Source organism: Vidua chalybeata, chromosome 27 (assembly GCF_026979565.1).
Source record: "Vidua chalybeata isolate OUT-0048 chromosome 27, bVidCha1 merged haplotype, whole genome shotgun sequence".
Taxonomy (NCBI): domain Eukaryota; kingdom Metazoa; phylum Chordata; class Aves; order Passeriformes; family Viduidae; genus Vidua; species Vidua chalybeata.
In genome coordinates, this window is record NC_071556.1 from 1,440,730 (window position 1) to 1,674,451 (window position 233,722).

The window sequence follows — 233,722 nt, forward strand, 5'->3', positions numbered from 1 at the left end:
GGTGACACAGGTGTCACTCAGCTTGCCCTGTGGCAGGTTTAGGGCTGGCAACAGGGACCCCAATGCCTGGGGAGCCTCCCAGACCCCCTGCACTGCACTTTGGGGCACTGGGCCACCCCTGGTGGGAGCACGGGCATCCCCTGCTGCCACCCAGGAGAACCCAGGGCACTGAGCAGTGGCCGAGGTGCCCGGGCTCAGCACCACGGCCAAGGACAGTGCTGGGTCCAGGCAAGAAAAGTCTGGAGTGAGGAGGAGAGCGGAGGCAGCAGGGGCTGCTCTGAGGTCCTTGTCCCCACCGGCTGTGGCAGAGGGGGGGTCACTCACTGATGGCAGCAGTGAGGAGCTTTCCTGCCTGCACACGCAGCCGTGGGACCCTGACACGGGAGGGACTCACCCCTGCCTCGGCCCCAGCGCTCCCCGTCCTGGAGGGGCCGGACAAAATGTGCTGAAAAGCTCTTTAACGAGAGGATCAATGAGCGTGGTCACCTCTGACCTGCAGCAGGTGGCTCAGGGGCAGGGAGCGACACACAGACACCCGTGCATGTCCCTTGCTGGGGGGAGATGCTGCAGGACAAGTTTGGGAAGGACACTGAGATGCTCGAGCGCGTCCAGAGGAGGCAACGAGGCTGGAGAGGGGCTGGGAACACAAACCCTGTGAGGAACTGAGGGAGCTGGGGGTGCTCAGCCTGGAGAAAAGGAGACTCAGGGGTGACATTATCACTCTACATCTCCCTGAAAGGTGGCTGTGCTCAGGTGGGGTTGGGCTCTTTCTCCAGGAACTGACAGAACCAGTGGACACAGTCTCAAGCTGCCCCAAGGGAAATATAAGTTGGATATTAGGAAGAAGTTTTTTCCAGAAAGGGTGATAAAATTCTGGAATGGCCTCCCCAGGGGGGTGGTGGAGTCCCCATCCCTGGATGTGTTTAACAAAGCCTGGATGTGGCACTGGGTGCCAGGGTTCAGTTGAGGTGCTGGGGCTGGGTTGGACTCGATGATCTTGGAGGTCTCTTCCAACCCAGTGATTCTGTGATTCTGTGAATTCTGTGAACTGGGGCGTGGGCTGGGGGCTGTGAACACCTGAGGGACTGAACCGGGGCCTGCAGAGGTTGTGGGGCACCTGGGATGCAGAACTTCCAACCGTGATTCTGTGAATTCTGTGATTCTGTGACAGGGCAGATCCTGTTGCCAATCCTGGAACATCTGCAGATGGGGCTGGGTGTGCTGAGCTGCCTGGTCTCAGCTGAAGGAGGGACATGCAATGACCCTGAGCATCCCACGAGCCCAGGGCTGCCCAAAACCTCCCTCCCCCTGTGAGGGGCAGCTTTGGGGCCGAGGCTGCTTTGGTTCAAGGAACAAGGTTCAGGTTTGGGATGTCCCTGCATCCTTGGGAAGGAAAGGGTGGGGTCAGGGGGCAGGGAAAGCCCGGCAGGGCCCTCCTCCAGGGCTGGGACACTCTGACTGGGCTGTCAGGGACCCTGTGGGGGACCCTGGAGCTCTCAGGACCAGACCAGCAGCACCAATTCACTGGCAGAGCTCAGACTGGGGCCAGAAGTGACTTCCATGGATATGGACACAGCATGGAATCTGGGGCTGCCCCCTGTGAGGGGGGCAAAGTGGGAGGATTCGTGACCCACCAGCACCTTGAGCTCACCCCTCTCCTCTTGCTGGGGTGAAAATGGAGCCTTTTCCTCAGCAAGCTGCTCCCTTTCATCTCCCGGGTTTCAGCTCATCTCAGAGGGCTTTGGGAAGGGGAAGGAATGGGGTTCTGGGGTTCTTTTTGCTCCTTTGCTTCTCCCAATTCAGCTGCAGCATCTGAACACCACGGTGGGGATGGGCTGTGCCAAACCCTGGAGCCACGCTCAGAGCCAGAGGCAAAGCCACCCAAAAGGGGTGAAGGCTTCAGAGAGCAAGAAAACCCCTTGTGTTGGTGATGCCCCAACTATGGCAGTGCCCTGGGAGGCAAGAGGGAGAAACAGGGAGGGACAGACCTCTGAGACAAATCCTGAACATGCTTTGGTGTCATCGAATCCCAGAGTGGTTTGGGTTGGGAGGGACCTCAGAGCCCATCCAGGGCCACCCCTGCCACAGCAGGGACACCTTCCACTGTCCCAGGGTGCTCCAAGCCCCATCCAACCTGGCTTTGTGTCCTCCTGTCCCTCCACATGCCTGGGGCCGGGTGAGTGCTGCTCCCTTGGGACCACGGCTCTTATAACCCTGAAATTCCCACCTGCCTCCATCCTCACCCTGGAGACTTGAGGGGTTCCTGTCACCCTCCAGGCTCCAAAAGAGGAAAAAAAAAGGCAAAAAAAGCAAAATGGTTTTGTCACTGCAGGGGTTCCCTAATGTCACCTCGGGCCATCAGGTGACCTGCAAGGGGGGAGCAAAGGAACCCTCGTGGATGGGGTGGGACTGGAGGTCACTGCCGGAGCAGCCAGTGCCACAAAAGCCCGCGGAGGCGGCTGAGAACGCGCCAGGCGTGACTTTCACAGCCTCGGGAGCAGCCGCTGCCACCGCGAGCCATCAGCCGCGCGTTAAATAAAACACATTGCCAGTGAGGTCATCTAATGGCCCATTATTTTTTTATTTGAACTTTTTACCTTCACCTCTTCCTCCGTGCTGAATCAGCTCCTTGGTTTGGCACTTGAATTCCTGCCCCATTTGGGAGATTGATACGGGCCCGGGGGGAGCCTGGCAGGGCTGGGGATGCCGAGGCTCCATCCCGGCCCCGGGATGAGGCAGGAGGAGCCGGGATGTGCCCGGCGGCTGCCCGGGCACCCCTCGGGGTGGGGGGGTTTGCACAGAGTGAGGGTCCGGCCACGGCCCCCCCTCCTCCTTCAGTCCAGGGCGTTGGGATGGGGTGGTCTCCAGGAGTGGCACGGATTTCATTCCTGTTCCTCAGATCCCGGCGGGCAGGATGTCCTGGAGGGGCAGGGAGCTGGGGGAGCTCGGGGAGGCTGGGCTGGGCTGCACACAGGAGTGAACTGACAGAACCAGAGGACACAGTCTCAAGCTGCATCAAGGGAAATATAGGTTTGATATTAGGAAAAAGATTTTTTCCAGAAAGGGTGGTAAATTTCTGGAATGGCTGCCCGGGGAGGTGGTGGAGTCCCCATCCCTGGATGTGTTTAACAAAGCCTGGATGTGGCACTGGGTGCCAGGGTTCAGTTGAGGTGTTGGGGCTGGGTTGGACTCGATGATCTTGGAGGTCTCTTCCAACCCAGTGATTCTGTGAATTCTGTGAACAGCAGCCAGGAATTGAAGGGGTCGAGGAGTCACAGAATGGTTTGGATTGGGCAGCAGCCGGGTTCCAAAAGTGCAGAGGGGGGACAGTCTGGGACCCCACTGACCCCTCAGCCCGTGCCCAGAGAGTGCCTGTGTCACCCTGTGCCAGAGTGGTGGTGGTGGTGGGGGGACACACCAGAAGGGCCACGTGGGGACCCCACAGGGTCCCCCCCAGCCCCAAGCAGCAGAACGGGGTCTTGTCCCCACCGCTGTCACAGAATCGTGGAATGGTTTGGGTTGGAAGGGACCGCAAATCCCATCCAGTGGGCAGGGACACCTTCCACTGTCTCGGGCTGCTCCAAGTCCCATCCAACCTGACCTTCCCTGGACACTGCCAGGGATCCAGGGGCAGCCACAGCTGCTCTGGGCACCCTGGGCCAGGGCCTGCCCACCCTGCCAAGGAACAATTCCTGCCCAATATCCCATCCAGCCCTGCCCTCTGGCAGTGGGAGCCATTCCCTGGCTCCTGTCCCTCCAGGCCTTGTCCCCAGTCCCTCTCCAGCTCTCCTGGAGCCCCTTCAGGCCCTGCCAGGGGCTCTGAGCTCTCCCTGGAGCCTTCTCCTCTCCAGGGGAGCACCCCCAGCTCTCCCAGCCTGGCTCCAGAGCAGAGGGGCTCCAGCCCTGGCAGCATCTCCGTGGCTCCTCTGGCCTGGCTCCAGCAGCTCCACGTCCTCCTGCTGTTGTTCCCCAGGGCTGGGGCAGCTCTGCAGGTGGGGTCTCACCTGAGCGGGGCAGAGGGGCAGAATCCCCCCTCCCCTGCTGCCCACGCTGGGGGCTCAGCCCAGCCCAGGGGGGTTCCTGGGGTCAGTGCCCATGGCCGGGGCAGGCTGAGCCTCTCACCCACCAACACCCCAATCCTTCCCCCAGGGCTGCTCTCCCTGAGTTCACCTCCCAGTCTGTGCTCAGGGCTGGGGTTGCCCAGACCCAGGTGGACGTGTTGAACCCACTTCTCAGCTTGGGGAAGGATTCCCTGGGCAGCCTGTCCAGCCCCTCCCAGCTCCAGGATGGCTCCAGCACCTCCCCTCCACAACCCATCCACAGGCAGAGCAGTCCCAGACTCGGGAATGTGCATCTAGTCAACACTCTTTTATTAAAAACAATTACAAAAAGTTACAGGTTACAATCGTTCTGTACAACCCAACCAAACCTCTGGTGCCTGGGGAGGTGATAGCAGCCCTGGGCCAGGCCTGGCTCTGACCACACCCATGGCGTGCCTGGGTATGATTCCACTCTCCCAGGGACATCCCTTGACACAGGCAACCCCCCCACTCCCCACCCCAAAAGCCTCAGTTTAGGCTGGACCATGGGGAAAGGAAGGGGAACTGATGGAGGTGCCATGGCCTGGCAGGATTCCTGCCTGGAGGAATGCCCTGCCTGCCCCTGCCCCAGCAGGTGGGATGGAGCCAAGCAGCTCCAGAGCAGGACACGTCGTGTCCTGGCTTTCCCAGGGAAGGAGCTGCTGTGGGAAGGCTGGGAAGCAGGGGCTGCCTGTTGAGGAACAGGCAAGAGGCAAGAGCCAGATCTGAGGCCTGGCGTGGCTGCTCCAGGGACATTCCATCGCTGCAGCCAGGGGTGAAGATAAATGGGGGATAAACATGGCAAAGAGGCAGAAGCAGGAACAAACCTTCCCTCCCCAGCTGGGAAGTGCTGAACTCTCTCTCCCACAGCCTGGCAGGACCAGCACTGTTCCCTGCAGGCAGTGGGACACAGGGACAGCCCAAGGTGTCCCAAGACTGCTTGGGATGGAAGCCCCAAGGCAGGGAAGGAGCAGAGCTGGATGTGGAGCACTGAGGGAGCAGCAGGGAGCTGCATCCCCAAAACTGGGGTAAGGAACTGGCTGCCAGAGGAAACACAGATGGGCTGAGCAGCACCAGGAGTCTTTACAGCCCCACTTCTCCTGGTGGCTCCCGCAGAGCCTGGCAGAGAAGCCACGTCCCTGCCTCCGAGGGCAGCAGTGGGATGGGGAGAGTTCACCAGGGCCAGTGTTGGGGCTGGAGCAGGACACCCTGTCCTGGACCACAGCCCAGCCCACACTCCTGCCCACAGGCTGGGAAGGCTCAGCAGGACATGCAGGGGACACACAGCTGTCCCCAGACCCTGAGCCCAGCAGGGGTACAAGGAGTGAGCAGGGCCTGGCTCTGACAGAACCAAACCCCAGCAGCACCTCTGCCCCGCTGCCCCCAGACTGACACAGCCAGCCCATGCCAGGGACACAGCAGCCACCAAGGGACACAATGCCAGTGCTGCCAGGGAGGGTGAGGGGTCACTGCTCTGGGGTGAAGGTGCTCCCTGACCCCAGCTGAGAGACCATGGGGTCCATGGGGATTGCTCCCCTCAGCTCTGCTGTCCCCAGACAGCAGCAGGGATGGGGCAGAGGGACCCCCCAGTGCCATCCAGTTCCCCCAGTGACAGTCACACTCAGCAGCTGCTTTAGTCCAGGTGCCAGACACACAGCTGAGTCCTTTGCTTTGTGCAGAACTCCCAACATGTAAGCGAGGTGAAATGAAGGATTTTCCCCTATTGCTTTTGCCTGGACCAAGTCCCTGCAGCAGGGACAGGCTGGTGGGGAGTCCTGCACGCTGCTGAGGCCACCCTTAGGTGCAACCTTACCTGCACACCCAAAATCCTTGTTCCCTGAACACAAGCTCACTGGGGCCCTGCTGGAAGCTGAGGGTCAGGGAAGGACCCTTGTCCTACCCTGCAGTGATGGGATGCAGGCTCTCCCTGGCTCTGGGAGCTGTTTGTCCCTGTCCTGCCTCGTGGCTCCCTGAGGTCTGGGCAAGGTAGGACACTCATGGTTTCCCCCTTTGCACTGACTGCAGAACCAGGTGCCAGCCAGCACTCAGCAGGGAGATCACCTGGGGCACAGCAATTCCCAGATCCCACCTCATTCCTCTCCCTCCAGCTGCTCAGGGCCAGCCTCCCTCTTCTGCAGCTCCACAGTGAGATTGCACCAGGATCTCTTCCCAAGTGCTTGACCCTCAGCTCTTGCTTCCCACACCAGCTACACAATCCACTCACAGCTTCTCACAGCTTCCTGCTCAACCTTCTTCCATCTCCCCCCTCTCCAAACACTGCTTTGGAGTACAGAGGCAATTTAAGTTATATTTGGGAAAAAAAAAAAAAAAAAGTAAACAATCTACCTTTAACTGAACCAGAAAGATCCTTCTGCACATCTCCAACCTACCTCTAACAAGCTTCTTCTAGGAACCAAGACGTTCTGGTTGTGCTACTCAAAACCACCTTGCCAGGCCCAAAAGGCAGTGCTTGGACCACAGAGAATCCCTCAGGTGGAGTCTGAGGATCCGAGAGCCACCACCTGGACAGGGGGACTGCAGGTGTGAGTCCAGGAGTCCTGCTGGGATGGCTGGGGAGCAGGAACATGCTGCTGGCACGGGGGGACAGAGTGGCTGTGGGCATTTATTGCACTGCTTCTTCACAGAGGTGCAGGAGAACAGCAGAGAGACAACGCAGGTCATCGCTTCACCTTGGCATCCTCTCTGATCTTCCACACCATCAGCTCCATGCAGGCTCTGGCATCCTCACTGGAGTCGTGTCCTTCCACTGGGGACACAAACACAGGCGTGGCAGTGACCCCTCTGCCTGCTCAGCTCAGCTCAGCACAGGGAGTTCCCCAGGCAGAGCCAGCTGCTCCCTGGCCCCTGCAGCCACAGCCACACCTGGGAGCACCCCGAGCCACAGCCAGGGATTAAAAGAATTCCACAGAATCACAGAATGGTTTGTGGTTTATGGTTTGTTCAAGCTCCTCCAGTGCCACCCCTGCCATGGCAGGGACACCTTCCACTGTCCCAGGCTGCTCCAAGCCGTGTCCAGCCTGGCCTTGGGCACTGCCAGGGATCCAGGGGCAGCCACAGCTGCTCTGGGCACCCTGGGCCAGGGCCTGCCCACCCTCAAAGGGAACAATTCCTGCCCAATATCCCATCCAGCCCTGCCCTCTGGCAGTGGGAGACATTCCCTGGGTCTTGTCCCTCCAGACCTTGTCCCCAGTCCCTCTCCAGCTCTCCTGGAGCCCCTTCAGGCTCTGCAAGGAGCTTTAAAGAGTCCCCAAAGCCTTTTCTTCTCGAGGCTGAACACTCCCAATGTTAAACATGTCTTTTTTTCCACTAAACCCACACTTTTGGCTGGGCTTGAGCCTGACACCATCAGCTATGGAACAGCTGGGAGCTTCCCCAGCAGTGTTTACAATGTGCTCAGGGAAGACAGGAGGGAACAGGCCCCACTTCCAACAGGCTGGCCCTTCTCAGCTGGCCAGAGAGAGAAGGGGAGGGCAGGACCTGGCCTTGGGAGAGCCACCCTCAGCCTTCCCACACCACTTCTTTGTCCCACTCAGCACAGGGAGGGCAGCAGGGAGAGCTCTGCCCTCGGAAAAGGGCTCACACTGAAACAAGCTGTGGCTGAGGCTTCTTACGCCAGCACATTCCCATCTACCACACACAGACAGGGCAGAAAACACCAGGAGCAAGAGGACTGGGGAGAGCAGGGGAAGGCAGGGCTGAGGAGAGCACGGCCAGGAGGAAGTGGGGTCCCTCAGGGGTCTCACCGTTGTCCTGGATGATGCGTTTGAGGTAGTCGGCCATCAGTGTGCGCAGGGCCCGCTTGTAGGGCAGCCCCAGGCGGTGGGGGAACACGATGGCTGTGTCCACCACGGTGCCGTGGATCAGCTGGGGAGGAGCAGAGGAACAGGGTTATTTCCCCAGTCCCACAGGGACAGGCACTCCTTGGGATTAGCCACGCTGCAGCAACCTTCTGGTCACCTCTGGGCTCCGTGCAGGGCCCTCGGCAGCTTCCGACCCAACCAGTCTGGCAGGAGGCTCTGGCTGGATCCAGGATGATTCCCCTTGCAGGGTGTGTGCACACAGCATTCCCACTGCTGTGCCCGCCACAGGCCTGTCCCCACAGCCCTGCAACCCCACATTCAGGAGGTTTCCTGAATCTCAGCAGAGATTTGGGGCTGATGCTGCTCGTGTAACTCCAGCAGGACAGGCCAATCCTTAATCCCACAGCCTGGAGAAGCTGGAATAGCTCTGGAGTTTTTCCCAATTACAAGCTAAACTGAAGAACCAGCTGACAGCACAACAGCCCCTTGTGAGTTGTAGCAACCTTTCAACTGCTTCCCAGGCTAGTGAGTGGCATCCCTGCCCGTGGCAGAGGATTGGAACTGGGTGATCTTCATGGTGCCTTCCAACCAAACCATCGTGGGATTCTAAGATGGGGACAGAAGTGGGCAGGATGTACATCACACTGCTGCTACAGAGCAGGCCTGGCCTTCAGGGTGCAGACCAACCCCAAATCCTCCCATCTGCCAGCAGTGACTCAACAGGAAGTTTTTAACCAGCACCAACTCAGCAACGGTGGAATGGGACAAGGAAATTCTATCACTGAATCATATCAGAGAGTGTTTCAAGTTGGGACTTTTTAAAGGGATTCTACTCCATCCCCTGCCACAGGCAGGGACACCTTCCACTGTCCCAGGCTGCTCCAAGTCCCATCCAACCTGACCTTCCCTGGACACTGCCAGGGATCCAGGGGCAGCCCCAGCTGCTCTGGGCACCCTGGGCCAGGGCCTGCCCACCCTGCCAGGGAACAATTCCTGCCCAATATCCCATCCAGCCCTGCCCTCTGGCAGTGGGAGCCATTCCCTGGCTCCTGTCCCTCCAGGCCTTGTCCCCAGTCCCTCTCCAGCTCTCCTGGAGCCCCTTCAGGCCCTGCCAGGGGCTCTGAGCTCTCCCTGGAGCCTTTTCCTCTCCAGGGGAGCACCCCCAGCTCTCCCAGCCTGGCTCCAGAGCAGAGGGGCTCCAGCCCTCTAATCCAACAGCTCAGCTCTGAATTGTCACCATGCTGGAGGAACTGAGGATGCTGAACAGGCCCTGCACCAGAGGCTGGGGACAGCCAAAAGGCCCTTCCTGATAAAGCCCATAACCATAGGGCAGGCTGGCTCTTTTTAGCACTCATTTCCTCCTCTCAGGCTAAGACAAGATGAATCCTTTGCTGTCATGAACTGCATTCAGTGGGAGCTGAAGGAATGTGGATGGAGGCAATCCCACATCCTGAGCACAGGAGTGAAGGGCAGGGCCTCAGAGATAAACCTGTGTCCTGTCCCAACACGGATGACTCCAACAGAACCCTGATAATCCCCTCTCCTCTCTGCCTCCAGGCACCAGCTCATGTTGCAGGACAACCCATAACTCCATCAGTAACAGCTCCACAACTGCCCCAGCACAGCTGCACTTTAACAGGAACAACCTGCTCCACTCGGAATATAAAACTGCCAATGTTATGGATAATCTCCCCTGGACTGCACTCAGCCCTGGCACCCTCCCAGACACAGTGGTAATTACTTATGTAGATCAGGAAGAGTGAGGAAACAAGATAATAAAGCTTTAAATAAAACTTGAAATGCCATCAGCACTTGGAAGTTGCCACAGCCATTAGTGAGATATGGCTTTAGTGGCACAGCCCTCGGCCATTCCGCTGTGACACCCTGGATTGCTCTGGGCTCCTCCTCTTGGCAGCAGCTGTGGTGCTAAGAGAAAATCAAGCCTCTAAGAGGCCAAGGCAGTCATCTCGAGCTGATCTAACTGGAAATAATGTCTTTCTGATTATGATGAAGCCTCTCCAAGGCTGGGATAAAGGGTGCCACGGAGAGGTAAAGTGTTTTACAGGCATTAAAAGCTCCTGCTTCCAACCCAGCCCTGGGAGTTGGCAGCTACACAGGCTTCAGCAGGAGAGCTGTGGGGCAAAGAATGGCTGAGGGAAGCTCTGGCATGTGAGCACAAAGACTTGGCTCCTGCCTGCCACACACTCTCCTGGTGACCCAGGACAAACCCCTGGGGCCTCGGTGCAGGACACACTCCCTGGCAGGACAGCAGAGGTGGCTGAGGGATGGGCACACCGGGCCAGGCAGGAAACAGGACAGGTAAAAGGTCAACATAACTTCATCAAAGCAACACTACAGTTCCTAGAAAAGCTGGCACAGAACAGAGAACAGATCAGGCAGGGGTGAGAGGCAAATGATTTGGGATCAGTCATAGAATCATGGAATGGTTTGGGTTGGAAGAGACCTTAGAGACCATCTTGTTCCACCTTCCTGCTCAGAGCCCTGCCCAGGGCAGCAGCAGCCACTAAGAGTTCAGGTGACACCACAAGTGACACACATGACCCCACTCCCCTGCACTTTCACCACAACCAGCTTCACACAGGCTCAGAGACTGGACAAACCATGGAATCCTGGAATGCCCTCAGTGGGAAGAGACCCACAGGGATCATCAGCCCAGCCCTGTCCCTGCACAGACACCCCAACAACCCCACCCTGAGAGCGCTGGCCAAATGCTCCTGGAGCTCTGGCAGCCTCGGGGCCGGGACCATTCCCTGGGGAGCCTGGGCAGTGCCAGCAGCCTCGGGGGAAAAACCTTTCCCTGAGCTCCATGCCAAGCCCTGGCACAGCTCCAGCCCTTCCTGGCCTCCTGTCCCTTGTCATTAGAGTGAAAAGATCAGCCCCTGCCCTTCCTCTTCCCCCATGAGGATGCTGCAGCCCCGAGGAGCCTCCCCTCAATCTCCTCTAGGCTGAACAAACCCTCAGCTGCTCCTCATGAGGCCCCTCCAGACCCTTCCCCATCCTCACAGCTCCTCTGGACACTCTCTAATGGGTGCATGGCTTTTTTATATTGTGGTGCCCAAAACTGCACACAGGACCTGAGGTGAGGCCACCCCACTACTGTGAACTGCTGGTCCTTGGAAATAAACAGTTCCTAAACTTGAAGGAGACATCCAACACCCCCCAGGGGGGGAAAGCACCACAGGGAGATGTGAAGGCAAAAGCCCAAGTTACCTTTAGTGCAAATAAGTCGCTTTCCAAGCTGTGCCCTATCAGTATGGTGTCTGCACTGAACATGTTCAGTAGGACGGCTTGGACATCCCGCAGGGTGATGCTCGTGTTTTCCAGGTCCTCTTCTGTCACACCTGAGAATCTGCAGAGCAACAGGACACAGGTGGGGGTCCTTCACTTGAAGAAACACCTCAAGGCCCAAAGCCCCTCAGCCCTTAGGGAGTGGTGGTCAGTGGAGTTTCAACAAGTGCTGCCAGCCACACCAAGTTCCTGAGCGAGCACAAAGCTCTGTCCCGAGGAAGACCATCCTCACCTGGTGTTACAGCCCTCACCTGGTGTTGTAATCCACCACCTTGGAGTCTGGCTTGACAAAGGTGTCGTACACCACTTTCAGCTCCGAGTTGATCACAGTTACTCTTGTCAGCTCCAGTCCTTGCTTAGTGTAGCACTGCAAGGAACAGGGTAGATGTGATGAGAGGCACAGGCCAAACAAGTGTGGGATCTGTGGAGCCCCTCACCCAAGTGCTGCAGCTCCCAAAATGCAGCACATCTGGTGCAGCAAGGCCAGGCAGCAGCATGGGCCAGTCAGAGCCTGCCAGGGCTGCACAACCCTCAAGCCAAACACACCAATCAATAAGAGCTCATTTACACCTCCAGCACCAATATTCAGAACAGAGAGAATGAGGTCAGGAAACAGCTTCCCTTCAGCCACTTGTGTCACACCTCAGCCAGTCCCAAAAAGCTTTGTTTTGGCTTGGGACCCACCATTTCACAGTCTAAGGCGTAGATCCCAGGGTAGCCATCAGTCGTGGGCAGCTTCTCAAAAGTCTTCACAAAGCCATCCAGGCTCTCCTTGCGTCCGTCGTGCACGTGTTGCTGAAAGGAAAAAACAGGGACAGCTGGTGATCATAACAACAAGAAGCCAAAGAGCCCACTCCAAGAAACCTCCACTTCAACAAAAGTGGGGTTTTAATAAATTCTAAATGAGGAATAAGTTTTGCCTACAGTGAGGCTGAGAAGTTCACAACCACAGCAAACACAGCCATAGGCAGCCCTATTCCAGTGGCACATCAGGGCTGGTGGCATCGGACTGACACACATGGAGGAGCAGGACACGTGTCTGGGGAAAAGGAGTTTTCAATATGGAGCAGAATTAGTCAGGAAGTCACACTGAGGCCTGACTCTGATGTAACTCCAGCTCCTGGTTCCTGTGGCCAAGACAAGGCCAGGTGCAGGATCCTAACCCCAGACATCTCTGTGTGAGCATGAGCAGACAGCTCCAGAGCAACGTGTGCATCCACACACTGCATTCCACACCCAGCCAGCCCACACCCGCAGGAGCTCCAGCCCACCAGCACTTGAGGCAACAAAGGGCATTTCCAAGCACTCTGCATTGTTCTCAGCTAAAGCTCCAGGGTCAACAAGATCCAGCAGGAAAACTCAGGGAGTGATTTCACAAGTGGTTTTAGCCAGTGCATGACTGAGCTGCTGTTGCAACACAGGTATTCCCACACTCCTCCACAGCACAGATGCCACTGGTTATGCTGAAACCTTCCTGGCAAGCAGGGGTTCTACGCTGGAGGAAGTTCAAAGGGGAAGCAGGAACAGGTAACAGAGGGCAAGGCAGAGCTGGGACTCTCCTTTCGCCTGCTGACATGGCTTTAGGTAAAACCAACCTGCACCACACCCAGAGGTGATGCTCTCCCTCCCTTACTCCCCAGTGAGGTTTTTTGTTGTGTTTAAGTTTTGTCTGTCCCTAAAGCTCCATGTATTTGTGTACAACCACAGAAACCTGGGCAGAGCCTCCTTCACCATGCTCAAAACCATGGAACCACTGAATCCTTAAGGCTGGAAAGGACTCCCAAGATCATCAAGTCAACCCAGCAACCCTACCATGGTGACCACTAAACCAGGTCCCCAAGTGCCACACCTACATGTTTTCTGAACACTTCAGGGATGGTGACTCCACCACTGCACTGGGCAGCCCCTTCCAATGCTTTACAAACCTTTTTGTGAAGAAATTTTCCCAATATCCAACCTCAACCTCCCCTGGCTCAGCTCAAGGCTGTTCCCTCTCCTCCTCTCCCTGTTCCCTGGAGCAGAGCCTGACCCCCCCCCCCAGCTGTCTCCTCCTGTCAGGAGTTGTGCAGAGCCTCAGGGTTCCCCCTAAGCCTCCTTTTCTCCAGACTGAGCCCCTCCAGCTCCCTCAGCCTCTCCTGGTGCTCCAGACCCTTCTCCAGCTCTGTTCCCTTCTCTGGACACACTCCAGCCCTTCAATGTCCTCCTTGTCACGAGGGGCCCAAATTGACCCCAGGATTTGAGGTGGAGCCTCAGCAGTGCCCAGCACAGTACAGAGCTTCCCATAGGTCTCACCCTACAAAGAATGAAACTGTTCTGGTTTGTCTCAGGATTAAAGGCTGGAGAGACAAGGAACTGAGGCCCTTGCAAAGCTGACATGTGTGGGCAGAGAGGAAACCAAAGCAGGATTTGCATATTTTCCTGCACAGGTCACTACTGCAGGTGCAGCCAGAGCACAGGAACTACATCATTTGAAGTTAATGAGGCAGCTGGGCCAACACTGAGGCCAAGCTCTCCCTGATTCCACAGCCAGCACTGCTCAAAGGCCTCAGGGATCACTGCTGCCAGGTGCAAGGGGCTGCCCTTGTCCACTCTGCACCCTGCTCTGCTGAGGGAATGGGGAGAGCAGCTCAGCAGCCAGGAGACACCAAACACTTCTCCCTTGCAGCTTCAGCCTTTCCCTCCCTGTGTAATACAACAGAACTGAGCAGTGAAGTGAAAAAAAAAAAAAAACAAAACCAAACCCTATTAGGTATTTTTGTTGTCCTGAAAATGCCCAATTCTTCCTGGCTGGGAGGAGGGCAGGGAAGTTGCTCCTGGTTTTGAGAGCCGAGGAAGCACAAAGAGCAGGCACTGCAGGCTCCCTGCAGCAGCACAGCTCCCTCCTGCCACCTCCTGCCTCCCTGCCTAACTGCAGCAAACCCAGCTCACTCCGGACAGCTGAGTGTCAAATACTGGATTTTCTTTCCATTGCACAGCAAAACAATTTCAGTTGTACCTGTTTTATCCCCTTAAGGGAAGCCACTGCTCTTCTAAAGGCTCAAGCAAGGATTTCCCACCCCTGTGCTTGGACACACACATGAGCTTTTCTAACCAGCTTACTGCTCCAGTTACTGAGAATGGTATCTCATTACAAATATTTTCTGCTTTCAAAGCCCTTCTTCAACACTGAAGGATAATGTGCTCCCCAATATCCCAAAATTTTACTGCATGTTCTGATGCTGAGCAGGCTGTGGATTCAGCCTTAAATCTACCAAAGGGTGATGTGAAAACTGGGGGCTTATAAAAAGGAAGGAGAGGGACTTTTTATACTGGTATGGAGTGACAGGACACAGGGAATGGCTCCCCACTGCCAGAGGGCAGGGCTGGATGGTATATTGGGCAGGAATTGTTCCCTGGGAGGGTGGGGAGGCCCTGGCACAGGGTACCCAGAGAAGCTGATTTTAAAAATACCCTAAATTCATGTGGAAAAAAAAAGTAAAATAATAATCTGATCCCATCCAATCCAACTGTGCAGGGCAGGCTCTTAAGGTGCCCCGACAACTCTTCCTATTGTAACAAACCTTGAATTTTGCTCAGAATCACCTTCTACCTCCAGCTTTTGGTTCTCCCCAGTGTGGCAGCTGCCAAATACAAAAATGCCACTAAAACAAGTGACAAGGAGCGTGCCCAGAGACCTGAGAGAGAGGCACAAGATAGACTGGGAATGCTGGGCTGGCACACCAACTCTCCTGCTGCCTAAGTGCAAGAAAAAAGCACCTGTGCAAAGGTACCCCAGGCAGTGCTCTGCTCTATCAAACTCCTCATCTGAGAAAGTTCTTCATTCTTTTTTCTAGTGCTGGGCTCCCTCAAAAAAGTTTTGTGATATTTTGGAGTTACAAAAGGCTCCTTGGAAAGGTTCCTCCCCTCATTACAACCAAGGACAGGCAACAAACAGAAAACTTGTCAGAAAAGATTTGTCCACCAGGATAAAGTTACCTTAGCATGGGAATCTGGAAAGCAAAAGATGGGAAAAAGGGTTTGGCACACTGTTGCCAAGGCCCTGAGACTGCTCCTTAAAAGGAAATCCCTTATTTCTCATTCCTTTGGTGATTCACTAAAGAACATGAGCTTTTCTATGTCCCTCAAGCAGATGAGCTGGGCAGCTCAGGATAAATGAACCCAGCTCACTCCAGACAGCTGAGTGTCAAACACTGGATTTTCCTTCCATTGCGGAGCAAAACAATTTAAGTTGCACTTGTTTTATCCCCTTAAGGGAACCCACTGTTCTTCTAAAGGCTTAAGCAAGGATTTCCCAGCCACTGCCACTGTGAGCAGACCACAAATGTCACTGAGAATAAAAAGGTGTTGTTCCATCACTTACTTTAGCAACCTGGCAGCCTGGTGACCCCACAGCTCCAGAGCAGCAGCTGTAGTGGGTTTCCCACCCACCTGGCACTGAAAGAGTAAGAGGTGAAGGGTCAAGGAGAAAACTCTTGTTAACAAGAGACCTGAACTTCGGCTTTCACGTGCAGATCCCCTGGATAAGCATGACAATAATGTGTCAACCACAGGGGAAAAATAACTGTGGATTCACAGGCAGCAATCTAAAGAGTTTAAGTCTCTGGTACTCAGCCAGACAAACTCCAGAAGCCACTCAGATGCTCTGATGGAAAACCAGAGCAGAGCTCAAACTAGGTTAGTGCCTTGCTGCAAATGAATTCAGCCAAGATCAGTGAACTCTCCTGGGAGTGACAGACCTCTAGTGCTCCCAGTCAGCCTTTTAAAAGGCTGATTCTTTTCAAAAAGCACAGGAAGGTTTTTTCCTTCACTTTGCTGAACAAAGATGAAGCACCTCTGCTGCAGCCCCAGTGCCACATTCTGAGGACCGCCAAGCCCAGCAGCTCTTTGCGAGGTCACTGCAGTGACAGGCACAGGAACTGCCACCACCTGGGAGTGTGACACGCCCCAAAATCGAGTTCAAAGCTGAGGAAGACTCAGTGTTTGGAGCTGGAGCCCAGGCAGCACGGGCCCATCCCCCTGGCAGGGCTGTACCTCTCTGCTTGCGCAGCCGCCCCCAGTGATGGACGCACTCCTCCTTGCGGATGCAGCTCCCCGAGGCTGAGACCATGTACTCGGTGCCACAGCGACAGCAGATCCTGCACGAGGCTTGGGGACAGGAGAGAAACAACAGCCAGGTCACTGCAAGCAGCCCTTCCTACCCCTCACCTGCTTAACCTGGCCAAAACAAAGTAAATCACAATCACTCAAACCCCAAATGCTGTTAAATTATGTTTTCTGTTAAAAAGGAGTCCAAATGTTGTTGAAAACTCCTATAAAGGCACAGCAATCCCTCTGAAATCTGTCCCCCCAAATACTTCCCAGAGACAAAGACTCTCCAGTGGCTTTGGTCCACATAAGCTGCCCCCAGTTCCATCAAGGTTTGCTGCATTGTTTCTCTGTGCACAGCAAATTACGTTGGAGTCTAACACAGTTATTGTAAGAAACAGGATAAATAAGTCATTCTTTGGACACCAGAGCTAATGAAGCCTGGTTTCCAGGGGATCTGTGCCTTGTCACTTCCAAATGACATTTTAGCTCTTCTAGGGCACAGCTTTTCTGTCAGGATTTTCCAGCAGCTAAACACAGGAGCACTTAGGGCAGGGCCTGGCAGTCTGCAATTGCTCCCTCCTACCACCTCTGCTTTTACTGCCCAAAATTTGGGGAAGGGAGATGCAGAAAGCCACTGGGAAGGAGCTATCATTCTTCTGATCTCCATGCAATTCCATGAGTTTTGGTGTCAGCATTAAAGCTGTTAGCACATTCCCAGCTCTGCCCAACTGGTCACAGTGGCAGCAACAGCTTCAGTTAAACAAGGAGAAATTCAAAGATCCTGCAACATCTGCAGGAAACTACAGGAACAAAACCAAGAACATGAGCTCAGGTTCATACAAAGGAGCTGGCTGGTTCCTGGAGGAAAAAAAAGGGCTCTCACAAATACAGCACTTGACAGTGTTAATGCAAGAGAGCTTTTGCCCAGGTTGCTTCAGCAACCACAGGACAAATGTAGGCACAAGGTGTTAACATGGATGAGCACTTAACACACTTTAGTGAGGACTCTCCACACAGATGCTCAGGGGAGCGTGGCAAAGCACCTCAACAGAAAGCACCAGTCTGGATTTTATCCCTGCTGCAGCACAGCCTGCTTTAGTCAGGGGCTGAGGAGCAGAAATCTTGCCACGAGTTCACAAAATTCAGAGGAAGACCCCATCCTGTCCTGAGGAAACCTGTGGGTTCAAGGCCATGTTGGACATGGCTTGGAGTAACCCAGTTTGGTGGAAGGTGTTCCAGGGGGTGGAATGAGATGGGCTTTAAAGTCCCTTCTAATCCAAACTATTTTGTGATTTTATAATTTTGTTCAGCTGCAAAAAGGGCTCTGGGGAACTATTTGGCCCAGCAGTGCCACGAGATCAAATAGAAAACTCTTCAATCCAGAGCAGCACAGCAGGACTCACTGCAAAGCCAGCCTGGCCCAGTGTCAGTCCTTATCCCACCATAACAGCAGCTCACACAGACAGAGACAGAAAAAACCCCTTCCCCTGGGAGCTGGGAGGGTCACCAAGTGCAGAACAGGAGCCTCTTTCCAACCTGTTCAATTGCTGCTCTTTGGCAGCACAGAATCCTGGAATTGCTGAGGTTGGAAAAAACCTTTAAGATCAAATCCAACCACCAGCACCACCACCATGGGCTCCACTAAACCACGTCCCCAAGTACCACATCCACACATTTTTTCAACATTTATGAGGTGATGACTCCACCACTGCCCTGGGCAGCCTGTTCAGTGCTTCACAACCTTTTCCAAGAATAAATTTTCCCTTATATCCAATCTAAGCCTCCCCTGGTGCGACTTGAGGCTGTTTCCTTTCATCCTGTCACTTGTTACCTGGGAATTAGAAATTAGAAACCTCCTTCAGCCCTACAGACTATAAACTCTGGGTCAAAATTAGCATTCTCAGGAGGTGAAAGCTGAAGAAACTCTCTATGCAGCAGAGTTCTGCAGCCACTCTCCCCATCACAACAGGACCAAGGGGCAGCTCCTGCTGTATCCAGCAAATCCTGCAGAAGGAAAGAGCCAGCAGAGCTTACAGTCAATCACTTTCTTCTCCTCTGCAGTGAAGAGCACAGCACGTCCAGCCTTCTCAGGGTGAGGCATTGGGTACCCGTTCTCCTTGAGCTGCTCCTCAGTCATCAGGTACTCCTTGAGGCGCCGGTACAGGGCAGCTCCTGCACACAAACACAGAGCTCAGCTCTCACCACCAAAGCACTGTGTCCTAGGGTGACAGTATGGTGTTTGGATCCCAAATCGTGTGTTCTGTTTATGCCTGATATTATGTTCTGTGCCTTCAGGACTGACTCTGAAAGTGAAGGATTGTTTTGTGTTGTTATCAGCCGGCTCACCTCCCCCCATGGTCTGTGTCTAGGAGAGGCTTGGCTGGCTTGCTTGCTTGCTTTTGCTTATTAGTTAGTTTAGCTAGGCAGTCCAATTTTTACCCTGGACTGTTTCTTTTTCCCTTCCCTTTCCTGAATATCATCTGAACCTGCTCCAGACTGGGACCTGGGAAACACCAAGAAACACCAAGAGTCTGCATTTTGTGACCTGCAGCAGCCATTCCCCAGCACTGGAGACTGATAGCTGGGCAACCACTCCCAGGAGAGACTTTCTGAATTTGTCATCTATTCAGAACGGTGAAAGGGTTTTGTCATCTGGTGTTGATTTTTTATTTTTTGTACTGGGGAGTGTTTTTGCTTGTTAAATAAACAGTTTTTTTTCCATTTCTCTCTGAGGAAATCCTTCCCGAACTAGGTGGGGGAGGGGCCGTGGGGGGGTTGTTTTCTGGGGGCTCCTTCCAGAGGTCCTCTCCCAAATTTTGCCCTAAACTAGGACACACTGCCTGCTTCTCTGCCTTTACCAAGTCTCCTGCCTTGATAAATTGAATTTCCCTCCCTATTCTGTACTTGCTTCTACTGCCTCAGCTCAGGATGGACAGGGGAATAGGTGTTGGGTGGTCATTTTCAAAACCTGGCCATTATTGTACAAGTTGATTTTTAAACTCCTTGAACGAGGAGCGTTAAGTCTGGAAAGCACAGCTGGAACAGAATTCCTCCAAAAGGTCCATCTTCAGCCTTGCTGTTACTGATAGAACCAACCCAAATTGGGTTGAAAGGGACCTTGGAGATCATCCCATTCCACCTCCTGCCATGGCAGGGACACCTTCCACCATCCCAGGCTGCTCCAAGCCCTGTCCAGCCTGGCTTTAGACACTTCCAGGGATCCAGGGGCAGCCACAGCTGCTCTGGGCACCCTGGGCCAGGGCCTCCCCACCCTCACAGCCACGAATTCCTTACCAATATTCCATCTAGCCCTGCCCTCTGGCAGTGGGAGGCCATTCCCCCTTGTCCTGTCACTAAATGTGAGACTTCTCCCATTTTAATGTTTAAATTCAACAGCTGATAACTGGTAACACAGCCCTCAAATACCCCTCAAAGGCCATGCACAGCTCCCTAAAAACTTCATTATCAAAAGTTTCTTCCTGCTACTGATTTCATGCTGCTTGTTTCATTTCACAGAATAATTATAACTTCTTGCACTCTGCTCAATATCTCCTTTGGCTGCTGCATTAAACCCTTCCAATATTCCTGGGTGCCCTTTGATGTTGCTTAGCTGAGCTATACTGGCCCTTTTAAGCTTTCTCAATGTCAATTCCTTCTGCTCCATGGCCTCCCTGGCTCTTCTCTGATCTCCTCCACAATTTGCCTGTGTCTCTTGGCAACTAAAATACCCATAACTGATTTGAGCCCACATGAAAAATGCTCGTGGCACAACCCTTTGGCTACGATACGACCTTACTGTGACATTGGTGAAAGTGAAACTGAGCCTTGCAGAGATGGAGATTCTTAAGTTTGCCTTTTAATCTGACAGGCACATTGCAAAGAACTGCTTCAGGGCAAGAAAGTTGAAGTAAAATAATGCCCAAAGCACAAGAGGCAGCTCTGAATGGTTATTGATGCTCCATCAAAGCCAGCCAGGCTGCAGCAGTGACCTCAGAGCCCCAGCGAGGACAGAAGGAGGGCACTGGTCAGTGGTGTCAGCATCCCCCAAGGGACTCTGCAGCTCTGTGATGCAGCCAGAGAACAGAGAAATCCCAGCTCTTCAGGTCATAAAAGCCTGAGCTAGAAGGGACCCACGAGGACCATCCAGTCCGGCCCCTGTCCCTGCACAGCCACCCCACCAAGCCCACCCTGAGCATCCCTGAGAGCGCTGGCCAAACGCTCCTGGAGCTCTGGCAGCCTCGGCGCCGGGACCATTCCCTGGGGAGCCTGGGCAGTGCCAGCAGCCTCGGGGGGAAGAACCTTTCCCTGAGCTCCATGCCAAGCCCTGGCACAGCTCCAGCCCTTCCTGGCCTCCTGTCCCTGGCCCAGAGCAGAGCTCAGCCCCTGCCCCTCTGCCTCCCCTCGGGAGGAGCTGCAGCCCCCGAGGAGCCTCCCCTCAGTCTCCTGTGCTGCAGCTGAACGAGCCAAGTGCCCTCAGCCACTCCTCAGCCCCTTCCCCTGCTCCGTGTCCCTCCTTGGGACACTCTCCAACAGCTTTGGGTCCTTCTGACAGTGTGGTGGCTAAAGTGCCCCCACAACTCGAGGTGAATGCACCAGCCTGATCCTGCACCCCCAGTCAGTGTCACAGCTCAGCTCCCCCCTCACCCCTCACAAGTGACAGCCCAGCAGGAGCAGGCTCTGACCTGTCAGATCCTCGGCTCTCAGGCTCCCTGAGCGGTTCAGAGTAAAGCTGGTCTTGGCAGCAAGCTTCCCTCCCAGCACAGCCTCGTGGGACACCACCTTCTTGTTACTTGTCTCTGCAAGGAGAAGGGAACAGCACAGGGGGACAGAGATCAGGTACCCAGTGGGTGACTTCAGTCCTAGTTTGGGACACTACAAGAGGAAGGGCAAGAGGAAGGAGGACTGTGTCTATTCTCTTTAACTCTTGTTTTGCTTCAGGAATGGATTCTTTGTGCCACATGCTGGCCCAGCATTTCCACTCCAGCACCACAGAGAGTATACCACTCACACTGTCAGCCGACAGCAATTTTAAGAGCAGCAAAGACACTTTTCCAGTTCTGCTAGAAACTTGTAGCTCTCCCTGCTCACTCTGCACAGCAAGCCCTCCAACTGACCAAAAGAGAGGAGCTAGCACAGAAACAACCTGACCCCTTCATGTGCTGTGTGAGGGCATCACCCACCCCCAGGAAGCAGCTTTGATTCTGGGGCCCTGCAGACCAACCTCCCACGCAGGATCCTTCAGCTTCTTTCAGAAAGGAGCTTCAGAGCTCTAGAATATGCTCAACACATCAGACAATGGCAGAGAGGGGCTTTTTACTAATCATTAACTGGCAGCCCTCTCCTAAAGGCCAGCCTCCAAGTTCAGCTGCTCTGCCTAATGGCCAGGAACGTAATGAAGACAGAGGGGAGAAAAGGGAAGAGACCAGAGGAAAAAAAATTCACAAGAACAGCACAAATTGATTGTTTAATGTACCCTCTCGAGAGCCAATAATGAAATGTCTTAACCCTCTTCCTTTCTCTCTTGAAGCTTAATGTGTGTAGCAGATTTCTGTGGTGATGGACGAGTCTATCACTTTGAAGGCATCATGTGAAAGTTACTCCATTAGCAGGGCTTTTCATTTGAAAGAACTTGTGCTAAAAAAAAACCCACCCGTGTGGCATTATCTCCATTTAGGCTGAGAAAGCCAACAAAGCATTGCAGGACCTGCCTCTTGAAGGCCCATTAAGGCTTGCCAGGCTATAAAAAGCTAAACTGGAGCTGTTTGCCTTTCAGCATAATGCTGCTGAGAAATGGGTTCTGCCTTTTCAAACAAGTTTCTCTCTGTGGTTTGTAATCCCAGCAGGGCTCCAGCTGTTCAACTGCAAGGTACCTACTGTTGGTGCTGGCTGGGGAGTTGGGCACGAGGCTGCGGAGCTTCTTCAGGGTGTTCACGGCCACGTTCAGGTAGATGTTGCGACTGGTGCTGCGCTCATAGGCCACCTTCTCCTCTGCCAGGGCCTGGGAACAGCACAAGTCATCACCACACACTCTCTTCCACTGGTCACAGAACCCCAGAATGGTTTGGCTTGGGAGGAACCTCAAAGATCACTTTTTTCCACCTTCCACTATCCCAGGTTGTTCCAAGCCCCATCTGACCTAGCCTTGAACATTTCCAGGGATGGGGCAGCCACAGCTTCCATTGCTTTTGGAGGAAAAAAATGTTTGGCTCTTTAATACAGACTCCAAGTAGTGATGCCTCAGGATTTAGCTTTTCTATTTTTCACATTCTGTGCTGCTTTAGTGTGTGGCTCTGGGCTTCACATCAGGGGATGGGGAGCTCTCTGCACAGAGCAGGGAGACAAAACAATTCCTGCTCCAGCTGGGGACCAAGGACAAATGATCAAAATCTCAGGCCCAAGAGCACAAACAACGTGGAATGAAGAGAGAAAAACAAGGATGGGACTGCATGGGCTGGAGCTGGAATTGGACAATGAACTCCAATGTGCAAATGGAGCAGAACTTATAAAAGTGAGACCCCTCAGGACCAGTTGTGCATTTTGTGACCATTTTGGTTCACCTGGGGTGCAGCCCTGGCTGGGCTCTTGTGCTGCCCAAGGTGGATCCACTGAGGCCTTTTAATAAATCCCTGCTTTATTCTTTAGCTCTTTAGCTCTGACCAGTTCTAAGTCAGCCTTCACAAGGCCTCAAGCAGGAAAAAAAAAAAAAAAATTGTCTGACAAGGAACTGAGTAATAAAGCAGAACATGGCACCAATATGTACTTGCTCAGGTAAGTAAGAGGAAAAAAAGTAATTTTATTTTAAACAAAGTGCTGGAAAAAGCACTTTTTTTGGTTTCATGTGAAACTGTTCCAAAGAGATTAATAAAAATTCCCTAATTAGCAAAAAAAAAATAAATTTAAACTTTAATATATTTTAAATTGGTATCATCCCTTCTCTTTCCCCCAATGTAAAGTCTGCTGCCACCTTGGCTTAAGTAGAAGATCTAACCTTGCCATGTTTTCATCAAGTAATTCTTGATTCTTGTCCTTGGAACTGCCTGGGAAAGGCTGCTTTCCCCACTTTGGTGCAGTGCAAGATCTTAACTGGTAAGAAGAGGTTTGGCAAATGGTGACTCTTTGGGAAGGTGGAATCCCACAAAAGAAATCCTTGTGGTGTCTGCTTTGTTTTGGAACACACCACACAATGTCCCACATTTACCCAACTAACAGCCAAGCTTTTCTAATAAAATTTATTACTCTCTCCACTCTGCTTTTGGGAATCCTACTATACTGTCCCTACTGCTAGAAGGCTCCTTAAAAGTCTCCTTAATAGCCTTCAGAAGCAGCAAGGAACCAATTCCCAACCAAATACATCTATCCCAAACACTTCCCTGTGCTCAGCACTGATTCCAGGAGGCTTTTCTGGCTGCAGCAAGGCAAAAGCTCTTTGACCACAATGCACATTCCTCTGCTCTCCTCTCCTGGGGTTATTAAAGGCCTCAGGGAAGCTTTCCAAATGAAGGGAAAGATGGGATTTCCTACTGGAAGCCCCCACTGGAATGACACTTGCTGTTGCCCAGTCTGGTAATATTTAATGCCAGTTTCCTCAGCTGTGGATAGGGGAGTCTTCAGGCAATCAGGGTTTGGCTTGGAAGGGACCTTAAGATCATCTAGTTCCCACCCCCAAGTTTCTGCAAGCATAAATCTAATTCAGTTTTCTGGATTTGCTACCATTTTAGAGGGTGTTGGCCAAGGCAGAGGATGTCATTCCCTGCTGCAAACGTTATTCCTGAGAAGCAGGATCTGTACAGACCTTGTCGAAGGCTTCCTGGGAGGAGGAGCAGAATTTCAGGCACTCATCAATGAAGAGATTGAGATACCTCTGGCGAATGTTGGTTGGGACTTTAGCACCAAATTCTGTGGGAATAACAGGCCTCTGTAAAGTGGTGCTCTGGAGGTGAGACAGAGAGAGAAAGAGGCAGGTCAGGCTCCAGGAGGTTGCTCTGAGGCTCTCCCACTTCCTGTTATTAATAATGGGGTGACTTCCTTTTTGAAAATCTGCCCAAAGCCAAACTTAACACGCAGCACTTTTGGTACTAAAAATACCACTTGAGGCTTCATCACCTTCAGTGCTCTAAGTCCTTTAGAAAACAGCTGTATTTCACTCTGAAGTCAGCCAGGAGCCAAGGACTCCAGTGGCATTAGTCACACACAGCATTCCAGAGCAGGAAATGCTGACATTTCCACTGGGAGAGCCAAGGTTAGGATGGCAGCAAGCACCACAGGCTGAGCTGGAGCCATGAACACACAACACCAGCTATGGGCACCACACACAGGTTTGGTTCTCTGGCTGTGAAGAGAGAACAGGAGGCCCCTCCTGCCAGACTGGCAGTCACTTATCCCACCCCCCACTTCCTGGGGCATTCCTGCAAATAGACTGCATTGGGGGTTTTCTTCCTTTTTTAATGCCAGTCATGATGTTTAAATCCTAAAAGGATTTACCCCTTCAGTTTAATGGCATGTTCTTCAAAAGCTGCATGTTGGACTGAGCTATGTCCAACCACTGCAGCTTTCCATTTCACATCAGTTTATCCTCCACACCACAGCACACTTTCTTCTTTTTCAGAGAGGAAAATGTTCATTCATCTCTAAAATACCCAATTGTTTTGTCAGTTGTTATCCATCCCACCCAAGAGATACCCATAAACCAAACCATCTGCTGCAACCTGGAATAAAAATAGCTCTGTGGAAGATGTGAGCTTGTTCCAAGGGGAGCAACTGGTCCTATCTCAATGGGAAAAGTGCTCATTTTCCCCAGGAGACTCTCACCTTGATGCCCTGTTCAAGGGGATTTGGTCCTTTTCATTAAATATATAAATTCTCAGTCTCTAACATTATACCCTTAAGCACCTCTGGAACTGCTAAAATACTTCATCCTTTCAGTTATTTCTCTTCTTTTCAATCAGCTTCAAGTTCTATGTTACTATGGCGTCAGTTTGGGTGGGAAAGGAAAAAAATTACTTTTCACTCTTCTAGAAATAATCAGAGCAAGTTCTGACAGATCTTGACACAAACCATCATCAATAAAGGGATCTTTAATCAAGTCCTGGCACTAACCAGTTCTGCCATCCACTCCAGCAAACAGCTCCTTATGCCATCCCCAGGCTGCTCCAGGAGGAATTCTGCTCTCAGTTGTCTTAGCAAGTAACAGCTTCCCAGGGCTCGTGGAAAGGAGGGACTTAACAGAATCATGGAATGGTTTGGGTGGGAAAGGGCTTTAAAAATCATCCCATTCCACCCCCTGCCATGGGCAGGGACACCTTCCACTGTCTCAGGTTGCTCCAAGCCCCCTCCAATCTGGTCTGGGACACTGCCAGGGATCTAGGGGCAGGGCCTCCCCACCCTCACAGCCAAGAATTCCTTCCCAATATCCCATCTATCCCTGCTCTCTGGCAGTGGAAACCATTCCCTGTGTCCTGTCACTTGCTAAGGAACTCATAGCAAAGGCACCCAAAGGCTGGGCAGAGATCCCAGGGGGTAAAGAGAAACAAAACAAAAGCAACTAACAAAGACAAAATAGTATTTTCTTTAAACACCAGCAGCAGCATGAAGTTCAGTGCTCACATTTTACTATCTAGGTCACAGAGGGACATTATTCATAACCACCAGTGTGGCCCACAGAGCCTGGGTAGGCCATGAATCCATCCCTGGCTTTTGAGCACAGGAGGTTCCAAGCCCCTGACCCAAACACACCCAGGCCAGTCAGCACAAGAGAAGGCTCAAATTGGAGACAAGTGATCAATATTTACAGAGATCAGAGCAGCATTTAAGTATTTCTACCTTTTTAAGCTCCGACCCCTTGAGTGTTTAATTTTTTATACACTGCTATCTAGGAAAACCACAGGAAGAAACAAACCCCCTCAATCAACATAATCAAAACACCACTCTCAGGGAGTGCTAAGTTTGGAACAGCAGGATCAAACATTCCACCCTCCCTGGGGAATGACGGGAAAGAATTCAGATTCCCCTTACCTGTAAGGAGGGAACATGTGCTACCCTTTTGGGCACGATGGTGCTGGTGGTCTTGGAAGCCATCCCAGCCAAAGTGCAAGGCTTCAGAGGAAGGGTGGGGGCTTCAGAGTCATTGGAAGGTGTGACACTCCTGCCACCAACAGTCGCCTTACTGCTCCCGAGGCCTGCAGGGAACACAAAACACTCAGGTGCAAATCCTGCCACTGGGCTTCAGGCTGCCAGAATGAACTCACTATCAAAGGCCAGTACTGCAAGCTGTGATTTTCTGAAATTCAGGTCTCCAAAGGGATACAAATTGGGCAATTTTACCACCTTGCAGGCAAGGATGAAGAAATCTTCTGCCAGGAAACGTGTCTCATTTGGGTTTGTTTTGGGGTGACTGAGTCAGCAGAGTTTAAAGAGGTAACTCTGTCAGCTGGAGGCACTGACACCCCACACGTCAGCTCTGAGTCCTTCCACCATAAAGGCACAGCAATGAGCCTTCATTAACACTTCCCTCCTGCTCCTGCCACCTCCAGGCTTAAATGGAAGAGGGAATGAAGAGCAAACACAATCCAAGAAAGAAACAGAAAAAGGAGAGGCTGAAGTGAGGGAGGCTGGGTGAGACAGATGAGGCTGTACACATCTGACCCGCTGCTTTTCACAACAGGGTGGAATTTCTCAGGGAAAGACCTTCCACTGGACACTATCAGCAAAGATTCAAGTCATGGCCAGTCCTACACATCCCCTGACAGTTTCACACGTGCTCAGGAGGAATGTAAACACACAGTAGAGCCTTTGACCAGGGGGAGGACAGGACACAGATCCCAAATCCCACCGCTGGCTTACTTTGCTTGGCTGCTGCGGTGAGGGCTGCATTTGGCACGTGAGCAATCCTCCTCTTTTCTCCTGGCAAACAGAGAGAGGTCTTTTGAACAGTCCCAACCAGCTGTGCTGCCTGCTGCTGAGCCAGCTGGATCCTCTGGTAACACACCTCCTGGGCCGTGGGGGGACGGTACGGCCGCACCACCGGCTTGCTCGGGGCCTCTGCCTGCACAGACAAACAGCATTTAGGGCCAGCAGCTCCCCTGCTCCATCCACACCCCCTGCCTTCCACTCACCCCAGAAAGGGCTCTTCTCCTCAACCCCTCCCTTAGCAAGTACAGGTGTTTGAGAGGACAAGATCCCAAGTGTCTCCCAGAACAAAATAATTAGGAGTCATCCTTCAACAAACATGGCATTAATGATTCATGCTCTGGGAAGGCCTCCCAGCTCACTGGCACGTTCCTCAATGGGCAAGTGGGATTCATGAACTGCTTTTAGTGGTGTGATGTTCCCCATGGCTGTGCCCAGCCCAGTCCTGGGCTCTACCAACACCCTCAGCCTTGCCCTAGCATGCAGACCTAGCCCTGTGCTGCCTGCTTTGCCTTCTACTGCAATCAAAAAGTGACAATAATTCTCCACTCCTCTTTGCCACACAACACTGAGCTCCACTGCTCTCTCCCTGAGGAGCCCCTGCATCCATTTCTGCACCACAGCAGCTCCCACCTCTCTGCAGCCCTGGAACTGCTTAAAAGCCTCACAGAGAAGTATTTATGGGATCAGAGCATTACATAAACTGAGCTCTGAATTTCAAAGAGGCTCTGTCCCTGCCCACTTCTGGAGGCACCTCACTGCCTCGGCCGTTACAGCAAAACAGGTTCCCCACGCGTTTCCTTTGATGGCCAAATTTAGGTTTGCAGGAAAAGTGCCAGAAGTTATGTCAGCAAAGAGAGAAGTTTCCTAGCACCAGAAGTGCAAGAGAAGCAGCAGTAGTGCAAACTTCTCCCTCTACTTAACAGCCTTTGAAAATGCGAGGAACAGGCCTTCCCTCCTGAAATCTCCTTGGAGGAGGGTGGCCCAGTGTAACACCTGGGGGCAAGCTGGCACCTCCTGCATTCCCAGCCTCTGATGCTGACAGCGGCTTCTGGATACCAAACTGGGTGCAGTCAGACATTAAATTATAATTACAGACTTCCAAGCAGGACAGGACACTCATTTTCTGCCTCACCTGCAATTCCTTTGGCCCCCATTTCCCCTGGCAACCAACCCCGAACTCAGCTCCCTCCCCTTCTCCTGCTCAGTCCTTGAGCCATAAATCACGAGCAAGACTGAGCAAATATTCCACTTGGAGGGACACAGCAAAGCACATTCTGAGGTGAAAAGTGGCAGTCGAGGTGTTACAGCACCTCCAGGGCAGAGCTGGGAGCTGCTCTGAGCTGAGATACTGCAGGGGATGCAGGTCCTGGAGCTGCCCTGGCAGCTGAGCACACCAGATCAGCTCTGTTTGCCCAAGCAAAGGCTGTGCTGGGGCTCCCGTCTTTGGAAAGCATTTTGGGATCAGCTGTCACATTAAGAAAATAGATTTAAAGATTTGTACATGTCTAAAAGGTGCCTCTTTGCAATAAATATTTGAGTTAATGAATTTCCAAGCCATTTGCTTCAGTCTCTTATCTCTTCACTTTGGAAGAAACAGCCCTTATCAAACCACATGAACTGGCTGGAGAAATGTAGTTAAATAAAAACCATTGTACTGACCCCAGGACTTCAAATTATTAAAGGTAAAAAAACCTTCCCTAGGCAGAGAGGAAAGGCAGAACAATTAATCTGGACTACCCAGCTCAAATTAGTGCACAAGCCTCCACTCTTATCCTGCTGCAACATAAAACTAATCTGTGATCAGCACCTGGAGGGAAACACATTAAACCCTCAGAGAAAACATTAATTAAAAGCTCTGGGAGAAAGGAATAAAAAATCAGAATGTCTTCTTTGCTTTTTTTTTTATTTGTTTTGTTTTGTTTTGTTTTAATTCTTCTTCTCTGTATTTGCACAACTGGAAAAGAAGAGTACCCAAACAAATACTGCTGAGATCTTGGCTGATTCAGAGCAGATGTAAGGTAATGGTTTTAAACATCTGACCAAATTCCTGCGGTATCTTTTAGACCCACAAGGCACAGAAAAATACCAGCAGACACAGAGTGACTTTGTGTCCAGTTAATTTTTACTGAAATCTCTAAATTAAGCTATACTGAAGAAAAATGAACACCTCAACCTATCCCAAAAGGTTTACCAAGAGCACAATCCACTCTTCCCAGCCTACCCTAGGTTTTAGGAAGGTTTATTGAGAGTTCTGCTGCCACTTTTAACAGATCCTAAACATGGGAGTTTTTTGAGAAATTGGAAAGAGAGGAAATAAAACTGCCATAGACTGATTCCAGCACAAACAGCTCTCACACTGCTGCCTGGCCCTGGGAGTGCAGCCTTTTCCAGGGTCAGGACAGAAAAATCCTCACTTGGAACAACAACCTAAACTAATCTGCTTCTAACCTGCCTCTAAATCTGCACTTACATTTCCTTGTTTGACAAGATGAGAGATCCTTCTTTTTTGGCCAGGAAACAAGGTAGTTAAATTATCTTCTGTCTTTTCTTCATTTGCTTCCTCTTTGGATGGCTGGAAAACAAAAGAACAAGAGAACAGACTTGAAGAGGGAGATGTGGAAAGTCTCCTTTTGGGTTAACCTTGCAGAGGACAGGTGAGAACACGTGGCCAGCTGCTGGGCTACTGACAAGAACCTTGTTGTGAGCCCAGAAGCCACCAAGGAAGCCAAGGAACAGCAGCAGGACCAGCAGCAGCACCATGAGCTGGCATGGGGCAGGATGAGCCTTACCTGCCACAGGAGCCTTGAACAGCCCTCCCCTGCCAGCCACTCACACACCTCACCTCCCATGGCATTTTCAGACTCCAGGGGGTTTGGGGTGGGTTGGTTCTTTTAAGAAGTTGGGAACTGACTCATTTCTGCCCTGGGCAAGTGCTGACACCTGCTCAGCACCAAACCACGTTGCCCTCACCCCACATTTAGGGAAATATTTTCTGCAGGTTCAGCCACAGCTGTCACTGCAGGAAGACTCTGGTGACACAGTCCAGGTCACATCCAGAAACTCAGCAGGAGGCAGAAGCACCTCTCCAGCCAAAGCTGCTCCATGCTGACACCTCAAACCTGCTCCTGGACAAGGAGAACCACTTGGAAATCAGCTTGAAATTTGACTCAGTTGTTAATTGACACAAAACACTTCACAAGTTTCTTTCTCAAAATTCCAGCTGCTCTCCAGACAATCTTGTTTTCAGTTTCTCAAAACAACTCCCGGCAAAACTCTGACATGAGCCTGACAATCTCTGAAATTCAGCAACAGAGCCAAGGCTGGATTTAGGGATGAGCTCAGGCACCACTTGGGGTAAGCCTGTGTTCATCACCACAAGGGCACTCTGGAGGAGCACCTCCCCCTGAATCACTTGGCTCCCCAGGAACCCCAGAGTCTGTTAATTCACTTACACCCCTAATAAACTCTCTCACAATGCAATTCTCCCAGGCAGAAAAGCACTGCACTGTCCATATGCAGCTTCCTGCAATCACAGAATCCTGGAATATCCTGATCTGGAAGGGACCCTCAGGGATCATCAGCCCAGCCCTGTCCCTGCACAGGCATCCCAACAACCCCACCCTGAGCATCCCTGAGAGCGCTGGCCAAACACTCCTGGAGCTCTGGCAGCCTCGGGGCCGGGACCATTCCCTGGGCAGTGCCAGCAGCCTCGGGGGGAAGAACCTTTCCCTGAGCTCCATGCCAAGCCCTGGCACATTACTGAGACCAAACAACACAGGGTTGTGCTGGTTTTGCACAGCCTGGAGTTTGAGAGTGGGGGGATGCACAGAGGTGGCTTCTGTGAGAAGCTGCTGGAAGCTTCCACCATGTCCAGCAGAGCCAATCCCTGATGGCTCTGAAGATGGACTTGCTGCTGGTCAAGGCTGGGCCAATTAGAGGAGATGGTAACACCTCTGTGATAACAGATTTAAGAAGAAAATCAAAATAAAGTGTGGCATACAGTTTTAATTCCAGCTAGAGGAGGTGAGAACATGAGGGAAACAATGGAGACATGTGGAGACACCTAGGTCAGTGGAGATGGAGAGGCAGGAGGTGCTCTCAGAGTTGAGATTCCTCTGCAGGCCGTGGTGATGACCATGGTGAAGCAGCTGTGCCCCTGCAGCCCGTGGGGATCCATGGAGGATGCAGAGATCCATGCACAGCCTCGGGGATCCCCAGGGGATGCACAGATCAACCCACAGCCCCTGGGGATCCACGGGGGATGCAGAGATCCACCTGCAGCCCCTGGGGATCCATGGGGGATGCAGAGATCCACGGGGGATGCAGAGATCCACCTGCAGCCCCTGGGGATCCATGGGGGATGCAGAGATCCACCTGCAGCCCCTGGGGATCCATGGGGGATGCAGAGATCCATGGGGGATGCAGAGATCCACCTGCAGCCCCTGGGGATCCATGGGGGATGCAGAGATCCATGCACAGCCCCTGGCAGAGGTGCCCACACCAGAGCAGTGGGTACCTGGAGGAGGCTGTGATCCAGTGGGAGACCCAGTGGGGAGAGGGCCCTGCTTGCAGGCTGGAGCAGCCTGTCCTTGGAGGACTGCACCCTGAGGGAGAGTGACCCACACTGCAGCAGTTTTGGGAGGGCTGTGTGCCCGTGGGAGGGACTCACATTGCAGCAGGTGTGGTAGGGCTGCTGCTCGTGAGACTGGACCCATACTGGAGAAGTTCACAGAGAACTGTCTCCCCTGGGAGGGACCCCACAGTCTCACAGGGGAAGGACTCCTCTCCCAGAGCAGTGGAAGAAAATCTTGGTGATGAACTGACCAAAATCCCCATGTCCTGTCTCCCTGTGCTGTCGGTGGGAAGGAGGGAGGGGTTGAGGTGGAAAAAGGTGTTTTAAGGGCTTATTTTACTTCTCATTATATTCCTCTGATTTTGTTAGCAATAAACTCACTTTGTACCTCTAAGATGAGCCTGTTTTGTCCTCGGAGTGTTCTCTCCTGGTCCTTATCTCAACTCATGAACCCTTGGCTTGAATTTTTTCTCTCCTCTGTGCAGCTGTAGCAGGGCAGGGCAAGGGAGTCACTTTTGTGGGTGCCTGGTGTTTGGCCAGTGTCAAACCACAATGGGTCCATCTAGGAAATCATTTCATAAACAAAAAAATGCCCCATGACCAATCCCACCCACAGACACCCATCTCCCAGAGAAGGATCCCTGTGCTGCAGTGAGCCTCCTTGCCCAAGGAGCAGGAAACCAAACCTCAGCACAGGGATGCAAAGGAGCCACAGGTGGCTGCTGACAGCTGAGCTCTGCCACTCCAGGCCACAAATAACTGTTGGCTGTGAGTGGCAGTCCCTGGTTCAGCACTTTCTGAATTCACTGATCAGTAATTCCTGATACAGATTATGTGCCTTTCAACTATTTTCTTTTTATGTAAATACTGTCTTTTTAACCTCCTTAGTCTGAAGCCCCTGTACCATTGAAGAAATTTTACCCTCCATTTCTTGCTTGCACCACCCACAAGGTGTCCAGAGATCCTGAGGAACTACCTGTCGTATGCATTTAGAATAGGAAAGATGAATTTGGGGAAGTCTCCAAAGTGTCTGACAAATACTGGACTTGCACCAACACCCTGTCCAGGTTCTACCTGCCCCCATGTTCCTTAAACTCTGCTGCAACAAGAAGGCAGTGCCCAGACTGGCAACCTTAGATTGGCTTTGAAACCCCCAAACTCACTCCCTGCAGCCTTTTCTCCAGCCATCCACACCCACAAGGTTCTCAGGCCAGATGGAGACAGAAGTAATTGATAACCCTGAAAGCTGAAAGCCTTCCACACGAAAGGGGACTGGGACTGAACCCTCACATTTCACAGCAGCTTTCAATCCAGCAGGTAAATTCAGGTGCAAATTCACTTCCAAGCACTCAGGCACAACAAGGAAGAGATTCTTCCAACACATGGAGTCTCCCCCTTCAGCTGCTTGACATAAGCAGCACCACTAAACCAAACCAGAATCCTTCCACCTTTGGAGGGGAGAGAACCAACAGCCCCAGCCCAGCATTACCTGTTTGCCCAGCCTTCCCTTGTCTTCAGTTTTCACATCTTTAGATTCATTAAAGATCCTCAGACACTCCTCCATGGGATCTGACTCGAAGTCCACATCTTTCTCAAGGATGGAATAATCAATGTCATCAGATGTTGAGGAAGATGATGAGGACTTGGACAGCTTTGAGCGCTTCACTTTCTTCCTCCTGTCCTTGTCACTGTCAGAGGCTGAGCCAGAGTCAGCCCCGTCCAAGTCCGAGCTCACATCAAGTAAGGAGGAGGACAAAGGCCGGCCTTTGTCATCCTCATCTCCACTCTCATCTCCAAACAGGTCCACGTGGCTCAAACTCTGCTGCTTCCGACCCTTCTTGGGGTCTCCTTGTCCTGCACAACTGACCTTGTCTTTCTTTCGCTCCAGGGAGGTCTTGGTCCCTTTCTCCTTGTTTTTACGACCAGATCTTTCCTTGCCAGTTTTCACATCAGCTGTTCTGCTCTGCGAATCCTTCTTGCTGCTCCCCACCTTCTCTGTGCCCTTGGTGACACCCTCGCTCTTGCTCTTTCCTGAACTGCTGGTGGAGGACTTGGATTTTTCTTTCTTACACCCATCCACTTTTTCTGACTTCTGTTTTTCAGGTTTCTTCAAGTTCCCATCTGTTTTCACTTTGACGCTTTTGTCTTTGCAGTTTTTCTCTTCATTCTTGGTTTTTAATTTTTCTTCTTTCTTGAGCACTTTGTCTTTGTCTGCATTTTTATTTTTCTCCTTCTTCCCAGCCTCACTGAGGCCTGGTGCTTTACTAACATCAGTTTTCTTCTTTTTTGTTTTGTCTTTGGAGTCTCTGTTTTTATTTTCAATTTCCTTGTTGTTCTTACCAGAACACAACTTCGCTGCCTTTGAGCTCTTGTCTGATGAGTTCTTGGCAAGGTTTTTCTGTGAATTTGGAAGGTCCTCCCTGTGCTGTGCTGCTTCTTTGCTCTCCTGGGAAGCAGAGCCATCCACTTTTGTGCTCTGCTCTTTGCTGGAGAACTCGTTTGACTCACTCTCAGAACCAGCTTTTGAGGGTGAACTACCAGAAGCTGTTTTATATTCTACCTCAGCCTCATCTTCAGAGGAGGAGAACCTGGCCAACACCTCATCATCATCGGGATCTTCGCAGAGCTTCTTCCGTGATGGAGAGTAGGAGTCCTCATAATCAGAGGCCCTTTCCCTTTTGGACCCCTTGGTCGTGGCTTTGCCCAACAGCCTGGCAGAGTAATTGGAAAGGGGGTCATATTCCAAGTCTGTGGAAGGCTTGGAGTCATCAATCACGTATTTGTTGTTAGTGACAGTGCTGCTGTACTTTTTATTCTGTACTACAGCCTTGGGGACATACTCCAGTGAGCTCCCTTTGGAGCGGGAGGAATCCAAAGTGTATTTACTGGACCGGCCAGCAGCAGCCAGAGGAGTGGGGTTGTAGTCCGAGTTATTGAAGTTGTAGCTCCCTGGATTATACTCCAAGGAGGCAAAGGAATCATTCTGAGGCCCAGCAGCTGACACGGGTGTGTTTGAAATGAGTGAGGAGCCCTCTGAAGCACCAAACTCCTTTGTGGTTTCCAGCAGCTCCTCGTACTTCTTCTGCTCCCTCTCCACTTCGTTCTTCACTGCCTCAATGGCCTTGTTGACCAGCTCCAGCTCCAGAATTCCGGGTGTGACATCTGTAATGTCAGCCAGAAAGCCATCCTCCAGCGAGGGCCTGGGCAGCTCGGGGTTGTAGGGATCATAGCCTCGCTCTGGAAAGAGAAAAAAAATCATTTACTGCCAGCAATTCAAGTAAAATTTAAAAGAGGTCTTTTTAAGGTCTGCTCTGATCAAACCCCAACACTGAATGACACAACCAAAGGCCACACTCTTGCACCACAGAATAAATAAATGCTGGATACCAAAAGCCACCAGTGATGTTCTCTGGCCTAGACTAAACCAGATTGTACAACCTACTCCCAGGACTAAAGACCTGTTAACAAAGTGCTTTTAAGACTCATGGAAAAGCTCTATAAATTAAATATTCTTCAGGACACCAAAGAATAATCACTCTATTGGCCCAAGGGGAGCTGACTGTGCACAGAACTATCTGCTTAATTCAATGAAGCCACCAAGGAGGAAAGAGGATTCCAGTAAGAAACTGTGGATTAGGTTCTCACTTCCCAATGCCAACACCTAAAGCCCACCAAAAGCCTCCAGTATTCCTCAAGGCTCAGTGTTTCTCATGGCAGCTGCAGGAAAACCACTCTGATCAGAACTGACAAACTGAGAGCTGCTGGTAGGAAGGAAAAACTACAACGAGCAACACAACTCAACCACTCAGAGCAACCACCAAGACAAGAACACCGAGCACCCAAAACATCTCCCTTTTCCACGCTCCCCTCTCCAGAAATGTCCCTTCGATGGCCTTTCTTCCCCATCCAGCCTGGAGAAGAGAAGGCTCTAGGGAGAGCTCAGAGCCCCTGGCAGGGCCTGAAGGGGCTCCAGGAGAGCTGGAGAGGGACTGGGGACAAGGCCTGGAGGGACAGGACCCAGGGAATGGTTCCCACTGCCAGAGGGCAGGGCTGGATGGGATATTGGGCAGGAATTGTTCCCTGGCAGGGTGGGCAGGCCCTGGCCCAGGGTGCCCAGAGCAGCTGTGGCTGCCCCTGGATCCTGAAACACGGATGAAAAATCAAAACCCCACAACTCCTATAAAGATTTGTAGGGAAGGTATGTTTATTTCAGCGCTGGACGAATGTGGGGAATCATTCCCTTTCAAAGGACATGCGTGCCCCTGAGGACTCCCGATCTTTTTTTATTACTCTTAACTAATTTAAATATGCATAGAATTTTACAATAGGTTCATGCATATTCATTTTGTTGATTTCACTTTACACTAACAGCTAGTTACACTTGTACTCAGTTTTTGTCAGAAAGTACAGAGAGAGCTCCTGGGTCACACTGCTCTCTTTTAAGGTCTGAGGAGTCTTTCTTATCTCTTACTCCTTCAGCTGGGGCAGTTTATTAGTGTTGCAAAGTTATCAGACTAAACAGCATATTTTACCTATGCTAGTAAGCTCAAAGCGGCACATTTCACCTAAATCCAAATGGATTTCTACCCACTTAAAATTTTCACTCTCTCTCAATCCCTGGAAGTGTCCAAGGCCAGGCTGGACAGCGCTTGGAGCACCCTGGGATTGAGGAACGTGTCCCTCCCTGGTCATGGTGGGGGGTGGCTGGATGATTAAATTTTAAAGTCTCTCCCAACCCACACCATTCCAGGACTCTAACTATGACAGAAGCTTCAGGAACATTAACAGCTGCTTTTTGACTCTGAACTGTTTTCAATCCTTGTTTTATCAAAGCATCTCTGGATGCTGACATTCCAGAGGAGCTTTTTGTTCTCTGCTACAAGGACGGTACAAAACTGGCTCTCCAACATGGATATGCATAAGAACCAAACAAAAAGCGAAAGAGACAGAAAACAGAAAATCAGAAACCTCTCAGGTCTAAGAGGGATGAGAGAATTTCTTGTAACAGCCAGAAACAGTTTTGAAAGAGCCTTTCTACCATTCTCATACAACTGAGGGGTTTGGGTTTTTTTGGGGGGAGGCAGGGGTAGGTTTGGGTTTTTTAGAGAGGATACATAAATGCAGAGCTTCCTTTGGCAACAGGAAAAGGATCTGTCTAGCAGTTGGCAGAACTGGCCCCCAAGGAAGCAGAATGAAAGAGGCTGGGTTAAAATAAAGGCAGCAGTTTCAGAAAATACTTTTTATCCCTTTGGGTTTGCAAGGTTTCTTTCCAAACCAATTAGATCCTGATTGAACAGGGACTCTGGGCAATGGCAGCGCGATGTCACCACCTTCCACAGGTCTGTCTGAGCCCTGCTCAGAGCCAGAAACATGGAGAAAGAGGAACAAGGTGCTATTTCTACAACTAGTTCCCCTCCAGCTATTGCAGAGAGCTGTAATGATGACATAAAGAGTGCTTCCAAACCCAGGACGTGCTCCTCCCTTGGACAGCCAGCACAGCCGGGGACACAGGGAGGGAGCAGGTGACAAACCAGGGCAGCAGGCACTGGACAGAGCAATTCCTGGTTAGAAACCTTGAAGAAAAGCAGGTAACAAGGAAAAAACATGAACAAACCCATATGCAAACAGCAGCAGCATCAAGGCAAGGCTATGTACAGATTATCAGAATTGTTAGGGATAGTATCAGCCTAAGAAGTGATAAGGAGCAGACAGCTCATCTCTGACCATGGTGTGAAACATCAGCTCCACAATGGCAGAAAGCACCAGTGCACTGAAGCCTGCAGGAGTCAGCTACTACTCTCTAATCTGGATTGAGACTTAAAATTCAGCACAAATATTTGAAGGGAACAGCTGAAAGCCTGATAATTCATGCAGGGCTAAATATCAGATGGCCTGCAAACAGAGAACACAGAGTCTGGACCTAGAGACTTGCCAAAAAAAAAGGCAACAAACCCTAACCAAACAAAAGCCATCTTGTACATGCAGAAAACCAAACTATTTAAATATACCAGTATCAGGGAAAGCAGAGGGCAACCCCAGCACAGACGTGGTGGCTGCTGTTCACCTCTAGCACAAAACTGCTGGCACATTTTCTGTGGCTGGAATGATGAAAACACACATTATAACCTCAGGACATGCCACAGGCTGTGAGACAGGGCAGGGAAAGAGCTCTCCTGGAAGTGTGGGGGAGGCCTGATGGATTCTCCAGCACTGCTGATCAAAGGCTGCCTGGCCATGAAAGACTTGTGTAAGTCCAGGATGCCCATCAGCACCATCCCCTCTGGCCAGGAGGCATCTGCAGATAATGCAGCAGAAACACGGCAGGAGGTGTTCTATTTATACAAAAACATATATACAAAATTATATCTTTTTTTTATATATAACATTTTAAGATATATATAATATATATTTTTTCTATAGTATAACATTTATAGAAAAATATATATTTATATTTGTATATTTGTATTTGTATCTATTTTATTTATATTTATGTGCACACATATATGATGAGGCATAAGCACACAAGTCTCCAAACCAGAGATGTTCAACCTGCCATTTGAAATCAGTTTTTCAGCTGCCAAACTACGCTCCCAGGAACCAGGAAAGGGAAGGATCTTCCTGCCACTGGCATCTGACACTCAGAGGAGTCTGCTTCATGTTTTCCTTTATTCCTCTTCCCTTCACTAACCTGGGCACTCAGGGTGTACAGGATGAGCTGCACTGGGGTTGCTGTTCTGATGTAGCAGATGGCTGCAGCTCCTGAGGGAGCAAAAGGATGAGAGGCACTCACAGTGAAATAACTCTTTTTGGAGGGATGGAAGCTCTGACCCTCGGGAATCACGAGATAATGAGACTTGAGATGCCAAATCCTTGCAGGATTGTGAACTAAACACTTTTCAAAGTACAAACTATTTTAATAAATTAGTGTATCTCAGACATGGGAAATAACCTTCCTGAGAAACAAAAGGTGAGGTCACCATCAATATTACATTATTTCTTATACAAAGTAAGTTATTAACATTAATATTATATCCATTATATTAATAGAGACATAGAGGTCTCTATGCAGAACCTCAGTGAACATTACATTTAACCCAGAACTGCTTTAGAACACAACCAACAGTGTGCTTAAAACAGCCACTGCAGCAGAAAATACAGAAACACAGAACAAGATTCTACCTAAAAAAAACAGGCTAATGGGGTTTTTTTTCCTGGTTACTGTCATGTTGACTGAGGGACACAAGGCCTCAGTTCCAAGGTGGAGCTGGATTATTACAAAGCTTCCCTGAGCCAGACTCCTCACTGGTCCTTCTAGTTTGGGCAACAGGCAAGGGCAGTAAACAAAGCTGACATTAAAGAAGAGTGGGAGGACAAGGTCACCTGTGTGAAGGTAAAACTGATTTTCCAGTGAATCATTCCAAAGAAAAGTCTTTCTCTTTTTTTTTTTTTTTTTTGTCCAGGCCTCCCACAGCACATAGCTGAGATGCTTTACATACAGAAAAGCCCAAATGTGTGGCAGGTGAGCTGTAATGCTTATGCAAACCTGCAAGTTTTGCAAAAGGAGTCTAGCACTTGAATGCATGTGGGAGACAGAATCCCAGATGGGTTTGGGTTGGAAGGGACCTTAAAGTTCATCCAGTGTCACCCCTGCCATGGGCAGGGACACCTTCCACTGTCCCAGGCTGCTCCAAGCCTTGTCCAACCTTGGACACCTCCAGGGATGCAGCAGCCAAGCTGCTCTGGACAACTGGATGACAACTGCTTCTTCCAGATCCAACAGAGCTACTCAGCTGCTGCTGCCAGACAAAAAGGCTGCAAAAATTAGAAACTTTTGAAATTACAGCAATTAGGAATTCAAAACAAAAGGCTTTGCTGACCAAGCTGGAGAGGGACCAGCACGGGTGAAAAGACATTGAACATTTCTTGTAGTGAACCCACAAGAAGGACTCTGAGGGGCTGGAGTGTGTCCACAGAAGGGAGCAGAGCTGGGGAAGGGTCTGGAGCACCAGGAGAGGCTGAGGGAGCTGGAAAGGGGCTCAGCCTGGAGAAAAGGAGGCTCAGGGGGGACCTTGTAGCTCTGCACAACTCCTGACAGGAGGGGACAGCCGGGGGGTCGGGCTCTGCTCCAGGAAACAGGGACAGGAGGAGAGGGAACGGCCTCAGGCTGGGCCAGGGGAGGTTTAGTTTGGATAATGGATAAATTTCTTCACTGAATGTGTCAGACATTGGCACAGGCTGCCAGGGAACTGATGGAGTCCCTGTCCCTGCAAGTGTTCAAAAACCATGTGCATGTGGCACCTGGGGACATGGTTTAGTGGTGACCATGGTGGCTGGGCCGACTGCTGGACACAATGATCTTACAGCTCTTTTTGATTTTCAAGTGCTGCTGCTGCTGAAGTCACCCATTGCCCTGGGTCACCTGCAGCTGGCAACAAAAGGTACATTCATGGGGAGGTGGGGAAGGTGAAAGCTGTTTGGATACTCTTTGGAAAAGGAAAAAATAAAGGCATTTTTATTTCACGTCATCGGAACAGCTTTGTTGGCTTAAGAGCTCACTGTGTTTACAGTGCCAGCACTTAGCAAAGGGACAACCTCTGTGATAGCAGAAAAATTATCACCACTGGAAAATCATTCTGAGCTTTATATTTAACACTTGACAGAAGGGACAGCAGTGCCTCAAGAACAAAATGTTTCAGAGAGGTTTTACCAGCAGCCTGAGTTCTGCTACTCTTCAGAATTAAAGAGCACACAAGAAATGGCAGGTTTTGGCACAGAGCTCTTTTGCCAGGACCCAAAGCAAATTTCCAACAATTAATTTAACAATAATATGCAACCACTTGGAAATAATTAACACTGAGATTTAAAATAGTACAGTTCAAATAATCATCCAGAGGAAATGGGTTAGGAGAGCAGGGAAGGGGAGCTAAGAGAAATGTTTATTCAACTTTAAATTCAACCATAGTCCAAGAATTTGTTTTGCTCCTTTTTTGTGTTGTTGAAAAGTAAATCTAATTATAAAATTAAGTATTAAAAGCAGAGATAACCTTGTGCTGGTCAAGGAACACCAGGAAGCAAGGTTTGAGAGGCATTAGAGGCAGAAGAATCCCTGTGCACTCCTTGGATTTGTTCCTCCAGGGGAGGTATTTAGTGTCACAGACTCAAAGTACATGATGAACCTCTACAATCATTTCTTTAATGGAAAAAAGGATGCAAATATGAGAAAAGAAAGTCTGATATTAGCAAGGCTGAAAAAAGTCTGAACAGTCATCTCTCACTCCAAGGTATATTTAGCCCTGCTGGAACCCAGCCAGGGCAGCGCTGGTTTCTCCAGGTGTTGCGGCCAATGGGGCCACCTGTCCCCATGGGCTGAACCCCAGGGGTGACACAGCACAGGGAGAGGGTCACACCGAGGGACAAGAGCAGCCAGGCACCACCTCTGCACTGTACTCTGAGCTGTCTCCTCAGCTCAGCCATCCCAGACTGAGGGCAGGCAGTGCCCAGCAAGAAATGATGGAATGGTTTGGGTTGGAAGGGACCTCACAGCCCATCCAGTGCCATGGGCAGGGACACCTTCCTCTGTCCCAGACTGCTCCAAGCCCTGTCCAGCCTGGCCTTGGGCACTGCCAGGGATCCAGGGGCAGCCACAGCTGCTCTGGGCACCCTGGGCCAGGGCCTGCCCACCCTCACAGGGAACAATTCCTGCCCAATATCCCATCCAGCCCTGCCCTCTGGCAGTGGGAGCCATTCCCTGGGTCTTGTCCCTCCAGGCCTTGTCCAAAGTCCTGATCTCCTGACACAGGGACCTGCACAAGGGGGTTCATTCCAGCCAGAGCAGCTCCAGAGTGTCCTTCCAAAACTGTAAGTGTTATCAGGGAACGACTCAGCAGGGAACTCATCAGGGCACATCCCACAAAGCAGCTCAGACAGAAACAACCTGGGATGCAGCACCCACCTCCTCCATTTAATCAAGGCAACACAACTTTGGGCATGTGATAAATGAGTAAAGCAAAATTTGACTCTCACAATTAAAAGGCAAATATCCTGTAGATATGTTAAGAGACGTTTTATAGTTTTATAGTTGTGTTTTACCCCCCTTGTGTTGTTATCAGGGGGTGACCTGGGTTTGGGACATTTGGGAGGGTCGGTTGTTACTATGGCAGCACCTGACCTCCAATCGAGATTTAAGGCAGTGATCTCCACCCCTGGACAGAGAAGGAGGAGCCGATGGGCAGAACTTCGGGAGGGGCCAAAGGGTTAAAAGACAAAACCTCCATTGTGTGGGTGAACCCATGGTGGGAAAAATCCTCTGCTCCTGGTGCCGTAATATTTTCTCTATTCAGTCTTCTGCTGTATTTTTGATATGGTTTTAATAAACCTTTTACATTTTTGAAAGTGAGTATCATTTCTCACAGGCAGTTTTGTCTCTGGTGCAGCAAAACAAGAATCTGAAAGGTCTTCAAGCCGCTGAGCATGGCAGCTTCACCCTCCTGGTGGCCTCACAGGGAGTCCCCAAGGACACCTGGGGCTGTCACTGCCTCACACAGCAACACCACTTAAATCCAAGGATGCCAAAGCCAGGACACGATGACCTGGCCCACACCAGCCCATCACTGCCATCCCTCTAAGCCCAGAATCACTGACAGTCCCACCCACTCTGGTGGAAAACAGCAAAGAGCACAAGGTCTGTGAGACATTTTCCCAAGAGGAAATCACACCACTGGCACATTTCTCCCATAACTTAGGAAAGAACGTAGAATCCCAACTGGTTGGATTGGCCAGTACAGGCAGAGGACAAAGACTGGCACCCAAAATACACCCTGACCCCACAGCCTGTCATGCACAGGCTGGAAGGGGTCTCACCATTTGAAAATCTGGATATTCAATGTTTCAGTTCTTTGGAGAAATTCTGTCTGGGGGAAAAAATCCAACAAAACAAACTTAACAGAGACTTGTTTTTTTCCTCTGAGAAAAAGCCCAGAAACCATTTCCACATCTCCTATGTAAAGTGCTGGATAAAACAAAAGATCTACTCAAGAATGCAATTAGCAGAGCAAGTCTTCTTTTCAAAGGAAAAAAAAAATTAAATATTTCAAGTATTCCGGTGACTTCTCTCCATTCAACTTCACCTTAAACACTTACTGCAACCAGCACAGTCACAAGCAGCAACACTAACTTTAATTTTCCAGCCTTCCTCTGGCATGCTCCAGATAAGTTATCTTCTCAACACCTGTCTGATTCTTTAACTAGTGTGGGTGGAAAAGTCCCGCTTAAAAAAAAAAAAAGAAAAAAAACCCCACCAAAACCCAACTATTTCAACTTAGTCACAACTGCACACTTGGAAAACAAAGTTAAAAGCTAAAGAAAAACACCTTTCAAGCTGTATTACATTAAAACACTTCAGCTGTAACGTATGGAAAGCTAAAAGCAAAACTTAAACTGTTTTTAAAACCTGTCTGGCTTTAAACAATTCAAAAGCTGGAATTAAAACTCTGCAGCTCTTTTAGGTCTCGGACACCTGCAGCTCCACAGCCACTTTTAACCACAGAACCTAACATCCCAGCACAATCCTCTCTTCAATAAACATCCAAAATCCACAGGGAAATGAAAACCCTCGTAAACCAAACCTTCCAAAGCCAATCTGGGCTTTTTGCACAGTGCACATATTCCAGAGGCAGGTGACCCCGGACTCGGGTCTCCTGCTGAATGAATTGTGACCACGTGAAAGCCTCCCTGGAGAAGTCGCTTCTCTCCAGCTGCTCCTTCGCAGCCGCACCGCCCAAACCTCGACCTCACCCCGCAGGACGCCAAAAACTTCCAGAAGAGTTACCTGAGCTGCCCGGGGTCGATAAACACTGCAGGTATTTGTTCATGCTGGAGCCGCCCGCTGCTGCCGAGACACCCCGGCACGGGCTGGAGGCAGCACGCGGTGCCCGGCTGCTGACACAGCACCGTGTGGGAATCGGGGCAGGACCTGCCCCGGTCCCGCCTTCACCCTCCTGTGCTCCCAGCTCGGCGGGGCTCAGAGCGTCTGCAAGGGCTTCCCGACCCCGTTCCTCTTCCCTAGAGCTGCTGCCCTCACCTTGGGGGAGTTTCTGACCTCCTCCTCCTCTCCCCTCTCCCCACCTGCGGGTGCTGTTGGCTTGGTCTGAGCTCCACACATCGGTGTGCGCAGCAGCTCCCCAAACATCCATCCCCCGGCCGTGCGGTGCCCTCAGCCCGACCCGAACCCCCGCAGCCCCGCTGGGCCGGCAGGGCAGGAGGCGGCAGGGCTGGGACACAGCTTGGGCCGGCAGGGCAGGAGGCGGCAGGGCTGGGACACAGCTTGGGCCGGCAGGGCAGGAGGCGGCAGGGCTGGGACACAGCCTGGGCCGGCAGGGCAGGAGGCGGCAGGGCTGGGACACAGCTTGGGCCGGCAGGGCAGGAGGTGGCAGGGCTGGGACACAGCCTGGCCCTGCCTGTCGCTGCCTGCCCCAGCCCACGTGAGCCACCCGGCGCCTCTGGCTGGCCCAGCGCACGGAACGCGCTCCGGGAAGCCCTGGATTAGTGAATTGTGCTTCCCACTGGTGCGGCGGGGCTTGGCTGGAGATTAAAAACATAAATCAGAGGAAGTGTTCAAGCGTCAGGAAAGAGAAGGAGGTCCCGGGAGAGCAAAGGGCTCCTGGGCGGGCAGAGAGGAGCCAGGGACTCACCAGCCCTGGCACAACTCCAGCAGTGCCAAACCCAAAATCCTGCTAGCTGGATGGAGATCTGCTCCCACCTCCTGCTTTTCACACACCTAGAAGTGCCGCACGTGGGGAGACTCGGATGCGGGACGGAATCTCCCCACAGCCACAGAAAAACCAAATATGGGAAGTGTCCTGTGAGGCCACACTGAAATCCTGGCACAAAGGGCACCTGCAGCTGCGCACCCGCAGGAACGCCCCAACCGACAGTGCAGGGAAATCACCACAAATCCCAAACTGCTGAAAAGATACATCCCGACCTTACCACCAATTGGTTTTTCACTCTTCATTTCAAAACTTGGCTAAAAATAAAATTCACTAGTGGCATTTTGGTAATTATTCTCGTAAACACAGATGTGGGAGGGAAAAGCAGAATTGATGCCCCCTCCCAGTTCACAGACTGGAGCACCCAATACTGAACACCTGCTTTGCTCTGTCAGTGAAATTATACTGAAAACACTTCGGTTTCCACTTGTGCAGTAGCAAATACAGTAATAAAAGCTCTTTGCTGAGATGATCTTGCACAACATCAGTTCCAGGAAGGAAAACGCACTGGGAAAGACATTTTTCCATCCCTTCTACAACACAGTGCGAACATGGTCTGCAATGTGAGTCACACCAAGGCTCTAAATCCCAGCCTGTGCCAAGGCTGCTCCCACCAAACAGGCACAGCCCCTCAGCAGAGTGCTGTGTGAGGAACCTGACAATGGCCCTCACCCCATGTTGAGTGAGGGGTGATTAAAGCTGGGTTTTAATTTCTAAAGAGTCTCTTTAGGTTTTACCAAGTATCACAGAACCACAGAATGTCCTCAGCTGGAAAGGACTCACAGGGATCATCAGTGCAGCCCTGTCCCTGCACAGCCACCCCAACAACCCCACCCTGAGCAGCCCTGAGAGCGCTGGCCAAACGCTCCTGGAGCTCTGGCAGCCTCGGGACCGGGACCATTCCCTGGGGAGCCTGGGCAGTGCCAGCAGCCTCGGGGGGGATCATCCTGGTCACAGCCATCCTCTGTGGCTGCTTTTGGGCAGAAGAAAGGAGAGGTGAAGTGCCTCCCTGCACCAATGACAGGATCAAGGGTCAAAGCTGGGGAGATAAGCCCAAGGATTTCTCCACACTTGACCTGAGCCCAACAGTGTTGCAGCAGCTCACTGTGTGTCAGTCACACAGAGCAGCAGAACTCTGTCCCTGACACATTCCACAGACTTGATCCCGGTCTAACCAGCAAAGCTTTGTAACCCAGATAGAAAATCCACACAGCCAGAAAACTGCTCCACAAGCTTTGGACCACATCAGAAAACCGCTGAGCAGCTCAGTACACTCCACTGCAGAACCAAGTACTTCAGGCAGGGTGCTGAAAGCCTGGCTGGCTCTTCCCATCCCACAAGAACACAAGGATCAGGACCTGAGGGAGTGGCTGGAGCTGTGCCAGGGCTTGGCATGGAGCTCAGGGAAAGGTTCTTCCCCCCGAGGCTGCTGGCACTGCCCAGGCTCCCCAGGGAATGGTCCCGGCCCCGAGGCTGCCAGAGCTCCAGGAGCGTTTGGCCAGCGCTCTCAGGGATGCTCAGGGTGGGCTTGGTGGGGTGCCTGTGCAGGGCCAGGGGTTGGATTTGATGATCCCTGTGGGTCCATTCCAGCTCTGCACATTCCAGGATTCTGTGATCAGTGCAGACAAAAGAGCTCAGAGCTCCAGACCTGGGAGCAGCTTTCTGCTCTGGGTTCAAAAACATCCACCTCCAAAACAGCCCCTGAGAGCATCAAACCAGCAAACCAGGGCTGCCTACCTTAAGATATTTATGAAGAGCTGTATTATGCCTCTTTTATGTCTTTCAGCATACTCAGGACCTCGACTTTAAAGAGAAACCTATTTTTCCCCTCTACAGCTCTTGAAAAGACGCTTTTAGGACTGAAGGCAGCTCTTCCCTCCTCCTTACAGCGCACGCTTTCAAAGCACTTCACACACATTCAATAATCTTTTCATCCTGCTCTGAAGCAGGTGGGTTTTAGACATCTCAGAGATGGAAAAAGCACTTCAGCCAAGTCAGGATGAGAATTTGCAATCTCCAGATTCCCAGTCCCGGACAGAAATCTCCATCAGCCTCAGTGCTCAGCCAGCACAGATTTTTCACAAACCTCCAAGGCACCAACATTCTGTTACCACACAGGCAGATCCCTGCAATAAAACAAGGGAATAATTTCCCACACCAAGCATTCCATGTTTCAGACCCAGCTCAAACGTGCCTCTCATTCAACATGTTTGTATTTACGGGCCTGCTTCCAGACAGGAAGGAAAGGGAACTCCTGCCACATCCAGCAGCAGTCAGGGAAAACTCAGTCCTGCTCCTGCAGATCTCCAAGGGGCTCTGCACCACTGTCCCCCAGTGCCTGGGAGCACACCAGCACTGTGGATCATGTCAGGGATCATGTCATGAACACCTGAACCTTGGGAAGTCTGGAGTGGTGAGGGTGGGCAAAAAAAGGCAGGGGGAACAGTGCTACATCCCACTAATTCCTCTTTCCACATCCTCTCTGCTCCATATGGCACATATCCATGGTCCCCCCTCCCACAACCTGCCAGGGCCAGTTCCACTTGCAGTTATCAAAAGCCCCTTTCAAAGCTATGAAATTGCACCAAGAGTTTTGGGGTTCCTGCCAATCCTCTGGTGATCCTCAAACATCAAAGCCAGCCCCAGCCTCAAATCAATATGCTTAGCAGGCTGCTCCTTTAGATGTTATCCTTTTTTTCTAGGCACCATCCCAGAAAAGACCAATCTGTGCTGTAGCTCTTGGTGTAGAAACCCACCACCTTGGCAAAAAAATGACATTTTTAAAGCTTCTCTAGCGAGTGATGTGATTAAATAGGTCAGACCTGCCCACGTGCATGGTTAGAAGGCTACTTCAAAACAAGACAGGCAGTTCCCCTGGCAGGGAGCAAGCCCTGGCGGATGGAGAACCTGCTCCCAGAAGATGGTTGCTTGGTTCTGGCTGAGCTACTACACCCTCTAGTGTAAATCTTACAGATCCTTCCAGGCCAGGAGCCTCGGGCAGGCAGGGAATGAGAGGAGCACTTCAACCAGAATCCTTCCCAGGAAGCTGAGCCAAGCACTGCAAAATAACTGCAAAAGTGTCTCCTGCTCCTACAGGAATCAGGAACATTTTGTGACCTGCTGGAGTCTGTTCTAAAAGCCTGAGATTGCAGCAGGTCCATTGCTCATCTCCCATTTCTCAATTGGAATCCCAGAATCCCAGAATGGTTTGGGCAGGGAGGGACCTCAAAGCCCATCCAGTGCCACCCCTGCCATGGCAGGGACACCTTCCACTGTCCCAGGCTGCTCCAAACCCCATTCAGCCTGGCCTTGGGCACTGCCAGGGATCCAGGGGCAGCCACAGCTGCTCTGGGCACCCTGGGCCAGGGCCTGCCCACCCTCACAGGGAACAATTCCTGCCCAATATCCCATCCACCCCTGCCCTCTGGCAGTGGCAGCCATTCCCTGGGTCCTGTCCCTCCAGGCCTTGTCCCCAGTCCCTCTCCAGCTCTCCTGGAGCCCCTTCAGGCCCTGCCAGGGGCTCTGAGCTCTCCCTGGAGCCTTCTCCTCTCCAGGGGAGCACCCCCAGCTCTCCCAGCCTGCCTCCAGAGCAGAGGGGCTCCAGCCCTGGCAGCATCTCCGTGGCTCCTCTGGCCTGGCTCCAGCAGCTCCACGTCCTCCTGCTGTTGTTCCCCAGGGCTGGGGCAGCTCTGCAGGTGGGAGCCAACACAGAACCAACATTAAAAAATGGCTGGAGGCAAACCCTGAGCTGAGACAGAACTCACAGATCCCTGTTATGCCAGCCGTGCCACGTGCTGGATGCCAAGGGTTTGGAAAGGGGCAGGAACGGGCTCTGAGCTGGCTGCAGGGAGCAGCAGGCACTGCCTGGAGCTCAGCCTCCTCATCCTGCTTCTTTCACAAGTGACAGAAACTTCCCCTGGGGAAACCAGGCCCACACTGGGGGCTTTACTTGTCAAAAAAATTCTTCTCTAAGTGCTGTAGTTTAGGTTGGATATTAAGAAAATATAGAAATTATATAGAATAGATTCTATATAAGAATTTCTCTTAAGAAATAAGAATAAGAATATAAAATAATATTCTATTAAGAAGAATAAGAATTTCTATCGAGAAATTATTTTGACAAATTCTTTTGACAAATTCTGTAAGAAATTCTGTAAGAAATTCAATTAAAAATTCTATTTTAAAAATTCTATTTTAAAATCTATTAAAAATTCTATTAAAATTCTGTAAGAATTCCTTAATTCTCCTAGAATTAAGAAAATATATTTCTTTCATAGAAGAAGTTGTCCATCACTGGAAAGGGCTGCCCAGGGCAGTGGTGGAGTCCCCATTCCTGGAAGTGTCCAAACGTGTGGATGTGGCTCTAGAGGACATGGGCTAGGGGTGGTTGAAGGCTGGATTTGATGAACTTGGAAGGCTTTTCCAACCTTAACAATTCCATGATTGTAAGGAAATTCTTACTCCCCAAAACTCAGGCTGCTTCTCCGGTGTCTGACACGCCCAGGCCAAGCCTAGCAAGGCATTGGGGTATTTTTCTTGCCCTTCACACTCAGCTTACAGCAACACTTCCAGGCAGCTCAGGGAGCCTCACACACTTCCCAGGGGCACACAGAGGTTTTCCCTTCCCCACTCCAAACTCCAAACCCAGCCCCAGCTGTTATCAAGCACAGCAGCGCCTGGTGCAGGCCAAAATGAGCAATTCCAGTTCCAAAACTGACACTCCACTCAGATATTTAAAGACATGCAGGAACAGCATACTGAAAGATAATTATAACATCATCTAAAGAACCATCCTAAAGCATTCTAGGGAACTTTTAAAATTCAAAAGAACACCAAAACTGGCAAAAAACTTTGTCTTTCTAACAATTATGTGCCTGTGACAGCCCTGAGAATGCTTCTTTTATTTTAAACTAAACAAGTAGTGGTGGTAAGCTGGCCTGGTAACCAGGAGACATCAGTAATTAATCCTCTTCCAAACTTGAGAGCAACCCAAAGTTAAGTAAGCACACAAAAAAACACAAGCTAGGCTTTGTTTTGGCAATCTCTGCTTCAGATTATTAGACACTGTCCACACCAGCATTATTATGCCATTACACCTAACAGAAATAACAAAGCTTTGACAAAAAGAAAGCCAGCAGGGTTCTTCTGGGGAGAAGAAAGAAGGCTTTTTCCTCCCAATAAATCAGCAGAACAGCAAATAATGGTATAAATAAAATGACAAGAGCTGCTGGAAGGGCGGACAACAATAGCTCACTATCGATCCTTGCGGGTCCGTTCCAGCTCAGGATATTCCATGACTGCCTGATTCACTGGGGGGTTTGTGCCAGGCTGCCTTTGAGAAGCCTGGCAGTGCCCTGTGCCCCACAAGCCCCTCACAGCGGGGTCTGGCTGACCACAGCCCCCCGGGGAAGCCAGAGAACCCAGCAGGGGCCGTGCCTCGCCGCTCCAGGCAGCTCCCGACGGGATCTAACGGGAGCTGTCAGCAGCTCTGGAAGTCGGCGCTGACACCTCAGCGCCACGTGAGCCCAGTGCCCGGAGCGACGGAGAACGGGACGGGGCAGCGCTGCCCCGCTGCACCTGGGGCTGTCCCGGGCCCTCGGGAAGCTGCTCCCCGACAGCCGGCGTGCAGCGGGATCCCACCGAGCCCTCACCCGCTGGGGCCGCAAAGCTCCTTCAGACCCTCCCGGAGCCAAGGGCGAGCTGAGAGCCGCGGCCCGGGCTGGGCACGGCACGGGCGGGCTCCGCCGGGTGGCACCGACAGACCCCGGGATCACCGCACTGCGGAGGGGCTGGCGGGGCGATCCCGCGGCGCTGGGGGCTGAGCCGGGCCCTGAACCGTGGGGCAGGCGGGAGAGGAGGAGGCCAGGCACGGGCCTGCCCTCTCACCGGGGGGAAAACACACGGGCGGGGGGAGAAAGCACGACCGGGCTGGGGGCGGCAGGGACGGGAACAGCCGCAGCCCGGGGACGGGGTCGCGGGAAGGTGAGGGGGCACCGAGGCTGGGCCGGGCCGGGCCGTACCTGCGCCGTGTCCGAGCGGGAGCCCCACGCTGGGGTCGCTTGAGGCTCCGGAGGCTCCGCACGGCGCCGGGGCCACCGGGGGGTGCCGGAAGTGGCAGTAGGGCCTGCGGCACCCCCGACCCGGTCCCGACCCCCCGGCGTTGAGGAACGGGCAGTCGATGCCGCGGAAGTAGCCGGTGGATCTGAGCATCCCGCCGGCTGCGGGGCGGGAGCGGGGCCGGGCGGGCGGAGGAGCCGCGGGCGGCCGGGACGCGCTCCCGCCTCACACGGCCGGTACCGGCCCCGCCGCCATCTTGGGAGCGCCGGGCGCGGCAGCGAGGACCCCGCGACGCCGCTGCCCGCACAGGGCTGCCCGCGGCGCGCCTGAGAGCGGGGCGGGGCGGGCGGCGCTGAGGGCGGGCCGGGAGCTGCCCCGGGAGCCTGGAATGGCCTGAGGCGGATCCAGCCCTGTCCCTGCACAATCCCCACCAAGCCCACCCTGAGCAGCCCTGAGAGCGCTGGCCAAACGCTCCTGGAGCTCTGGCAGCCTCGGCGCCGGGACCATTCCCTGGGGAGCCTGGGCAGTGCCAGCAGCCTCGGGGGGAAGAACCTTTCCCTGAGCTCCATGCCAAGCCCTGGCACAGCTCCAGCCCTTCCTGGCCTCCTGTCCCTGGCCCAGAGCAGAGCTCAGCCCCTGCCCCTCTGCCTCCCCTCAGGAGGAGCTGCAGCCCCCGAGGAGCCTCCCCTCAGTCTCCTGAGCTGCAGCCGATCTGCAGCGCTCCCGTTCCCTCGGGCATGGCCGGGCTGCAGAGCGGCCATCCAGAACCAGCATTCTCAGGGATGCTCAGGGTGGGATTGCTGGGCTGTCTGCAGGGCCGGGAGTTGGACTCGATGATCCTTACAGTTCCATCGCAGCTCAGGACGTTCCAGGATTCTGTAATCCAAGCTCGGCCGGGTTTGGCTGGGGGTACGACCCCAGGGCTGGAGCCACCTCATCCTGCTGCCGAGCACCCCCGGCTGTGGGCACAGTGACGGTCAGGGGTTCCTTGCTCTGTGGCCCATCAGCCCAGCATCCTCAGCACAGACCACGGTGGAGCACCATGGACCACACCAGCAGAGCCTGCAGACCTCAGCATGGACCACAGCCCCAGCACATTCCAGTATTCCCAGCATGGACCATGGACCACAGCCCCAGCACATTCCAGTATTCCCAGCATGGACCACAGCCCCAGCACATTCCAGTATTCCCAGCATGGACCATGGACCACAGCCCCAGCACATTCCAGTATTCCCAGCATGGACCACCATGGACCACTGCCCCAGCCCCCAGCCTGATGTCTCCAGCATGGACCACCAGCCGCAGCATGGATCAATCCCCATGGACCACCATGGACCACCTTCCCAGCACAGACCACTGCCCCAGTCTCAGTACACCCCACTGCTTCAGCATGTCCCAACTTGGGCTACCATGGACCACCAGCCCCAGCACAGCCCATCCACCCCAGCATGGGCCACCTCAAAGCAGCTCCCTGAGCCCCAGCAGAGCTTGGGCCTCCTGGAGAGCAGCAGGACACTGGACAGGTTTGGGCAGTGACCCAAGGCCGAGGCCAGGCCAAGAACTGGTTCCACATCCTATGAGGGCCCAGTCCCCTCCTTGCCCCAGGTAGTCACCACACCTGCATTTACCAGTGGGGAAACTGAGGCACGCAGTGACAGCACTTTGGGTGAGCTCAGAGCAGGGACTTGGAGCCAGCCCTGAGGGGATCAGTCAGGTGAGGGGCATCCACAGCTCCTGGGAATCACCTGGCACTGCCCCTGCCGTGGGTGCTCAGAGCAGGGAGACTCCACCTCCAGCAGGTGAGGCTCTTCTCGGGCCAGCAAGGACCAAACCCTCCGAGGGGAAACCCATGGAGTGGAACTGGACACCCCAGCCTGGAGAGACAGGATGATCCAGGAGAGCCTCTCCACTTGTGCAAGGAGAGATGGGAAGCTTAAGGGCAATGCCAGGAACAATGGGTGATGCAGAGAAATGGTGCACAAGGAGGAGTTGGCCTTGGCCAAAGGGAGGGACAAGGGAAAGATTGCAAAAGCTGTATTTTGTAATAGTTTTAAGTGCAAAAACCCCTCTTTGTTTTCCAAATTGGGCACATGCTGCTGCCTCCTCCCTGCCCATCGCTCCCACGGCATCCCAGCAGAGTCCAGGAGGAAAGGAGCCCAACACTGAGCAGAACCAGCAGCTGCTGATGCTGGGAAACCTGAAGAATCCATGAAAAGCTTCTAAAAAGCAGGAAACCCCAGGAGACAAGTTGCCTTCCCTCGGGCAGAAACCTGGCCCTGGCAGAGGTGCTTTGCAGGGACTGGGGAGGGCTGTGCTGAGACCCCCAGGCAGCTCCCCTCTCCCACCAGGCCTGGCAGAGCAAGCTCATCTTCCCCCACAGAAACAGAGTGGTTTTATTTGTATGGTATGCTTAAATCTATTTTATAGAACTTCAGCTGTAACAGAGAAGCTTCAAGAAAGACACACACATAAAAGTGCAGACACACGGGGTATTTCCCTGCATTATAATTCTCATCCTGTGCGTCCTCAACTCACAAATCAGCAAAATATAATAAAATAAAAGAATAAAATGAAATAAGAAATAACATAAGATAAAATACATTAAATAAAATAAATAAAATGAAATATGAAATATGATAAAGTAAGAAATAAAATAAGATAAAATAAGATAAAATAAGATAAAATATAAAATAAGATAAAATAAAAATAAAATAATATAAAATGAAATAAGAAATAAAATAAAATAAAATAAAATAAAATAAAATAAAATAAATAATACTTGTTTTTGCCCAGACCTGGAGGACCCCACATGGAAAACCTTCCCAAAATCGATGTTGGTCTTGCTTTTGCCTCCTCACCTGAGCTCAGTTAACTGGGATGCCCACTCAGCTCCCAGTCAAGAGCACTGGGAAAGGTCCCGAGGGTCCCTCTGCACACCGAGGAGCTCCTCTGGAAGCAGCACCCCCCAGATTCCCCCATCCTGCTCAGCACTCCACAGGAATCCCTCCAGCCCTGCTCAGGACCTAAACCCCCCCCAGCCTCCTGGACTGACCAAGGGACCCCCAAAACTGACTCAACACCTCCGAGCTGCTGAGCCTCTGCAGAGAAGTGAGGGGGACCCCCAGACAGAGCCTCTGATTTCAGGTGAGGAGGGGACGAGCTGGGGCAGGGTGGGCACAGGGTGGGGCTGTCACCAACCTCTGCAGGGACAAGGGGGACAGGGGGACAGGGGGACAGGGGTATGGCCCTCGCCTCCCCAGGAGAGCCAGGCAGGGGGATGTCACCACATCGGGGCCAGAGTCACCCCTGGCACAGCCCTTCCTGCTGCTGGGGGCCACAGGGACCTGTCACCAGTGACAGGGACACACCACACAGTGCTGGGGGACACAGGGACCTGTCCCCTGTGACAGGGACACACCACACAGTGCTGGGGGACCTGTCCCCAGTGACAGGGACACACCACACAGTGCTGGGGGACACAGGGACCTGTCCCCAGTGACAGGGACACACCACACAGTGCTGGGGGACACAGGGACCTGTCCCCAGTGACAGGGACACACCACACAGTGCTGGGGGACACAGGGACCTGTCCCCAGTGACAGGGACACACCACACAGTGCTGGGGGACACAGGGACCTGTCCCCAGTGACAGGGACACACCACACAGTGCTGGGGGACACAGGGACCTGTCCCCTGTGACAGGGACACACCACACAGTGCTGGGGGACACAGGGACCTGTCCCCTGTGACAGGGACACACCACACAGTGCTGGGGGACACAGGGACCTGTCCCCTGTGACAGGGACACACCACACAGTGCTGGGGGACACAGGGACCTGTCCCCAGTGACAGGGACACACCACACAGTGCTGGGGGACACAGGGACCTGTCCCCAGTGACAGGGACACACCACCCTGTGCTGGGGGACACAGGGACCTGTCCCCAGTGACAGGGACACACCACACAGTGCTGGGGGACACAGGGACCTGTCCCCTGTGACAGGGACACACCACACAGTGCTGGGGGACCTGTCCCCAGTGACAGGGACACACCACACAGTGCTGGGGGACACAGGGACCTGTCCCCTGTGACAGGGACACACCACCCTGTGCTGGGGGACACAGGGTGACACACTGTGCTGGGTGACAGTGACACAGGGACCTGTCCCCTGTGACAGGAGACATCACGTTGTGCTGGGGGACACAGGGACCTGCCCTGGTGCCAGGGTGACCTCACGCCTTGCTGGGTGTCCCCCACACATCCAGGACCACGAGGGTGTGACCCAGGAGCAGCTCCAGGCTGCCACGGGGGTGCTCCTGGTTCACTTCCCGGAGCAGAGATCGGATCCAGATCCAGCCCTGGGGCTCGGGGGTCTCCCTGGAATCTCATCCCCACCCTCCAGCCCTGCCCCCCAGCTGATCCCTACCATCAACCCCAGCTGAGTGAATGGGGTCGAGTTTTGGGAAAAGAGCCCAAAAAATGGAAACCAGATGCTGGTGTGACCAGAGCCTCCCCCCAGAGGCCCCCACTCCATGCTTCTTGCTCTGCACCACCCCATCTGAGCACCCAGGACGAATTTCTGCTCCTCATGGGGGAAATTTTCTCTGCATCCACAGGGGAACTTTTCCAGCCTCAGCACAAGGTGCCAGGTGGGGTTTGTGAAGCTGGAGAAGGGAACAGAGCTGGGAGAACAGGGCCTTCCTCACACGGGGCCACATCTTCTCAGGGATGGGCTGACCAGGATGGTGACATTGCTCCCAGTACTCCCAGTACCTCATCCTGGTACCACCCTACAATAACACCCCACTGTCCATGTCCCCCATGGGAGTTCCTTCCCAGACAGGGGTTCTCTGTGACACCCCATAATCCCATCCACATCCTGGGGCAATGGCCTGGCTGCTGCCTCCCACCCTGCCCAGCCCCAGCCCCAGCCCCAGCCCACGGGGTACCAGCCACCCCACTGGGGGATGCTGCAGCTCCCTTTGGGGTGTTTCCAGCTCCCCACGGTTCTTCTGGCACCCCAAGGGGATGCTTTGCCTTCCCCAGGGGATGCTCCAAGTCCCCACAGGTGCTCCTGGTACATGAAGGGGATGCATCCCAGCCCCTCCTCCAGGATGTTCTGGTCCCTTTATGGGATTTTCATCCCCCGGGATATTCCTGGTGTCCTGAGGGGATGCTCTGGCCTCTACAAGACAATGCTTTGCCACAAAGGGGCTGCTCCCAGCCCCCCACGGGGATGCTCTGGCCCTCCAAGGGGACATTTCAGTCCCGCAGGGTGTCCCAGCCCGGGTGCGTGGTCCCACGTGTGCTGTCCAGGCGCTGTCACCGCGGGGCTGTGGCAGCCCGTGGGCCTCCCTTGGCCGTCCCAGCCTCCAGGCATCGCTCAGGCATAGGATGACAAAGGGAAGCTCACAGGGGGCAGCGGGCCCGGCCCCGCACTCCTCCGAGAGCTCCTGCGGACAGAGGAGAGACGTGAGGGGACAGCAAGGAGCCTGGGGAGCTGGAGGGTCCGAGGGAGCTGGGGGATTCTGGGGAGCTGGGAAATCCCGAGCAGCTGAGGACCCGGGGATCTGGGATAATCCCAGGAAGGTGAGGGATCCTATGGCAGCTGGGGCATCCCGGGGGATCCCATGGAGCCCGGGGAGCTGGGGGGTCAGAGGGAGCTGGAGATTCTCAGCCTGCCCCACATCTCCGGAAGGTGAAAAGCAGCCCGTGGGTCTCCCTGGTGCAAGGCACAGCCCTGGCAGTGCTGCGCTCCCTGGGGGCGGTTTGGGATGGGCGGGTGTGAGGTGCAGGGACTGCTCTGGAACCCGAGCGTGAGGAGAGGGGCCAGAGGGAGTGTGGGGCTGCTCAGGGATGAGTGCACATCTCTGTGTGTGTGTGTGTGTGTGTGTGTGTGTGTGTGTGTGTGTGTGTGTGTGTGTGCACGTGTGTGTGTGTGTGTGTGCACATCTGTGTGTGTGTGTGCACATTTGTGTGTGTGTGAGTGCACATCTCTGTGTGTGTGCACGTGTGTGTGTGTGTGCACATTTGTGTGTGTGTGAGTGCACATCTGTGTGTGTGTGCACGTGTGTGTGAGTGCACATCTCTGTGTTGTGTACATCTGTGTGTGTGTGAGTGCACATCTGTGTGTGTGTGAGTGCACATCTGTGTGTGTGAGCGCACATTGTGTGTGTGTGCACATCTCTGTGTTGTGTACATCTCTGTGTGTGTGAATGCACATCTGTGTGTGTGTGCACATCTCTGTGTTGTGTACATCTCTGTGTGTGTGAATGCACATCTGTGTGTGTGCAGGTCCGTGTGTGTCTGTGGACACCTGTGTGTGTGTGCAGGTCTCAGCAGGGCACGCACACTCCTGTGTGTGTGCACACGTGTGCAGAGGTCCCTGTGCGCACACCTGTGCATGCACACGTGTGTGCTGTGTGTGCACAGACGTGCACAGCCAGAGTCCAGGGGCCATCCCATGGATTCCCACCCAGGCGCAGGGTCCCAACCCAGCTCAGGGGCTCTCAGGAACCACCACCTGCCACCCCTGTCCCCAGCCCCAGCCAGCAGGGCAGGGCTGGGCACCCCCCGGCTTCTGGGTGCCCCCCCAAGGTTGTGGGTGCTCTCTCAGGGTGTCCCCAGGGTTGTGGGTGTCCTCAGGGTTCTGGGTGTCCCCAGGGCTGTGGGTGCCTTCTCAGGGTGTCCCCAGGGCTGTGGGTGTCCCCAGGGCTGTGGGTGTCCCCAGGGTTGTGGTGTCCCCAGGGTTGTGGGTGTCCCCAGGGATGTGGTGTCCCCAGGGCTGTGGGTGCCTTCTCAGGGTGTCCCCAGGGCTGTGGGTGTCCCCAGGGTTGTGGTGTCCCCAGGGATGTGGTGTCCCCAGGGCTGTGGGTGCCTTCTCAGGGTGTCCCCAGGGCTGTGGGTGTCCCCAGGGTTGTGGTTGTCCCCAGGGCTGTGGGTGTCCCCACCCCCTGTGCCCCCTGCCCGTGTCTCACCAGGGAGGTGCCGCCGGTGTCGCGGTGCAGCCGCGGGTGCGTTGAGCTCTCACAGCTCTGCGCTGCTCGGGGAGGGGGGACACGGACTCTGCTCCCCCAGATCTGCCCCCATACCTGTCCCCACTGTCCCTGCTGTCTCCAAGGCCTCCGCATCACTCAGGGGACAGGGCAGAGCCCCGTCTCCTTGTCCTTTTCTGTCTCCTTCCCTCCACCTCAGCCAGCGCCGTGCTGTGCCCCTCACCCTGGCATCCTTTCCCAACGCCGTCCCTTCTCCCAGCCCGACCACCGATGGGATCCTTCCCCTCTGCCCTTTTATACCGTCTTTGTTCATATGACAAGCACGTGGAAAACCAGAGCAGAGCTTGGAAAAAAGCTCCTTAAGATGCTTTAATTCAGTTTCCTGGATCCCATGACTGAGCTCGGCCTCTAAACGAGGTCTCATGACTGTGGCACGCAGGCCCCGGCCATCAAAAGCCTCATTTATGCCCCAAATGAGACTTAAACCCCTCTTGGCTGGTCACCCGACATCCCCCATGCCCAGCCTGGGCCCCTGTGCCCCCCTGGCTGCGGGCTTCAAACCAGCTGGAGGGACACCTGCGCTGACCCTGCTCTGCTCTGGCTGCAGGAGGGACTTTGGGGACAATCAAGGCCTTGGCTCTGCCTGTCCCCTCCAGGGAAAGGACACTGCAGAGTCCCCTTCCAGGTACCAAAACTGTCCAGCCCTGTCCTGCACCCTGTGCCCTTCCTTCACCCCAAACCACAGCACCAGTGGAGGGGACAAAAGTGCCATCCCAAAGGGGACAGAAGTGTGATCCCAGAGGGGACAGAAGTGCTGTCCCAGTGGCTCATGGCCCAGTTTGGCCCCAGCCGGGGGTTCCTGTGCCCAGGGCCCCCAGCCCACACCCTCTGAGGCCCCTGCAGCTCTTGAAGGGGTGGTGCTCCACTGTCCCTCCCTGCTCCAGCTGCTGAGTGAGGATGGAGCCTCCATCCTGGGACAGATCCAGACCCAAAGCCCTGATCCCTGATCCCAGTCAGGGCTCCCCACCATGGAGGTGGCACCCAGCAATGTCCATCTCCTTGGTCCATGTTCCCGACCTGGCTCTAAACTTTGGGGATGAGGCTGAACTTTACTGACCTTTTGTCTTTGTTTTAAACTGAGACACGGGAAAAACAACCTTGAGCCACCTCAACATCCCCCCAAACCCAACGAGCTCTGAGCCATCCTGCTGGCAACACAGAGCTGGCCTGAAGCATCCACAGCTCAACAGGAAACAGGCAGCAGTAAGAGGATAAAAATACCCTGGGTGCACACAGAACGTCTCTGTGCCAGGATTAGGGAGCCCTGGGACAGCAGGGCCAGAGGGAGCCGGGCTGGGCAGCTTTGGCTTCCCACACACTTGTGAGCCCAAGGCTCCCAAACCACCTGGCCACTGCTGGCAGAGGGATGGGGAAGGAAGGACTGGGGGGATGTGCAGGGAGAAGCCAGACATCCCAGCTCCTGGACCCCAAAATCCCCCTGGAAATGAATGAGGCCCCCTCCAGAGCCATCATCCACTCCTCTTCCAGCTCCTGCACAGCCCCAGCACCAAGGGTCATCCCTCCTCCTCTGGAACACTCTGCTCTGCTCCTGGGGGACAAGAGGGATGTGTGGGAAGCAGGGGGTCCCATGCCCCCCACCTCGGCCCCCCTGGCTCCCAGCCCCAAACAATAGTTGCATTGGAGTGCTCAGAGCGTGGGGGTGCAGCGAGGCCCCCCCCGCCTGGCTCCTGAGCCCCTAAGGAGATTAAATCCCTCCTCACGTGAGCCTGGCAGGCCCCAGGGCCTGGTGTCGGGGACGGGACACAGAGAGGACAGGGACAAGGAGGGGAAGGGCAGAGCAGTGTTCTGCTGTTTGGGCTGGGGCCAGGGATGTCCCAGGGGCAGGAAAACACACAGACAAACAGCTCTTCCTGGGGTGTAAGAGCAGGCACCATCCCAAAAATCACCAACCTCAGCCTCTGCCTTTCCCTGGGGCAAATTTCCCGTGTGCTGGTGGGAGGACTCTGTGGGACACCCCCACACCTGCCCCCATGGCCAGTGCACCCCCAGAATCACTGAGGTTCCCACACACCTCTGGTCAGAACTGGGCATGGAGCAGGTCAAAAATAAGGTTTGCTCTCCCCAGGACCATCCCATGGACCCCAGGACCACCCTGCATCCACCCTTGCTGTGCTGGCCTGGTACAGAGCAGGCCATGGGGATGTCCCCCTTCCCTGTGGCACACCCAGCCCCCCCACAGGTCCTGGAAGGCTGAGGCCATCCTCCACCTCTGCACCTGTGATCCCACGGGACCCCCTAATGACACAGGACAGGGGAATGGGTTCCTGTTGTCCCCAAGTCCCACTGGACACACAGACCTTTGCAGCCTTGTCCCATGGGCCAAGGGCATCTTCCCTGCTCCCGCTGGCACCTTGGAGCTGCCCAGTCCCCAGAGGAGGGTGACAAGCACTGGGGATCTGGCCAAGGACAATCTAGGGAAGGTGCTGAACAGGGGGAAGAGGGGGCCAGACATCCTGGGGCTGGGTCAGGAGCCCCCAGGTGCCCCATGGAAAGGGCACACACAGGTGAAACGTTAAACCTCTGCTCTTTATTTGCTGCCTCCTTCCCTCACCCCGTTCCCCGGACGAGTGGGCCGGAAGTTTTCCAGGGGTGACCTGAGCACCAGGATGCTCTGGGAAGGCGGAGCAGCACCAGACTGGAGGAGGTGTGGGGCAGGGGGGCACCTCCTCCATGCATCCCCATAGTCCCCATGGGGACACGGCTCTGCCCCAGCTGCGGGGTGAACACCGGGCACCACCAGCGCTGGTCCCGGGAAAGCTCCATGGAGAGCAGGAACTGCCACCTCCTGTGTCCCACCCACAGGGACACCGGGGAGGGGCCGGGGCCCCAGCCCCTCTCCAACACGCCTTATTGCTATGGTCAGAGCAGCAGAGCGGCCGGGAGGGACTCGGGGCTTCGCCGGTTTGGGAAAGGAGACGAGGACATGTCTGAAGCCAAGGATCCACCATCAGAGGGTGGGCTCGTGTCTCTGGGAAGGGGCAAGGAGGGAGCTGCCGTCTCTGGCCAGCCGGGCCGGTGGTGCCAGCAAGCGCCAGGGCTGGCACCAGCAGGGAGGAGAGCTGTGCTCATGTCCGAGAGCAAACACTGTCCATTCCAGGGCCTCCTGCTCTCTCCTGAGCCTGGAGCCGAGGCTGAACAAACTTGTTACAGCTCCAGCAGCAGGACTAGGGAGAGCCACTGGGAGAACTGGAGAAACAAGCAGAACCCCCCTGCCTGCCCCCTGGCTAGTTGCGTTGGCTGGCCAGCTCCTGGGAGATGAATTTCCGAAGGCGCTCGAGGTACTGGCTGTAGAGTTCAATGTCATTGTGCCCGGCCCCGTCCACCCACAGCGGCTCCACGGCCTTGGGGCAGCGCTCGAAGAGCGCCAGGCCGTGGGAGAAGTCGATGACTTCATCCTCTGTACCGTGGATAATGAGGACAGGAGAGGTGATTTTGGAGATCTTCTCGATGCTGCCAAGAGGGTGGATGGGAAAGAGAGGAGAGAAGGGGTAAGCACAAGGAATGAGACATTTCCACTCCTCCTGCCCCCAAAACATCCCATGGGAGAGGGACCAGGAAATGCACTTTGATCATGGCAGAGCACAGGGAGAGGGAGAGACACAGAGCTTCTGCCAAGGAAAAGATCTGCCCCAGTGTGACAGACAAGGAGCAGACAGCAGTGACAACATCCCCGTGGGACCTCAGCTGGGTTGATGGGAACTGCTGCAGCACAGGCCTTCCCTGTCAGGCTCTGAGGAAGGGAAGCACGGCTGGTCCCAGCCCAATCCCAAAGGCCACGTGAGGCCATCAGGATGCAGAGCGTGGGCTGGTGGCTCCCAGCCACAGCTTCCAGCTCAGGGACTGTCCCCTGGGCCCCACGGGCCTGGCTGCAAGGGAGAGGCAAAGGAAGAGCTTGTCCTCACAGCACCGCTCCTGCCATCTGAAGAGCACGAAAATCCCCAAGGAATAACTCTTGGGGCACTAGAGGGGTCCCAGGGACACCCAGGGCTTGTGACACCTGACAAGGAGCCAGCAGCACAGCCCCAAAGCTGGTGGGCAAAGTCACTGGGACAAGGTGGCCAGGAGGTGATGCCACAGGGGACTGGGGTACACACATGGCACAGCCCTCAGGAGGGGGCACAGTGACCCCGGAGAGAGCTACAACTCCCAGAGGGCACCAAATACAGGGCAAGAAGATGCTGAAGGGGATGTTTAAACCTATCACAAAAAATGGCCCACATCTCACATGCCCCCTGGCTGTGACCAGAGCTGGTCTGGGCACTGCCCCTCCAAACCCCCCATGCCCTCTGCCCGGGGCACTCACTTGGGGAAGGCATCGAACCAATAGGTCTTCTTGGTGTCGGGGAAGGCGACGCGCATGCCGGAGGTGAGCGGGGAGTGCAGCACGATGGCCGCGCACTCGTAGCGGGAGGCCAGGTCAACCGTGGGCACTGTGCCAATGCTCTGTCCATACAAAATGATGTTCTCCGGGCTGATCCCGTACCTGGCAGAGGACGGAGCAGCTCAGTGGCCAGGCACATCACCAGGAGATACAGCTATGGGGTTACTCTGCTCAGGTCACTGCACCCACAAGGCTCCTGGCAGGGTCTGGGGTCTGTCTCCCTGATCTTCCCCCAGCTCCTCACGGCTGGGCCCAGAGCAGTTCCTTGTCCTCCCGAAGGACCACGGAGCCGCCAGGGCTGAGCTGCCAGCTGAGCTCTGGGGGATGTCAACGCTTTCCCGCACCAGGTCAGGGTTATAGGGTGTTCAGACCCTGGACTGCAGCCGTGTGGGGCAGTTCCAGCTCTGGGTCACACAGTGAGCCAGGCCCAAGGAAGAGGAGGCAGAGCCTGGCACGGGGCTGCACCCCAAGCCTGGCAGGGGAACCAGAGCTGAGCCTGGCACAGTGAGACAAGAAGCACAGCTTCTGCCAAGGTCATGCCCTGCAGCATCCCTGCCCCTTGGATGCCCCAGCTGCTCCCTCTACAGTTTTCCAACCACCCCTTCCTGCCTCAAGCGGCCCAGGGTTCCCCTTCTGGGAGATTTCCTGTTTTCCAGCCTGCTGGAGCACAGGGTTTTCCTGAGGCCAGCAGGGCCGTGCTCCCCGCCCCGCTCACCGTGTGCGCAGCGCCTGCCACGCGGCGTCGATGTCGGAGTAGAGGTTGCGCTCCGAGGGCCTGCCCGTGCTCACGCCGTAGCCCGAGTAGTCGTAGGAGAAGATGTTGCAGTTGATGCGGGTGCCCAGCCCGATGTAGAAGCTGCTCATCTGGCCCAGGTCCACGGCGTTGCCGTGGGAGAAGAGCACCGTGTACCTGGGACACGGGTACAGAACATTAATCCTGGGCTCTGCTGGAGCCGGAGCTCCAGCACGGATATCCCCGGAGGCCAGCAACCAAACCCCGGGATGCAAAGGGCCAACGCCCCTCTAGCCACCAAGGGAGGTCCTTGTGACACCCCCAGGGACACCCAGACCCTTCTGCTGCTGGAGCCAGGGGCTTGCTCCCAGCAGGAACAGGCAGCATGAAGGCAGGATGATGATTCTGTTCAAATTTTTGAGTCTATTTTCAGTAAAAAGCTCAGGATTTGGGGCCGTTTGCCCAATGGGGATTTCAAGTAAGAATTCTGACAGCGGGTTTTTTCTCTCCTGAGCCTGGCAAGACACCAGATGCTGAGAGAGAAGTGAATTGTGGGAGTGACAAGGCACAAGAAATTACCACCATAAGGGGAAAAACAACGTTAATCATAAAAATTAACACTAATAGCAGATTGATGAGAGCTTGGCTCCCTTCACTCCCTGCTGAGCCCCTGCAGCTGATCTGAGGGGTCTGTGGCCAGGCTGAGCCTCCAATCCTGGCATGGATGCCCAGGGAGCCCCAGCTGGAAGTCGGTGACAGGATGAGCTGCAGGAAGTCAGACATCCAGCAGCACCTGATACCCCACGCTTTGGTAGGCCTGGTTCCCCCCAGCCCTGCAGCCTGGGATGCTGGTTTTGAGGACCTGTTGTTCCTGGGAGGACACAGGAAAGGGGTCAGCTGGGGTGACCTGGCCTCCCTCTGCATCTGAACCCCCAGACTGTGCCACTGCTCAGGGAGCAGCTGCCAAGTCCCCTCCTGTCTCCTCTGCCCAGGCAGTGCCAGCAGGAGGGCGTCTCCATCTCACACTCCAGGGTGCCAGTTCACTGACCCACGAGAGTGACCAAACCCCTCCTGGCTTTCACTCCCATCACTCTTTTCCTTGAGGAATCAGAAGTCCCTGTGAATTTGACTAAACCAGGCTCTCCTGACTGGCATAGGCAGCTGCCCATCCCCATGGTCACCGCAGGGCTGGGGATGGGGAGAAGCAGCTGGTGCAGCCACCCTGGTGCCCCCTGAGCAGCAAGCTCTATGCAAACAACTGGAGCATTGCAGGGGACTGTGAGACAGCCTGGGGAATCCCCACACCCCTGCAGCCTCTGGCTTTGCCTCTGCTCCTGCTTTAACCCCACTCCCAGTGTGGCCACAAGCCAGACCGGTCCTGGGAGCCCAGCTCGCCTGTCCCACCGGACGCCTCCAAAGCCCCGCGGCAGGGCCAGCTCCTCCAGCGAGGCTCAGCTGAGGGGGAAGAGGGGACGGGAGCCCCCAGGGCGGCCCCAGGGCAGCCCCAGCTCACACCCAGTGACTCACCTGGCGCCGGGCACGCAGCGGACGTACATGCAGCCGACGCGGTTCCCCCGGCTGCTCTTGGTGACGAACACCTCGATGTTGTCCAGCTCCCGCTGGGAGTACTGGAAATCCGCCCGCTCCTTCAGGTGCAGCTTCCAGCGGCCCGCGGCGCCTCGCAGGGAGCCCGTGCTGCCCACGGGCTCAGGCTCGGGCACCATGGCGTAGGTGGGCTCCGGGGGCAGGAAGGCGAGCTTGGCCGCGATGCGGCTGGGGCAGGGCGGGCAGCAGAAGAGGCAGCAGAGTTGGCTGATCGACAGCCCGTTCATGACGGCGGCGAGGCGGGAGGGGAGGCGGCCGCGCCCGGAGCGAGGGAGGATCCGAATCGGACAGAGGCCGGCAACGACGCCGGGCCCGGAGACGCCCCGTCCTCAGCTGGCCCTGGGCACGGCTGGCGCCGGCCGTGCAGCGCGGGCCGGGGCGTGCGGCGGGGCTGCCGTGTCCATCTGTCCGTCCGGCGGCTGCGGGGGCCTGCGGGCAGGGCGGGGGCTCTGAGGGTTCTGTCCCCTCTGTGACCCACGGCCGCGGACAAACGCGCTCCCCGCAGTGTCCCCCCCCCACCCCCACCTCGAGCACCTCTGCAGCCCCCACCGAGCACACGCAGCTCCCCCGAAATCCAAGCTCCTGCCACATTCGCCAGCCCACGCGGGCAGCCCACGCGGAGGGGGCGAGGACAAGCGCAGGATCCCACACACACCACCCCCACAGCAGCCACACTGCTGATGGGACAAAGGACACGGCTCCCCCGGGGCCACCTAGGTGTTCGGGAGTGCCGAGCTCCCTAGGAAAAAGGGGAAAAAAAGGGGAAAGGGGAGGAAGGGGGAAAGAGAAAAAAAAAAAAAAAAAAAAAAGCAACTATTTTCTGCAAGTTTGGGCACAGGCTTGAGCTGAGGAATGTCAAACCAGCCCACACCCCGAGGAATTCGCTCCATCTGCTTCCGAAGGCCTGGGAAAGGGGAGGAAAGGGTGGAAGAGGGATATGGCACTGAAGCTGGGATATGGCACTGAAATATGCCAAAATACCGGGAGTGAAGGGATGCCCGTGCCCCGGTAGGAGCCAGGCCCCCTCGGGCCGGTGACCATCCACAGCAGGGCCAGGGCCGGTGTCACACCTGGCACGTGGCAGCCGTGTCCCTCCCAAGTTTGGCACGCCGTGTGCCGGTGGGACCGGCACTCCCGGGGCAGAGCGGGTGGCCGCACACCTGCACGGGGTTCACGCGGGGAGGTGGCACTACGGGCCACTTACACCGTGTGTCACACTCGTGTCGTATGTCTTGCACGCGCTGGGACAAAGCCAGGCACCAGCTGGGGACACCCCGTCGTGGGTGACCAGCCCCGCCCGGCCCCTGCCCTCGCCCCACGCCTGCTGTGGGGGCGCGACCCACCGCACACACACCGACCCCACACCCATCGGGAGGGGGATCCATGCTGCACCCAGCCACTGACCTCTGTGGGGCCCCCCACCACGGACTGGTGGGTGCCCCCCCTCCTCTGACAGGTACGGGACCCCCGCCCCACACACCCTGACCGGGCTGGGGCTGTGGGACCCCCGCCCCGCACACCCTGACCGGGCTGGGGCTGTGGGACCCCCGCCCCGCACACCCTGACCGGGCTGGGGCTGTGGGACCCCCGCCCCGCACACCCTGGCTGCACACACATTTCCCTCCATCGCCGGCTGCTGGCCTCCCCCCAGCACTGACCCCTCCCGCCAAGTCACCCCCACCCCAGAGCAGTGAGTTCTCTCTCCCCCTCGCAGCCCTCCCACCTTGCAGACAAGCATGGAGACCCCCATCCCCACTCACACCGACCCGTGTGGGCCCCAATCCCCTCACTGATCGCTGGGGGAGCCCCCAAACACACACTGAGCAGTGGGACCCCTCCCCGATCACTGTGTGCGTGTCCCCCACAGCCCCACCGGACCCGTGTAAGCCCCCCGACCCCCGCACTGACCTTCGAGAGACCCCCCCCCCCCGACTACTGAGGGGTCCCCATGAGCCCACACTGGCCCGCGTGGCTCTCGCCCGGCCCCCACCGCCTGCTGCGGGACACGCCGCCCACCGCGAGCCTCCCCCGCCTGCTGGGGGGGTCTCACACACCCTGCCCGGCCTGCACCTCCCATCGGGGGGGGGTCCCACAGCCCCACTGACCCGCGCGGGCCCCCCAAACCCACACTGACCACTGTGCCCCCCCCAAACCCACACTGACCACTGTGCCCCCCCCAAACCCACACTGACCACTGTGCCCCCCTCATTGACCAGCGCGGCCTCCCCCGCGTGCCGGGGCCTCCCCTCCCTCTGACCGCGCTGCGGGACCCCCACCAACACACCCTGAGCGGACCCCGCTCCCTGCAGGCTGCCCCCCCGGCCGTGTGCCCGTGCCCGTGCCCGTGCCCGTGCCCGTGCCCGTGCCCGCCGGTACCTGCACATTCTCCCGGCCCCGCTCGCCGCTGCCCGAGGCCCCGCGGCCGTTGCGGCCTCCCAGGCGGGGGCGGCGCTGGCCCCGCCCCGGCCGGAAGTGACGCCATCGTCCCGCGCCCGTTGCCATGGGAACAGCGCGGCCGCCTCATGGCGGGGACGCGGCGCGGCCTCTCCTCGGTCCCTGCATCCCAAAGTCCCAAATGGGGCTGGAAGGGACCTCTGGAGATCATCCAGCCCGACCTTGGTCACCTGGAGCAGGTGGGCTTGGAATGTCTCCGGAGAGAGAGACTCCACCGCCTCCCTGGGCAGCTGTTCAGTGCTCTGCCACCCTCGGTGCAAAGAAGCTCTTCCTCACGTTGAGGGGGGACTTCTTGTGGTTTGGTTTCGTTTATGGCCATTGCACCACTGAAAGGAGTCTGGTACTCACGTTGGAGATATTTATGTGATTGGTGAGATCGCCTCTTGTTGGAAAATATACCACGTTTAAAATTTTTATTTCCTAACTTTAGTCACGTTTGTTCGCCTTTGCCCCGGGGGAAGGGAACGGAAGTTTCCCTCCAAAGCATTGTTCCTCCAGGAACAATGGTGAGTTCGGCATCTCCGCGGGCTGAGGGCAGCACGAGAGATACCCGAGAGATAAAGGCCATCAGGGGCCATTGGCGAAACATCAGCGACCATCCACTCCAGACCTGCCCCCTGGCACGGCTGGAGACACCTGGAAAAGGCTGATAAGGAAAGGCAAATTAGGAATGAAGACCTAATTAACATCAGAGGCGAGGAAATCCATATGCAATAGGAAACCAAGTACTAAGAACTGCACGAGTCGGGACCAATGAGCATTAAACCGATGGATTTCTATGGGTTTGGGACTGTATAAAATTTGACAAAAATCTAGAAGTTTGAGAAAAATCGTGGAGCGCGGTCCCCTGCGGCTGAAGGGCAGCGCGGGCTCCCTGGGGGCCGGCAAGCAGGAGAAGAAGGCGAAAGACAAAGCCCAGATCGCGGAGCAGATCACGGGCAGCAAGGAGCAGGAGGAGGAGGAGGAGGAGCGCGGGCCGGACAAGCGGACCCGGGCGCAGGTGGCCCTCGAGAAGGTGCAGAAGCAGCAAATGAAGCGGATCCTGAAGAAAGCGTGGAAAACCCGCAAGCAGCGAGTGGAGGAGTCCCAGAGGCACTTGGGTGCTCTGACTGAGCACTGCCACATTCCCAAATCAGCTGCACTAAATGAACAGAGCAGCTGGTCACGGCTCTGGAGCTGGAGCTGGCTTTGGTTTGTATCAATGGAAATCTGGCTGTTCTCCGTATTGTTATATTCTGGAATGTAACTTCTGAGCTTTTATGACTTTATACTCTTATTTTATAGTCTTTTTTAAAAAGAAACAAACATCCAACACTCTCAGCCTATTCTGGATTAAGCAAGCCCAGCTCCCACTGTCTCTCCTCACCAGAAGGAGCTCCAGACCCCAAATCATCTTTGGGGTCTCTGCTGGACCCTCTCCAGTAGCTCCTTGTCCTTCTTGTCCAGAAGTGGACACAGCAGCCCAGATGTGCAGGATCCCTCCCTGCCCTGCTGGCCATGCTCCTCCCGATGCCCCCAGGGTCCCAGTGTCCCCCCTGGCCCCAGGACACTCTGCTGGCTCGGGGACTGTTTGTCATCCACCAGGAGCCCCAGGTCCTTCCCTGCAGAGCTGCTCTCCAGTGGGTCACCCCCAGCCTGTGCAGGCCCCTGGGCTTTGTCCTCCCCGGGTGCAGGACCCTACACTTGCCCTTAGGTTTGCCCCCTCCCAGCCCCTCAAGGTCCCTCTGAATGGCAGCCCGGCCTCCAGGTGAATCAGTCACTCCCCCGGAATCGCCCTGAAACCTGAGCAGGATCCATTCTGTCCCCCGCAGGCCGTTGCTACCCGAACTGAGCAAGGCTGGAGGAGGTTCCGATCCCTGGGGACAGTGCTGAGCACAGGTGAGCTCTGCTGTGCTTCCAGGCCCCTCTGAGCTCTGCACTCAGCCAGGCTCTCCCCCCCAGTCCATTCTCCCACATTTCCCGTGTCTACCCACAGAGATGTCACGGGAGGCAGCGTCCAAAGCCTTGCTGAAGTCAGTCCTGGTGCCAAACACTGCCCAAGTGCCCCCACATGGCTATGGGGAGCAGGGAGGCTTTGGGGGCCTATCCCAAACTCCCTTTCCTGCCCCACAGAGGTAACAGCAGACAAGAGGGAACCCAGGAGAACCTCAGAGCCCCTCAAACCCAGCAAGGGCTTCCTACTGAGCCAGAAGGCCAAATCCCAGACTTGTCAGGGTTGAAGTGACCTCTGGAGACCATCCAGCCCAGCCCCTGGTGCAGTTGAGATCGGGGGGTGCAGGTCTGGGGTGCTCTGATCCCTGGCCAGCACCAGGTACTGTGAATGATCATCCACAGGGAAACTGAGGCACAGAGCCCCACAGCCACCCCAAAAGAGCCAAGCCAAGCCCCACAGATATCCTGCCTGAAACAGAGCACCCACAGCATCCAAGCAAACTAGACTGTGTTGTATTTACACTCATGGACAGGGAGGAACGAACAGGGAAAAGGGCGGTGCTGGAGAAGCAGGTGGCTGTGAGCTTTCCCAAGGGATCCATGGGAGCTGCTGCACTTCCTCGGGGCTGGTGGCTGCAATTCCTGCATCCCCTGAGGGTGAGGGATCATCCTCAGCCAAAAGCTCAGTGGCAAACCCAGCCTGGCCACCACCAGCTCCGTGCTCATGGCCCAGGTGTGTCCAGGGGTAACACGTGCAGCTACTTGCATGCTCCAGACATGATGTCAGTGTTATCCAGAAGGAAAAACCTGAGGAAAAGGCTGGCGAGAGGCAGCCTCGCTCCTCTCTGTGCTGGAGGGGGGTTTGCAGCAGTTTGGGAGGTTCAGATGCTGCCAGTAGCAGCACAGGATGGCAGCTGGCACAGAGCACACACTGCTTTGGCTGGAGCAGACTGCAAAAACCAAACACTCCAGCACCTGGGCAGAATTGCCACAAGCAGGGCAGGAAAACAGCCTTTGGAAGGAAGGAGCTGCTGTGGTTTCCCCCAGCTGGGCCCTGCAGCTGTGCTGACACCAAGGGAAATGCTTCCAAAGCGTGGGATGGCCAGCAGAGTGGGACAGAGGCTGCTGCTTGTCCCCCGGGGCCCATCCGGGTTTCTCTGCTTGAGAAAGCCAGAGCCCCGTGGCCACAGCCCCACTCCTGGTGTTCCCAGGAATCCCCCGGGCATGGAAGAGGCTGTGGCTGTGCCCCAGGAGCCTCTGCCTGCTTTGTGCTGCATCCCTGAGCCCCAGGTCCTCCCAACAGAGCCCTCCAGGTGCTCTTTCTGGAGTGGTACTGAGTGGCATTTGGTTTTTCCTACACCTCCCTTCCTGTGTGAGTGAGTGAGAGCAGCCCCAGAGCCTTCTACGTGCCTCTTAGGGTGCTTGAGGCCTCTGAGCATGTTCACTGTACCCCAAAGGTCTTCTTCTGCCTTCCCTTGCACCCCAGAGCCTTCCCTGGGCCTTCCAGCACCTCAGGGAATTCTGAGTCTCTCCAAGCACCTCTCCCTGCTCCCTGGGTCTCTCCATGGGCGTTTCTGAGCCCCCACCTGGACTTCTGGGCACACCGGGACCCTCCTCGTGACTTCCCCTGTGCCCCAGTTCCCTCTGTCTGGCTTGCAGAGCATCTCCTGGGGACCTGGCCCTGCCTCTCATCCCACAGGGAGGGAGGAGGCAGAGGAGGGCAGCTGGGTGGGCTCCCCGAGCTCTCCCCAATACCAGCATGGCCCACATGGGAGGAGGGGACCCCACTGTCACCTGGATGCAGGGACAGGTCCAGAAGCAGAGGTGTGGGGACCTGAGCTTTGTGCACAACCCTGATGAGAGCGACTCGTGTAAGGCAGAAGGCAGGGAGAGAAGGGAGAGGAGAAAGGGGAGAGGAAAGAAGGGAGAGAGGAGAGCAGGCACAGGCAGTGCTGAGGGACACACACCTTGCTGGGAAAGCAGCCGGGGTTATCCAGGGGTGCTGAAGCAGGAGGCTGGAGCAGGGGTGTCCCTGGCTCCCTCCCTGTGGAGAGAGGCACAAGGCAGCAAGCAGAACTTCCTGGAAGGTCCTGCCCTGCCCACATCACTTGAAGCCACAAAATAACTTTCCTGTGCCAGCATCACTGCTCAACCCCCTTGGTGCTTCTCCAACAGCGTCAGCAGAGGGTGGGGAGAGGGGTCTGGGGTGCTGGAACTACAGAATCAACTTTTGTGCATCTGAGAGCAAACACCTCCCGGGGAGCAGACGGCAGCCTGGCTGCCAGATCCCCCAGCTCCCGGGATTACAGGCAGAGGGAACAGAGTCCAGCAGCTGCTCGGGGACTGCGGCCACAAGTCCTGGGTGGTTTGCAGGACTCGGAGCCGCCGGCAAGGGAAAGGCTGCCCGGCAGAGCCCAGCCGCTCACGCCGTGCAAACTGCCCGGCAAGAGGCAAGTGCGAAGGTCTTAGCGCCGGAGCAGCGGGGCAGGACGGTCCCTTTTCCTTTGGGAAGCTGGTTGAGAACACATCAGCTGAGCAGTGGCTGTCGGACAGGCAGGAAGGGAGAGGAGGAACACCAAGGGACTGCCAGAGGTGCGAGGAGTCCCCATGTCCAGGTGCCGGTTTGTGCGCGCTGCCAGAGTCACCCTCGCACCGCCGCAGGGGCTGGGAGGAGGAGGAGGAAGGCTGGGAGGAAGGGGAGGAGCACCAGGCAGCCTGGCTGCAGTTCGAGCTGCTCGGACCCCTTCACAACTTCTGGATCTTCTCGGCGATAACGATGGGGTTTTCCTTGCGGATCTTCTCGGCAGCTTCTGCCTTGTAGTCGTAGGGGCAGGCGTGCATGTCAGAGTACCGGTGAATGGCACAGAACAGGTTCCCGCAGCGGCAGTCGAAGCCTGAGGGGAGGAAGAGCAGGGACAAAGCCACATCAGACCCCATCCAGCCGAGCAGGAAGGCGGCAGGGCCTGGCTCCTTCCTGCCACACCAGGAAATGCCACCAATGCAGAGAGAGGGGCAAGGGAGGGGGGGCTGCTGTTCCCCACAGGCCAAAGGGACTCTTTATTTGGGGAAGACCATGGGTGGATCTTTGCTTTCTGGCTCAGGAGATCCGTGTGCTTTGGGCAGCCCCAGCTGTCACATGGTGGGAAACGCTCCCAGAGCAGCTGCTGTCTGTGCTCCCTGGGGACAAGGGACATGCCAGGCACTGCAGAGTGCCAGATTGCTAATCCAGACCAGGCTCCCCAGGCAGCCCGAGCTGGAGCTCAGCCCTCTGAGCCAGTCCAGCTCCCCAGGGTCACACAGCAGCAGCTGGACTGACCAGCAGCAAGCAGCAGAGCTGTCACCACCTTAGGATCATGTTTGAGCTATTTAGGCTTCAAAACTCCCAGTTCAGTCACTTCACTCCGAGACAATGCTCAGAGTGCTACCATTAACACAGCACACTGGGAAAGCAAGGCAGAGAGCGAGCAGGGGATGTGCTGCAGGACAGCAGGGAATCTTGCTGGCAGGGAATCATGCTCTGTCCCTTCACTGTTTTCCAACTACAGGCTGTAAAGCCCACAAACACCTTGCTCCAAGGTGCCAGTTTACTCCTGGTTGAGAAAACTCATTTTATCCTAAATACCCTCAATTCACAGGAGTTCTCTGTAAGTTGAATCCTAAAGAAGAGAACTTCTCATAGTTTAAAGCTTGTAAGGAAACCCTCATCCAGGAAAACAATCCTCTCTGCACTCTGAAGGCTGGGCACAGAATACCCAGCCCAGATCCAGGTTTATAAACCCACCCCTATTCTAGGACAGTGCCCATGGATTTCCAGGCAAGCTCAGGTTCAAACTTTCCAGTCTAGACTTTGCCAAAGCCTCTTATATCCATGAAAACAACCAGTCCCTGGCTGCTGGATGCCCCAAGCAGGCTACAGAAGCAAGTGCTCTGCCACAACAGCATGACCTGCACAGCCCCAGAGTTAACTTTTTTCCAGAGAAGTACTAAATGCCAGAGATAATTTAGGGGAACGATGTTTTTATTAGCAAACCACAGCCAAATTAATTGCTTCACTTTCCAGAAGCTGTCTTCCCATTGATAGCAGTGCCCTGACACCATCCCAGCACTTCTCTCTCCAGCTTTATAGGCTGCATGCTGAGAGCCATCCTGCTCTCAGGAAGCTAACAGTGGAAATCAGGCAGCATTAACAAATGGGATGAGTCTTGGAGAGGGATTTTCCATTTGGGTCTAGCTCAGTTCATGTCACTGTTACGAAAGCTTTACCACAGACCTGACCGGGAGCAGATTCTGATCCACAGCGAGCTCTGCTTTCCTCTACAGCAGCTCCTGCCAAGAAGCAGGAACAACCAAGAGGTGCTGCCACATCCAATCCTGCTCCCAAGGGCTGCCAGGACCCTGGCAGTGAGTGGGATGTTCCCCAGGCTTCTGCCTCAGCCAGTGCTGTTGCAGGTCGGAGCTCTCCTCCCTCCTCTCCTGCAGCACCACAGCTCCAGGATGGATTTGGGGGAAACCTCCAGCCTCTGACCCTCCAAACCCAGCAGCACCACACCACTGTGCTCACAGGGCTCTCACTGGGAACTGCTTAGGGCACGGGGAAGTTTTTCCAGAGCTAGGCACTTACCAGTCAGCCCAATCTTCTTCCGGCAGGTGAAGCAGCGATTCTTCTTCGGTTTCGGTTTTTCCGAAGCCGTCTTGCCCTCAGCCGTGTTCTGGGATATCTCAAGCAGGGTACCTGAAACAGAGGCAAGAGTTTTGCTGCCATTCTTGATAAACCAAACGTTCATTTTATCACAGGAGCTGCTTGAGGCTCTGATGACTCTCCGTGTGCACACTGACCTGGCTGACATACCCCAAACTGTGAGATTTGCCTTGTTCCACCGAGATCTCCACCTCACAGCTTTCTCTCTGTTTCAAATGCCTTAAATCCAAAGCTGAAGTGGTCACTGGACAGTGACTGGATAGTCACTACAGCTCAGCTGCTGTACAGCAATACAGCTGGCAGCTGAGCCCACAGTTAATCTTCACAGGGAGAAAAAAAGTTAACCCCTTGTAAGTACTACTAATTATTTTTGCTGACTCTTATGTAAGTGTTCCTCAAATGTAGGTCTTAGAATGCTTTACACAGATATCCATCACTGCCTCTAATCTACCAAAGGGAAAACTGAGCTCTCAAAGCCAGATTGTTAAAGGTCACTGATGCTTAGCAGGATTTCCTCCAGTACCTAAGCAGGTTAGAGAAGTCAACAGGAGGGAGGAGCTCCAATTGCTCCTTGGAGCATCTGCAGTGCAGGCTGCTCCGAGGAGACAAAACAGAGACAGCTTTGTGGAGCTGACCCTAAACAACCTCCTAAAAACTACACAGGCAGATGAAAGGGGCAGGCCCTCCCAAGCCTCTTTTTAACAGTCTCTCACCTGCCTGTTGTAAATTGTCTCCAGGGCTTGCAGGCAGGAGATTACCTAACCCAAAATGCCCAGCCATGTGTGGTGACTAAAGCCCTGGCTTATTAGCAACCAACAGCTCCTGGGTTTTTTTAGCTTTCAATGCAAGCAAGCTGTCAGCTGAGCAAAGGAGGGTGTCTGCATGCAGATCACCTGCTTATGGCATCAGCTGCAGGATGTGCCACACTGGGCAATGACTCTGCTGCTCCTCAATCACGTCAGGGCACTGGCTGTGTAACACCCCCCGAGGGACAGGTTCCCCCATCACACGGGGTGACAACAACAGGCCTCCACTACCCCCAGGCACTGTCACAACCGAGTCACTTCTCTCCAAGCCTCGGATGGATCCGTCTCCCTTCCTCCCCCTCGGGAGCTGGCAGGGGAGTGCCGCCAGCAGCAGCCGCGTCAGGCTGTGGGACGCTCCGGGCTCGCTGCCATTCGCTGGGAGAGGCGTCATGGAAGATTATCCTCCTGCCAGCCACTCGAGGGCTGGCAGCCACTCAGCCCTCAGCCCACAGAGCAATCTCTATCAGCCTGCCCTCGAGCACAGCATTTGCTCTCCTCCCTGTCACCAAAACAAGTTTCCTCCTCAGCTCTCAGGTGTGCCTTTACTGCCAGGAGGGGACACACCCCATGGTCAGCAGCTGTCCCTGCTGCTCCAATGGACTCCTGAGCTCAGTGTCACTCAGACCTGTGCAAAGGACAAACCAAGCACCCTACCTGATGAGGAAGACGCTGATGAGGCTTCATCTGTCTTGCTGAATTCCTCTGTCTCATTGCTGGTTTCCTCTCTGGATATGCTCATGGCTGTCATCTGATGGGTCACAGGAGTCTGAGCGCTGGGAGCATTTGCAGCAGACAAACAAAAAGAGAAAACACAACTATTTTCATTTGATGGACAGTTATGTGGAAGAGACCTTCAGCCTGTAAAGTTTATTTCCTTATATTCAAAAGTAGGTCAGGAGCACAGCAGATCAATTCCCCTTGAAATTGGGGATCAAAGTTCTTTATAGACATAAATGGAATGAATCTGTGATGATCTCAGTTTCCTTTTGCACCCAATTATATCTCAAAGCAAGGCAAGAGCCTATCCAAACAAGTCCAGGGGCAGGGAAACACAGTTATGAGTCAGGGCTGTAATGTGATGGTAGAGCTCAGTGCAGCTCTGTGCTCCTTCCCATCAAACAGGCCCAAGGTCTCTAATCCTGCTGTCACAGCTTTCAGACTGGGTCATCAGCAGGTGCTTTCACTTAGAATCACACAACATTCTGAGCTGATGATCCTCGTGATCCTTCCAAGTCCAACTCTTGGCCCTGCACAGGAAAACCCCAAAAATCCCACTGCTTGGGACCGAGCAGAAACTGAACAGTTGAACAGAACCAGGGACAGACAAGGTGCACTGCCTGCAGGAGAACCAAGATGCCATTTAATTTACTACCAACCCTCTGATACCTCACTCTACACATCAGACATCAGCAGCACCAGATTGAGGGACATCTCAGTCTTCCAAATAAACCGGAGTCACAATGCAAACTTTGACCCAGCCTGTTTACAGACATATAAAGGATGACACCTGTCCCTTGTGTCCCAGAGCTGGATTTTAGCAGGGTTTAGATTCCCTCCCCTCCAGACTCTGCCCCTACCTGGCTTTTGCATCCTCAGGTGTGGAGTCTCCCTCCGCACACTGTCCTGCGATGGCCTCGGAAGCCATGGGGCTGCTGCTGGGACCACTGGGTGCTACAAGACAAGAGCAGGCTAGGTCAAGTCTCTGGAAGTATCAGCCAGTTCCTCAGGTGCTTGACAGTCAAGGAGAAAGCAGAACGAGCACTTCCAGCAGACTTTACACTCCCGTTCCCTACTGGAGCTGGGAGGGCGCACTTCTGTTGGGATCACTCCCATATTCCTGCTCCTACACTCTCCAAATCTGTGCATGGGACTCTGTGGGACACCAGGGCTGTCTGGATCTCGAACCCAGTGGCGCTTTGTAAACTTCTCCAAGGTGTAAGAAACAGATCCTCATCTGCTGAAAGGAAAAGGCTTTGACAGACACATGTGGGTTTGTGTCAGCTGAGGATCTAAGCTGGGGTATTAGGAAAAGCCTTTGTCAGGAAAAGTCATGTTCCTGAGCATATTTTGTGTGGGTGACTCAAGGCAAGCCATGATGAATTCCATGACCCTCAGGAATAACTCTCACAGTGGAAGAACTCTAAGAGGCATTTCTCACTCTGCACATGTGGCATCTGCACGACCCCCAGCAAAAGAAATCCCTGCTCACGTTGCAGAGAGCATCCTTCCCCTGCTCCCATCCCAAGTGCAGGAAACAAACCTTGTAAGTCATGACTTTTAGATATCACACTGTTAAGAATATTATAAAAATAGGCCAAATAAAACTTCATTGTGGGGCTTTGTCATGGTTCTCAGCAGTCAGCATCTAATCAAGGAGCAGGAAATAGCTGAAAGCTGGGATCACTATTATCACATGTGAAATTCTACAGTTTACTGGAAGGTGCTGGCTGGGACGGGGCTTCACAAACTGGTGAAACTGGGAAGAAAACAAGTGCCCCTCCTAACAGGGAAAAGAAGTGCTTGAGGGCTTGGATCCTTGATTTAGAGCCTTGGGTATCCATGGAAAGGGAAAGATGATTTTTCTAGGAGGGGGTAAATCTGCTGGTGGCCAGGCACCAGCACCATGCTGAACACAGTTTGCATCCAGACACCCATTCAAGACAGATTTCCAGGAAAAAATCCTCTACCTGGAGGGCTTATCCGGTCACTGCTCTGCTGCCTCTGCAGGAACTCCTTGTAGCACACGGAGCACATGCCGTTGGTCCGGGGGCTGCCATAGAACCCGCAGCCCGTGGTACACAGCAGAGGCACCTGCGTCTGGTTCGTCTCCTGAGCCATCCTCGCCCCTCCCAGGCACCGAGCTGCAGCCAGGAATCAGAAATAAACCCGGGACAGCTGTGAGGGCCGGAGCGCTCGGGCATTGTGTGCTGCAGCTGATCAGGAAGGAGCACAAAGGATCCCAAGAGAGCCCGGTTCCTGCACGTGCACAACCACACGACCCCAGGCCCTCGAGCACTCGGGGCTCCTAAAATCCGTGTCCTGGGGCCCTAAGCCACCCAGAGCTGCTCAGAGCCAGACTGCAAAGCCAACAGGAACTGGCTCCCGGCTCTCCCTGCTGCACCACGAAGCTCCCTGAACTCCCGGTGACACACGAGCACGTCAGACCCCAACAATCCACTCTCCACCGGTACCAAATGTGCCCCCACAGCACTACTGATGGCCCCTGTGAACACCCACACCTCACACGCCCAGTGCAGGCCCAGTCAGTCACATTTTGGTTTTCATTTCGAGCCTGGTTTAGTTTTTTAATTCTGAGGAAGATGACGCAAGCGATGCAGGAGGAACCCACTGACGCTCTGCTCTGACATACGTGGGTAAGGGGAACGTTCGTATGGTTAGGCTGGAAATAAGGATAAGGTTTTCTTTCCAGCAGTAAGATGTGATTCCAGAGCACCTTCCCGGGGAAAACAGCTGACACGCTGAAACCTAATTTTAAATTTAATCTTAATAATTTCTTTCTGGATCACATGCAGTTACCTCCAACCCCAGGAACTGGCCCCTTCCAGCCACACACGGTGTAGCATTTACAGGGCCAAACCCACCACAGTGCTCCAAATGAGAACCATGAGGCACAAACAAAAACCACACACAATTCCAGTGTGTGTGGACAACGTGGCTGCAGCCAGTCCAACTCTGACACAGAACAAGGGGAGAGGATGTGCGCAGGACCATGGTGGGTGCGGGTGGCTCCAGCTCGGGCACAAAGCCACGGCGCTGGTACCAAGAGCTCCCAGCAGTGCTGCCTTTGTGGGGTGCGTGAAGTACCCACGACCTCCCAGCCAGCCCTGCCGCCTCCCTTCCTGCTCCTACAAAACTTGCTTCACCGAGGGAATAAACAAGACGAACACGAAATCATTACCCTGCCAGGAGCGCTCCCGTGGGACGGAACCGGATCACCTCTGGTTTATCCCTCCTCGTCCTCAGCTGGGGGATGCGGGTTTCGGCTCCGCACCCGGGGGTGCCTCGCAGAGCTCAGACCAGCGCTCCCATCGCCACACCGGGACCCTCCCGGCCCGAACCGGCCTCTCCTCGGGCACTCGCAGCCTGGGCAGCCCCGGTAGCGGTGGATCCCTCGGGGATCCCGGCTGCGCCCGCTGCCACACGGACAAACCTTCGGGAGCTGCTGTCGATCGAGTCCCTGCAGAGAGAAGGGGCCGCGGGCTCAGCCCTCCCCGAGCGCCGCCCGGCCCAGCCGGCCGGACGGGCCGAGCCGCGGCCCCCGCCGTGCCCGGGCGGCCCGGGCTGGCCGAAACCCCCACCCGGCCGGGGACAGACCCCCACCGCCCCCTCCCGCGGCTGGCCCCGGCCCGCCGCCCCCACCCCCCGCGGCCGGGCCCCGCGCCCCGCTCCCGGCCCGCGGCGCTAATCGAGGCCGAGGCTCCGCGGCCTGCGCGGAGCGGGAGCCCCGGGCCGGGCCCCGCTCGCCGGGCCCCACTCACCGGCGGCGGAGGAGGGCGGGCGGCCCCGGGCCGGGCCGGGCCGGCCCCGGGAGGCTCAGGCGGGCGGCGGGCAGGGAGCGCTGCCGGGAAACATGGCGGGCGCGGGCCCCGAGCGCCTCCCCCGGGGAGGGCCCGGGACGGGGGGGACGGGACGGGGGGGACGCGAGGCCTGGGACGGGGCCGGGGGCGTAGGTGTGAGCCGGGGAGAGGGCAGGGGGCTGTGACACCCCCCGGGGACACGGGCGGGGGTGTAGGGGAGGGGGCTGGGGTGTGGCTGTGCTCCAGCAATAGGGGAGGGGGCTGTGACCCCCCGGCTGTGAGAACAGGAGTGTCGGTGGGCTCCGGCAATAGCGGAGGGGGCTGTGAGCCCTCCCTGCCCCGGCCACGGGGACTGGGGCATGGGGCAGGGCCTGGGGTGTAGGTGTGCTTCAGCAATAGACGCGAGGGTTGTGACCCCCTGGCTACAGGGACTGGGGTGTACGTGTGCCCTGACTATAGGGGAGGGAGCTCTGACCCCCTTGGCTGTAGGGCCGGGGTTATTGATGTGCCCCAGCTATAGCTGAGGGGCTGAGACCTACATATATGTGGGTATATGGGGTGGGACACAGGCAGACTCCCCTGCAGAGAGAGGTCTGGGAGCCTGGCTCACAATCAGACCCAGGCTGTAGGAAGGGGGGTGAGACCCTTGTCCCCCAAGCTATAGGGGCTGGGACACAGGTATTGCTTGGCTGTAGAGGCTGGGACACTGTGGGGGCTTCAGCTGTAGGGCAGGGGACTGCGGACATGGCTGTAACTGCTGGAGAAGAGGATGGGCAGTGCTCTGCTCACACCCCATCCATAGGGGAGGGATGCAGCCAGCTCTGCCCCAGCAGCATGAGAGGGGCTGGGACCCCCAGCTCTGGGCTCTGGGGCCATACACCATCCATAGTGTGGATGCTGGGATGCTCCGGGGGCCTCCAGCTGGATGGCATTCCCAGCTACAAACTGTTCCTGCTGCTCTTCACCAAGCACTGGATGATGTGGGGATTTATTCAATCAAGGCTCTGCTCAGGAGGCCCAGCTGGTCATGGGGCCGATTCCCTTCTGAGCTCGTGTGCCCAGCCCTGCGTGCAGGACTCCCCTTCGAGCCCCTGTGTCCATGCTGAGGTCCAGGACTCTCCTCCAAGCCCATGCCGGGGGTCCAGCCCTCCCCACTGCCATTGCCATGGGGGCAGACCTCGCAGGAGAAAACTCCCACTCCCAGCTGTGCTAGGGCTGCGGAACACCGAGCAGCAAAACCCCCGGGAAGCCACGGCCAAGCTGTGCTCGGGAGTGTCCCCAACACCTCCCTGCCCAAAGCTCTACAAAGAGCTTTACCCTGAGCTGCGGCGGGCTGGGCCGCGGGGTTCGGCCCGGGTTTGGTGTGAAGAGAGGCGAGGGCTGGACTCCGCTCTGGGGGTGCCTTGGGGGAGCCTTTGGGGCAGCACAAAGGTCCCTGCGGGGACAGGTTGGGACATTTCCAGTGACACCCACCCTGGGCCGGGCGCGCGGCCACCAGGTGGCATCAGGAGCCCACGGACGTGAGCGCGGGTGCCCAGAGAGGGTGAGGGTACGGAGGGTGGGTGTACAGGGACGGTGGGTGCACAGGCACCCAGAGAGGTGGGCACACAGGTACCCACGGACAGTGGGTACGTATCCAGGGAGGGTGGGTGCACAGGTACCTGGGGAAGGTGAGTTCACAGGTACCCAGGAATGGTGAGCACACAGGTACCCAGGGACATTGGGTGTATAGGTACCCACAGGCAGCGGGCACACAGGTACCTGGGGAAGGTGAAGGCACAGATACCCAGCATGGTGAGTGTACAGATACCACAGAAGGTGGGCACGCAGGTTCTCACAGAGGTGGGCACGCAGGTCCATGGGATGGTGAATGCACAGGCACCCTGGGAAGGTGTGTGCAGGAGTTACCAGGGAAGATGTGTGCACGGGTAACCGGGGGGGGGTGGATGTAGAGGTGCCCATGGAAGGAGAGGGCACAGATAACTCAAGCACCTGCAGCCTCGCAGGCATCCCTCACTCACTGCCAGCCCCATGCCAGCCCTGCAGAGGGGGTCCCTGGACCCTACTTTGTTAGTGAGGGTCACTCAGCTGACAAGGCTCCCTTGGCTAATGAGGGTCCCTTGGCTCTTGCAGACCAGGGGCCTTGGGGCTGCCAGCTCCAGCCCAGTGTGCCCCTGGCTCCTGGGGCTCCCCATGCACCCTCTGGTGCTGCTGTCCTGCTCACCAGGCCCTTCAGCTTTGGGGATCAGGGCACCTACTGGGGGACAAAGTCCCAGCAGCCCCGGCTGGGCAGGTGGAGCACAGGAGCTGCTCTGAGGGCAGTTGCAAGGGGACTGGGAGGTGCCTTGAGGGCACCTTGGGGGCTCTGAGGTCCCACCTGTGGCTGGGGCAGCATGGCTGGAGCTGGGGACACCGTGCTGGGGAGGTGGGGGCACGCAGAGCAGGGCAGGCCGGGCAGTGTGATATTAATACACATTTTCCTGTGATGTTCTGGCACAATTTTCAGAGCCAAAGCCGGAGGGAGCTCCTGGCCAACACAGTCTAGGTTTGTTGCTCTCCCTCTTCACTCTCTCCTCACCCCCAGATCCACCGATGCCCCCACCCCTGTGGCTCCCACAGCACCAGGATGTGTTGCTGGAACATCATCTCCATCTGTCCTTGAGCTGTGGGAGAGGAGAGGGGAGCTGCCTCCATCCCTGCCGGCATCAGCCCTCTCCACAGCATCTTCTCCGCCTGGGTTATCTAATGGCTGTGGCAGAGCCTTTAAATGTCACCCACTAAAGAGAGCACGACGGCGTCCGGGCAGGGAGGGGAGGCTGGGTGAGACAGGATGGGAAAAACAGGAGCAAAACAGTATCGATTTCCAGCCAATTATCACTGTTATCAAAGCAGAGCAATTAAAGGATGAGGCCACATCGCCAATACCCGGCTGCCCCTCGGAGGCGAGGCGCGGGCTCACCAGCTCTGTCAAACACACAAATACACAAACACATCCAAGCACCTTCCCTCTGTACATGTGTGTCCGTGTGTGCTCGGAGCACACGCGTGTGCTCACACAGACACACACACACACACACACACACACACACACACACACACAGAGGGGTCCTGAGCTCTGTGGCATCTGCTGAGCTTGTTTTCCCCGTGGAGTTAATCTCCCCAGCCCGCTTCACTGCCTCGTTCTCCGTGCAGCCAGGATGTGCCTCCATCTGGCTCTGGCTGAGCCCAGGGAGGGTGGAGGGCGCTGGGGACAGCTGGCAAAGCGCTGCCTGGGGTTCTCGCCCGACAAGGGGCTGGAGCTGTGGGAGCTTAGTGCATTTCTCCTCCTCAGGTCGTCTAAAATGTTCTCTCTCCGTGTGTCCATTCCTCCTTCTCCCTCCTCCTTCCCGCCACCCCAAGGTGCGGGGCCTGGCTCCGGCCCTGCTGCGCCCAGGGCTCTCTCAGGCTGCCAGCTGGGCACTCGCCCTGTGCATGGTTTTGGCTTCTTATGCTCTTGCAGGATGGAAGTTGGAGCCACACAGCTCTGAATGACACCATCCCTGTCACTCGGTTTGTTCAGCTGCAGCACAGGAGACTGAGGGGAGTCCTCCTGAGGGGAGGCAGAGGGGCAGGGGCTGAGCTCTGCTCTGGGCCAGGGACAGGAGGCCAGGAAGGGCTGGAGCTGTGCCAGGGCTTGGCATGGAGCTCAGGGAAAGGTTCTTCCCCCCGAGGCTGCTGGCACTGCCCAGGCTCCCCAGGGAATGGTCCCGGCCCCGAGGCTGCCAGAGCTCCAGGAGCGTTTGGCCAGCGCTCTCAGGGATGCTCAGGGTGGGCTTGGTGGGGTGGCTGTGCAGGGCCGGGGGCTGCACTGATGATCCTTGTTAGTCTTTTCTCACTCAGGATATTCCAGGATTTTATGATTCTATGATTCCATCACTGGTGGGTGGTATTTGGGAGCACCAAAGATGCCAGCAGGGACCAAACCTCTTGCTCAAAATGCAGCCCAGAGCCGTAACGGGGGGTTACACGTGGGCGATGTGCTGTGTCACAGCACAGTGACCCAGTGGCACTGGCACAGGGTGCCCAGAGCAGCAGTGGCTGCCCCTGGATTCACTGGATGTGTCCAAGGCCAGGTTAGCCAGGGATTGGAGGAACCTGAGCTCGTGGAAGGTGTCCCTGCCATGGCAGGGGGCGGACTGGATGGGCTTTAAGGTCCCTCCCAAGCCAAGCCAGTCTGGGGTTATACAAACACTCACAGTGTACGGCTTGAGACGTGGCAGTGTGATTCCAGTACTTGGAGGGTCAACCCACAGGTGGGGTCAATCCCTGGGCAGACCCCAAAGCCCCCAAAGCCTCCCCCAAAGCCTCCCCCTCCCAGCCTGGCAGCCTTGTCCCCAAGGGCTGCACTACCCACATCCAGTGGCACAGCTTGAGAGCGTCATCTCCAGCAGCCACGCCAGAAGGTGCTTCCCAAGCATCTGGGGAGGAAGGAAAACTGAGCTCTGGTCCTGTTGCCCGGGAGGAAGTTTATAGGGAAAACCACGGAGGCTGACAATGGCAGGAGCCCTGTGCTCCTTGTCTGGCCTTGGCCACACTTCTCCACCGCTCAGGAGCCCCATGCTGGCTCTCACCACTGAGAATTGCTGCTTCCCTCGGGAACGAGCAGGACCTGAGCCCCGATACCCTGCCTGGTCACTGGCCACCCACACTTCCCTGTCCCCTGGATGCTGGCTGTGCACAGCTAACACATTAACCTAGTGCTGCGCCAGCCCCCGGCCCCGCGCTCCCTGCCTGTGTGACACACATCTGGGTGAGCAGAGAGGTGTAGGGGGGCATCAAATCCTTTTAAAAGGCTCAGTGGGTTAGAAACCCCCTTGCAATTACCACCTTCTCCTTGTCTGGTGCACACAAAGGACCCTCCAGGGCGCTGGGCATGTTCCTGACAAACCCAACACAGCCGCGGGAGCCAGGAGGAAGGGACGGACGCAGGAGCCTTTTCAGACTCTGCTATTTGGTTGCAAACTGCTTAATTTCCTGAACAAAATGATATTTTTGTTGTTGTTGTTGTTTTGATGGAAAGGACAGCACTTTTTTGGCATGGTACAATCCCAGGGCTATTCATCCGTCACCACAGCAACGAGCTCCATCAATGGCCATCCGAGATTGCGGATGATTAGAGACAACATGTAAAAGGTGGAAGACGCTGGGCACCTCGAAAACCTCGTCTTCCCAAATGACTTGAATTATCCTCATTATTTCTCCCCGGCCAATTCTCTCCCCAGTCTGCAGGAGACGTCGCTGTTATATAAACACGGGAAGAGCCAAGTTATGAGAGCAGGCGGATGAGAAGGGAATGGTCCCTTCTGGTGGGGGCTGACCTGGAAAGCTCATGACATGGAGGATGAAACCCTCAGAGATGCTCAGGGCATCCTTCTGTGCCTGGAAGTGGGAAGGAGTGGGGCCATGCTGCTGTCAGGGCAGTGGGGACCATGGCTGAGCCTTGGGGTGGGGTGACCACGACCTCTGCTCTTCCCAGTCCTGCAGGACCTCCTGCAACTCTTCCCTGAACTGTGCCAGTCCATTCCAGGGACACAGTGAGGAGCTTCGTGTTGGTTTGCTCTTGTAGCACCTCAAGGACCCAGCCCATCACTACCATCAGTTTTTGGGGTAAACCAGGGAGAAAGAGGTCACTGGAGCCTGGCAAAGGTGTGACATGTCCCAGTGGAGGGACTTCCTGTGGTGACAGTGTCCTGAAACATGGCAGCCCTGAAACTTTAATGCCCACCTGCAATATTCATGGTGCTTTCGACAGCAGCAAGGTGGGAATTGTGCAGAGCAGCCTGAATATTTCATGGGGGGGTTCTGCACTGGGATTTTGGGGACAGTTTCCTCCACTGCCACCGCAGCCCCACCCTGCCATGGAGTCTGAGCTATCCTGTGTGAAGGAAGAGTGATGACACCCTGATCTGCAGCCAAAGAGTCCCTCAGAAATAATCAATGCATGTTTTGGCCCCTGCCCAGGGTGGGAGGAGAGGTCATGTCCTTTTGGGCATCTCTCTGCTCTGGGGGGTCAGGAGACCCCGGGTCTCCAGGGTGACCTCCCAAACTGGCTTTGGTGAATGTCCCCCACTCTGAGTCCCACAGCACCACAGAGGGGCCTCAAGTGCCCACCCTGGGCTGGGCTGTCCTGATGTCACTACAAGGGACAGAGACAGAAGCTGTCCCCAGTCCTGTCCTCTCTGGCTGCTGCAGGGTTGTTTCCTTGCTAGAGGCCCTTGTCCCAGGGCCATGTGGAGGCGTGGGAGGTGATGGTCACACGGGTGGCTGGGATCCAGGTCAGCTCTCCATTGGGACATCCCCACGGCGATCCAGGTGCTCACAGCCAGTGTTACACAGGATCCTGACCAGAACCGACCCAGCCCGGGATGGCAAAAGGTCCCCAGAGCGGTGACACCGCAGTGGGGGGGGGAGGTGACGGTGAGAACATCAGGGGAGAGCAGCCCCTCCCCAGCCCCTCCCCAGCCCCTCCCCAGCCCCTCCCCAGCCCCTCTCCAGCCCCTCTCCAGCCCCTTGGCTGTAGCCCTTCCTGAGCACTCCCTGCCTGCTCTGCAGCAGCTCTGGGGGGCTGCTGGGGGGTGGCTGCCTCTGAAGTCCCCTTAGCTGGAGCCCCAAGGGCAGCAGAGCCCTCCATGGCAGGGACAGGGCTCAAGCACCCTTGTGGTTCCAGCAGAGCCACCACCTCTGCAGAGCCCATCATGGTGCATGTCCCCTCCTCACTCTGTGCCTCAGTTTCCCCTCTGTGTCCTGGGGATGAGCCCTCTGTCTAGGGTATTTTCCAGGACCTCAGGCAAGGGAATGGGATATCAGTGGGCTCCTGACTCCATCCAGGGACAGACCCCAGCCCTGAGCACACTGATGGGAAGGGTGGCCAGGGGACACGAGTGCCCATCCTTCTCTTCATCCGATGGAGCAGCACAAGGAGGCAGAGTGTGGGCACTTCCCCCGAGCTCAGCACCGGGCAGGATCAGCTTTGCTTCCCTTCTGGAAGGATGTTGGGGCTTGCTCTTGCAGCAGGGGACTGGGGACTGCTGTCACCTCCCCTGAATGGCTCCTGGGGTACAGGGACATGAGGGACAGTTCTGCCCCAGGGTGGGAAAGGTGGCTGTCCTTGGGGCAGTGGTTGGTCCTGGAAAGCAAACCCTGCACCGTTTTGACCTCCTTTTCTGCTGGAGCCACCCTTGCTATCCCCCAGTGCCACATGTGAGCTGCTGGCACCTCTGCTCTGGGACATTTGGGCCATTCAGGGGTCCATGTGCAGGCTCCTGCCTTGGGCTCTTCCCCTCCTTCAGTCCCCACTGTGTCCCCGGTCCCCTTGCTTAGGAACGCACCCCCAATCCTGCCTGCCCTCAGCTCCCCAAGTTCCCCTTTGGGTCCCATCTGCTCCCCAGCAATGCCAGCACCTCAGGGCAGGGGAGGAATGGCCAAAACCACAACAGGGAGCCGTGGCTCTGATCAGGCTCGATTGGAGCCGAAAATTAACAACAAGAGAAGATCAATAAGGGAAGCAGCTGTGCTGCAGCCAGGGACAGGGACTGGGCTGGGGCCCCTCCTGCCACCCAGGGGTCCACGGAGCCCCTCTCTGGCCCCCTCTGCCACCTCAGTGCCGGGCCTCTGCTGGCATCCCGCATTCTCACGGGAGGAGGATGGGAGATGCACATGTGAGGCTTAGCCAGGTCCCCCGGGCAACCAGCCACCACCAGGCTGGGGGTGACAACGGGGGGACCCCCCCACACATCTCGCAGACCCCAGGCCACACAGGCAACGCAGCCGGAGCCCACGCTCCAGGTCAGGGAGCTGCGGGGTGGGAGAAGGAGTTAATTCCTACACCGAAAAGCTCTTTGCCGGCATCTCGTCTCTAATGGAAGAGTCATGTCGGATTAGCGGGCGGGCGCGCGAGGCGCCGAGCGAGCGCCCGGCCTGCCGGCCCCGGCCCCGGGGACAGCCGGGGAAGCCATGCGGAATGGCAGATCTGGGCCACTGTGCCAGCGCCGGCGGGGGCCACGCCGCCACCACGGCCGAGGACGGCCGCGAGGAGCAGCCCCGTGGAGCTCCCACGCGGGTTTCCATCCCCGTCCACTCCCGGAGCCCGGGGATGCTTCTCCTCTGTTCCCAGCCCAGCCAGGGGCTCAGAAGGAAAGAAGGAAGAAAGGAAGGAAAGGACGCCCCAAGCCCTGGCGGCTCCGCAGCCGCTGCAATCCAATCGCCGAGGGCGAGCAGTGCCCGGGCGATGGAAAAGTGGGTCAGGCACATTGGACACCATGTGCTCCTCCTCTCCTTTCACACTCCTTATCGCAGACCCGATGGTAAATAAACCAGCCCGTCTCCCCAGCAACCCAGGCGGGCGCTGGGCTGTGCCGGGAGCGGAGTCCAAGGTGAGCCACAGTGGCAGCCATGGGAGCCAGCCCGGCCAGCTGGGAGCCAGGGATGAGCAGGAACCCCCAGCCCGTGGCGAGTGCAGGGTCTGCTCGGCAGCCAGGGAGCACCACCCCGGTCTGGTGGGATGGAAATGTGGGGAAGGCCCATGTCCTGGTGCGATGCTGCCCCTACAAAGGCCACTGAGTTCTCCCGAGCTGTTCACTGGTTCTGGCAGAGCCCAAGATGGAAAAACGCTATAAAATGGGGATATTTGCCCCAAGGAAGCTTAGTGAGGTATTTGAGGCACCTTGTCTCCCTTGGGATCTGTCAGCAGGAGCAATGGCTGAGAGCATCAGAGCATCCCTGACCCACTGACCTGTAAAAACGAGGCATCCCAGAGGGGCCCCACCCTGTATCATCCCACCGAGCATCCCCCTCCTCAGGTAACCCCAGTGGCTCCCCCGAGGCAGGGCTGGGTTGCTGCCACCCCCCCTCCAGCTGCTTAAACCAAGCAGAGCCCTTTGTTTTCTCCTTTCATATTATTTAATTCTCCTCTCCTCACTTGCACTGCAGGGGCAGTGGCTAAGCCCAGGGCTTTGCTAAGCTGGGATCGTATTAAAAGAGCAGAGAGGAAGAGAGTTTCTGGTGCTAAGCTGCTTGTGGTAACAAAGATGGATTTAAGGAAATTGCTCCCATAGCGATATTATTGCCCAAAAGCACCCAGTCCCAAGGGAAAACGGCTGGGGATGCAGGGAAAGGCCCTGGGAGGTTCCAGCTGGGAAGCACCAGCAGCAGCACTGGCACTGCAGGGCTGGGGGTCTTGTGTGGGGCCACCAGGTGAATCCCTTGGAGGCCACAGCTGGAGTTGGGACCCATAACCAGAGCTGAGCCCCTCAGCCGGGGCCGGCACCGGCCCGTTGGTGCTGGCCAGTGGTGGGTGGCTCACCTGGGCTTTGGCTGTATTAAAAGCTAAGCCCTCTGGCACAGCTTTTTCCAGAGCAGCAGCCAAAAAGGTGCTTACGGGGCCAAGGCGGGCGCCTGCCAAGCCCTAATTAGGGCCGCTCAGCGGTGCAGGCGCTAATGCGCAACCCTTCGCCTCTGGAGAGCAGGACTGAACACACGGGATCACCTCGGGGTGAGAGTGCTGGGCTTGGGGTGTTTGCTGAGAGGGGAAAAACCTTCCTTCCTTCCCAAAATTGCACCAGATGGGAGCTGCCAAGCCTTCCTGGGCCACCAGTGCTTGGCATCCCCAAAGCAGCGGGATGCAGAGTGACCAGAGCCCGAGCACGGGGAGGGCCAGCAGCAGAGTTCTGAGCACTTTCCTCTTCCCTGCTCTTTACCTCGCCTTCTCTCTGCATTAACATGTTAACTCTGGCCAAGAGCTTTTCCCACTGACCTACTGATCTTTCCTATTTCGGTCCCTGGAATTAAGGGATTGCTGGGATTAACTTGCACTAAAGCCTCCAGATCAGCTCTGGAACGGGACACCCAGGTACGGGCAACATGGGCAGCCCGGGGCACCGGGGGCAGGAGGAGCGAGCCCGGCAGTGCCTGCTGGCTCCAGCACGGGTGGGGCAGGGCAGCACCCCACACCCGAGCAGCTCAGGTGCTGTCAGCTCCGCTCCTGCTTCTCCCATTGCCAGGGTTTTGGACCTGCTGTGGTCAGGGCTGGGCACCCACAGGGGTGATAGGCAGGTTGGGGTGCCCAGAGCCCCCCAGCAGGGATGGATGGGTGCTCTGAGGACCAGGGTCTGTCCTGGCAGCAGGGATGCCACCAAGGGGCTGTACAGCCTCCAAGCCCCTTCCCCAGGGAGCAGCTGCTTCCCATGGCAGGGCCCTGAGTGGGCAGCCAGGACCAGACCTTGACCAGCACCATTTTCCTGCTGCCAGCCCCAGCCTGGGGTCCCACAGTCATCCCCAGCTGAGCCCTGGAGGGGGAATGCTCCTGGCACCTGCCACATTCTCTGCCTGCCCCACAGGGCGATGCCCCAGTGCCACCAGCCCCCGGAGACTCAGTACTGGTGGTAAAGACAGGGCCACCAAGATGGTGGCCCTGAGCCATGGGCTATCTTTTTGCAGTATTTCCTCAATATTCCAACATGGGGGCAAAATAAAATCTCCAAATACACATTTTTCACCCTAGATTGGAGATTCCCCTCAAAGGCAGGTGGCTTTTCCACCTGGAGGGACCATCCCACATCCCTGCCCCAGCCCTAGGGACCGTGTCACTGCCAAGTGCCCCCATCTGCCCCGGGACCCCCGTGCTCACCGCCGGGCACGGGAGAAGCAGCATCACATGAAACTCAGCAATTTTGTGGCTGGGAAGTTCAAAAAGATGGAGGTGAAGGAGGGGCTGGGGGGGGGGCAGGAACAACCCAGCTTTGAAGGAGCCTGGAGATTAACTCAAGGCCATGGTTGAGGCTCGGAGACTTTTACAGCAAAACCTCATTAAGGCGGGAGTGGGGGGAACGGGGGGAGTCAGGAAATCTTCTAAGCAGGAAGAAAAATGTTTGATTCAGCAGAAACAAGTGGGAAAAAAGCCCCCTTGAGTCCCCCCACTCCGCTTTTATCTGTCCCGGGGGGATCGGGGCGGAATATGAAATTGCCCCTTTCCTCTTTCCTGTTTATCTCCTAATTATTACGCTGGAGATTCGGCAGCACCGCACGGTGCCCGGGACGGTGCCAAGCCGAGGCTGCGCCGCCCGAGCCGGGGGCGAGTGCCGGGGAGAGCTGCCTGGGGAGCCCCCTGCACCCCACGCTGCTGGGCTGAGCCCCCTGGGGCGCCAGGGAGGGAGGGGACGGTGTTGGGGGGTCCAGGACCATCCTTCAAGTGCCAATTTGGGCATCATTTGTGCAATGAGGTGAGTCAGGGCTCTGCAGCCCGGGCCAGGGAGACGCTGCCTTTGCCCCTCCCGGGGACCACAGAACCCAGTGGGGGGAGCAGGGGGTGGGCTCGGACAAGGGCCAGGGCAACCAGGGGCAAAGGGAGCAAAGCCCCCCCAGGGCGGGCCCTGCAGCCTCCCACGGTCACCCAACACCGCGGCCCACTGACCTACTTGGAGCAGCTCTGCGGCACGGGAGTGCGGGATGGGGATGGAGAGAGGGACAGGGATGGGGACAGGGACAGGGATGGGGGTGGAAACAGGGATAGGGATGGACACAGGGACGGGAATGGAGACAGGGATGGGGTTGGAGAGAAGGACAGGGACAGGGATGGAGAGAGGGACGGGGATGGAGACAGGGACAGGGATGGAGACAGGGATAAGGATGCAGATGGACAGGGATGCAGGAAGAGACAGGGATGCAAACAGTGATGGGGATGCAGGCAGGGATGGGGGTGCAGAGGGGAATGGAGATGCAGACAGATGGGGATGCAGGCAGGGATGGGGATGCAGGCAGGGACGGGGATGCTGTGCTCACCCCAGTGGACACCCACAGCTGCTGCACGGGGCACAGTGGGATCCAGCCCGGCCATGGTTCCCCCCCCCCCCAGCCCCTAACGAAGGCTCAGCAGTCACTAATTGCTTGGGACACCCCTCGGGGTGTGGGGGGAGACTGAATGTTCCTCCCCCGGCAGCTCTGTTGGCCACGGCTCCAATTAGCCTCGTTATCCTGCGTCGCTGCTGATTAGGGGCTGGGTAATTGCCCGGCGTTTGGTGTCCCTTAGAGCCACATGGCAGCAGCTATTGCATAAGCACTGGGCAGGCGTTACGTGAGCCGTGAGCAACTCAGGCCAGCCCGGGGGCTCCGGTTACACCTGGCCCTGATGCCCCCCAGCTCCCGGCCTCGGGCTGTGACAGGGAGAGCGCTGCACAGGCTGCAGGACTCAGGGGTGCACCCCACTGCTGCCTCAGTTTCCCCCTTCTCCATTCTCTGCTTTGCACTCACAGTGTGCCCGAATGACACCCACCCTACACTCAAGGCCCCATGACCCCACAGCCCCATGGTCCCACAGTCCCACACCATGGCCCCTGAACACCATAGCCCCACACCATAGCCCCACCCCATAGCCCCACAGCCCCACACCACAGTCCCTTTCCATGGCCCCACAGCCCCACACCACAGCCTGTGCCTGTGCCAGCCTTTGCACAAGCAGCACCGAGGTGCAGTGACTCACAGCACTGCAGCGAGGCCACGTGCCCAGCACCATGCCTGATCCCACTGACTGCCAGGACTGGCACAGCTGGCAAAGCCACATCTCATCCCCATGGTCTGCGGGCACTGCCCTGTTTTCTTTGGCACAGCTGAGGGAGCCTCATCCTGCACCACCGAGGCACTTCAGCAGCAGGCTTGGGAGGAAGGGTGGCACTGACACCAGGGAGAGGACAAAGCAGTGGGACCCAGCCCCGGAGCAGGGGGTGCCCCCTTGTATCACCCCACAGCCAGGGGGGCACAATAAGGCTCAGTGGTTGCAAGTGCTGCAGTTCTCCTGCAGCCCCCCTGGCCCCCATTGCTGCCCCCACCCCCAGCCCAGTATAGGGGGATATTGCTGGACCCTGACCCAGCCCTGGGACTGGGGGACAGGACCCCCACCCAGCCCTGGGACTGGGGGACAGGACCCACATCCAGCCCTGGGACTGGGGGACAGGACCCCCATCCAGCCCTGGGACTGGGGGACAGGACCCCCATCCAGCCCTGGGACTGGGGGACAGGACCCACATCCAGCCCTGGGACTGGGGGACAGGACCCACATCCAGCCCTGGGACTGGGGGACAGGACTCCTGCTCAGCCCTGAGGCTGGGGGCTGCCGTGGGGCACATCCCCCACCTGAGGATGAGATGTGGGGACACCAGTGCTGTGGCCCCTGTCAGTGGGTTCACCCCGTGACCCACTCCCTGCCGGGCAGGTCAGCCATTCCAGATGGGAAACTGAGTCACGGCAGGTGCCTGGCAGTGCCCCTGGCAGAGAGCCCACGGCAGGGACACCACGGGGTCCAGCTGGGCCAGCCCAGGGCTCGCCGAGCTCGGGGCTGCTGGCCGAGCCCTGGTGGTGGTCCCCGAGCTGGGTGAGGGGCTCTGGGTGAGGGGCTCTGGGTGTGGGACGGCGATGCTGGCAGAAGGTTCCCCTCTCACTGGGTGGGGCGCGAGGGAGAGCAAACAGTGATTAAGGCGCGATGGTGTCATCCGGAATTCCAGCTCAGCTCCGGGCCCGCCGGGGCCGGCTGCGCTGATCCTGGCAGCACAGCCGTGCCAGCGGTGGCCACTTCAGTGCTGCCACAGGCTGGCAGGGCCCCGCTGTCTGCCCTGGCCCTGGTCACAAAGATCTGGCAGCGAGGCTGGGGAAGGAGGAGAAGTGCTGGATGGTGGCAAGTGTCAGTTTTTGGTTCCTCAATCCCTTCCTGGTGGCCCTTTCCTTCCTCTGCCACTGGTGCCACCTGGGCTGGGCTGGATCCAGCCCCGCTGGACCTGTCCCCCAGCATTGCCCCGGCGGGTGCAGCTCCTGGCACTGACTCTGGGCCTGGCACCACGCAGGAACCAAAGGCAGCTCTGGCCCTGCAGCCCCACTGTTCCCATCACCAGGAGCAGCACCAGGAGATACTGGGGTGAGGGTCTCCGCACCAAGCAGCTGTGAGGGGAGCTGCACCAGCTCCTGTCACTGCGTGGGGAGGGGGAGAGGGGGTTTAGGGGACGTTCTGTCACCTCACTGCTGCTGCAGCAGAAACAGCCCTGGTCAAGGCCGCTCCTCTCCTAAGGACAAATGTTACTCCAGGGCCTCAGCCACCAGTGAACTGGCTCCACCTCACTCTGGCTGTCCTGGGACCAGGACCCCAATTTAAACCCAGCCAAGTCCATGGGGTGAGACCCTGCTCACGAGAAAAAAGGGTCCTGCTCTGCTAGAGCCTCTCCACCTCCACTCTTGTGGCCCCCAAACCGTGGGGCTGAGTCCCAGATCTGCAGCACCCAGCACGTGCTCAGGTAACCCTGCAGCATCTCCTTCTCCCCTGGGCCTTTCCCCGGGCTACGCCGAACCTGTGGGCGCCGGGGCGGGCACCGCACACGAAGGGTTAAGGGGACGGCGGCAGGAGCGGGTGCGTGGATGGCTGCGTGGGTCCCGCGTTGCTCACGGCAGGTGTGGTGCCGCTTATGTAACCTCATACTTTTGGGTTGCGCTGAGCACTCGGGGAGTATTTTCGCTCTCGCTCTGGCGCGATTCAGCCACGACTGTCCCAACAGCGGCAATCGGCGACCGCCTTTTGGGAGGGGCGAGTCCGCCGGGGCCGGACCCTGCGTGCCACGAGGAGTCACTGCGCTGCTCCCGGTCTCAGTTTCCCCATCTGAAATGGGGCTAATGAGGGTGACCTGCTTCGGGCAGCTCCCGTGACCCCGGGGGACGGCAGCGGCCTCGCCGCGCACGCCGCCGGCGCGGGGGCTGCTCCCGGCCGGGGCCGCTCGGGATGCGCACCGGGGTGGGATCTCTGCCTCCATCCGGGGCTGCGCTCGCAGGAGCCGTGCTGGAAGCAGAGCCTGCGAAGAGCGAGGCGAGACGTCGCCCCTCGTCCCGTCTGCGTGCCCATCCATGCGGAGCAGGCAGGAAAGCCGGGAGGAAGGAGCGAATCCGACCGGCGAGAGCAGCGAACCCGTTCCCAATCGCCATCAGCGAAATCATGTCAGACAGCAGCACTGGAGCGCGCTCGGCCCCTCCGCCCCCCGCACCTCCCGCCCCCCAGCCCCGTCCCCCTCCCCGCCGGAGCAGAGCCGGGCGGCTCTCGGCGCAGGGGTGGGAGCGCACAAAGTGCCACCACGGCTCAGCGCCAGCGTCCCTCTGCCAGAGCAGGGGACAGCTCCAGGAAGAGCAGGGGAACTCCTCTGCCAGTGGCCCATCGGCATCTCTGCACCCCCGGCTCAGCTCAGCGTTTGGGATGGATGTGGGTTGAAATTGCCCCCTTCAGCTGCCATGAAATGGTTTGATTTGAGCGTTGGGGGGCTGAGGTGTCCCCTCAGGGCCCAGCTGCGAGGGCATCCAGGGAGGAGGCAGTGATGCCATGTGTAGGGATGGTGATGGTGGCTGCATCTGTGCCTCTGGTGGGTGTTGTGTCCACGTCCATGGCTGATGTGGCTGTGCCCTGCTTGTGACCATGACTGGATGCCATGCTCATGGCAGATGCCACACGCATGCTCGTGGCAGATGCCACATCCATGCCTGTGGTGATGCCAGGTCCATGCCCATGGTGGATGCCAGATCTGTGTCTGCAGTGGGAGCAGTGCTCATGCCTATGGCAGATGCCTTCCCCACACACATCAGGGCTCCAGGCCAGTGCCACTGTCCTCAGGCATCTCTGGGCACTGCTGGGCACTGACCCTGGCACCCGAGCCCTGGCCCAGCATTACCAGGACCAACTGCCTCCACCCCTGTGATGTGGCACCAGGGAGGACTCTGGTGACCTGGTGCACCACAAACCCCAGCCAGGGGACTTTGCCCCGTGCCGACATCTCGGGCTCTGCATGGCGAGGCCACCATCTCTTTGCACGTCTTAGGCAGTGTCCCTCATCCGGGGAACAACCCCAGGCCCCAAAACCACCTGTACCTCTCCCAGCATGAAGGACGGGGTGGGAATGCCTCCCTGCCACCTTCAAAGCTTCCCACTACTTCCAGGGCGCCATTCCCGACCTGCAGAGCTCCCAGATGGGATGTGCCCCCAGACCTCAGGATCTGCATCCTGGCATGGGCACACTGGGCAGCAGCACGGGGGTCCCCGTGCTCCCCACACCCCCCCGGTGCCGGGTGATGCCCCTTCAGCAGAGGCCCCCCGCCCTGTCCTGTCCTGCCAGGGGTTTTTTGGGATCCTCGCGCCGAGCGGGGTCCCTGGCGGGGACAGCGGGGCTGCACGGGAGCGAAGTGAAGCAAGGGAGCAGTGATTCAGCGGGACACGCAGCCGGCCCCGTGCCTGGGCGAGCCGGAGCGGGACGGGCACTGGCACGTCCCTCCCGGGGGCGGGCAGCCCCGGGGGCAGCTCCGAGCCGCCACAGCCGGGCAGGGGTCTCGCAGACCCCGGTCCCGGGAAGGCGCCGGCAGCGCCCGCGCAGCGCCGAGCACCGGGCGGCGGAGCGGCGGGGATGGGGATGGAGCAGGAGGAGGAGGAGGAGGACGAAGGGCAGGAGGTGGGGCTGGAAGTGAAACCGATTGGGGGGGGGCGGGGCGGGCTCGTCATGTGAACGGCCGCATGCTCGGGCAGAAGTGGGTCACGGCGCGGCGGAGGGGCAGGTGCCAGAGCCGCCCGGTGCCGCCCGGTGCTTCCCGGTGCCGCCCGGTGCCTCCCGGTGCCGCCGCTCCCCGCCGCGCCTCGCGCCGCTCCGGACCCCCGCGCCGCCCCATGCGCCCCCCGGCGCCCTGACCGCGGCGGACACGATGCGAGGTGGGTCCGGAGGGCTGGGGGCTGCGGGGGGCAGCGGCAGAAGTTGGTCCCGGTGGCGATCGGGGAGACCCGCATCAGCCTGGCGGAGGGGGACGGGGAGGACCCGACGTCAGCCCGGACGGGGATACGGGGGAGCCGCATTAACCCCGCCGGTGGGAGACGGGGGGACTCGGTGTCAGCCCGGACACTGACAAGGGGGGATCCGCATCAACTTTGCTGGAGGAGGACGAGGGGAGCCGCGCGGAAGGGATGGGAAGGACCCCGCAGCAGCCCCACTGGGGACACGGGGGGACCCGCACCAGCCCCGCGGAGGGGAACAAGGGGGGAACCCGCACCAGCCCCGCCGAGGCTGCTCTGCCTCCTCCAGCTCCCCCTTCGTTAGGAATAAAATTCTTGTTTATTTTGCTTTGCTTTCCGACGCCGGCTTAGACGCGCTCTTAAGCTTTTCCCCGCACTAAACCCCTTAATCTCCTCTTCAATATGTTGCTCCCACCAGGGCTGGATTTCTTGTAGTTTTTTCCCCCTTTTCCCCCTCCCCACGGCGTGGGGGACAGTTTGGGAGGCTCCTGCAGGGATGGGCGAGGGATCAGGTGCAATTTTGGGTGCCCCTTTTCCAGGGTAGGGGTGAGTTGTGCCAGCACCTGCCTGGTTTTACCCATTACCAAAGGCAATTCCTACTTTTCACCCCTCTTCTTTGCCAAGCAGGCGGTGGGGAGGAGGAGGATGGAGGGAGGAAGGGTCCAGCGGGACAATCCAGCGGGGCCTGGTGATGGTGACGCAGCGGTGAGACTCAGCTCTGTTCCCAGCGTGCTGGGCTGGGATTTTCATCCTCCTTTAAATCATTTTTCCATCATGCCCTGCCTTCCCCGAGCCCTTTGCCCTGCCAGGACTCCTTCGTGCCCCTCCATAGGTGTGTTTTGGGGATGCACGTCCTTAGGCTCATTTTGGGGTGTGGGTACCAGGACGTTCATCCCGAGCTCCTCAAATCCTGCTTCCTCCCTGCGCCACGGGTGCTGCGGCTCTGCCCCCGCCGCAATCTCGTGTAACGGTGGGGCCGGGGTGGGTGAGGAGGGCGAGGCGAGCCCCCCACATCCCCTTCCTGCCCCTCGACATCCTGGGTTTTCACCTTTATTAGCACGGAGGAAAGCATTAACGCCTGCCTAATTGCGATCACGCCTGGCTCTTACGTAGCACTTGCACAGCCAGCACCGGCTTAATTAGCAACTGGGCGAACTTTTCCTTTTTTAAAAATACTTTTCCTTTCCCCCCATGAATTGCTGGTGTTGACCCTAATTTAGGGCCAAACCCTCCTGATATCGCACCATTCCCCCCAGTCGGGCATTTTTCCCGCAGTCCCGCGTCCTCATCCTTCTCGAAGCCCAAATGCCGCATGGCGACGCCAAATTGATTCAATCTCCATTTTCCTTCCCAAAACCGCCACCGCTCTGCCCCATTTCCCCGGGGGCCACAGCAGCTCCTCGCTCCTGTCCTTCCCTGCGCCGCGGCTGCGCCGGGGCCGGGGAAGAGGCTTTGCCTTGTATAATCCTATACGATTTCCAGCCCTCCTGCTCACTTGTTTTGCAAGCAGCGTGGCGAGGAGCGTGCGGTGGCTCGGCAGCCTTTGCGACTTGTCCTAGTGACCTAGATCTGTCATTGGAAAAATCAGAGAGGGCGGAGGAGGAGCTTCCCTGCCCGTTTCGGCGGCGTGCACACGCTGGCGCGGCCGAGGGCGGCCGGCACCCACCGGCCCTCCCGCACGACGGCCGCGCCTGTCCCGGGTACCAGAGCGCGGGGATGGCCGTGCCTGCCGCTTCCCAAAAAAACAGCCTGGAGGAGAAAGCTGTCCGCTGGCTTTATGGGGTCCTGAGGGGTCCAGACGGGATTTGGGATCCCCCACCCTGGTAACCCCAGGGAGAGTCAGCAGCAGGAGGGGGAAGAGCAGTGGTGGGGGGCCGGTGGTCCCTTGTCCCTGCTCCCCGTCACGTTTAACTTTGAACTCGCAGCGGCTATTTAAAGAGCTGCTAATGTCTAAATCAGCCCGGTTTATCGGATGTGGTGAGCAGAGCTGCTCTCCTGCCTTTTTTTAGCCCCAGGGAGATAATTCCCCCCCGGTTTAGCAGCACTGCCGGAGGGGTTCTCCCACCGCAGCCCGGTTTGTCCCCACCCCGGGCTGGCAGGTCCCCCTCCCCGCTGCCTCACCTTTGCCACCCTTCTGCACCAGGCAAAGTGCAAAGGGCTGCGTCCTGCGCCGGCGGGGCTGGCCTTGGCACGGCGCTGCGTGGCACGGGAGCTGCTGAACCGGAGCTGCTGAACCGGAGCGGCCCGGGCAGGAGCCCGGCGGCCCTGGGGGAGCCACATCGCCCATCCGGAGCTGCGATTTCCCTGTTGGGGGCAAACACTGCACCACGGGACGGGGAAACACAGCGCTGTGCTGGGGACGGGGGAGAATGCAAAACCTTCGTTCGCGTGCCTGCAAGGGAAGGCGGCCAGGGGTTGCCCCAGGGAAGGGTGAGAGCAGCTGAGCGCTGTTCTGGCCCGAAGTTTCCTGGAAATCTTTGCTAATCACTTAGGAAAGCAGTTCCCCCTCCAGAATCCCAGCCCGGCACAGAGCCGTGGTTGTGTCATCTAAATTTTCCTTACTGCCCACTTGGCCTCGGTGCTGCCGGTGCCTGGAGCCGGGCTGTGAACGGCGGCATGGGCCTGGCTTGTTTGGGGTTCCCTGGGGTGCATGGATGGGGATGGGGTTTTTTGGCAGCAATGGCCGAAGTGCCGGGGTGCTGGGAGACCCCGAGGCACTGCAGCACTGGAGGCTGTTTAATAGCAAAGCCAACAGCAGATATAAAGGGGTGATAATTCCCTTTATTTCCTTATTTATTCCTGCCCTACAGCAAAAGACAGCGGATGGAGGCTGTGGGGAGGCGCAGTCACTCCCGGGGCTGGAGGTTGCTGCAGGGGATGCAGGTGCAGAGCCGGGGTTTAGGGCAGGAATGGGAAATGGGGCATTGTAGGTCCCTGCGTGTCCCTGTGGGTCCCTGTGCAGCCTGGACTCATCCTCTTCTGCCTGCTCTGGCTGCACCAGGGGGATGCTGAGTCCCCCTGGAAGGGGAGAGGTGGTGGAGGCGAAGCATCGGAGCACCCCGGTGCCCTGGCTGGGGCTGGGGGATCCAGGGGGGCTGCAGGGCTGCTGCCAATTACCAGGGGTGCCTGTCCTGTGGCATCGATCGAGCCTGGCAGAGGGATGGGGCATGGAGCTGCTTTCCCAGCAGGTTCACTGGGCAACGAGCCAGGGCACTGGGGAAGCACTGGGGGGTATTTGGGGCAGGGATGGCCCCAGAGGCACGGAGCCACCTCTGAAATACTCAGAGCTGGGATGCTCACCCCACTACCTCCAGCAAGGACACCATGGCCTCACGTGGCCCCCAGGGGAAGGGGTGGCCATATTCTGCCCCTGTGGGGTGACAGCTGTGCAGGCTCACCCTGGGGGACTGTGCAGGGATCTGCTAGTGCACCCCAAAAGAAACCCCTCCCAGGAGTCCTCACCCCACAGCCAGGGGTACCCAGTTATGTCAATGGGAAGAGGGAGGCCGCTCCAAAACGCCTCCAGCAGTAGTGGGGTCACTTGTATATCTACTTGTGACCCCAAGGCTTAATAGGGTGCTGAGGGTTTTGGGGTGATTCCCCAAAAGCAGTGAGATCATACGGCTGAGGGGATGGGACAGGGGGAGCAGGAGGAGGAGAAGGAGGAGGAGGAGGAGGAGGATGGGGCCACCATCCTCCCTGCACCACAGAGGGGGGGTCTGGCCCTCCAAGGCTGCATCCTGCAGGCCTTGCCTTGTTTTGGTTTGGGGTGCAAGAGATGCCCGCCCTTGGGGCGGAGGCGATGGAGAGGAGGGTGTGCCGGCCGATTCCTGCTCCGGGGAGGGCGGTTCTGGCTCAGCCGAAACCACCGGAGCCTCCAGCACAGCCTGGGGTGAGCGGTGCTGGGCTGGAGGGGACACACGGCCGGGTCTGGGGGGGTGACAGGCGACCTGGGCACTCTGCAGGGACAGACCTGTGCCCCTCCCCTGGAGCTGCAGCTCAGGGTGACAAACGGGTGCCCCCAGCTGGAGGTATCACCCAAAATACCTCAAAATCCCCGCTCCCGGTGGCGGGAGGTCGGGGTGCCACCCTGAGCAGCAGCCGGTTCCGGGAGTGGCCGCGGGCCCGGAAGGGTTAACGGCCGTGGTTACACAAGCGCGCGTGGCCACGGGCAGAAAGTGTGTCAGTGGGACAGGATGGCTCCAACCGCGGGGCCACGCGCAGCCGCCGCACCGGGGGCCATCGCCCCGCCACGGCCGGGCCCCGTGGCCGGACCGTGCCACAGGGCCACTTACATAAGGGCCGGCCGGTGGCAGCGGGCCGGGAGTTGGGCAAGAAGTGTTTACAGTGGGAGGAGAGCAAATACCACCGCCGGGACATTTTAATTGCCGGCTGGAGATCATTATTACTTATTTTTTTTAACCCTTTCGTTGTTTCTTTTATCCTGATCCCTATTTTAGCCCCATCGGCCACGGGGTGGAGTTTCCCTGCTGCCTGCTCGAGAGGGGGAAGAGGTTCACCCCCTCCTAAATGCCAAATGCCCCCCCCGCCCCCCCCCGTTCGCAGTGTGGCCGATTGTGGCTCGGTTGTGGTGGGAGGAGATGCTAAATTCTCCGGTGGGGAAACTGAGGCACGGGGTTGGTGTGGGGTGATTGGAGCGGGGGAATATCCGGGATTTGGGGGTCTACTGAGATGTTTTCCCTGATCACAGTGAGATTTGGGGGATGCCGGAGCTGCTGTGGCCACCCCACCCGCACCCACATTCCTTCCAATCCTTCAGATCCTGGGGATTTGCCCCAGGAGTGTGTTTGGGGGTCACAGGGCAGATGGGGGGATGGTCCGGCCGCCTCGGGGGTCCACGGCTGCGGCACGAGGGGACACTGATGGAGCCGACTCGGTGATTCAGCCGGGTTTACAATCAGAGCAGCAATTAACCGTGCTGGGCTGTAATTGCCATCGCCAGGTTACGGCCGTATCTCCACGTCAGTTATTTGGGGCGAGCGTCTTACGAGCGGGTCAGGTGCCAGTGGCGGGCACGGCCGGGTAATTAGCAGGATGGTAATTAGAGCCCCAAAAGGCTGCGGGCACACGCGGGTGGTCAGGGCTTCTCCTTCGCCAGGACAGCATCATCCCCATCACCCTCAGCTCCAGCTCCGGGGGGCTCTCGGGGGCGGGATTTGGCCACCGGCATTACACGAAGCCTTTGGGCTCGTTGGGGTTTTTGGGGGCGCTGTGGGCTGGCATCGCTGGGCTCTGCTGGGGGGTGCCGGCGATGCCGGGCCGCGCTCAGCCCCGGTGTTTGCCGGTGCCGGTAATTCCGGGTACCGGAGTATCGGCCGCGGGCGTGAGGGCGCGGCGGCCGCGATGCATCACCCGCGCTGCCGGCGGCTGCAATTAGCGTTGCATAACGAGCCGACGCCGCTTCCTGCCGGGGGTGGCACCCCCTCCCCGTGCCCCCCGCATGCCACCACCTCGGTCCAATCCCGGGACAGGGCTCGGGGCAGGGTGATGGAGAGGGGAGCGGTCCCTGCGGCCCGGCAGCGTGGGGGAAGATGGCAGCGAGATCCAGGGAATTGGGGGTGTCTTGGTCATCGGAGCTGGGTGGTGATTTGAGGGTGGCCATGCGTGGCCCTCCTGGTGCCTCCATGCCCCTGCGAAAAAGGGTGGCCTTGGGGCTGCGGTGTTGGTGCAGCTGCGGGGGATGTGAGGATGCCCTGGACATCCCTGCCCTGCCCACCACGGGGAAATCAGCTCTGCTCTCCCAGGCTCAGAACCACGGCAGAGGCATGGGCAGAGGATGTGGGGAGGGGCAGGGATGGGATGTGACTCCCTCGAGTCGGGGGACAACAAACAGCCCCGGGAGAAGCCCAGCTCAGCAGCCTGGGGGAGGAGGGGTAAGCCCCAAAACCACCGGGTGCATGTGGAGCATTGGGTTAATCAGTGAGTCAAAGGATGCAGGAGGGATCCATCCCTCCACTTACAGCTGTATTGGGAGCGAGTCCTTCCCCAGAGCAGCCGAAAGCGAACCTGCCTCGGGGGATACAGTGGTGGCATCCCTGGGGGGTACTGATGGCATCCCCGGGGGTACCAATAGCATCCCTGGGGGTACCAATAGCATCCCTGGGGGTATCAATAGCATCCCTGGGATATTGAGCATCCCTGGGGGTACCGATGGCTCCCCTGAGGGACAGAGAGTATCCCTAGGAAGGACCAATGCCATTCCTGGGGGACTGAGCATCCCTGAGAGACTGATGGCACCTCGGCTGCCCCTCTGCCCAGCGAGGCTTCACTGCCCCATCCCAGCCTGCCCCAAGCAGCAAGGGACCCAGGACCCTGCCGGGTGCTGGGGTACAGGTGGCACTGGCCGGGCACTGGGATTGTCACTCGCAGAGGTGGCCCCACAGAACACATCTCTCCACCAGAGCCGATGGCTCCCAGGGGAGAAGAGAGGCAGAAGGGAATTACCCGAGCGGGGATTTGCACAGGCCCAGGAGATTGGAAATAACCATAATCTGGCCGTGGGGGTTATTTTGGTGCGGTGGTGGCTGCCCAGCACCCTCGAGAGCGATGCCAGGCTGAGCCCAGCGGGGGGTGCGGGGGCTGGAGCGGGGATTAGAGGGTGCAGAGATGCCGGGAGGCACGTACAAGTCCCGGGGGTGCCGAGCATCCCCCACCCCCCGCGCGGGTCGGGAGGGCAGAGCCAGCCCAGATCTGGGGCAGCTGGAAAATGAGGAGGACGAAGCCTATTAGCAGCTCAGTGCCAGCGAAGCAGAAGCAGGGAGGGAAGCGGATTTGTGGGGGGAAGGGGGCCGGGACCTTGAGCTGGGGATGGCTATATTGGTGCTGGGTTTCAAAGGAGCTGCTGGGGGGGGGGGGCGCGGGGGGGTCCAGACCCTCTGCTCAGGCCAGACCTCCAGCAGCAGAGCATCTGCAGCTGCAGGAATGGGGATGGTCCCTGGGCCAAGGCTGTCCCTGTCCTGGTGCACACATCAGTTGAAAAATAAGGGGAGTGATTCCTGGGCAGGCTGGGGCAGAAAACATTCTGTGCTCTCCCGGATCCAAGGGCTTTCCTACCCTGTTTCTTGCTGCTGGGGGATGGGGGTACCCCATGCCCTGTGTGAACCTTTTAGCGATATCTCTGAGGTGCAATAATCCTTGTGGGATTCTGTGGGAAAGGCTGAGCTGTTGGTGGGTCTAGCTCTCGTGCCTCAGTTTCCCCAGGTGCTGAGCCAGCCCGCGGCTATCATGGCCAGGGGCCATCTCCCTCCTCCCACTCAGCAGTGACCATTATTAACCCCCCTGGTTTCCCCTCTTTTCCCACCCACCACAGCCCAAATTGAGGTGATCCCGTGCAAGATCTGTGGAGACAAATCCTCAGGGATCCACTATGGTGTCATCACCTGCGAAGGCTGCAAGGTGAGCCCGGGGAGGCCGGCTGCGGGCAGGGGGGGCGGCCCTGGCTTCCAGCCGGGAACTTTCCCAACTCCTCCCACCCCATCCCGGGCAGGGTTTCTTTCGGAGGAGCCAGCAGAACAATGCCAGCTACTCCTGCTCCCGGCAAAGGAACTGCCTGATCGACCGCACCAACCGCAACCGCTGCCAGCACTGCCGCCTGCAGAAATGCCTGGCACTGGGCATGTCCCGCGACGGTGAGTCGTGCCCCGGGGTCCCCAGGGGCCACCTGCTCCTCCGAGGAGTGAGCTGGACACTCAGGATGAAGCTGCTTCCTTCGCAGGGCCAGGGCGGTGCAAGGAGGGTTTGGGAAGCAAGAAATGCTTTTGTGTTTTCCATGGGAAAATCGAAACTGGCTCTGTTTGGTTTGACCCAGGGTTGGTCTGGGACAGGGGGGTGCATCCAGTGGGGTCCCAGCCCCACTTGGGGCTCAGAGACCCCCAAAGCAGGCACTCTCCCGGGAGCCAGGACCTTTCCCAGGGCAGTGGGCGGTCGTGGCTTTGCCCTGGGGGTGAAGCTGCCCTGACACGGCCGCGTCTCCCCCGGGGCAGCGGTGAAGTTCGGCCGCATGTCCAAGAAGCAGCGGGACAGCCTCTACGCCGAGGTGCAGAAGCACCAGCAGAGCCAGGAGCAGAGCGGCGGCACCAAGGATGAGCCCGAGCCCCTGAGCCGTGTCTACACCACGAGCGTCAGCAGCGGCCTCTCGGACCTGGACGAGATCTCCACGCTCTCTGACGGGCTCCTCTTCGACTTCCCCCTGACCCCCGATGGCAGCAGCACCTACTACAACCTGGACCTGCTGGCCTCGGCACAGCCCTCACCCGACCAGTCCAGCCTGGACGTGGCTGATGCCACGCTCATCAAGCAGGAGTCCATCTACGAGCTGATGCTGGAGCCGGCGCTGTTGGCACACGGGGCACTGGAGGGTGCCCAGCTGCCCCCTGACATCTCTGTCCTGGAGATCGGTGAGTGCCGGTGCGGTGCAGGGCAAGTGTGGGGTGGGTGTGGCCCCGAGGATGGTGCTTGGGGCCACCCCAGCACCTTGCAGGACACACCCAGCTCTGGGGACACACTAGGGGAAGGTGTTCCTGCCCACAGCAGGGGGTTGGAATGAGATTTAAGATGAATAAGTGGATGTGATTTAAGCTTCCAACCCAAACCATTCTGGGGTTCAAAGATAGAGAGCCCAGCTTCAGCTCTTGGAGCAGCCCCAAGGCTCCCTGGTGGAGTTCAGCACACCCAAGGTCATATGGCACATCCCTTGCTTGTTTTAGGCTCAGCCCCTGCTGCCCCACCTGTCCTCACACCCCCGTGACACCGTGTGAGAGCCCCATTACCCCTCCAGCCCTCAGCCCCAGCAGCCCCAGAGGCAAGGACGGGGTTGGGGTCCCCAGGTGTCACCACCTGCTGTCCCCACCTTGCAGACCGGGTGGCCCAGAACGTGGTGAAGTCACACCTGGAGACGTGCCAGTACACAACGGAGGAGCTCAAGCGCCTGGCGTGGAGCCTCTACTCCCCCGAGGAGGTCCGTGCCCTGCAGAGCAAGGTGAGTGCCACTGTCGCACCCCCTGGCACAGCCAGTGTCCCCTGGGGCCACGCTGAGGTGGGGATGAAGATGAGGAGGGTCTGTTGGTGCTTTGGGAGCAGCCCAGAGGGGGAGCTTGCTGTGGCAGCTCACCTCCCAGGTGTCCTAATGCCACCATCCCCCGTGGATGGCACGGCACTGGGGTCTCATCCCTGTCCTGGGGGGGTCACAGAGCTGGGGTGCCGGGGTGCCAGCACTCCCTGAGAGTGTCCCCGCTGTGGCACAGAGCTGCGAGGCCATGTGGCAGCAGTGCTCGCTGCAGATCTCCAACGCCATCCAGTACGTGGTGGAGTTCGCCAAGCGCATCGACGGCTTCATGGAGCTCTGCCAGAATGACCAGATCATCCTCCTGAAAGCCGGTAAGAGGGGGAGCCCCACCGCCCCCCTTGCGTCCCTGCCACCCCCCTTCGTGTCCCCCCTGTCCCCCTCCCCTCCCCAACACCTCTCCTGAGCGGCAGCTGTGGGGCCAGAAGCAAATCCCATCTTTTCTCTTGGCTGGTGCTTTCCTTTTGGGGGTCCCCACCCTGGTGCCCCAGTTCTCCCAGTGCTGGGGGAGCAGGAGCTGGGCTGGAAGGAGCTGAAGGTCACGTCTAAGGGTGATGCTGAAGGAGGGCACGTGGGGAGTGCCTGCCTTGGGCAGAGGCTTTTCTCCATGGCCGCCCTCATCCAAATGTCACCCAGAAACTGGGATGGAAATGAGAACAGAAGGTTTTCCTCTGGGAGAAGGGGTGCCAAACTCAAGCAGGAGCAGGGAGGATTGACAGAAAAGGATTGGCCTCTTCTCCCATCAAGAGACTGGGAAGGGGAGGATGATGGCAGCGCACACCCACGTCCCCCACCCTTCCATCTGCCCAACCTGGCAATGCCGTGCCCAGGCCAGGGAGCTGAATGTGCAAAATCCCCGAAACACTGGGAAAACCTCATAGTTTCTAATCTGTCAGAGCTGGGGAGCTGAGATTAGCACCCAGCCCTGGGGACACGTGCCAGCGTCCCAGCAGGGTGCTGTACCCCAAAGCCAGAATTGGCTGTGCCTGACACGCTGGAGTTTAACTCATTCTTTCATTTCTTCCTTCCATTTTCTTTTTATTTATTTTGTTTTCACCCTTTCCTCTCTCTCGGTACTCCACCACGACCTCGGTCTCTCTGTGCCTGGCTGCGAATGACTGGATAATATTTCCCTTTGGTGAAATATTGTGGTCACAATTGGACACCTAAAAAACCCCAACAAATCCCAAAAACCCAAACTGTTGAAATACCCATTCTGCTCTTGGGAATGAACAATCTGGACCTCAAACGTGCACTGGGGGCTTTCCTCTTTCTTACATTTGGTCCTGGGGTGATGGAAACCCCCCTGACCTTCCCCACCCTGCCCTGCCCTGCCCTGCCCTCGTCTGCGCTCTCTCTGCCTACATCAGGTTGCCTCGAGGTGCTGCTGATCCGCATGATCCGCGCGTTCAACCCCTTGAACAACACCGTCCTCTTCGAGGGCAAGTTCGGTGGGATGCAGATGTTCAAATCTCTTGGTAAGGGCTTGAGCTGCCTTTCCCTCAGGGCTGTCTTTCCCCTTCTTCTTCTTTCCCCTTCTTTTTCTTTCCCCTTCTTTTTCTTTCCCCTTCTTTTTCTTTCCCCTTCTTTTTCTTTCCCCTTCTTTTTCTTTCCCCTTCTTTTTCTTTCCCTTTCTTCTTCTTTCCCCTTCTTCTTTCCTTCTCCTTCCTTCTCCTTCTCCTCCTCTCCCTATCCTCTGTTTTCCCTGTCCCTCCCCTCCCTGTCCCTGTCCCTGTCCTCTCCCTCTGGAACCCAGTCAAGGCTGGAATTTGCAGCCAGGTGAGTGTCCAGGACCCCCCTCCACCCATCTCGTCTCCCAAAACCTTTCCGAGCTCCGGGTGCCGCTGGGTTCTGCTGGTGGGTGGGCAGAGCAGTGGCAGTGAGGTGTGAGGTGTCCCTGCTGTCCCCTGCTCAGGCTGTGACGACCTCATCGGTGCCGTCTTCGAGCTGGGGAGGACCCTGTGCCGCCTGCAGCTGTCAGACGAGGAGCTCGCCCTCTTCACTGCTGCTGTCCTGCTCTCCCCAGGTACTGGGGGCCCCCATATCTGGGGCTGTCCTGTGGGGAGAGCTGACCCCAGAAAGCTTCCTTAGTGGATGATTTCAGTTATTCCTGGGAAAGGAACTTGGGGGAAAAAAATGCATCTAAAGATGCACAAAATGCATTTGTCAAATTTCCTTGATGGGAAGAGGAACCGTGTCACCCATGGTGGGGTGGGGAGCATAGAGAGGAGCCAAATGTCCCCAAAACCATCCTGGAGAGCAGGAAGGGTTAAAAGAGCCAGGGGCCACTGTCCTGTGCCTGGAAGAGACCCTGTGGTGACTCTGACCCTGTGGTTGTGGGAAATGGATCAGCCTCTAATAGTGATAGCATTCTAATAGTCAGCTTCTAATTGTGATAGCGTGATTTATAACATATATATATTGTCTCACCCTTCACATAAGACTAAAAATAAAACACAAGTTTTTTAAAACACCTCTCCGTTGCCCCATCTCTAAGTCAGAAAAGAACCTAATCCAACTTTGTCCTTCCTCTCCCACAGACCGCCCGTGGCTGACCGAGTCCAAGAAGGTGCAAAAGCTCCAGGACAAGATCTACGTGGCCCTGCAGCACGAGATCCAGAAGAAACACTCCACTGAGGACAAGCTCTCGAAGGTAGGGCACAGGAAACCCAGCCAGGGGTGCAGGGGGTGTCTGAGCTGGGGGATGTGGCTGTGCCAGAGCTCATGAGCCACACAGGGGCATTTTGGAGAGACACCTCAAACCTGTCAGAGGAGAAGAATTTCTCCTTCCAAGGGCTGTGAATCCCTGTTGTGGTGCAGGCAGAGGCAGCACCGTGCTGCTGAACCTGGCAGTGCATCAGGAAGTGGGTATTTTTAGGTAAAAGGAGCCATTTTGGGAATGCTTTGACCTGTACAGAGCTGGGGCGGGGAGGAGCCCCCCCCGTGGAAAGATGTAGGTTTGGTGCTGAGGCCAGGTTGCTGCCAGGCTGCCCAAATGTGGGCAGTCTGCTGGTGCCCCAGTACCAGATCCCCAAACCTACCCACTGTGCCCAGGGAGGGGGGAACAGCAGTGCAAGGGACACCAACTGGGAACCCAGTGGTCCCCAAACCCCCCTGCTTGTCCCCAAGGGAGTGGCATCAGGGCCACTACACCCAGCATCCCAGTGGTCACCAGTTCCTTCTCTCCCTGCAGATGGTTTCCAAGCTGCCCTTGATGAAGACCATTTGCAACCTGCACTTGGACAAGCTGGAATTTTTCCGTCTCCTGCACCCGGAGACTGCCATGAACTTCCCCCCCCTCTATAAGGAGGTTTTCAACTCGGAGCTTCAGTACAGCGACCCCCGGGAGAGCTAAGGCCGGCAGCCAGCGGCCCCCTTCGAGCTCCCCAAAACCTGGAGACAAACTGCACTTCAGAGCTTTGGGGCAATTTATTTAAATCAAATAATCAAACGCAAGAGAAGCCCGGAGGGGCTGCGGTGCCTCCCTGGCCCCGTCTCCTCGCTGTGGATTGCAATAGCTCTTGAATGTAAAGCACCTTGAAGGAAAAAGCAAACGGACTTTGCCATACCAGTGAAATGAATGTGAAATCTCTGCTTGGGAGAGGAGATGCTCCTGGCAGTGGTGAGGGACCGGCTGCTCCCGGTGACACAGGAGGAGGGAATGCCCTTCCCGCTGTCCCGGCTGCACTCTCCACCTCCGATTTTTATTTCTTTATTTTTTAATTATTATTTTTATTTTATTGTGGTTTTTTTAACCCGAACATCAGGCATGGGATAAAGAAGGGGCGATGCTGACTCAGCTGGGTTGGGTTGGGGCTGCAGCTGAGGAGAGGGCAAGGATAGAGCCTTTGCTTTATTTCATCTCCCATGGGTGCAGTGGGACCCTGGGAGCTTGGCCAAGAAAAGTCTGGCTGTGGCTGGTTGGGGATTCAGCACAGCATTTTCCAGTGGGGGAAGCTGGTGTGAGGGAAAAGATGCCCACTGCAGCAGGGGAAGAGCTTTGCAGTGTCTCCATGCCCTCCATCACAGCATTTTCCCAAATTCCCAGCCAGCTCCTCGTCCAGCTGGGCGACCACCTGACTTTGTGGAGCTGGTTCAGCAGGTTCACCTGCCTTGTGCCACCTCTGTGCATCCCAGAAGCTTTTCCAGGCCCGTGGGACTTCAGACAGACCCCAAATCCTGGCCATCCCACCCCAGAGGCACCCATGGCCACTGGGGGGGCTCCAGGGCTGTCCCTGTCCCCGTGGTGGCCGCAGCAGCGGTGGCTCTCTGGGTGCTGCTGTTGTGTGTAGTTCTCTTATCAATTCCTTAAAACTGCCCCATGCTTCAGCACCCAGAGCAGGGTTTGTGACCTTTCCCCACCCAGCCCACAGCTGGTCCCATTCCCAGGTTCCCCTTTCCCACACCACACACAGGTGCCCAGACGTGGCTGCCTGCTGCTGCAGGCTGAGCTGGACCCAGGCTTTCCCCTCAATGAGCTCCCTAGAACTGTTATTTTGGGAGTTGCTCCTGAGTTAGCAGGATTTAGGAGCTTTTTAGGGGGAGAAACTGCCTGCTGGAGTCAAGGGGAAGTGAAAGGTCCTTACTCTTCCCTTTGAGGAATAAGGCTGGGTGGAAGGAATGTGGTGTTTGGGACCTGCTGCTCCTTTTGGGAGGCTCAAAAGGGGATGAAGGAAGGATTGGTGGGATGATGCTGTTCTTGGCCACAGCAGCAGGGGATGCTTGAGAGACTTTGTGGCTCTGCAGATGGATTTTTCTGTCCCTGTTCCTGCTCCCGCTGCAGCAAATGCCAAAAAACTACAAGGGAAAAATCTGCTCCAAGGCAGCCCCAGTTTTGCTGACAAAGGGCTAAAATCCCAAGCTCCTTACCTGCTTTGTGCTGATTCCTCGTGCACCCAACCCCATCCTCGGGCAACTCGGATCATCCCCGAGCAGGAGCCAAAATCTTTGGATCCATAACTGCACCCTTTAAACTAAACAAGCAGCTTTTTCAGTGACGTGAGGGATATCCCTACTTTTATTAAAAGACCTCCTAGGGAAGACCATGGACCAACCTCGACGAGGGAAGACTCCCCAGGAAGCTGATGGGATTTCTGCTCTGCTCGAAGGCACAGGGAAATGGGGACCGCGTTCCGCCCCGGCAGCTGCCACCGCCGCGCGCAGCCCGAGCTCCCTGCGTTTGCCAACCACATCCCAACAGCAAACTCCCATGGGTTTGCTGACCACATCCCAACTGCTTCTGGGAGTAGATTGGAGCCCACCAGCCTCAGCTCCCTCTCCGTTGGAGCCAGGTCTCTGGGAAAAGGCTGCTGGCGCTCCCACGGCCCCACGCGACGTCCAGTGCCAATGCGTCGCTGTCCAGCGCAGCGTCCACGGCGTGGCCTCTCCTGCCCTCTCCAAAGCTTGGACAGAAGAGAGAAGTCAGTGCTGCCTTTTACGTCCAGAGGGTTGTGCCTTTTTTTTTTTTGGGAAGCATCATTTCCGACAGCACCATTCACTTCCCGGGAAAAGCACCCCCAGAACATGACTGTGCTCGGAGGGAACAGCCCGTGGGTGTTTGGGAACGTTTGGGGAAAAACAGGAAAAAAAAAAAAAAAAAAAAAAGCACACACCCTTCTTTTTTGCCCTCAGTATTCGTCAGCCAACCCAACACACACCAATGGTCAACGCCACCGAGTTCATTTCATCTGGCAAAGAACCCAGGAAAGCACCTTAATTTGGGAACAGGCCATCACAGCGTCCATCCCGTGGGGAGAGATTCTGGATTATTCTGAGCAATAAGAGCCCCCTCCACGGGAACCTAGGGAAGACTGGAAGTATTAAGCACGTGTAACTCGACCTGCCAAACCGCGGGAACCTGCACTTTTCAGTTCTTTTCAGAGGAACCGACTTGATTTGATGATTTTTTTGGGAGGGGATAAAGTGATTTGGTGTCAATTCGGTGATTCCTAGCCTGGGACGGATGCCATGCATGGAAAGGGATGGCAAGGGGTGGAAAGGGATGGCAAGGGATGGCAGCCCCTGCTTGGGGCTTGCCAGGGCTGTGCCAAGGCTCCTCACCCCTCCTGGGCCCAGAGCTTGGAGCTCACAGGGAAAGGGCGAACGACAAAGCCTGGGCAGAAATGCCCGAAAAAGGGAGATTTCCCTCTCCCCTTGGCCAGTGCAGAGGGGGCCCGGGAGCCCCGAGCCCCCCATGGCTCCGGTGCTCCGGAGACGTTCCCATCCCAACACGGGATGTTCCTTTCCAACAGCCCTGGGCCGCCAGCGATGGCTCTTTTCCAGACCAAGATTAATTTAGTGTTTGTTTGTCTGCTCTGGCAGTTTAGCTGAGTGTCCATTTCCACCCACAGAACCCTCACACTGTGTATAAAGATGGATCAAAAATATATATAATATATATTCTTGTGAATGTTGGTGCAAAAGAGAAAAATATATAAAGTTTTGGTCGGTTTTATGTTATTTTTTATCTCTATAAATGAAAGGAAGAAATGGAAGACCTTTTATTTCCATTTACCACCCCTCCACACACACCTACCTGTAGATACCAGCAGGTTTTATGGAAATGTTTTACTTTTTAGATTTAGGAAAATGCTTCTGTTCTCATTGAATGTTCTGTCTTGTAAGATTGTAATTTCTATTTTTTTAAAGAAAAGAAAATAACTAAATAAAATTTCCTCTTTCAGACCAGTCAGCTTAGGAAGGGAGGGCAGGGGAGGGAGAAACGTTTATTTAAGGACAAAAACTGTTGTCGGAATTTTTCATAACATTAAATAAAAAGTAATATAATGTATGGATGACAACCTTTTTACTGAGGTGTGTTCTATAGGTACATAGATGTATATTGCACAAAATTTACAGGAAGAAAAATAAAGTCTGTTTCACAAGGTGAAAAAAAAATATAATGTCGGAAATAGTGATTTTAAATTTTAGCAAAGAGTGAGAGTGGAAGCGAATCCCTCAAAGTGATGGAAAAAGCTTTCATTTATTCCATGGGCTCAGGACTGAGCTGTAGCAGAATCCCAGACTGGATTGGGTTGGAGGGACCTCAAAGCCCATCCAGTGCCAGCCCTGCCATGGCAGGGACATCCACCACCATCCCAGGCTGCTCCAAGCCCTGTCCAGCCTGGCCTTGGGCACTGCCAAGGATCCAGGGGCAGCCACAGCTGCTCTGGGCACCCTGGGCCAGGGCCTGCCCACCCTGCCAGGGAACAATTCCTGCCCAAGATCCCATCCATCCTGTTCAGGATTTGGACATAAAGGTGGATTTCAGGCACTGGGAGGTGTTCTTGCTTCACTTAATGCACAACAAAGTGAGCCAGGAGGAGGCTGGACCAGTGCCCTGGGGTGTGTGTTTGGTTTGGAGCCTTTGGAAGCACTTCCCAGCCCCTCTGCATCCCCAGCCTGGGCACTCCAAGGAAGAGCAGAGGTCTGGGAAGGTTCTTCATCAGGGAATGCTCCTTAAGCAGCCCTTGAGCTGAGGGACAGGGACTGCACCTGGCAGTACCGGGGACATTTCGGGGCAGGAGAGTGGAGACAGGGCTGGGGGGATGGTGCATCAGTGGGGAGGAATCAGGGACAGCCAAGGAGCATTTGGGAGTCATTTTCAAACAGTTCTCAGTCCTAGGAAGGAAAGAACACCCCAGATACAGCAGGGCATTATACACGGATGGTCATGGATGTCCTGGATTTAACAAGGATGCAAAGACTTTGGATGCCAGGCACTAATCTCTGCTCTGGGCCAGGGACAGGAGGCCAGGAAGGGCTGGAGCTGTGCCAGGGCTTGGCATGGAGCTCAGGGAAAGGTTCTTCCCCCCGAGGCTGCTGGCACTGCCCAGGCTCCCCAGGGAATGGTCCCGGCCCCGAGGCTGCCAGCGCTCTCAGGGATGCTCAGGGTGGGCTTGGTGGGGATTGTGCAGGGACAGGGCTGGGCTGATGATCCCTGAGGGTCCCTTCCAGCTCAGGATATTCCAGGACTCTGAATCTCTGCTCTGGGTGCACACAGATCAAAGGGATCACTGGGTGTGAAGCGTGCAAGGCTCATCCTCGTTTCCTTCTGCTTCCCCTGTGGCTCTCACCCGGCTGTCCATTCCCTGCAGATCAGAGCTGTGACCCCAGCACGCAGCTGGGCTGTCCAGGAGCTCTGGAGCAGAGGGAAATAACGAAAAGGGATCCTTGGAGCAGCAGGGCCAGTCAGTGCCAGCTCCCACTGCTGCCCTCGGCCATTGCCAGGGGACACCACGGCTCCTCCTCCTCCTTCCCACACTTTTGGGGTTCAGATACTGCAGGATAAATCCTGGCCAAAACAGGGCACAGCTTGTGGAGATGTTGGGAAAGGCCATTGCCCACTTTGGGGGTTCCCTGGGGTGTCCAGGGAATCGCTGTGTCCCGTGTGGGAGTGCCAGACCCTTGGATTGCTGCACACTGACATTTGGGCTTTCACTTTAAAAAAATATTTGTCTTTTTTTCGCCCCCCCCAAAAAAAAATCCTGTTTCTTTGGTGTATTTCGAGAAAATAAAATAAAGCATGGCAAATCCATTTAAAAATTCCTCGTGAAGAGCTGCTCTTTAAACAAAAACAAAAAAACAAAAAAACAAAAAAAAACAAAAAAAAAAAAAAAAAAAAAAAAAAACCCCAAAAAAAAAACCTTCGGGAAAAACGGCTCCAAGGGAGAAGCTGGGAATTGTCAAGGAGGTTTCAGACCTGAAGTCGGGGCTCAGGAGGGATGGGATCCCGCGGGACAGGGGACAGGAGTTGCGCTGTCCCCCAGTAACGCGCCTCTCTTACTGGTCCAGCAGCACTGGATTTACTGGGGCCGAGTGACCTCTGCTGGTTCACACCCAAAATATCCCCTGCGAGCCGATGATCCGGGTGGATTTCGGGCAGCTCGCTGGGGTTTGGGGAAATTTTAGGGCAACTTTTCAGAGAGAGGTCTCAGCATTTGCTCAGCTAGGAGGGATGAGCCTGAGCCACTCCCTGGAGCTGGGAGTGACAGAAAGCACGGCCCCAGCGCTTGGAAATGCCTTTTTAAATCGAGCTGGGGTTTTCTACACCCAAATTAACAGGATTTGCAGAGCTGAGACCTTGGAGAGGGATCCCTCCTACATTAAGGAGTCTAATGTGGTGAAAATGAGGACTTAAGGAGCTCTGGAACCGAACAAAAGTGTTCAGGCTGGAAGGGACCAGAAAAAAAAAAAAAAAAATAAACGAAATAAAATTCTTCTTTTAGACCAGGCAGCTTAGGAAGGGAGGGCAGGGGAGGAAGAAATACTAATTTAAGGACAAAAACTGTTGCTGGAATTTTTCATAACATTAAATAAAATGTAATGTAGGCTATGGATGACAACTTTTATACTGAGGTGTGTTCGGTGGGTACATAGATGCAAATTGCACAAAATTCACAGGAAGAAAAATAAAGTCTGCTTTACAAAGTAAAAAATAAAATTAAAAAAGTAAAGTAAAAAAAGCCACAAACAACTAATAATGTTGTAAATTGTGATTTTAAATTTTAGCAAAGAGTGAGACTGAAAATTAACCATTCAATGTCTTTAACTGGAAAAACTTTAATTTCTTCTGTGCTCTCAGGACCGAGCTGTACCAGAATCCCAGAATGGTTTGGGTTGGAAGGGACATTAAAGCTCATCCCATTCCACCCCTGCCATGGCAGGGACACCTCCCCTGTCCCAGGCTGCTCCAAGCCCTGCCCAGCCTGGCCTTGGGCACTGCCAGGGATCCAGGGGCAGCCACAGCTGCTCTGGGCACCCTGGGCCAGGGCCTGCCCACCCTGCCAGGGAACAATTCCTGCCAATATCCCATCCAGCCCTGCCCTCTGGCAGTGGGAGCCATTCCCTGGGTCCTGTCCCTCCAGGCCTTGTCCCCAGTCCCTCTCCAGCTCTCCTGGAGCCCCTTCAGGCCCTGCCAGGGGCTCTGAGCTCTCCCTGGAGCCTTCTCCTCTCCAGGGGAGCGCCCCCAGCTCCCCCGGCCGGGCTCGGTCCCGCTGCTTCGGACAATTCTGTCCCTCCCGGCTGCCGTCTCGCGCCACCACCCCTCCCCTCCGCCCTGCCCCTCACATGACAGCTGTGGGTGTGCGCCGCGAGGCACGCTGGGAGTCGTAGTCCACGGCGCGGGGCGCGCAGCGGCGGCGGCTACTGGCGGGACTCTGTTTCCCAGCGCGCCCCGCGGCGGCCCGGGGGGAGAGGGACCGGGCGCTCGCTGAGGTGGGCGCGGGGGGATCGGGCCGGGGGCGACATGGGCGGAGGGATGGAGGAGACGCGGGTCGGGGAGGGGGAGCGCGGCCGGGGGGAACTGGGGGTCGGGAGAGGGAGCTGAGGGCCGGGGGAGTGCCGGGGGAGGGGGAGCTGGGAGTTTGGGGCGTGAGGGGAGCAGGGGGACCGGGAGTGGGGGGAAGCTGGGGGTGGGGAGGGGTCGCGGGTGGGCTCGGGGGCTCGGGGGCGGTGACTCTCCCTCAGCCCGGGGAGTAACGGGGGGTGCCCGGGGAGCGGTCACGGGGCAGCTCCGGGGGCGATGGGGGAGCCTGGGCTTGGGGAGGTACCGGGGCCAGCTCTGGGGGTAGGGCCGGGTGCGGGGAGGAATCGGGGCCAGCCCGGGCGGGGGACGGATCGGGGGCAGCCCCGGTGGGAGCCGCTATCGGGGGCAGCCCCGGTGGGAGCCGCTATCGGGGGCAGCGGGCGGGAGGAGCCGGGCCGGGTCCCGGCTGGGACCCGCAGCCCCGGGGACTGCCGGCTCCATCCGAGGGGCTCTCGAGAATTGCCTTCCCCCTTGGCCCTGGCGACACGGCTGGCAGCGCTCGGGGGCACGGGGCGGCACAGCGGCCCCGCTCCCGCCGGGGAGCTTCGTGACTCCCGGGGTTTTGAGGGTGAACCTCTCTGGTCTGTGTGGTTCGGGGGCCGGAGATGTGCGTCTTGCCCTCGATAGACAGCACCTGGATCTTGTAGTTTTATTTCCCTTTCTAATTTCCCCTTCTAATTTCTGGTCTCAGCGTTTTGTAACTCTCTCAAGAAACTCCTTTGTGGGACCTGTGATGAAGAGAGCAGTGGGTTAGAAATTAAGCAATTGGTGTATTGATTGTTCTGCATTTCAGTGTTATTCTGGGCTAATTAATATTTTTGCTGCTGTCTGCAGTCCAATTCTTCTGTGTGAGGCCAGTCTGAGCAGGTGACAGGGGGTGGAACAGGCTTTTGTCCTAAGCACGGGTGTTTCTGTGCTTTCTGTCTTCTTGAGCTGTCTGAGCTTCTGTTCCTGAGCAGCCACGCTTCACTTCTGCATGTGGTTGTACCAAAATCAATATTTGTCTGCTGTGGGTTTTGCATAGGCAAATTTAGGCTCCTGCCCACCTGCTGAGGCAGCAGGTACAGGGCTGTGTGAGCAGGCTGGGGGAGCCCTGAGGGGAATTGCTTCCACATCTGCTGTGTCCCCAGCTCCAGGATGGGGGGAGATGGGGCAGCAGAAGCCCCTGTATAGCTGAGAGTCCCCACGAGCCTCCTGGAATGACGTGGGAGGGGGATAACCCTTGTAACTTCACTGTTCCCTGCTCCTTTTCTCAGGGCACTGCTGCCATACAGTTTCCCCATTCCTGGTTGTGCTGGGTGGCTTTTGGAGTTGTTCTTTTTTTTTTTTTTTGGCTGGTTGTGTCAGTGCAGGGACAGTGTCCCACCCTGTGAGGGCTGGTGATGTGTCAGGGAGAGGAAACACCACCAAAGCCAGGCTGGGTCAGCTCTGGGTTTAAAGTGCTGAGCTGATTGTTTTGGAGTGGCTGCTGCTGCCTTGGGCCCTCTGGGAAGTTCCTGGTAAGAGCTGGGCATCTGGAAGAGGCTCAAACCCAGCCTTTTGTCTTGAAACCAGTGCAGAGCCACCACTTTCTCTTTAAATTCAACTGGAGAGATCACGAGAAAGGCGTTTGTTTGTTTGGGAGCAGCAGAGGCTGCACTGATTCTCTGCCGAGCTGGGTGATTTCAAATCCACATCTCCAGGATCCCTGTGGGGGTCTCGTTCCTTTTAGGCTCTTCTGAAAGGGTCTGCTGGCTCAGGGTGGGTTCTGAAAGCCTGGTAGTCTGATGGTCCTCCCCAAAGGCTCAGCTTGAACCACTGTCAGGATTGTGTGGTGTGCCCAGGTTCCTCATTCCGCTTGTGTTCCCGTCGTTAAATCCCTGTTGATGAGGGAGTGTGGACAGTTCTGCTCTGTGCTGGGATCCTGCCCCTCTGTTTGCTCTTGGCAAAGTGCTCTGGATGAAACCCTGGAGTACAGGATTGTGTGGAAGCTCTTGGCCTCACTGCATCTAAGAGTCAGGGTCCTTAAAGTTGGAAAAGGGCTCCAAGGTCAGCGAGTCCATCCTGTACCCCACCCCCACCTTGTCCCCAGCCCAGAGCACTGAGTGCCACATCCAGGCCTTCCTTGGACATCTCCAGGGATGGGGGCTCCAAACCTCCCTGGGCACTTCCAGTGCCTGACCACTTTTCCATGGAGAAAGTCCTCCTGATGTCCAACCTGAGCCTCCCCTGGCACAACTTGAGGCCGTTTCTTCTTGTCCTGTCCCTTGTTCCCTGGGAGCAGAGTCATCAAATCAGAATGAAAATACAAAGGCAGTACAGAAAATATCCTAAAGCAAGGACTCAGAAACTGGGGAATTTGTTGGATGGAAAGCTTGGGATCTTGGGCTCTTCTGAGATTGGCTGGGACATCTGCAGGGTACAAGAGGAGCCAGTGTCCTGTGAATGTGGTCTTGGGGACATGCTCCAGGTCACTTGGTGGGTTTATGGCAAAGCAGGAATGAATTCCGCTCTCCCACCTCCCTGTCACTGCTCCTCTTTTGGCCTGGCCTTTGCTTATTCTCTGCCACCTTTCTGTGATAGTGGAGAAAACAGTAGGGAGAAATAACGAACTTTTAAAACTACTTGATATGGGCAAAAATAAAGCAGGGGACCGAGGAGTAGTGTTTGCAGTAGCAGAAGTGAAGGGGATACTAAATTGGGAGGAGCTGCTGACCCCCTGGAAGGCAGAGAGGCCCCAGAGAGTCCCTGACAAATGCTGGGGCTGAGCAACCCCCAGCCATGTGACAAGTGACAAGTGTCAGATCCTGCCCTGGGATGGGGCAGCCCTGGAGGCAGGGACAGACTGGGAATGAGAGGCTGGAGAGCAGCGCCGTGGGAAGGGACCTGGGGGTCCTGGTCAGTGGCAAGTTGGATCTGAGTCACTGCTGTGTCCTGGCAGCCCAAAGGGCCACCCTGTCCTGGGGGCACCAGGCCCAGGGAGGGATTGTCCCACTCTGCTCTGCACTGGGGCAGCCTCACCTCCAGTGCTGGGGGCACTTTGGGCACCACAAGGTCAGGAGGACCCAAAGCTGTTGGAGAGTGTCCCAAGGAGGGACACGGAGCAGGGGAAGGGGCTGAGGAGCGGCTGAGGGCACTTGGCTCGTTCAGCTGCAGCACAGGAGACTGAGGGGAGGCTCCTCGGGGGCTGCAGCTCCTCCCGAGGGGAGGCAGAGGGGCAGGGGCTGAGCTCTGCTCTGGGCCAGGGACAGGAGGCCAGGAAGGGCTGGAGCTGTGCCAGCTTGGCATGGAGCTCAGGGAAAGGTTCTTCCCCCCGAGGCTGCTGGCACTGCCCAGGCTCCCCAGGGAATGGTCCCGGCCCCGAGGCTGCCAGAGCTCCAGGAGCGTTTGGCCAGCGCTCTCAGGGATGCTCAGGGTGGGCTTGGTGGGGTGCCTGTGCAGGGCCAGGGGCTGGGCTGATGATCCTTGTGGGTCCCTTCCAGCTCTGGATATTCCAGGATTCTTTGATACTCAAAATGTGCCTCAAAGCAGATTCCCACAGGTATTCCTTCAGAAATTTTTCCCTAATGTGAGGTGGTGCAGTGTTTCACACTGCAGTCACATTCAAAGGCATCGTGTTGTTGTCTGCCTGGAAAAACAGCACTATTTGTGTTCATGTCTTGGTTTGAGAGGGAAGTGGTGTCCCTGGAACTGACACAGGGCATTTTGTCTGCAAGATCCTGGTGAAGAAAAGCTCCAAGTGACTCCAGTGGACTCCTGAGTCATGTTCATTGGATCGTGAACTTCAGAGTTACTCACTGAGCATGGATGAGCACAGTGGAAAAAGGAAGCTCACTTCACACCAGAGTTTCCTTAGCATGTGTGGGATTTTTCTCCCTCCACAAGCAGTGGGTTATAGATGAAGAAGATCTCTGCAGTGGGTGCAGGGTGTTGGGCTTCACCTATTCTCAGTTAAACTGGAAATATCCAGGTGAATAGGGATCTGATTTACATGTTGGAGAGGGACTGTTTATAAGAGGGTGTTGTGAAGGGACAAGGGGGAATGGCTTCAAACTGACAGAGGGCACGGTTAGATTGGATATTGGGAAGAAATTCTTGGGAAGAAGCTCCCTATCCTTTTATCAGGAGCTGGGAAGGTCAGCACATCTAAGGAAGTGATTACTCAGTGTAAAACATGGCCTTGTGTGCTTATCCTTGCTGAAAGAATTGTTCTTAATGCTGCTTTGTGGATCCAAACCACATCTTCCTATGGAAGGGGGTGCTTCACCAGAATGCTGCTTTGTCTGGGGGTTTTATTTATTTATTTGAGTTAAAACCTCTCCACAGCACCATAGGTCTTCTTGAGAGGAGGGCACAGGAAAACCATTGTTTGGCCATTGCAGGAAATCCATTGTCTGGCTCTGTCAAGCCAGGAATGTCCCCCTCAGTCTTTCCTTCTGATCGTTTTTCCAGTGGACTGACGCCTCTCTGCAGCTGTAGAACACCAACACTGAAGTGCAGTAGCTAAATTATCCTCTTCTGAAGAAGAACCTTATTTGCAGACTCATTCTTCAGTAAAGGATTCCCCTCTCTTAGTGCTTTAGTGTAGCTGGTGTTCATGGGCCATTTGTTTTCCCCCTGAAATTCACAGAATCTCAGCTGGGAGCACCTGCTGAAGGAGGGCTGAAGTTTTAAATGTGTTCTTAACCGTCTTCATCCTTTGTTTTCTATTCGCCCATTTGAAAAATGCAAAGCAAAAGGTTCCCATTTCCAAACCATCAGTTACAAAACTGTGTTGGGCAGTGTTGGTGTTGAGGGACAGCCCTGAGGCCTCAGCTGTGGCAGGGATGGATCCCTGAGCAGCTCCAAGGGGACAGAGCCTCCTGTCCACACTCTGGGGCTTCCTAGAGACTGGTCCAGGAAAATAACATGTTCTCCACTGTGCAAACCTATTTAAGCTTGTACATCTCTGCAGGGGAAGAGCAGGCTGCTGGTACAGTCCCGGGTGCTGTTGTTTCCACAGGCTGGGTTAGAGTAGCTCAAATACAAAAAAGGAAAAGCAAAAGCAACCCAAGAAAACAGCTGTGCCAGCTCTGCAGCCTCCAGACCTTACCTGGGGCACACGGGAGGACAGCACCCAGCTGCAGCAGAACCAGCTGCTGTAAATCCTGCAGGATTTGGGTACAGCGTGGCTGATCTGACCCCACTGCTGCTGCAGCTGCTGTCGGTGGTTTTAGGGGCAGATTTTAGTCTAGGCTGCCTTAATATCTGTCAGACTCCACAGTGCTGGTTTGCAGGGTTGGTTTGTGTGTTCTGTGTTTCCATTCTGGGATTTGCAGGTAGGGACACATGGTGTTTTTATCCTTAAGGAAGAAGGGGTGGAATTAAAACTCAGCAAAGACCTCTCTGTGTATTTCATCTGTGGGATCAGCTCTGCCAAAATCAGCAACACGGCTGATGCTGGGTAAACTTCCCAGGATTTGCTTCTGCCAGAGCTACAGCCATGCTCAGTGGTGGTAACAGGAAGAATGAATCTGCATTTGTGCAGAATTTCTAGAAGAACAAGGGCTGTTGAGTTTGGTTCCAGCTGATTATTTTTTTGTTAAGCAGAAGCTTAGTGCCCAGCTAACAGGGATTATCTGTTTGTTCCAGGAGTTGGGAAGCACCACAGAGAGCCAGGAGCCAACAAATCATCTCAACTCCTAAATGAGGCATTAAGTCTGGTGAGCTCTACACATTTCTCTTCCAATGTCTGAGCTCTGCTGGGTCCCACCCTGACCTGTGTGGCTGCCCCTGGGAGCTGCAGGTGTTCTGGCAGGGGGTCCCTGAGCATCCTCAGCCTTTGCCAGGCAGTGCCAGGGGCACATTTGTTTGCTGCTGGATAATACAAACCTTCCAAGTGGCTGAATGAGGTGCTGCCAGGGCTTCCTCTGCACAAGGAGAAATCAGGATCCTTTTTGGGAGGCTCTAGCCTTCCTCCTCTGGGTGATGGACACGAGTAGTTTGTACTGGGAAGCCTGGGCTCTTGTTTGTCACACACTGGGAACGTTCCCAGTCCCAGGAGGTTCTCTGGGTGCTGGTTAGTGACATGTGCTGACCTGATTTTCTTTCTCCAACAGATCTATTGCTCTGTCTGAAACCTCACCAGGGAACACAAGTATTAGAAATGGCAGGTAAGAGCACCTCAGGTACAGCAAGCAGGGAGAGTGGTTTCAGAGAGTTGTTCATGGTGCTGTGGTGGCTGTAACATGTCAGGAATGTGACCTGTGTCCCTCTCTGAGACCTTGGTGATCCCTAAAGCTCTTCAGCTACTTCTCTTGCCTTGGTCACATTCACTTTCCTGCTGTGTCCTGATCTGTCACCTGAGGTTTCTGCTCAAGTGATAAAGGTTCAGGTGTGACTTGCTTGAAACTTTTATGAGAGGGGAATTTATTCAGAAACAAAGTACATGAGACTCATTCCTTCTTTCCAGAGGCTTTCCACTGTGTTCCTAGCTGTGCTATTTACATTAGTCCATCTGAATTATACTTGTGGTGAAATTAGTAACAAAATTCCAACATTTTTTTAAAATAAGAGGAAGTGTGGAATTTGCCTCCAGCTGCTGTTCATGAGTGATGCAGTTTGGTTTTTTGAAAGCATGGGATGCATTTGCTGATCAGATGTGTTGATCCCAGCCTTAATGGGAGAACTGTAGCACTCCAAGCTCTGCAGTCAGACATAAAAGGGGATATTTTAATGTAATTTATTTTGTCTAATCTCAGAAGTAACCCGGAACAGCTGGCAACTGCAGGGTCTCTGGGTGGGAGGAGGCGGGCAGCAGCAGAGAAGAGGTGTAATCCCCAGCTTTGTGTACCTAGCAAACAATCATGGGGGTGTTGAGACCATTTTATGAGCTTGAAAAATGACAAACTGCAGTGGTTGCTTGGTTTTGGCCCCACCACGTGGGAGCTCTGCACTGGGAGCTGGCAGCAGCTCTGCTGTCCATGACAGAAAATGGGAGAGAGCAGAACCAAAGGAACAATCTGCAGCTTCAGCTGTTGAAAAGGAACAGAACAAAAGTTTCCTCGTCCCTCAGGAAAAAAAAAAAAAAAAAAAAAAGTCAGAGAATCTGCTTTTTCTGTGTTTGATTAATCTTGGTCTTACTGGCTTCCCTGGAGACCTGTCCTTTCAGCTTTAAAAGCTGTGTCCCCTCCCTTTCCCTTGATCCAGCATTGTTAAATCCCTTTCTAGGCTGCAGGGACACACTGTGCAGGAGAAATCCCATTAGGTGTTTACAGCAAACAAAAAATTAATGCAGAGGAGTCCAAATTCCTGTGGACTTTGAAAGCATCCGTGGGCCATCAGCTCTCCATGGGATGGAGTCAGCAGTGGTGTTAACCACTTGGAGGGCATCTGAATGAATGTAAAGTGGGTTTAAGGGAGATGGGTGAGGAGGGGCAGAAGAGACTTGATGTTTGTTTTTATCAGGAGAAGTCAAATTGAGCTGGTGACTTCAGACATTATTCCATAGCTACTTCTGATGTATTCCCAGTGGGCGTTCTCACCATATTTTCTGTGTGAAAATATGCATGAGGGAAAGCCTTTTTTCCTTCCTAAAGCCTGGCTGCAGCTCCAGGCTCTTCCCTGCCAACCTTCAAACGGAGCTGAGGAGCTGCTCCTGCAAAATGTCTCCTCAGCCGGAGATAATGGGAAGGGAAGGGGAACTCTTGTGCTGACAGTTCTTGTTCAGACATTTCCTCTTGTCTCCTGTGCCATTTGGAGGTTTTCCCAGGACATTCTTCATCTCTTCCTCTGGTTGTTTTTAATTCTGTTTACTGGGGCTGAAGGAGGCTAGAGACAATTAGTCACAATGCCCTGGAATCAAACTTTAATCAGCTCTGGAAGGCAAGAGCAAACATTCCCAAACATGTAGGAGCACACATCCAGGCACACACAGACAAATCTGAGAGCTGACAGCAGCAGAGGATTTAGGCATTTAATTACTTGATTTTAAAACAGAAATTCTTCCCAAGGTAGAGTTTTCTTCACCATATAGCTTTTGGCAGCATTTGCTGATTTATTGTCTCTGAATGCACTGCTTTTTCTTTTTTGCTTTTTTTTTTTTTCTATGACTTAACCTTGCAGGCAAAACTTGAATGTACCCATTTTCCATTAAAAATCTTGTGTGTTTTCAAAACAAGATCATCCCTGACACAGAATCATGGAATCACAAAATGGTTTGGGTTGGAAGGGACCTTTAAAGCCCATCCAGTGCCACCCCTGCCATGGCAGGGACACCTTCCACTGTCCCAGGCTGCTCCAAACCCCCTCCAGCCTGGCCTTGGGCACTGCCAGGGATCCAGGGGCAGCCACAGCTGCTCTGGGCACCCTGGGCCAGGACCAGGAATTCCAGGAATTCCTTCCCAACTCTGACTTATTTCCATGAACTGGATGGTACCTGAATACACAATTCCAGTTTGGGGATGCCTTCAGGCACCCTTCCTTATTGTCTCAGGCTACAACAGCTCCTAAGGCCTGACCCATGGCCAGGACATGCTCCTGCCTACCCAGAGCTGGTGACTGAAGGTAAATCTGCTTGTCTGGACACTCCCCAGCCTTTCTTTCCTCTTGCTGTGGATTTCTGAAGGGTTGTAACTGAACACCTCTGTGCAGCTGTTTCCCCCAGATGTTGCTGACACCTCCCCCTTCCTGAGTAAGCTCATCCTGGAGCTTATTTAAAGTTTTGGTTTTTTTTTTTTTTTTTCCTTGCAGCACCTTTCACACAACTTCACACTGATGTGTAAAGGTGTTAAATCCACGTGATGTTTATTAGCTGGTTCCTATTCCCCTTTCTCAGCCTTGTGTGTAGTATAACAAATGTCCTGTCCACTGCTGAGGAAGAAAACCAATATATTTGTGGTCCAGGGAGAGGATGAACATGCAGCACTGTTGGGAAGGTGTGGAGGATATAACACATTTCTTCTCCCAGCTGAAATCTGTGTTCTGTGTTCCAGAAAAGGTGAATAACTTCCCACCACTCCCCAAGTTCATCCCTCTGAAACCATGTTTCTACCAGAATTTTGCTGATGAAATCCCCATCGATTACCAGTTCCTGGTGAAGAGAATCTATCATGTGTGGATCTGTAAGTTGAATAAAAACACCTGTGCTGGAAAAAGGTATTTTTGTATTAAAACCCCATAGATCTCAATGTGCTTTAAAGTTTTGATGAGGAGCAATGATCCCCCTTAGAATACTCTAATATAACTTTATACCTGAGTTTTAAGCTTCTGTGCCTTGAATCCTTAAGGGATCTTGAAGAAAGGAGGGTATCAGTGCTGGAAAAATCTAATAGTAAATCAGAGGGAGAAAGCAGACCACATTTAATACCTTTATTAATGTCAAATGATCATAGAATTCCAGACTGGTTTGGGTGGGAAGGGACATTAAAGCTCATCCAGTGCCACCCCTGCCATGGCAGGGACACTTTCCACTGTCCCAGGCTGCTCCAAACCCCAATGTCCAACCTGGCCTTGGGCACTGCCAGGGATCCAGGGGCAGCCACAGCTGCTCTGGGCACCCTGGGCCAGGGCCTGCCCACCCTCACAGGGAACAATTCCTGCCCAAGATCCCATCCAGCCCTGCCCTCTGGCAGTGGGAGCCATTCCCTGGGTCCTGTCCCTCCAGGCCTTGTCCCAAGTCCATCTCCAGCCATTTTGTAAACCCTATTTAACTCCCAAAAATAGCTACCTTAGGGAAATTCCCAGTTCCCCTAATGTAAGGAGAGTAGGAGAATTTTAGACAAAATAAATGTGGCCCATTTGCTGCTACCTGGCTCCCCACCTTGCTCTACAAAGGCCAAAATTCCCTCTTATCCCCACATTTCCCTTCCCAATGGAAGCAGTATATTCTAGCTGCATGCTGGCTCTTCCTTAGCTCTCCAGAGCCCCCCAAACATCCTGCTGGAGTTGGGAGCTGATCCTGTCACAGCTGGTGATGTGCTGATACTCTGTGTGAACAGAGCTCCTGGCCCTGGGCTCCTGTTGTTTGCCTCAGCCATTGAGAAGCCAGGAATGAAAATTGACCATTCTTCTGCAAGGAATGAAATCGGTGTGGCAGGCCTAGGAAACCACAGGGAATGCTTTGCAAGATTAAGAATCTTTTTGCCTTGCTTATCTTTTTTCCCCCCAAATGCTTGTCATCCTCTTTACCCTTCTCACTGAAGGAAAGCTTGTTTTCTGCCAGCTCTGCATTTGGTGGTGTGGCTTTTATTCCAGATGCACGGGATGTGTGTAGGAGAGAGATTTGTGTGCATAAATAATGGCATAATCCATGGCTCCATTGTTCTTTGGTTATGTGGAGCTGCTGCAATGAGCTCTGTAATTTTCTTGCCTGAAGAAGCTGCCTGTCCCTCCAGACTCACTGGTGCGATGTCGAAGCTGTAAAGCCGCCTTTGTCCTCCCCTCTCCCAAAACAAAGAGTCCCTCAGTCGAGTTAATGGCAGGCTGGAGGAGAGCCAGGGATTTGGGCATGGCCAGGAGAGCTGCCATCTGCACCAGGAGTTTCACATTTCCATCTCCTGCACTCAGGAGTTTCACATTTCCATCTGCAGTGCACTTTCTTTGGGGGTCTCCCTGATTTTTTTGGCATGGGTTGGAGAGAGATGTGTAAAAGGAAGAAGGTAAACAAGAAAAGGCCAGTTTTGAAAAGTAGAAAGACACAAGTCATTGCTGGAAGGGTGATTGCTCATTACTTTAATTGGATGTGAGCACTGGATTAAGGTGGAGGGAGGTTTGGGGAAGGTTGTACCAGAGCTCCCACTGCTGGAGAACAAACTCTGACCTGAAGCACAGGGAGAGACAAAAGTTCCTTAAAACTTTGCAGATGCCCTTGGCTTGGTATTGTTTTGTTGGGTGTTTTAAAATAAGCAACTTTTGGAGAATAAACGGGTTCTGAAAATGAATATTTGGAGAAGTACAGCTAATTGATGTGTAAATGAAATATCATAGATTCATGGAATCCCAGAATAGTTTGCATTGGGAGGACCTTAAAGCCCATCCAGTGCCACCCCCTGCCATGGGCAGGGACACCTTCCACTGTCCCAGTGTGCTCCAAGCCCTGTCCAGCCTGGCTTGGGACACTTCCATGGATGGGGAATCTACAAACTCTTCGTTTAAATACCTAGAATTAATTAATTTAAATAACTAATATTCTCCCCCCCAACATTAAGACACATCCAAACCATTGTGTACAAAGCTTTGTTAGCTTCTCAGAAGACATTTTTTTTGCAGTAAAACAATGTTTTATTTTACTCTCAGGCCATGTGTAAGTCACAAGTAGCACCTGGGTATAGGTTTTGTTCCCCTGACTGTGTTGTCAGTATGATTTTGTGACCATAAAACCTTGCAGCTCTTTAGGACCCCCAGGCTGTGTGAAGGCAGGTGGGTCAGTGCCCAGGAGGAGAGGGAAGAGTCAGAAGGACCAAGGCAGTGATGAGCAGATGAGCTGCAGAGCCGTGGCAGGGAGTGAAGTGGGGAATGGGCAGGACACGTTTCCTTGGCACAGGTGAAGAGAAATCCAGGGATTTAATTTTGCCTGAACAGCTGAGGCCAAGGTCCAGAGTGTCACCATGAGTTCATCACCAGGCTATGCTGGAGAGCCTTTGGTGTTTGGACCTTCCACCTTCTCCTTTCTCTGTGCTTGTTGATACAGGTTGCCACAAAGTGTTTGAAGTGTCACCACCAGTTTTCCAAAACAGGAGCTTGTAAATTGGCCTCTTTGAGCCTGGCAGAGCCTGGGGGGATGCAGGGACAGCTGTGGGGAGCCCCTGGCTTGGGTCTGAACCCCCTTTCCAGGGATGTGAGCTCCCAGAAAATGGGGGAGCAGCATCCCTTCATATACTGCTACCTAGTGCAGCACTGCTGTGCCCTGGGGGCCTTTGTCAACTGTTCCTTTTTATCCAAGTGACAGGAACAGGGATATGAAAAGGCCTCTAAGCCACCCCTGTGGTCCCATATTCTCAGCTTGATTGGAGTTTGTTTATCCCCTTGCTCAAGGCAGCACTGCCAAGCCCCCAAGCTGATATCCAGGCTTCCTCAGAGGCCCAGGGAAGCAGAGAGCCTGCAAGGCACTGAGCTGGCTCAGAGATAGCTCCTGAGGCAGCCACAGCAAGCACAGGGATATTCAGAGGCAGGGGCAGGGCGAGGGTCACCCCCCCTCTCCTCTCACAAAGGAGTTTTACTATAAATGGAAATTAGACCTTGCTCATAATTCATAATAACAGTGGCCTGAGTCCTGTATTGGTCACATCAATTGCTACCTAAGCTCTCCATGCTTTGACAGGTTGTAAAAGAGTTCCCTGATCCCTGTGCTGCAGGATCCCTCTGGAGCTGGATGTTCCTGTGCTCCCAGCTCCAGGTCACACAGGAGCCTGCGGCTCACTCAGAGCAGCTGCACTGCTGCCCCAGGGACCCTTCCATTGTAACCCTGGGGCTTCACAGAGTCCTGGGATATCCTGAGTTAGCAGGGGTCCACAGGGATCATCAGTCCAGCTCCTGGTGTTAACCAGGAGACCCCAACAACCCCACCCTGAGCATCCCTGAGAGCGCTGGCCAAACGCTCCTGGAGCTCTGGCAGCCTCGGGGCCGGGACCATTCCCTGGGGAGCCTGGGCAGTGCCAGCAGCCTCGGGGGGAAGAACCTTTCCCTGAGCTCCATGCCAAGCCCCTAACACAGCCCCAGCCATTATCTTTTGTTTCCTTTTCTCCCAAAATCCTGGAAGTGCCCCACCCCACGTTCTCTCATCTGCCCTCTCCCCAGTTTACTGCATCACGCTGGCCGTGAACCTCATTGCCTGCCTGGCCTGGTGGATCGGGGGAGGCTACGGGGTCAACTTTGGCCTGGCCATCCTCTGGCTGATCCTCTTCAGCCCCTGTGGCTACGTCTGCTGGTTCCGCCCTGCCTACAAAGCCTTTCGGTGAGTACCAGCCCAGGAGGAGCTTCTGGTGCAGTTCCTTCTGGAAATTTCCCTGGTTGTTACTGGGGAGTGCTGCTGGGGGAGATCTCTCTGGCTGGGATGAAGGTTCAGCACCTGATGTCTGAATGTCTTGTTTACTTTCAAAATGAAGAAGGATGTGGCTACTTCTAAATGCTAGACAGAGGACTGAGGGTCGCATAAGATTGGAGGTGAGCAGTTTGGCACTCCTAAGAGGGTTAAATTAGTATTTTACTTAAATATCTCAAACTTAGCAGCACCCTCATCTCAGTGCAGCATTAAAATAGGTACTAATTTGGTAAAGCTTCATTGAGGTTTATTTTGATGGAAGACTATTATTAGTTTTTGAGAACTCTTCTGATTCCTGTCTCCAGCTACTTGAGAGCTTGTCTGCTTAGCTGTTTAGATAAAAGCAGTTCCCTGGAGTCAGTCTTTCTGAAACTCCACAAATATTTAAAGCCATCCTACATTTTTGCTTTAATTAATAATCATTTGCATTTGCTGTGGACCATGAGGCATCACTCAAACATTAATGTGTAAAGCCTGGCAGAGCTAGGAGGGTCCTGAGCAGTTCCCAGCCTGACACAAGGAAAGGAAGGGCCTGCCTAGTGCCACCACCACACCCCACACACCAGTCAGGGGTTTGCCCCCTGAAGGTAAAGCTGTTCCTGGTAGGATACTCTGGATTTTGATTATTCACCAGACTCTGTGATGAGCTGGTTTGGACGGCAGCAAAAGCAGCTGATGGAAATAGGAGGTGACAGGTGGGTCCTGTCTAGCCCATGATAAATTAATTGTTTAAATGCGCTTCTGAACTGAGGCTCTGTGTGCCCACAGCACTGGGCACTGGATGTTGGATGCTGTTAAATCACCAGTGGCATCAGTGGAGTACAGGGGAGGGTCATTTCTGCTGGAAAGAGAAGGATTGGATTTGTCTCAAAGTTCCAAATGACGTGAAAATCCCAGCTCTGAACTCTTGCCCTGTGGGGCTGGAGTTTGTCCCCATCCTGAGTCTGAAGCCCCAGGGCCTCCAAGTGCTGGAGCTCTGTTTAAAGAGGAATTTCCATTCTAAAGTCTGGGAAAAATTACTCCTCCCTGCTGACCTCCCCCAGGCTCCACAAGGGCCGTTTCTCATTATTCCTTGAATGTTGTTTGGATGTGTTTATGCAATGAATGCTGAGAGGTTCCCGAGGTTACTCTGTGCAGAGACTTGCAGTTAAAAAAAGACTCAACCCCAGGGACAGAGTGGGGAGCCCAGGGATCATCCCCTGGGACAGCAGTTGGGAAGAGGCATGGAAATCACTGTGGAGGGGCAGCACTGTTGGGATCACAAGTGGTGATTCCAGAAGCAAAATCAGCCCTCCTTGTCCTGGAGGAGGCCACCCTTCAGTGCTGGCACCCTGTCCTGCGAGGATGCTTCTGTAAAACCTTCGTCATCCCACTGCATCCCAAATTAAATTAGCTGCAGAGCTTTGGTGCTAGGGCAAAGCTGTAGCAAATCTGTACCAGAAAGCTGGATGAGAAATCACCTTTTCTCTGTATCCCCACTAATTCCTGCAGATCCTTTCAAATGAAGACTCCTCCAGCCCCTTCAGGTCGGAGTTGCAAGAGTCTGTTTGAAGGCTCAGCCTCGAGCCTAATCCTTGTTAATTGGATTCTGACAGGCACCACTGTCAGCAGGCCCCTGCCTAAAGTATTTCCTTCTCAATGCTGTACTCTGAGGTGGTATTTGAAGGGTGGGATTGTGAGGATACTCAACGATAACAAATCTTGCAGAGCCACAATCTGTGACAGAGACCCAGACCAATACAGGCACTCTGAGGAGTGTGGGTGTGGCTGGAGGCTTCTCAACGTGCCTCACCTCCCTCATCTCCTCCCAAGGCATCAGGGGCTAGAATTATAAAATTAACAATCATTAGCATAATAAAAATCATTAAAATAATAAACATTTAAATACTTTCAGGGTTTAAGCAGGAGCTAGCAGTGATTGAAGCTCTTTTCTTAACTCTCCTTTGTACCAAACTGCCTCACAAGCACCTGAAGCGTTTTTTGTAGATCTGTAGATAAATCATTGGCCCTTTGAGTTCCTTAGAGTATGGGAATCATTTGTATCATTAAAAATGATAGTTTGAGGAACTTCAGATGTGCCTGATCTAGCTGTTTTGATGGCATGAAGATGTGTTGTGGCAGAGCCCAGACTTGGGCAGGGCAGTGCACCCATGACAGGGACTGTGAATGTCTCTGGTCAGCAACTTCCTTCCTCCAGGGGTCATTCTCATGCTAATTAATGTACCTGCATAAACTCAAGGACCTCACCTGTACCTCCTGAGAATGGGGAACCTGCAGAGATGGGAAGTGTGCCTCTGCTTTCAGGGTACCACCCACCTCTCTCATGGCTGTTTTCCCTCCTGTGATGTCCCAGTGCTGGATTATTTACTGTGGGTGTGGGAGCATGATGACAAGCAGACATTGAGACATTCCCAGCTGGAATTCTCGTGCTCAGTGATCCTTTCTAGTGTATGGACAAGCTCTGCCTGCCAGCATCAGGCCCCTACACACCTCCTTTCCAGGGCAGAGCTGGGCAGGTGTCAGGCTGGGCTGACATTTGGTCAGAGAATGATTCAGACTCTTTATGTAGGAGACTCGTGTCCCTCAGCCTCTCCTTGTGTGTCATCATATGTGCAATTCCTTGGGGAGAGCAACTGCAAGAGCCAGATTATTGGGAGACAATCTGTGCTGCTGAGTCATGGAGCTGTGTGCTCTCACTGCCAGGGAAGGGGGAGAAGCCTCCCAGCACACAGCCGTGGAGGGAACCCTCTGGAGTCACCACTGTGGAGGGTTTGGATGTGGTGGTGGGGTCAGACATGGATGTGGAGCAGCACAAGGTGCCAGTGCCCCCCTGACCTCCTTTCTTCCTCCACAGGTCGGACAGTTCCTTTAATTTCATGGCCTTTTTCTTCATCTTTGGCGCGCAGTTCCTCCTCACGGTCCTGCAGGCAATCGGCTTCTCCGGATGGGGAGCGTGGTAAGTGGGAATGTTCCAGCAGGCCCAGGAGCTCTGGGCTGTGGCTGCTTCCATGGACTTGGAGAGGCTGATGGGAGTCTGTACAAGGTGGAGAGGAAGGAGCTTTCTGATTTCCCCAGTGGCATAGCTCTATCTGCTCTTGGGGTGCACAATTCAGGTTTCATTGCTGCGTTGGCAGAAATCAAGGCCAAGTTGGATGGGACTTGGAGCAACCTGGTGTAGTGGAAGGTGTCCCTGCCTGGGCTTTAAGGTCCCTTCCAACCCAAACCATTCTGTGATCTTCACCTGGTTGCTCTTTGTAGCCTCTTCCCTCAGTGTCCGTTTCTTTTACCATGCAAGCAGCCCGTGTCAGGCTGAGCATTGCCCTCAGTGTTGGCAGCACACGGTGAGCTGAGTGTGGTGACTCATTGCTGGCCTATGAGAAGTACTGTGAGAGTTCTCCTAAAATAAATGGGAGCTTGTTAGTGTCTGTCCCTGGTTGTGTTATAATTGTTTGGCATTTTAACTTCCTGTCTGCAGAGACTTGAGAGAAATTCCTGCTGAAACTACAAGTAATGGTAAGGCTTAGCACTCCATTTAACACTCTGGTTTCAGAATTGCTGGTGTCTCACCTGGTTTTTGCCAGCAAAGGAATAGAGATGGAATGTAAATGACAGGACCCTGGTATTCCCTGATCCCATTTCTGGTCTCTAGATGCACAACCAAAAGCACCTTGGGAATATGTCTTCTCTTCCCAAAATCTATGCAGCTGGGTGTCCCTTAAAGCTCTCAGCTGGATTAGCGAGGGATATTGGCAAGTGAGAGTTGAGATCTCAGGGAAATACCTGCATTGAATTCTGTCAATTGTCTTCCTTGTTAATTTCATTTTCAAGAGCTTAGAAGCCGCCTTATAATTTTTGGGTTCTAAATCACAGAAACAGAGAATACTTTGGGTTGAAAAGGACCTTAAATCCCATCCCATTCCACCTCCTGCCATGGCAGGGACACCTTCCACTGTCCCAGGCTGCTCCAAACCCCCTCCAGCCTGGCCTTGGGCACTGCCAGGGATCCAGGGGCAGCCACAGCTGCTCTGGGCACCCTGTGCCAGGGCCTTATAAGCACATAAACAGTTTTTCTGATAACAAGGACACTTTGAAAAGCAGATTATAATGCTATTGTGTCTCTTTTTCTGTTTCTTCCAGTGGATGGTTGGCAGCCATCACCTTCTTCAGCACCAGCGCAGCAGCTGCTGTGTTCATGCTGTTCCCTGCCATCATGTTCACGATGTCAGCAGTTGCAATGCTCATCTGCATTATAAGGGTAGGTTCTGCTAGTGGAAGGTGTCCCTGCCCATGGCAGGGGAGCAGAATGAGATGAGTTTTAAGGTCCCTTCCAGCCCAAACCATTCTGGGATTCTTCAGATCTCTCTCTGCCTTGGAGAATCCCTACTGTGTATCACAATAATGTGAAGAGGCAGCTCAGCAGCCACCACAAGCCATCACTGCTCTGAAAGGTTGCACAGTGCAGTCAGTTGATGTCTCTCAGAGTTTCTGGAGCACAAATCAAGACAGCTCAGGCTGGAAATTGTCACAGTGTCATGTGGTGCTGTTGCTTTGTGTCATGCAAAGCAGGCTTCATATGGAGCAACCTGAAGCTCTGTGAAGTGGGGAGGTTTGGATTGGATATTAGGAAACATTTATTTTCACAGAAAGGATTGTAAAACTTTGGAACAGGCTGCCCAGGGTGGAATCATCATCCCTGGGAGTGTTCAAAAAACCCTGGGGACATGGGTTAGTGGTGAACATGATGGTGGAGCTGGGCTGATGGTTGGACTTGGTGGTCTTGGAGGTCTTTTCCAGCCTCAGCAATCCTGTGATTCCATGATTTGTTCCTCTTTGGGATGGTCAGTGGTGAAGCATCTGCAGTGGGCACCAGGTGGCAGGGTGGGAATTGGGTCCCTGCAGAAACAAGGATTTGTAGTAGGATTCTCTGGAAAGCTTTGGCAGGCAGGGAAAACAGCTCTGTGGAAGCAGTGGTGTTGGGTTCTGTATTGGAGAGGTTTCAGCCCCCTGGCCTGAGCTGGCTGCCTTACTGTGGGATCCCCCACCTGAATTCCAGGCATGCAGCTGAAATGTTTTCAAGTTTTGGGTTGATATTCTCTATCTGCACCTCTGTTCACTGTATTACTGCATTTTTTGTGCTTTGTCCCTCGGAAATGCAGCTCTTCACAGAGACAGGAACAAATCCAGTTGCCAAGTGGCTCTGCAGGGGCACAGCTCTGGGCTCCTGGAGCTGACTCTCTTGTCCTCCCTTTTCTCCCTTAGGTACATAAAATCTACCGAGGGGCTGGTGGAAGCTTCCAGAAGGCTCAAGATGAGTGGAACAGCGGCGCATGGAGGAACCCTCCCAGCAGGGAGGCCCAGTACAGCAATTTTTCTGGGAACAGCCTGCCAGAGTATCCCACAGTGCCCAACTACCCCTCTGCAAACCAATGGCCTTAAGCAGCAACAGCTGCAAACTGCCTGGAGTCTCTCCTTTTTGGTCTTTTTATTCTTGTTCTTGGAAAAGATCATTTGCATTCCCCCCCTCAAGCACCCCACTCATCTCGGGGACCTTTCTGGTTCTTGTCTCCTGATCCCTGCGGAATATCCGTGCTCTCAGCCCTTCCCACTGCATTGCACTGCACGGCCATGGCAGAAAGCTTTTTGTTTGCCTTGAGTCACCAGTATTTGCCTCGTTGCAGAGTGAGAACAAACCCTTCACTGCCCTTGCTTGAGGGAATCCTCTCCTGACCATCCCTGGAAAAGGCTCAGCTTCCCCACAATGGCAACACTCCCACAGCTGCTCCTGCCCCTGCTCCTGCTCAGCTTCCATGGAATGCCCAGCACAGCACCACACTGTCTGTAGCAAAAGCAATCGGAGCATTAGAAGCAACTGGTGTTTACTCTCCTGGATGAATAATGTGGAATTTTTCACTCTAAGGGAAATGCAGCACTCCAATTATTTGGTACTGGTGACACTGAAGTGATTTGTGAAAGCTCCACCCCCCGTGGGAGGATCCCTGCAGGTAACAGAGGTGCCCTGGGTGAGTCCTCGGATGGGAAGTCCCCACAAGTCCTCCTTTGCCTGGCTCAGACTGTTGTGATGCTACAGCTCTTGCTTTCCCTGCTGCCAAAACCTCTTGCTGGATCTGTGTTCCAAAGGTGCAGATTCATCTCCTTAGGTTCCTGATTGCTCGCTAAAGCCTGAAGCAAAGCCCAGTGGAAACCAGTGCAGAGCTGACACTGGGCCTTGGTGGTACAGGGACTCAGCACGAGATTTCCCCACCATGTAACTTCCAGCCAGTTTTGTGCTGGATGCAAGGTAATGATTGATCTCAGTGCTGGAGCCCCAGTGTGGTTTGGAAATGCTTCTCTTACAATGAATAGTTTAGTTCTGCCTTCTGCTGGTGTAGCTGAACTGCAGATATTACAGTGGGGTCTGGGAGACCAAGGGAAGCTTGTTAGTCCTCATGGCTGCTGTTGGCTCTGTGGCTGGCAGGACTTCCATGAGAGAGAGATTCCTGCCTTTCTCCAACAGTCAGCTGAAGGGAGGTTGAAGCTGTTGAGAGGGATTGTTTTCCCTGAGATTATCCTCCACCTTGTCATTCATCTCCATTCTGTGCCTGAGCCATCCAATTCCCTGTGTCCTACAGCGATCCAGGCAGCAAAGGCTGCGGTTTCCTCTTCCCACTCAGCCTGCTGTGAATTTTTTAAAACCTGTCCAAACTGGGAGGTCAGTTCCCAATTTTTTTATAGGGAGTGAGTGTTCCAAATCTTTGGCTTTCAAAGTTTTTGCCAGTGATCCAGAGTGCTCCATTTGGGAGACCTAGGAGGGTTGGGCACCCTGGGGATCAGACCTAGAGCCTGCTGCATTGGCAGGCTATTCATGGGGTTATTCCAAATTCCCAAATTCACACTGAGCAACTGGAAAACAAAATTGGCTCCTGGAAAGGGACAGGGACATGGTCCTAGCTAGGTGGAATTGATTTGCAAGTGGTCTTTTGAAAATTTTTCTCTACATGTGCCTTATCTAATGATATCATGGTTCACAGAGGAGAGCTCCCGCTTCCCCCTCGCCCCTGCAGAATTCCCTGTTTCCCTACTAACTCATCCTGTGTCACTGTAAATAATGAGGGAAGCACAGTCTGGAGTCTGCACGACCCCTGTGTTACCAGGGCCAAAGCAAAAGCAACCCCGGATTTCCCCAAATTTCCGTTTACAGCCACACTGACCCCTGCTGCAGGAGCAACCCTCCACTGGCTCTGGGACGTGGAGTGTGCTCCCAGCACCAGGGGTTTGTCCTGGAGAGTGTGCAATGTGCTTGGGAGGACAAGCTCTTGGAGCCTTCTTAACAGAACATGACCTGATAGCATTGTGAAGCTTTTAGGTGCCTTTGTCTAGTGTCAAGTGTAATTTTAAGTGTTCTTTGTCGCTTGCCATCGGAGTAATGAAAGAACTGCCTGGCGTTGACTCCCTGGAAATACGATGGATGTACCACGGGGCGAGGGTCAACGGGGCCAAAGGTGGGATTGGCCACACCTGGGAGCCAGGACATGGTGCACCCATGTCCCTCAGTCAAGCCCCTCACCATCCTCAGCCTCTTGCCAAAATTGTTCAAAACCGTTTGATACCTGCCCCATTTCAGTGTGTCAAGTTGGAGGTTTTGAAGAAACCAAGAGGAGAAGCGTTGCTGGGGGCTCCACATCCTGCTTCTCTTTGGGATTTTCCCCTTGGAGAATCTGGGGGCTGTGTTGAAGCACCCACCCTCATTCACACTGGAAATGTTTGATTCAAGGAGAGGGGGTGCCTGGGAGCCTGCCCATTGGAATTTTTGGAGCTGGACACCAAAATCACACCCTGTGAGCCTGCACCGCCTGAGATCCCTGTGGAGATCAGTGCACCTCAGGTGGGAACTCCATCTCATCCCCTCCCTCCTCTTCGATGCCAGAAACCGTAATTCCAGAAAGTTGACCCAACACACTGCCTGAACAAATGGCTTATTTTTTTTTCTTTTTTTTTTTTTTTGGACTCCTCTGTATGTTTTTAAATGTTTACATTAGATTTCTAAAAGTTCTTAACACCATTAACCCGGCCCTGGCTCCTGGTGTGGTCGGGCGTCATGTTGGCATGTCTGTGTGTGATGTTTCATGTCACCTGTGGAGCTCTGGGTTTTGTTTGTGTTTTTTCTCCTGATCACAAGACAATAAATGCTCATCCTGTGCTTGATGAGGAGAACTGGCCGCATCAGAGAAGTGTCTGTTCCTAGGTAACTGGAGTTATCTGGCAGAGGGAATGGCAAAATCTCTATGTTCCTCCAAAGTCTCCCACTGCATGTTGTTTTCTCTGTGAAAGAACAGCACATTGATGGATGAGGCTCATCCTCTGTGCTGGGGACTGGTGTGAGTGGCTTGTTGTGGTTTGTACTCTTAGAGATGCCTCATCAGCTTTGACCAAAGGTGCTGTCATTGTTCCCATCTTCTAACAATGGGATTGGAGAGCAGAGGTGTGCAAAGTCCCATCTCCCAAGCAGTGGGGTCATTTTTGTGGCCTTTCCATGGTGCAGAGAGCCCCTGGCAGTGCTGGTGTCTGCTTTCCCCAGTTACTGCCTGGAAGGAGACTCTTACCCCTGGAGTAAATGGGCTTGGACAGCAAAGGTGAGTTGAATCCCTTTAGCATGTAGCTGAATTTATTGCCCAAAATGTTTTTCCAAAGCTATCACAGAATATCAGAATATTTGTGTTGGAAGGGACCTTTAAAACCCATCCCATTCCACCCCCTGCCATGGCAGGGACTCCTTCCATTGTCCCAGACTTGTACAAGCCCCAGTGTGCAACCTGGCCTTGGGCACTGCCAGGGATCCAGGGGCAGCCACAGCTGCTCTGGGCACCCTGGGCCAGGGCCTGCCCACCCTGCCAAGGAACAATTCCTGCCCAATATCCCATCCAGCCCTGCCCTCTGGCAGTGGCAGCCATTCCCTGGGTCCTGTCCCTCCAGGCCTTGTCCCCAGTCCCTCTCCAGCTCTCCTGGAGCCCCTTCAGGCCCTGCCAGGGGCTCTGAGCTCTCCCTGGAGCCTTCTTCTCTCCAGGTGAGCACCCCCAGCTCCCCCAGCCTGGCTCCAGAGCAGAGGGGCTCCAGCTGTTGAAGAATCTCTGTGGCCTCTGGACTCATTCCCACAGGCCCATGTCATTCTTGTGTGGGGGCCCTAGAGTTGGACACAACACTCCAGGTGGGAGTATGGAAATCACCATATTGTGTCATACCCCAGATCCACTCCATGGCAGATATTTAATCCTGGAAGAGCCATTTCCCTCACAGCTGTTGATGTGACATCTGCTGATCTCAGTGTCTTTGTCTCCAAAGCCCTGTGCCAGGTTCCCCCTGCCTGGCCCTCACCGTCCTTCTCTCTCTGACAGTGGTTCCCTACAGCTGCTGCTGTGCCCTGATATGTGGAGCATGAGGATGAATTGGATTTTCCTCAAATTCTTGCTCCAGGGCCTCAAAAATTGAGCATGAGGCACATTTTAAGCTCCTGCTCCAGCTGTTGCTCGAGCAGGACCTTGGCACTTGGAATGAGTTTTTTGGGTTTTTTTTTTTTTTTGCCTCTGCTGCAGGAGGACCGGGCAGGGTTTGTCAGGAATGGGGGTGGTTGTGCAGCCAAGCTCGGCCCCCTGCCCTGAGGAGCTCCCAAAAAGCTCTGGATTGTGCATCAGGGTGTGAGGGACACTGTGAGGGCCTGGATTTTCCTTTTCTCTGGTTCTTGCTGTGTTTGTATCACTCTGCAGTTCCAGCTGGGAAGGTGCTGCCCACCTGCCCTGGACCAGCTCATTCTCCTGTTCTCCCATGCAGTCACAGTGGTCCCTTTGTGTTGTCTGCTTGTGAACGAGCCCAAAGTGTCTCATGCCCACAGGAGAGGGACAGGGCTCCTGGCTGGATGCTTTCCTGACAGAAATTCCCTGGCTTTTCTTGTCCCCATGCTGGTTCTGTGGCATGAGCTGCTCATGTCTCTGCAGGCCATCGTGTGCTCACCACTGGAGATCTGCTTTGAAATAAAATCCAAACTCCTTTCTTCCCTCCAGAGGGTGGTTCAATTCTCCAGCCAAACACCTGAACAACTTGTGAATTCTCAAAGTGTGTGAAATCACCACAGAATTGCAGGGGGGGAGGGGGTGGGATGGGGCAAATAGGAAAGGGAGGGTTGCAGGGGGATTTTATCCTCTCCAGGAGTGATTTTATCTTCCTCAGGGGTGATATTATCCTCTCCAGGGGTGATTTTATCCTCTCCAGGGGCAGGACATGTGCCACAGCACCTCAGCACCCTCCTGGGCCAGGCCACAACACAGGAACAGGACGGGAGCAGCTGGAATTCACGCGTTCAGAATTTTCCTGATGCTCTAAAATCAGCTTTTTTTGTAGGAGCAAACACCCACAGGGAAAAGTCCTCCAGCCAATGTGGGGAGAGCTTTTCTCTGGAACATTTCTGCGACAGGAGAAAGAACCAACTGAAGCAGTTGGAAATGCTGAAATGGGTACTTGGGGTGATGCTGGTGGCTGGACCTGATTGTCCCCCAAACCCACACAAATTCATTTGCCCATTGCCCCAAAATACTTTTGGGGTGCATCTGCTCCATGCTGTGGTGAAGATGTGACCAGCAGGGTCGTGCAGGGGTGTCCCCTTCCTCTAGCCTTACCCTGAAAGCCTCAGACTTGGGGGGTTGAGAAAAAAGGGGTGAGAAAGAAATGATCCTCTGGCTGTGCCCTCCTTTGCGGATGCACTGTTTGTCCCCAGGTGAGCAATGAGAAGAAAATGAAAGGCTTTAGGAGGTGGCAGTGGGGTCTGTGTCCCTGCTCAGGACACCTCACAGCAGGTGATCTCAAAAAAAAAAAAAAAAAAGAAAACTCTCAAATTAGCAAACCAAAACCACTACACAAAATTAGTATTTCTGCCCAGTTCAAACTAAACCCTCCACACTGTCACAGTAGATGCCACAATCCTGGAGCTCTGTTCCCTGCAAGGCAGTGGGAGGGCAGTGGCTGTTTCCCCCAGAGTGGCTTTGCTCGGGGCTGATGTCCCCAAAAAGGTGACAATGCCTGTAAAATCCCACCCCGACTTCCCCCTGTCCCCACTGGAGGGGATGCCACAGCTGAGCCCCCTCTGCGGGCCCCCAGTCCCCGTCCCGAGGTTGCCCCAGAGGGCCTGGAGTGCACATGGATGTGGGGATGAGGGCACTGTGCCCCCAAAAGGGGCTGTACCCCAAAACAGGAGCTGTACCTCAAAACAGGAGCTGTACCCCAAAACAGGGATGTACCCTAAAACAGGGGCTGTACCCCAAAACAAGGGCTTTACCCCAACACAGGGCTGTACCCCAAAACAGGGCTGTACCCCAAAACAAGGGCTTTACCCCAATTAAAGGATGTACCCCAACACAGGGCTGTACCCCAAAACAGGGGCTGTACCCTAAAACAGGGGCTGTACCCCAAAACAAGGGCTTTACCCCAATTAAAGGATGTACCCCAAAACAGGGGCTGTACCCCAAAACAAGGGCTTTACCCCAATTAAAGGATGTACCCCAAAGCAGGGCTGTACCCCAAAACAGCTGCTTTACCCCAAGACAGGGCTGTACTCCGGTGCGGCGCTCACTCACATCTTAGGGCCTGTCCCCTGTAACTGGCTCCACACCCCCCACGCTGTTCCCTGCAACAGGCCCGTGCCCACCCGGAGGACGGTGGCATCCAAGTCGCGACAGCGGCGCGATAACCCACACCGGAGCCACATCCATCAGTGAGGTGGGACCCTACAGGGCACCCTACAGCGCCGTGCGCTCCCGGTGTGAGAGCCGCGGCCTGCAGCCCCGCAGGGCGCTGAGGCAGCGCGGGCCCTGTCGCGACAGCGGCGCTTGTCCCGACAGCGGCGCCAGGCAGCGCGGGGTTAACCGGAGCTGCCGTAAAGCGCGCGGCGCAGCCGCAAAGCCGCGCCGCCGCCTGCCGGCCGCTATTCCCGAACGCGCCCTACGCCAGCGCCGCTGCGCCGCCACCCTCGCGCCCGCTGCGCTTGCGCCGCGCTCCGCCCCGCGGCCCGTATTCACGAAGCGCGGTTGCGCCGCCGGTGCGCGGGTGCGCACGAGCGCGGCGCGGTTCGTACGCCGTTGGCGCAGCGCGGGCCGTACGCCGTTGGCGCAGCGGCGGAGGGGAGGCGAGCGGGGCCGGGCCGGGGGCGCCGCCATGGGGGAGCGGCCGCGGGGCAGCGGCGCCGCCGCCCGGCGCTGAGGGACCGCCGAGGTAACACCGGGGAAGCACCGGGGGACGGCGGGGGCCCTGCGGCCTCGGCTCCGCTCGGCAGGCACCGGGGAGGGGCGGCCGGGCCGGGCGGCGCCGCGGGCGGGGGCGGCGGGGCCGGGGCGGTGGCGGGGGGGGGGTTGAGCGGCGGGAGGGGCCCGGAGAGGGGAAGGGGCTGTGGGGGTCGCGGGGGTGCCGGGAGAGGCCCCGGCTTGGCCTGGGGAGGTCGCCGGGTGGTGGGGCTGAGGGGGGGTCGGTCTGGGCCGGGGGAGGGTGGGGGGCTGTGGGGGGCAGGTTGGGATCGGGGGCTGGGGGAGGCTTTGGGGTCGCGTTGGGGTCAGGCTGGGCCGGGGTCTGAGGGCCCAGGGCCGCCTCGCCCCGTCCCCTCCCGGCCGTGCCTGTTTTGTGGCCCCGGGGAAGGGGTGCGAGCCCCGCGGTGCCCCCGAGGCCGGGTGGGCGGCGGGGATGGGGTCGGATGGTCCCCGCCGTGTCCCCTCGGCCCGCACCCTGCCCCGGCCTGCCCCAGCCTCGCAGGATGTTGGCTCCTTTGTATGTGGCTTTCCTCTCTCCAGAGGGGTTGGGAAGTGTTTATTTGGGGAAAGGACCGCGCTGAACCTGGTATTTAAAACGGCTTTTTTTTTCTTCAGCGAAGCGGGTGAGGATGAATGTGAGAAAGGGAAAAGTGCCCTCCCCCTCCTGCCCCCAGCAGACAGGAGCCGACTTGAGCTGTTCTGAGGTTTGCAAATGAGGAGCAGCCCTGCCGGGGAGGCCCGTGCCTCCTGTCGCTGGCTGGCAGGAGGGAGCTGGGTCTGCCTCTCGGGGAGCAAGCAACGGGAAGTTGTGGGGATGGTCAGGAAGGTGCCTTTTCTTTTGTGCACTGGGCAACATGAAGATTTGCTGTCTTTGGTATATTTAAAAGTTAAAAAGCAAAGTTTCACAAACCCCTTTTGAGTTGCCATTATATCAGTCCGTTCCAAACAGTTCGAGTTAGCCTGGACCCGGGTTGAAAGGTGTGTAAAACCTTTGGAAGTTGCCTCCTTAACTAATCTATTTGTTTTCCTTCCAAACAACAAGTGGTTGGAGGTGTGGAAGTGCATTCTGAGGAGTGTGTGAGTTCACCTGCCAGCCAAGCTGCCCTGTCAGGCTGCCACACACAGTGTGCCCCCATCTCCCCAGGCCAGCACTCAGGTTTAAAAATTGGGCCTTATGTAACAGATTGGAGCAAACGTTTGGTGTTTGCCAGTGGTCTGACAAAGAATTGCTGCAAATTAGGGCAGGAGGCCTCCATGGGGAGCCTTTGCCGTGGCAGGATAGGCTTGGCTGCTGTGAGGAACTTGCCAAAGATTTGTTGGTTTTGTTTTAATTTGGTATGTTGCAGATAGGGACGTTGTTTGGTCAGTGTTTTATCGCTCCTGAGCAGCTTTAGGGTGCTGGGAGGATTGTGGTGCTGACTGGTCCAACACCAGCATGCTCAGGTCTGGGAACATGAGATCTGGGGGTAGCTCAGATCCCTCAGCCTGGAGAGGTTGCCCTCTTGTGCCTTAGGGTTTGATCTCCTCCTTATTAGCTGACAGCTCTGTAAGGCCTTATAAATCACTTAAAAATCACTGCTTTGCCAAAGCAGCAGCTGCTCTGCTTTGCCCCTGCATCCACGGGGTGCAGCTGGTGGTGCTTTGCAGGGCAGACCTGGTGTCCAGCAGCTTCCCCAGGCACGCTGGATGGAGCTGTGTGCTCTGCCCTTGCAGCGTGGTGTGTGTGGTGCTCTGGGTGCAGCTCCTGAGCGCGGGGAGCGGGCCCTGGCAGCTCAGCAGGTTCCTGGGTGCCGCTCTCCCGAGCAGCTTCACAGTGCCCCTCGTTTTGTATTCTGTGTCAGAGCTCCTGTGCAGCCCGGCTGTTGTCAAAACTGTTAATACGGGAGTGACTCAGCGGATCAATGGGAATGACACGAGGGTTGTGCTGGTGGACAATCAGTGTTTCCTCCCCCCTCCAGCCCCACTGGGCTGGAAGACACAACGTCTGAGAGCAGCTGCCAATAAACGTCTCTGCTGGACTTGGGCCTGGCTGTGCTCTGGAGCTGTCTCCCCCTGCCCACCCCCCTCCCCGTTGTTTTCCTAGCTAGGAGGAGCTGAAATGAGCTCTGCTGGAGGAGCACTCCTGTGCTTGGCTGGTTCCCCCCAGGTTGATCTGGGGCACTGCTGCAAGGCCCAGGCCCTGTGCAAGCCAGGGTGGGTAGGAAGCTGTTTATCCCTGCCTTCTGACAGGAACTGCAGCTCCACAGGCACTAAAGGCTTGGTGGGAGGGGTGAGGGAAGCATCGGGTGAGCAGCAACCCCTGATGTGCTGTTGTTGGGTGTGCAGGAGAGCTGCAGCCCCTGGGCTGGGGAGGAGACCCTCCCCTGGTTCTGCAGGGCCGGCACTGTGGGGTTTGGTACCAGAGGGCAGTGGCCTGGTTTGCCCTGTGCTGCTCCTGGGACTTCCTGCTGCAGTTGGAGGAGTCAAACCCTCTTCCCTTGTAGTGCTGCTGAGCAGGGACAGACTTGGGTGCCAGCACGGGAGCTTCCTTTGTGGGCTTGCCACGGCTAAAAAGCTGAGAGCCTGTGGGAACAGCTCTGCCCACAGCCCTGTCATTGGGCTCTGACTGGGCAGACGTGGCTCCTTGTGGGTGCAATGAGAAGCTGTGAACCTGAGCCTCCTTCCTTGGCCAGACATGGTGTGACCTGGAGTCTGCTTCGGTCCAGATCTACCTGTGAGCTGGGAGGGCAGAGAGGGAGAGCAGGTCCCAGCAGCTCTGGGATTCTGCTGGAGAACAAGTCATCTTCCTGTTAGAAAAGCTGTGTGAATAGTTTTGGGGTTTCGTGAGAAGCTGTTTCTACTTCCTGCTGGCAGTTGCTGTCTCTGGTAGATTTGTTGCTGTAGAGGAGCAACAGCTTTGGTTGTGAGGGAGGTAAAAAAGTGATTTTTTACTGGGGCAGCTGAGTGTGGAGCATCAGGGTCCTCTGTCAGGCTCTCTGATTCACGCCAGCTGCCTTCCTCCTCCTGAAGAATTCTAAATTCCTGCCCAGGCTGTAGCCCTGCAGCCCTTCCTGTGGGCAGCCCCTCCCTTGCATGTTACATTGATGCATTATTTCTAATAACTGGCTTTGAAAAAGCAGCCTGTGCGTCAGGAACTGGAGTGACAGGACAAGGAGGAATGGCTTCCCCTGGCAAAGGGCAGAGTTAGATGGATATTGGGAAGAAATTCCTGGTTGTGGCAGTGATTAGGCCCCGGCACAGGTTACCCAGAGCAGCTGTGGCTGCCCTGTCCCTGAAAGTTCCAAGGCCAGGTTGGATCAAAGGATCACCCTGGACTAGTGCAAAGCATCCCTGCCCATGGCAGGGGGTGGAACTGGATGAGCTCTAGGCTCCCTTCCAACCCAAACCATTCTGTGATTCCATTCTGAAGTATTCCAGCACACCCCTGCCTTGTCTGTCCTACCCTGTGAGGTTCCTGGGTGACACCTGTGGTGCTCAGAGCTGTGACCCCTGCTCACAGGCCCCCCAACCCGGTGGGGGCAGGAGGGAGAGTGGTGCAGTGGCTGTAAAACCACAGGGCGTCCCTCTGCCTTCCGCTCGCTGCGTTCAGAGCGTGGCAGCAGCAGATCAGCACCCACCATGAGCCCTGTGTGGTGTAGGAAATGGCTCTTCAGGTAAGCTGAAACTTCTAGCTAAGGCTTTGCAGGGTGTTTCAAAATGCTACGTGGAGCAAGAAGTCTCTGGTTTCATCCACCGCCCACAGTAAGGAGAGTTTGCTTCTGCAGTAGAGGAATTAAATTAGTTCTATAAGGACTTTAAATTGGCTTCTTTGGCTCCAGCGAGATGGTGGATAGAAGTTCAGTGTGTCTCCAGGAAGATCTCCCAGTGCTATGGAGTCTGTGTTCTGCTGGGAGGTTGGTGGCAGTGGCCTTTCCAAGCACTGCCCTGCTGTCACCTGCCTTCCCACTGCATCAAACCCCTGGCACTTGAAACATTGCAGCAGAATCATCCTCACTTGTAGGAAACACGGGTTTCGAGGCCTTGTGGTGACAATGAAACCAGGTGCTCTCACACTCCTGTCTGTGAAAAGCTTGCACTGAGATGGTGACAAGGGGGAAGCCCAAAGTCCTGCCCAGCGAGGTCCAGCTGACCCCAGGCTGAGGAAGGGTCCCTGTGCCACAGGCAGCAGAAACATCCACTGGTGCCTGGGGACCGTGCTCTGAACGAGAGCTGGGCAGTGTTGTGTGTTTAGTGTCTGCAGGGCAGGGGTGGCAATAAGTTGGATGTGAGAGCAGGATTTGGGATGAGCCAGGACACTGTTGCCTTGGAAATAAGGTGCTTGTTGGCCTCTCAGGGTGCTGGAGACAACTGTCGCCTGGAGGAAAGGAGCGTTAATTTTTGAGTCATTCATTTTTACATGTCCACCAAGCAAAGAATGTCCTGTAGCCCTTTGTTACTTAATGTTATGTAATGCTTTTTAATGAGGCAGGCCTGGCCTTTGCTTTCCCAGTGTGATTGAGACGGTTGGCAGGTGATGCACGGGCTTTGTCACCCTGAGAGGGATGTTCTTAAGTTAATAAACAGGGGTTAAGGTTGAGCTTGAACTTGGATTTTGTGCAGCTTTCCTTTGGAAGAGCTTTGCAGCCCTTCAGCTGAGCAGTTTGTGCAGCAGGAGTGGTGCTGGGAGGGGTGTGGGGGTTCCCTGGGAGCACAGCCAAGTCTCTGGGGGTTTATTTGCCTTCCCAGGCTGGGGGCTGCAGAGTCTTGCTAAGAGGGGCTGCTTGGGTGTGGGTGGCTGAACGATGGGCTCAAAAAGGTCAGTGGAAATCTTATTTAAAACCAAACAGAGCTGTGTTTGTGCTACAAAAGCTCCATTCTTGCAGATTCTGTCCTTGCCCAATGTTTTCAGGTAAAAAAATCTTGCTGCTTTTGAGGTAGCACCAAGGTACAAACAACAAAGCAAAAAACCCTTTCTCTTATCCTTTTTTTAGCAGGGACTGTTGGCAGTGATGAAGTTTATGCTCTGCTTGGTTTCCCTGGTTTGATGTGGGGAGAGGATGGTGCTTTCCAGCAACTTCTGTGCCGTGTGTGTGGGCGAGGGGCAAGCTGAGGCTTTTCTGGAATCCCCTCGCCCCCAGCCCTGCCGATTCCTCTCATCCCAAAGGCAATGCCACTTTCAGTCAAAGTCTGGCTTTGGTGTTGCCAGGTACAGGGAATATTAAGGAAGGATTCAGGTGCTGGGAGCTGAGGTGGGGTCCCTGTGCTGGAAGGGGCTGCTTGGAGCCAGGAGCTGAAGAGCTGCAGTCGGCTCTGGCAGTGCAGGGTCATTGTACTGTGGGATGAGGAGGTGTTGGTGCTGACAGGTACAGGCTGGTCTCTGCCTTGAGCCTTGGGAATTCCTGCTCAAACTTGCTGGAGCTCGTACCTCCATGGGCTTTGGTGGCTGGGGAGGGAATAGGAAGTGCTCGGAGCTTTAACATTTCCTCCAGGGTGACTCGCAGCTGGTTTTAAACCCACACTTTTCAGAGAGGTGTCTGCCTCATCAGGGGATCTCACTGAGAGGTTGCCAGAGCCCCCAGCAGATTCCCCAGCTTGAAGGGCCATCATAAGTGTCTTGAGAAGGAATTAGAGAGGAATTCCAGCATAGCAGACCGTCAAAACTCTCCATCTGCCACAACCACGGGGGATGTTGCCAGGGAACAGCTCTCCACTGCTCAGTCCTTCTCCTGCCTCCCAGGTGTGCTCAGAGTGGGCAGAGCTGAACAAGGTGCTCCTGGGCTTACAGGGTCCACAGGAAAACAAAAGGGAAGCTCATTTAACACACACCATGCTGAATTGAGCAGGATAGAACAAACCCTGCGAGTGTGAGTTGGTGTGTACCACGTCTGTGCCATGTAACCTTTCTCAGGGTAACTGTTGAGGTGCTTTCTGGAGAAGCAGTGGGCAGACCCCTGGTGTTGGAGCAGACTCTGGTTTGGGGTTGTTTTGGCAGGGGCTCTTTGGGACCTGCCTGCAGTGGGGGTGATGGAACAACCCCTCTGCTTGGGCTTGGATCATCAGCAGCATTTGGACATCACAGAGCTGCCCTGGGGTGCAACAAACCTGGTTCTGCAGGGCTCTGACTGCAGAGTCACGACAGCACCTCTGCTCCCCTGATCCATGTGGAAAGTGCCCATGACATCCCAGGAGCTGAGTGCTGCCAGGCTTCTGACGTACTGACCTCAGTGCAGGTTTCTTTTTCCTCCTCATCCTTCCCTCTCCCTTTTACTGTGCTGCCATCTCTGACTGCTCTCCTGCCTTACTGGGATGTTTTCTTACAGGAGCCAGCACGTCTGTCGGGGGCTGGGCTGCTTGCAGAGCAGGAACAGCCTGGAGCATCCTCTGCACTGAGGAGCTGGGCACAGCTGGATGGAGAGGTGGGCACCTTTGGGAATGCTGGTGGTGCAGCCAGAGGCAGGGAGCACAAGGTGTGCTGGATGCTGCCCTGGATGGCACCCATGGTTCCCAGCAGGTCTCCTCCAGTGTCTCTCTGAGGATATATAATCACAGACTCGGAAATGAGACTCAGACTGGTCCTGTGCCCGGTGCAGAGGATGCACTGCAGCAGCCTTGGCTGGGTGACAGCAGACACCCGAGGTGTGAGAAAGCACGAGCAGGGACAGTTCCCACTGCTGGTTGTGGTCCTGGCAGGGGACTTGCAGAGCCTGAAATCTGACTTCTCCCAGGAGAAGAGTGTAACGCTCAGTGCTTTCCTCCTATTTTTGTTCAGAGCCAGAAATCAAAGTCCAGAGCGGTGCTTCTCCAGCCAGAATCATTGAAAGGCACTTGTTGTTGTTTTAGGGCCAATATTTAACTTGTGCCTTCCATGAGGAATGCCTGTTAGACTCCAAATATTTGCCTTAAGGAAGAAGTTTGAGGGAAGAATGTCCAGTGCTGGGGGGGAAGCAGGAGGGATTCAGGAAATGAGTTTAAGTCTGTGCATGTCCAGGTGTGTGTGGCACAGCCTGTGTTCCCTCTGGCACAGCCCTGGCAGGTAGGAGGCAGCTCTGGCTGAGCCGCAGTGTGGAATGGCTGGGAGGAAATGTTTGTGTGCTCCAGCGCTGGAGCACAGGGCGTGTCTGCTCCCTCAGCCCCAGTCCTGCGCTGCCAAGGGGATTTAAAGGCATAGGCTGGGAGCTGCTCTCCAGCTGGGGCTGGTGTGGGCAGCCAGGCTGAACTTCCTGATAAAAGCAGCTTATCAGAAAAGAAATGCCCTGCTGCTTTTGCTTTCTCTGTGGTCTGTGGTGGCAAGGGTTCATCAGCGGTGAAATCCTCTGCAGTGGATCCTGCTAATGGCAGGATTTCCCATTCCCTGGGCTGGCTTGATGAGGTGCTCATGGCTTCTCCTCACCTTTCAGTGTGATCCTTCACCTTTCTGTGTGATCCTTCTCACAGGGTGCCCCAAACAACCAGGTAAAGCTGGTTCAGTGCTGAGCTTGTGCCACGTTTCTGGGAGAGCAGCTGAACGGGGCTGTGTGCTGGTGGATGTCAGAATTCAGGTCAGGGTTTGGTGGCATCTCAGGCTGCATGGGTTGGTTGTGATGTGTGAGGACACAGTGATTGAGAGCAGCCTGATCCTCTTCCCAGCCCCTCTCTGCACACGGCAGGTGAGGAATTCTGGGTCTGCCTGGGAAGTCTGGGCTTCCTTAGCTCCACTGTAACCCTCTGCCCTGACTTGTTGTGCTTTGTGCTGTTGATTGGATGGTTTTGGCTGGGTTTGACTGTTTTACGCCTCGATACAGAGAAAACATGTTTCCTCTTGAAGCAAAACCAAAGGCATGCGAGGCTGTTTGCAAGGGGAAGGCTTTGCCTGGGCTCTGTGGCCAGAGCTCAGCACAGCTCTGAAAGGTTGGGAACTTCTTTGTGCTAGTGTGGCAAAGGGCTTACAAGCAGCCTTTGGGCCCAGCCTGAAAAGCTGTGCTAAGGAGAGCCAAGCCCAGCCAGAGCATGGCTCTGGCTCTTAGTCACAGCTTTGGTGCTGGGGAAGCGAAGAGGAGTGAGAGCCCCATCCAGCTTGGAGGATAGTGGGATGCTGGGCAGCTGTGGGAAGTCTTGGTCTCTTTCCATAATGAGAGTTGATGGGTTTAGGCCCACAAATTGGCTGCCTAAGGAATGAAGGAGCCAGGGGAGCTGTATCCTGTCTGCAGGGGTTGAAAGAGGTGATGTAGACTAGAAACATGAGTTTAACTCAAAAAAAAAAATCAGAATTTGGGGTTTTGGATGGAAGTGTGTACTAGAGAAGGGTGAACGTGTGTTGGCTGGGATTTCTGGGACAAACCAGAGAAGTGAGAGCCCAGAAATGAGGGAGAAAGGACAGTCTGTTCGTGCAAATAATGTTCCAGGTATTAATAGCAGCAAGATGAAATGGGTCCTCCTGGGGGTGTATCCTACATGTTCCTTCATTGGAACGATCCCTCTGATTTTATAAATTAAGCCCTTTGTGTAGGGTTGAAAGAAGCAGGTAAGGGGAAGGGAGGAACCAGCAAGGTTGCACTGGATGTAGCTGTTTGAGAGAGCCTTTGGGACAAACCTCTTGAAAGATTCCTTTCCCAGTGCACAGCACCACGTCTTCAGCTGTAGTCAGTCCTGTGCTCTTCCTGTTTCAGTCCTGGCCTTCTCATCCCCTGCAAAATACACAGGTGGGGGATGAGGGAAGATGAGAAAAAAACCTTTGGAATGTGCCTTCCTGATGTGGAAGTTGGTGGATCAAACCAAATCCTTAATCCACAAAGCTGTCCCAATGCTTAATAAAGGGTTGTGAGGCTGATCCTCTGTGTGAGGGATGGAGGAGTGCAAAGATCCTGCACAGCTTGTGGTGTGACCAGCAATGAGATGTAGGTCTTTGGTCCCTCTGTTTTGAAACTTATCCCTCCCTGCAAGCCAGCAGACTGGGGTGCTTGCTGAGCCTTAGGAATTTGTCCCAGTTAGTCTCCAGTTAGTTGGGAATCTCTGTTCTCTATCCTCTTTTTTCTCTGAGGTCACAGATGCTTCCATGCCCATGTGTGAAATAAGCAGGTCGCTGCCATACCTTTGAGAGGTTGCAAGGAGAGCTGTAATGGACTGAGCTGCTGGTGGTCCTGTAGTAGAGGGGGTGGGAGGATGAACGCCTCGTGGATCACTTGCTGCTTCCCTGAAGATGCTGCTGGCTCTTGCAGGGAAGCTGATGGATGTTGTCATGCCACAGAGCATCCCTCTGCCCCAGTTATTCCGCAGGAAAGATTAATTGCATGGTGCTGCTCTTTCCTCCTCGTGGTCTGGGCTGTGGGTCCTGCCCGTGGCCCTGGGATGCTGTCCCTGCTGGGTGACTGTCCCTGCTGGGGAGGAGAGCTGGGAGCCAGGGCAGCAGCAAGTCAGCTCCTGCTCCTCTGCAGCAGGGAAGTGGTTTTGGTGTCTCAGCACACAGAATTTAACAGTTCCTTGGGGTGAGGTTTCCCATTTAGCCCCACTGGATGCTTACCCTTCCCTCCCCCTCTTGTCCCCCCCAGCTCTGTATGGTTTGGCAGTGATTTGAGGGGAAATGTGTAGGGCTTGGAGCAGCCTTGGGAAGAAAGCAGAGGGAAAAATGTGGGACAGCTCAGCTTGGCAGAGCTGCAGCTCTGCCACCCAGAAATGGAAACAGCCCTTGTCACCAGTGGGAATGACATCCCTTCCGCCCACCCTGCTCTGGGACTCTCCAGGACAAGGGACCTGCTCTGGAGCAAAGGGACTGGGCTGAGACAGAGCTGAGCAGATGCTCCCCCTTTCTATGTGACCTTAGGAGATGTGGGGAAGTTGTGATTAACTGTAGTTTGGTGATTGAAGGGATAACTGGATCCAGGTACCCCTTTTTTTCTCCCTGCCTTGCCTTGCAAAAGGCCACCCCAGATCTGCCAGTGCAGCTGCTTCCTAACCTGGTTCTGTCAAGAGGATATGGGTTAAGGGAAAAAAAAATCCTACAATTAAAAGTGTTTCTGCCAACCCAGATCCTGCTGACAGAAAAAGGGTTGGGAGTGCTACACATGACAGGAGGCCAAGCAGATCTGTGCAGAGTGACAGTCCCCAGATGGCTGAGGAGCAGGGAACCCTGCTGGCACACACAGCTCAGGCCTTTGGCAGCCAGGCTGGAATTGTTCCGAATCTCCTGAGTTGGACTCTTTGTGGGTCTGTTTCCCCCTTGAAACTGTAGCTGGTGTGTGCATGGCTCATTAAAAACAGCTTCCAGAGTACTCAGCTCGCCCCTTGCCCCCATTCCTTGTGGGATGAGTAGCTATCCCACATCTTGAAGGTGGGAGATGAAACTGTGGTTTTCATTCCTCCAGTGCTGCGTGTTGTCTCTGCCTCTTCCTCCCCTGGTCCCAGGCAGGGCTGGGAAGGAGCCCTGTTGCTTGAGGTACTGGGCAAATCTGTGTCACAGCTCTTGCCCATGGGAAGTGATCACAGAATCCCAGAATCCTTTAGGCTGGAAAAGACCCCCAAGATCGAGTCCAGCCTGTGACCGATCCCCACATTGTCACTCAGCCCAGAGCACTGAGTGCCATGTCCAGTCTTCCCTCAAACACCTTCAGGGGTGGTGACTTCACCATCTCCCTGACAGCCCCTTGCAATGTTTAACAACCCTTTTTAAGAAGAAATTCCTCCTGATATCCAGCCTGTGTTGATGAAGGTGACAGGTTCTCTGGTTTCTCAAAGCCACCCAGGTGAGCTTTGGCTCTCCTGTCAGGAGTTGGTTGCTTTGCCACACAGAATTCCCAGCCCCTCACTGGGGCTGCTTGGAGCTGCTAGACTGATGGGTGGCACCTTCTTCTGGCTGAGCTTTTTGGATGCTCCCAGTGCCTCCCTGGCTCTGCACTTGGTTCTGGAGGGCACAGAACAGCTCACCCTCCCAAGTTGTTGCATTGGGCGTCCCTCCTTTCCCAGACCTCTATGGTGACAGCCCTGGGGTGGCAGAGCTGGGTGGTGTCCGCCTATCCCCTGGCAGGAGGGCAGCCACTCTTAAGAGGTTGCCTGGGGTGGCACAGGTCAGGAGGAGGAGGAGGGGGGAATTGCTGGCTGCAGGCATCTGCTCCATCCACCTCCTGGAAATGTGAACCAGAAAACAAATCTGAAACCAATCTGGCAATCTCCAGGTCAGGCCTCTGACCCACTCCTGGGGACGTGCCGGGTCACTGCCCTGTGCCAGGTCACTGCTGTGTGCCAGGTTACTGCCCTGCCTGGAGAAGACACCTGTGGTCAGGACCACCATCCCTGCTGGTGGCCTTAGAGGGCACAGCAGCCTTTGGGGACTGGGCTTTTCTGCCTCTTCTGCCACTGCTTTCTGTGTGACATGTGACAGTGTTGTGCCTCAGTTTCCTCTTCTGTAATGACACTTCTTGGTGACCTACTCTGAGCCAGCTGCTACAAGGAGCAGTGTAAGAGCTGGGGGAGCTTTGGTCTGGAAAGCCCCTGGAGCCTGTGACGAGGGACATTGGGAAGATAAGATGGCTAACTCTGCTGCTTGGATTGTTTCCCAGCCTGCTGGGAGAGAAGGAGATGTGTGTCCAACCCCAGGAGCCATATGGTGTGGATGCCAACACAGGAGAGCAAATGGGGTCTCTTCTGGGGTGTCCCACCTTGTGTGTCATGTAAAGAATTTAGTGGCAGCATCCACACCTGTCATCTGCTCTCCCTGGTGGCCTGGACTCTCCAGGAACAGAGGGGGTTTTCTCATGCATGGCTGCTTGGAAAGCTGTGGTTCAGATACGACAAGGCAGTCTGCTGTGGCCATGCAGCAGCTGGGCAGTGGGGATGTCCTGCCCTCCAGAGATGGTTGTTTCCAGAAGAGTGAACGTCACCTGTGTCCCAGGAATTGTGAGGCTGGTGCAATGTGCTGATGGTATCCCTCAGATTCCTTGTGTGGCCTCGTGTGTGTTGGGATTCCCTTCCTCCCTGTGCCTTGCACACAAGGATGCTGTGCAGACAGAGTGGAGGGAGTGGTTTTGCTCATTCTGTGCTCATTAGAGGCTGCAGGGAAGGGAAATGGAACCACTTCTAGCTCTGCTAAATTTTGATCTCCCACTCCCTGGAAGTTGGGAGTAAGCTGGGATACCCTGGGCTGCTCAGTGGTGTTCAGCCATTTGTGCTGTGGGGTGGCCTGTGGTGTGAGTCAGGGCAGCAGTCTCTTCCCTTCTCCTGCTCCTGAGGTTTTTTAGGAGCTGGTCCAAAGGCTGTGGGGGGCAACAAGTCCTGAGTGTGTCACTGTGGTCTCCCACTCTGCGGGGAGGAGAGTGCTGGGCTTGCCTGTGCTGGTTTTCAGTTGAGTTCCTCTGTGGGGAAGAAGTCTCTTCCAGGTGGATGAAAGATTTTCAGACCCAGCTTAGGCTTGGAGAAGGAAGGGAAGGGAGACACATGCATCCAGAAATTTGCTTTTGTTATGGGAGAGGTGTTGGGAAACGTCTCTTATCCTTTGGAGAGCAAATGTTGATCCTGTCGCCCTGCCTTCCACTGATCCTTGGCAATGCCGGAAGGAGCACATATGGATTTGAGGCTGTGGGATCTCTGAGGACATCCTCGAATGGGTCGTGTTCTTCCTCTGCTCTTGCACGTCTCCCACCAGTTGACAGCACTCCCTGTGACAGTGCTTGGGTGGCCCCATCATCCCGTGTCCCCCCTGCTGCTGCTCCTGGCCCGTGGGATGCCGGCGTGTTTCCCGCTCTGGAAGCAGAGCTGTCCCACGAGGAGCTCTCCCACGGCGTGTGGGGGACATCCCACCCCACCATGTGCTCAGACCCTCTGACTCACGCATGCCAGAAGGGCTCTGGAGGCTCCTCTGGAGGCTCATCCTGCTGTGACAAGGTAGGATCATCCCATGGGCAGTGTCCCCCTCCAGAGATGCTACGACACCAGCGGGGTGGCTCCCAGAGGAGAGGGGGGTGGGTGGGAGGCAGGGCTGGCTGGGGAGAGCAGTGCTTCTCCAGAGAGCCCATGGGACAGAGGGCCATACTTCAGGGTGTTGGGGGCTGCAGGGAGTCCCCTTCCTCGCTGTCTGAGAGCTGCTCTCAGCTTTCCCATGCGTGGGAATTGATAAAGGAGCTGATAAAGCTGTGTCAGCAGGGAGCTGTTGTGTCATGCACTGGCTGCACTGATGGCTGAGGGTCCAGGGCTGCCTGCCACAGGTGGGGGACTCTGTAGCTTGTGGCAAGGGTTACAATGGCACTGCAGCCCCTCCTGGGGCATTCTCTCCTGTGTGAATGGCTGCTGTCATGTCCTGCCTCAGTTTGTGTCCTCAGGGGCCGGTGGTTGCATAAAGGAGGAAGCTTTTGCTGTAGGGCCTTCTCAGTGGGTTGTAGTGGAGAGTGTGGACCCTGCTGCATTCAGAGCACTGGAGAGAAGCAATGGCACCATACACAGCAGTGTGTGTGTGATGAGACTTTGTGATGGACTGGCCTTGTGGTGGTGTTTGGGCTGTCCCAGGGCAGGGAGAGCAGGACACCTTCCCATCCCCCTGCTTTGGTGGGAAGAACTCATTTCATGGACTGGGATTTTGAGATCTCTGCTAGTTCACTGTTTCAACCATCTGACTTGGCACTAATGTTTAAATTTTTGGGGTTTAAATTTTTAATGTTTAAATATTTGGCACTAATGTTTAAATACATGTGTGTGCTCTCATGTATTACTGAAAATTCAACAGAGGGAGGGAAGACCCTGAAGTTTAGCAACAAGCTGTACAGAGTGGCCTGGATACCAGGCTGGGAAATAAGCCAGTTCCAGTGCATTGGGAAGTGGATGTCCACTTGCTAAGACACCTGCCCCTCCTGCCCTGGTGAGGTGTGTCAGCAGTGCCAGCTCTGTGCTGTTCTCCATGCGTCCCTGTGCCCGCTGGCCCCAGGAGATGCTGATCAGGTGGGCTCAGGATCAGCTCTTGGGTGGGCACATTGTGGCCTCCCAGCTGCTGCAGCATTCCCCTCTGTGCTTTGCTGGGCCGTTCAGAGCCAGAGGCATGTTCCTCTGATGTTTCCTCCTGCTGCTGCCTGCATTTATACCTGCTGTTCCTCTGGGCGTGCTGTCAAATCCTCTTGCAGCAGGTTGTCCCTAAGCCTTGTCCTTCAGCTGGGCATGTCCTGCAGGCCGTGCCTGGAGCTCTCTGGAGCCAGGGCAGCTCTCAGCTGCGTGGCCATGGCTGCAAAGGAAAAGTGCAGCACATCTCTGGCTGCAGTGGAGGTGGGGAGAGAGCCTTCCCCTGTTCTCCCTGGGAGACTGATGGCAGCGCTTCTTGCACATCCATTCCCGGGCATGCTGCCGGAAGTGCATTAAGATCCCTTATCAAGGGAAAGGCAAGCAGCACTTCGTCTTGTTTTTATGAAAAGTGTTGGCTTTTGAGGGCGTGGGAGTATTCAGGGACAGGGCTGGGGAAGTAGCTTGCTGGTAGAGATGGTCTTAACCTTATTTCAGGCTACAGCAGCACAGGAGGAGGTGTTCCAGCCTCAGATGGAAATGGAAGCTGTTGTTCCCAGCTGCTGGGTGAAAATTATCTATTTGTCTAGGAGCCTGTTTTTTCCCACTGCCTGGTGACTGTGAAGCAGGCTGCGAGCTCTGGGGAGGGGACGAGGTGGAAGGAGAACTTGCCTGCTCAGAAACCTGACATCTGAACAGATGAGACCTTTCTTGTCTGGTTCTTGTGGCCCAGCACAGCACCTGTCATGGCCAGACTGGCAATGTGGCGGTGATGAATTTGTGTATTTGTGACACACATAGGTTCATCATTTTCACAGAAAGGCTTTGCAAGGGGGTCTTAGAGTTGCCACCTGAATCCAAAGCTAAATCTGCTCTAGAAGCTTCTGTGGAGCTGGGGATGGAGAGGGCTTGGTGATGCCTGTTCTAGCTGTGCTCGTGCAGCTCCCATTCCTCTTCAGCCAGTTCCCCTTGGGCTGGATCCCTATGGTCCTGCAGGACAGGCAAACACTTGGATCTGTCTTTGTTGGACCTCCCAGGGAAGTAAAAGGGTACCTGAGCTGTCAGGACTTTGGGTATTTGTCCCACAGCATCCATCCATTGGCAGAGGCTGAGGTACAGGATAGGGCTGCCTGCCCCTGAAGTGCTGTGGGCTCTGTGCTCAGCAGCTGTGTGAGCAGCACCTCTCCTTGGGCTTCTCTGTTTCCCAGGGTGAACACGCACAGATGTGACTCAGATTTGGGATACAGAGAGTGCTTTGGACACCTGCTTGCAGGCAAAGCCTGTTTTGCAGAGAGTTACCAGGCGTGAAAGCAAAGCTCAGGTTTTGCAGGAGGTGAGCACTGGAGACCTGCCCTTTCCCAGTGTGTCAGTCAGATCTGCCTGGGTTGTTCTGCTCTGAAACTTCTCAGATTTGGTGTTAGTGGAGTAGCTGAGTCTTGGGCTTTATGCTCTGAGCATGAGTGGATTAAAAGCAATGTTGAGTCTTGACTAGAAAGGAAATCTTTGCTGGCTCCTTCCCAAGATGAGCACGCTTGTGATAATGAGTCTGTGCAAGAACTGAGCAGGACGGGACTGGTTGGAAAATGTAAACATAAATGTATGGATGGGGGAGCAGGAGAAGCGGAAGCCATGGGACTGGTAAACACCTTTTTGCTGGCCAACTGCTGTGGACTTCTGGAAGGCAGCTGGTTCCTCTCTGCAGCTCGGTTTTCCAGCAGCAGCACGGATTTAATTAGTATCCGGTGTCTCCCTGGAGCTTGTAGCGTTGGGGGTGCATTGTCCCGTTTAAATGGAAAACCCCGTGGCAGAGCTGCCAGACCTGGCGCAGGCGGGGGGGCTGAGGGCTGAGACCACTGGGCTGAGTCAGTGGCTGTGTGAGAAATGCCTGAGTGGGCCCAGCCCCTGCCGTGGCGAGCAGGGGCTCAAGAGAAACGTCACGTCCTGGCCGGGGTGGCTGCGCATGTCCCACGGAAACGCTGGAGCAGATGGGAAGGGATGAAGCACTGGGAGCTGGACTCTGCTCTCCTTTTAAGGTCTCCCAGCCAGAGACTTGGCTTTGTCCATAGTGAACTTCCTTTCTTCCAGTGCTACAAACTCTGGCTTAGTAAAACCGAAACCAGTTTGACATCCTAATTGGCCTTTTCTGCGTTGGACTGGTGAGAGATTCTGCAGAATTGCTGCGCGGGCAGAAAGCAAACCTGTGCCTTTGTTGTTCAGAAGGAACTTTCCTGCTCTGCTTACCTGCCTGCTACCTGGGCCCTTCCTCTTACGGTAAGAGCAAAGCAAGTTGCAGTTCCCCAGACAGAAATTGTCCCATGTGAGCAGGGACACCAGAGTGACACTGCCGCAAGCACTGGGGCAGTGGGCTAGAGCTGGGTCATTTGCTTATCTTGACATCTTCCAGCTCCATGCCTGAACTTTTCCTGGCCCAGCAGCCCCGAGGAATGCTGTTGCTGGTCATGGAGAAGGGATGCTGGAGCGGAAGGTGATGGTAACATCCCAGAGGCATCATGGCAGGGCTGGATGGTAAGGTGGGAACCAGGTACCAATTGCTCCTTGTCTCCCTCCTGCAATCAGGGGTTTTGCACTCCCACCACCCGCAGTGCTTTGGTGTTCCTCCTGTTTCCATGAAGTGGATCCCACATGGGGACAACGGGAATGGGTCTCAAGATGGGCAGGGCCAAGAACTTGGGCTTTGTTGGGCACAGTCACGTTAGAAAAGGTGTAAAACAAAATGCAGACCTTTTGTGGGGTCTGTAAAGTCAACCAAAAAGCTGCTTCCTTTCAAGTCATTTCTTGTAGAGCTTCAGTGTGTTTTCTGGTTCTGAATTCTGCAGCTGGCAGTTTAAATTTGTGCCTGATGAACCCAAAAAGGTGAATCAACTCTCTTGGGCACTTGGTTCATGGATGGGTTTGTCTGTCTTGGGCTGGGTTTGTTATTTCCAGACTAGTTTTCAGATCTGGTCTTATTTTAGCGTGTGTGTATTTACTGTTATTATTTTTCCTAGAGAAGTATTTTCAGCTTTTTGCTTGGTTCCTGTGCCGCTGCTGAAATTTCCAGTGTGGTATTTCCGGCTCCTTGGTGGAGCACAGTTTAATATTTTCCATCCAGGTGTAGCTGCTTTGGATGAGGATCCAAGGAAATGAGTGAAATTGTGCATTGGACTGGGAGTGAATTGGCAGCTCATAGGAGTGGAGGCGCTTCATGAGGTTTTTTTTGTGGCTGCTAAGAGATTTAGAAGTGCCCTTACTCTGCAGGGTGGTTTCAAAAACATGAAGATCTGGGTTGTTCTGAATTTGGATGTTGCGTATCTGAGTTCTGCATTTGGACTGTCCAAAGCACATTGATTTCTTTCTGCTCGTGTGTGCAGGGAGCAAATGTTCATCAAACAGTCCCACTCCTGTTGGTTGAAGAGGAACCTGGTGCCTCCTCAGATATTTTTGGGTGCAAAATGACTCCTGCTGACCTGCTGCTGGAAAGCTGACACTGCGCACATACCGCTGCCAGGCAGGGATCCTCATCCGCCCTGAGCTGGGGTGTGAGCAGTGAGAGTTTGGGGTGAAGTTCTCCAGCTGCTGCTCCAGGGGTGTTCTGGCACATGGCTTATGCAGCCCTTCCGTGCTCATCTCGAGAGGAGGAAATTTTTTGGGTTAGGATCTCACCAGTGTAGGGAATTCACAGCAGCTCTTGAGTGGTGCCCTGTGGTTCCGTTGGAAACTGAAAACTCTGCTACTGGTGGTCTGCCCCCATCTTCTACTTCTCTTTTAATTCTGTTGTGTTTGGAGAACAGTTTCAGTTTTGCTTCCACTCCCTTGAGGAGCCCTTGCACTGGGGGACACTGTGCTCGCTCAGGGTCCGTGGGCACACCCAGCTCATGGGCTGCAGGAGCCTGGGAAGCTTGGGCTGGAGTTTGAGGAACAGCTGAGATTTTGCTTTTAAGGCAGCCTGATGGGTGTGTATGTCACCTGGTGTCCTTCAGAGATCTCTGTGAAACCACACACAAGTCATTACTGGTGTGTTGTGAGAATTTGTTTGTGGGGGAGACTCCGAGGTGGGAAGCATAACCCCCCTTCAACAAAAGTATTTCCCTGCTGCCTTGTTGAAACTCTGCTCTCCTCATTGTTACAGAGGGAATGATGTGGCACAAACATTAAAAAAAAAATTGAAAATTCATAGCAATCCATTAAAAAGCCATATTTGGGTTCAGAGGCTGGGAGAAAATAACTTTGAAACAATTTGGAGCTTGATTTGTTGTAGGTTTAGAGCTGACCAGAGTTCACAGTCTCCTGGGGAAGGGAATAGCCAGTAACAAGAGAACATTTCTAATTTAGAGAAAAGTTTGATAGACGTGAGAGCAGGAAAAGGAAGCCAGAAAGAAAAATCCATCTTCTTCACAGCACAGCTTAACTCTAGGGAAAAACCCAAATGCTTTATTATTTTTTAAATTATTTTTAATGATTTTTGTTTCATCCTGGTGTTTTTGTGCCTTGGATGTTTTTATGGACGTGGCTGAGAGCTGTGGATGGATACCTGGGTGAAACCCTGAGGTGTTGGGGCTGAGTAATGGCCTGTGCTGGGAGCAGGGCAGCACCTGCAAGTGGTAACTTCTGGCAGGCTCAGCACGTTCCTGTCTCGTTGGCTGAAGTAATTTTTGTTTGTTCTGTGTTACCAGTGCAGCTGGAGGTGATGGTGTGTCTGATTGTTTGCTCTGAGAGTGGATTTATGGTTTTAATTCTGGTGCTGGGAGTGTTGTTGGCTGTGTCAATCCCTGGGGCCATGCAAGGGGAGGGCCAGATCCTGGCTGTGGGGCACTGGCTGGGCTGGAGGTGCCAGGAGTGCCCTGTGCCCACTGCTCTGGGAGCTGGGTGTGATCCTCTCTCCTCACTGTGTTCTCAGTAAAGAGCTGGGAAGCCAGGAAGGGAGGAGAGGTTTGGAACAAGGATGCTGGAATCATGTTGGATTAAACGCTTTGCTGCCACAGTTCAGGGTTTTTGTGGGTTGGTTGTTTCTGTTGGGTTTTTTTTTTTTTTGCCTCTGAACACTGGAAGAAATTCTGGTGGAAACATTAGCCTCAGCTTTATTCTTGTCTTCTTTTAAAGAAAGACTTTGGATGGAAAAAAAAGCATGTTTTGGACAAACTGCCCACCGATTTCTTAATTGTTAATATTGGGGCACTAGTATGAAACCCTGCTGGGTTTTTTTACTGAGAGGGAACCAGCCGGCACTGTCAGTGCTTCAGACACTCCTGGTGCAGTGGCAGTGGTGACAGAGCTGTGTCTGCCATGTCATCAATGACTCAGCCTGGTGGCACCGCATGGATGAGCCTGGCTCTGTGTTTGGGGGATGAGGGACACAGCAGGGTCAGGGAGGTGGGCTGGGGGCTGCTCTGTGGGACCAGCTGGCTGTGGGGATCCAAACAGTGGATTTGTGACCATTGGATATTGCCCAGCCTGTGTGCAGGCAGCAGCACAGGTGGGGTGGGTGGGTTTCACAGGATGCTGTTCCTGTCTGGTGGAGCAGTTCCTTCAGTTCTGGGTTCTTGTCTCTCCAGATGCTTTGAAGCAGGCAGGGGGGGGGCTTGCTGAGCTCTCAGCACCATTCAAAAGCTGAAAAACAGCCAGACATCTCTCTGGGGACCTTAAATGGAGAAGGTGGATGCAGGGAAGTTATCCCAGTGTAACAGGCGGGATGTGAAGGGCCAGGGGCTCAGTGCACACCCAAACCACCACGGAAAGGGTGGCAGAGCCAAGAGCTCTGAAATCCCTGGAGCTGAGCTGCGAGGCTCCCTGGCTCTCAGAACACTCACGGGCTCCCGGGTGGCCCTGCAGCAGCAGTTAAGTAACAAACTATTTAACAAGAGCTTCCTGTTGTGCTGACACCAACACCATCTACAAAGGAGCAAGAGGAGTAAACAGAGCTGTGCTGGCTCCTGCCTCGCTGGAGCTGGAGAAAGGGTTGGAGATCAGGAGGAGGCTGGGGTGCCATTGCTTCTGAACTCAACTGTGTTCTGATGTTTTTGTGGCTGCACTTGGCAGAAACAGCTGGGAAAGTGGCTGCTTCCCTTTTTAAGGGAATTTCTGGGATGGATAAAGGCACCTTCACCCCTTGCCCTGCTGCTTCAGCTCTTCCACAGGTGCTGTCCCCAGAGTGGTGCAGCTCGTCCTCCATCCCGACAGGGTGAGCACAGCTCTCAGAGCTCTGGATGTGAGGTGCTCACATCCACAGCTCCCATCTCCACCAGCTTCCTGGAGTTCCTCAGTCAGAGCACTGAAACTCCTGTTTTCAGAGGGACCCAGAAGAAATGGGGCCAGAGGAAGCCTGTCTTCCCTTGCTATAAGGAATGTTCTGCTGTCCTGGTAGGTTTGCTTGAATCTCCTGTGACTGGATGTGTTGCTGGTGGAGGTCCAAGGTGGAATGAGCTCCGGGGGCTGCACAGCCCCTCTGCCTCTCAAACCCATGGAAGAAACTTCCTCGTGGGGTCAGGATGAGTTTTCTCCAAACAGCACATCCCATGGACCTGAGTTCCAGCCTGTTCAACTGCTATGCCCAGCTCGGAGGAGAGTGTCCAAGGGTGGAGGAAGCTCAGGAGATCTCTCTGGAGCCTGTTGGGTGGTCACTTGGTGGATAACTGGCTGGAGGTCACACTAAGTGGAGACCAGTAGTGTCCTCAGGGGTTGGTACTGGGACCGGTGCTGTTTTAGATCTCTGCTGGTGACATGGACAGTGGGACTGAGGGTACCCTCAGCAAGTTTGCTGGTGACACAGAGCTGTGGGGAGCAGTCACATGCTGGAGGGAAGGGATGGGGGATCCACAGGGACCTGGAGAGGTGGGATTGTGCCAAACTCATGAAGTTCAACAAGGCCAAGTGCAAGGTCCTGCCGTGGGCTGGGACAATCCCAAGCGCAAACACAGGCTGGATAAAGAATGGATGGAGATCAGTCCTGGAGAGAGGGATTTGGGAACTTTGATGGATGAGAAACTTGATGTGACCCAACCCTGTGAGCTTGGCTGTACCCATTGCAGGGCTCCCATGGGAAGCCTGCTGAGGCTTTCCATGACTCCCTATTTTGGGACACCTCTGTGTGGCACAGCTTTCCCTGCTCCATCACGAGCAGGGCTGGCTGCAGCTCTGCAGGCTGGAACATGTGTTTAACAACAAACCCTTGCAGACATCATTTGGGACCGTCTGTAGCTCACTCTTAAAGATGTTTTAAGACTTTGCTTTGTTTTAAGACTTTTGATCTTCCTGTAAGCTCAGCCTCTTAACTTTTAGAATTTATTGGGATTTGGTTTCAGCTGTGTAAGGCCACTGGTTGCTTTTTGGTCTGGATTTTTGCACTGGGAGTCAGCTGATGGGTCATCCTTTGGGACATTGGGGTATTTGTGATTATTTTTAGCCTTTAATTGGCAGTGATCTGTACTTGGAGCTTCAGAGTGTCAAGGGCTTTTCTCTTTGTGCTCTCAAGAAGCTTTCCTTTCTCTTTCATCTGGATGCAGCTGTGTTTCCCTTCTGCTCACGGAGTGAAGAGTACATGGGGAAACCAGCTCCAAGAACCATCCCAAAGGCTGGTGGGGCTCAGGGAGCAGCACCCAGGGCATGGCTGCTCCAGGACACCTGGGCCCTGTTCCGAGCAGCACCATGGACCTGCTCCCTGACCTTCACCAGCCACTTCCCTGCTCCAGGCTGCTATTTTTTTCCTCTTCTTCCCCTCTTTTGTCTTGCCCCGTTTAGCTGTAACCTCTTTTGGCCAGGAACACGGTGTGTGTGTTCATATAAAGGGCTGAGAACAATGTGCCCCAGATGGTTTGTACAAGTGCCTTCTCGGCAGCCACAGGGTTTCATTCTACAGGAAAGAAATTCTTAAAAATACAACTCCTCAGCATCTTATACTTGCAAATGTGGGCAGGAACTTCCCGAGCCTTGATATTTTGGTCCAAGTCACAAAGACAAGGGGTAGCACTAGAACTGCAGCTTTTCTTGTTTTAAGGGAAAAAAAAAAAACCTCCCCCCAACCCCAATTCCCCTTTTCTCACCCTTACATCTGCAGGGAAAAGCTTGTAAATGTGACTGGAGCAGCTCTGACCTGCTTAAAACCAGATGGCAAAGAAAAAGGACCCAATGTTTCAACAAAAGCACTGTGAACTCCCTCTTTGGGAATCAGAGGGTGTGTGGGCTTGCCCCATTTTCATGGCACTTTCAGTGCTTCTGGGGTTCTGTTTTGGGGGTGCTGAGGCACTTGCCTGCAGCTTGTTTCCCTTCCAGGATCCCTGGTTTGGACACTGGCACTGTAAACACCACAGGGCACTGCTTATTTGCTTTAAGACCACAGCTTGCTTTGGAATTTCTTCTGCCAAATTTCAGGACAATTCATTTTTTTCTTTATTTATTCCACTCCCTCCCAAAGAGAGAAACAAGTTTTCTTAGTCTCATCTTGCATCAGATTTGATTCCAGGCCAACAAATCCAGCCTAGAAGGTGCTTTCCTGAGGCTGTTTGCCTCGCTGTGACCTTTTGGGAGAGGATTCCTGTGCAAAATGGAACATTGTGAAATCAGTTTTATACAGGGAATCTTCCCCCATGGTGCTGCTGCCTGGGGAGGATGGGTCAGGTCTGGGTCCCTGTTGCCTGTCCAAAGGCTGCTGTGTTTTAACAAACACGGGTTTTTTTGCTCCGGAGCAGTGGGAGTCCTGGGATTTTACCAAAAGTTTCTGTTTCTAATTAGGTTGTTCTCAATTTTAAAGGCCAGTGATCCCTTTATGGCGCAGGGTGGAAAACCTGAGCAATCACTGACACTGCACAGAGGTGGGTCTTGCTTTTGTCCCGAGGTCCAGGGAGCCACTGTGGACTCCTTGGCACTCCTGGGATGAGAAAATCAATTCCTTCTAGCCCTTGGCTCATCCACGGGGGAGGCTGGTGGGCAGAGTGTGAGGGAGCATCACTTGCCCTGGCCTGACTCACATGGATTTGGTTCAGGGATTTCCTGCTGCTCTCACTGCCCAGCTTGGGAAAGGGGGAATTGCAGCATGGCAGTCCCAGCATGGGGGCTGGGCTGTGGCCTCACTGGGTGTGAATCTGGCCCAGATGCCTGAAATTGGAGTTTGGAGCTGGGCCCCTCCAGGAGAGCTGCTCCTGAGGCTCCGCAGGCAGGACCAGCGTTGTGCTGTGCTGCTCCTTGCGTTTGTCTGGGCTGGGAAAGGGCAGCACAGTCTCCCTGTGTTCACAGGAAACAGGATTTAATTTTTCCCTTCTGCCTCACTTCATTGTCTGAAATTCCCTTGCAGAGGCTGGCCCGTAACTCTTCAAAGAAAATAATCCCAAGCGCCGGGGCTGGAGCTCCCTGAGCTCTGGCTGTCGGCCGCCTGACTCTGTGCAAACAGTCTGGGCCTGGAATCCCCTGGGACTGAGCATAAAGGTCTGATTCAGAAGGAAAACAGGTTATGGAGCTGCAGCAGGGCCCGTGCATCACCAGCTGCTCCCCTTTCCCAGCGTGTGGCTGGAGCCGTGTCCAGGGAAAGCAGCTCCCAAAACACCGGGTGAGAGCTGCCTGCTCTGGGAGCTGGGAGGCCCTGGGGGAATGGCTCCCGGTGTCCTGAGGAGGTGGGAGAAGCATGAGGAGGTCGGGAGGGCAGCACCATGTGCTGAACCCGGAGCGGAAATCATTGGGGGAGCGAAGAATGAGCAGGATGTCACGTGTGGGCCGTGCGTGCTCGGGGCTGGGGCAGAACAAAGCGCAGGGAAGCCCTGCTCCTGCCGCTCCCACCCCGCTTCCTGCTGGCACGGACACGCTGCTGGGGGAAGGGAGCACCAGGGCAGAAGCCAGCCCGTGGCTGCCCAGCCCTGGGAGAGCTGGAAGGCTCCCCGTGCCTCAGTTTCCCTTGGCTGAGGTGTGCTGGGTGCAGCAGGATGGTCCCCGGTTGTTGGTGTGCTGAAGGTGGCCTCGGAGGGCCAGGCTGCTGTGCTCTAGGGGTGCTCCAGAGGTGTTGGGTGGAGGCTGGAGCCTGTGGGGGCAGGAGGGGGCTCCCATGATGCATGCAAGCCTTATTCTCCTGTGCTTGAACAGGCAGGTCCCACAAGTGGCACCCCAGCACTCTGCACCTATCAAACAGCTCTGGTGCCTCCTGGAGAGCAGTGGCAGTGTGCCAGGATCCTGAGGAGAGTGAGGATTTGGTGTCAGGAGGGGCCTGGGAGCCCCCCTTGGGGGCTGTCCTGCCCCTGGACCCTTGCACAGCCAGTCCTTCCCCCTGCTGAGCTCTGGCTTTGGTGTCTTTTTCCCTGGGTTGCTCTTAGAGCTCCCACATTTCCCTCTGTGTACCCTTGAGCATGAGAAGCTTTTTTTTTTTTTTTTTTTTTGTTATTAATAGCTATTGAGAGCCAATAAAAAGTTTTACAGGGTTTGGCCAAGCATCAGAGCTCGCAGTGTGTTCATTTCCTGGAGCTGGAGGAGGGGGTTTGCTTGGATAACCCACGGGGTCAGCAGGAGTCTGTGGCACTGGGGGCTCTTGGGAGCGTTCAGTTGTGTCACAGGGGCCTGGAGAGGAGCAGAGAGAGGTGGGGAGGAGGGAGGGTAAAGGAGGGGTAGGAGGTTGGCAAGGGTCAAGCTGGGAGCAGAACCAGAGCAGCGGGGGAAATGGAGGTGTGGGTCTCTCATGTGCTCTCCTGGTGTGTGCCCGGATCCTGCTTGACCCCTCTGTCTGTGTTTAGCTTCCTGGCTGTCCTTCCTGCCTCCCACACGGACACCCCAGTGAGGAGGAACCCAGCCTGACCCTCCCCAGTGCAGGGGAGTCCCACTGGTGGAATGCTGGAGGGAGGGAGAGAGCAGTTCCCTCTTGGGCACCTGGTTCCTTGAGCACAGAGCAGGTCCATGGTTCTTTTCATCCCAGGCTTGTGTCCAGAAGGAAGCAAGGCTTTGGTTGACCTTGATGTTGGGCTGTTGTACCCATGTGAGGTCAGGCAGCTGCACAGGGATGTGTGTGGAGCCAGTGTCGTGGAATCGTGGAATAGTTTGGGTTGGAGGGACCTTTAAAGGTCGCCTCATCCAGCCCTGCCATGAGCAGGACTGTGCACACGAGGTGGAGCTCCCTGGTTCAGGGGACTGAGCTGATTGCTGCCTGTTTGTGGGAGCTGAGGGGAACCCAGATAACCCCCCCCAGCAGCACGGGGCTTTCCAGCAGCCTCACTGGGAGCACACGAGGCAGGCAAGGTGCTGCACCCCTGAGCAAACACGCTGCCACGAGCATCCTTTGCTCTGGCCAGTGTCACAGCATTGGCCCAGGCTGCAACCAAGGGGCCTCGCTCCCAACTTTGCAATTAAAATCAAGATTGGTTGATAAGAGCAGAGGAGGAGGCAGTGGGATGTTAGTAAGTTCCTGTTTGCCAAGTGGGTGTTTTCCCTTAGCCCAGGTGGGCTGTGGTGGGTGCCCTGAGTGTGGCTGTTCTCCAGGAACCCCGTCCTGGGCAGGGCTGCTGGCACAGGATCCTGACCCACCACAGCAGAGACTGCTGCTGGAGTGGGAGGTGCTCCAACTCCACTGGCCCCTGCCCCTGGATCCACAGGGACCCTCCCAGCCAGGTGAAATCATTTTCACTCCACAGGCAGCCCCATGCCTGGCATGGTGTGCCCATAATGCTGAGTTCACGTGTGTCCTCTGCTCTTGGGGTCTCAGAGTCCCTGGCTGGTGCCTCTGAATGCTTCCAGAAGCTGCCAGCAGCCCTTCCCCATGGGGACAGTTTTGCCCCCACATCACTCTTGGCTGGCTCCAACATGGAGACACTCATCAACCATTTCACCTCTGGCTGACCAAGCGGTTTTAAAAATCATTTGTTTGTTTATTTAAACCAACATCTCAGGCATGGGGAACTTTGGGACCTGATGTTTATCCCAGCATCTCCCACCCCTCAACTGCAGCACTGTCATTGCTGTAGGAATTATCTGTCTGCAGGGAAGGTGCTGGAGGGACTCTGAGGAACCCAAAGCCTACAGCTCTCTGCTGTCCTTTGCCTTCTCATACTGATTTTCTGCCTCTCCTTTTGCACAGCTGGGACACCGAGGAGCTGCGCTGGGAGGACCCTGTCTGCAGGATGTTCTCTCCACCAAAGAACTCCCTGTGAGCGGCGATGATGACAGTCCCGGCGGGACCTTGGGAAGCACTAACATTTCAGTAGCCCAGCACCCGTGGACGGCCTCTTACCCCTCCTTCTCCAGACCCCGCCCTCCCACCGCTCACCGGGATGGTGTATTAACCAAGAGGAACCCTGCTTCTTTCCTCCTCCCCCTTCCATTTTCGGCAGCTCTGGGATTTGTATGGCAGCAGCGTAACCGTGGAGAGGCCGGGGTATCACAAACTTATGGATTTTGATAAGAGAGGAGGGAAAGGGGAGCTGGAGGAAGGTAAAAGAATGTCCAAGACAGGTGGAGGAAGGAGTGGTCATGGAGGCCGGGGTGCTGGAACCAACTCGGGAGTCTTAATGGTGGGTCCCAACTTCCGTGTCGGCAAGAAGATTGGATGCGGCAATTTCGGGGAGCTCCGTCTAGGTGAGAAGGGTCATCTCTGTCCTCGCTGTACCCACTGCTGCCAGGATCGCCCTGGCATCCTCCTCCTGCAGCAGGAGGAGCTGGCACAGGCTGTGGCCATGGGCACTGGGGTGCTGACCAGCCACGCAGAGTCGAAGCGTTGCCCCTTGCAGGTAGCCCTTGTTCTGTCACAGAGGTTCCACTTCCTTCATCCTTTCACGCTGTGCTTGATCTACCAAGGCCCATCCCAGCTCAAAGGACTGATTGCAGAGGTGTTTGCCATCTCCTCCCGTGCCTGTTGCTCTCTGGGTCTGTCAGGGAGAACACTACAGGCTGGATCTGTCTGTTGTAAGTGGTGGTGGCCATGGAGATCTGTGTGTCCCCCAAATCCAGGAGCACTGAGTGAGGAAGGATTCAGGAGATGCCACTGTGTGCTCACCAAATCTCACATCTCACCCCACTTGTGCTCTGGGTGCTGCCCTCTCGCTGTGCCTTGGGACAAGGGATGGAGCATGGGGGTCTGAGGGACATTCACTCTGCTGGGACAAACATCTAGGGAGGGGAATCCTGATGTTATCCTGGGTAAATTCTTCAGTTATTGAAACTGGTTGTTTGAGAGACTCTCCTGAAATTCTCTACAGGTCAGAGAAAGGGAGGAATAAAACCCAAGCATCTTCCATAGTCACTTTCCATTTTGAACCAAGTTTATCAGGAAACTCCTCAAGCAAACTCCTGTTTGGAGGGTGGGGAGGTTGCTCCTCTCCCAGGACTGGGAATATCCCCAGAGACTTTCAGCAAGCTGTTAACTCTTTGCTTGGCATCAGGCAGCTGGGAGTGGTCTGGCAGGGCCAGGCACCTCTGTGCCAGCAGCACAGTCCGGATGTCTCCAGGAATGTGTGGGTGGAGTCCCTGCCAGCTTGGCTGTGAGTGCTTTGGGAAGGGGCTTGTGCTCTAGGAAGAGGGAAGAGAAGCAGTCCCCAGAGCCTGTGACAGCCACAGGCTGCTGGTGCTCCGTGGTATTTTAAGCACCACCTTCTCAAACCGAGCTCTGAGCTAAACCTGCCCTGACCATGGGCCCCAGGGGGAGCCGTGGCAGCCCTGGCTGGGGTGAGGTCAGTTCCCACCTCCCTGTGTGGGGAGTTAATGTCAGCTCTTCCCGGCGTGACAGACTGGCTGGTGCCAGGCTCACTCGTCCCGTCCCCGCACTTCCCGGCGGGATCGCCGTAATTGCAGAGCTGGGGAAACGCTCTGGTTAAAATCCAGCCAAGCAGTTCCCTGTTCAGCTGTCTCTCCCGCTGTCATGAAGAGCTCTGAGCCTTCCTCCAGACCCAGGGCTCGTGGAAGGAGAGGCACTGGGGGATTTTGCCGCACCAGCTGCTCCTTTCAGTTCCCCGGGTGGATCTGGACACTCCTGCTGCCAGTGCCTCCCTGCTGGGCCAGTGGGCAGAGAGCCCTGAGCTGTGCAGGGTCCACCTGTGTCCTTGCACCTCCTTTTCCTTGCTTAGCACTGAGCATTCCACAGTGGATCTGTGTTTCTGGGTGAGCTGGATCCCAGGATCCTGCTCTAGGCAGGAGGCTGGGGCTGTGTTGCTTTGCCGTGCTCAATGCTGAGGGTCAGTGTGACACCCCCCCACCTTGGCCTCCCCCTTATTTTCCAGGGGCAGCAGCGAGGGGACACGAGTCTCACATGGATCTGAGGGATGTCTGTCAAACTGACAGTGAGGCTGCTGCAGGGACCTGGGAGCAGTTGGGCTCGGTTTGCTCGTGGCTGCAGGGACAAGCAGCGAGCTCTCGCTCCAGGGCTCCACAGTGGTCGATTCTCACAGTGAGAGTTTGTCCTTGCCACCAGCAAGAGAAGCTTCTAGTCCCTTCACGTGGCTTTTTGGCTCTGTCACACCCTGCAGTGCCTGGCCATAACATGCTACAGGCCTGAGCACGAGATCTCACCATGGCTTTGGAAGCCACAGCTATGTGGCTCCTCTCCTAAAATCACATCTCTCTTCCTTAGGTGTGCCTTCGAACTGCATCAGGGCTCAGGAATGCTTTCTGGATTTAGGGATTCCTCCAACTGCAGATGAATGGCAAAGGACCAGAGGGCTCCTGCTGTGAAGTGGTGGCATGAACAGGGATGTTCCCCAGCTCTTGCTGGGCACTCAGCTTTCCCCTGGGAATAGAGAATTCAGTCCTCAAGGCTTTAGAGGCCAAACTGCAGCTCAGTATTTAAAAGCTCCCAGATCTTCTTTGGCCTTTTTCCTCTCATAACAAAGGCCACAAGACCCTGAAAAAATGTACCTGGAGGTGACTCCCCCAGCTCCCAGTGGTGGGGAGGGAGGAAGGGGACACTGTCTTCCCCAAAAAGGTACCACTTTGCCTTATTTCTCCACCACACCGAGGGGCACATGGTGATCTGTCCTTAGGGTGCTTCAGCTCAGCTGCCCCAGGTAGAGACAAATGTCCACCCATGTAGGAGGTGTCCAAAATCAAGTGATCTGTTTAAAGATGAAATATTTAAAAACCATTGGCATAAGGCACTTGTGGGAAGCCAGAAGGGGAATGACGTGGGCAGGACTTGTGGCTGCCAGGGCTGTGCATTTGGATCCTGCTTCTCCTTGTCCCTGCTGGCCTTGGCATCCCAGGCAATGCAGGGACGTGGTGTCAGTCCCAGTCTGGCAGTGCTGCCAGCCAGTTCTGCACTGGACCAGCATGACTGGAGAGCTGGGCTGGGAGCTGGAGCAGGGTGGCTGCCCCAGCCCTCTGGCACAGAGGGGCAGGTTTATGTTGTGCAGATGCTGCGTCCTGTTGCCTTGTTATGTCCTGGAGCTTCACCCTGAGCTGGTGAGTGCTCATCCCTCCCCCTGCCAGCCTCCAGCTGTGGTCCAGCGCCAGCCCAGCTCCTTGTGGGGCTTTGCAGGAGCATCCCAGGGCAGTGCCTGCTGCCTGCAGCCCCCTGAGCTCCCCCTGCCCACGTGCTGCCCACAGCCAGCCCCACTCCCTGCCAGGGTGGGATGCTGCCCTCTGAAACACAAGGCAGCAGGATGCTGATGGCAGTGGGTGACCAGAGTGTGGCTGGTGGCTCGTGTGCCCTGGCACTGGGCACAGCCGAGCTGCAGCCCTGCCAGCTCCCTGTGCCCCAAAAGTGGAACCAGCACACTCACAAAGAGGGTTTGTTGGAGCAGGTTCCTCTTAGCAGTTACTCAGGAGTGCTTGGGATGGGCTGGGGTAGGGGGAGAGGAGGAAAACCCAGACATTCAGCAGAAAGGTCAAAACTGATCCCAAAGCACCTGGGTGCTGTGCAGGTCCTTCCCTGGTGCAAGGCTGCCTCAGAGCCAGGAACTGCCCTTAGTCCTGGCACCCTCCCTGAGGGCCCCTTCCTGAGCCTGGCCCAAGGCCAGGCAGTGCCATGGAGCTGCCCCGGGGCAGCCTCAGCCTAGAGCAGGGTCCAGGGAAGGATAGGGGACCTGGCAGCAGCTGCTGCTTCTGTTCTTCCAGCAGTAAACTTCTGAAAATGTGCTTCTTGCAGCTTCTCCGTGCCCACCCCTCTCCCCCAGCCTGCTGTATGCATTGTTGCTGGCAGCTTGGAGCCACAGCAGCTGTTTTCCTTCAAAATTAAAAGCTGGAAATGAATTCTCTTTTAAAGTAAACTCGGGATTTTGGAGGGAAGAACACAGGGGGTGAGTCTGTGTGCGGTGTGTGAGCCAGGAGCAGCTCACTACTGCAGCTGGACCAGGGCCATGGCCCAGCTGAAGGGTCATGTGCAGGTGCTGGGGACATTCCCACGCCCTCCTGAGCTGTGGCTCTCGGGCCTGTCCTGCAGCCTCCCAGGAACTCCCAGGGAGTTACCTGGGGCCACAAAAAGTGCCTTCTGAAAAAGTGTCTGGGCTCAGTGCCCTGCTCATGACACCCTTCTTGTCTTGGGCTCTGCAGAGACCTCCCTGTGAGCACCTGCAGTGTGGCCAAGGGCTCAGCCACCTCCCAGAGGTCAGAGCCACAGACACACCACGTGCCAGAGGTGGCACACGGGTGTCTTTGGAGGCTTTGGGAGAGAGGAACCCACACAATTCCTGCTGCTCCTGCCTCCCTTGCTCAGACTTGCTTTGCCTCCTGCTTGTTCAGAGCCTCCTTTAGAGAAGGTCAAGCTCTAAAATAACATTTTTCTTCTGATGGTGTTAAAGCCCAGCATTTCACAGAGCTGTTGTTGCTTGGCCTGGAGCAGCCACTGTCCCTGCAGCTGCAGTGCTGGCAGGGCTGGGCCTGGCTGCCTTTGTGTGCAGCTGCCCCATCCCCTGTTCCTCCACTGCATTCCCAGGTCTGGGAAGCCAAATTCCCTTCCCAGTGCCCAGACACAGCTCTGTGCTGTGCCACAGGCAAGGGGCAGCCTCAGTGCTCGCTTTTCCCGTCACAGCAAGGGGCTGGAGCATGTCCAGAGACAGGAATGGGGCTGAGGAAGGAGCTGGAGCAGCTGGGGGAGCCAGAAAAGGGGCTCAGCCTGGAGAAAAGGAGGCTCAGGGGGGACCTTGTGGCTCTGCACAACTCCTGACAGGAGGGGACAGCCGGGGGGGTCGGGCTCTGCTCCAGGGAACAGGGACAGGAGGAGAGGGAAGGGCCTCAGGCTGGGCCAGGGGAGGTTTAGATTGGATATTGAGAAAATTTCACGGAAAGTGTTGGGAAGCATCGGAACAGACTGCCCAGGGTAGGAGTGGACTCACCACCCTGGAAGCATTCAAAAACACGTGAATGTGGCACTTGGGGACGTGGGCATGGTGCTGCTGGCTGATGATCAGAGGGGTGATCTGAAGGGTCTTTTCCCACTTTAATGATTCTGTGACTCCATGGTCCTGAGCTGCTTGGATGGGGAGCCAGCTGGGAGCCCAGCGCAGAGCCGGGCTCCTCCTGGCTGTTGTGACGTGCAGGAGCAGGTGCTGGGCGCTGCTGCCAAATCCCTGGGGAGGGGAGAGCAGAGAGAGCCGGGTCTGGCTTTAACACACCCAGCACACCCCGGCCCCAGGCCTGGCTGCCTGCTCCTGCCTCCGGCCCGTTCTGGTCCCACACACTGCATCCTGCAGGTGCTGCCAGCTGGGTTTGGAGGCACCTCCGGCACCGAGCCGGGCAAAGGCCCCTGCAATGCAAATATTTGCTTTCTGCCTCCCATCTCACCACTATTCTCTTTTATTTCCTTTCAAAAGCACCTTTTGTGCTGCAAGGCCTGCCTGCTCCAGGCCTCCTAGGCACTCCCTGGGCTCTGGCACATTTTGGGTGTAAAAATTGCCCCCTTGTGAACACTGGGACAGAGCAGGTGGCTCCAGGAGCTGGAGTGGGGAGTTCCCTGGTATGGAAGGAATCCTCCCTCCTTGCTGTTTTGCTTTTTCTTTTCTCTTGGTTTATTAATCTCATGACAGGCCAGTTCTGCTATTTGCACCTTTTTTAATTCAGAAAGGGGAAGCAGAGGGTGGTGATTTGACCAGTCTCTGCTCCCCATCTTGTCCATCAGCTGTGTCCAAGCCCTCTAAGGAAGGGCTGAACCAGGGGAGTACCAAATGATTTCGACTCATTTTTGGGCTGGGAGAATGCTGCCAGCTCCAGAGCCTTGCTGCTGGTAGCTTTCCGTGCCAGCGAGCCACCACTATGTGGTGGGGACAGGACAGATGCCACTGCTGGGGATTCTCCTGCCTCCATCCCTTCTCCCTGCCTGCTGAGTCCCTTTTGCAGTGTCCCTCTGGCAGTTTTCCTGCCATGTTACATTTCCCCCCCTTCAAATCCTGCCTGACCTCAGGGAAAATCCAGCTGTGAGTTTTCTGATCCCATGTTGCTGCCCTGAAGGCAACAGTGATTGTTTTGGACTGAACTGTATGGCCCTGTGGAGCCAGGCACAGGTCTGGGGGCGTCCCACCTGCTCCCCAGGAAATGTCAGTGCGTGATGGGACAAACCCCCTGGATCTGGCACATGCTGTGTTTGCCAGACATTCCTCCCTCCCTCCCTCCCAAATCCCTTCCTCCCTAATCGCTGTGAAGGGATTTGCTTTATGCAGAAGCAGCAAAGTGGCTTGGCAGAGGTCCCCTGGGATGGGAGAGGGTCAGGAAGGCAGCAGGATTGAGCCCCTCCTTGGCTGCAGAGCCCATCCCTGGGAGGAGCTGCTCCATTAATATCTCCCATTCATCCCTCTTCCCCTAATCCTGCCGCCGACTGTGGCGCTCAGCAGCTGGCTCTGATGTCACCCGGCCAGGATTTATTGCTGCTTCAGGTGGAGAGCGGCAGTCAGAGCAGATGAAATCTTACGCCAGGAGGAGCTTGTTCCCTAAGCAAATTGCTTGGAGAAAATCCGAGGAGACAGATGCAGCTCCATCAGATACCCACGTGCCAGGCAGTGGGATCGCTGGGATCTGGAGTCTGCTGCCCTTAACCCCCACCTGCCTGGGCTCCTGCGGGCCCTGGCACAGGGAGTGCTCAGAGCTGTTCCTGCAAACCTTTAATCTTGGCCTTTACGGGCCTGGGCAGAGGTTGTGCTGCTGCTTCCCAGGTGTGTCCCCTTTTCCTCAGCCCCCTGGTTTTGGGGGATGTGGAGGCACCCTGAGCTCAGCCTTCTTGTGGTTATGGTGTGAAAGGTCCTGTGCAGGTGTGGAGCCCTCTTGGGGGATCCTGTACAAGGTGCTGGGTGCCACGGCTGCTCCTTCACTCCCCTGGGCTCTTCCTGCAGCCTTCAGCTGCTCATACAGTCTGGGCCATGCCATGGATCTGCTCCTGGCTTCCCCTGTGCCCTTGGGCGGGCAGGAACATCCCCAGGGATGAGGTTGATTCGCACACACGTACGCACAAGCATGTGCCATTCCCAGGAGTGACCCCAGCCATGGGGGACAGATTGCCACCTACCTGTGGTGCCCTCAGACCACTGCTGGCTGTACCAGTGCTCCCGGGTGTCCCTCTTCCCTGCCACCCTTTGCAGGGTCCCACTGGCCAAAACTCAGTGTCCCCCGACTCTGGCCATCCCTCCGTGTGAATAGCACACCTCCTTAGCCCCCTGGCCCTGTGGGGCTGGGAGAAGCACCAAGTCTCAGCCTTGTCCCTGCCTTGCCCAGTCACGTCCTGCTGCTGCCCCCTCCCATCAGCCTTGGCTCCAGCCCCCAGGAGCCTCCCTGTCCCAGAGGAATCCACATCCCCCACCTGGGGGTAATTATCAGGCATGTTGCAACTCCCCACAGTGGGTTCTGCTCCTGCTCATGCCTTGAGGCCCCTTCAGGTGTTGTGGGAGCGGCAGAACCTGTTCAGAATGTTTTTGAGCCCAGGAGCCCTCAGGGAAGCGATGGATGTGTGGTGGGGGTGATGCAGGGACTGCTTTTCATCTCTTTTTTGTGTCTCTACCCGCAGGGAAGAATCTCTACACAAATGAATACGTAGCTATCAAATTGGTGAGTAGCTGTCAAACCGGGGAGTTCCTCCATGGTCGGGGTGGGGGATGTTCCAGCCATTAGGAAGGAGGCTTCTCCCCTTTCTCCCATGGTGTTGGGTTGGGATGTGATGGATGTGGTGGCTGGGGGGCTGTGAGGGAGTTCCCACTGGGAATTGAGAGCAGTCTGGGAACACCCCTCACTGCAGGAGGGGTGATCCAGGTCTGGGCAGGGAAGAGCTGAGTCGTGCCTCTCCCAGCCCTTTCCATGGCCTGTGCTGTGCTCAGCCAGTGCCAGCAGCAGAGAGGGTGGCCCCACTGGTACCTGATCCCATTAATGTTTTCCTCTCACTGGATGAAATTGTCTGGCTCCCATATGGGCTGATTTTGTCTCATCATCCCCTGAGGCCTCATCTCCATTTTATACCAGTTGCTCCCAACCCCAAATGCTCTCAGTCCAGCTTCTGCCAGCATGTGAAAGATGTGTCTGACACCCAGACCCCTTGAACATCCTGCTTCCTACTTAACTGTTCTCCTTTCTCTCCTCCAAGGAACCCATAAAATCGCGGGCCCCCCAGCTGCACCTGGAGTATCGGTTCTACAAACAGCTCGGCAATGCAGGTACGGGGCTGGGCTGGGCTGCCCTGGGGAGCTGCCTGCCAGGGGCACTGCTGGGAGAGAGGCTTTCTAAATGTGACTCTGCAGCTTCACCCCCAGCTTGAGCTCCTGCCCATCTGCTCCACAGGGAGAGGCTGGTTTTACACAGACGCCTCATCTCATCTTTGATCTCTTGATTTAGTTCTTCCCCCCCACCACCCCCTCAGCAGAGTCAGGGATGCAGATGGAGCTGTCTTCTTCCCCCTGCTGCCACGAGCAGAGCCAGGCTGGCTGTGCAGGGAGGGCAGTGCAGGACATCCCTGCTCTGCAGCCCCTGTCCCTGTCTGGCAGTAGCATGGCTGTGACAGCGTGGCCCTGCTGCAGCCCTGCACAGCCTCTGCTCCATCTCTTGCAGAAGGAATTCCTCAGGTTTACTACTTTGGCCCCTGTGGGAAGTACAACGCCATGGTGTTGGAGCTGCTCGGACCCAGCCTGGAAGATCTCTTTGATCTGTGTGATCGGACCTTCACGCTCAAGACCGTCCTGATGATCGCGATCCAGCTGGTGAGTGCAGCCCCTGCACCTTCCCTGCAGCCCTGCACGGCTCCCCTGCAGCCCTGCACGGCTCCCCTGGCTGCCCTGGGGAGCAGGGGTGTGTGGGCACTGTGGGCAGGCAGCACGGGCATCCCTTGGGGAATGGGGGGAAGATGCTGGCACAACCCAGCCTGGCTCTCCCAGACCTCGCCCCCTCCCTGCTGAGGGAGAGCTCTCCACCCCTTCACAGCCCCTCTCTGAGCCAGACAAGCATCTTAAGTGTGCCCAGAGCATCTCACTGTGTGCCCAGGGTGCAGCAGGCCTGGGGCTGTGTCCCGTGGTGGGAAGGAGCTGATGTGCCCGCGCTTGGGGCTGGGGCCAGCTGAGGGGAGCAGGGGCCAGGTGGCCAGAGCAGGGCCCAGAGCAGGAGCGTGCAGGACGCAGGGTGGGTGTCTGCCCTGGCACTGACACCTCCTTCTGCCCCAGATCACACGGATGGAGTACGTCCACACCAAAAGCCTGATCTACAGAGATGTCAAGCCAGAGAACTTCCTGGTGGGGCGGCCGGGCAGCAAGCGGCAGCACACCATCCACATCATCGATTTTGGCCTGGCCAAAGAGTATATTGACCCCGAGACCAAAAAACACATCCCCTACCGAGAGCACAAGAGCCTGACAGGGACAGCGCGTTACATGAGCATCAACACCCACCTGGGGAAAGGTGTGTGGGCACAGGCAGCCAGCCCTGCCTCCTGGCTGAAGGGAGGGACTGCAGGGCAGGGGTGCCAGAGGTGGGGCTGGGGACAGGCTGCCTCTCCTGCTCTTCTGGGTGCTGGCAGAACACATGGGGGTGCTGCAGGATCTGGGGGATCAGTGGCTGTAGTGGGAACTGACCCATGTCTCTTTTTCTCCATGCAGAACAAAGCCGCAGGGACGACCTGGAAGCATTAGGGCACATGTTTATGTACTTCCTCCGTGGGAGCCTTCCTTGGCAAGGCCTCAAGGTAACTGCCAGCTCCTGCTGCCCCTGGGCATGGCTTCCTGTGGGTGTGGCTCTGCCCTGGCATGGGGAGGGGGAAAGGTTTGGTTCCTGGGGTGTTGGAGGGTTCACACCTCACCAGCTCTGAGCTCCATGCCAGGCCCTTGCAGTGCTGAGCAGCTGCAGGTCTCCCTGTGTCCTCCCAGCTGCTCTTACAGTGGCTGTCCTGGAAACCCTGGGCTTTGTCCTCCACACCTGCCCGGGGAGGGAATTTCCTGGGAAGGAGTTACCTGAGAAAGGGAGTCCAAGAAATCATACACAGTGTGACAGCCCAGGGCAGTGCCTAGCCCCTGTGCTGACCCCCCTTGTCCCCACCAGGCCGACACACTAAAGGAGAGGTACCAGAAGATTGGTGACACCAAAAGAGCCACCCCGGTGGAGGTGCTCTGTGAGAACTTCCCAGGTGAGAGCACTGCCCAGCCCAGCCCCCAGCCCCGAGCCCCCTGTGCCCTGTCCCCCTGAGCCCCCGTGTCCCCGCAGAGGAGATGGCCACGTACCTGCGCTACGTGCGGCGCCTGGATTTCTTCGAGAAGCCCGACTACGACTACCTGAGGAAGCTCTTCACAGACTTGTTTGAGAGGAACGGTTACGTGTTCGACTACGAATACGACTGGGCAGGGAAACCTCTGGTGAGTGCTCAGGGCCTGGGGGCAGAGGGTGAGACACCCCAGGGACCAGGGGCAGCAGCCAGGGAGGAGGTGGCTCTCAGCCATCCCTGCCACACACTGTGTCCAGGGGACCAGCTCCACCCTCCTCACCAGTCGCCAACTCCAGGGCTGTGACACGGGAATTTGAGGCTCTTGGAGCAAAGGGGACCCCAGCAGCCGAGCTGGCACCTCACTTTCTACCATGGGTGCATTCCTTGGGCTCGCTGCAGCCAGATACCAAGCCTGGCACTGCTGAGGCAGGGGTAGGGGCAGTGACCAGGCCCCGGTTCTGGGGGGTTTTGGATGTTTGGCCAGAGGTTGGATCTGGCTGCGGGGTGTTGGGAGGGCTCGGTGCTGCACTGACGTTGTCCTTTGTGTCCCCAGCCCACCCCCATTGGCACGATGCACAGCGAGGTGCAGGTGCAGCCCCCGAACAGAGACAAAGCACAGCCACACACCAAACACCAGGTGAGCAATGGCACGGCCTGGCTGGGGCACAGGGCCTGGCCTGGGCAGCTCGGGCTGCAGCTCCAGGGACCTGGAGCCCAGCAGGGATGGTGGCAGGGACTGGAACATCGTTTTCCCTCAGTGCTGTCTGTGGGAGGAGTTCCCTCCCACAGCTCTGGGCCTGTGGCTTGCCGGGGGCCCAGGGCAATGTTCCTGTGGCCTGGCAGAAGAGGGAGGAAGCACTTTGGGGACTTGTGGCATGACTGGGGGGTCAGGCCTGGACATCAGCTGGTGAGGGGCAGGGTCCAGCCTGGGGTGTGGGGGAGGGCTTGGTGCAGGCTGAGCCACCTCTGCTAAGGACACTGTCCCCATGGGGTGACTCAGTGCTCTGCTTGTGATGCCGTTCCATCGATGGGACAGTGACATGGGACAAGGGAGGGCAGGATTGGTGGGGCAGCTTGGCAGCATTTTGCCCCATGCTGCGGCTGCCTTTGTTCTGGAATGGGCAGGGCACAGGGAGCCCAGCCCGGGGCAGGGATCGGGCAGAGCTGTGGGGGAGAGGGGCCAGGCTGCTCCGAACTGCTCCAGTGCTGTGGCCTGTCCTGCCCTGGTGCAGGACACGTGTCTCTAGCACTGCTGCCAGCAAGAGCAAACCTCATGTGTTTTCCAGCAGTCCTGTACAAACCGTTGTCCTCCCAAACCCCCTCAGGGGCAGAGCACCTGCAAAGGGGCTGGAGCAGGGGGTGCAGTGCTCTCTCCTCCTCAGGCTACTCCTGCCCAGCACAGGGAGCCTGGCACAGCCCCTGCTCTCACTGGCAGAGCTTCCTTAGGGAGAGGGAAACATGTTCAAATCACCTCTGGCTCATTTCTGGGAGCTTGATCCCAGTAAGGTCTGCTCTGTGCCCCCAGCACCAGGGAAATGCCATGTTGGACATCCCTTCTCCAGAGCAGGGGGAAGAGCAAAGCACAGAGCTCCTGGAGCATGGGAGCAGTGTCCAGCCTGGGGACACAGGGTGTCCCTGCAGCTGTGGGGCCGTGCCGTGCTCACCAGGGGAGGGTTTGGCCCAGCTCGTGCCACACAGGCCCTGCCACGCGCTGCGTCGTCCTGGGGATGCGGCGTCACCTGGGCCTGGCTGCAGCTCCAGCTCTGCTGCCCCAGCCTGCTCCCAATCACGGCCACCAGCCCTGCTGGAGCTGGCCCTGCTCCATGGGGTGGCCCTGCGTGGGGCTGGCCGTGGGGGTGTGTGTGTAGGTGGCAGGGGGACACAGACCCCCGTCGTCACCACAGGGACCGCTCTGGGAGCCGCCGGGACAGTGCTGCACGGGCGCCCTCCGCAATCAGCAACTCGAGCTGCTCCGGTCATGTTTTTGCTTTTGCATGTCTTATTTTCTTGACTCCCTTTGCCACTCTTCCCACCCCTTCCCTCCACTTCTCCCTTCTCTTCCCCATTCTCCCTCTTTTCTTTTGTTTCTTTTCATTCTGTTCCTCCTGCCTGTCGCGAGCAGCCGCCCGAGGGGACGGAGTTGTGGGATCCTCAGGCCGGTGGGCAGCCTGCCGAGGAGCCTTTGGGAGCTCACCTGGCAGCCGGCAGGCTCGGGGGGTCCGTCCAGGTACATGAAACCACGCGCCTGGGGCAGGGGCGGGCGCGGGAGGGAGCGGAGCCACCCTGGGCCTCGTGGCCGCCCGCGGAGCCGGGATCAGCCCCGCTCCCCCGCCCCGGGGCCACGCAGCCCGGGGTCCTGCCCCAGCTGCAGCACGTACTGCACAGCCTGTCCCTGTGGTGCGACGGGATGCTCACGGCTCGCAGACGAGGCTGGTGCTGCTTCCCAGGGGCTGCTGGGCTCCCTTGGTTCTGCCAGGGGGAATTAGAGGGCAGTTGGAGATGGATGGATGGATGGATGGATGGATGGATGGATGATGATGGATGGATGGATGGATGGATGATGATGGATGGATGGATGGATGATGATGGATGGATGGATGGATGGATGATGATGGATGGATGGATGGATGGATGGATGGATGGATGGATGGAGGATGGATGGATGGATGGATGGATGATGGATGGATGATGGATGAATGGATGGATGAATGGATGGATGGATGGATGATGGATGGATGGATGGATGGATGGATGGATGGATGGATGGATGATGGATGGAGGATGGATGGAGGATGGATGGATGGATGGATGATGGATGGATGGATGGATGGATGATGGATGGATGGATGGATGGATGGATGGATGGATGGATGGATGGATGATGGATGGCAGGCACACTGCAGCATGGCAGCTGTGTGGGCATCACTCTGCCCCCAGTGCTGCTCATCTGAGCAGGGACTTCCCTGTGCCTCCTTGACTGGAGCCCTGGCTCCAAGCCCCGCTTCTCCTCCTTTCCCGGGCACTCCTTGGCCGTGTCCCCCTGCTGCGGCCCTGCCTTGGTCCTGTGCTGGCGCCGTCAGCCCCGTGCTCGCCGCCTCCTGCCCGCTGCCGCTCAGCCCTGCCTTGGCCTGGGGGTCCCTCTTGCATGGATGGTGGGACATCCATGCTGGGTCCCCCTGGCTGGGCCTGCGCCGCTTCCTCTGTCTCTGCTTCGTCCCCGCCGCTCTTGCTGGTTCCTGCTGCTCCATGGTGACTCTGCTGCTGCTCGGCCCCAGGCTTGGGCACAGCTCCTGCTGTTGCTGTCACAGGGCCGGGCACTCTGTGGTGCCAGGCAGGCCGTGGGCTGGGCACTCCGAGGGCCCAGGTCATTCTCTGCCTCGCTCCTCCTGTCCCTCATCCCCTTCCTCCTCCCCACTCCTGCTCTGCAAACCCTCCTACCGTGCTCCGCCTGCGCCCGGCACTGCGGGGTGATGCGCAGGGGTCTCTGTGCTGGTGTCAGGGGCTGGTGTCAGTGCTGGCTGGGCACTGGCTGTCGGGTGGCAGCTCCTCCAAGGGGCTGGGGAAGGCCAAGGGTCCTCGCCGGGGCTGAGCAGCTTGGAGAGTGTTTGGCCTGCGCATCCCCAGGGAGCTCCTGGCTTTGCCTGTGGGCAGCAGGCACAGGATGGTGGTTCAGGCACCTCCCAGTTGCCTTGGTGGCTTGGATGTCCTCCTGGCCCTGGCACTGTGGCTGACCCTGCTGCCCTGGTGAATGGGCAGGAGCTCAGGGATGCCTGAGCCCTCAGGGTAGGCACTGGGCTGAGTCTTGGTGCTGCAAAGCAGAAGTGTGTCCAGATGCTCAGCTGTGGGAAGGGCTCCTTGGAGCTGTCAGCCTTCCCAGGCCATGTCTCTCACCCACAGTGGGGGCTGGCTGCCAGCAAGCCCCTCTCCTGGTGCAGGGGCTCCCAGGAGCTGGGATCCTTCCAGGGGCGTTCTAAGGGCTCAGAGCTCTCTGTGCAATGGGGCTCTTGGGGAGAGCTCAGCACTGAGGCTGAACACTGCGGTCTGGGTGAGGGCACCGTCCTGCCACGAAGAGCACCTCGGTGCTCCCGGGCAGAGCTGGGTGGTCTCCTGGGTGGCTCCTGTGCTTGCCGGGAGAGGAAGGGCTGCAGACCCCCAGACTGCCCCTGCTGACACTCGTCTCCCCCCAGGTGATGAGCTCCACCAATGGAGAGCTGAACACAGATGACCCGACGGCAGGACATTCGAACGCCCCCATCACAGCCCCCACCGAGGTGGAGGTGACAGACGATACAAAGTAAGGCCCCAGCCCTGCTGCCCCCTCGCCAGTGCTGGGCTGGAGGAGGGGTCAGCAGCTGCCCCGGGATGCCTTGTCCAGTGCCCTCCGGGGAGCAGCAGCCCAGCTGTCCCCTGGCACCCTGTAAGGGGTGTTCCTGCAGGGTCACCACCACCCCAGTCCTTCCCATCTCACCTTGCCCAAGGCTCCTGCACAGATGCATCCTGCATGGATGGATCTGGGACTGCTCCTTCTCTGCAGTCCCTGCCTGGCCCTGGCTCATGGCCTTGTGTGCCACGGTCAGTGTCACTCCCCTGGTCGGTGCCATTTGCTGTGGCAGGTGTCACTTTTGGTGGCCGTTGTGGTGCTCCCAGTCCAGCCCCTGCCATGTTCCGGCGCTGTACTCGGTGGAGCAGCTCTGCCCACGTGAGGCTCACCAAGGCACCGAGGAGTTTGTGTCCTCCCTGACCCCGGGGCTGCTGCGCCTTCCATGCCGTGGCCCCGGGGCTGACGGGTCCCTCTGTCTCCAGGTGCTGCTGTTTCTTCAAGAGAAGGAAGAGGAAAACCACCAAGCGTCGCAAGTGAGCTGCCGGGGCCGGGCGGAGCGGCGAGCGATGGCTCCTCTCCCTCTGGCCGTGGCTGGATCTCGACCCGCGGAGCCAACGGCCCCTCGGGCTGGACGGGGACGGGGGCCGGGCCGGACGGGCTCCCCCAGCGCCCCACGCGCAGGTGGGGAGCGGGGCCTCCCCAAACTGCTTGTCCTTTCCTCCGCCACTCGTGGCCGTTTACTCGAACCAAGCCCAACTTCGCTGAAGTTCCTGCGTCCGTCAAACAGAAAAAAAAGAAAAAGAGAAAAACCCACGGCGTCACTTGCTTTGAGTTTATAACCAGTCCGAAATGGGGATCAACTACAGACTCTGACCCGTCGCTGTCAGAAGACGAAGACAATTTCAAGAGCAGTGGGCTAAGGAGGAATATTTTTTTTCTGTTGCTTCTTTGTCTCTTAAGTTAATTTAAAGTGAGTCTCGGTGCAGAGTGCTGAGTCGTCAGTCTTTGACCGTCATCTTCAGTGTTACCGAATTCTGCTCTTCCTTGCGACCCCGCCCCGCGTCCCCGCCGGGTCCCCCTCGGTCAGGCCGTTGGTGGCGAGCGTTGGGCTCCGGGCCGGCCCCGCTCGGGCGGGCAGAGCCGGGGGCGCGGGGGCGGGGAGAGGAAACGCGTTTACAGTTCATTTACGATGCACTTTTGCGAGCAATACAGGCGCCGTCCGGTCCTGCCGAGAGCAGGTCCGAGACTCCCAGGGGCTGGGGGACACAGGGACAGGGACGGCCGAGACCAAAGGGACCCATGAATGGCGGTGGCAAAGCAGGGAGGGGAAGCAAAGCAGCCTCGTCTCTGGTGCTGCCATGTCTTGGAGCTGGATGTTTCCACAACAGCTGTAGGTGCGGGCAGGGCTTGATCGTTCTCTTGGTGTTACAGCCTGAGCCCCCCGAGGCCCCGCGGCTGCTCCCGGGGGGCCGGGCTGGGGACCGGGCCGGGCGGTGAAAGGCACCGGGGTGGAGCGGCTCTGCCAGCCTGGAATCCCCCACCATGGCATCCCCCCGCTGTGGGATCCTCCCGGCCCGCTCCTGGGGCTGGGGGAATGCAGGTTTTGGAACTGACACACGGACACCCCCCGCACCCCCGTGTTCCTCGCCACCCCCAGGGCACTGCAGCTCCCCACGTGACTGACCCCGTGCGCTGTCGTGTGTATTGATCGTGACACATTGGGGGGGGACACACTTATCTTTACCAAAACCCTGTTGTTCTGCCCCAAGGGAAGGGGCTGAGGCTGTGCTGGGGGGGGGGGGGGGGGGCGGGGGAGGGATGGGACCATCTGTGGCTGCTTTGAAACATTTGTCCAAACTGACCATCTCGGGGGGCTGGAGACCCCGGATTGTGGAGGGGCTGGGGGGGCGTGGGGTCTCCCACGGGGCCGTGCCCTCCCCACGGCCCCTCTTCATCCTAAATTCGGGATTGACCCCGGCTTTGGCTTGTCCGGGCTGCGGCCCCAGCTGCTGCTGCGTCCCTGGCCACCGCGGGAAGGGGACGTGCAACGTTTGACCTCGTGTCCCCAGCGAGGTGAACAAACGAATTTTTAAAATCGCCTTAAAATTTTCACTGGAAGTGGTCCCTTGTCACCGCGTCGGCTCAGAGCAGCCCCGGCAGAGGCCGAAGAGGAGCCGCGGAGGGGAAGGGAAGGCGGCCCCGAGGGTGTGCCCGGAGTGCCCGGCTCTGTGCGCACACCCTCGGCTGCCGGGGCCGTGGCCCGAGCCCGGGACTCTCTGTCCTTCCAGCGAGGAGTCCAAATACTGCGATTGTACGTGAGAGCGTTTGTTCCATTGCGAGTTTAGTTACTGCTTTAAAACCAAGTGTACAGATATGGCATTTCAATTTCTCTGATGCTTCCTGGAAGCCATAGAATTTAGGGGCTTTTTTTTTTAATAAAAACAAAAATAAAATAAAATAAAAAAAATCTTTAAAACCCAGCACATTCTTCTGTGCTTCATTTGTGGCTCCCAAGGGTGAGGACATTGCCCAAGCACCCCGTTTTTGTTGGAGGCTCCCTCAGCAGTGGGTGGGAGCAGCCCCAGCCCCTCGCAGGGGCTCCCTGCCCAGGAGCCTTTCCTGGAGCAGCAGGAGGAAAATCTCGGGGGGACAGGTCAGGGGAACAGCAGCACAGCCAATGGCTCTGGGCAGCCCTCCCAAGCTCCCGGCAGATGCTCCTGCAAAGCCCCTGAGTGAGGAAGGTGATGGTGCAGGGGGGTGATTCCCCGCTGAGCCCAGTGCTCCAGCGCGGGGCCGGGCTGGGCTGGGCTCCCCCTGCTCCGGGCACTGCAGGGCCCCGAGGCCGAGCTCCAGCACGGGCTGGAGCACTGGGAAGCTGCCCCGGCCCAGGGACTCACGTTCACCAGGGCCCCACTGCTCCCTCGGGCAAAGGGCAGGGCCCTGGTGACGCCACAGAGCTGAGTGACCATGGGAGCTGTGCTGGGCACAGGAGCAGAGCCCAGCTCTCATCCCTGCTCCAGCAGCCCCCACAGCCTCTCCATGCTGGGAATCACAGGCCAGAGGATCTGCTTTCCCTCCCCCCAGGCCTGGACCTGAAAAGGCTGAGACAGCTTTTTAGTGCATTTAATTGTCCAAAACCTCCAATTCAGGTGCAAGAAATTCAGTCATAAAATGACAGCACCCAGACCAGAGTGTGCCCACCCTGTGCCATCCTGCTGCCCTCCTACCACCACCTCCTACCACCACCTCATACCTTGAGGGTCTAGACTCCCCAGCAGTCATTGCCAGGCTTCAGGATTCCCGAGGATCCGGCTCATCCCACACTCCATAGACGGGAAGCTGAGGACCCCACACCCTCACCTGGGGAGATGGGCCAGGAGCCAGCTTGGCCCAGATTTCCCCTCCACCATTCCAGTGGCCATCATTCTCCTCCAATCACAAAAAAACTTCATAAAGACAACCTCAATGTCTTTATTGTTTTCCTATTTACAAATCACAAAGCTGGCCAAAAAGCAGAGTGTGAACACGGGACAAGAGCATCGGATACATTCATCAAATAGCACAGGAGCCAGGCCAGGCCCGCTCTGCTCGGAAGGTGACGTGGTACAACAGAATGGCTCATACTTCTGGGAACAGGCATGTCCAACAAGGAATTACATTCATCTATCTACAAAAGCCAGAATTGCATCAAACTGCAGAAAAGCCATAAGAACAGAAGTTGCTCAGGTGTAGTTCAGAGTTTGACTCCTCTCCCTCTGTGACAGGACAAGCTGCCAGACCTGCCCCACGCAGGGAGGGCAGGAAGGTGGGATTTGAGACGAGAATTTGCGTAACAAAATAATAAAGAGAACAAAACTTCCAGGGAACAGCCAGCGGGAGGCTCTCCCTGTAGCTGGGCAGGGCCTGCCCCAGCCCTGCTTTTCTCAAAGCCAAGTGCACAGCTCTGCCTCTCTCAAATTCCTATTATTCCACCCTTTCCACCTGTACTGGACGCCCCGAGGTGCAGAACCCAGATCAGAGCCCCTGGGGAAGATGCAGCCCCAGCACGGGCCCTGGCTGCCAGCAGTGACATTCCCACCACCTTTGGGAGGGGGGTGTGACAGGAGCAGGCAGAGTCACAGACAGCCCGACGGACACAGAGCCTGGGCTGTGAGTCCATCTTTTTGCATTGCACAGAGTCAGGTTCAGTCACCAGGTCATGGAGCCAGGGTTGGGATTTTTTTTCTGTTTTTTTAGTACTGGCCATATTAGAACCATCCCACCTGGAAGCAGGCTGACAATACACAGCTCACACCATCTCTCTGGAGCACGGAACACACTCTGGGCATCTCTAACAGCTACTGGTGAGGAGATGCAGGGCATTCCCAGGCTGCTGCTGCACAGCTGAGGAGGAGACTCCAGCCAGCACAGCCCCAGGATCCCGGCTGGGGCAGCGGGAGGAGGAGGAGGAGGAGGAGGAGGAAGAGCCGTGCTCCAGCCAAGGACAGCCAGGTTTCGACTTCAGCAGTGAAATCCAGTGGCAGCAGCTGCCCAGAGAGTGGCAATGGCTCCATGGCTGGAACAGGAGGTCAGAGAAGGGGCGCTGAGGCAGCACCACCCCAACCAGTCCCACACAGACTCTGGTGGCTCCGGTCTTTCTGCCAGGCTGAGCTTAATTTCAGCTTCTTCTGCAGAATAGGGGAGGAAGAGTCTCGTGGTCTTCACTCGTGGGCAGCGAGGGTGGGGCTGGTCAGGCAGCTCAGGAGCAGCCACCCTCTCTGACAGCCACGGGAAAAAGCAGCTGGCCCTGAACAAGGGGTATCTTCAAGGTCACCGAGCTCCACAGCTCAACAGGTGATGTTTGTGATCTCCCTCCTGTGCCTGGCCAACAGGCAGTGTGCAAACACACACCAGCATGGAGAATATTCCACATTTTCCTGAACCATTTGGTAAATCCTTGTCCATCTGCTGCATTATAGGTAACAGGCAGGTGCACATCCAGCCTCTCTTCCTGCTTCCATCAGGGCAGCAGGGCTGAGGCAGCAATGCACAGGAACAGAGGGAAACACATGGAAACGTGCATGGAAACTGCAGGAATGCCCTGGAACAGGTAAGGCAGGTGCCCTTCTGCTTCAACTGACAAACCCTGGCACCCTGCAAAGGACAACGACCAGTAACAACAGAGCTGGGGCTGCTCAGGGGTGAGCTGAGCATCACCAGCGCTTGGGACGTGCCAGGGGTGTGGAAGCAGCACCACGGGGACTCAGAATGCAGGAGGACCTGCCCAGCCAGGCTGCTGCCCCTTACCACTCTGCAGGGAGGTCACCTCGCTGCCACCAGCTGCCCGAGGTGAAGATTGTCACAGATCGGTGAGAAGAGCAGGAAAATGCCTCGGTCCCTCCAGAGGAGCTCAGCTTTGAGGTCTCCGAGCCTGTGTAGTGCTGGAACAGCAAAGCCCCAGGGAAAAGGCCACTTTCCATGACTTTTGAAGGTGGCTCTGTGTGCTGAGGCTGCTGGGAGGGAGGGAAGGTGCTGGACACAGGCTGGCCAAGCCCTGCAGTCTGGCCTGGACTGCTGAGCTGGAGCAGAGCAGAGGCCACCCAGCCCTGATCGAGTCTGTCTGTAGGACCATCTCCTCATGGCAAGTGAAACCACAACCAGAGCCACTCATTACCTTGTTTCTGACCCGTGGAAAAGCATCTACATTCATTACAGTCCAAAAAACGCACGTTGTTAGATAGGGTTAATCAGGAGGTGAAAAACAACAAGCCACAGACAACCTACAAATGGTACTGGGACACCAGCTGGGCTGCACTGGCACACCAGCTGGCCTGCACTGGGACACCAGCTGGCCTGGCACCTGAGAGCAGCAGCAGCACTAGCACAAGGCAGAACATGAGCTTTGAAATGATTTCACTGTGACCTTTGGCTAGTGTGGCTCCAATTGGTGTGGTCAAACTCAGCCAGAGATTTAGTTTGGGAGGCGACAGGGAAAAGTCGAGTCCAGGGCGGGCTGGCAGTGGCACTATGTGTAGAAGATGATCTCTGGGATTTGTCCATCCTCCACGGAGGTGCCGTTGTTGTTCCCAGCCGCGTAACAGAACGTAAAGCAGGTTTTGGCTCCCGTTGTTGGTGATTCATGGATCACTTTGCGCAGTCCTTTGGTTCCATAGTGGGAATCTGGACCCTGCAGGGGTCACGGAAGACAAGAACAGGTCAGGACCCTGCTGCTGCCCAGGCTCTCTGGTGGGTTTGGAGCTGTGGGGATGTCAGTTCCTCCCTTTTCCTCCTCGATTTGCACCTCAGGTATTCTGAGCTCAATCCCATCTCTATCAGAACACTAATTTAACCAGGTCTCAACAGCTAAATATGAACTTTTTGAGGCCACTGCAGCAGTCTCTGGATTACACACCTGCAGGACTCACAGTTCAGCTGTACCCACCAAAAAAATCACCCCATCCCCTCCCCAGTGAAACACCTGTTCAGTGCTGTGAGACAAGTCAAAAACCAGCTCTGAATGCTGGGGGTGAATGAGCTCATGGCAGCAGCAGGGCACACAGAGACCTTGGAGCTTGCACCACTGGCCTCGAAGCACACAGAGCAAAGCCCAGGTTGCACTGACAACCTAGAGCAGGTGCCCTCACCTGCCTGCACCTCGCCCCACCCCGGGTGGTACCTTTAGAGTAGCACAGGCTGTGTAGTTGACGTTGGGTAAAATCTCAACAGGCTCCTTGAACATGACCCGGAAAGTGTTGGACGATCCGTCACAGCTGAAGCCGGTGTCGTTCTGCCCCAGGACCGTGTTGCTGTCTGTGTGGATGATCTGCAACACAGATCATCCATGAAAGGGTCAGCTTTTCATCTGGACACTGCCAGCCCTGCCCACGTGAGTGTCCCTGAGCTAGGCTGAGCCCCAGGCACTCCCAGATGGACCAGCCCTGCACTGTCCATTACTCGTGTCACCCATCAATGCTATGATCACAGAACCACAGAATCCCACATTTGGGTTAGGATGGACCTTAAGGATCATCCATCTCCAACCCCCCTGCCACCCACTATCCCAGGTTGCTTCAAGCCACATCCTGGACTTGAACTTTCAGGGGTGGGGCAGCCACAGCTGCTCTGGGCCCCTCTGAGCTCACCACAGAGCCGTGAGCTCGGGTCTCAGACAGCCCAGAACGCCCCCTTCTCACCCCCAGGCTGGCAGAGCACTGCAAGCCCACACTGTGCTTAGACCCTTCTCCCCCAAGAGCTCAGGGCAGCAGGATGAGCCCTGACAATCAAGGAAGAAATGCTGACAGCCTGTGCTCATCACACCTGCTCTGTGTGCTGGAGTGACTCTCCTGGGGACAGTCCTTCTCCAGTGACCCACACTGGGGTGGCACACGGGCACCCCGAGCAGGCACACAGCATCCACCTGGTCTTTGGACAAGATCATGATGGACTTGAGACAACTGAGCCTCTCCCAGCCTGCTCAGGGTGGGAAATCATGCACAGCTGCTTCCCAAACTGCCTCCCAACTGCCCCAAAGCTGGGAGCAGACCTGGGGAGATGCTGCAGTGACGTGTGCAACAAAATCAAGAGCAATAATCCTTATGATTCCCAGTGCCCCATCTGGCCCTTGCTACATCTGCCAGCCCCCCTGCCCAGGGACACACACAGTCCCTCTGAACCTCAGGTTTTATTACAGATTCACTAAAACGTGTTTGTCAGCCCCTAAAACAGCCAGGATTTTTAAGGCAGCAGAGAGAATTACCTGTATATTTACTTGGTAATCTGTTGGCCCGTGTATGGATCCGTATAATCCAAACCCAACCACAAATATCCTTTTGTTTACTGAGAACCTGCAGGAACAGAGCAGGAAAGTCAGTCCAAACCTGACACTCCTGTATTGCTCCAGTACAAAGCTGATACACAAATATCTCCACTTGTGCTGATTTTACATCTCTGATTTAATCAAACCTACAGATTTAAGTGCAGCCCTTACTAAGAGGTGAAACCCTGCACAGAAACCATCAGCTGCACACTCACACCTCTGATTGGTCCAGTGGGGTTGTGTGAAACACAAAGCTGCACAATCCCATCCCCAAATTTCAGGGTCCAGGCTCAGGAAGTGTTTCCAAGTTGTGGCAAAACATCAGCACCCCCAAACGCCCGCCAGGCCCAGGCAGGGCAGCCCGGGAGTGTGGAACAGTGCTCACCTCACAGTGCTCTGCCCAGCAAACACCACTGGGTACTTCACTGCTGAGCCCTGAGGAATTGTTCATGTGCTGCTGGGTATTTACTGCATTCCAAATTTACCAAGAGCAGACAGAAGGATTCAGTCACTCCTGAGTGCAGGAATCCCTGCTGCCCAAGGAAGAAGGGGAAGGGTATTTAGCCCACTACAGCTCCACCTTCTCAGGTAGCAGAAGCCTCAGTGTCTGCCAAGCTGCCGACAGCATTTCTTCATCCGTCCACCAGCTCTTTTAGCACCGTAGTGTTTCCAGAACAAATACCTGGGGCAGGCTGGAAGCCTCAGCTCTGCAGCTAGCATGGAACATTCAGTGTTGGAACTGACCCTGATGCTGCAGGGGCTGAACCTCAAGTCAAACCCAAACTTCAAAAGGTCTGTGAGCATTAGAGGTGGGAGCAGGAACTGTTTGCAGCTGGCAGCAGTTCCCACTGCCAGGAGTGAACCAGAGGATCTCACCAACAGCTCCAGTGCAACAGAACCATTTTAAAAATTGTGAAGAGCTTCATTGCTGTGAGTCCCCTTCCACCCAAGATAAACACAAAGCAGGAAAGAACCCCAAGGCTTCCTGATTCCCTCCTGTCTTGCTCTCATTTTCTGCCTTGGGAACACAAGCCTTGCAAAGCACCATTTTCCAGCCACACCTGCCAGTCTCTGTCACTGTAACTGGGTTCTGCTTGTTGTCCACAAACTCAGGTCTGAACAAACTGGGTGTCAGCAGAACTTTACCCCAACCCCTCTCTCTAACAGGAGAGGTTAAGGGGGTTCAACAAGCCACACTGACACCTGGAGCAGGGAACCAACCTGATGGAGCACTGGTTACCTGTCCCCCACAAAGCATGGCAGGGGAACAACTGGTGACAACTCATTTATGTGCCCCTAAGCTGCAGGAAGCCTTTGGGGGTTATTTCCCTCCCTTTCCGGGGGCCTGAGCTGGGAGCCACATTTCCTGGAAACCTTGGCCAACAGAGATGCAAAGTGGCAGCAACACGCAGGTCAGTGCATCAGGGGATGGTTCTGGGCGCGAGAGCTGACCTGATCCTGTCACTCGTCCCACTGTACCCCCAGCGGCTCTCCACCTGCTGGAAGCGGCTGATGCTGCACTCCTTGCCCCGCAGGCAGCACCGGGGCCGGTCAATGAACTCCACCCGCGGCTTCGGGTTCACCGTGAAGTGCAGGAACAGGCTCACCACCTCCCGGTCCGTCAGGATCCCCGACTGGGCAGGCCCTGCAGAGGGGAGGGAAGTGGCAGTGCCATCAGCCTTAGGGAACCACAGAGTCCTGGAATATCCTGAGCAAGGAGGGACCCACAAGGATCATCAGTGCAGCCCCCATCCCTGCACAGCCACCCCACCAAGCCCACCCTGAGCATCCCTGAGAGCGCTGGCCAAACGCTCCTGGAGCTCTGGCAGCCTCGGGGCCGGGACCATTCCCTGGGGAGCCTGGGCAGTGCCAGCAGCCTCGGGGGGAAGAACCTTTCCCTGAGCTCCATGCCAAGCCCTGGCACAGCTCCAGCCCTTCCTGGCCTCCTGTCCCTGGCCCAGAGCAGAGCTCAGCCCCTGCCCCTCTGCCTCCCCTCGGGAGGAGCTGCAGCCCCCGAGGAGCCTCCCCTCAGTCTCCTGTGCTGCAGCTGAACGAGCCAAGTGCCCTCAGCCGCTCCTCAGCCCCTTCCCCAGCTCCGTGTCCCTCCTTGGGACACTCTCCAACAGCTTTGGATCCTTCTGATGTTTTGGGCCCCAGAAATGCATAAGCAGAAGGAATCCCTCTGGGATTTTCATGGGGAAACAAGCCTGACTTGCAGCTGGCACCAGGCTAAACCCCCATCACAGATGGGATCCCAGTGGTGCATCAGGATATTAAGACCCAGACAAAGGTGCTGCCCTTTATCCACAGGGCAGTCATGGGCTGCAGAGCCCACATGGAACATGGAACTGTGATTAACTGCACAGCTCTGTGGAGCCCAAATGCACTGGGCTACCAAAAAAATCCAAAAGCATGCAGCTGATCCTTGCCCCACTCCTTCTGGAAATTGTAACATTGGTAAGAGACAGGGATTTCCATACATCCACACTGGGTGTTCAGACAATGGAAGACCATGAGGAGGAGGGAGAGGGACTGTCACGCAGTTACCATCAACTCAAAAAGTTGAAGAGTATTTTTACTCAAGACAAAGGTGGTTCAGCTCATTCCTTCAGGCATTTAATCCACATTTGCATTTTTATACCTTTATTGCAGAACCTTGGGAAAAATGCTAATGATTTTAGCAAGAGCTGGAGCACGTTCTCATCTTTTCTCCAGTAACAAAACATTTTTTCCAGAGTGATCACAGACTGGTTTGAGCTGAAAGAGACCTTAAAGCTCATCCAGTGCCAGCCCTGCCATGGGCAGGGACACCTTCCACTATCCCAGGGTGCTCCAAGCCCCCTCCAACCTGGCCTTGGATACTTCCAGGGATCCAGGGGCAGCCACAGCTGCTCTGGGCAACCAACTCAGTGATGCTGAACTCTGTCTTTGCAAACTACTTGAAATACTTTCACAAGTGAAACTGGATAAAATTAGTCTGTTAGCCTAGCACTCAAAAGCTTCTCTACAACTGTTTGTACAGGCTTTGAACAGAAACAAGACCACTGAGTACTGGGGAAACAACAGCAGTTAAATGCTCTTTAATGTGGGGAGCAAATGCCCAGCTACTTGTAGGTCCAAAACTACTTGTAGCTGGTAAATTCAGCATGGTATTACCCAGGCATAACCTGGTCCAATGATGCAATGGGGAGAGACTCAAGAATTCAAGGAAGTCGACTCCTCAAAGGTAAATGAGCATTTGGATACTTTGTTCAGAAAAAAAATCAGCCTCCTTGATGTGTCTGAACTTATCCTGCGTTGCTGCAACTCACTTCTACAATGTTTCAAATTACCTGCTCTAAGGGGAGGGAGGGACACATTTGCCAGTTAAAACATCTTCATGTAAAACCCCACGTTTGATACCAGATTATACAATAAACTGGTGAATCCACTGCTGTAAAATTCCCTCTTTTCTTGGCTTTTGGGAGAAAGGGGTGTGGAGGGGAAAGGTTTCCCTCTCCTGTCTCTGCTGTGATCACCACAGAAATCAGAGTCACTTAGAAACTCAGAAAAAGGACAAACCTGAAGGAATTCCAAGTTAATTCCTTGTTTAAGGAATAGCTGATCATTGCAGTCCCCCAGGTTTGGGAGTTTTGTTCATCTTTTAGGTAAAAGTGGATGGAGAAAACTTAAGAAAACTGGAGAATTTCACTTAAAGCACAAAGGTCCAAGTAGGACAGGCAGTTTGTGACAGACAACATGGGGAGGGGCACTGACACTCCCAGCTCAAAGCCTTCAACCCAAACATGCCAAAATTAACACTTTCCTCCCAGTGAGAGAATGATACAAGGTCGTAAGGAAGGATTGAAAGAAATGGGATCTGCAGAAAGATGCAAAGATCTCTGCTTCACTGAGCAAGCTCCTTCTGAAGAAATCCACGTTCCCTAAGGCCACATCACAGCTGTGACAGGTCAAGCAGAGAGTGGGGACTAAGTCTGAAGCATAGATTTTCTCCTTACTAACAGCCCTCCTCACGTGGGAACAGGGACATGCGGGACTGACCAGCTGATGCCAGCGCTGCCCTGAGAAGTGACCTGCAAAGGAAGGGGTCAGCGCCCCTCTTTGCTCCTGTGTACACAGCACTGCAGCCTGAAACAAGTTCCAGTCTGGAAAATGGCTCCACTGTGTCTTTTTAGCATGAAAACTATTTAACACAATTGCCAGCTTCCAATCCCCGGGGAATCCCCAGAGGATGAAGTGAAAGACAACAAGCAATGAAAAGAAAACAAGGCAATCTATAGTCCAAGCTGTGAAATGAGTTAGACATCTCTGTGGATCAAGATCTTAATGTAAACTTGAAAAATACTTTGAGACACAGACTAAACAACACCAAGCCTGCAGCTCAAAGAACATTTTCAAAGTTTTTCAGATATGGGGCTCTGCTCTGAACAGCATTGGCAAGACAGGGCCAACACCACCACAGGCAGAGGATGGGGAGAAACATCCCCATTTCTCTTTGGGAACAGGCTAAGATCCACACCAATTATTTGCACTCCATTAGCTTTGTGTAGTTTAAACTCTCGGGATGGCTGGGAAGGGGAGCAGGTGAACCCCAGTTTGGATCTTTTCCCTCAGTTGAATGGGACAGTAACCATCCAACCATGCTGTGAGAGCAAACACAGCTGGATCCCCCTGCTCTTCCCAGGGGAGCACCACAGGCTTTAAAATGAGTGAATGGGCATGGATGAAAATGGCATTCAGACAGTAGATTTTGTAATCGTAGAATCACAGAAGAGTGTTGGAAGGGACCTTAAAGCTCATCCAGCGCCACCCCTTGCCATAGGCAGGGACACCTTCCACTATCTCAGAGCACTCCAAGCCCTGTCCAGCCTGGCCTTGGACACTTCCAGGGATGGGGCAGCCACAGCTGCTCTGGGCACCCTGTGCCAGGGCCTCACACCCTTATACTACAGAATTTCCTTTTGATATCCAGTCTAACCCTGCCCTCCTTCAGGAGGCCATTCCCCCTTGTGCTGTCACTCCAGGCCCTTATGAAATGTCCCCTTTCCAGCCTTTTACGGGGAGAATGAGGGAAAATGGGGATCAATGTGGGGGGAATCTCATATTTAAATCACTACAGGATACACAGAGAAAATCCTCTTTCGTGTGACTTCCCTCTGTGTAGCTGAGGGAAAGCAAAGACCAGGATTGTCAGAAACACCTTTGTTGAGTTACCTGCTGCAAACTCCTCAATAGTCATCAGTGGGAAGCGGATAAGGGAGAGAGCTTTGCCCAGAACCTTCCGCTTGTTCTCTGGAATCACCTGGAGCTGCTGCCGCTGACACTCGGCCTCCGACCAGCGCACCACGGCATTGAACAGGCGAACCTCCCGGATCCCCAGGGTGTCCCTCTCCAGCACTGCCACCAGGGTGTCTGCAGGGCAGGACAACAGGCACAGCTTCAGCCTCTGAACCCCAAATCAGCCCCTTTCACCTCGCCAGGAGTACCCCACGCACAGCCAAGGTAAAAGAGGAAGCAGCTGAACCAACAGCATCTCCCAAAAGTGCTGCCTGCAGCCTCTGAGGAAGATTTATCTGCATATTCCATCAGCAAGGAACTCACTGGAGCAGCAAACAGAGCCCATTTAATTGGCATGTTAATGCAAGTGCAGGAGGATGAATTGCAACTTGCTTGACGTCAAATTTGGATGAAACAAGCAGCATGAAAGCCAGAAGGTGACCTGTGCCTTACCTCCATAGTCCATCTCATTAGAGGAAGGTTAAAGCCTGAATTTTAATGTTCATTAACTGTGCCCAGCAAGTTTGGAAACTGCAGACGGTAATTAAAATAGCCAGTCCTTGCTTCCAAAAACACAACTCCTTTTTAACTCCAAAACCTGACAAAGACTTGGGGAAGAAAGCCAACTCTACAAAAAAAGGCAAGTTTACACCCACCCAAAACCTGCCAACATCAACACAGGAAGCAGGCTTTGTGTCATGCCCAGAAAACTCAAGTTGCACCAAAGTAAGCAGATTCCAGGGTATTTCTGCAGGCAAGGCAGCAAACTCTTTGGCAAATTCCCTGTCTCCAGCCACTTTGTGCCAGACTATTCAACTGATTGCTCCAGAACAGCCAAGCAACAAGTGCCAAGCATTATTAACCTGTAACAACTTTGGAGACAAGCTGGTTATGAAAGCAGGGAGAGAGAGGGAGGGGTGGAAAAGAGCTTACCCAGGTCAATGTCTGTAAACCCCTCTGCATTGAGGGCATCTGAGGTGTTCTTGTCTATGTTCTCCAGGCACAGGCTGGCCAGCTGGGGCTCATCAAACAGCCGGGCCTAGGCAAGAAAAAGCATCATTAACAGAAAAGGTATTTTAAAGTTTACACTAAGAACCCCCCTTCCCCTCCCACAGCCCATCTTCATTAGCAATACCATGCCTGACTGCACCAGGAATCCACTGGGTCTTTCACAAGCAGTTAAGCATGACAAGGCAAACACTAGAAAATTCTGTGTTTGGCAGCAGCCCTGGTTCAGCTGTGCATGTCTTCAGGCACGTCTTTGTTTTAACACGGCCTGGGTGCAGGCACCAATCATGTTTTCCAGCACCACACTGACCCTGTCAGCTGAGCACAGGCAATTTTTACATCATTTTTCTATTTACAAGAAAGCTTTGCCCAGTGACTCCAGGCCAGCTTGCTCTAGGAATAATGCAGAGGCAGCTTATTCTGTAAGAACAGCCACACTGATCTTGTGCATTAACAAGAAAAAGCTGTAGCAGCAGTGCCTGTGTGTCCTGGGGAGCCCTACAGGGTACACAGCCTGCTTAGTGCATTTCCATGTTTTGCACAGAAACAGCTACTCCAATCCAGTTACCTTAAAGAATTTGTCCCAAAATAGGTTACTATTCCAAGCAAAGCCTTACACAGCCTGGAGAGCTGCTCAGAATTTCTCTGCCCAACTTAAGTGAAGTTTTGTAACAATTTTGCTGCCACTTCAGATCACCCTGGACTGCCACGTGTTAGCAGCCCTGTGCCTAGCATAAGCAGAAATGGGTGGAACACACAAGAAACCACTAAATGACCTCTGACTTCAGTGCTTTGGTTTTGTTGTTTAGGAAGGAACTGCCTTGACATCACACCTAACAAGAATACACCGGACTTGAAGTCGCTGCCATAGGTAAGGTTTAAAACTCATGTTTTGGGCTGGGAATTCCATCACTCAGGAGGTGCCTTCCAGCATCTTCTGCTTCACCCCTGCTTGTGGCATGCAGAATTCAGCAAGGCCAATCTTTGTGCTGAGACCTCAAGTGCAGGAAACTGAAACAACAATTTCTCAGGGCCCAGGGAAACTTCAGCAGTTGTCACCTGCTCCAGGGGCTGGAGGGCTGCCAGTGTCTTTACACTCTTGGCATCAAGAGCTGTGACTGACTCAGACTTTACTACTGTAGTGGCTCTTTGGACACGTGAGGACTTTGGTTACGCTCGCAGAGCTCTCCCCCACAGCAGCTCCAGGCAAGCTTTATTTCCTTGCTGATCAAAGTGACACTTGGATATATGTCTGGCATGAAAGAGGATCACGGCTCACTAAGAGGCACAATCAATTAGGAAAGCTGTTTGCCTCTGATATTTCTGCCACTGATCAGCAGTTGCTTGAGACAGACAGTGACACAGCTGCTGGACCAGCAGACTGGGCAGACACACACAAAAGGAGGTTTGGGGCTCTACCAGGGATCTCAGGTCCTTGATCTTAAGACTATTGGGCAATGTCTTATACAAGATATATCTCAGGTCTGTAATCTTCTGAAGAGGTTGTTGGTTTGATGCAGTGAAAGCAGAAAACAGGTAGCTTTTCACACTGCAGGACCAGAAACAAGAGGGTTGTGTGAAGAGATCCTTTCAGTGAGGTGCAGCCAGTCATCAAGATCAGGCACATTTCTCAAGCAAGACCTGCCTCAAACATCTCAGATTTGATACAGAGAAATAGTGAACATAAAACTAGATGGGAATCATCACTGATGATTATACAGAATGAACAAGCCACAAACAAAAGGCATCAGGAAAGCCTTTCCCCGTCTGGCATTTCACCTGCCTCAGTGCCACTGATAGAGTGCCAAGCAGTATTTTGGTTTTGGCATCTGAAACACAAGGATACCTTCCTCCTTTGCCAAAGAAGGACCTCTGTGACCTCTAAGGAAGTCACCATAAACCTAAATATTACTTTGCCAAAGCTACAAACTCAAGTGCAGAGACACAGGAAGTCACAAAAAGTCTCTGCATAAGGAATACCACCAAAAGCTAACACCTCTAACCTATCATGAAGCAATGGCTAGCCTTAGATGCCTCCCCAAAAGTTCAGTCTGTGGGAAAGATCTGTTCTCAGCTCCTGATCTTTCAGATTGCAACTGCTGAACCTAAAGAACAGGAAAGCTGCAGCCAAGGAGCTGCAATTGTCCCACTATGCATCAGATGGGAGCACAGATTTGGCTGCCATTGCCCAATCAAGAGCCTTCAAGTCCTGAATCTGCCTCTGGGAAGTGCAGTGTGGATCCCCCCCGTCTCAGAGGCTGCCTCAACAGTTCATGGCACGTGGAAAAGGGACAGGTTAAAGAGGATGTGTAAAGAAGGCCATGGAGTGTTGCAGCAGTAGCTGAACCCAAGCAGTGACAAGTGACAAACAGCAGCGTGACATGGAACTACTTTGAGAACTGATCCAAATATTTAAACTAAAAAAAAAAAAAAAAAAAAAAAAAAAAAAAAAAAAAAAAAATCCCAGCCTAATCCTGAGCAAAGACCTCAGCAGTGACTGCTTCAGGTCAGCACTGCTTCAATATCTGCACAACTGCTGGTGAAGCCACTGCCACCCACATGGTACCTACAGCCAGAGCCCAAGAGACACCTGTACTCCTGACAGGGAAAAGTCCAGCAGACAGGAATGCTGGGTGAGACAGGCAATCCCTCAGAGCCAGGCCACCTCAGTGTGCTGGTTCCCAACTCAGTGCAGCTGGGAAACTCCTCTGCAAGCTCTATTTAACATCAGACATCACAGCATCTTTCCTGAGCTGGCTGATCAGAAATAGCCTTCCAGAGCCACTCCACTCTGCCCATTCCCTAAAGGAAAGAAACTCACACTCAAAACCTGTGTGTTTCTTATTCCTACAGCACCCATAAGAGGGTGTCCCTGGCAGTGCCAGACTCCACCACACAGGTGACAGCACTGTGGATGTCACCAATATGGCACCAGCTGTCTGAGAGTGACAGGGACCAGAGAGAGAAGATAAGGCTGGGAAACAGGGATGAGTGATGCTCATTTAATCAAGCTGGACACAAAGTCTGATCTTTTCCAAACTAAGCAGAAGTTGTAAACACTATCTCCTACTTTGCTGCTTCAAGAATCAAGTGGAAGGTGGGGGAGCCCAACCCTCAGAGACTGGATCAGACCAGGGGCAAGGAACAGCTGCTCTGACACTCTGGGTCTGTGAGCCTGCAGCACAGGAGGAGCTGGAACAGGCTGAGGAAGAGAGCACCTTGCTCCTCTCCCAGGAAAATAAACCAAAGCACTCATGAAAAGGTTTTCTTTCACCCCCACTTCAGGAAAAGTATTGCACAAAAGTCCTTCAAGGAATGGCTGAGCAGCCAGACACAGCACTGAGAGAAAGCTCAGCATTACCAGTCCTGATTCTGTAACACACGGAAATCCTCTCATTCCACTTTTCTTCTTGGCAGATGAAATCTTTCCACCCTGTTAACTCCATCCCCAGCTCACACTCTGGAAGGAACCACCTGCCACAGTGAAACAGAAAGATCTGAAACAGCAGCAACGTTTGCTGTATATTGTTCTTTGTAAGAACCTGCTCAGCAGTGCTGGACTCCTGTGAGGAAAAAATCAAAACGACCCAGAACTGCTCCACTTTGGATGATCAACGCTGGAACACCCAGAAAATTCCCATTTTCTGACTGTGCTGGACCTTGCTGAAGGCAGATGATCACAAACTCACCTGAGTTAATAGCATGAATGCATTGTCTGCTCTGAGGTTTTTTTTAAGAAACTCCACACAATGAGCTTCAAGGGCTGGAACTGCATATTTCTTAGCTGTGTAAAGTGTTGTCATAACAGTCTCTGGTCCGATCTGAACTTCGTCTGAGTAAAGAAATCTGAAAACATGCAAACAAACATAGCTGTGGTGAATTAAGATAACAGGGTAAAACCCCTTCAATTCATAGAAAACATGTTTGTGCCTCTGCCCGTCATCCTGGTCCATTTCCTCTACTGGAGAGATAGAAGGGTTTTTACATCCTTCCCACTGACTCTGGTTTAGCAAGATTTTTTTTTTTTTAACAGACATTTTACAGCATAACTCTAACAGCTGGGATTTGCACTGAAGCAACTCAAACTGCCTTGCATCCCACCACCAGTAAGCCCTTAGCCTACCATTCATGCCAGGCTAAAACAGTCTCTGGCCAAGGGCACCCCTTAAAATTCATATTTTTGGCTGTTCAATTAGAATAAACAAGGACAAAGATTCAATCTTGCCCGCCTCCCTCAGAAGAGAAACTCCATTTTACACTACTAATTCAGAAGTGCTGAGAAGCACTCAGACATACCCATCCACTGCACACAAGGTGCTTTACTCACACTCCCCTTTTTCATCTCTTCATTTTACAGAATGAACTGTTTAATTTCATGACACAGATCTTTAAGTACAGCTCACAATGTAACTTCAGCATAAAGCAAGAGTTAACTGCAGTGAAAAACAAGACTGCCATTCTGCACTAGCCTTCACTGTTAGGCCAAAACAAGGAAGCACTTTCATGATCTAAATAACAAAGGAAACCTGACTGAGCTCCCTAATACCTGAACTCACTGACCAGAGACAGAAGGAACTGAGAGGCTGAGCTCAGTGAAACTAGTAATGCACTGGTATTAGTCCTTATCACAGAATCCCAGAATGGTTTGGCTTGGAAGGGACCTTAAAGGCTGCCTGGTTCCAGCCCCTGCCATGGGCACAGACACCTTCCACAGGTTACTCCAAACTCTGTCCAGCCTGGCCTTGGGCACTGCCAGGGATCCAGGGGCAGCCACAGCTGCTCTGGACACCCTGGGCCAGGGCCTGCCCACCCTCAAAGGGAACAATTCCTGCCCAATCTCCCATCCAGCCCTGCCCTCTGGCAGTGGGAGCCATTCCCTGGGTCCTGTCCCTCCAGGCCTTGTCCCCAGTCCCTCTCCAGCTCTCCTGGAGCCCCTCTAGGCCCTGGAAGGGGCTCTAGGCTCTTCCCAGAGCCTTTTCTTCTCCAGCTGAACAGCTCATGCAGTGTTTTTTTACTGTATCTCCTTTAACCAGTGGAGCATTTGCCAGTCAGGATCTCAAAGACACAAAGCACAGAGATGTAATATTGTGTTAACTGTTCTTGGCATTCCTATTCCTGGGATATTTTGGAAACTCCAGCAAATTTTTGCTCTGCATTTCTCTGAAGGGGACACAGCAGCAGGTTGTGTGGCTGCTATTCCGGGAAGCTTCATGCAGCAGCAGGGCTCTTCCAGGGGGATGCCAGGCAGCATTCCCATCTGCAGCAGAGAAACTCCTGCTCCTCCAGCTAGAGGAGACCAGGATGCCATTCCGTGAAGCATCAATAGTGTGATCCACAGGCAGGGAAGCACTCTCGCTGCTGAAAGCAGGTTTTTGTGCTGCTCCTGGGCACTTGTCAATAGCAGCATCATGCCACAGGTTAATCAATGTATTTTGCACACATCCCTTCCCAGCCCCATTTGCACTGAGAAATCCTTTCTATTTCAAGATTAAAAGAACACAGTGGCTCTAAAACCAATTATTTGTTTACTTCAGTGACTGTGTCAGTATTTCTGTTTACCAGAGTCCAGTGTTTGTTAAGAGAGACAACGAGAGAGGTTCAAACTGAAAAAGCCCAGTACCAATTTAAAAGAACATTTAGACTGCAAACCCAGACAATCAGACGATCATCTTTGGGTTAACATAATAATAATAATAATAATAATAATAATAATAATAATAATAATAATAATAATAATAATAATTATAATAATGGAAAAGAATCTCTTAGACATTTACAGCAGAATCTCTTACACAATTTACTAGCCCAAACTCCATCACAATCCAGCATCCAGACTGGACCTTCTGCAGAACATTCAGGATGGGCACTTGGTCCCTGGATAAGCTCCTGATTTTACAGCATTAGATCATGGCTTGGACCAATTCCAGAGACATGTGTAAGGATCAGCTGCCATTCTAGATCAGTGTTTGGAGGGAGTGGTTTTACTCTAGGAACTCATAGCACATACTTGGTCAGCTTTCTCCTGGAAAGCGGCACCCAAACTTCCTCTGGCACATTTAAGCTCTGAGCATTTTAAAAGCAATTTAAAAATCCACTTCTAGATTTAAGCACCCAAGATGTCACTGGACCATGGGCACAGCTCAGAAGCACTGAGGTAATCTACCAACGACTTCTTCCATAAAAAAATGTAAATACTTCTGTTGAAATCCACCTAAACTTATCACTTTATCTTTTGAGATGATGGGTTCTCTTCTGAAATCACTCTGTTTAATCAAGTGCTGAAATCTCAGCACTGGCAGGGAAACATCAAGATTTTTGCCTCTAATTCACTGGATATTTGGGCCTCACAAAGATTTAAAGATAGTTACAAGTTCTGCACTCCAGAGAGATCCACATGGCTGATAGGCACACACCAATTAGAGGGATTCCCCACCTGCTGGTGTCTGCTTTAAAGCGAGCCAAAGGGGAAGGGGCTCGAGGCTACCAATTATTTCTGGCCTTTCATTCTAGCCCAGATCAATTTAAAAATATTCCAAGACAGCACAGGCATGACCAAAGCACTTTCTGAAGGTAAATCAAAAAGTGTGCCAGAGCTATATATAGTGACTGCTCCCAGTAGGAAGCGAGTGGGGAACATGTCAAGAGCACAGGACTGGAAACCCCTGGAAGTAGGTTACAGAAATCCTATAGAAACAGGACAATGACTTTCCAGCATCCATTCAGGTCTGCTGCTGGATGTTGTACAGCACCAGCCAAGCTTAAAGGAATTGGTGAATAGGATGTTACAGCCCCTTCCTCCTCCTCCTCCAGCACACAGATTTGCAACACACACTGGAAATGTAAATTCAAACCCAGCCCTCCAAAAGAGGAATAAAACCCACACAAAGGCTGATACCACATGGAATGGCTGAGATTTATTACACACCCCTGCTTACCTGTTACAACTTGCTCATGACCTAAACAAGCTCCAAGTATTTGTAACTTACAGAGCTTTCAAAAGATCACTTTTCCCCTCTTCTCTCAAAGAGCATTTGGCTGAAACCAAACCAATTAGTGAATAAGAAGCTATAACACAATGGCCAGTATGTATGTATATATACATATATATATATATACATATATATATATATCTATAATTTCTTAATGCAGTAGCTACAGTAGACTTTTACCCAAGAAAACAGGGATTTAACACCAGCATTTAAATACTGTTGAACAGCTCAAAGAGGCTTTTCATTTTGGAATTTTGGAAGTTAACAACCTCTGCTCCACAAATACTTCTCTGCTTTCATTAAAAACATTTTTTTGCTACACTAAATCTGTGCATCCCAGTTATCCTGTGCTTTAGAAGCAGCTTACTTGAGCAGAGCTAGGAAGGCAGCAGGCTCCACGTCAGGCAGCTCAATCTCTGTGGAGGTTGTGGCCATCCCACCATTAAACATTGCATCAAAGACGGCGCTGCCCACGGCCAGCACGAACCTAACGTGGAAAAAAACAAACATGCAAATAAAACCTTATGTTAAATCATATTTATATTCCAAAAAAATCCCAGGCTGGTTGCTAATCCACAAAGCCACCCTCGGGGAAAGCAAATCGTTTGTGGAGTTAAAGGAAAAGTGTTTTGCAAGAGCAGGGAGGGTCAGGCTTGCTGCTCCTTAACTGCAAAACACCAAAGCTGCAAGGAACTTCCTTCTGAGCCTGTCCTGGCATACAGCACAGTAATGGTTCCCCAAAGGCCAGATTTTGGGAATTATGGAATAGAATACATATGCTTTGTAAAGCCCCTGTAGGAGCCTATGTATCATCCCAACGTTGAGAAGCAAAGAAACAGCAAGTTAAGTTAAGGAGTTCAGGTTCTTCCAGTAAACAGAGCCCAAGTCTTGCTGCAACTTCCCACAGTCACCTACTGGAAACATTTATGGAAAACCTGTCACTGCACACTACCCATCCTCTTCCACAGGCCCAGGCACAGAGCAAACTCCCAAAACACAAAACTGCACCTGGAGCTGCAGACCCCAAGCCCTGGCATGGGAGCTGCCCTCCCCATGTAGCTGAGGGCTTCCATGGATAACCTGCTCTGGGCTCAGCCCAGAGGGAAGAACAAACCTCCCTCAGAGCAAACCAGCACAGCAAGGTGCACACAAACCTCAGCACTGCTGGGAGCTTACATGGTAATACTGGCACAGAAAAGGACATTATCGGCTCTAAAGAAACTGAAAGCAGGAATTTGCACAAAACAGGTTTGACACCAAAAATTATGTCCCAGCACACCCATGCAAACAAGATGATTCCCCCCCCCAGCAGATATTTCCTGTTTTAGGATGAGGCCCAGATCTGGGCTGCTGAGGGGCCTGTGTATATTTAAGCTGCTGTACCTGCCTCAGGACTTAGAAAGCCATTTTGAAAACTTTCTTGTTCAAAAATGCAGAGGTGAGCTTTTACCATGAAGGATTCCTGTGTTTGCCACCATGCAGCTCCCTGAAGTTAAAGTGAAGGTCACAGCTCAGCAACGTGGGGAAGCAGAGCAGCCCAGGCTGCAGGAAATTACTACCATCACTTCTCTACCAACTAGGAAAAGGAAAAAGCTGGAATAGTCCAGGTTTTTGCTGCAGTGGTTTGATGCACATTTCCAGAGAAGCAGCAAGAACTGCAGGCAGAAATCCATACAAGACAGCAGGCATGGGGCAGAAACTTCCAGCCCAAGGAAAGTCCAGCTCTAAGGGGGAATTTCAGTCAGATTTAATAGGAAACGACCTTTTAAAAGTAGGAAATTTCCATTTAAACAATGTTTTAATTTTCTGGCTTTTCCCTCCCTTCCCATCCAGAGGAGGCTTCCCAGGGATACAATGGAGTGAAGCTCCATGGATGTGCCAGGCTCATTTGCTGTGACGGAGTTTGGCTGACGAGCCGGCTCATTGTTCCTGATGGGCTCAGGGAGCTTGGGACAAACCACAGTGGTTACAAAAAAGTACACACATGCATATTTCTGTCAAACCATTCTCAAGAAAAATGTCAAGAACAAATAAAAACCTTCCTCACAATACCAGAATTGCCAGATGAAACAAAAATCCTTGTTCCTCCAAAAGCAGCGATGGTGGCAAAACAATTGCTGGCTTTGTCTGATACTAAAAATTACCATATATTAATTGCACTCTCAAATTTTCATTCTCACAGCCAGCACAGTATAGGTCCTCAATGAGCAAGAGCTTTCAGAAGCTATTTGAAAAGGGCATTCATTTAAAAAAAAACTCTCAAATTTTTGCTTCCATTTCAGCTGGGGACAAATCAGTCGGATTTTGTAAACTGCTGAGCCCTAATAGGATCCCGGGAGGTCCCAGAGAAACACAGGACTCCACATTTGAAGTTCCCTTAAAACACTAAGAGAACATAATTAACATAAGAAAATCCCTCTCTCTCTCCAGTGTTTTCTCACTCTTCCTAAAACAAATGCCTAAAGCTGCTCTAAAGACACTCCAGGAAAAGCAGGGATGCTCACCACTCCTCCTACACCATCCACCAGCTTCCCCCAGCCATGCAGGTCTGCAGGAGGAAGAGATGGGGTTTGTTTTGGATGGGAAAATCCAACAGAGGGTTATTTTTAAACACTTCTGTGACCAAAACAGAGTGGACTACTGAAAGGAGGCAGATAAATATGCAGAAACAGAACTAAAGAATTAAGAAAGCAACACCTGATTTCTCCTCATTCCCTTTGCACCAGGAAGAGCCAAAGTAATCTGACTGTCAGCAGTAAGAGTCACAGGGACTTCCTTGAGGTTAATTTGTCTTCAAAAGGATCCAAAGCTGACTACAGGCTGTTGAAGGCCTGCAATAAAATGTCTTTCCTTCTGCTATTTTGTTTCCTATGACAACTTTCACTGCTTCATTTTCACCTTGGCACCATTTGTCACCTGGTTTCATCTGCACACCCACCAGCACTGCTCCCTTTCTAGGCACTACAGCAACACCAATAAAAACAAAAGAAACCACCCAAAACCCACAACTACCCCACTGCTGCTGAACAGCTCCCTCCTCCATGCACCACTGCAGAGAAACCTTAAAATATCTATTCCAGAAGAGCTGGCACAGGAACACAGCAACACATGACGTGCTGGAGCTCAGTGACACCGTAGGTGATGAGAAGCTGCTGCTGCCGTGCTGGCTGCAGAGGATGCAGATCCTGGGTCAAAGGAGCAGGAGCAGCCCTGCACGGGAGCAGGAGCCATGGGACACCTTGGCACACCATGCTGCAGGAACCGTGAGTGAATATATGCCCGGGAAAAGACTCCTGGAAACAACAGCCAAAATCTTACTCAAAATCTTACTCTGTCCCCAATCTTCGGTTGTTCCCAAGCTGTAGATCTCCCAGGCTGGAGCACAGACAGGGTTGCATCCCCACATGCTTGCCCTACTCACTCTCAGGCCCTGTTTTCTGGCCAATTAACAAGTTTAATTACGACACCCATGCAGTTCCTGGCTGATGAGGTTTAGGCATTTCTAATCCCATTGATACTGTGCTCAATGAAGCAAATCTGGAAAAAGAAAAAAACCCTTCCCTCTTACTGCTGGGTCTAATCAATGTGTTGACCTTGGCCATGCTGCTGCCATGAAGCTTCGAGGCAGCTGCTCAGCCTGGCTTTGACACCAAAAAAAATTAAGGCCATCCCATCTTCTTCATGGCTGATTCAGCAGCAAGAGGGAATGAGCTGAAGGCTCAGAGACAGAGCTTGCTTCAGGGTAGGCAAGGAACTTCCACGGGGGTCTGGAGTCTCCTCCAGGTGGGAAACCCCTGATCTTCTCAGGGCTGCAGATATTTGGACAAGTGACCCTTCAGTCAAACCCATTCACACCTTTTATCTACAAACTGGCCTCTCACACACAAAATGACTGTTTGCTCTTAGCTGCTCTGTGAGGTTTCTTTTGCCTGTTTCTGTGGCTTGATACAAGCTGCTGAGCCACAGAATCCCAGATTGGTTTGGGTGGGAAAAAAATCTTAAATCCCATCTCATTTCCCCCCGTGCCATGGCAGGGACACTTTCCACTGTCCCAGGCTGCTCCAAGCCCCCTCCAACCTGGCCTTGGACACTTCCAGGGATCCTGGAGCAGCCACAGCTGCTCTGGGCACCCTGGGCCAGACCCTTGCCACCCTCATAGGGAACAATTCCTTCCTGATATCTAATCTAAATCTCCCCTCCTTTCAGATTAAGGCCAGGTGCACTCAGAAACACACCTGAACCTACATCTCTGTCAGAAATCTCTACTGGCACCAGCACTTGTGGACATCACCTGTGCTCACTGGGCACACACCACTTCATTACCTCAGCCTACAAACCCTCCCCATTCCCTCGGCTCCAACCAGGAGAAGACTGACCAGGAATCACCTGCACCATCACTTCCAGCTCCCACAGGACTGTATCTCTTGGATTATTTGTGCTTCCCAGTGTGCTGCCAAAGCCATTCCCAGCACACCATGAAGTTACACTGAGGATGACAGGCAAGATGCTGCAGACCATTCCTCAAGGCTCCACAAGGAGCTGTCCAAGAACCCTATTTAGGAGATGCTCCTCCTGCAGCCATGCTTGGTACCTGGCCTGGTCTAAAAATTTACACAATTTAACCAGACTGCAGACATACTTATCTGGGAGATGTGCACTATTGTGCCAGGGGTGGTTTAGATTGGATATTAGGGAAAATTTCTTTACAGAAAAAGTTGCAAAGCATTGGAATGGGCTGCCCAGAGTGGTGGTGGAGTTACCATCCCTGGAAGTGCTCAAAAAAACCTGTGGATGTGGCACTTGGGGACGTGGGACTGATTATCGGATTTGATGATCTTAAAGGTGTTTTCCAGCCTTAATAATTCTGTGAGTTTATGACTTCAGACATCTGACAAAGCACCAACACCTGAGGTCGCTGAGACAAAACAGCACCTCTCCAACTGAACCCACGGTTGCTTTGCAACTCAATTCCAACACAAAGTATCTTCTGCTGTTGAGCTGCTGTGGGAGCACAGAAGGGGTCTGGGTGGTTTTATTTTAGGCCCTCTTATTTTCTGAAATAACCACAGTACTTCATGAATCACCAGGATATCCCAACTGTAACATCACACGGACAAGTTTTACTAAAATCTCTAGAATCCTTAGGTGGGATGTCACACCATGACACACTCCATTCTATCTTTACCACCCAGAGCACCAGATGAATTTCAAGCAATTAAGCAGCAGCTCACTTCGGGGACAATTTTTTTTTTTTTTCAAAGCTTCATTTATTTTCCATTTATTTCTGGGCTGAACATCAGCCGTCCCCACCCAGCAAGCCTAGTTCTCAGGACAGGACCAAGCTTACCCAAATACTAATTAAGCTTCAAATTATAAGAGAGCAAAGCTGACACCCTAAACACTCAAAACAGCCTAGAACAAGTGTGGTTTGTTCTAAAAGTGAGAGAAAAGGGGCAAAACTGAAGGAGGAACTTCCAGTAACGTGAGCACTTAGGAGAAAAGCCATAGTTTGAAGTTGTTTGGATCGAGGCTCCCTTTGCCAAGCACCACTTCCAGGTACACCAAGGAACCTCCCCCACCCAATTAAGTTGGTTCTATCTCTGAGCTCTTCCTTGGGAGGCCCTTCCCAGGGTAGGAGGAACAGGGTGCACACATGGATTCACTGGAGCTCCCCCAAGGAACCAGCTGAATGTCAATCAGCCACATCAGATCTGCATCATCCAGGTGGAGGCGATTCCCAGCTCCTCTGAGCTGCAAATTCTTAAATGGCAGCTCAGCCTTAAGCATTAACCTCCACGGGTTACCCAGACCCAGTTGTCATTCTCAACACAGCTCTTCATGGTAGTGGATTAACCCCTAAAACAGGGCTTCAGAAAAGATTCAATGAAGGTCATTTTAAAATTAAAGTGTTCTACCTGAAATTTGGGGTCTCAAATCATTGTTCCTTCATTTCCATCCCCCAATGCTCTCACGGATTTTGGTGACCCCTGTCAGCAGGGATCAGGCAGTCTGGGAGACTATTCCTCCTCTCCTCTACTTCCTACCAAACCAAGGGTTATTTCCAAGCGAGACACAGGGATGTGGGGTTTTCCATGCTGTGCCTGTCCCACTCACACCATCCCTCTGGGAAAAACATTCTCACCCAAACCCTGGACACATCCCGAGCTGGTGACCATGAGGAGAGGCATGACACTCTCCAAGGCTGGGAGAGATCTGGGGCAGCACCGACTGACCACAGTGGGGTCCAGTGCTCAGGACGTGTCCCTGAGCAGGGGGTGAAATGTGGGGTGCAGTTATGTCACCCTCTTTTCTCTCTTCACAGGGGAGGTGCAGCAGCCCAAACCCTGCACCCCTGTACCCCACTTGATGGCACGTCACCACCCGAGGCTGCAGGAGAGCCCACAGCGCTCCCAGGGCCGTCTCTGACGGACACTGTGGGGATGACGGGCCATCCCCGATGGAGAAAAGAGATCATCCCTGAAGAGGATGAAGGGCCATCCCCCTGAGGAACTGTTCTGAGAATAAGGAGACATTCCCTGAGGAGCAATCCCTGAGGGGCAGTTTTGGGGGATAGGGGGACAGTTCCCTGAGGAGAAACACGAGGGAGCAAAGGGAGCAATCACCAAGAAGCAGTTTTGGGGGATAAGGGAGTGATTCCCTGAGGAACAACACAGAGGGGTGAGGAGAGCAATCTGTGATGGGAAGCGAGGGGGATAAGGATGCAATTCCCGGAGGGAATATGTGAGCAATTCCCTCAGGGAATAACGGCGGGGGAGGGAGGGAGGTGGGGGGGAAAGCCATCCTCGAAGGGCAAGTTGGGGGTTGAGGGGGTGATCTCTGACAGAAGGAGGAGGAGTGATGCCTGAGGGACACTTCTGTCAAATAAAGGGGCGATTCCCTTTATCACTGTGGGGGCCATGAGGGGAAGCCCCCAGGCCCATCGAGCCGGCCCCCACGACCCTCCCGAGGCCCGGGACCCGCGGCCACCCCGCAGGGCCATGGGGCTGGGTGCCCCCACACCCCTCATCCCTCCCGCATTCCCGGCTCCCCACGCGTGGGATCCCCGCGCCCCCCGCCCCACCTGTGCGCCGGGATGCGCTGGGAGCCGCGGCCCTTCCCCACCAGGAAGTGCACGTCGCTGAGCACCTCGTTGTTGAAGAGGAACGCGAACCGCTCCTGCACCGTCGGTTTCGTCGCCTGCCAGTTGTACACCGGCTCCCGCTGCAGCGCCCCGCCAGGACCGCCCGCCCCGCCGGCTGCCCCCGCCGCCCCCGCTGCCGCCGGGCCCCCCGCGCCACCGCCGGCCGCCGGCGGGTTGGCGGCGCCGCTCTGGTTGTAGGTGAGGCCGGGCGGCGAGGCGGGCGCGCCGTTGGTGCAGGCGGCGGCCGCGGCGCCGTTGCCCGGCGGGGGCGGCGGCGGCTGCGGGCAGGAGGAGGAGAGGCCGCCGGGGCCGCCGCTCCCTCCGGCCGCCATCTTGTGCGGCGGGGCCGCGGGGGCGGGCGGCGCGGGGCGGCGCTGCAGCAGCACCAGCACCAGCAGCGGCGGGCGGGACACGGCGGCAGGCGGGACGGGGACGAGGGCCGCGGAGATGTCGGTGCTGGCGTCGATGGCGGTGGCGTCGATGGCGGTGCGGATGCAGAGCGCCGGGCAGCAGCGGCGCATGGGGCGGGCGCCGCCGCCGGCCGGGCACGGGGGGAGCGGCGGAGGCGGCGGCGGGGCGGGGAGAGGGCGTGGGGCGGCGGGCGGGGCCGGCACGGAGGGGGAGGATGGAGGGCGATGCGAGGGGGAGTGAGGGGGTGATACCTAAGGGGATGATTCCTGAGGGGGCGGTCCTTGAGGAGGATGAAGGTCCATCCCTGAGGAGCACTTTTGGAGATGAGGGGGCGATCCCTGAGGGGCTCTTTTGAGAGTAAGAGGGCATTTCCCTGACGCGCAGCAGATGGGAGCAATCCCTGAAGGGCACTTTTGGGGCAAGAGGGGATGAGACCCTGAGGAACCAGTGTGGAGGAATGAGAGAGGCAATTTTGGTGGGCGATCCCTGGGACAGTTTGGGGGATGAGGGGACGATCCCTTTGGGAGAGTAAAGGGATGATCCCTGAAGGGCTGAGCACTGGAAAGGAGGGGGACTATCCCTGAGGGACAGTCTGGGGGACAAAGGGGGCGACCCTTGAGGTGGTGAGGGTCAATCCCTGAGGGACGGTTTTGGGAATGAGGAGGTGATCCCTGAGGGGGAGTAAAGGGATGGTCCATGAGGGAATAATCCCTGAAGATGATGAGGGGCCAAACCTGAGGGACAGTTTTGAGGATAAGGGAACATTTCCCTGAGGAGCAACGTGGAGGGGGCGGCAAGAGGAGCAATCCTTGAGGGGCAGTTTTGGGGATGAGGGAGCAATCCCTGAGGAGGATGAGGGCACATCCCTGCGGTGAAAGGAGGAGGAGCAAGGAAAAGGGACTGATTTCCCGAGGAGCAATAAGCAGGGCAGGAGGTGAGGGAAGCAATCCCTGAGGAGCAGTTTTGAGGGATAAGAGGAGCATCCCTGTGAAAGGGGTTATTCTGAGGAGGATGAGGGATGAGGGACCCCAGAGAGCAGTTTGTGAAGGGATGAGAAATGAGGGTGCAATTCACAGAGAAGAGGTTGAGTTAAGGGGCTGAAGGGGGTCAGTGCTGGGGGTGAGGAGCCAGGGAGGTTTGGGCTGTGTGGAGGTGAAGGTGAATTGGGGGTTTTCCCTTCATGATCTCACACACCAGCCATTCCTCTGCAGCAGACCCAGGCCTCCAGCATCCCTAGGCCCCTGCTTCATGCCCAGCAATTCCTCCCAATAATCAGAGTTACTGGCTGCTGCTGCTGACACAGGCCTGGACCACCACGGGACACCACATTACCAGGCCCACCACAGGTGTTGCCCTGCACAAACCTGGGAGACACAGCACCCTGATCCCTCACCTGGTCATGTCCTGTTGCTCCTGCTGGACCTGCTCAGCCAGAAACCACTGGCCAGAGTTGTCCCCACCGATGGCATCTCCTCGCCAGGCAGCACGAGGTGGAGATGGTGCTGGGGCAGGAGCCAGCTGCAAAGCAGAAGATTAATTAAGAGGCTGTGCCACTGCCTCGCTGTGATCTCAGTAACTGAACCGTTAAAGTGATTTGTTCTTCGCAGGGTAATTACATTCCCCCTCTCTCTGTTATCCATCCCCTGATCTGTGCTGCACCCAGTCAGGAGCAGGCCTGTGGTCCCTGAGTCCATGTGTCAGAGGGGAGATGGCCTGGCTGCCCCTTCTGCTTCCTGTGCCTCAGCATTACAGCTTCTGTAGCACACAGAAACATGCTGTTTGTGTGGACTGTGTGCTGTTTGTGTGGATTCAACGCTTCCAGACCCTCACACAGCTCTGGGATCTACCCAGGAGCCACTATGGCTGGACAGAGCAGTGCTGCTACATCACTGATTTTGACTGAGAGTCCAACTTGGCTTTGTATCGTGTTATCAATACCTGTTTCTTCTGCGTTCTGTGCTGTCAGGTTTCTTGCTGCATTTTTAAAGCTGCATTTCACAGGGACAAGTTTGGGAAACTCCTATGCAGGGCTCTTGTCCTAACAGTCCCTATGCAGGCAGGCATGACTAGGTGCCTATAAAATCAGACAACCACAGAACCATAGAATCATTAATATAAGAAAATATTTTTAAGATCAAGTCCAGCTGTTATCCAAGCATCACCACCATGTTCACCACTAAACCATGTCACCACAAGTGTTTTTTGAACACTTCCAGGGCTGGAAACACCTACAGCATTTTAGAGTATCTATTTAGAGTATTAGAAATAGTATTTTTTAGAGGAACAGTCCTTTTTTCCTGTGAAATCTTTCATTTATTAATAATAACCAGGCATTCAGTACAGCCATATTCTCTCTTAAAACGCAGCATCCTTTACTGTTTAAAACCATTTCCTCAGCACATCACTCCCCCCTTTCTAGCCCAGCTGCTTCCACAGATTTCAGCGTCACACTTTCCCCTCGGGGCCGTGCAGCCTGGCCGCCCGCCCGCTCGCTGCTCAGGCCTGTCCTGCTTGCGGATGTTCCTTTCCGGCCAGAAACATTAGAGGGAGCTGGAGACTCGCTGTGCCCGGCTGGATGGTTGGACGTGGCTGATAGCTGGCAGGAATGGCCTGTAGGCACGTCCCAGGCGCCGGGGGGGTCACTGGCTGTGTCATCCCACACTTACCCAGCTCCAGGAGTGCCGCTGAGGGCTCCTGCCCTGCCTGGGAGGTGCAGGATCATCCAGCCCATGCTGGTGGTGGATGCTGAAGTTTCTTCACCATAGCATTCCCTGCTCCAAAATCCCAAAGTCATCCTCCACAAACTGTGGTGCCTGCAAGGGGTTGGTGTGCCTGCCAGGGAGGACGGGTGCTTCTCCCTCACTTGGGGAGAGGATTCGGCACCCGTTCAATCCTGATCTTCCCAGCACCACCAGCCTGCTCTGTGCTCTGCCACCCTGCATCTGACACATCCTGGTTATTCAGCCTGTGGTAAACTAAATCAGGCTTAACTCAGGACCAGTGTAAGGAAACACAGCCGTGGATCTCAGGGATAATGGATCTGTGTGGGACACTCACCATGGCGCTGTGGGATGGGGTGACAGGTTTGCTGCAGCGACCCAGCACCAACACCACGGTGATCAGTGGTGTGTTAGACCAGAGGAGTAAAAAGATGAGTGTCATACAGGAGACTTTACCATCCCAAAAATAAACCTGGGGACGAACACTCCTATAAAAGGCCCAGCGTCATTATTTCTGGGTCTGGTAGCCAACAGATTCCTTCAGAGATCAGGCACTGGGCAAAGACAGCGCTGTTTTAGCTGGGCCATTCACAGTGGTGAATGAAAGCCTCACCCCAGCAGTAACACTGGGCAGGGAAATCGCTGGGGTTCAGTTGGTGGGATGAAGGCTGACCCCATCCAGGGCTGGACATGAAGGGTCTCACAAGGCTATGAGCAGCTGGAATGAAACCAGAGAGACCAGAGTGCTCAGAGTTGGATAGCAGAGAACATCTGGCCTTTCTTCACCTCGTGGAGGCAGAAAAGAATATTTAGAATGTGTGCTCCAAGCAAAAGCTGGAAATGTGTGTTCCAAGCAAAAGCCAGGCAGATGCAGCTCTCCCCTGGCTGAGCAGCTCACCTCAAAAGGAGGCATTTTAGGATGTAAGGAAGCTCCAAGGAAGACTGCATGGCAAAGACAGAGACATCCTGGGTGTGAGCCAGAGGAGGGCAAAGTGGGACCTGCCAAACTCTGTGCCTTAGCACCAAGCCTTGATCTAAACCTCCAGCCAGGTGAGAAGGTGGCTCACGAGGCCCAGGGCCCACTCCAGCCATGGGACAGCTCTCCTGGGTTTTGGGAAAACCTGACCCTGCTTTCCTCCCACTGACTGACCACAGATCCCATTGCCCATGCAATTCCACCCAGAGCTGGAATCCTGTGGGAATGCCAGACCTGCACCCCATGGCTCTCCAAAATTCACACTTCACCACAAACAAGGCTGACCAAGGCCTTCTCCAGACAGTGGAGAAAACAGACATGCCATGCTATGCCAGTGCCACTGAGGCTCCTGGTGCACAGGGAACAGCCACAGGAAACACAGGCAGGGCCAGACCTGTGTGCTGGGCTCTGCTGGGGTGCACATCACTCACTCCCTGAGACGACTTCAGATGGAGAACCTGCACACACCAGTCAAAATCACACCAAAATGACACGTCCTACCGAAAAACCACTCCAGATGGTTGGTTTGGGTTGCCTGGATAGGAGACATGATTCTCTGCAAAATGCACAGGAGTTCTTTCTTTCTCTGCCCCATCCCAGAAAACATTTTAAAAGCACAAAAAGGAAAACGAAATATATTTTTGATCCAAAGCAGCTGTTTTGCATCAAAACACACTTTACACCTTCCACTCTGCATTGCCCAGTGTGAGTTTGGGGTTCACTGATGGTTCAGGAGAGCAGTCTGGTCTGAGGAAATGCATGTTACTCATTCCAGGGTGTTTTTTTGGGCAGACATAGAATCAAAATGTTGGCTAATCACCCAGATCATCATTTGTCACCAGCAGAGCCGGGCTCAGACCCAAAATACTGAGGACACTTCATCTTTGCTCCTGCCCAGCTGCCTCAGTGCCCTGGGCTGAAGCCAGATGCGACCCCACCAGCCACCCCAGCGCTGTGGCCACTCAGATCCAACCATGACCTGATGGCTCCGTTAAATCCTGAAGACAGGCGGGCTGGCACCAAGCCACCACGTCACCCAAAGCCTGGCTGACTCCTACGTCAGCCAGGCCACCCCAGTGGCTCTGCAGTGGCCCCTTCCCTCTGGGCCAGCGTGGGCGGCATCGCGCTGCTCCTGCTGCAGGGCTTTTCTCCGATGCAAATCCACACCAGGGTATTTATAGCGCCCTTATCCCGGCGGAGCCTATTTTGGGCTGATGCTCAGGCACCAGAGCAGCACAGGTTATTTTAACCCAGCGCTGGGTTATTTTCAGAGCTGCCCTTCTCTGCACGTGCTCAGGAATGGTTTCCAACTACCAGGCACTTTCTGGAGTTGGGGAAATTGGGAAAGGAGGAGAAGAAGAGGGACTATGTGAAGGAATTTTAGATATTTAAACCAGCATCTGCAGCAAAGCTGCCTTTGACACACCTGTCTGGGATCTACCTAGAATCATGGAAGGAGGACTGTCTGCAGGATAGCTCTTGAGCAAAAGGCAGGAGGGGAAAGATTTCTGGAGCACACAGCTGAGGGCCCAATGATGGTGAAACAACATGCAAGAGAGGAAGAAGAACCAAGAGCTGGATGCTCCTAAAATGCCCGGGGTCACCAGCTGGTGGCCCCAGGCCCAGGAGGGAGCAATGGCTTTGTTCAACAGAGGCAGGAACAGCACCATGGGATAGGACATGCTCCTCATCCTCAGCGTGGAGGGAACCCCAGCTCTGTTCTCACCACATGCCATCCTGGAACAGCCAGAGAAGGGAGACTTCTGGAGCCATCCTTTCCTGATGCAGATGCTGCAGGAAGCAGCTGCAGCATTTACCGAGCAGTGAGCCTGGATTCTCAGCAGTGTTGCAGTGAGGCGCTCTCAGCTCAGAGCCAGGAGCAGCAGCTGGTCCATGGCAGAGCCCGCAGCCCATTCCCCAAACCAGGGGTGCCACGGATGGGGTTCTGCCAGGGCAGCAGCACCATGGCAACAGCATTCAGAGGGATCGAGTTCCATCCCCCAGCATAGCTGCAGGGCTGGAGAAGTCAGGATTTTTAATTCCACAAGGTCTTGCCTTGTCCATGTAAGAAAGTTCAGCAGGGCCTCTACAGTCTTCTTCCCACACCCTGATCTCCAGCCTCCAGTCCCCACTACATCCCCTATCCCACCACACTTTCCTCTTGCCTCAGTGTCCCCCTCTGCCCCCTGACCCATGGAGGGGTGAGGGGGATGTGCCAGGAGTGTCTCTGGGGGTGGCAGGGCAGTCCCAAGGCCACTGGTGCAGCTGGCAGGGAGCACAGCCCTGCCCCACGACCTCCGGCTCCCATTGGGATTGAGAGGATCACACCATCCCACTGGGAAAAGTGAGTCAGGGCCTGAGCCACTGCCAGCCCCTATTCCTGGCATCCCAGCCCCCCTGGGCCAGCAGCAGGCTGGGAAGGAACAAGTGAGTTGGGAAGGATAATGGGGAGAGGAGCCTGTGGATGGAGTGCTGCCCACTTCCCCAACCCCCCCCATCCAACATGCCCCCCCTGCCACAGCCACCTGCCCACCATATAGGTCTCAATGCATTTTTATTAAATTCTTACAAAACAGAATACAAAATTCTGGCATCAACAATTGTTATAAAGGAAAACTTCAATTCAGCTGTATCAGGTCACCTGGTACATACAGTAAAGTGCTTCTTTTTGTGTGTTTGTTGTTTTTTTTTTCTTTTTTTTTCTTTTTTTTGTTTTTTTTTTTTTTTTTGTCTTTTTTTTTATATATTTTCATTTTTATTTCCCAGCCAGCCCCTGAGCAGTGGCTGCTGTTGCACAAACCAACAGTGCGTTAACGTGACTCTTGTTGAACCAGCTTTGGCAGTCTTCATCAATTGTAAAGTGGAGAAAGTTTCTCCTGGTTTGATAAAAAAGAGTTAGCTTCACAGTAAACATTTCTAACCAGTTCTAAGTCGAGTTAGTTGGCTGAAGGAAGGGTGGGAGGGAAGGAGAGGAAGCAAAAACACTTAACATTTCCAGCTTAAAAAAAAAGAAAATTTTTTGAAGTTGGTTTCCAAGATAGATGCTCTATGGGGGGGAAAGTTTGGAAAGAGGAAGAGGAGGAAGAAGGGTGCTGGTGAGAGGGGGTCGCTGGTGCTGGACCACGGGAGCATCTGTCTGGAAACCGCCCCAGGAGAGGTGCTGGCAGCGGGGAGGGGACATCTGGCCCTGGCACAAGGGTGTCCCCAGCCATGCCTGCCCCGCCAGGGCACCTGTGGGTGCCCAGCCAGGCTGGAGGCTTTCCAGTCAATTCCTGGCTCTTAGAGGCATTTAAAGATTTTCTACCAATGCACAGACCCAGCCTTGGGTCACCCCCGAGTTCCACGCCAGGAGCGCTGGGTCCACACCAAACCCCACCCAAAATGCAAAGCTGAGCCCAGGACAAGCTCAGATGTTCCCAGCACATCCTCCAACTCTCACAAACTCCCACAGCATCTTCTGGCTGCACATCCCTGGCCGAGGACACCCACGGGACACAGGCAGGGTCACCCAGGCCTTCCCCAGAGTGTGTGGTGTACTATATATATCTATAGATATAAAAGAGATCACTCTTCTGCATGGGGGAAAAGGGGAAACTCAGTTTGCCAACAAAAGCAGCATGGGGGACAGATACATTTTGGAGACATCCCCCTGCCATCCCCTTCCCATGATTTTTTTGTTTTTTAAAAAAGGCTGCAGCGTGCAGCATCAACGATAGCTTCACAATACCAGCTCAAGGCATCGCGTACTGTACATCATTCAAGTATTTCTTAATATAAGACAACAAGGAATTATCTACAACTGATAAAACAAAATAAGCTATAAAAAGTAACAATGTACAATCAAGATGGATTTTTTTTTCTTTTTGTTAAAGGAGGCCTGTCCAGGGTGTCCTAGTGCCTGCAGGGAGGGTCTCCCCTCATCACTGCCTTGCTCCTCCCCACCCAGCACAGTGGGACTGGGGACACACAGGGGAGAGGGAGATCACAAGTCTGAGGCAGTTCTGGGGGTGGGATGGGGATGGAGTCACCCTCCCCAGCCACCCTGGGTCAGCAGAAAGGCTGGGAAGGGTGAGAGAAGATGGCCCCTGCCCTAAACTCCATCAACACCAGAGATCATCATCTCCCAAGATAACTCACACACACCTCCCTGAAACAAAAAACAACATATATTGCATAGTATTGCTGTCAGCAGTCTTAAAATAAAAAGGAGAACTTTCTTTTTTTTTTTTTTTTCCAGAGACAGCGACTGTCTTCAGCTAAAGACCCAGGGAAGTCTGTTCCCCAGCTCAGAGCTCCCAAACCCTCACCTGTGCACGTGATGGGCCGAGGCTACTTTTGCAAAATATAAAGCTCAAAGCACTGAGTCAGAAGGGACAGGAGGAGGCTATGAAGGGGAGGGACACTGCCCTCCCAGTGGGATGGGGGCTGACAGCACAACCCCAAGCAGTGCCTGTGGCAGGGAGCAGGGGGTGTCAGGGGGATCTGGAGGCCAGTCTGACCCCGAGCACAGGCCCTGCTCCCCTGGACAGACCCAGAAACCAGCCAAGGGCCTTGCCCCGACTCAGCACCCCGAGTCCTTCCCACCCTGAAGCAAACTCCAAGGAAAGGACAACGCCATGCACGCCTGAATACACGTGAGCAGGGATGAACAGGCATGACCACCCGCACCAGTGCTCTCCCTGCTGAAGACCCTGCTGCTCTGACCCCACACCTTCCAGCCCCACATCCCAAGCTGTTCCCAGGCTGCTCCCCTATGCCCTAGCATTTGGGTGCTGCTACCAGCCTGGCTGCTCACCCACTGGCACCCCTGGGGCATTGGGCACCCTCTGTGCCCCCCGACCCTCCTGCCATGGCAGCCTCGGGGCCAGCCTGAAACCACGGCAGGTCTCACTGTCCTGCAGCAGGTCCTGATGCTTTTTAAGGGGGTCCTTGTTTTCCACAGAGCACACAATTCCCAGAGAGTGTTTCTGGATGCTCTGGCCACCCTGAACACCTCATCCCCCATGCACATCCCCAAGGGCACAACCACCAGCCCTTCCAAAACCCGGGGTGCAACACCTGACCTGGCACAAAGCACAGCCCTGGATGCCCATGCATCCCCCAGGGAGCCGCCAGCCAGAGCGTGGGAGGAAAGGAAGACATTTCTCCGTGCCCTGTAGAGAAGCACAGCTGGCAGTTTAAAACCAACAGTAATTAAAAAAGGAAAGGAAAAAAAAAAGGGCAAAAAGGAAAAGGGGTGAATAGCTTATTCTGGAAGCAGGAGGCCAAGGAGAGAGGGTGGGTTGGGTGCTGCTCCCTTGCTGGCACCCTTCTCTCCCCAGCCTGAGTGGTTCCCTGCACTGTGTCCCCCTGGAGCCGAGCTGGGGACACCCCCGAGCACAGGACAGAGGGGCTCCCCACACCTCCCACACCCAGGAGGTGCCTCCTGGACCCCCAGGAAGGGGTTTTTGTGGGATCTACCCCAACATTGGAGAGAAACCTGCAGCTCTGAGGAGAGGGATGAGGTTAAAACTCAACTCCTGTTGTTGAAAACGCGACCGAGGGTCTTTTGTTCACAGTATGAAATGAGCTGAAATCGTCAAAGCAGCCGCGGATACAAAGAGTCCTTTGGTGTCAGGGAGGGGGAAAAATGTCAGAGGGGAAACCAAGAGCTGGGAAACAAAAGTCCGTGTGTCTGTCAGATGTCCTTGAGTGTGCCCTGGGTGAAGCAACCTCACACTTGATTTAATACCTTTAAAAAAAAAGATCTTAAACAAACCCTCCCACCCCCAGACCTACAAGATCAGCAAAACCTTGGAAACCAGCCACAGGGACGAGTCCTGATCTTGTCACTAGCCAGAAACAGTGGGGTCAGGGAGGGAAAGGGGAAGAAAGAAAGGAGGAGAAGGGGGGACATGGGGTACAGCAGGTGTGAGGGGCACCACTCAGGCTTGGTCGGCCACCAGGACCAGCGGGGCCACCAGGTGCTGCCCAGAGGCCACTGCCTTGGCCAGGCTGCTCTTCTGCCGCCGCTTGGCCAGCTTGGACTCAGAGGGGGGGGAGAGCTGCATGGCCCGTGAGGTAGCTTTGATGATGATGGGTCGTGCTTCCTCCTCCGCCTCTTCCTCCTCGTCCTCATCATGCCGTGTCAGCTGGCGGTTGACAGCGATGGCCTCAGCAGCAAAGGAGGTGAGCTCTTTGGCACTGCTGTTCCTGCAGGGGAGGCACGGGCTCAGGGGGTTGTGCGGGGCTGGAGGGAAGTCGCGATCAAATATCCAGGTGTGCCTCCTCACGTGCTGGCCATGCCAGACACCAAAAATCAAACCCAAAGTGGCAGGGCTGCCCAGACACAGAGTCATGGCAGAGCCCCCAGAAAGCAGAAGGAACAGACAGTAGTGCTGAGGAGTGGAGTCAGGATTCAGGGGGCTGACGGGTGTCCCAGGGCAACCCACACTCACCTCTGCAGGATGATGGGCGTTGGCAGGGTGTTATCCGGGGCACACTGCAAACAAAATGCAGCCAGTCAGAGCCAGGATTGTGCAGACAGGTGTTCCCCACCCCGGATATTGGGAGCAGAGAGAGGGGAGGGGACATCAACACTCACCCCCTGCACCCAGGGGTGCTCCAGGACCTGGGCTGCGCTGAGCCGCTTCTTGGCATCTCTCACCAGCAGTTTGGAAATGAGGTCTTTGGCTCCAAAGGAGATATGTGCCCAGTCCTTGTCAGGAAACTCGTACTTCCCCTCCTGGATACTCTCAAAGAGCATGTTCTGAGTAGGGGGAGAAATAACAGGGGTTCAGCCAGGAGTGCTGCAGCCAAACTGGGGGTGGGTTTGGGCGCTGCTGGGGTCCCCCACTCACCTGGCAGGTGTGGCATGCCTCACCCCGGTCCCAGCCGCAGTCAGAGCCACAGTGGCCCACAAAGGGGGGGTACCCGCTCAGCATGATGTACAGGATGACACCCAGGCTCCACAGGTCACAGCGCTTGTCGTAGATTGAGGCCTCCTCGTTGAAGGCTTCCACCACCTCTGGGGCCATGTACTCGGCTGAGCCACACTGCAGGGACAGGCGGGGTGAGTCCCGAGGGTGGGGACCTCGGGGCAGGGGGGACTGGGAGGGTCCTGCCAGATCTCCGGGGCTGCACCTCTGAACAGAAGGTGCTCCCCAGGTTTGCTCCTGCCACATCACCGTGCTGGGTTTCCCACCACAGAGGATGCCACAGACCCGCCTTTCTGGGATCACCCAACAGCAGCTGCCACCCCGAAGGAAAAAAAAAAATAAAGCCTAAAGGGTGCAACCCCCACGGCACAGCACAGCCGGACCCACAGGACCCACAGCATTGTCACCACCCAACCGGCCCAGCGGGGCAGGCCCAGAGCCTGGGAGCGGCCACAGGACACGGTGGGACGAGCCTGCCGTGCCTGTTCCTCCGCCTGACCGCGCCTGATCCCCGGGCCGGCACAGGCGGAGCTGCCGCGCAGGATCCGGGGCGGGAGGAGTTAACGCTGTGCGGGGAGAGGCAGAGCCGGCGGCCCCATTCCCCTATCGCTCCAGGACTCTGGGGCTTTCCAGCACATGACCCGCAGCCCACACAGGCCCCGTGACCAGGGGAGAAAAGAGCTGCAGCCAGCAGATAATCGCCCCGTAACGAGAGGGGCCTCTCCAGCCCCAGCAGCTGATGCCACCGCAGGAAAACAACCCCCCCCAGCCCGATCCCGGTGGGAATGGAGCGGCCGTCCATGGGCTGAGAATGGGGAAACTCGGGGCACCTCGGGAACTCGGATCCCGCCCCGGGAGGAGGCGGCCGTGGAGGAAGGAAGGGGCTGGGGGGTTCCGGCCGCCGCCCCCGCTGTTGTGCACCCCGCACGGGCCCCGTCCCGCCGTCCCCGGCACGTTCGCACCCCCAAAACACCGGGGTGCAGGGCGATACCCTGCACGGGGGCACCTGCCGCTGGCGATAAGGGGAGCGCGGCTTTCTGCGGGAGATGGCATCTGTGCGACACGGGGACACCGGGGAGCTCTCGGGGTGTCCACCCTGCACCGCACTCCCGCAGCCCGGAGGCTCGGCCCGCTGTCCCTCGCCCACGAGCGGGGGAAGCACGGGCCCCCCGGCCCGGTGCTGACCCAGTTGAGCCCGGCAGGCTCGGCGCAGCCGCCGCGCTGCTCGGGCTGTTGCTAAGGCTCACGGCAGCCCGGGCGCTGCGCCAGCCCCCGGCCCCCCCGCGTTATGTAACCGCATCTCGCCTGCCGCGGCGGGGGGGCACGGGGGGGGACGGGGGACACGCAGCATCAGCGACAGCAGCGACGAGCAGGGGGGTGTCCGTGCATAGCCCTGTTCCTGGAGGCTGCAGGGCAGCTGGGGGGACCCCACAATGTGGGGGGCTCGCACGCTTACCGGGGTGAGCAGCTCCGGAGTGGAGATGGGGGAGCAGTCGCCGTTCAGTTTGATGCCACTTCCCAGGTCAAAGTCGCAGATCTTCACTGGAGAGACCTGGGGAGGAGGGGGGAAAGGAGTGGTCGGTGACCCCCCCAGCATCCTCCAGAGCTGGCAGCCCCCCGGGGACCACAGCCGTGTTTTCAGGCCACAGCTGCTCAATGCCAGGTTGTGTCATGCTTCACACCACGCTGTGCTGTGGCATATGGGGGCTGTGTGTGTCCCTGGCAGGACTTGGTGTGTGTATGTGTATTCCTGGCAGGACCCTCCTGCACCCCCCATCTGAGGAAACCCCACTGTGCCCACCCCCCCCCAAGGCAGCACACCCTGCACCCACCCTGGCTGCTCCCCGCTCACCTGGTCTGGGCTCTCACACAGGATATTTTCTGGTTTCAGATCCCTGTGTGCAATCCCTAGGGGCAAAAGAGCCAATGAGGGCAAAAATCCCCCTCCTACAAGACTGCTATAGTGTAAAGTCTGGGGGTGGCACAGGGACCCCTCCCTCCCCACCCCAAATCACCCTGGCAAAAGGCAAAACTTGCTGCTGGCCCCGAATCCCAACCAAACTGGAGGAACAGGATCTGCACCACAAAAAGCCTTGTGATGCAGCTGGGCCTGACCCTGCGTGCTGGGATGGGCACTGTCCCCTGGGCAGGAGGATGGGGGAGGCAGTGACACCCCCGGGAGGGCCCAGCGCACCCCAGGGTGTCCTCAGTGGCACCTGGGGCGTCCCAGCTCACCTTTGTTGTGCAGAAAGTGCAGGGCGCTGGCGATATCTTTCACCACCACGCTGGCCTCCAGCTCGTTGAAGTGGCGTCTCCGGTGGATGTGGGTCAGGATGGAGCCTGTGGCCAGGTGAGAGCAGAGCTGGGGCTCGTGGGGGTCCTGGTACCCCAGAGCTCCCCCCACCCCGGGGCCGCACTCACCTCCCCTCATCTTCTCAAACACCAGGTAAAACCTCTCCTCCTCCTCGAAGAACTCAATCAGCTCCAGGACATTTCTGCAGGGACCATGGCATCAGTCCAGCATCCCCCCAAAACACCTCCTGGGGTGCCCCCCACAGCCCCATCCAGCACAGGACCCCGGGAGGGATGCAGGATGGGAAAACTGGGCTTGCAGTGATTGAAACCACACAGCCAGGGCCCCCCTGGCCAAATTCCAGGAGGGAGAGGGGCTTGCAGCACCCGACTCTGCTCCTCCCTAATTGCTCACAGCCCCTCCTGGCTCGCTGGCCCGCCCCACACACAGCCCCGCTCAGCAGCAGGGGCTCAGCAGCAGGGGCTCGGCTCCAACTTGGCCACCGAGGCCCTGTCGTCATGGCAAACCACTGAACGTCCCCTGCGGATGCTCCACCGTGGCCAGCGGGGTCAAGGGGAGGGAGCGTGGGCAGAGGGCAGCCTGGCTGTGGCCCATGGGTGTCACGAGCATCAGCCAGGTCTCAGCCCCCTCCCCGTGCCCGCAGTGGGGGATGTCCTGCCGTACCTGTGTCCCTGGCACTGATAGAGCATCTCCACCTCCCGGAAAACCCTGCTCCGGATGTGTCCCAGGCGCTTCTCTATGATCTGGAAGGCAAAGAGGGGGAGGCTCAGCGCTGCCAGGGAGGGGCCGGGGCACCCTGGCCCTCCAGCACGGGGACCCGCGGGGCCGGGCGGGGCTCAGGCAGCAGAACAGGCTGTTCCTGGCGCTGGTGCCAAGCGGCAGCGCCGTGCCAAGCCGCTCCCTCCGGGGCCGGGGCCAGCAGAGCTCCACGTGACGCTGGAGCAGCGGCGCAGCAAAGGGCCCTATGCCCCACTGGGCGCTGGCACAGCGGGGCTTGCTGGCCGTGCCAAGGGTGGACAGGGGGACACCCCACACGGTGGGCAGGGCAGATGGGTGCTGTCATTGCCCTTTGGGGCACACAGAGCACTCCACCACCACAGCCCTCCCTGCTGCCTCAGTTTCCCCTCTGGGGCACCCAAAGGCCCCCATGGAGTGATGGGGGAGGCAAAGCTCCCCCAGGATTTGGCTGCATTTTGACACAGGGCCCATCCCAGAGCTCCCGTGTCACGGCTCAGAGTCTGTGGGGTGCAGGGCCACGGGACCACCATCCCTGATGCCAACCCCCTCCAGCACCCACATGAGAGAGACCTTCCTGGAGTGAGCAGGGGGTGAGCACCCTGCCAGACCATGTGCCCGTCTGCCTCAAGTCCCCAGACGCATCCCAAGTGTTAATTTAGTCTCTGGCCTGCCCTCATTGACAGAGAGAGGAGCGTGGCTATGGGGGTCACCGAGGACCCCGAGCTGGATGGTGGCTGACATCGGTGTGCCATCACCCCTGCCACATCCCTGCCCCTCTCCCTTCCCTCCGGCCCATAGAGCTGCAGTCCTGGGCCAGCACCGGATGGTCCTGGGAGCTGGGAGAGCCCCAGATGTGGAGGGCAGAAATGGAGACTGAGGCAGGGGGTGGGAGGAGGGCGGCTCTGCAGCCCCAGCAGCGGAGCTTTACCTTCACCGCGTACTCCTTGTTGGTGATGAGGTTCACGCAGGACTGGACTCTGGCGTGGGCCCCTTCTCCCAGCACCTCCTCCTGCAGCTGGTAAACATCTGGCAGGGGAGAGGTCACCTGAGCTGCCCGCCCCGCTGCACACAGCCTGGGGACACCAGGAGGGCCCAGCCCTGCCCCAGGCCAAGGGGAACCCCTGGGGTCCCCGAGCAGCCCCGCTCACCTTCGAACCTGCCGGAGAAGCTGTCGGTGGCTCTGCAGCGCTTCTTCTTCTTGTTTCTTTTCTTGGCATCAGGGATGTCGATGGGTTGACTTGAAGGCATGTCTGTGCCAGAGCAAAGGCACCTGTGTCAGCCATCCCTGTCCACCCACAGCTCCCCCAGCACCGCCAGGGCTGCCCCCAAAGCCTCAGGGCCAAAATCCCAGGGGCAGGATGGGAGGAGCCCTGTGAGCAGGCACCAGAGACTCACCAGGACGGGGCGGGCACTCGAAGTTGAAGACGGGCTCCAGGTGGTTGGACTGGTCGAACTCCAGGTCAAAAGGGTTTTGCCCCTGTGGGAGCCAAGAGCAGGAGTGAGGTGGCAGCTGCTGGATCCGCCTCCATCAGCTGCCACCCTGAGCCCAGCACAGACACACAGCCCAGCGTGCTCTGGCTCTGGGACACATTCTGCTCACTGCCCCATGGTGCAGGACACCAGCTCATGGTGGGGCACGGCAGAACTCCAGGGAGAGCCAGAAGATGAGGAGGAAGGCTTTGACCACATCTCCTGATGGGGATGGTGCTTCAGGGTCACTCCTCCAGCCAGCCCCAGGCCAGCACACGGGGGATGATGAGAGGGACCGCAGCCACCCACACCAACCCAACCCCAAATCTCCACCCAAACCTGAACCACAGTGAGCTAGGATGGGGAGGAAGAGAAGTCACAGGGCAAGACGGGCTCCAGAGCCACCCTTCCATGTCCTCCCAGCTCCCTGCAAGGTCACAGGGGCTCTGCCTGCTCCAGTGGACATCGTGTCCACCAAGCTCTGGGATACCCCCGACCTGGCAGGATCAGGCCTCACTCCAAACGCTCCTGCACCCCGGGATCCATGGAGGGCATGGCACCCGCTCCCTCCCCCACACTGAACCCCAGTGGCACCCGAAGGACATGGGGACCCTCTGCTTCTTGCTCCCCTGAGCCACCCATGAGATGGGGCAGTGCTAGGGGCAAAAGGGCCCCCTCCTCCCCAGGATTATGCAATCTGTTTGGGTGGAGGTGGCAGCTCCAGCGGCGTTCCCAAACCCGCCCGGTGCCCGGGCTGGCTGCCAGCCCCAGCACGGCCAACCCCGGCCACCGCCAGAAACACCCAGAAGGCGCCTGTTTACTGCAGCCCTGGGGGGGCCGGGGGGCAGGTTCACACCAGGAGCACCCCCCCACCAAGCACCACTTTGGATCTCCGGGACCAAAACTCTCCTGTGCTGCATTTTGCCAGCTTTCCTCCCCCTCAAAACCTGGATTTGGGGAGCGCAGCATCGCCCCGCAGCTGCTGCCCCCCGGGACGAGCCCCGGCAGACTGGGGGGGCCGAGGCCTCCGGGAGAGGTACGGTGTGCACAGGGGGGCAGGGGAAGTACGGGGGGGGGCACTGGGGGGGCAATAGGGGGCCAGGGGGCCCTGCCAGCTGCCGCAGCACTGCCACACAAAGGTCTGGGGGATGGGAGGCTGCGCACGGGCTCCATCAGCACAGCCGAGGAGTCCCCCCCACCTCCATCCCCAGCCACCGCGGGGGGACACAAACCCCGGACAGAGGCCACCCGAGCAGGAGCGGGGGTCGCTGCCATGAGGGGCCGGGTTTGGGGGACCCCCCCCCGCACCCCGGAGCTGGAGCGAAACCGAACAAAGGACCCCCCAACCCACAGCCAGGAGGCGGCTCGGGGACGGGGGTACCGAATGGAGCGGGACCACAGCGACCCCCGCACCCCGAGGTGACAGCGGCAGGTGGGGGGGGGGGGGGGGGTGACGGGCCCGGGCTGGGGGTGCCCAGGGCATCCCGGGATCGAGCCTCGCTGCGGGATCGAGCCTCGCACGGTCCCAGCGGGCCGGGCCTGAGGAGCCCTGAGACCACCCCCACATCGCTGCCGAACCAGGATAAGGGGTGCAACTGGGCGGGGGGAAAGTGCAGCCAACCCACCCACGGGGGATCCCCGCGGGAGCTGCAGCATCCCAGCGCCCACCCGAGGCATGGGGGGGAGACACTGACCCAGCCCCCGGGAGCACCGCGACCTCCGGGACGGGGGGGACAGGGGGGTCCCCCTGCACGGTTTGGGTGGCAGCGCCCCCGGAGCTCCTCAGTTTGGGGGGGGTGTCGGGGGTGGGGCAGGAAGCGGCCGGGCCCCCTCCGTTCCCGGGCAGGGGATGCAGCGATGCGGGCGCACCCCGGCTCCGGAGCCCCCCAGAGCATCCCCATGGGGGCGGGGAGCAGCCCCTTACCTTGAAGGAGCGGTGGAATCCCGGGATCTCTGATTTCTTCTGCACCATCTTGCTGCGGGGGGGGGGCGGGGGGCGGCGTTGCTGGGAGAAATGAGGGGGGGGCGGCAAAATAAAAAAAAAGGGGGATGGGGGGGAGGGAGGCGGAGGGACGGGCAGAGCCGGAGGGGAGTCCGGGGGGTGGCCGAGACCTGCGGGGAGAAGAGGGGGGGGGGGTCAGGCGGTTGCGGCCCCCCCGGATCCTGCCCGGTTCCGCCCCCGAGCCCCCCGGGCCGGGCTCACCGGCGCGGCCCCGCAGAGCCGCCGCTGCTGGTGGTACCGCAGCCCGCACCGCCGCCCGCTCCGCTCCGCGCCGCTCCGCCGCCGCCGGGGGGGGACGCACCGCCCCCGCCCCCGCCGCCTTTATAGGCACGGCCACGGCCCCGCCCCGCCCCGCCCCCGGCCCCGCGGACACCCCCCCGCCGCGCCCCGGGACGGGGACACCCCGCCGGGGACACTAGCGGCCACCCCGGGCATACAAACACCCCCGCCCAGGGTCACAACAGCCCCCCGGACACCCACAGGGAACGCGGCCCCCCCCCCCCCCCGGGGACACAAAAACCCCTCCCCGGGCACCCAGCGGGACACAAACCCTGCCCCCCCCGAGGACACAGTCCCCCCTCCGCGGGAACGCAAACAACCCCCCCGGGACACCCCAGAGCCCCGGGCACCGGGACAGAAACACCTCCCCCAGTGCACCCCCAGCCCCCCGGACACAAACACCACCGTGCAGCACCGGGGGACGCAAACGCCCCCTGGACACGCAAACAGCCCCCCCCGGACATCCCAGTTCCTCCTGGAGACACAAAGACCCCCCGGGCACTCACTGGGGAAACAGCCTCCCTAAGGGGACACCACAAACGCCCCCCGGGGCCACCCACATCCCCTCTCCGGGCACCCACCCGGGACCTCACCCCCCTGGATTCCCTCTGGGGACACCGCACCCCCCTCGGGTACCCCGTCGCTGCACCGGGGCTCCCTTTGTGCTGCTCCGGGGACCGGGACTGCCCCCCGGCACTCTGCTGTGGTGGGGGCAAGTTTGGGGACATTGAAGGGTCCCTGCACCCCCATACCTGGCACCCCCTGTGCTGCACCCTTTTGCCACCCCCCTGTGCTGCACTCAGGTACAGGGACACCCCCCTGTCACCCCCCTGTGCTGCACCCATGGACAGGGACACCCCCCTGTCACCCCCCTGTGCTGCACCCATGGACAGGGACACCCCCAGTCCCCCCCAGATTGCACCCACTGAGGGTGCAGGGGTGGGGGAGGGCAACCCCCACATCCCTCAGATCCCCCTGCACTATTTTAGGGGACAATGCCCCCCCCAAGCACCCCAATTTCCCCCTCCCCCTTTAGACACACTTGGGCACAGGGATGGGCACAGGGACACCTCTTGCGGACCCCCCTGCACCGGGACAAGGACACTCCGGCTCCGTGTTCAGGACCTGGTGGCAGGGGAGTGGGGGCCCCCTGAGCCCCCCACCCCACTCAGGTCACGAGTGGGGCAGAGCTCAGCCCAGCCTGCACCGGGGGTAGGGGGGGGCAAAGCAGGGAGTCACGTCCCTTGTCCCCGCGGGCCACCAGTGGCTGTGGGGAGCAGGGTCGGTAGCAGGACCCCCCCTCCCGGCGCGGTGACCCCGTGGGAGCCCCTCCCCACGCGTGTGTGCGACTGTCCCCCCCCCGCCCCGTGTGACGCCAGCGGGGGCTCAGAACAGACGCGCTCGTTGCGCGCAGCGGCTGCGCCGGGGCCGATGGCTGCGGCACCGCGGTGACTTCACCGCCCGCCCCGCGCATTGGCTGCGCCGCCGCCGCCACGGCACCCCCGGACCCCCCTGTCACAGCCACGGCACCCCCAGACCCCCCTGTCACAGCCACTGGTGCTCCCGGACCCCCCTGTCACAGCCACTGGACCCCCCCCTTCACAGAAACGGGCACCCCCCGGAGCCCCTCCAATACTCTCGGCACCCCTCGAGCCCCCCGTCGCCGCCATCGCCACCCCTGGAACCCCCCCATTATTGCCATCGGCACCTCCAGACCCCCCTCTCCACCGTCAGCGGCACGCCCGGACCCCCCCGCGCCGACAGCGGCATCCCCGGACACCCTCCACTGCCATGGCACCCCCGGACCCCCCCTCAGCCATCGACACCCCCGGACACCCCCCGCTGCCATCGCTGCGCTCAGACCCCCCCTCACTGCTACCATCACCCCCGGACCCCCCTCAGCCATCGGCACCGCCCCCCCCCCAGCGCCGCAGCCCCCGGCCCTGCTCTGCCCCCCACCCTCCTCTCCCCCGCTACTGGGGGGTGTTTGGGGGGGATGTGCATCGCCCCAAATCCCGGTGCCAGCCAGGCGTGGGGTCACCAGGGTGGGGTCCTGGCCACCCCCCTCCCAAAACCTGCCGAAATTCCTGCTCTTCCGGGCCCTAATGGCTCCTCCCGCGTCCCGCACAGCGGCCCGCCCGGCCCTTTGTTTGTTGGTGCTGCTCATGAGGGCTCCCCACTTAACCCGCACTGGGGGGCTGCGTGGTGGTGCCCCCACTGCTGGGGGGTCCGCAGGGGGACAGGGACGGTCCCTTCCCCTCCTGGGGCTCCTGAGGAGCCACGCACTCCCAAATTGTGCCCGCCACCACGTAGGTCATGTAGGTCACGTAGGTCATGGAGCCGGGAGTGACAGGGCAGCACAGCCGGGGCCCACAGCCCTGGGGCCACCGGCCTGGCATGGGGGGACACCCAGGGCTGGGCTGGGGGCTTGCCCGGCCCAGGGGGTCCCTGTCACCGTGTGGGAAGCTGGGACCGTGGCAGCGTGTTCGCCGTGTGTGCCATGTGTGCTGTGTGCTGGCTGCGTGTCATGTCCCCTGCGTGTCCCCTGTGTGTCCCCTGCGTGCTCCCCACCTGTCACCGTGCCCTCTGTGCACACCCAGCGTGTGCTCAGTGCCCACCCCTGCTCCCGTGTGGCCCTTGGCATGTTTGCCCCCTGTGCTGGTCACACACACTCAGTGCACACTCAAGGGGAGGTCTCCAGCTGCGTGTGGCACAGGGACACCGGGACAGGCTCCTCTTCCCAAGGCTTCCCTTCCCCATGCTGGTCCCCGTGGAAGTGGCTGCCAGGGAATGTGCACAAAACCACACACGTGTGTGCAGAGCACGGGCCCAAGGGGTGTTTGCACGAACACACACACACACATACACGTGGTCATGTGTTGTTTTGTGCCTGCACATGTGTTCATCCCAGTGTACCACCCGTGTTTCCCACACAGGACCAGGGCTGTCCCTCTCCCCCTCTCCTGCTGGGCACAAGGTCCAGCCAAAATCCTCCCCCTGGGGCCAGCCTGGCCCCCCGGTCCCTGCACTGGTGGCTCCTGCTGTGGGGACACACGTGCCCGTGGACAGTGGAAAGGGCCAGTGCTGGCAGCTCACAGACCACAACTCAGGGCTTCCTAATGTTTTTTCAGGGAAACACGAAATTCGATACATTTGAGCCCCCTCTCTGCTCCTGATCGCATCCAGCGTCCCAGGGGTGCAAACATGGGGCCGGCAGCAGCGAATTCCCCATGTCCCAGTTCCCCCCAGGATCCACCGATGGTGAGCCCCCTGCTGTGTCCCCAGGGTGTCGCCTGTCCCCACACCTCTGCGTTCCAGCAGGACCCACAATCTTGTGGGGTCTCCAGGAGCTGTTGGAGCCCCACACTCCAAGACCGGCCGAGGGAAAACAGGAAAGTGAGCGGGGCTGTGCCGGAAGGCGGCTATTGTTGGCCAGGGAGCAGAGGGAGCATCAGGGGCCGGAGGCATCGTGGCCACCCTGTCACCCCTCTGTGCCCTGAGCCACTCGTGGCTGCCCACAACCCCTGGATGTGCCTCAGTGTGGGCAGGCGGCTGCTCGGGGCTGTCCAGGGCTTCCCCTCCCACCTCACTGCTCTGCTTTGGAAGGGAAAATAAATAAACTTTTTTTTTCCGTGTGTTACTTCCCCGGCCCAAGGAGGGCCCAGCTTCCCGCCCCTGGAAGCAGGAGGATTTGGAACCCTGGCTCTGTGTCAAATGAAAAAATCCTGCAAAAACCCTGGAATTTCCTGCTGGGCAGAAACCCGGAGGTTTGACACTCCTGGCGCTGGGGTGGGACAGGAGGAATGGGAAGGACGGGGAACAGGAGGGACACAGGGGACACCCCTCCCCCCCATGCCCAGGGCACACACGGGCTCACTGCCCAGCTGGTTCCTGTGCTGGTGGATCCTCGATTTCCTCCTCACGTTGAAGCCACTGGGAGAGTTCTGGCAGCTCCTGCCAGGCCTCCAGTGCACCCCAAGTCCCCACCCTGCCACTGTGGGGCTCTCCCAGGGACACGGCCCTGATCCCTCAGTCCCCATCTGCTGGGCTGGGGACCAGTCCCCATCCTGGGCTGGGGTGAACCTTGCTTGGCTTCCCCAGCTCCTGCTTTACCCCCTTGCCCAGGAACCCCCCAGCAGAGCTGCCCAGTGTGTCTCAGGGAGAGCAGGGGGACAGGCAGAGCAAGAGGGGTCACACGGAGGGGGATGGTGGTGTCGTTCCTCAGTTTCCCCAGCTGGAAGAGGTGCCATAAGGGGAGAGAGTAGCTGGAACCCAACATGGAAGCTGCAGGGAAGGAGGGTACAAGCACACCTTGGGGTGGTTTCACCCCCAAAAAGTCCTTCAAGGGAGGTGTCAGTTCAGTGGGAAGCATCCTCCCTCCCCCATCGCCCAGTCCTGGACCTGACACCCCACACCAGCCAAAACCCAGGGGACAAGGACATGGACATGGTCATGGACAAGGATTGGGATGGGGCTTGGCCCAGGGATCTACAGGAAAGATGGAGCAAGTTCCTCCAGGAGGGAAATCTCTGCAGCCCCCATAACAAGGGGCAGGAGCTGCAGGAGCTGTGGTTTTGGGGTGTCTGGGAGAAGGGCAGGGACAGGGCTCACACTGTGCCACAGTGTGACAGCATTGTGACAGCAGCAAATGGGAGAAGCATTTCCAGGAGGACTTTAAACACCCCAGGCTCTTTTCACCCTCCTCTATTCTCCCAATTCCCTGGAAAGGGGGAAATCTGCAGCAGCAGCCCTGACCCCCTGCAGCTGGGTCACTCTGGGGAAGCCCAGGGAGGTGCAGGAAGAGGCGCAGGCTGGCATATTGCACATTTTCTTAGAAGGAGCAGAAAAACTCCCAAACCATCAAAAAATTCCCCTTGCTCCCTTGGAAAGGGCACCGAAACCACAGCAGGGCCTGTACACCCCGTGGTGCTGGAGGATGTCAGTCCCGGCAGCCTCTGGGGTTAGCAGGGATTTTGTTCACCAGGACCAAAAATGATCCTGGGGCCCCTTCTCCTGGTGAGGCAGCGGGTGAGGAGGGCCGGAGCAGCAGGTGGCCTCGGTATCGGTGTCACCCGCGGGGATGGGACATGTCCTCCCCACTCCAGCATTTTCCCAGAAGCATTCCAGGTCCTGCCCATGTTCCTGGAGCTGCTGGCTCCTGGCCTGGCCTGTGCCATACAAGGGAGAGGGAGCATGTGCCATGCTGGTGACTGTTCCCTTGTCCCAGGAACGGCTGTCACCTCCTCCATGGAGCCCAAAACTGGAGCGGAGCAAACCCAGAGCCCTGCCCAGGAGGAGGCGGGCACGGATCAGGGCTGGGGGGCTGCCAGGGACCCTGGGGAATCTGGCTCCAGAGGCATCAGCTGTCCAGGGAACACAGAACAAACAAAAAGCACATTTCAGAGCTTGGAAAGCGTCCACTGCCTGTGCAGGGATGAGGGATGGAGGCACTCCCAGGGTCTGGGGGCTGAGTATGACAGCAGAGCTGTGCGGGGACATGTCCTGTGCCACCTGTGCTCCTGTTTCCCCAGCTCAAAAGTGCATGGAATGAGGCAGCACCTCCTGGGGATGGGAACACAGTCCATGGGCCCATGGCCCCTCTGGAAGGGTCCCCCTGCTGTCTCTGGACGTGCCCAGAGAGGGCTGGAGGGGCAGGGCAGGGCAGGGTAAGGACATTCTTCTGTCACAGCACAGCCCCAGCAACGCTCTGAGCAGGAGCTGCTGCCCAGGGAGGTGGGGCAGGTGGGGACATCCCTGTCCTCACCCAGCAGGACGTGGCTCTGGCACAAGACCCCACAGACACGCAGCCACAGGTGCCATAGGAGACCCCCAGCCCCTGCTCCCCCTTGGCTGCTTTCCAAGGGGCTGTGCAAAGGCTGCCCCCACTTCCCAGCTTCCCACTTTAAGCAAAACCTGATGGGACTTGTGACAGATGTGCTTGACCCTTCCACCAACCCAGCAATGGTCTGGTCTGGGATCCAGAGGAGGAAAAGGCCAGAGCCAGGCCAAGAAGTGCAGGAAACCCATGAGGGAGCAGAGTGCCCCAGGGAGCATCAAGGCTTGTGAGCTCAGAACCGATTGTGGGATTAACACATGGAGAGCAGGTGGCTTTTCCAAGACTTATTTATCAAGGAACAATGAAAGTTGTGGGTACAAGGAGCCCCCTGCACTTTTCCCTGTGAGCCAACTGCTTCATTCCATCACCCTCCAGCAAGGCACCAGTGGGTGCCTTGAGCTCTCCCTGCCTGGCAGTGTGACTGTGCCATGCTGTCCTGGAGCAGGGACATCTCCTGACCTGTGCCTCAAGGAACAGAGACCTTTCCACCAACAACAGATTTTTGGATGAGTCCAGTTTGAGTTCTCCCTAATCTGCAGCTGGACTGCACATCTGTGATCTGCTCTGGAGGTGGGACACGTCTCAGGGTTTGGGATGAGACTGAGAGACCCCTACTTGGAACAGCTTCTCGGTGAGTTCCTGACAACACCCTGAATTAACATCAATGAAATACGTGTATTTAATTCCTTCATATGTGAACCACTGTCCAAATCTGAGACTAAGACTGGACCTGGGCTGTACCTAA

The 233,722-nt window shown here is 55.6% G+C and overlaps 10 protein-coding genes and 1 long non-coding RNA gene across 15 annotated transcripts; 5 read left to right on the forward strand and 6 right to left on the reverse strand.

The window, feature by feature from the left end:
- Positions 1-6,682: 6,682 nt before the first annotated feature.
- REXO1 (RNA exonuclease 1 homolog) lies at positions 6,683-50,843 on the reverse strand. The gene is made up of 16 exons (XM_053965862.1): positions 50,566-50,843; positions 33,268-35,015; positions 29,676-29,777; positions 27,137-27,338; positions 26,309-26,472; positions 24,090-24,227; positions 22,172-22,295; positions 20,980-21,093; positions 18,332-18,469; positions 16,241-16,354; positions 15,570-15,643; positions 11,894-12,004; positions 11,461-11,576; positions 11,132-11,270; positions 7,844-7,964; positions 6,683-6,846 (listed from the first exon to the last, which is right to left on the reverse strand). The coding sequence occupies exons 1-16, from the start codon at positions 50,753-50,755 to the stop codon at positions 6,758-6,760; spliced, it is 3,684 nt and encodes a 1,227-aa protein (XP_053821837.1). The 5' UTR covers positions 50,756-50,843; the 3' UTR covers positions 6,683-6,757.
- Positions 50,844-53,395: 2,552 nt separating this feature from the next.
- LOC128800614 (keratin-associated protein 10-7-like) lies at positions 53,396-55,086 on the reverse strand. Its single transcript, XM_053965936.1, has 2 exons — positions 54,631-55,086; positions 53,396-54,588 (listed from the first exon to the last, which is right to left on the reverse strand). The coding sequence occupies exons 1-2, from the start codon at positions 54,989-54,991 to the stop codon at positions 53,903-53,905; spliced, it is 1,047 nt and encodes a 348-aa protein (XP_053821911.1). The 5' UTR covers positions 54,992-55,086; the 3' UTR covers positions 53,396-53,902.
- Positions 55,087-60,185: 5,099 nt separating this feature from the next.
- ABHD17A (abhydrolase domain containing 17A, depalmitoylase) lies at positions 60,186-66,879 on the reverse strand. 2 transcript variants are annotated; one of them, XM_053965707.1, is made up of 5 exons: positions 66,774-66,879; positions 64,320-64,826; positions 62,775-62,969; positions 61,982-62,161; positions 60,186-61,128 (listed from the first exon to the last, which is right to left on the reverse strand). In XM_053965707.1, the coding sequence occupies exons 2-5, from the start codon at positions 64,622-64,624 to the stop codon at positions 60,903-60,905; spliced, it is 906 nt and encodes a 301-aa protein (XP_053821682.1). In that variant the 5' UTR covers positions 64,625-64,826; positions 66,774-66,879; the 3' UTR covers positions 60,186-60,902. The 2 variants fall into 2 exon arrangements, with proteins under 2 accessions (XP_053821682.1, XP_053821683.1); XM_053965708.1 differs by lacking the exon at positions 66,774-66,879 and adding an exon at positions 66,682-66,754.
- A 40-nt stretch (positions 66,880-66,919) lies between these two features.
- On the forward strand, positions 66,920-68,119 carry LOC128800794 (protein FAM32A-like). Its single transcript, XM_053966246.1, has 2 exons — positions 66,920-67,030; positions 67,666-68,119. Exons 1-2 carry the CDS (start codon positions 66,920-66,922, stop codon positions 68,095-68,097), a joined length of 543 nt encoding a protein of 180 aa, XP_053822221.1. The 3' UTR covers positions 68,098-68,119.
- A 1,155-nt stretch (positions 68,120-69,274) lies between these two features.
- Positions 69,275-78,914, reverse strand: LOC128800495 (AN1-type zinc finger protein 5-like). Its single transcript, XM_053965709.1, has 7 exons — positions 78,788-78,914; positions 78,208-78,486; positions 76,976-77,149; positions 75,866-75,959; positions 74,943-75,061; positions 73,405-73,515; positions 69,275-71,677 (listed from the first exon to the last, which is right to left on the reverse strand). Exons 3-7 carry the CDS (start codon positions 77,124-77,126, stop codon positions 71,529-71,531), a joined length of 624 nt encoding a protein of 207 aa, XP_053821684.1. The 5' UTR covers positions 77,127-77,149; positions 78,208-78,486; positions 78,788-78,914; the 3' UTR covers positions 69,275-71,528.
- Positions 78,915-95,505: 16,591 nt separating this feature from the next.
- On the forward strand, positions 95,506-111,533 carry LOC128800638 (nuclear receptor ROR-beta-like). The gene is made up of 10 exons (XM_053965978.1): positions 95,506-95,573; positions 102,982-103,067; positions 103,159-103,300; positions 103,655-104,068; positions 104,528-104,649; positions 104,915-105,047; positions 106,104-106,211; positions 106,649-106,759; positions 107,274-107,386; positions 107,927-111,533. Exons 1-10 carry the CDS (start codon positions 95,567-95,569, stop codon positions 108,086-108,088), a joined length of 1,398 nt encoding a protein of 465 aa, XP_053821953.1. The 5' UTR covers positions 95,506-95,566; the 3' UTR covers positions 108,089-111,533.
- A 3,350-nt stretch (positions 111,534-114,883) lies between these two features.
- On the forward strand, positions 114,884-136,251 carry SCAMP4 (secretory carrier membrane protein 4). 2 transcript variants are annotated; one of them, XM_053965956.1, is made up of 8 exons: positions 114,884-114,948; positions 120,650-120,720; positions 121,117-121,170; positions 123,991-124,119; positions 127,793-127,949; positions 130,891-130,992; positions 132,174-132,291; positions 133,296-136,251. In XM_053965956.1, exons 3-8 carry the CDS (start codon positions 121,164-121,166, stop codon positions 133,470-133,472), a joined length of 690 nt encoding a protein of 229 aa, XP_053821931.1. In that variant the 5' UTR covers positions 114,884-114,948; positions 120,650-120,720; positions 121,117-121,163; the 3' UTR covers positions 133,473-136,251. The 2 variants fall into 2 exon arrangements, with proteins under 2 accessions (XP_053821931.1, XP_053821933.1); XM_053965958.1 differs by lacking the exon at positions 114,884-114,948 and adding an exon at positions 118,310-118,559.
- A 3,941-nt stretch (positions 136,252-140,192) lies between these two features.
- Positions 140,193-182,089, forward strand: CSNK1G2 (casein kinase 1 gamma 2). 3 transcript variants are annotated; one of them, XM_053965793.1, is made up of 13 exons: positions 140,193-140,288; positions 156,329-156,514; positions 166,281-166,777; positions 174,117-174,157; positions 174,687-174,756; positions 175,148-175,296; positions 175,753-175,987; positions 176,185-176,270; positions 176,624-176,708; positions 176,786-176,934; positions 177,337-177,420; positions 180,971-181,077; positions 181,587-182,089. In XM_053965793.1, the coding sequence occupies exons 3-13, from the start codon at positions 166,591-166,593 to the stop codon at positions 181,639-181,641; spliced, it is 1,248 nt and encodes a 415-aa protein (XP_053821768.1). In that variant the 5' UTR covers positions 140,193-140,288; positions 156,329-156,514; positions 166,281-166,590; the 3' UTR covers positions 181,642-182,089. The 3 variants fall into 3 exon arrangements, with proteins under 3 accessions (XP_053821768.1, XP_053821769.1, XP_053821767.1); XM_053965794.1 differs by lacking the exon at positions 156,329-156,514 and adding an exon at positions 178,906-179,010; XM_053965792.1 differs by lacking the exon at positions 156,329-156,514.
- Positions 182,090-184,555: 2,466 nt separating this feature from the next.
- On the reverse strand, positions 184,556-209,835 carry BTBD2 (BTB domain containing 2). The gene is made up of 9 exons (XM_053965789.1): positions 209,255-209,835; positions 202,541-202,660; positions 198,874-199,030; positions 195,110-195,215; positions 194,114-194,311; positions 190,352-190,544; positions 188,840-188,927; positions 187,760-187,906; positions 184,556-187,270 (listed from the first exon to the last, which is right to left on the reverse strand). Exons 1-9 carry the CDS (start codon positions 209,833-209,835, stop codon positions 187,109-187,111), a joined length of 1,752 nt encoding a protein of 583 aa, XP_053821764.1. The 3' UTR covers positions 184,556-187,108.
- On the forward strand, positions 209,723-211,675 carry LOC128800540 (uncharacterized). The gene is made up of 2 exons (XR_008435006.1): positions 209,723-209,800; positions 210,937-211,675. It is a non-coding gene; the product is annotated as an uncharacterized LOC128800540 (long non-coding RNA).
- Positions 211,676-215,958: 4,283 nt separating this feature from the next.
- On the reverse strand, positions 215,959-227,135 carry MKNK2 (MAPK interacting serine/threonine kinase 2). The gene is made up of 14 exons (XM_053965791.1): positions 227,064-227,135; positions 226,785-226,972; positions 224,786-224,867; positions 224,539-224,640; positions 224,319-224,416; positions 223,316-223,395; positions 222,760-222,833; positions 222,574-222,678; positions 222,191-222,246; positions 221,795-221,890; positions 220,261-220,455; positions 220,005-220,169; positions 219,859-219,902; positions 215,959-219,613 (listed from the first exon to the last, which is right to left on the reverse strand). The coding sequence occupies exons 2-14, from the start codon at positions 226,830-226,832 to the stop codon at positions 219,346-219,348; spliced, it is 1,413 nt and encodes a 470-aa protein (XP_053821766.1). The 5' UTR covers positions 226,833-226,972; positions 227,064-227,135; the 3' UTR covers positions 215,959-219,345.
- Positions 227,136-233,722: the final 6,587 nt, after the last annotated feature.

Excerpts from the sequence above, each read along its gene's own strand:
- REXO1 (XM_053965862.1), bottom strand. The coding sequence starts at position 50,755 with ATGCTCAGATCCACCGGCTACTTCCGCGGCATCGACTGCCCGTTCCTC. Across the intron at positions 27,339-29,675 it reads ATCTTGTCAAACAAGGAAAT|GCAGAGGCCCCGAGCAAGCC; the intron begins GTAAGTGCAGAT and ends TTGTCTGTGCAG. Across the intron at positions 22,296-24,089 it reads CCCAGGAAGCCTTCGACAAG|GCCCTGGCAGAGGAGAAGGT; the intron begins GTCTGTACAGAT and ends TGCTGTTCCCAG.
- BTBD2 (XM_053965789.1), bottom strand. The coding sequence starts at position 209,835 with ATGCGCCGCTGCTGCCCGGCGCTCTGCATCCGCACCGCCATCGACGCC. Across the intron at positions 195,216-198,873 it reads CATTCATGCTATTAACTCAG|GCCCGGCTGTTTGATGAGCC; the intron begins GTGAGTTTGTGA and ends TTTCTTGCCTAG. Across the intron at positions 188,928-190,351 it reads GGGACGAGTGACAGGATCAG|GTTCTCAGTAAACAAAAGGA; the intron begins GTCAGCTCTCGC and ends CTGTTCCTGCAG.
- CSNK1G2 (XM_053965794.1), top strand. The coding sequence starts at position 166,591 with ATGGATTTTGATAAGAGAGGAGGGAAAGGGGAGCTGGAGGAAGGTAAA. Across the intron at positions 176,271-176,623 it reads TTCCTTGGCAAGGCCTCAAG|GCCGACACACTAAAGGAGAG; the intron begins GTAACTGCCAGC and ends TGTCCCCACCAG. Across the intron at positions 176,935-177,336 it reads ACTGGGCAGGGAAACCTCTG|CCCACCCCCATTGGCACGAT; the intron begins GTGAGTGCTCAG and ends TTGTGTCCCCAG.
- LOC128800495 (XM_053965709.1), bottom strand. The coding sequence starts at position 77,126 with ATGGCTCAGGAGACGAACCAGACGCAGGTGCCTCTGCTGTGTACCACG. Across the intron at positions 75,062-75,865 it reads CCTGAGGATGCAAAAGCCAG|CGCTCAGACTCCTGTGACCC; the intron begins GTAGGGGCAGAG and ends AAATGCTCCCAG. Across the intron at positions 71,678-73,404 it reads GAAGAAGATTGGGCTGACTG|GCTTCGACTGCCGCTGCGGG; the intron begins GTAAGTGCCTAG and ends TCCTCCCCTCAG.
- LOC128800638 (XM_053965978.1), top strand. Across the intron at positions 103,301-103,654 it reads ACTGGGCATGTCCCGCGACG|CGGTGAAGTTCGGCCGCATG; the intron begins GTGAGTCGTGCC and ends CCCCCGGGGCAG. Across the intron at positions 104,069-104,527 it reads CATCTCTGTCCTGGAGATCG|ACCGGGTGGCCCAGAACGTG; the intron begins GTGAGTGCCGGT and ends CCCACCTTGCAG.
- MKNK2 (XM_053965791.1), bottom strand. The coding sequence starts at position 226,832 with ATGGTGCAGAAGAAATCAGAGATCCCGGGATTCCACCGCTCCTTCAAG. Across the intron at positions 224,641-224,785 it reads CGAGTGCCCGCCCCGTCCTG|ACATGCCTTCAAGTCAACCC; the intron begins GTGAGTCTCTGG and ends GCTCTGGCACAG. Across the intron at positions 222,247-222,573 it reads GCACTTTCTGCACAACAAAG|GGATTGCACACAGGGATCTG; the intron begins GTGAGCTGGGAC and ends TTTTGCCCCTAG.
- LOC128800614 (XM_053965936.1), bottom strand. The coding sequence starts at position 54,991 with ATGAGATTCCAGGGAGACCCCCGAGCCCCAGGGCTGGATCTGGATCCG. Across the intron at positions 54,589-54,630 it reads GTCCCTGTCACTGGGGACAG|GTCCCTGTGTCCCCCAGCAC; the intron begins GTCCCCCAGCAC and ends CACAGGGGACAG.
- SCAMP4 (XM_053965956.1), top strand. Across the intron at positions 127,950-130,890 it reads CCTGCCTACAAAGCCTTTCG|GTCGGACAGTTCCTTTAATT; the intron begins GTGAGTACCAGC and ends CTTCCTCCACAG. Across the intron at positions 130,993-132,173 it reads TTCTCCGGATGGGGAGCGTG|TGGATGGTTGGCAGCCATCA; the intron begins GTAAGTGGGAAT and ends TGTTTCTTCCAG.
- ABHD17A (XM_053965707.1), bottom strand. The coding sequence starts at position 64,624 with ATGAACGGGCTGTCGATCAGCCAACTCTGCTGCCTCTTCTGCTGCCCG. Across the intron at positions 62,970-64,319 it reads CGCTGCGTGCCCGGCGCCAG|GTACACGGTGCTCTTCTCCC; the intron begins GTGAGTCACTGG and ends CCCGTGTCCCAG. Across the intron at positions 62,162-62,774 it reads TGGCAGGCGCTGCGCACACG|GTACGGGATCAGCCCGGAGA; the intron begins GTGAGCGGGGCG and ends GTCCTCTGCCAG.
- LOC128800794 (XM_053966246.1), top strand. The coding sequence starts at position 66,920 with ATGGCGGGGACGCGGCGCGGCCTCTCCTCGGTCCCTGCATCCCAAAGT. Across the intron at positions 67,031-67,665 it reads ACCTTGGTCACCTGGAGCAG|AGAAGTTTGAGAAAAATCGT; the intron begins GTGGGCTTGGAA and ends TGACAAAAATCT.